The 243,793-nt window shown below is 37.7% G+C and overlaps 1 protein-coding gene and 1 long non-coding RNA gene across 6 annotated transcripts; one reads left to right on the top strand and one right to left on the bottom strand.

Moving 5' to 3' along the window:
* Nucleotides 1–418: 418 nt before the first annotated feature.
* Nucleotides 419–231,133, bottom strand: DLC1 (DLC1 Rho GTPase activating protein). 3 transcript variants are annotated; one of them, XM_037382406.1, is made up of 18 exons: nt 230,688–231,133; nt 214,375–215,536; nt 172,594–172,743; nt 169,811–169,951; nt 133,316–133,349; nt 26,816–26,887; nt 23,872–23,953; nt 16,518–16,581; nt 12,227–13,653; nt 10,883–11,059; nt 8,802–8,961; nt 8,355–8,553; nt 5,798–6,011; nt 5,291–5,405; nt 4,168–4,389; nt 3,269–3,486; nt 2,919–3,092; nt 419–2,383 (listed from the first exon to the last, which is right to left on the bottom strand). In XM_037382406.1, the coding sequence occupies exons 2-18, from the start codon at nt 215,422–215,424 to the stop codon at nt 2,263–2,265; spliced, it is 4,620 nt and encodes a 1,539-aa protein (XP_037238303.1). In that variant the 5' UTR covers nt 215,425–215,536; nt 230,688–231,133; the 3' UTR covers nt 419–2,262. The 3 variants fall into 3 exon arrangements, with proteins under 3 accessions (XP_037238303.1, XP_037238304.1, XP_037238310.1); XM_037382407.1 differs by lacking the exons at nt 133,316–133,349; nt 169,811–169,951; nt 172,594–172,743; nt 214,375–215,536; nt 230,688–231,133 and adding an exon at nt 101,658–101,949; XM_037382413.1 differs by lacking the exons at nt 133,316–133,349; nt 169,811–169,951; nt 172,594–172,743; nt 214,375–215,536; nt 230,688–231,133 and adding an exon at nt 39,642–39,726.
* On the top strand, nt 129,962–153,245 carry LOC119145762. Of its 3 annotated transcripts, XR_005103524.1 has the most exons (7): nt 129,962–130,173; nt 131,064–131,133; nt 131,382–131,483; nt 139,761–139,842; nt 141,115–141,240; nt 150,019–151,180; nt 151,310–153,245. It is a non-coding gene; the product is annotated as an uncharacterized LOC119145762 (long non-coding RNA). The 3 variants fall into 3 exon arrangements; XR_005103525.1 differs by having other exon boundaries at nt 129,962–130,092; nt 150,019–153,245; XR_005103523.1 differs by having other exon boundaries at nt 150,019–153,245.
* Nucleotides 231,134–243,793: the final 12,660 nt, after the last annotated feature.

The following is a 243,793-nucleotide window of genomic DNA, read 5'->3' as shown; positions in this document are numbered from 1 at the left end:
GCATTTTTTACAGCAAACCTATGACTCCACAGCCCATCATGCCCTCGTTTTCTCTGTAGAAAATAGCAAAATGGTGACTTATTTTTCAGCATTGCATACAGCTGCCTATCAAGTAGGAATTTGTTTGGCTCCCTGTTAAATTCAAGAGTACTGTTCTGCAAGACAGCATCAAAAGAGAGGTTTCTTCTTAGTTTTAAATGTATAAAGCTGTTGTCTGAGAGTATTTCTGTCCAGCTGTCTGCCACCATGAAGGCTTGTCTTCCAAAAATTTTGAAATTGCTTTGGTACCTGTCTTAATGCTAAAAATAGCCTGGGAGAGGGCAGGGATGGCTATCCAGTTGGTAGCAGTATGTAAGAAACATGCCTCCTCCTCTGGGCACAAGAGCAGAAGGAAGAATACAGAACAAAACAAAAACCATTATGCTGCTCCAATTTTAAACATTTAATAGTGCACTTATTGAGTATATTCTGTACAGACATCTATAGCAAGTTAAACACTTTCCTTTCTCTCATGTAGATCGTAGTCATGTAAAGCACATTTACAATAGAAAAAATACTTGAGGTACAAAAACCCAAAAAGAATATCTGAGGTATAAATACAGGTATATTTTAAATAATCTTTATCATGCTTTATCTATGTTTGACAGTACACTGTGGGCAAGTATACATGTTTACAATAGAATGGTATGTACAACATACAATTTTACAAATTCAAAAGTGTTTGATGTAGAAGAATATACAAGGTTTTCCTACACATGAGGAACACTGTTACTGGAAGTACTACTACATTATTTGCCGTAATAAAAAAATCTTCATCAAAAAGCTTAAAATAATACTGACAATGGTAACAAAGTCTCAGTCAAAATTCCATCTTGCAACTCATTCATACCCTAGCCACAAAATACATTTATCACTTAATACTGCACCTCGAAAGCAATCTTTACCTTTACAGTAAAACCTACAGAAAGACCTTTCCAGAGGACCTCAAGACCTCCTACAGTTCATACACATTGATTCTCAAGGAGGGGGGAATACCCCAAAGGGTTTAAACCCGACAAAACCCCACCCTTCTCTCTGCCCCCAAATACAACTCTCCAAATTGCTCACATCCAGGTTCTGTTCGTGTTAACGTGCAGCTTTTAGGGAAACGGGAAAAGGAGAGAGAGAAAGGGAGAGAGCTTGTGCAGCTCTTCCTAGCTGCCTCACCCCACCTGCTGCTGCAGGAGTCCTGCCACCTCCCAGCACTGCAACTCCAGTGTTGACTTTTTCTTCTTGAATGGTTAGAATACAGTAAAATATATAAAAGTTCATTAAAACACTTACAGTTAATGCAGGTAGGAGTAAAAGCAACAGATTTTTTTTGGCAAATTAACAATTGACGTTACTGGCTCTCTTTGCTATTGCATAGACGTTTTATTTCTAAGCTGCTATGCTGCTCAAAAGTATATTTACTTAAGATTGCTATAGAATTGCTAATCACTCCTGAAAGATCATCTGGATAAGGAGTGGACAGTAATCGGAGCAAGCCTCTTGTAACATCTGCTTGGAGTTTTTAACAAGGTTAGAGCTGAGAAGATGCAGAAATGGCACACGGGAAGGATGGCTACTCCTGGTCCACAGGGGAGTCCCATTCTAGGTTGAACTGTATCTAGCATACTAAAATCCATTCTGGTTGCCTATCAGTGTACCAGACACATTTCAAGTTCGACTTCTGCTATCCTTTCAACCATTAACACACATTCACACTTTAATCTCTGTGCAAACCTTTCTCTGCTTATCTCAGTGAGAACACATTGAAGAGTACCAACTATTCCAGTGGATACACCAGTCCCTCAACACACTAACAAATAAAATGAGTATGTACATAAAGCTAAGTATTTCACATGGGAATGATGAGCTTTCACCATATTTCATAATATATTTTGCATTTAAAGAATTTTGCTTCTCAGAAGCAATTCAAACCATCTAATAGTACTTTTCTCTTTTTCTTCCTTTTTTTTTTTTTTTTTTTTTTTGCACAGTCCTCCTATGTATTCCAGTCGAGGCCTACACTATAGACCTTACACAGACAGGAAGCAGCTTTAAAGTGTATGTTATGGCCACAGTCCTATAGTAATGCTCAATATCAAGTCCTTATGCTGTCATCCCTTCATGACGTGACTTGCAGATGGTACACTAGTCTGGTCTGCATCGGACAAGCCTCTGTTTTGGGTAAGTCTACGTTGCTGAAGTGTGGAGCACACGGCTGTTCCTCTTCAGTAGTCACCTGGATTTTACTTCCTTGCTCTCGAGACTCTGATGACTGAAAGAGTCTCGTATCTTAACAACTTCAGATGCACACAAGTGTCCAAAAGACTTGGTGTACCATTCTGGCATGTGACCCCTGATGCATGGAGAAAAAGTAATCATGAAGTAGGTACCAGTAACTTTGCATGCATTTTCTTAGTCATAATCAAATACCTATCTAGCTGGTTAAATGCCTGACTAGGAAATCTTATTACTGCTTATTGCTCAGCTCAGCCTTACTAATATAATACATAGACTTGCTCAAAACCCAAGTTTGTGGCAGTGAGGAAGTTAAGACAAGTTTTGTGAGAATTTGGCCCTCTTCACTACATTTATAATAAATAACATGTTCTTGCATCCAAATACATCTGTCAGAGGAAAAGGCGGGATTATATACCAATAGGTATGGTGGAGCCCATACTGGAGGCTTCTAGTGCAACAAACCACACCTACTGTTAGCTATGCACTGAAGCCAATTTTCTGTGACATCTCAGGGCCTGCCTGCAAGCCTTTGAGAAGTATGTACTACTGGCCAAGATAAAGCCTGTTGAACCATCTAAATTTTGCGCTGACTACACAGAAACTATACAAGAACAGTTACCACTGCAAAAGGACAAAGTGGAAATTCATACCTTAAATCAATTCTGCACATGTAGGTAAGTTTAGATTTTCCTGACCCGCAGGGCTCAATCAGATACCTAGACAGAAGCACATTGACCCTGACACCTGCCACTGGAGCACGGTCATGGTCCACTGAGGTTGCTAGAAGCACACAAGCTCCTTTGGGGAAGTTTGTCCTCCATGTTCTACGAAAAAAGAAGAAAAAAAAGTCTTATCTTTGACAAACGGTAATTCAAACATTTAACAAGACTTCAAATTACGCACAGATAGATATCTACCTACACAACTTATATTACACAGAAATTGTAGGCAAGTTGCTATATGTGTGGGATATAAACATTACTGCATATAAAAGTCTTACCTTAAGACTACGAAGTCCCTGGCTGGGTGAGGTGCCATGCTGTTCTGGACATACTGGTATATATCTGTCTGGCTATCCAAAGGTTCGATTACTTTTGAATCTATAAGATCTTCATCCCAGAGATGCTGCTCTTTAAGTAAACGATTCAAAACATCCTCTGGCGTAGCTGGGATTTCAATGGTAGTTTTCCATAACCGGAGAGGGGGACCTTCACATACCTGGGGAAAATCAGGACAGAGTCCTCAGTTATACTTTTCCTTACACTTTCTTTTCCTTTCTGTTTTAGTGTTGGCGAAATACAGCAAATTAAATACACACACATATATGTATATACTGTACTAAGCTTGTTGTAAGCTAGGTTTGTTTTCCTAACAGCCAAAGGCATCTGCATGCTGACTTCCAAATTATTTTTCAGTTACACTTACCTTCTCCAGATGGGACACTATTAAATCATGATGCTACAGAAAAATATCCTAATTTTCCAAGTTTATTTTAAAAAACCAAACACTTCTCCCTGTGCTAGCTCTGAGCTGTGGAACTTAGAGAGCGGAGAAATGTCTTTCCAACTGCCTGCAGAGTGACAGGGCTTGGAGGCTTTGCTCAGCCTGTCAAGACTTTGCACATGTAAGAGAAAACATGTAAACACAATACAGCGAACATTCCTGGGTTGGATAAACAGAACACAAATCAGTGCACGTTAGCCGAGTACTGCTGAAAGATATGTTGTTTTTAGACAGTGTGAACCTACATCAAAAGATTAAGGTTTTTTTTTTCTTAAATGTATCTGCAAAATAAAGGGGTGCATTGAACCTTCTGTAATACCATATGTCAAAAGCCTGCTTATATTAGAGAAGATGAGCTAAACCCCAGAGCTGCGGCATGAGTGACAGGGTGCATACCTTCTTGTACGCCAGCTCTGCTTGCTCTGAGGTGGAGCAGCTGACCCAGCCTTTAAACTTCTCCTTCATTTCTTTGAGCAAGTCGTCCACGCAGTCCTGGAGGTAGCAGTGGTAGTCAGAGGGCTCGGTGGTGCTGCTGCCGCCCCGGAGCTCCTCCAGGCTGAGGGGACGCAGGTCCTGCTCCGTGTATGAGTTCCGGCCCCTGCTCATTTCTTCGGGTATCTGAGGGGTAACAAGGGTGAAATCATCCTCTTACAGCTCTCTCCCCACATCACAGAGTTAGTCTAGCAGCTTGATAACCACAGAAAGATGGGTACACTAGTTTTGTAAGTGATGGGATGCGTATATGTCAGGTCAAGCACATAATATGAAGAAATGCCAAAATTAAGTTTGTGACTTTCATTTCACTCAGATTAGTCTCTCATTTAGGGGGTATCTTATTTTTTTCTGTGGAGTATTCCTCTTTGCTACACAACTCAGATCCATTCCCACAGCACAGTTTATCCTGCAGACTAAAGGAAGGAGGGATCAGTTGTCAGCCGCAAGAAAAGAGACAGGCATGTCTTCAGTTGAGGGTTCTGAAAAGATTTGATGACAGTGAGGAAAACCAGGACTCAAGAATTGTCTGTTCCTCTATCCCAGGCCCTAGAGGAAGCATACTTCCTACAGATCCTTCAACCTATGGTTTGACAGTGTCACGTTCCAGGACACTTCTGTGGCCTAGTCTTGCTAACTCTTGGGAATTTAAGTATAAAACAATCTCTGAAATTCCTAGAAATAGCTTTTTGCTTTGCAATTAGACCTGAAGTTCACAGACCCTCATGGCCGCACCATAAAAGCTTGAAAACATTTCAAATGCAGCTTGGATATAACAAAAATGTCCCAAACCCCACAATTGCCTCATGGCTTTTGAGCACCAGTGCTAACAAAACATCTCCCTTTTCTTCTGGCACCAATTCTAATTCAGGTACGCACCCAGATCGCGATGCAAAGTTTTTTAAAAAGCTACTTATCATGTATTAAACTTTATTAAAATAAAGAGACATTCCTAGCTTTCCATTATACAGCAGATCTAAGCCACATCAGCCAATAATCCACTCAGTTTTGCAAACAGGTGTTTTACCTGAAAAAGCTTCTTGCATTCAGCGATCATATGAGCTAGCCCTTGGGTTGCAGCCAGATTTTCATTTAGGTCTTTCTGATCGGGTTTTCCCAGGCTTGGTTTTCTTTGCATCACCCTTCACAGGGGAAAAGAGCACACACACACACATCCAGTTATTTAACGCAGAGCAAGAGAGATGCCTGGTAAGAAAACAGTAGGATTCCCAAATATGCTGGTGATTTACAGCAGTGCTGCCTGGGACCAAATCTTGGCATGGTGTTACCAACTTCTCTCACTGCTTTCTCTAAACTTTTTCTTTGGAATCCCTCCTCCTTTTTTCCCTTCTTAAGAACTTGCTTATATTTTAAGAAATCTCTAACAAAAGGTAGGATCCCGTAACTGTCCTACACCCTGTGCCCTCTGAGGTGTCACAGTTGGTAGGGTCAATGCTAGACCGTGCCTGTTGCACATCGCCAATAGCTGTGGTTCAGGACCAGCAGCAACGAGCCCTGCTCCCCAGAGACGTACCTTGGAGAAGAATTCTCTCTTTTGAGAGTGTTTAAGTGGAAGAGGGAAGGTGCTAAGCAGACAGCCAGGTTTGTTGGTGTCATCTGGTTTTCCTTCACTGCAGCTGTGACATCACTCAGGAAATAGAGAAGAATCTGGAGGACCTCCCTGTTCTCATCGGGTAAAAGCATAATGGCAGCCTTGATAGCCTGGAGACGCTGATCCTTCGGCACATCTGCATAATATTAGTAATTCTCTCATCAGCCCATTGATTTTCCACACACACAGCATGAATACATCCCAAAGCAAACTCCAGCTTCAAATATTTGACTTGAGTTTGAAGTGATTTCCTTCAGGATGCATACCACTCATAGGAAACATGAAGGGATTTTTTTTTAACCCACTAGTTTAACTACCCTCAGCTATTTCCTGCCTCACAAGACATGCAAGCAAGAAGAAGTTGCGCCTAGGCCAGAGTTAATTTTAGATTTAATTTCAACAGCTACATGCTCCCGCAGATGCACTAAAATGACAGAAGCCTGGAGTCAGGCAGTGAACAAGCAAACACAGTCCAGCCAATTTAGAAATTCTTTGGCTTTCAAAGAAATTCAAAACACGAATGCATTTTAGAATAGGTGAATTAATTAAATAAATTGGCTAGCAAACCTTTTCAACAATGATGTCATAAAATACCCAGAAAGTGCTTTACCAAACACAGAGGGTTGCTTTATTGAGCAGATCATTCAAAGTCATGCAGTGGAAAAAGAAAGTCAACGCTGTGAAGCCCCATACCATTAAACAGCTCCTTGGTTACTAACAACAAACAGCCATTAAAAAAATTTGATGTGTGTCTTTATATAAGGCCTTTTCCTCCAAACTTGAAGGGAACAAAAAATGAAATAAGCCAGACCAGATCTGCTTCTTATAAAGGGATTTCCAATAAGCCATCTCTGAAGACAACACCAGAGTCTGAGTCCTGGAGCATTTATATCGTCATTAGCACCACACCACCCTCACTGACATCTCATAACACATGTGGTGCTAACCAGATATTTAATTGGTATTTGCTTCGGGCTTCAGCAACTTCATAAGGCTAGCAGGCCAGTCTAGAAAGTAGTTTTAAGCAAAAATCCACTGTTTTCCACACTCTTCCCTCAATCAGCTCAAAGCACACTTAAGCCATGGGTGGACAATTCCAGTGCACATCCTGGTGCGTAACACCAAAGCAAAGGGAAATTTTGTCCTTTGCAGGGAAGCAAAATTTACAGCTACTTTAAGGCTCTTTGCTTTACACAGAGATAATACTTCCCGACCACCTCTGGGGATTCCTCAGACCTACCGCCTGCGAAAGGAAAGGAACAGATACTTCTGCAATGCTCTGTCAAACTTTTTCCGGCACTAAACCCACAAAGAGTTGCTGTTTAATATGCACGGAAGTGGAAAGTCTGAATAATTTTCTCCATAAACCTTCTCGGGAATCCAAACACACAAAAAAATGCATGCACTGAAATAACATTATGTATGTTTTTATTTTAAACTGTCACCTCCACCTACAGAGCTCTGAGGGAAGTTCCTGTAACCTTTCTGGAAACTACCATCATAAGGAAGGCACAAAATACAGCAAAGACTCAAAACATATTTCTGCAGTAAGTACTGTTGTAGCTGTTCTACCATGGGAAGAATACAAGTGGGGAGAGAGCTGGCGTGGTGTTAAGGAGAGAAACCACAGGATCAGTAAGGTGCTGATAGTACATAAATCAGTTTGGACCCCCATGAATATTTCAAAAAGCATTGGAGTTCTGGTCACCAAACATTAATTCATCTTTAGCCATTTTATAAAGTAAGAGCATTTTCAATGAAACAACGTTGAAGAAAACTTCTGAAAGATGTGCTGTTTGGAAAGATCCAGCACAAAATTACCATATATACAGAACTCAATTTATCTAGCTCACAAAAGAGAATGTCTCCCTTGTTGGAATTGAATCTGCCATCTCAGAAGGATTAATTATTTCTCTTCATGTGCATTGATGCGACTTATTGTAAGCACTTACTGTTTAGGGTACCTATCAGTACAGTAGCTCTAAGTCAGTGACAGAAAAGCTTTCAACTTAAAGGTTTTTTTCAAAAGTTGTGGTGAAGGATAGAAGAATATGATGTACAAGAAAATAAAACTTTTTTTGGCAGCCTTGACAATCCCCTCAAAAGTCCCAAACTCTGTTTGTGTAGTGTTTGCACAGCTCCTCTACCTAGCCACATTACATGTGGCTTATTTTCACACTGTAATACCAACTATGCTCAAAGAAGAAAGGAAACTTTACAGCAAGAGATGGAGGATTTGTATTTGCTCCCAAACTACAGAAAAAGGTGAAATGAAAAGAACTTGTACTATAAATTGCTATATAACTAGAACATAAAAAATCCATTCCTTATGAGGCAGCCTGAACTAAAGTGGGTGCTGGAGAAAGGCAAAGACCAACTTATGCAACATGTGTAGAGCCCAGAGGAGAAGTATTAGAAAGTTCCACCCTTGCTAGACAAATGACCATTTGCCATCTGCTGTAGAAATCTTACTACTTACATTGGTATATTTGTAAGAAGGTCTCAGAGAGTTTGTTGGTCATGAGAGGCTCAGGGAGATCACGGAAGAATTGCTTTAACATGTCTGCTACATCATAGGCAGACTGGCCTTCGTAGTTGACACTGTCTGTTGAATTCTCATTCATTTGACGCAAAGCCTGAATTCTTGATTTGACTCCAGATTTCCTAAACAGTCCAACCTAAATATATATGGAAAGGCAAATACATTTACAGTGAGTCCAGCAAATCTGAAATGTAAGTATGCTCTTTAGCTTCTTACGTATGGGTTTAACTTCATGGAAAGCTTTCCCTGCATTAATTATCTATTTTGTCCTGTTTTGAGTCCATTTTTTTCAGTCTGACACAGTAACAATTACAGTTAATGGGAGGCTGGGCTTTGGGTGGGATGAGTGTACGGCACATGGGATGAGCGTACAGCAAAACACACCTGATCCAGGCAGTGGTTGCGGAGGTATCGCATGGCTTGCTGAATGCTCTGTGGAAGAGGCTGCCCTGTGCGCTGGACATTGACTTGCAGCGGTACTCCAAATACGTTTCGGTCTTTATAATCTGGCACCTTTATCCTTTTCATAAATTTTGGTACTGCCCTATTTAAGCAAAGGGAATGACAAAATTAAATTAAACCTCTGCTGACCATTTATCTCTGTATTTTCAGTAATTCAGAAAGTCAGTGAAAATAAGTGAAGCACTTCAGCAGTATGAAAAGTAGAGACAGTATAAATTAGCAAATCCACTCAGGGCTGGGAAGGGGGAGAGGACAGAAAACAGTTTCTGTAAGAGAAAGGCTTGACATTTGGGGCAGCATGCCGCCTGTAAGTATTAATGTGGTGCTACTCCATCAATATTAGCAGGACAAAAGCTACAGGGTAAAACTGCAGGGGCCAGATTGAATTGCAAAAGAGTCAAAATAAATCCTGCGGTCAGTGACCCCTTATAGCACTACTTCTTTAGGTTTCGGGAAAGATGGGCATTTGAACAATGAGCTTTTGTATGTTTACTACTTGTTCTGCAAAGTCCTCAAACTGGGTCCACCACCCACCAGTGTGCATAACAGCAGGAAACTGATGTAATACATTTGAGTTTGTCAGCTAAAAACTTCAGTTCTATAAACAACCCCTTTGAGGGACCCCCCTCCTTGTCAGCCAGTGACTGTTGTTACCCCCACCTCCCACTCCAGTTTCAATGAGAGGCCTTTCCATCTGCTTATGACTCTGAGGGAAAAGTTACTAAATACAAAAGAATGATTTACCCCCAGGTCCCCAAGAGTATTGATTTCATAAAGGGAAAAAAGAAGCCATTAAAATGTGAAAATATTGAGATCATTTTCCTAAACAGGGAGAAAAGCTAATGTCTACTGCAACCACTAATAGGACACAGTAGCACTAGAAAACAGGGAGACCTATTTAATATTTTAATGTACAGTACAGCTATACAAACAGTGCATTAAATTTACAGCTGACTAATCTGTTACATAGTATAACAGAACCAATTTGTATTGCTGTATAGTTTAGTGCATTATTGATATATGTATGAATAATACTTGCTTTGTCAGAAAACATGCCAATGGAATGTGAAAAAACACATTGCGATCTCCACCGAGAATCTGAAGCATGCAGGGATAACTGGTCAATACTTATTTCTGTCTTTCAGAACAAACAACTTCTGTATTTAGAAAGGCTGACATAATAACAGCTTTTGAACAGGAGGTACTTTGATGCTGAAGCTAAATACTCTCTATGACTCCTGGGGAAGGGAGGAGGCTGGCCTGTGGTAGGGAGAAGAAAAATTTTACTGCGTCTTTTGCATCCTGAAGGTTACACGGGCTGCACTGCAGACCCAATAATAAAAGAGCTTTCTATTTCATTCTTCTGACAAAAAGCATTCAATTGGATTACAAACACCTGGCCACAGCAGAAATTGCTGCCTACATAAAACTCCATGGCTCTCCCAAGCTTTCTTCCCCCGCCCTCCATCTTTTTGCAAGCTAACTGGATTTACAGTGCATTAAAGAGGGGAGATAGATTTTGGCTAAAGAGACACCAGAACTAAAGGAAATTTACATTATTTAAGTACATAATTATATAGAGAAACTATATGCCAATACTCCAGAATAACTGAAGAGAAGCAAGCCTGTTAAGATCTACTGAGGTTTGTGCCACTTCTCAGTAACTGCCTCAATAACCAACTAGTCCTCCTTTTGCAATGGATAGTGGACATTTTCCTGCTCAGAAAGCTGGCCTGTACTTCATTGCTTTTCTCCCTCACATACCCGCTGTAAACATACTTATCAAGCCCAATAAGATTACACTTATGTAAAGGGTTAGTGATTTTAGCGCTGTCTTAGGACACCACAAATCACTGTCAGCACAGGCTAGAGGAAGGAAGAAGTGCAAATATGGAAAAAGAGGGATGGACTGATTCATTGCATCTTTCCAAAAGTTGCTTAGGACAAGCGCAACTGTCATGCTTGTACAGCTGGCCTGTCTACACATGGCACTGTGTCCTTACCAGCTGAAACCGTGCTTGTTGGAAGGTGTGTACTTCTCCAGGAGAGCCGTCAGCTTCAGGAGAGAGTACTTCTGCAGCAGGTTCATCTGTGCCACGGACTGGCAGTTGATCTGCAGTGATGCTGAGCTGAGGCTGGGACGGTGGGAGCTCTGAAAGCTATGCCACCTCAGCCTGTGCCTGCAGAGAAGATGGGGGACAGAGCAAGAACTGGTCACTGAAATGTCTCTGCAAGACACGTGCAGGAGTTACCACAAATGTACTGCTGAGCTCCCTGCTCTCGGCAGCTGCTGTCTTCCGAGATTTCACAGGCATCACCCAGCACTGTCTCTGCCTCACCTGGCACAATGCAGCATATGTGGGTGCTTCAGATGGGGAAGTGCACACTGAGCTGACCCACAGCTCAGCATTAACTACACAGTCTTGCCCTATCAGATATCCTCTGAGGGCTCCAACACCCTTTTCCAGAAGCCCCTTCAATACTAAGGCAGTGGGAATCAAAAAACTCTATTGAGGATAAACAGCCCAAACTCTTAAGATGGGAAATGGGAACTAAGCGCTTCTAAAAGTCCCATTAAGTTTATACAAGCAGCTGTAGGTGACTAAGTGACAGCAGAAACCAGGCCCTAAATGATCTGCTCCAGTTTTAAAGGAAAACTGGAAACAAAAGCTAGAAAGAATTCAACCTCTTGCTCTACTCACAATACAAAATACAGCCATCCATCCCATGGTAAAACTCCCAGCAGACACTGGGAGGACACTGGAACTCCCTCCGTCCCCCACTGTGCTACAGCAATCAAGAGAAAGTAAACAAACCTCATTTTCCCTGCAGATTTAATGCCCTAGCATGCCATTATGAAATAGCCTGCTACCGAAAAGTGCAATTTTTTGGAACAGTGTAAAAGTCAAGGCTTTTACTACCCACTGACAGAAACCAGACCATAAGTTACACTGGTTCTCCTCACCAACTTAAAAAGTGAATAATCCTACTTGATGCCGCTCTCCCTCCCCCATACCATTTCAGTTTGAAGAATTATCATCCCCCAAAATTGCCTTAACATTGCTCCTAACGCTGACTTGCTGAGCGGACTGCTTTTCAACGACAGCTCAGGCTGAGCATGCAAACATGCAGCTACGAAGTGTGGGAATCATTTCTCTAAAAGTCTTGCACAAATATTTCCCTTGCCTAGAACTGTTTTGGAAAGTGATGGGAACAGCACGTGTGTGCTTGAATGGCCACAACTTCTACTGCACCTTAACCGAGTGTGGTGCAGCTACTGTCAAGCCACTTGGGCTGGAGGGGGACCCCACCAGGGCCACCCCAAGTCCCAGCACTCATGATCTCACCTGCTGGACCGTGTCAGTGATGCGCCCACCCCAGAGTCCCTCCTGTCCTGCATCCCTGTGGGCTCTTCTGTTTCATTCAGTGAATTCCCTGTACTGTCAAGGTCACTTGGTGTCGTTCGATCATTATCTACATCAAGGTGGATCTGCTTTGGAGAGGAAGGACAGGGGGAGATGGAGTCGAGTGCTGAATCAGAGTCCCCTTCGTCCGAGAACTTCTCTGACCACTGGTTTACTATTCTCTGCATCCCTTTGACATGGTACAGGATATCGTCTAGTTCTGGGAATATGTCTTCATTTTCAAGGTCAGCGAGGTCGCTCGTACTGGAATACAGGATTGAGCCTGGCACGTTGTCATAAATACTCAGGCGGCTGCTCACTGAGCTGGAGGAGTTGCGCCTTTTCCCCATGCCCAGCTCTTTGGAGCTGTCACCGCTGTTTTCCCTTCGGAGGGTGAGATGGCCATGCCCATGGAAACTCCCTGTCCTCCAGTTCACAGAGGCGCTGCTTTCTGTTGGGGAGAAGTTGCCGTTGGAGAGTGCTTTGGGAAAAGTGCCAGGCTTGTGATCTTCAGGGATAAAAAACACAGTGTCTTCTGCAAAGCTTCCCCGGTTCTTGAAGTTCTGCTCCATCACATCGTTGAAAGTTGACTGGTTGAAGGGGTCGAAGCCTTCCAGGTACATGCCCACCCTTTTGTTGTACGCACTGAGGCTGCGTGTTCGCGTGACGGGACTGGGTGTGCTGACGGCACTGCTCGTCTCAGACTGACTACTGCTGCTGCTGGTCTGGGTGGAATTGGAGACACTCCTCTTTCGTACCATGGGGAGGCTGATGTGATTGCCGTTGAGGGCTGAAATCTCCACGCAGTTAAGTTGTTTCAGTTTATCTTCATCCATGCCCTCCTGCAAGATGGGCCCACTAATAATAAGGCCAAGCTTTGAAGGAGCTTTGCTCTTGCCATGGTGAGAGCTCTTGATTTTCAGGCTCTCCATTCTCTTGAGCAGGCTCTTTGTTTTGGACTTGGCGTTCTTCTCATTGGCTTTTGTGTTGAAGCTGAAGCTACTCAGCTCCCTGGGCGAGGGCAGGCTGCTGAACGAGTCATCATTTGCTGCGAAATTGCTTGACGAACAAACGCTCACGACCGAGTTTGTCCTGGTGGTAGATGCCTCACTCTGCAGGGTTGGTTGGTGGCTGCTGGTGCTGCTGATGCTCAGAATAGAAGCCACCTCCTGGCGTTCACTGAGATCTGTTAGCACACTCTCACGGCTTGCCGCATTGGTAAGGTGAGGAGCTTCTGGGGAGGGGGTATTCAAGTCCGGTTTTGGAGGAAACACATCAAACTCTTCGAGCCTTGACCACCTCTTGCTGTCCCTCTGAAAAGTCCATTTGCCACTTATTGCACAAGGTTCATCTTCATCCGAATCTTCACTCTGCAAAGAAGAAGAATCCTGAAAGAGCTGCTTGCAAACTGCCCAAACAGCAAAGGCAGTTGCATTTAAATACAATGCCCACTAAACTGCTTTAAGCATGACCTTGTTCTGACTGAATTTAAAGTGAAAACAGTCTTTTACTTGAGGGAGAGGAAGATTAGGCCATAAAGCCAATCACAGTAAAAGATAACATGGGACAGGCAATATATTTTAACAATTTTTAAATACAAAAGATACACACTTTGTAAAAAGAAACAAACAATACAATCTCCTTTAAGTTGTTGTTTTCTACAAACTCTAGTATCCATAGACTTTTAATTAATTGGTCACAGTGGACAGCCCTCAGATCAATGGAAATTCCTGGCATGCATAAAATTTTAAACTAGAGTCAGTCAGGGGTTGGGGTCCTCTGGACTCTCTCCAAAGTTACACTCTGTTGATAGTGGCTGTGTGTTTATACTCCTCTTTGCAATTACAAGATGTTTCTCATATGTTCTGAATTGTAGTGGCTTAATTCCTTACCCATTCGGGAAGTCCAAACGGTCTCCTCACTGTGATTAATGAGACAGCAAAAGAAGCTCTTGCACTGCAAGAGTGTGATGCCTCGAGGCTTTTACCTGGTCCACTCTTCCTCCCACAGCCTAGCAGCTAACATTTTAAGAATGTCCTGTGAAGTTTCTACTTCAGTCTCGCTTCAGGCAAACTTTAACACTCATAGATAGCGAGCAGCAAGAGCTCACTGACAGTATAGCATGTAAGTAAATTGTAAATTGTAAATAACGTCTCCACTAATGTTTGCTGTATGAGTAATGCCTGAGGGCACAATTACACATACATCACTTACGCCTACTATCTTTTCATCTAAATACTGAAAGGGAATGATCCGGGGACTGACATACTTGGTCTTCCAAATATCTGGAAAATTTCATGTTGGAAGAATAAAACCAATGAAGATATTTTAATAAGACACCATGAAACCACAAAATAACCTTTGGTGTTCAGAGTAGGAAACACTAATTGCCACCCAGCTCCCTGAGTTTCACTTCATTTGTTTAGATTGCTGTAATTTAAAAACAAACATGTGCATGCCCCAAACTGTAACTATTTGTGTGCCGGCAACACAAACATTCATTCTCTGAAAAATAAGTAAATTATTTATATCTCAAGTATTTTATTTATGCATACTTTAGCTCCTCATCCTCTCCTAGGTTGCTATGTTTTTGGTTTTTTATAGCACATTTCATCAGAAAAATAAGTGAAACACCATATTTGTTTTTTATAACAAAATACACACAAGACACAGAGAAAGCATAACTTTCTTTGTTTTCCAGCTACTACAAACTACTTCTGTCCATGACTCAGACAAAACCTAAGAGGACTGGCTTGCTTATTTAAAGTTTTCAGGAGGAAGAGAGTCACCTGAAACTGCCAATGGATAATAATGATGGTTCAGTGGTGACTGTGGTTTGACTGGAAAAAAAGTAGCAGTAAAGTGATCTTAATTTGCAAAGAGGTCAATGCAAGCATAAGGAAACATATGTTTCTGTCAGCACAATTTTTCCCTAGTGTTAAAAAGCTTTAAAGGCTAAGTATTGATTTTAATGGAGTCAACAGGATCCAAGCCCATCTGCCAGAACATGGGTGGTGAATGAAAATCAGGAAGGACTGAAACAAAAGGTAACGTCCAGACTCTGGAGATCTGGGGTTTGGACCTGAAGTCATGTCTGGTCTGACCTCTAACAGCAATACTGATCATTCCAGTGTTAACAAGGTTCAGGAACAAGGAGGAGAAATCTTCTGGTGGTCATAAATGGCAATCCAGCTGTCTACCCCTACTTTTAATGAGTTCCTACATATGCTGCCTCAGAGTGTTATCTTCTGGAGCTTGGATGCTGTTTCCAACATACCACAAACAGATAGGGAAAGAGGGGATTAATTCCTGGTAAACAACCTCAGAGCATTTGTATGCATTCTTGTTAAGGGTAGGGCAGCATTGTATTGCCTTAGCTCAGTCATCTTTATCTGCAGTTGTCATATCCCAGGGGACAGTATCAACTACTGATCCCTCCTAGGACACACACATAGTTTTAAGACAGCTTTTGAGCAGAACTTTACTAGCAAACCCCAGCAACTCAGCTTTCTGTCTCTTCCACCTTACTGAAATTACACTAAGTGCTCTCATTTCTCACCATGCTCCACAGGGATCCTGAAGATTCAGGAAACACTTCTAATCCCTGCTGAGCTCCCTGGAAACAAGCACACTTTCTAAAGAGGCAGCTGATGTACTCTGTAAATATATTGCTTTAATTTTGAGTTATGTAATTAAAACCCAAAGAAACAGTGTGCCCAATCCTACAAAGGGTTAGCTCATTTCTTTGCAGGCCAAGTACAGCCTAACTGATCCTATCTACATCATGATAAAATAATACAATTCTAACATGATGGCAAAGAACCAAAACTGTGAAGATGACGCCAAAGATGATGCTCTAACATTCAGTTCATGGTGACTGGTCAGCATCTCCTCCATCAAGCCTACTCTACATTCCTGCCCGAGTGCAGGTAATAAATACACTATAACACTGACAACCTTGCTGGCAGGCAGAGAAGCTCAGTTCCTTTTAGACTGGGAGCAGCATCCCAGGGAAGAGTTCGCTAGACGAATACCCTTTATACACAGCCATGCCCAGTTTTCACTCGGTGAGAACACAAAATGAAATGTAAGCAGAGTTTTGACTGTGTGTCCTTGCCAGGTTCTACTCAGGTGTTATCCTAGACTGCAGCTAAACAATCTGCTAGATGGTTGGGTTTTTTTCCCAATTTTATTAATATACAATGCTGTAACAGAAGGTATTAAAGGAACTTACCCTTTTCCTGTGGGGACTAATTTCTAGCTTCATCACTGCACATTTGTTTAAATTATTTAAGCGCCTGCAAAAGCAAAGGAAACCATATTAAGAGAACACTCCAGTGTTTTGACACAGGCTACTCCTGCTCAAAAGCTTTTGTGAAGGCTGTCTCCAAACTGCTTTGCATACAAAGAGCCACAAGCAGAGTTTCAATTAGAGCCCTAATTATACTTAACCATTAACTCATTACATTTGGCTGTATTCTAACTTCAGACCAAGGGAGGGATGGATGACTATTTGTCACAATTATCTGAATCAAAGTAAAGAGAAGTAAACAGAAACTTAGCCTAAGTTGAGAAGTGCATTATATTCAATGAATTGTAATAATTACATTTTTTTAAATAGTAGGCATCTGAACCCTGAAACATTCGATCTCAACAGACTGAAAATAACGGAAAAGGCTTCTTATTTGTCCCTGCGTACACATGCTGTGTGAAAAAAGCATGCTGCTTTAAAATTGTACTTTGTAAGCTAAAACCTCCAAGAGGAAAGCTTATTTTCCACTTATTAAGTGTCTATTTTGTTTGTGAACAATTATTATTTTCAATACAGTCCTGGGACAAGACAAATCACCAGTTTAAAAAAAAAAAACCAAAACCAAATCACAAAAAACCAAAACACAGACCTGATTTCTCCTTCCTAAAGAAAATTTCTTTTATACATAAAAATACTGTTTTGAAGGACTAAAATAATAATGATAATTAAAAAAAAATTGCTGCAGCAACAATAGCTAACTAGTCTCCTTATGAAATGTGATAGCAGTCTGGATGCATACCTTGAAGTACAGTATGAATGCATACAAGCATCCCTCTATTCCCCGATGACCTGATGATCTGGTAGGTATCCCTGAACAATAAAATCTCCCTTCCCTCTCCCCTAGAAGCTCAGTGTGCAGGGCTGAGCACAACAGCTTAAAGCAGAGCAAGACTTGGCACTGTTGAACACACAGCTCCACGGCAGTTCAGGCACAGCTAAGTACAGGCTTCTGTGGTCTCCTGCCCCTCTCCCAGCCCTCACCTCCCCAGCAGCTGCTCCAGGGACATGGTTCAGCTATGGTAAAGCATGGTTAGAGAAATGCTGGTGCTACAGCAAGGCAAAGGGCAGGAACAGGCTGAGCACCACACAGAAGGCAGAAAAGCTGAAGCAGCAGCTTCATGGAAGTGACAATTTAGTCCCTTGTGTTAATACTTCCACTCATAAGGCTGTACCATGGGCTGGATGAAGAGACTAGCCAAGCTGAAAACCAAACTTTCAATACTTTGTTGGGTTGAATTTACCACGGGTCAGTTCCCCGAGCTGCGTGAAGTGTAGTGTGTGAAGGGGCAGGCAGAGGAGTCGAGCCGCCCCTTTCCTTCAGCCGGACTGCAGCCCAGATTCCACAGGAGCAGAACTGAGCTTTAAAAAGCCTAATTGATTCTGAAGAAAGTTGCATAATTGTCACATAACTTTTCTGAGCAAAGTGTAAAGAGCCTGTAGAGCCTGTATCAGCAGCTCTGAAAAACTAAAAAAGTAAAAAAAAAACCACCCCAAAACCTAAAAAAATAAAAAAAAAGCTGATTTGTCCTGTTTCTTCAGATGAGTTTTTTCAGATTCATGAAACTTGTAACTTGAATCTAGAAAATGTGTGCACAGGAAGAATTACTAGTTTCTTCTCTTTCCCCTTGCCTTTTATGCACAGGATTAGTTGCAGATGCTATTTACACAGGGCTTGAACCTGAGGCCATCAAAGAAAATCGAAAAGCTCCTACTGGTGCTTTTGCTGCAGTCATAAAGTAAAAAAAAAAAAAAAAAAAAGGCAGTTTGATCTATAATTAGACCCAGCCACAACACAGCAGAAAAGAAGAGAAACAGGAAGAATTGCCATGGGTCAAATAGTAGGGCAGTTGCAGGTTAGGAAAGTTATCCAGATCTCTTTATTTTCATTTTTGCCTTGACTTTAAAAGGCAGAAGTCACAGTTCTGCTGGCTGCAGCTGATGGGTACATGCAGAAGTCCAGTGAAGTTCAGAGGAACTGCATTTACAGTGTGGGTGAAGGTTGGATGTCCCATCTAAGCGCTACACAACAAAACTGGTATTTTGGTTTTTAAGAGGCCACACAGCAGCTGAAAGCCACCTCCCTCTCTCTGCTATAAAAACATTCTCCTCTCAAACCCCTGGACCTCAAGATCACGGAATATGAAACTGGTTTCAGTTCTATATTGTGTAATAATTTACAAATTTCACAGTGTTGCAACCTTTGACTTAGGCAGAGAGAAGTTATCACCAAATCCCTGTATCACACTTTATCTAGCTCCAGCCTGTCTGACCACTAATAAAGATGATCTCCGATTTCACCAAGATTACATCTCCAGACTTTTCTCCTACTCAAATTAAAACCCTGAAATAGGTGGAAAAGGGTAGAGCAAAGACCTCTGTTTCCACAGAGTGTTTAAGAAGAAAAAAAATCCCCTGCCACACACCTCACAAAAATGAGTATGAAGGCAAGATAAGGTAACCCCCAATGAGCAAAGTTAAATGCAATAGCAGTGAGGCAAGTAAAGGCTCTGTTACACATTTGACATGATTTCATCACAAAACCAGTTTCCCTTTTAAAACCTAAATGCTCTGCAGTAATTGCCTCAGGTCTGCAACTTTCATTATATACATCACACATCCTGCTTTAACTTCTGCTCGAGTTCAGCAGTGCTCAGTTCTTGGAGCTATAGGACACTGAAAACAGTACAATATGCAAAACTGCCTTCCAAACCCATTACTGAGACTGAAAAGCTAAGTTTACAAAGTTTAGGCTTTGCCAGGATGAGAGTTACCTATACAACTATCATTAATCTTCACATAGGCTTTGCAATACTTTATCAGCATAGAAGTACACATTCATTTTCTACAGATCTTCTCATCAAATCGATATGCTTGTTCGTGAACCGCAATTTTCTCTTCTGGCTCTGGACTTTCCCCTTTGGTAGTTTCATTCACAGCTATAAATTCAATTCATCATTTCCCTACTGGCAGTCAGCAGGTCTGCCTCATTCTTTAGCTCCATCTTACTCTGCCCAAACCTGTCTCAGCGACACCTTCGTGAGGACAAGATGGGAGATGGAGGGACAGGGCAGGATTGCTGCAGATAGCAGTTACAGATGCCTTCACCGTCTGCCTATCTCAGTTACCATTTCGATAAATGCCTTTGCGTCAGCCCTCTCATTATGCATCTTCACATCCAGATGGTATCTTACTCCGGCGGAGTGTTGTAGCTCCAAGATGTCACTTGCCCCTCACGTACTCCTGCCCAAGCTCTCATCCTCCTTCACCACAGCTCTGCAAAACTCTTCTGCCTGAGGGTGACCAGTGCAACAGGACCTGCCTCCCAGTCCCAGCCCCTGAGTTGAGACTAGCCCGTATCAACCCTGAGTGGCAATTACACTGGAAGCCCGAACCTGTTGCACTCAAAACACGAGGCATTAGAGCTTCCCTCCGAAATGAGCAAACGGTGCATTTTTCCCATTCTTCTCCTCAGAAATGGACAAACCAGTTTAGCCTGAACTTCTTTTAAGAAAGGCAGCCTGAACAAGATACTCACTATCAAAAATTGCAGTGTGAACAGCTAATTTCACCTAATTTATAAATTAAAATATGTGCATATAATGTGAAGTCCGTGTTAATTTAAATACCAGTCAGTTTTCCATTGGCTATAACCTCACATAATTCATTCTGCTGACATTAACAGGAGAAAATTCTCACTCCATGCACCCAAGAAAAGTGGTAGCAATGCAGAATATTAGATTTATGCATTTTAAATGACAATTTTCAATCTGAGTAACTGTATGATCTAGCTTAAATTTTGAGGTGTTTTCTTGATGGATTTAAATTCTTAAATCCCTTCTCATAGAGCAAATTCCAACTCCATTACACGTGTAATTAATTGACGATACAAGGGCTTTCTTGTCTCATTGAAGTCGACAGCCTCTGTGCTGGCTCTTGGGGTTTATCTGCACGTTCTGACCTGCAAAGGAGTCCAGCTCTCTACAAACCAAATGATACGAGCAGTGAATGCTGCTCATGTGAATCCATTGCAATCAATTTATTGGATGAGAAGTCCTGATGGTAAAAGATTTAATAAACCTCTTGCGTATATAGTGTGGCAGTTTTCTAGTTATCCGTAAGGAGACTAAATGAGATTTCCATCATGGCTTGCTATTTATTTGGTACTTAGCAACAACCTTTAGGACAAGCATGTTTCAGTACTTAGTTTCACCAGCGCATGATGCTGCTATCCTCTGGAGATAAATAACCAGTCGTTAAACTACATAAAGTCTTATAAAACCAAGGCCAGCAGCGCTTTGCAGTCACTACATGAAGCATTCTAGAAAATTAGCCATCACTCATCATGAAATGCAAGGCTAAAAATGTATAAGATCACTAAATGACATTTCTTAACCCTCTATCTTTAGTGTTACCAAATGCCATATGCTATCTCTGTAATTCAAGTCTCAACCCACTTTTCACTTATTTTTCCAGGAAAACCTTAATGGAGTGACTATTGATACCTCTTCCGTTTAGAAAGGAATCTGGCAAAACATTGACTAATAAGCTGGTTTTACAGTTCCATTACTTTTCCTGCTTACATTAGTAAGATTATTAAACGATAATTTACAATACTCTTCAGATGTAAACTATCATTTAAAATGCTTCAAACTTGCAAAAATCCCTGTCACTGTGATTTCTACAGTCCTTTTTACAACAATTTCTTCACATGCAGTAATTAGAACAAGGTAATTAGAACTGCTGGCATAAAACAGTTGTTATGCAGAAAAGCAGGTTCCCAGCCCAGGAGACTTACTATTTTGTTACCGTGCTCTGCATATAGTGTTCATTTAGCTCTGTGCTGAAAATGCAAATAACTCAAAAACTATTCTGATTTTCCGTTAAGAAACAGTGATAGACTTATGGTTGTGAAACAGCTCTAAGTCTTTCACTGAGTAAACCCCTTTACTGTTTACACACTGACCATGGCATGAGTCAAAATAAACCCAGGCTTCAGGCAGAAATGTAGCATTCCAAACCATATGCCTTCTCCAAAGTTTTTTAATAAGTTTTACAGAATTAAACAATGAGATATAGGAAAAAAATCTAAAGGTAGAAATGTTGTGATAATATACTGCTTTTGTCTAACACAAACATTAAAGGGTCAAATTCAGACATCTGAGAAGATTAACTGAATTACTTCAGTTTTATTTTGAGGTGGGATCTGAATGCTTCTGGAGAAACTTTAGCTTCAGTTTTAAAGTTATCTTGTAAAAGATAACCCTGATATACAAGTCACAGGCTTCAGCATGACACAGTTCAGTCTTTAACATCTTTCTCTCAAGCTACAGTAAGACTGGTGGATTCTTACACATATTAAACAGAAAACAATTTGAAGATAAAAGTGAAGAAGTTATTTTACAATTAGCAGACTTCCTAGTTTCACAAAATATCTATATACTCATATAATTTTGGTTTGCTCCCCTTTATTAGAAGTCTTACAATATAAGCTTCCATTCTTAGGATAGAGATCTTTTTGCTGTCCTCTGTATTCAGAAAAAGTGCAACTGTTTTTATTGATCACACTAGCAGCACATCTCGAAGAGATATGGAGGGCATATTCTTACTTTCACCAGTGAGAAACAATCTGATACATTTTTCCCCCCATATAAATAAATAACACCAGTATTCTTGCAGGCAAGCACTAGGTCCAAAATATGCTGGCTTGACTGTATTTTGTTTTCCTGGCAAGGGAAGACCATGCTTCTGGGAACCAGCATTTATTCACATTGCTGTACTTTCTGTTCAATGACTTCACAAGTTCCAGAGCACAAAAATAAGCAGACCGATGCATCACATTTTAGTATCGATGGAATAGGTGCCCTACACTTGAGAAGGGCACATCCTGAGTGTGAACTTAACATTAATGAGATTTTTCCCCTCCTCATGACTGGACAACAAATCTGTTTTCTTAGTTTGAGAATCTTGTAAATATTTCTGAAGAACTTTAAATTCCAGTCCCTCTCTTTCCCTTCCAAGTATGGCAGTGATGGTATGAAAGCACTATAAACTTAAAGCCTTTCTTAAAAAGGTTTTGTAATTCATTACAATTACTGACGTTTAGAGTAGCAGACATTGTGCATGCAATATCCAAAAGCATTCATTTTGCAGACAATTTGGAAAGAAGCCATACTGATGGACAGAGGCAGAAAACTGCACTTATTTCTAGGTAATAGGAGACATGAAAAGACTTTTTTTTTTTTTTGCCATTTAAGATTGTGGACTCACGCTAGAGTAGGCAACTGATGGATGGGTAAGTGTCAGATGGGGCCACTACAATTGCTTTTATGATGAAATTGGTAATGCTGAGGCTGTAGTTCTGTAAAAACACGCTGCCACACACCAGTATGACTTGCTCCCTCTTTTTCTCTACCCATCCCTTCTCCTGCCCGTGCAGCTGGCTGTGGGGTCCTGCTCCATCCTCTGTACCCCCTCTGAACTTCATTATGCCTTTCCATGGGCTGGTGTAATTTACTAAACCAGCACAGGAGTATCCAGACTCTTTGCGGGGTGAGTGAGTTGAACCGGTTTGTGGAAGGAGCCCATAAACAACCAAGATAAGTAATGGGAGCACGTGGCTGAGGGCAGGCTGATTTTTGCAGTGGTGATAAACTCTTAGCGTCACTCACATTACCCCTTTCAGCCATACCCACATTCACCTTGGTGATCACAGCGCACACAGGGTGATGCACTGAGGTAAGCATGATTGTTTGCATACATAGCTTCTTTTGTTTGTAGACAAAGCTGCTCACCAATGTAAGAAAGGACAGTAACAGAATGCAGCAGCTAATACTGCTCCCAAACCCCAACTCCTGTGTGGAAATTGATGCTACAGTTATATGTGCAGATGGCTGTAGTCAGCACAGTTCTGCTTTCACATGTGTAACTGATTTGGAAAGAAGTAACGAAAGCTAATTAAGAATAATGATAAAAAACATGCCTATGAAATACCTGTCACAAAGACTCCTGCCACTTTCCTCCCAAATTTGTTTTAAATAAGATCCCCCAAAATTACTTAGCCCAATATATTATTCTATTGTTAAACCATATAATATTCTATATTAAACCATATACTAATAGTGGATAAAAAAACCCCAAAAACCTCAAGCAAACGGTTACAAAGGTATGATTTATGTTATATACTAATTCAATTGAGGTTACGATTTCCCCAGGTTATGCTTTCCATTACACAGGAAGGGTTTTGTTTCAAAATGCAATGTGATTTTTTTTCACCTACCTGCATAATGCTTCAATAGCATCTCTGTCCAGAAAGTCGTGCTCTCGCTTGACTAGAGCGATGTCAATTGGAAAAAGGAGATCTGCATGAAAAGAGACAGATGGAATAAAAATGACTCTTATTCCCAGTGGTGAGTTATTTCAGAACAACCAGCTGCCTCCAGTTGAGCTCACCAAGATGCTAGTGACTGGCATTTCTCGGGTAAACACACGCTATCACCTCAAATGCCAGAGGTGCTTCCTTTTCATGTACAAATTTTTGACATGCAGCTTTGATAATGAAAGTTCATATACAAAATGGAGGAAAAAAGTGTAAAGCACAGATAAAACAACATGAGAGGGAAAGAGGCAAATGTGAGCTCCCTATTCAACATCAGAAGTGTAAACTGACTCTGGCTAGCTTTATTTAAAATAAATATACAATCTCCATCAAAGCACTAATATCTCACATTGAAGAAAAAAGGTCAGAAAGCCCCAAATCTCTGGGAAAGAATGAAAAACTGAAGCTCCTTGGCTGTTAATCAAGCTATTTAAAAGGTTGACCCAACATTCATGAGATATTGACTGAAATGAAAGCAAGCCAAGCTGTGTGGAGCCCTTACTGCCTCCTTTCCTTAGGAGATTGTTTAGGTAAACAACTGGGAGAGTGAGGGGGAGGAAACAATGTTGGCAGACAGCTGAAAATTTACTACAGCTCTGAAGCAGCAATCACATATATATATTATTTACTGTCCTCCACAGATTCCTGACTGTCATACAGGTCCTGATCTGGCATTCCTTGCACAGCCAGAACTCCCACCAAAGCCACTGGGTGTTCAGGGCACACAGCAATACAAGGACAAACTACGCATATACTGCTGCAGTTACATACAACTCTCCCGGTCCAAGGGATTGTCTGTAAATCTTTTAATTTCCAGAGACTGAGAAAGAATGAGCTGAAATGATGAAAAGGACTGGTGTTAATTTGTGGAAAGGTAGTTAATATTCGATACCAATAGATAACCTCTCAAATGAACTGTTTGTCCTGATGTTGCCTCGGGAAATTACGACATATTCTGCAAAATGTAAGAAATTCTGTCTTTTCTACAGAAAACTGCAATTTTAGCAAAGGAACTGACTTCTAGCAAAGCAACTGACTTTAGCAAAGGAGCTCACTGATCAATCTGCATTTTAAAAGTGTACTATGTGGGACCACTCCACATAGGTGACTTCTCAGAACTCTTGCACTACACTAATTTCATTCATAGGTTTCCCCTTCATTATTTTAAGTCCAAGGTGCAAGTAAAGAGGATGAGCACATTCAACTGGTATTTTACACCAATGCTGATACAAGTTTTTCAACTGAGAAAGTTAGTACCTTAGGATGCCCACAAGAAAACATATGGGAGAACTTAAGTGAGAGAGGTGACTTGGAAGAAGTTGATAATCTGCACAAGTCCGTATTTTTTTTTAATGCTTAATTTATGCTGCTGCTGTTTTTGTTGTTGTTCCTACTGCCAGGGGGACTTGCAAAGGACAGTGGTATATTGTTTTCATATAAAGGCAGCTGTCTTTTCAATGGGTATGGCTGGCCTTGCTCTTGCCTCTTGCTCTCACCTCTGCGGTCCTTCTGATGTCAGGCAGGACATGGTCCTACGTTACAAACTTTATATTTAGAGTCCCTAGGCAGGGCAATGGTAACCATAAGTAGGACACATTTTCTGAATGTAAGTAATTTTTTAGGGGATTTACAGCTCAGAATAACATGAAACCCACAAGACCACATACTCAGCTGAGTCTTGTACCCAGTTTTAACAAAGACTGGAAGTACCGTCCCAGCTCTGCATGAATCTTGGCATCTCCATTCGCACACACATTAAAAAAAAACCACCCAAAAAAGAAAAAAATGAAAAGAAATAATAAAAGGAAATTTAATTTCTTAACAGGCAAAAAAAAGTTTTGCCAAGTGCTGCTTTTCAAAGTGCTATTATCATCTCATATTGCCAATGCAGCTGCAAATCAAAGCTCAACAAGATCATTTTTCAAGAAGGTCAGCCCAGCATTTGCTGTAATTTCCAACAGTTATTCACTGTAGATAATGGACTTTCTATGCTCATTCTTACAAGCAGCAGCTGGAGTTTGTTTAATAAAAAAGAAGAGGCAGATAAGAGTACATAATTTCACTACAGTGCAAGTAATTTTAAATGGTGGTGGGAAATTCTGAGCAATAATATACATGTCGCACTTCAAAGCAAACTGTAAGAACTGTATGCCAAAACAGCTAGTTTGTAGTAGGTTAGATAGTAAATGAAGAAAACAGTTGTAACTGACCAAAATTTTTGTAAAAGTGGACACACAAAGAGAATCCATCCCACAGAAGGATGCGTGAGTGCAGGAGGCAGCAGTCTCTTTGAGGAGCTGCTGCACATCTGCACAACAGCTTGTTATATTCTTTCCCTACATAGTGAACCTGTGTCTAACAACAAAACAAACTGTTCTGAAAAAACACACAGGACATCGGAATCACGAGGTGTACAGACGCATCCATGCATATGCAAAATTTCCTACCTCTGCTCCATTAGCAGAGCTGGCCAGTGGAGCTGGCCACAGCTGCTGTGTTTCTCTAAGACTCATAGCAGTGGATGACTACTTTCATGAAAATACGGTTCATTTGTGCGTTAACTACAAGGAATGTGCCATCATGCTAACGTAACATTTGTGCTATGAGGACATCTGGAAAATTCAGACTGAAACAGAGACCTGCAACAAGTTCAAAACTCCAAGAGCGCTTTGGAGTCTCAGTGGGTTTGGTACATCTATGTATGTGGTGGGTAGCCCAGTTCCTGAAAGTCATCTTATGTGCTGGCGCTTCAGTTGTGCCCCTGAACCTCATTTATTGGTGAATATTACATCTTACTGTCCAAAAATTGCCAGGGGATGATTGATTTGCAAGCTCAGGTGCCTACCTTCATAAAGCTGTGCATACTGCGGGAATCCAGCAGCCCGCAGCCAGTCACAAGCTTCCTTGGCCTCAATTTCTGGAAAAGGACAGAAACAAGACACCCTCCAATTAGTGATTTGCAAAGCAAAAACTTCCTCTCCACTTCTACAATTCTTGTTACAAAATAAGCACGAAGATATTCAGCAACTTTGAACTGAGACACAGGTTTGCTTATCCCAGTTTCCTTTTCTTCTTGTGATCAAACATGCCTTATTCTGGAATGTCACTAGCATTCACCCATGATTTATCAACAGCTCATCATTTTAATAGTTAGAGAAACAGGCATAGATAAAAACTGGAGGAGTTATGGATTATTCCATACAGGTTTTGTTAACACTAGAGAAACCAGCATCGCAATCAACATGAGCAGCATGTTCAACAAATCTTTTGGCACAACTATTTTGTCTTGACAGAAATTCCTAGTAAAGCCTGTAATACTGTTGCGCACTTTTAACATCCTGTAGATAGTACTGATAGACTCAAGCCCAAGAACAACCGACACTGTATTGCAGCTCACTCAAGAGCATATTTACTACCCCTGAAGAAGCAAGTTTCACTGGAGGTCTTCACTGCATTTATGAGTTACTTGGTATATTACAGGAAATACAGCTAACTTTCCCTCAGACTGCCCAAAACAACATGCTGCAAAATGAAATTATTCACATACACATACATGACACCAAAAGCAAACATTCTGAATATAACATGTGTTATATTAGTCTGTGAATAAATTGTACATAAATTCATTTGTTACCTAATACAAGCAGAAATAAAGAATATGTTGTCTTACTAGCTCAAAATAGGAAAATATAAAAGGTATTTAGGGTATTTTCCAAGCGTTCAGTAAACAGACTGGGTTGACTTTGTTCTTCTAAAAATTCAAGAAAGTGCTACTGGGAATTAACTCCATGCTTAGAACTGATCAGACAGACAATGAGCAATCAGAAACTCTTAACGACTTCATCTGACTGATTATATTCACTGTTCTTGATGGACCAGAAAGAAAAGCTTCATTATGTACGACTCAGCAGACAATTTTGCCACCTACTTGGAGAGGATACTATAGCTACCTGCTGCAGAAACCATCTGCGAAAGGACTTGTGCAGAACTGCTCAGAATACAAGCTACTGCATATAGGGCAGCGAAGAGCCAAACATAACAGATTTTGGCACGTTATGAAATGTTCCTAGTGAGATACAGGTACACAATTAAAATCAGGTTAAATGACAGGCACCTCTCAAGAGTTTCCAAAATGACAGCGATCCCTCTCTAATTTTCCAAAATGCTACAACAGGGTTAAAATATTTGTGCTTTGCCAGACTACTTTGCTAAGATAGGTACCCAAACCAAGGGGTTAAGGTGAGCCAAAGCACAACATTCCAGATAAATAAACAGCTAAAAATCCACTCTCACTGAAGTCAGGACAAGCAGGCATTTGTGTAACTTGTGTTTGCTTCACCTTTAGGTTATGGGACCACATGAGAACAAGCACGTACAGACATATTGACTTAGCTACTCATTAAGAAAAAGCATTCTTCAATTCTAATTGCAAGCAATTGTAAAGTTTTGCTTAAAGTAGCATTTTAATTGCAGTATCCTAAGGAAGCAGATGGGAAAGCTAATAAAGAAGGAAAAAAGAAAAAAAAATCTAAAATACATTTAAAACTTGTACTGCTAAAGCAAGAACAAACAACAGGACTTTACTATCTCAGAAGCAATGAAAATACTAAAGCAAAAAAAACCCTGCAATTAACTTTTAAGAGTACTTAAAATAAAATGCGCTATCTTATAGGTCACACCCTGCAGAAGTCTCTGGATAGAACGAGACTTGTACTTGATGTAAAACTGGAAAAAAAAATTATGCCCAATAACCAGTATTTACATAAAAATGCACGTAGATACCTGTAGTGCAACTGGAAAAAAAGTGTCAAATTCCTTACTGCTACAGTGGCTCTTCAATGTGTTTAAATATTTGTTCACAGGTCCTCCTCTGCTGAGCACCCCAGGTGTACGACCTGGGAAATATTTCTAGAGCTAGAAAATTGCCAATATGCATTTATCAGACCTTTTTTTTTTTAAGCTTCTCTGTAGAAGCTTTGCATATCTTTTCTGCAAATATATATGCAAGTTATGTGGAAGTCATATTTTGAGAGCACCCAGGTGTCAGGTGCCTTTGGGATTTTCAGAGCATATTTGCTTTCAAAATACCTTTGAGAATCCCCCAAGAAGTCTACCTAGGCAATGAAACACCTGAGTTATTCCTAGTTGGCCACAAGAAACACAAAGAATGATAAAACACCAGTGCACCTGTTCACCGATTAGCCTAGGCAAATGCTTGGGGCTGGTACAGGACAGCAGCAAGGGTTTAAAAGCAGTATTTGCCCCATTTCCATCTCCAACATTTTGGGAAAGCCAGGGCCCCAGCCTCTGGCTCCTGCTGCAAGTCTTGGAAGGGCAAAGGGGTTTGGAGAGCTGTTCTTGAAGAAGGGGCCAGGTAGTCCCCGGCAGCCAGGGTGCTCTCTGTGTTACCTCCATCCACACAAAATCATGGGCCAGGGCGGGATGTGGCTGGGGTAGGGGTGACAGAGTGGAGGGAGGACCTAAAAACAGCTCCTTTTGCTAACTCCAGTTGGCCAAACCCAGGGTTGCTACTAGAGTGTGCCGATGCGCTGTGACAAGATGAATGGAAAGGTCATTTCCATCCCAGCTTCCCTATCTCAGCCCTGCTGGCTACTGAGAAGCCACACCATGAACAAAACTGTGTATGCATGTGAAATTCAGGCAGATCAAAATATAGCCAGAGGGAGAATCCAGCCCAGGATGCACTGAATAGGCTGCACAGAAGGCCAAGTATAAGGTTCCTAACATAAGAGATACAAACTTAAACAGATGAAAGCTTGTACAGGTAAAACGTCCATTACCACAACATAACTGGAATCTCTCTGAGAATAAAATACATTCGTTAAACCTGAAGTTCTGGCCAAATCATTTAAACTATGCTAGAGGAGAAAGCCCATTCCCACACTATCCAAATACCAGCCTTTCTTCCAGCTCAGCAGCATCAGTTATGGGACTCTTGGTTTGTTAGCTGCCACACTTTCATACCCAGGTGGACATGGAAATACATGTAAGGTCTCGTCATCTGGATCAATGGCAAACAGGACAACAAGGGACAAAAGAGAGTAGAACAGAGCTTCCAAAATCAGTTTTTTCCACTACTTCTAAAACGTTTTACAAGGGACAGGGTACCCAGAAACCTTAATTCCATCTCCCAGGGGACCTACGTTACAGATCATTACCAGATTTTCGAACTCTACTGAGCACAGCATCTGCTTGGCTAGGGCCAGCTGAGAGTGACAGGGAGGAAAGTGAGCTTGCAGAGGAACTCTGCACTGCTTACCAACACATTTTAGGGAAGCCCTACTTCAGCCCCAATTAATTTACCATGATAGGCAAAGCAATTTCCCACCATGAGCATCTTCACAATAAAGACCTGGCAGATGAGCTGATACAAGTTGCTGAGGGCAAGGGACTGTTCTCACCCCCTCCTCCCCACTCCATCCCTGTGGTGCCACTTCCTTTCTGAATCAAACATCCTTGCCAGTTAAAACCTTTACAATAAACTACAATTCAGTATACATTCCAGGCAAGAAATGTATGTGCAGCGTTTCAGATGTGCATCCTGTGCCCTCCCCCAGCAGCAGGAGGTTCTTGTACAAAAGAAAGAACCACTGGCAAGAAAGAAATCATGTTATTATTTCTAAATGTCCTGATACAGAAGAAAATCTCTTAGAAAGTAGAACAAAACAAACCAAACCCCAAAACAACCCCAACAAAAAAAAAAAACCACCAAGAAGGAGTACAATGAAGTCTTTATTCTTGGTGTTGAGTAAGCAAACAGCCGGCAAATGTGTTAAAGAGGAAACAGGAAATTTTTATTGGAAACAGCTTTATTTGTTAGTCCATTTCACAAGGCAGGCCTCCATGCTCAAATCAAGGCTAGGAGTGCCTTTTGTGTGCGGTTGGGAACCATTAGTCCTTATTTACTCACTTCCTGGGGGGGGTTAGGAGGACCCAATGCTTCCCCAAACTGGTAAGTGAAAATGGAAACTTCTAACTTCCTTTTTGTTCAACCTTGGTTAATCTTGGTTCCTGGCCCTGCAAGTTTAAAACTTCATACCAAAAATATCTCAATTCACACTTTGATACTGACGCTGCAGAAGGAAGGACTCGTAAGTTGTCTATAGTCTTTTGTTGGATGATACCTTCCTTCCTACAGAAAAGAAAAACCACACAGTGTGATGCTCCAATAATGTCCTTTCAGAAAAAAAACCCAAAACCAAAAACCATAGCAGTCTAGCTAGCTAGGAGCGGCAAGATCATTTGCTTTCATTCTTGCTTTCTTTTTGCTTTTGTGAAGTAAGACACAACTTAACCACCAGCTCTTTCAGGGTCTTAAGGACAAGGTGCAAGGCAGATTATCTTTCTACAGTCATGCACTCACTCCATTCTCACCTAAGTGTTAAACACTGTATGAACAGTTCTTCCAAGCAGATGGTTTCCTCTTGCCTCAACTCAAGCACCTTTATAGCCATATTAGCACCTCCACACGTCAGTTCTACACATCTCACCTTTTGGCTCTGAGCAGACTGTAAAAATATGCAGCATGACTGGTCAAATCAATGCTGTTAAAATAAAATTTCAGCAAAAATGGAATTAATTGCTGAAGGTTCACTTCAATGCCATACCTAACAACTGGTTTGTTTAGGGTTCTTTTTGGTCTTAATTTTTTACCGGATCACTCGAGTTGAAAATCACATTTGACTTTTTCAGAAAAGAAAAAAAAATGTAAAAATTTAATAAAGAATCATCTTCCTGGATTAGCTTGCAGGAAAGTCTTTCCCATGCAGTCCAGAGAATATGATTTCTCACCATAAATGCTAGAGATGAACCGGCTTGCTCCTTACTCTAATGCATAAAACCTCATAAACTCCCCATTTTCTAAGGCACAGATGGAGCACAAAGAGGATTCTTTCCCATCCAGGACTGACGCTCGACTTTAATGACTACAGTAGGGTTTGCATGCTCAGAAGCTCATCCTCTTTTTCTGTCTGTATCAGACATTACCTGTTGCTATGTATCATGTCCCTCTGAAATTTCTGGTTCTTTGCAAAATTTGTGTTCAACTCTAAAACACTGTCCTGAGCTATTAAGCTCATATTTTTTAAGAATCATATTTTTTAAGACCAGCTGCGGTATATATGGGAAATATTCTTCTCCAGATAGAATTCCACTGCCCAAGTACAAGCAATCGTTTTTCCAAGTGTTGGAATTACATCCCTGGCATGTGAACTGCGCTCCCAAAACTAGACTTGATCACACTACCCAACGACTCAGTCTATAGATACATGAACACGGATGTGAAATCTGAGACAAACCGGGAAAAATCCGCACTATGACAGCTGTCTACAAATGAGCAGGCCAGACACTGAAAATGATAAATCAGTCCTGTGTAATGTCATATGCATGCAGCCCTTTAAAGCTGGGACAGTACGACTTCCTAAGCGTTAGCCTGATACGTGTCCATGGCCTCAGATGGTTTTCACTTTGAAGATACGTGACTGTAACTTAAATATAATTAAATTCTTTTTCGTAAGTCTGTTTTATCTCAAACCTATGTAGTTAAATATTTCTTAGGCAGTATCGTTAACATAGTGCTCCACACCCTTCAAGAAAGCAGCACGTAGCAAGGACTAAAGAAAGCAAAAATGCAATTAATGAAGGATAGCATTTTATAAGGATGCTGCCCTCAAACTTGGTAATTTTGTCAATAAACGCTCAGCCACTAAAAGCTTGGGAATTCTGAAAATCCCATTAAAAGCTCTTGCCAAATTTCTAACAGGTTTGGAATCTCTTCTTATTCTAAGATAACAATCTAATCTTATAAAACCATGCTAAAATATTAGCCTGACACATTGAGCCCATGAAGGATTCACTTCTGGAAGAACCAGTGGGTCTGAGAGAACAACAAGCATGGCTTTTGAACCCATGACAAGCTTGCAGGTTTTGAAGTGAAAGCTAACAATCTTCCCCAAAGGGTTCCTTTTTCTCCTTTCAAGTGCAACTTCCGTTTTGCAATACCAGCTGCCTTTTTTGATACACTCTTGCATTTCACTTTGTTTCAATTTACCTTCCATAGTCAAATGATACATGCTGTGATCTCCACTTAATGCTGCCAGCCTCAATACTCAATTCAAGCTGATATGGATGCATGCACACTTTTAAGAAAATATTTCTTACCAAAAACCTTCTGGAGGGGGGGAAAACAACACAAGTTCTTGAAAGAAAACCTATATGACACCAAATATATATACTGCCTTCTAGCCATTAAAAACCTAGAAAGAGGTGGTGAAACATTTCTCAACTATATGATGACGACTGAAGAAACACCCTCCTTGTGTCCCTGCTTGTTTTGGGTTAAACATGGTACTGTTTTTTTCAAGTTAGGGAGCCTTGCAGCAAGGCAGTAACTATGCTGCTGATGTTATGTATAAACCACAGGACAGTGGGAGAAGAAACAGAGTATGTTTGGAATTTGTGTGGGAACAGATGAAGAAGAAGTAAGGAAACAGATGTTTAAGATCATATATTGCTATTTTCTCTCTCTCAAAAAAAAATAATCAGGAAGCTTGAACACTGTTTTTTTGTCAGCAGAGCTTTTGGAAACAGCAAATGGCTTACTTCCACTGATGGGTTTTAAGTTTGTTTATTCCCTTAATGATGAAAGATAAATAGGTAAAATATACGTGACTCATTTCCAAAGTATCTGCATAGGTGTACATTGGCTGTATGTAATTTCCCTCCCTACCAACTGTACCAGGTTACAAAATACAGTACTTTTAATTGCTCACCAATCCTCTTGGCTAGCACAGAAACACAATACTGCTTTTGTGAACCAAAATCTAATCAACTTGAATCTCCTTTTCATAGTCTCTGGCATATCAAAATCACTTAAAAAGTTTTTCAGCTCAAACCTTTAACAAGAGAAATGGCATTTGTTGAAAATAGTTAAAATGTTTAGGGGTTGAGCCAAAACTTGCTGATCAATGGGAGTCTCCAGGAATTTCAGAGGAATTAAGTTCTTCCCAACATGGATCCATGGGTCTCTAAAACCCAACAATACTCTTTTTCAGGAATAAAGGGGATCAGTTTCACAGTTCTCTTCGTTATTTTTGTTTTAAAAAAAAATTCTACATGAGACTTCTGCCTTCTCTAAGTCTACTTACTACTGTAAGCCCCATCCCAAGCATGAGGCGCAGTCCAGGTTCTCATCAAAGCAACAAAAAAGCACACTGCCTGATGGCAGGAGGACAGAGAGGGCACAAATAACACTCCCAGAGCATGCCCTGGCTGGAAAGAGGTCCTTCCCTCTCTCAGGAGGACCTGGAGCAACGCTTGTGCTCTGAAAAGCATGAAATCAGCACCATTTCAGGATTTAATACAGGGGTACTAGAATAAAGGGTATTGCCCATGTCTCTGTCAAGCACCTTTCCTACACACTCTGTAACAGACCGCAATTACTGCTTATTTTCACACAATTAAATATGCTTCTAGCTGCCTAAAGTTAGCTGTATTACTTGCCTATTTGCTGAAGACTTTGAGAAAGCATGTTCTAACACACAAAAGAACTACCACAACTCCTGGTCTACAATGTAAACCAGGATCATAATTTACTTCTAAATGTTTTTTTGCATTTTGAGCATATACAGGAAGATTAGGAAAGAAATTTAAAAACCAAACAAATCTAAGTTAAAAACCAACTTTGTTTAAACAGAAAACTAAAGCTTCATGTAGCAGTTTTCCTGCCAAAGAACAATTCTTTTTAGATTAAAGATGGTCTTCTCCCATTCGTTTTTAAGAAGGTTCACAGATGAAGAGGACAAGATGTCAAGTGACTTTAAAAAAACTTAAGAAATAATTGGGCACGTGGGTTATTTATCTGGCCTGATTAACACAGGGTGGTCTTGGAGGAGGATTATTTGGGGCAGAGAAAGCAGTTAGTCAAATCCTCTGAAGGAGGTCATGTTGACAGATTCCAGAGTGAGAAACGAATCCTCCTCCAAAGACTGGGAAACAGAAGATGACTTTAACCTTCTCTTCTCTCAGAAATGACTTGGTTGGAATGACCTTTGAGAACATACTGAAGGACAAACATTAACCATTGCTACTCCCAAGCCCAGCATTAATATCCTCCCATTGCAACCTGCCTGCAAGCTAGTAAACTTGCAGAATATAAAGTGAGTAGGTCCAGTATGATAGATACTTCCTCAAAATGCCTGAAGCCTTGGTTACATGTTTAGATCTAGGAAATAACAAAGGTATCAGAGCTGTTCTGAGATGTCTCAATGGTTCATACAGAAGAAAGCATATCTTATGCAGACAGTTAACTTCTTCTAGCTTGTTAAGCCTCAACCTCAAAACCACCCACCCACACAGGAAGAACTGTACAGAAGAAAGACTACCTTTGCATCATAACCATTTACTGCTTACCTCACTGATGACCCAGCCCCCAAAATTGCACACTGTAGGGATAATACACCACTAGAGACAAAATACCAGTGGCAGGGGAATAGCCCAGCATAAAGCTGGTAGTGTCCCAGCTGAATGCCTTTCCCTAAATCAGAATTAAAGATGCAGACCTGGATTTTCCCAAAGCAAATACTACTGTGAACTTTCTATTTCCAGATTATTACTGACAGTTACAGTATTCTGTCGGCGATACTGCACACTTGAAAATGCTTTTCTCAGTACTTGATCTAATAGTCACACCTTGAGAGAAGAGTCTAGATACAGCAGAGTCATGGTAGCACTGCAGAGCAAAGCAGGGAAACAATGTATGGAAAGAAGAAGGGACATTAAAACAGATCATGAAGCTTTACACTGGAAAGTTTCTTGTATCTTGTATCTTATAACACGCTGAGGAAATCTGTCCTCAGAGACACATACGGAGAGCAGAGGGAAGGGTGGCCAGCAGAGCTTCCAGTTTTGGGGGTCCACAGGGTCACAGAAAGAACATCCCCAAAATGCAAGAAGGCAGAGGCATACATTTTTTCTTAATCTGAATCTTCACTAAATGACAAGAATAGGTCTGGGAAGGTCACACTGTGTCCACCACTGGCTTCAGCAAACACTTTCATGCTTCTCCTCGGGAAGCATTCTTAGCACAGACCGAGATGAGTGTTTGAATAGAGGGATTTAGACAAATACGAAATGAATATATTTAAAACTAAGTCAAAGGAATTCTGCACCATTTTAGACTTTTTTAAAGATGTCCCCACCAGAAATAAGTGGGCCATCATATTCTGTCTTCATTAGAAGAGAGACCAGGTAATTTCTTTTTCTTGATCCAGTCCCATCTAGCAGTCATTCCCAAGGGAAACAATGCTAGACAATATTTGCTAATGAAACCCAGTGAATTAAAGCTGGCCGCTTAAGTCATTCTTGACTTTATTTTACTTCTACCAGCTATGTCAATGTCATACTGTACTAACAGACCTACTGATTTCAAAGCTACGCTGTGGGGGATAGGGTAGTACTCAGTGCCAGCAAGTGTGGCACAGTAAGTGTCCAGTGAAAAGAGCCAGAAAGCTCCAATCACAGCCCAATCCTGTGCCCCTTTCCATGAGACCTGCTCACCATTGCTGGAAGACAGGCTTTGTTTTTTCCTTGAAAAAGGAGAAGGGGGAAAATAGAAGTGAAAATAAAAAGACAAAAAAAAGAAAAAACTTGGAAAAAAACTTTGGAAATAAAAACCCATGCAAAACAGTCTTGATACCCTGCACCAGTCAGAATTAGATAGCATAGGTACAGGCAAGAAATAGGCCTGGAATTGTTGAAATTATCAAAATTACTGGATATCTACACTCACTCACTCCATCACCAAAGTGGATGTAGTGTTTTGTAATTCATTCACCCTGAACACACCAAGGATCAGACCGTAAGCAGAACAATATAAAACCCAATTAAGATAGGTAAATTATATAGAGACATTATCTCTTTACCTAGTAGAGATCAAACCAGCAAGTTTTCTGTGAACTGCAGATAATTTCATTGCTATATTTCTATAATATGCACTAGAAGGAAGGGGAAACATCTGAAGTTATTTTTATTTCCCGAAGTCTTCTGGCTATACTGTATGAATGCTGGGGTGGGTCTGGCATTGTCTGAAATGTGTCAGGGTCCTTTTGCATAGCCTCATTTCCTTCTTCCTGTTGCTAGGATGGATAGTTAAGCATGAAAAGCACTTGTTTACAGTACAGGACCATCCTGTTAAGCACATGAGTTCTCCTCCTCCATCTCCTTTTAACCAGTCAAGGGTGCAGTTGTGTTTATGCTGAAGCCAACAGCACAACTCCAATCAGAGGTAAATAAGAAGAGGAGCTCTCAAGAAGTCCAAACATATGTGGTACTCTGACCAGAAAAAAACTTTTATCGTGCAAAATTAATCTCTAGATATTTGCAGAAGTCATAAATCCATATGCCTCAAACAAACTCTTGCCTAGAATGAAATTAATTAGAAGAAAAGTAAAACCAAGTCACCTCTCATCCCCTTATTCTAGGAATCCTAATATAAACATTTTAGATTAATGTATGAGGACAACTCCTGTACCTTCTTCCTGCCCCTGCCAGAGGCAAAATACACAAGGTACTTGTAAGCTTCCAGGACAAGCATCAGTCTTCCTCTCTGGCCTGGCAAGGGCAGCTGCAGAACTGGCTGGAAAGACCCTGACTCAAGAATTAAAAGTCATAGACTGGATCCATGCAACTGAGATTCAAAACTCAAATAAAAACATGAGAAGATACATTGTTGCTTTTAACTACCACTTAGAAATGAAACTTAACAATAGCTCCACGTGTTTAAAACAATGCCTCCGCACTTCCTTTTGGTAAAAAAAAATAATAAATCTATTAACAAACCAAGTTATTTTAAAAAAAGATAAAGAGATCAGGAAGTCCTAGAGATTACAAAAGTTAGCTCCAAATGCTTTGATTTCTATGAACTCACAGATTAAAGGAATCTTCACAAAACAGTAACTACATCTTCTTTTTGCATATACTACATTCCACAATCAAAGAATCTCAGTCCTAATCAGGATCCCACAGGCAAACTGAAGTAGTAACCCACAACCATTTGCTAGAGTAACATCCATCCCACTTCCTGGCCATTCAGCCTTTCTCTTTTTTTGTTGGTTCTACGGAGATGAAGATCAGGATGCCTACAGGACATCAGTAAGGACACCTGGAAGACAAGATAGCAGGCTACAGCTGTGGAATCAACAGAGGCACCTAACACTAACTCCGTGTCCTGTCAGCCTGCAACAGTGTGGTTGCGAGACGGATGCTTAATCAGTCTGGCACTGAACTGTTGATAGACTCGTACTCAGAGGCTCGTTTGAAATCTGCTTGCCTATTATCCTCAAGTTCACTACAAACAACCTCAAAACATAACCGGACTCAGAGCACTGTTACTGATTTGCTGCTGGGCATTTCTTGATCAGGGCATGGCAATTCAAACAGATCACACTTACTCCTGTAAAAACATAAAAGCATTTGTAACTCATGCCTACGATAAAATCACATTCCCCAGTCTTCCAATTCACACGTGTTAAGTACTATGACACATCAGGCAGAACCTTCTGACCTGGTCGAATACATTGTTTAAATGTAGTTGTTTCTTCAATACTCTGATTTTCCCGAAGAGAACAGGGGTATAAAAAACTAGAAGAAAAAAAGACTGGGGAATCACTAAGTGCCCTTGACTGGGAATAGAGCTCATTAGGCTAATGGCAACGCATCGCTCAACAGCTTCTCGGTTATGGTGGAAGTCAGTCATTGGTGGTGGTTTGCAAAAAAGAGGAGGGTGTGATAGGGCACGTAAAACTGCCCGACTGGAAACAGCATCGCCTTTCTGTTTGCCTCGAGAAGGTGGCGGAGGGGGGTGATGCCGGCTGGCGGGAGGTGCTGCTCCTCCACCGGGATCAAAGCCTCCGGGGATGACACCAGGGCTGGCCACCGCCGCACGGGGGGAGCCACCGGGCTCCTGGAGGCCATCGGGCTAATTGCGAAGAACTTCAAAAGAAACTCGGCGGTTCCCGTTCCGCAAGGACTCCCGGAAAAAAAAAAAAAAAAAAAAAAAAAAGAGAGAAAAGAAAAGAAAAGAAACGAAAGAAAAAAGAAAGGTGTGTGTGTAAAAGAAACACCAAAAAAGAATGAGAAGAGATGAGCCTCGGTGCCCTCCACTGCCAGCGGCCGCACCCTGCGCGCCGTTCCGCGCCCGCGGCACCTCCGCGGCTCCTGCCCCAGGCCCTGCGGTGTAACCCCCTCGGCGCGCGCTCCCCGACCGCTGCCGCAACAGACCGCGCTCCTCAGCGATGAAAGTCACTCCGGGCTCCCGCAGCGCGCCCGTCCCACCTGGGGCTGCTGCCGCCCCGACGGGCGCGCTTCAGCCCCGCAAACGCGGACGGGCCGGCGGAACGAAGACCCTGGCTGCGGATGCACCGCACCGCACCGCGGGCCAGGGCAGCCGCCACCCGCGGGAAGCCGCCTGCGCTCCGGCCAGCGCTGTCTTTTCGGCCGGTGCGGGGTAACAAAAGAGGGACCCCCAACACCCAGCCCGCCGCGCTGCCCCCGCAGCACCTCCCGGCAGCGCTGTCTGCGATGCGCGGAGCGTGCGCCTCCGGGCGCGCAACCGCCCCCCCGCAACGGGCAGGGCGGGTGAGCCCCGAGCTTACGTGTGAGGATCATGGTGTCCCGCCTGCCGCGCCGCCTGCGTCCTGCCCGCCCGCCCGCCTGCCTGCCTGCCTGCGCGGCGGCGGCTGCAACTGACACCCGGCGCGGAGGCGCGGCGCGGCCGCCCGGCCCCCTCCGGCGCCCCCGCCCCCGCCGCCCGGCCCGGCCCGCCCCCCCCCCCGTCCCCCCCCCCCCCCCCCCCGCACGGAAAGTTACCCGCAGGCAGGCGCAGCCCGGGCAAGCGCCCACCTGGTCACGACCCATAAGTACAGGCGGAAAGTGACCCCCTCCCCGCTGCACACCTCCACAAACCAAAGGCAATGTGGTCGAGGACGACCTAACGGCTCCTGCCCCCTTTGCTCCTGTGGGATTTTGAATGGCTGTCGGCTATGGCAGTGCGCGTGTGGGCGATAGTGATGTCTGTAAAAAGCTTTCAGCAAAGCTCTAAATACTTTTTTGCAGGAAACGTGCAAAGAGTGCCAACGAGGACAGCAGCACTTGGTGTTACACGTTGGTGAGGGCTGGGCAGGCCTGTGCAGCCCCAGGCGTGGGGGATGCTGAGCCTTCAGTCTCAGCAAGCTGTGCAGGGTGGCCAGGGGATGCTGGCCAAGAGTGCTCTGAAACGCTGAAAATGCCTCCACACCGTGAAAGTCTCAGCCTGGACCTGGATGGAAACCAACAAGTGTTTTCCCTATGGGGACCACAGCAGGGCCATAGGCAGGCATGGCTTGCAGACAGCAAAGCAAAGCCTTGGCTTCATAACTCTGTGCCTGGGAGTCCCTCCCTACACCATTTACTCCCCTGTATATTTTGCAGAGATTGTTCAGATGCTTATTTCTTGGCTGTTGCTCATGTTCAGGGCTTCAAAATGGCACAAAATAGCCACTTTTGAGCAGCTGCCAAACTGTCAGCATGGAAAAAGTACTGTGAAATTCTGAAAATATCTGGGTCCCATCAAAGACCATGATTGGTTCATTTTCTTCCAAGCCAACATCGTATTTTATACTTACTGGTGTTATTCTAAGATTCAGTTGTCATTTCTGTCAGATATAGGGTATATACAGTGTAGTGCCTGAGCAGGCAATTTGCTGAAGAATAAACATCTCCCCCTTCTCTAGGCTGCAAACTGTGGCCAGTTGGCTATTACAGTGTTGTTTCTGGAAACGTCTACGCAGCTCCAGGTCATTAATTAACTTTAATAGCCCAGAAAAGGATGGAACGGCACTATATCTTCAGGCTTGACTTTACATGTTGCCTGCTTAATCGATTACCTCTTCATATCTAAACTTGTACCGGCTCTTTTTGGCATAGCCACATTTACCTGCACTTTTGAATGCTTCTTGTAAGGCACCAGGATATATGTTTACAAGGTTGGTCAGGCCCGTAAAATGTGAATTCTTAACTCGACACAAGGAAGACAGATATATGCTATGCCCCAGCTGTTGAACAGAGAAGGTAATAATCCCAGCCTAATTGGCTTTCTGTCTGTATTGTCTATAGTTTTATACAGTTTGGAGAATAGGGAGTGATGGAATAATCATGACAAGAGATGGAAAATGCTGGTTGCACATTGTATGTGATTTTCAGTGTCTGAATTCCAGAAAATAGAAAAATCTCCAATAAGCGTCCTCAAAAGGAAGGGGGGGGGGGTGGGGGGGTGGGGAGGAAGAGACAAAATTGTATCCAGAACACGTGGGAAAGCATGCTGGTACTAAGGCATTTCCATCACAGTGACAATGCAGGAACCAGAAGACCACCGTGTGTCAAGTTAATACTCTCAGTGAAAAGCAGGGTTTATTCTTGTAAACGTGGACTGCCTAGGCTGCTTCCCTAATCAAGCCTGCATCTCGATATAGGAAGCTTTTGTATAGGACCCACAGGAAGCTTTTGAAGAAGAGCAGAGTGGATTTTTACTCTACAGAAAAAATGAGAAGGGTTTGGAGGACCTGGCAGTGTGAAAGGGAACTGAAAAAAAGCTAAGAATGAGAGGAGGAGACATGCAGAAGTAAAAGTGAGAGGGCTGTGTGATAGACGGAAAACAAGAATTTGAAGTCAGAGAGTTTTGTTTGAGGATTCTGAAAGGGTTGAGTGATGAGATCAGTGAGTACTCAACAAATGTGGCCCAGACACAGAAGATGAGAAGCTCTCAATAGTTAAATCAAGGGTTAGCATTCTCAAGTCTACCACTTTGTAAAATAGCATGAATGATGATGCTGATGCTGATAAAACACTATGTATGTGCTTTAGTTCAGCCATCCTGTTCTGCTTGCAAAGCTAATCAGCTCCCACAGCAAAGGAGGAATCTCCATCCTCATTCAGTCTTTGTGGATTCCCTCAGCCATGTCAGAACCAGTGACTTTTGTGATGGAGAGGTCTGTCTGCTGGGATCATCGCTAAATAGATGCTGGAGGATTATCACTGACCTGGATTAGATTCTTGCTGGTAATCTGAAAGAGAAAGGCTTTGATTCTAGTTTGTTATCAACCCTTGAAGACAGGCAGTCTCTCTGGCTCACATTTTAACTTGGAATTCTATAGGGCTGCTTAAGCAGGCGTATTTTTGGAGCTGAAAAGCAAGGAGCCAGTCTCGCATTCATTGTAAAACGTGCTCAGAGGAGCATTCCACCTGAGGCATGGGTGTTCAGCAGGCTACAGCCGCCCTCACTCATCGGGCTTTAAAAAAATCAGTAGAGCTTTGGCCTTTAATATTTTTATTTCTTTATATCTCTGGCTATGCAAAGATCAGGCAGCTGCCTGAGAGAGACACAGGATTTTAGAAGTAGCCTGGCTAAGAGGATTGTTTCTGTGGAGTACTGTTATCCTTAACGCAATCAATGAGCTCTTGCTGGATGGTAAAGTGATTGTAAAGGATTGCCCGACAGGCACAATTATTCACTTTAAAAGGTGAATTCTCCTTCTGTTGTAAGTGCATAAGGAAGTGATTCGATTCGGAGGATGGCATCTAATAAGAAGGACTTGATTGTCTTCTGTTCTCCCTCCCAGGCCCAGATGCCTTAATGGTTAACTGTACCCTTGTCATCCTTTTGCTTCTAAATAGTGCAGTACACAGAGAACTCCCAATTTGTAATTAGTCAACTGACCTGCTGGTACAAACACAGGATTGTCAGACACATGGTTGCAATTCTAAACGCTAGTATTAATATCCTCTTAGCAGCAGCATGATAGATGATAGAGCTGTTTCAGCCCAAGTTTCCAGGCCTCTGGCTCTAGGTTTGGATTCCTTGTCAACTGAGTATTTGTGTGTAGCATTTCCACAGTCCAGAGGACCTTCATGTTCCAACCATTGTCAGTGAAATAATTAAGGCTGCATTTTCTAGCATTTGACGTTACTGAAAGTAATTACTTAAAGGAGTCTGTAATTGTTCAGGCCTCTTGAAAAAGAATATTTGCATTATCACTTCTCAGAGATCAGTGGTACTAAAAACACCTTGCTTTCAGAGAAGGAAAGCTAGTGTTTCACCTACTAGAGAACCACGAAATAGAAGAAAGCATCTTTCCAAAGGACTTTTAAACAAAATACATAGTAAATTCATTACATAGCATAAACATAGGTACTGCTCTACTGTTTGTAATTGATGGGCGCGCTGTTGTAGAAATCTTCCTTTAGAAATAAACAGTATTAAAAATATTACCAGCTCATCACGTAGAGAAGATTCTTACTTATATTTGATCCCAGGCGACATTTAGGGTTTCCCCCCCCCCTTTTTTTAAACAGTAAACAATAAAGAAAATTAACCTTGCCTTATTCTTTGTGGTGCATATAACTGTTTTGAAAGAAGGGATCAGTGAGCAATATGGTTTTGTCTGCTTTTGCATGCCTTCAAACACCATGAGTTCAACAGTTCAGGCTGAAAATGAAATTACCAGGTTCACACTGTACTTGAGGAAGGCTCTATTATATGGATGCACAAACGTATAAGAAATAAAAATTGATTGACAAAGATACAGTTTGGTAAAATATAAATACAGATAAACAGGAGCAGGTGGAGAGGAAATAAATATTTTCATTCTGTTTTAAACACAGGGTAAACTACTTATCTTACATGGAATACCACAGGTTTATAGAAACTGGTGGAGATGGAGGGTATCTTTTCCATATTGTGTTTAAGAAGCTGTCACTAGTGATTTATTTTTTGAAGGCTGCAGAATTTTCTCCTGTTAATGGATCAGCCTTCCCTTCAATTAAAAGCTGCATTTTTACATTTTAAAAAGTGATTCACCTTTGGAAAAGTAACCAACTGAATTTATCTTTTAAGAAGGTAGGGAAAGCAGGTTTGGGTAAACTAAACCTTATTTAGAAGAAATACTAACAGAGGGTAATTAGAATTTCTAACCTTTGATGAAGGCTCAGAGATGATCCAGAGTAAATATATTGCTTGCGGCACATAGAAAAAAATCCTGCTTCCTTATACTTAGAAAATTCAGAATAACTTTCTTTTACTGATAAAGACGGCATCCATAATCGATCACTGCTTCACAACAACAAATCTGAATCTGACATTATCAGGACTAAAACCTTTGCATGTATGTGGTAGAAGTGGTTGTGTCAGCGAGACCTAATGGATGCACAGGTCACAGAGGCCTGACTTTAACACTCTCCATTAGAGAAAGCTGTAACAAAGGTTTGGCTCAGCCAAGGCACCATCCCTAGGTTTAGCTGTGGTAGCTGCCCTGGTGGCAGTGTGGCAGCAGAGCTCTGTGGCACCCGGGGTCATCCCTGGCCCCTCTCCTCTCTTTGTGGTCATTTGAATGGCAGCAGCTGTGCCTGGATTTGCACCCCTGCTTCTCTTCATCTGCGCTTACAGGTCATGCTGTGCAATGGAGTGGGAGAGGAAGACAGCACAAAGGATGCTTTTACTCAAAATATGTATTACAGAATGATCAAAAGATGAGCAACTTGATGATGGTGCATAATGGAGGCAGGATATATATATCAGGTTTGTGTTGCTTGGGAAAAAAGAGGGCTTTTTCCAACGAGTGCTCTTGTTTTCACTCTGTCTTCTTGTGACAGAAGCTATATTATTACTAAATCAACCAGCTCTTCCCTCTTCTTTTTTAAGCAAATATATTTTACCTTCCACCTCTAAACCCATAAGTTTCCAAGGCATTTCAATGGTAAGATGCGTTGGGGTTTTTTTAAACCTCACTCTGTGTTCATGCATGACCTCCAGTCTAATGAAGAAAAAAGGTCACAGACAACAGTAACCTTCATTAAAACAAGATTTAAGATGCAAGTTGCCCACTAAAGTAGATGAAAACTGAAAGACCGGTGCCTTAAACGTGTCAAAACAGTGGTTATAAATTGGTTTATGAAGCACCTGTGTTGTTATAATACACATGAGATGCTAGACTTTTCAGCATGATACCCTGGGACAGACCATGTCAGCCATGCAGTGCCCAGCTGGGGTTAAAAGGAGTAGAAGGGAGAGAAACCAAGTTTTCTCTCTCTCTCTTTTTTAAAAAAAAATAAATTATTATTGTAAGTAAAGGAATGATGAACAATAAAAAATTTCCTTTCCAGAACAATTTTTTTCTTACTTCCATCTTCCATCTTGTTTGATCCAAGGCTTTTTAGTTAAATGAACTCTATATTCATTAAACCTGTTTCCTCTGGAGGAAATAGGCACATGCATCCACCTGGACCAGTTGACCCATTATGTGAAAGACTGCTGCTGTTTTAGCCTTGGGGAATCTCCAGGACTCAGGAAATAATTTTAAACCTATGACTCAATAAAGCACAATAACTATGGGAACTGGAACACATACACTGTGATGGCTAATTTCACCTCAGCATTCATCAGGGGACATACTAGCTTGATGCTACAGTGTGGAGAGTAGCTATTGTTAACGTAAAGTGAAGCTACAGAGACAGCGAAGAAGGAAAACATATGTTAATAAATTCAGTGAACAAAGTCAGGCCTGGTGTAAATCAGGAGAGATTAATAATCCTTCTTGGTCTTGTTCTTGACAGCATGCTAAGCTGAGACTCAAAATACCTATCTGCAGTCTTGTCCTGTTTTAACTTACTGGGCAGCCTTGGTCTTTCCATTCCCTTTCTCATACTTCTTTTTTCCCTAGATAAAATAGGGAGAATAATACGTGCCTCTTTTGCGAAGCCCTTGAGATGTACTGTGGAAAGCACTGCATGAGATTATTATGCTGATACTGTGCCTAATAAAAATGCTCTTGAAGACTGCCAGTTTGACTACTTCTTTCATTGTCCATGCCTGTGTTCTTTGCTTATTGTAACTGAAAAACAGCTTACAACAGCAATTACCTTGTGTTTTACCGGGAGATGTATACATGCAGACACTTACTTAAGCCCACTTTAAGTAACTTGCTGGAGTGTCAACACCCCTAATAATGTCTGAGGAAAGATGAGAGAAGTGGAGGGGGAAGCTAGCTGTCTTGCCAGCAAGAACAGAGTTGGAGAAGATTTATTAGGTGTATATTACCCAGATAAATGTGATCCTGACTTGAATGAGAGCCAGCAATAGCAAGGGGAGAGGGTCAGACAGAAAGAAGTGGCTGTTTGGCCTTCGTCAACAGATTCGAGACCTGACGGGGATTAGGAGGAGTAACAGAATTGTTGGGGTGTTCATTCGTCACTCTAAAATTTAGAATTATGAATTCTGAATGGATGGCCAATTTAGCTGAAAAATGCTTCCTCCTCTATGCTACATTTCTCTTTCTATCCCAGCATGTTACAGAGAGTAAGAGTACCGTATATTATTTGTGAACATGATACAATACATAGAAGTGACTGACAAGTTAATAGGAGCTTGCATGTTTTAAAAACAAAGACACATATTTTGTTACATGACCACAAGAAAAAGAAACATGGAAAGTGGTTAGTTTGCTTTCATATTTCAACACTGTCACATTATGAAGGGCTACCTTTTTTACTCTGCTTGTTTCTGAGGTTTTACTTTTGCCTTCATATCATTTTACAGAGACATGGTGAATGAGTTTGTTCTTGAAAGAGTGAATCTCTCATGTCTAACCGTAGCCCAGAGCAGTTTTTTAATATCTAAACTGATTTTTTTTAAAGAGAGATTCTTACCATTCCTTATTACTGAGAATATATGAAAGTGCATTATTTTTACTAAAGCAAACATCACCACCACCACCCCTCCCCAAAACCAGGGTCCTCTCATATTCTGAAATGCCTTTTTTTTTCATTAGACTTCAAAATGCAAAGACAGGTAGCAGCATTGGAGGATGCTTCTATCTAAATCTCTTTGTCCAGTACAGCTGACAAACTTGAGTTGCCTGGCTGTTAATATTGAGCTTTACAACAGTTCTGTCACTAAAGCAATGTAGCAAACCCTTCACTCACTTCCTATTATTTTAGATAAAAAATGCTATAAAACAGATTCTCTGCTGTGGTAGATGGTCATTTTTGAAGCCTCAGGTTGCACAGAAATTTGCAAGAGCTAAGGAGCTATCTGTGTAATTCAGGTAAACACAATTTATTCTAGTGTAATGCAAATTTACCTTCCAGATAACAGGCTTAGTCATTCTATAGCAAGTTATTCACATTTTTATACACCACCTTCAGTATAGCAACAAATGCATCCTGAAAAACCCCTTTCTTCTTCTACCACCACCAACTGTCCAGCTGCCCTGGTACTGTGATATGCCCTGTGGGGATCTGACAAATTACATATCTGGAACAGATACAGCTCTAATGTTCTTAAAAGCCTTTTGCAGTTGCATTCTTTGGGTCTTTTGTTTCTGATGGTTTTACTGAAGATTCATTAATATATATGATGTGTGGTACAAGACAATAATTGGATAGGGAACCTAATTATTTCTTCATGGGCCCCAGTTTGCACAACATTATTTATAGGATGTGGTGCTAACAAGGGTATGGATCATTTCTGGTTTTGTACCTCTACAATGAGAAGGGTCTGTTTTGAGAAAAAGTAACATAGGAGAAAAAAGTCTGATTCACCTAACCTGCTTTTTGTTTGATCACAACTTCAGAGAGTTCAAGGCAGCCAGGAACATACCTGTGCTAGGATCAGTGGGGCAAGTGATTAACGTTGATAGGATGTCTTGCACCTTTCATGCTCAAACTAGAACTTTCTCTCCTTTGAAACAAGAGCCTTTACATCACTCAGTAGAATTATATTTCTCATGAGCAGCATTAGAGTACAGAAATAGTCACAATTTTCTTCGCTGAGGAATCTTTATTTTTTCCAGATATAGAAGGTCTATTAAATCTCAAGATTAACAGTTTTCCTGGCATCTGATTTTTAGCCAGGATGTATAAACAATGACATGAAAGGTGTGTATGCAGAACTTTCTATCTGATTTACCAGTAGCTCTTTAGAATCTGTCATGCATGTCATATTGACCTTACAAACTTAATTACCTAAGCTCTAAGAAACCACATGCTTGCCTCTCAGCACCTTAATGTAAATCAGTGACAGCACTAAGAAAAAGCCCTAACAAAAGGACATCCTGAAACCTCCTGAAAACTTAGATTCTAACAGGTCAGAATATGGAATTTCTTAGTTGATGAAGTGAATTGAATTATTTGGAAAACATTTGGAAGTAAAAGCCACATCCGATTTGGCCTAGGGTGTAAGAATCCCGTGTGTCAAAAAATTATGAGCTGGATACCCCAAAATCATAGACTGTCTTGAAGTTAATACGTTTTAAACATACAGTTTAGAAACTCTGTTTTAATATCAAAGACAAGAATTTTATGTGATTGCCAACATGCAAAAACTGAACCAAACCTAAAAGTTGGTGTTCACCTTTATGTTAGAAAGATATCTGAAGAGTTTGATAGCTTAGCTCCTGTGCTATTTCTGTTGCATTTCAGAAAGTTAGCTGACTTCATCGTGATTTGGGCCATGCAGAAAACTCCCTGGATAGCGTATAGAATGAGAACAGGGACAATTAATCCTTAGCTTTGGTTCTGAGATAGCAAGCTATTGCCCACCAAGACAAACTTTTAGCTAACCTAGGATTCTTGGGTGCTCCATCTGTTTCTAAAAGGCAGAACAGTTTCCTGCATTACTTTTTCCCCCCCTAGGTCATGTAAAAAGCTTTGTGTCTGGATTAAGAATTTCTCATCTTCATGTCTGTAGCACCTATGCTAGGTATTTCTGTCACCTGCTGACAGTTTCTTCACCTCTTTTCTTTCATTTTCTTTCCTTCTGTTTCTCTTTTCTGCTTCTTTTGCCTCTACATAGCTAACTGCTACCAATAGAGATTGCAAGGGGTACAAGTTTTCTGCTCAGTTCTTTTCCTCATCTCCTCCTCCTCTGGCCAATGCAAGTGGAGAGCAGGTGGAACATCAGATCCAGAGCTGTTGAACAGTGTTACCCAACAAGTAAAAAGAGAAAAGCAAACAAACCAAAATAAAGATATATCTAGTTTCTAGGAGAAACTGGGAATCTAGGTCTAAAAAGGAAAAATATAGCAAGACTGAGAGATGAGATCACTGCTAGACTGAGTGAACTGTGAGCAAACCACATCTGCAATTGTACAGCTAATGAAAATCTATCAATTAATGTAATGTTTCCGTGGAGCCAGGTGATACTCTGTGCCCAGAACCCTCGGATATGAATAAACATAGTAAATGAAACAGGAAAGAGAATGGTCTCAAATTATCCTGCTGAATTTCTGCTAGAATTGCTTTATATAGCGATTAGTTACGTTAGGGTGGAAATCATCAGAGCACACAAAGTATAATGTAAAAAAAATTGAGAGCTACCTACTGTTTTATAGCTACTCTATAACATAGTGCAGAGCATAATGGAAAGTTCAGACAATTCCAATGGATTGGTCTGCTTATCTTGATATAATATTTGTCATCTTGCATGATCTCCTTTCTTGATTAGAAAGGGCTTTATTTATTTCAGGGTAAAATGGAATTTAAACCTTGTTCCTACAAAATCATGTATGCAACTCCACTTGGTGTGAAGTGTATATTGAAATTTGAGTGCATCATGGCCTTAGTTTTTAGGTGATGGATTTTCAGGCTCTTTCACAGACCATTTTTGTGATCTCAACCACACTTCATTTGAAACTCTTATTCCATCAAGAATACTTCTCAAGAATGAAAAGCTGATGCTTTATCCTCTGGCCACTTGTACCTACTATTCTGATCTGGCTGATAATGCCAGAAATCAAAGTACAGATTCTCAGAACAGCAAGGCTTTTCATAATGATCTGTCTGCATGAAAAGTCCATGTGTCAGCTAAAATGAATTTCTAATAATGCTTGGCACTGAATGAGTGACTTGTCTCAAAGGAGTGCGCCAAGCACTGTTTATCTGATCTTTGTAACAGTGAAATAGTTTTCACCTATTTGAATGATCTTTGTCTTAGCCATCTTTATATCAAGAAGCTTATACTGGATATGATATCCTCAAAATCAACACAGAGATTTTTTTTTTTTTTTTAAATAAGGAAATAAAAACACACTAGTGATACTTGCACTGGTGTGCTCAATAGCGTTTCTCTGTTGTGCAGGGAACAAATTTTTCTGTGCTTGCCTAAAATTCTGGAGAACTTTATGGTACTTTTTAAAGCTAGGCAAATAAGTTCTGCAGCTTTCTCGATGTATGAGTTTAATATATCTTTTAAAGATGTTACCTGTGATGTCCTTTTTCATTCTATACTTAATTACTCAGTGTCATTTTCAGAACATGCTACTATGCAAACTCTGTGCAATGCCACAAACTTGTGAATGTGGCTCTGCAAAAAAAAAAAAAAAAAGCAAAAGCAAATAAAGGCTTTTAGTCAGATTTCTTTGTAGTAGTTTGATGTAGACTGTGTATGCATGTCCTGTAAAGAAACAGATATGCTCTCTAAGACTGGTTGAGAAATGAATACCTTTATTTGGTTTAGATTTGAAATAGTAATCTGAAAAAAGAAATGTATGCATTAAAAGGCTATTTAGTTATTCTTGGTTCATATAGCAGCAGTTTTAAAAGACAAGCATTCCTTCATAGGCTAAAGATGAATCAAAGTACTCCGATTCCTGTAAAAATGTGTGTCTCTACAGTCATAGTTTGTTCTGGATCAATTCCAGTGCATTGTGACGATGTGAGCTAGAAAGGGAAACTCAAGAGGGTATTTTAATCACTTTTACCTCTTTTAACAATGTGATGCTATTTCCATTGTTCCTGTTATAAAAATAAGTAGCTGACATTCCCCAGAATTGATTATTGTGTTTTAGTCAACAGATCAGCCATCAAGACATTGCTGCCTACCAGGAAAGGGAGTGGAAAGGAGCAGACAGAGAAACCTCAAAGGAAAGGACAAGACACTGTGTCTTTTGTCTTTTGTTCCAAGATGGAAATAAACTGTCTCCACTTTTGATAAGCCCTTCTTTTGATCTTTGTTTGCAATAATTAGGGTTAGACACTAAGTTATTTTATGAAATAAAAACCCTTTTAGGTTTAGCCCCCTCTAAGTTAATATGAATATGACTCCCCTGCAAACAACCACCTTAGCTAAGTTTTTATATTTACTTTTTTTTAATGGAGATTTTGCCTAATATGCAAGGAAACTAGATATTGATAGATTTGGGGAAGACAAAAAGTATTCTTCCTGCCGATTTAATTTCACTTTATATTTTACGAATATGTTAGAACATAAAAATACATTAAAAAGATATAAAGATCTATTTTCTGTCCACCTGTATTGTATAAATATGTAGAGAATTATATAGCTATCATTTTTTTGAGGTGTTTGTGTCAGTTTAGGAATACTTATTGCGTTCAGCTCCTGTATACTTCAGATGGTGTGGAAAACCTGCCCCCTATATAAGGTTATCGGTTAGTGCCCTCACTTATGAGTATAGGTAAATATAATGTCAGATACCTTTGGCTGCAGAGAGAAGCAGAGATATTACCCTAATCCATGCTGAAAGACAAACTGGATCCAGTCACCAAAGGAAACCCCAGGAAATAATAATTTGGGATTCAGCTGGACTATGTTAGAAGCATAACTGGAGTGTTACCTGCTTCTGGTGCAAATATAACAAATTCAGGTTTTAGCTTAAGAACAAATGTGTTTTTCTTTGCAAAGCCAGACTTTGTCCTAGGCCACCCCCCCACCCCCCCGCCAAAACAACAACCTGTCGAACAACCCAAACCCCCAAAAAACAGCTCCATGGGAAAGTAAATCAAATTCATTTGATTATCTAAGAAGTTAAATACATTGTGAATCTGGGCAGTTTTCACATATATGACCAGGATCCAGGATACTAGAGAGTAAAACAAATGTATTCAACAAATGCAGGCAGAAAATGTGTCCCTGTATAAACAAATTTGTGGTACATAGTCGTAATTTCAGAAAACTGTCCAGAATTAAAAAGTATGTATTTTTACATCACTGTTCATTGATAGATTTTAAGGATCATTGCAACAACCTAAACTCCAAATCTCACTTAAGATTCCTGCGTATCTCTGGCATTTTGCAATACCTCTCTTAGGAATGCACCTTGATTTTAAGATTTCAAGTGACAACTTCAAAATTTTAAACATGACAAATTACTTCAGAGTTTAGAATGTGTGCCTTACTCCAAACTTTTATTCTCTTAGAATCAGTATCTAATCTTTTACCTGGGTTCTTTTTTAGTGTCCTGAAGATCACAATCAAGCTGTGGGATTGCAATGAGAACTATATGATGCAAAGCTATAACATGTGTCCTACTGTCAAGGCAAAAAAAAATAAATGTATCCTTTGCTAAGACACATCATTCTAATAGTACAGTTTTGTATCTGCAGATTTAAAAAATCTAGTCATTTTTAGTAGCTTCCTGAAGCATGTAGAGGTATAGTCATTTACTGGAAAATACAGAATGCTCCTTAAGGGGTCTAAATTGCTGAATCTTTGTATCTCCAGTGGAATACAGTCTACTCTTATCAGCTGAGTAAGTGATACAGTCTAAACAAAGGGTAATAATGTTCAACTGGAATTCCAGGAAAGGAAGCTTAATGCGAACTTCCTGATTTAATCTTACAAAAATAGAAAGGTTGATAGGATAAATGAATCACTCAGAAGAGCAGATTTTGCTTCAGTTAATTAGAACAGGCCATAAAAATGTCAAAGTAACCCTTTGTAACATTTAACTGCAAAATTCACATACAAAACTACTTAAGAGTATAATTTCCATGCATGACACTGATAAGAATCTCTTCATAGAAACAACTCAATTTTCTGAATTTTTCTTCTCATTTTCCAGCCTGGAAATAATGGTGACAGCTACATGGACATTTCTCGTACAATTTCCTGTATCTTCTGCTTTTGATGGGCCAGGAAAAGTCTTCTCAGAAGTAAATTTGGAGCGTTCTGCTGTTGGGATATATCAGCAAGTCAGAGATGCATGGAAATTAAAGAAAAACAAAACAAATGAACTATTTTGAGCCCTAAGAAAAGGTGTTGTTAGGTTCAATTTGAGTTCACTTTGACTTCCTGACAATGGTAGCCACTCAAGTGTGGAATAAATTCACAAAGAAAGCGGAAGGAACACTTTTTGGACAAGATACCTGATAAGTGACTAGGAAATGAGCCAGAGAGATGGTCCTGCACTGCTGAAGAATAAAAATGACAGTGTTGTAGGCCTTCTCCATCTCTAACTTCTGCAAATTTGTCACGTATCAACACTTAAATACAGCCAATTATGAAAAATGTCTAAAATGCAAGTCAGGCAAGTGACAAGTTGAGATTACAACCTTCTTCTTTCCCCCTGTTGAACCAGCAGGAAAACACGTAAAAAATGTGTGTGTACTCTTATAACCCTCATAGCAACAACAAGTAGGATATCCATGGGACTGTCAGAGGCCATCCATATCAAAGGAACATGCTGTGTGTTTCCTGAGGTCTTGTATATGCTCTACTCATGAGCAATCCTTGCCTTGGGTGGAAGGTGTTTGTTTCACACTCGGGCATGAACATCTCATCTTATTAGAAATAGCTTTTTTTGCAGCAGCCCAATTATTTTGTTTCTAAACTCTTCCAGGATGGAGCTCCATTTGATGGCAAGCTGGTGGATGGAAGTCTTTTTGTTTTCTTATGTAGAGCCTTGGCACAGTTGTTGGCATTTTTTTCCCTGATCAGGGTTTGATCCTAGTTTTTTGGCCGGTTTGTTTGTTTGTTCATTACCAGTTTTTATTGCCTTCCAATTGTTACTTTGTTTTATTTTGGTTGTGGGGTTGTGGGTTTTTCAGCTCTTCCTTACCAGCATATGTAGTTGCTCAGAATTGGAGATCGGAGAGACACTTCATGTGATAGGGCTGCTCTGTGCATTTATGACTGAGACAAGTGCTGCCAAAAGAAAAAATGAAGAGGCAGACCTGGTGAAACATCACATCTGTGCATGTAAAAGATCTTCTGAAACATGCTAAAGGTCGATATGGATGACTGATAGCATCTGCAGTTGGAAGAGGAGCAGCTCCAAGTTAATATTGAAATCTATTTTATTAGCTAACACTGACCTCTATTTCATTCATTCCTGATCCCTTGGACAATTCAAGGACGGGATTAACCAAGTTTATTATAACAACTTTGATTTTTTTGATGCCAAGAAGTGAAGAATAATGTGAGGAATCACTTCTACAGATAAAAACAGATGGGAAGAAGAAGGAAGAGGTTAAAGAGTGGCAAAAATGAATCCTAAACTGTGTGGACCTGCATCCCTTGCCTGGAGACTGATTCCATAGTGAAAGTTAGGAGTGATCTCCCACTAGAGATTTAAAAGAGGATAATCCTGAATAAAACTGGAAATCAGGACAGTGATTTGTGAAGGTGGGAAACAGATATATAAAAAAGCAAGTTCATACTGATCAGCAAACAATGCAATCTCCTCACTCCCTGTTGTGCCTGAGTTATCTGGGTGTTTCAGACAGCTGTGAGTGATGAAGCATCCATCTGTGATGAGGTAAGGATGGGATGTGAGCCTTGGAGTCAAAATGGAATTGCCTACTTGTGACCAAAATGTACTTTATGGGCGGGTATGCTTTGACTGCCAACTATCTGTTTCGTTTTGGCACCAGAAGTAACAGCCTTGGATACCTCCCTTTGGAGGGTTAGCTGCAATTACAGATATGTTTCAGAAGATTCTTCCATTTCATAGAAAAAAATTGATGAAAATTAGAAGGAACATGCTTATCATTTGCCAGACTTGCAAGATACATTTTTCCTACATATTTAGTGGTTTGGGTAATTATTTTCTTAATGAGGAAACTTGTCAAAACACATTATGGTGACTGATTTCACATCACCATTGTTTTTCCTAGCATTTTCTGATTACTAGATTATATGATACAGAAAAGCATTCATTTTTAATTACTGACAGTAATTTCTTAGAGATCATTAATGGCCCAACTGCTCTAGCCTACCTTAGTATTTTACAGCTTTCATAGGAAAAAGAAAACCAAAAACCAAATAGCTTTTTTTTTGGTTTATAGCTATAGTTTGAGTTCAGGAAATGAAGTAGCTCTGTGTTTGATTGTACATTAGGAACTTAAAGGCAAAAGATGCTGAAAAAGGCTGTATCTACCTATGCCATTACTGGACTAGGTAGCCTATAATACTGTATGAAGAAACCCTTGCATTACTGTGATACTTCCAACTAAGGTTTGCAAAGCATGCTGCAAGCAATGTATTTAGTCTCAAAGTAATTTTAATGGATAAACTCTAATTTTACAGTTAGAGAGACTGGAGCACATGAAAGCATATGGGCATTTTCCACAGCTACATTCTGAGCTGGCTAAGAAACTCATGAACAAACACTGCAAGTCTTTTCCCCTTTCCTGGGCTTTACCCTTAGGCACCACTCACAGCATCCCATAACTTCCCAGGACATAGCTATAGCTGGCTTGTGCCTTGCTTTTGCACCATTGTAAGAAGAGGAAAAAGCTCAACTAGTCCCAACACAAGACCCAAAATTACTGGAAGTTTCTGTCCTCAGCATGCAGCTGACTACTTCCAGGGTTACCAGGACCCAGAAAAGAAAGTATCTTCTTTATCTCAGAGAGGAGAACTCACCCAGGTGGCTGCACATTGGTCCTAATGCAAGTTAGTGTCTTGAGCATGCCATTAAAGATAATGGTTATCTCAAGGATGCCATGAAAGAAATTAAGTTCTGTGTTGTTTAGGAGAAGGAGGAGAAAATACAGATTGTGTTTGATGCATGGGCTTGTATTTTGTGCATGGTATATATTCAGGTATACATCCCATGTAGCTTACTTTTACCTTATCACTAACATTCATAGCCTCCTTGTCTAGGAATAACCTTTGTGGTTATGTTATTTGACATCCTTGATGCAAGACATAATCTTGCCAGTGTAGCTCTACCATTCTGTACCATTTTACCAAAGTAATTTTAAGTATCCAAAGATAGGTGTTTCTTGGTCATTTTAATACAACAGTGAGCTGCAGCTTGCATTCTCTGCTAACATGTTTTGTTACTAGTGTCCAGTATTACACAATAAGACAGTGAGTCCCCAGAACTCCCTGTCAGGAACACAAAGTACTCTAAGATAGATCACTTTCATATTTTCTGGCATTCAGTGATGGTAAATCTCCAAATGGTTTGTAGGTCAATTTAGTTTAAATATCCAGAGCTCAGATTCCTAGAGCTCAGTTTTCTCAGACTATAAAACCAGACTAGTTATCTAATGAGGGTAATGGTAGTGGTAAGGGAAATGAGATAGAAAAAAACTTTCTCATATTTTCTAGAACTGTCTCAGTTCAGCTTGAAGTCAAAAGAAAATTTCCTTTATTTTTCCTTTTCTTTTTTCTCTTTTCCCTTCACCCAGTTTTTCACCTTCTGTATTTGCTGCTGTTTACATATTCAGGATGAAGCTCTGTCTCAGCTGCTTTCACATGACCTCTCTGAGTTGCATCTTTGGTTTATACCTATATGCATACTCCAGTGCCAAGGGCTTGTCTGGAAATAAAATAAGGATTATCTGAGACATAGAGAATTCAAATTTACCTTGATCATAAGATTTCTCAGGAAAACAATAGAACAGAAAGGACTTCATTTGAGGTCTGGCTGAAGAAGTCTTTAAAGCATCAGAAACCTTCCTGTTGTGTACTAATCACCCTTGTCAACTGGGAAGAGTGCAGGCTGCAAAAGTAGATTTTTTAGTTACAACTTCAGAAGTATCAAATATTAGGAAAATGGGAATTGTTCCATTTCGCAAGAGTGGGACAGCAAAACAATTTCATGTGTTTTGACTGATTTTATCTCCTTTGCACACACAGTGTAGTCCATTTTCTTGAATGATTAAGCATAGATAAATCAGTTCTTCAGCACAGGTGTATGAATGCATAATTGATGTTTTAACACTTTCACAACAAAAAATTACTGAGGCAATTACATTTGAAATGCTGTGTAGTAGATTTCTTCTTCTAATAGAAGATTATTAAATATAATTAAATTACAATTTCCTCATGATTTTGCAATGGTAACATTTTAAAGCCTGTGTCATTTGCTTTTTGCAGCTGTTATTTTGTTCAAGGAGTCAGTGTATGACTTGACTTTTCTGTAAGATTTCCAACTATAACCACTTTTACTTCCTTTAATGTTACAATATTTGGCAGGGCCAGTCTCATATGAATAAACGAGAGAAGAAATTTCATAAACTTTAGTGAAAATGCAAATAATTAAATTTTCTCAGATTTGAACTTGTGCTAAAAGCATCAAGCACCAAGGGGTAACAAATGAAAGTAGTGGATTAGTGCCGTACCAAAAAACAATAGCAATCAGAGCTAATACTGCAGAAACTGTAGGGTGCAAGAAAGGGTAAAGATGGTTTAAAGGACACGAGGAAGCATGCTGGAATAATTTCCTGCAGTCCAAGCAGAGGAAAAAGCTTTCTATCACACTTGCATTGCCTGTGGAGACTGTGTGAGTGTCATCTGTGAGAGCAGTCATGCACATTGCCTGTGCAACACTTTCTTGGGACAGACACCTGCACTGAGCAGATGTAGGAAGCACCCAGAAGAAAAGGCCAGTTGGGAGGTTTATAAGGGCTGTATGCTTTCTCCTGTCATTGTTATTTTTACTGTAAACACCCATGAAACAAACTCTAGTGTAAGTTCAGACAAACCAGAGTTCCTTTCCTAGTCCTTTCACTCTTTACCTTCGAAGTATGTAGGGAACAATAAGTGCTGCCTCCTTCACCTCCATGATCTACCATGGACTTCAGATCCTGGCTTTTAATTTGCTCCAAACTCGGGTGCCCTCCAGCCATGTTTGCTCTCTCCATCAAGTCTTCTTGCAGCCCAATTGCTGGAAAATTTTTCTCTGTTTCTGGACTTCTCCTTTGTCAGAGGGAAAGTGGCTTATTCATACTCTACTTTGTTTTCCAAGCAGATTTTGTTGACAGCCTGCAATTCCCCCAGAGCCCTTGAGGAAGCCTGTAGGATTGCATGGGGTCCTTGACCCATGCAACTGGCTGAGAGCTCTGGGTACTACTTCAGCCAGAAGACTTGTGTAGAAAAGAGGAAGAGATATTGCACAGCAGATTGATTTACAGGTCCTGGACCTTGGATTTGTACCTATAGCCTTCACTTTCTACCCTCCCAAAACTTGGATAGTAGGAGGAATGCCTTTCTCCCTTCTGTGTATGTGCTCAGGCTTATATTTGAAGCCGTGCAGTTTCCATGAGGTCATTTCATGGCACCTAGCTAAATAATTTTAAAAAATGTTGCCTCCTGTGTAAGGAGAGAACAATTTTAAGGGTGCTCTATTGGGGCTGGTGCACAGCTGGGTTCGTGTGGGAGCTGATGCATGAAAATTGATGCAAATACATCTGTTCTCCAACTGGATGTTGCAGCATAGGGCATATACATAAATAAGTGGGAAAAGGCAGAGTGAATAAAATACATGCATTTATTCTGCTTTCAGGGCAATGTGCTGGATTTAACCTCTGAAATGTCTATTCCACTCAACCCCCAAATACCATTTACATTAAAAGGGAGAACTTTTTTAAGTGCAGGGAAAGGTCATCAAACCCTTGTCACAGACCAAGAGATGGCCACAAGTTAGGAACTGAATGGTAACAGGCCACAGAAGGAGAAGAAATCTCCTGTAGCCATTTTTGTTGCTGAATCACAGTGATGTGGGCTTCTAAGAGCTACAGCAAAATGCACATGGGTTTACTAATAAATGTAATTTATCCTGATAAAGTCCAGAAGTAGGGGATTTAGTTACAGTACCTATTATGTCCCGCTGGCTTGGGAGAGGATCTAGCTCATATTGTTTTACTCACCTCAGCAAGAAAGAACTCAATATGCTTGCTAATAGAAAAGCTTGACCTTAATATTATTCTGTAGCTTATACTCAGTTTTACCATTTTTGTAAGAGCAAACAAAAACTTTAGCAGGAACAGACAAATGGACAAAAAAATTATTTCTCTGGAATAAAGATCCCAGAAATGTAAACAAGGAAACTGTTTTAATGAAAATCTGAGGTGGGAAATTCTTCAGCACGTATCCTTTTTCCACAGCTCTGTTCTCTTATCTTATGAAACAGACAGGTGCTGGAGAAAGTGAACTGAAAATGACTTACTGAAAAGTTGTGCCAGCCCATTCCTTGCTGATATATCAGTAAGTGCTCTACAGGAAGAAGAGTCTGATTCTCCTAGTTTTACATCCAAATTATTCCAGAAAAGCCAAGAACTCCCTCCTTTTGTACATTGGCAAAAATAAGTAGGCCATGAGTATTTTCTCTGACGAGCTTTAGCCATGAACACATATAATTTAGAGAGGCTGAAAACAGTATATTTGCAAACACATATGCAAGCTGTCAATATACCCTCTGGAAAATCTGCTGCAGCTGGCTGATACTCTTACAATATTATTAAATGTGGGGTTATTATTTCACCATGTTTAGGTCACTTTTGGATACATTGTACAGGAGAGGGAAGTATTGGCCCTATTATATTAAGCAATGAGCTTTCCATATGTTGGAAATAGCATAATGAAAAGAAACTGCCCAGAGAAAGAAAACTTGGTATTTATGAGAGGGAGTATCAGTACATCACCAACGAACCCATCCAGCAGAGATTCTCAGACTCTGCCTGTTACCATGCTGTCTGATCTCAAAAAAGGAAAGGGATGTTATTTCTCTTAAAGAAATAAAAAATAAAAATAGGCCATCCATCAGCTAAAACCAGGACAAGTGTTTGGTTCTCACTGTTGAAATGGGATATTATTATTCCCATGGGGATTAATAAGCCTAGCTGGAGGAGTCTGGCCCTTCAGGAGGTCAATTGAGGAATGCTTATGATTAATGGTTTGGTCCATGGTCTATCTCTATGCTAAGTTAATAAAAATACATTGTTTTTTACTATCCCATATTAACACAACATTAAATTTCTTCTAACATTGATGTTGCAGATTGCCCTTGGCTCCATGAAGTAAAGTAATACTTTGTGGAAAAGATTTTACTGTACAAATAAGCAGATTTAGCATCCCAGTTTGTTCCCAGCTCTCAGATGTCAGCATTGCCTGTAATTAGCTGTGAGCTGGAATGTGGGTTGCCATACAGTAACCACACAAAGCATCTTCCTTCACATCTTGATTTCCCATTTCAAAAATCCCTGTCGAGTTTAGAAAATGAGTTGTGGAAGCAAAAGAGAGCAAAGGAGAGAAGAGTCAGAACCAGCATTTTAGGTGAACCTAATGTAGAATCAGCCTGTTAAATAAATATTATTTTTTTTTTACTTGGCTTCACAAGAAGTACAAAATGTTGTAGGAAAGCATTGCTTAAACAAATAGATCCCTTGAATAAAATAATCAGAGGTATTCAGCCGTGAAAAATATATTTCAAAGGACAGCTTCCACTATGAAGTTAAAAAATCTCAAAATGAATGACTGGAGATTACAGTGACATGTTTCCAGATGCTTTTATTTTTTATAATCAAGATGAAGGGTCTATGAAAGGTGAAAGCTTGCAAGCTCCGCATGAAGTCCTGTTTTCTCACCTGACAGTTCTGAGATGGCTGTGGAAGCCTCTCCAGAAACCCCAACACAAATCAGTCGCTGCCATGAGGTTGTTAGAACAGCTTCTCCTACTTAAAACAAATTCAGTTTTCAGGCTGCCATTGTTCTCCTGACTTCCACAGAGGTGATCCATACACGCATTGAAACTACAGAGCAGACCCAGCCTCCCTCAAACATTTTGATACTAGCAACAAAAATGCCAGCTACTGCTATCAGTCAACATGAGAGACCTGCTGATTGATTTCCCGGTTTTATTCTGCCACTTGCCAACAGACTCCACAAATAAATGCATTTGTTGCCTATAGAGAAATGTAAACAACATTATGACATAGGGTTTCATTACTTCCTGACTGTATTTTCCAAATGGGCAGAAAGATATTCCATGAACTTCAACTACTCCAGAGTGGCTCTCTGCTTTCCACCATATTTCTCTGTACAACTGCATATCCTCATTGAACTCTTGAGGTTTTAACTGCAATGACACCGCATATCCCAAACACTAGCACTTCTGATAGATACGACTGTTACTTTTTAAAATAATTAAGGCAGCGACACTAATAGCCATTGGATTTAATCATGTGGGAGCTGTAGGAAAAGAGCTTTCCATAAAGGTGTCATCTTTTCCTTGCTCACTGTTCACTTGGAGGTATCTCTGCAAGGCCTATGCATTCTTCCAAACTTTCTGTGAGAGATTTAAAGAAAGGGGGAAGAGGACAGGAAGAAAATATGTTCTCTGAACTCTCTCTTGCATTGTACAAATCCACTTCTCAGCCTTCTGAAAAGGTATACATTTATTAAACAGACATAACTTGTAAAGTCAAATCCTTACTATGTCATCCTTAATACAGTGAATTCATTTAAAATAAACTCCTATAAATTTCCTATCATACACGTCACTTGGAGGAAGAAAGGTAACCAGGAAGCTACCGGCACCATGACAAATACTGTGATGTTTATGATACACCACCTAACAGAGGCTGTATTAAATACTAAAGCAAGCATTGACAGCCTCCAATAAAAATTGCAACAATGTTCAAAATGTGTTGGAAAGGACATGTGTTTTCCAAACCCAGTTAGGAGTTGCAGGCCAGGCATTCAGCAACTTTCTCAGGAAAAATAGCCATCTGAGGGGTTGCTGCTTTTGCAATCACAATAAACCTCCCAACACACAAGCTGCCTTAGCAGTGTAGGGATGAAACTTGGGATGTAAACATATGGCTGCAAGTCATACTCTTGCCTTCGGACAGAGCATTTCTAATCTCTCTGGAATATCATGTTAAAGCAATACTTTGCATTTCCATGCAGATTTCTCTGTCTGACAGCGGTGGTTAGTCCCAAAGTAGCGATGGAGTTAGCCCCACTTTATGGGGTTGGAGCGAGGCCAGCATTTCTCCTCATGCTTCTCAGAGAGTGAGTCAACACACCTGCTCTAAAAATCTGGATGCAGTCAGCAGCCAACAATGTCATCTTTGGCACAGTTGCCAGAACTCCATCTGAATTATGTTCTTTAATTCAGGTTTTAACGCTTTTAATACAAGACTATTGGAATTTTTCATGACCTAAAGTTTTTCTTTTCCCAAAAGATGTGCAATAAGAAAGTAAAACCACTGCTTGCCTTAGGTAAAACTTTAATCTTTCTTGTGAAAACTGCAATAAATGTTACTTTAAAAATACAAATAAACTTTTGTTTTTTTTGAAAGAAACAGTCGTCTTCTTTTTTTTTTTTAATTAGCAGTATTTTCTCAACAATAGTAGGACCACATTCTGCAAACATAACTGATGTGAATAATGGCTTGCAGGGCAAGGCACGTTGGTGGGTTTTTTTTTTCATAATTTCTTAATATACAAAAAGCAGAAAGATAATTTTAACTGAGGAATTTATTTTCACTCCACAACAAAGAAAAATCAAAATGTCTATGAAATTGTGTTGGTTTTCTGACCTTTAAATAAAATGGCTGCCAATCTCTACAGAGGGATAATGGTGCAAAGTATGGTGCAGTAACACCAGCAAAGTTAGTGTACAGGTAACGTAAACCCCAGTGAAAACATTTTTGTTGGGGTATGTAGGAATGGGTAGCAGTATGTACGTACAAATAATATGTCCACAGTTCAGATCTAGCTATTACCAGCAGGTAGTTTTGTTTGCAGGGTGCTTTGAAAATGCTGAGCTCCCTGTTCCTCCGCAGCCAGCCATGAACAGGAGCAGCCACTAACCTTTTCTTTGTTTATTGGCACGCAGTTGACAAGTTTTTCCAACTTTCTTCTTGTGCAGTAAGAGGGGTTGCCAAATAAGCTCTGCCCAATGCCTGAAGAAAACTGCTCAAGTAACCTCTGTACCTTCCTACTGGTGTATCCTCCCACTCAATTTGCCACACTGGGAACTAGACCAATATGCTGATGGAGCTCTCCACGTATCAAAGCCAATAGAGAATCTGGAGCTCTACATGAATGTCACCTATTATCTAATGTTGCAAAACAGAATTAATTAAAAACCAGAACAAACTGATAGCAGAAGTGCAGAAAGAAATCCCCTACTTATCCAAAATAATACAATGCTGCTCCTTTAAAAATAAAAGTCCAACTTTGCTTTAGATTTCTAGACAAACAACCCACAGCTTCTACATGGTTTCCTCAGATGCAGTATTGGCCTTGTTATTTCCTAAGAAACTTTTCAACCAAAGTGTTAAAGACATCTGATCCCTAAGACTACTACCTATCTGATGCACTGGCATACAAAAAGCAGAGAACTGCACCATGAAAGACCTGAAGCGTTATAATCGGTTAGAATCATAGAATGGTTTGGGTTGGAAAGGAGTTTTAAAGATCATCCAGTTCCAACCCCCCTGCCATGGGCAGGGACACCTTCCACTAGACCAGGCTGCTCAAAGCCCCATCCAGCCTGGCCTTGGGCACTGCCAGGGATGGGGCACCCACAGCTGCTCTGGGCAACCAGTTCCTGTGCCTCACCACCCTCATAGTGAAGAAGGCTTGAGTTCAATATACTAGGAAGTATATGGAGTCCCTGGGACTCTAGGGATTATTCTAGCTAAAATAATATTTAAATATATAACATGTCAGCATAGATGGCTGTCTCCAGATATGCTGAAACTTTAGTACTGTAGTGCAAGCTGTGTAGTAATGCAGCACCCAAGGAGAGCTGAAAAATCTCTGAAAAGAAGTCCTGTTTAGAGGGTTGTCAAAGATATTTTCCTTCCTTACTTGGTAGACACAGCATAAGGGGAAGGAAAAGCAAGGAAGAGAAAAAAATCTAGACAGGAGACTGAAAAAAAGATAGAAAATGGAAGGGTGAGGGAGAAGCAGTGAGGGAGTGAAAGAGAACAGTGTACAGAGCACCAGAAGGCTTGACTTCTGTTTCCATCTAATCCCAGGAATAACGAATGACTTTGAGGGAGTAAGGCCATCACATTGTTTCTTTTCCCCATTGTCTTATCCAGTGTTAACTCTTTGGAACAGGAAAAATTTCTTAATGTTTGTAAACAATCTGCCAAAATGGGCTATTGTTTTCACTGGGAGCCACAACAAGGAGGAACTCTAACATAAAGAGAGGAGGTATATCTGAGAGTATGAGTGAAATATTGTCTTGAATACAGAAAAAATTGATATACAAAATTAATATAAGCTGTGAGTTTAATAACGTACCGGTTGAAGTCATAACCGTCCTAATGACTGTGTCAAGATTTTGTCATTGTGTCTTGCTTAAAACCTTGTTTTCCTAACAGTAAAGATCCTCCAAGGCCTTGCTTTGCCATTGGCTCATTACTACATGGCAAACCTTCCTTTCAGATTAGTTCAGGTACTGTCAGGAAGCCTTTCATCCAAGTGCTGACCCTAAATCTAAGGATATCCCTGAATGAATGTGCATTTTCACCCATGCTGCACCCAAGCTGGCCAAGGAGGAGATCCAGGATTCCTTATTCAACCCAGAGTGCTTATTTAGACAAATTTCTGGTTTAGCCCTTCTAACACTCTAGGGAGAGACCTGTGAATAATTGTATGCACATAGGCTATGACACAGAAAGAGAGAAGGAAGGGATGGCATATAAAGCAGGACCAGTTTCAGCACCTTAATTTTCAAAGGGCTATTTTCTTTTCTTAATTAATCCTATAAGGTCAAACTTGACACCAAGTAGGTGAGGTACCTCCATAATGGCACAAGGAAGACTTGTCCTTGCTTTAACAAATGCAGCTGGACTACATTAATTGTTAGCAAACAGTAATAGGCATTTTCAGAGAACTATGTATTTCATGTCTGCTGCCACATTCACGTGACATCTCTGCTTCCTCTCCTCTTCTATTTACCTTAGTTCTCTCCTAGATCTCCTTATAACTATCTAGGGGACAGACAGCACAATTCTGGCCCCTTCTGAGCCTTCTGTGTGCTGATGGGCCAGACACTAAGTCAACAGGACAGGTTGCTGCTCTGCTCATGCAATGGTGTTTTCATTTGTGGGTACTAGTCTTGAGCCTCCTCCATCTAGAAACCGTTTTTCTAAGGGCTCAAGAGCCTCCTTTAATATCTCAGAAATATCTGTCCCATAAATGAAATTTGGTTACAGTTGGAGGAATGGGTACAGATGAATGGATGAAGGGCCAATGCTCTCCCATAAGCCACATTTCCTTAGAAAATTGTGTTGAAAAAGTATACTTATAATATTTCCATTGGCAACCACAGCCTTCTGTCCAAATGACAGGTTGATTAAATCTTAATGCTGCTGTTGCTGCTATGACATACTGGAGAATTCATACTCATTTCTGTATTTGCAGACTGACTAGTTTCACTTGAGTATATTTTATATAAGCAGCATGTAGAAAAAGCTTGAAAACATTTAATGATTGCTATTACTGGTTGAAAGGAATGTATTTAACGTTAAAATCCATGTAATTGAGACAAAACCTTTTTAAATTTCATCTCAGACTTACAAGCCACATAATAAACTAATAAATAAATCGAACATAAATCCCAACCACCTGTCTTTTCTTTATTTAATACAGATTAGCAGCTGGCTTGGGCTTTTGTCAAGACTGTGGGAATAAGTTAACGTGTTGAAGACAAGCATTTCCACAGCTGACTTGCAGTGCAAGTTGTCTTCCATAATTCAACAGCCGCATCAACAAAATGAACGCTAGCAAAACAGCATTAGAAAATGCATTCCTCTCAAATTGCTGGAGCAGGGAGTCCTCAGGTCAAGGGCTCTAGAAGAAATGTGGGCCAACTTAATAGTGGTTCCAAACGAATCATTTCACAAGCCACCTGCGTGTTCATCAGTGAACAGAAAATCAAGTTTTTCTGTGAGAAAGGAAGCCACATAATGGTTTTTTTCCTTGTTTCACAGAGAATTATATCATCATTTATCAATAGGAGTTAAAGCAGAAAGAAAAGAACATTAAATAAAATGAACCAAGTGGGGTTGTTTAGAAATGCCAAGATTTCTTCCACACCTTCAAAGTTCAGTCACCTACTCAGTATCAAACCCTCCCTTTCCTTAACTGTTTCTCAATTGGTCATTTTAATATTTCTTGTTTTGGCTAGGACACAACATGACTTTTGCATCTAGGAGCAGCATGGAGGTGTCATTCATTGTGCACTGTCATCAGCAGCTTGTGCTAGCTGGGAGATTGCTGTAATGAGGGTTATAGGAGATTGCAGATTATTAGAAACAGGAAAATTTCCTCTTAAACTGGGGCAAACTGGAGTGCAGAAAAGTTGACTCTGCTGCCAGGAGGCTTATGGAAATGTCAACGGGGCTATGAAAAAGAACTGAAATAGCTTAAAATATTCAATGTGTCATTAATTTGTGGTATGTTTATTGCTTATGAAGATGAACTGAGACTGATGCCAAATTTCTGGTTTATTTTGCTTTCAATAGATTTTGGTTCTTTCAAAGAAAAAAAAATAAATGTTTTCCTTCCTTTCTCAGTCTTCTTTTTCTTTTTTAGTTCTGGGACTTTTAGATTTTGTTAATAGTTGAGTATACTATGTAGGAGCTGAACTCCTGCCAAAAGAATGCTCACAACAAAGAATCAATAAGCTGTATATTTTTCTCATGTAAAGAAGCAGTCTTAACAGTCCTTACTTGTGCCCTAATGCTGAAACGCTTACTCTTTCATCCAGTTGCACAATGACTGCACTGCCCTTTTCAGTCTCGAGGGTTTCAGTCTTCCAGTCCTTGCTGGACTTGGTAGCAAATCTACGCTGAGTATCATGAACAATGAGGCTGGTACCAGAGTTTTGTATAGTTAAGACTGCTGGATTGGGTGCTGGATTCTTTTCCTAATATCTGTATCCCAATATTCAACATCAAAAGCTCACCAGGCTAGTCAGTAAATCAGCAAGAAAAGCAGATGGACAATGTACCTAACGTGCAGACTTTAAGCAGCACATGATTCCAGGATGTCCACATTCTGCAGCTTTGACTCATTTTGTGCACTTCCCCTCTGTTTTTTTAATGCATAATTGTCATGAAAAAACTCCCACAGAAACTAACATGATGCAGAGCTAATTGTTGAATGAGTGGTCTATTAATTAGACATCTTTAGAAAAATGGCTGTTCTATGCTCAACAGATTAAACGGAGCCCTTGAGATATTTGAAGTTTGTTCTGTCACTATCAGATAAACACAACAGAACATGCCGACCTGCAGAGGTTCATGACTAAATTGTTTGCCAGGTTAAAAAGAAAGGGAGAGGAAAAGCCTTGTTAATCTTCTCCATTCCTAATTTTAATAAAAAGTAAATATTTTTGTAAAAACATTTCAAAGGCTTCCACTTTCAGCTATGTGGCAGGTCGAGATTAGGGAAAACCTAAGCACCTCCTAAGGTTAAACACACTATTTGTCTCTGTCATTCAAACTACATCTGAGTATATTTTACAGATAAGTTTAGATAGGGCAAAGCTCAAACTCCTTTCCTTTCACTTTTTACCTAGAAATATACAGCCAGAGATGCAGCAAGTTCAGAGCAATATTTTCTTCTCATTACAGATATTCTACTCGGTTCTTAGAACTAATAAAAATATTTATTACATGAAGTGTACAATGATTTGAAGCTCCTATTCCATTATGGATAGAATACTTTACAAGTAAAATAAAATTTCTGGCAAATGGCATTTTTGGCAATTGGAAAGCTTTAAAAGTACTATTAGATATGCTTTGTTTACCACATTCAATCATTCAAATTCTTAACTCATTTATTAGACTCATGGAAGAGTGGGATAGTTTAATTGACTACTGGTAGATAATTTGACTAGTGTACTTTTATTTTGAGGTAGGAAGATTACTATATTATGACATATTATTAATTATTATTATATTAAGACATACTTATATTATGGAAATCCATTTTTTAGCTTTGATTTGGAACATGGATTTTGGGGTGGGGGCAAAGACCATTTCTACAAAGACGGAAGAAAACTGTTTTCACTTCACCAAGTCTTGTGCTTGGGTGGTCACCCTAATATGGGTGTGGTGGCAATGGAATTAAATTTGATTTTCATTAATGGCATTACAGCTGTCTATCGAGCAGGAAAAATCTACACACCACATAGCAAAACTAGTATTTACAACATTTATAGGGCAATCTCTTCCAGCCAACACAGGACAAACGCCCTGCAACACCTCTCTCAGGCCCAATTTTTAACATATTCAAACTAATTTTATATTTTAAATTCTCAGACTAGGAATAGACTGTGTAAACATTTATATCTGTCTTGAGTAGTAGATCTCAGTTGTTGTGAACTGGCGAAGCGCCAGCATCGTAACAGAAAACACATTTATTTATATAATGATCGACATTCTGTGCCAGAAATTCTCTTTTTTTCCTTCACTGGCAAGAGAGACTGAAGGTGAGGGTGGACAGGCAGGTGGGCAGATAAAACAATTTTTCCTTATAGCAAAACCAAGAGATTTGCTGGGGGGAGAGGACCTCAGCAAGGGCGTCTTCCGTGCAGAGTCATGGGGCTGATGCCCAGCTGCCGCTTCTTGCTGTGGGCCCCCAAGAGCCACCCAGCCAGGGACACTCCCAGTGTGGTTCCCTAAAACCACATCAAAGTGGGGTTTACACCACAAAAAGGAAAACAACACAAGCTACAAAGACAGCGTTTTCCTGTGGTGGGAAGAGTAGAACTATCTCATCCCGCCTCCCAGCTAGAGGAAGCCCAGCAGCAGCACTCCTTTCTGCAAGGCACAGCCTGCTGGGGGACCTCAGGAGATGATCTGGCCGTCTAACCTAGGAATGCGGGTAGCAGATGTTGGGAAGCCCAGTGTCCCACAGCTGGCTCACACATGGGTTTTACTTCCATGCCCTGGTGGCTTGCTGTGGCTGTCTTGCCTCTGCATTGTCTGAGCCAATTAAACAGGTAGGGGGTTAAAAGAAGAAAGAGAGAAGGAAATTCGGCACTTTACAGGTGAAAACCCTACAGCAAGGGCAAGATTTGAGGGGATTGCTACAGAAATCATGTCATTTAGTTCAGGCTGGGTATATGCTGCCACAGAGACCATTTTCTGCAAGGCTTGTTGACTGGCCCTGCAATCAATCCATGGTTTGAGAAAGTGATCCCTTCCCTTAAATATTTATCCAGTGAAATATTCCTACTGACAGTATCCCAGCCTGGAGGTTGTTTTTTTTTTGTGAAGAAAGCACTTGATTGTTACTAGCTTCTAAGGCAGCTATGTCTTACTTCCAACTGTTGCATAAATCTTTTTTCTTCCCTACTGTACCTCCATCTTTCTGGGAAAAGGTATCTTTTTGCTTTGTGCTCATAGATGGAAATGTCAGATACATTCAGAACAGCAGTTAATCCCCACTGCAGGAGGAGGAAGACTCTGTGATCTGTTTTCAGGAAAGCTGAATTTAGGAATAGCTCTTTTCTGAAGCAGTTGGTAAAATTATGTTCAGTTACCTACAGATACTACATGTGGTTCTCAACTCATAGGATGTAGTCAGTTCTATCCTGCCACAGTATGGTCAGGAAAGATCCCTATTCCTTTCATCCGAAAGTTTAAAATTAAAAGCTATTTGTCACCAACATGACAGCTGTGTTTCTTTCTGAATGGAAAATAAAAGTTGAGTCTGCATTTTTTAAAACTTCATATAAATCTATATGAACTCCTGGCAGGGAAAATAATCCTGTGTGTATGTCAGCATTCCACAGCAGGGTTTTAACAAAGATCACATGTTGCACATTGCAAAGCCAAAGCACAGAAACATTGCAGTTAAAAACAAAACTCCTGCATATCTGAATAACACAGCCTAAAAACTATTAATCTGAACAGCTGTCCTGTGCATGATAGGCAATAAAGGTAAATTTCACTCAAACGAAGCATAAAAAAGAAAACGTGCTACAAGAATACGCTTAACTAAACAGAATTTCATCCATTTTTTTTGCACAACATATATTACTCTTTGATCACAGTAAACAGATTCTTCAGTAACTTTTCCTTTCTTGCTTTTTAAGGCCTGACTAGGAAGAGTTTAATACAGTGCACTCTTAATGCTCAACTTCAGAATTAATTAGTTACAGAGAATGGGACATAAAAAGCAAAATTACCTATTGTAATTGGGCCATGGAGAATTTTAGCCTAGTCATTATTTGATTTAGACTCACAGAATACACTTTCCAGACCATATAATTATGTGATATGCTTCCGTATCACATGAGTAAGAAATTATATTCTTGATAAATGATCCTAAGGATTTCTTTTGTGAAGATTGGACTATGTGCTACTGTGATGTGTAGAGAGAACAGTAATTAAAAACAGGTTTATTTTGTTTTTCTTATCAGTTGTGGGAATTATTGAGAGCTTTGGTATTTGAATTTCTGTATTTGTTGACAGGGGAGGAAAAGCAGGGGCAGTGGCTATGCATGTTTGTTCCAAATGCCCTCCAAATAGTCTTTTATGCTATTTTGATCGGCTTAGGTGGTAATTCAGTTTGCCGATCCATACTCTTCAGACAAGTAGTGCCCGTTCTAGCAGTAGGTAGATGTTGTAATGCACATGCCAAACTGTTAGGATAGGATCTGATGGGATGGACATTAAGACAGAGCAAATTCTAAATATAATACATTCCATATTCCAGTTTTTCATTATTACACACTTTCCCATAAAACACAAAAAGCTGAAAATGGTCAAAATACTTATTCTCTGCCCTCCTCAGGATAAGAGCTACAAATCTGTTTGTACACTGGATGGTCTGGCAAAACAAGTGACCCACATACTAGGATCTGGCAAATTTATCCCTTGCAACAGCAAATTTCAAGTAAGTCAAAAGCTCTTGGCTTCCATTTCACTGCTTTTAGGAGATCATTTACAGTTTTTGAGTTTGCTGGTGCAGTGCTGTATGAAGATATAAGATTACAAAGCCTAATGTTAAAAAAATGCAGTTATGTTAGGAGATGGTTAAATTCAGAAACCTTTACTCATTGCTTAGCCTCCATCAATTAAGAGCAAGTTCTGACTGAATAAAATCTGTGCAAGGATTTTGGGATTTATATTCTCAGCGTTTTCCCCCAAATTTATCTGAATATCTTTTATTCATGTTTGGATACTTAGTGAACATCTGTGTTTGGAGGTTTGTTTTGGTCTAAAGAAGAGGATTTTTTTAGAGTGCAGTTAAATGTAAGTAGTTTAGAGATAAATAACATTCCTGCTCAGTTAAAATACTCTTCCATTGCTTCTGTACGTGACTTGGCCCAGGGCTGATTATTATTCTCCCTGCATCACAGAAGTGTGTAGCAGATATTTTATGGTTGCTTAGAACTGGCAAAAAAGGCAAAGGGTGGGGAAGGAAAGACAAAAACATCTTTTGGTGACTTGGCCCTTGAGGGTTTGTCCAGAGAATGAAGTTCTTTGAAGGGATCCACACACTGTTCATAATGATAAACTCTGTGCTGGTTAATCATTTAGTAGAGTTAGAGCCACAATTAAGCCAAGAATAAAAGCAGTGCCACTCAAAGGAACAGAGGCTTTATGAGGAGCTAAATTTAGGTTGAGACTTGCTTTAAACAGGTTGGGAGAATAAACGGGTGACTAGATGATCAAACTCGGCTTAGAGCTAGATACTAGATTTGCCTGTTTTCAAACTACAAATCAAACCTAAATGTTGCTACTTGACTGATACTCATTTCCAAGGAAAAACAGTCAGCCTTGGCATAAAATAGGAAAGCCATGTTAGTCCCACATGATATTTTATTGCTTAGAATGGTATTAATATTAGCATGCCAGGTATGATATCCATACTATAGCACACTGCTCTGGGCATAGGAGAGAAAACAAAAAGGTAACGAGAGGCTGGAGGAAGTACGTGCTTCTTACATATAGTCCCAAACAGCCAAATAAAATCCAGTGGCTGCAGCTGCTGCAGATTCCCTGTAAACCTGTCATAGCCCCTCTGACATTACTGATTTGAGGAAAAGAATAGCCAGCTGTGATTTAGTCCTCCACATCTCAGGGGAGATATTTGGTCAATTTTGAACTGAGGTGCGTCATGGGAATGAAGCCCAGCAGTCCCCGTCTGCACCCGTCTCCACGAATGAAACAAATGTGGCCTGAACATGTCTCAGTTTACTCGCTTGTTCTCTCTCTGCCGCCCAAAGGGGCTAGGATCCATAGCTCTGGGGCTCAACACTAGTAGTTTAGGTTTTCCCACTGGGGACTGCATGACTTATGTGAAGATGATCCTTTCACAAAATACACAAGGACCTTCTTGGCACTGAAATACTGTCACTGATCTGTGCTCTACTCAGCAGGTTAGGAGTTCAACAAAGTGCAGTTGGGCAGCAGCGCAGAGCTGTGAGCAACGCTGCCCTGAGTCGCTGTTAGCCATGTGGTAAAGTACAATAAGCTATACATGTGTCTTAATTATCTTGGATAAATACCATAACTGCTAGGCTACCAACTAAAAGCACTCAGGAGTAACGCCAGTGCTGCCCTCTCTTCTGTGTCATTCTTGTGATTGATGCCTAAAATGAAGCTTTTACTAGCATGGTTAGAAATGTCTACAGCAGAAACAAACCATTTCCTGATTCAAAGTGAAGAAAGTCTTTCTGTTTTAGCATAAACCAGACATTTCTCCCCAAACTGTTATTTTGTTTCATTCAAAATCCATCCTCCTGCTGCTTTGCTTTGATGGTTAAAAATCATACTAGTCTGCAAGGTTGTGGGAAACCTGAAAAACGTGGTGTGGGATGATTTTAGGCCAGGCATGAGAGGAGCAGTGTGGGGAGAAAGGCTTCACAATGGTGTATGCCACTGTGTAGGAAGACAGCAGATATTTGGGGGTAGAACAAAATACTGCAATGGATACGGGGTGAATTCCACCTTGCTGTCACTCCCCTACTTTGAAGAAGTTAATTTGAGAAATTGTGATTATCATATCTTTTCTACCCCTCTGAGTCAGAGCTTCATTTCTAGCCAGAGCATGCTGCTGACATTCGCATCTGAAACCAATTTATACTCCTAAAGATGTTAGCTAGTAACCAGTGAGCAAAACCAAACACTGACATTTTGTTTTAGCTAATCTTTTCAGGTAGTTCAGAACTTAGTGTAGCAGCACAGATTAAAATAGTATATTTGTGTAATTAAACTTAAAAGAGCTTAAAATTTTGTTGTTCACTTCTCTTGGAAATACATGGAAACAGATGGGCAACAGCTGAAGTTAGAATTTGCTAGTAAAAACTTGTTTCTGTTTTTATCTGGCTAAATAAAGGGACGCTGCAACTTAAATGCAACTGATCCCCCTTTTCTTGAAATCTGCAGTGTGGTTCTGGGGCTTGGTTGTATCTTTTAGCCAAAAATATCTTGATACAGTATTTGTCCATAGGGCAATAGGGTTATGAATACATAAACAAAAAGCATACCAAACCAGAGATTGTTATTAATGGGTCTTTTATACTTCAGCCTCTGGAATAAATCTTTTTTCTTAGATTCATTCTTTTCTTCACTGAGCTTTAAAGTGGGATATATTCACTTTGAGTGAGATCCTAAGTCATCCTCTTCATAGTAATTTTCTTATTTCATGCCTGACTAATACTTCCTAGCCACACAGCTGAAGTCATTTCTTCACAGAGAACAGAAGATTTGGGCAAAAATTCTATCCTAACTTCAAAGAATTCAGCTATGGTTTTGAAGGCTACAAACCTGGCCAGAATGTGTTTTTTCCCGCCCAAACTTGGAGCTTGACTATGTTTGCCTAAGATCTCTTCAGAGCAGGGAAACAAAGCAGCCATTCATGCTGCAGAAAGCCTTTTGTCCGGGTCCCAGGAAAAGGCAGACAGACCATACAGACCAATGGTGGAGGCATGATTTGGGCTTGCATGACAGCAGTAAAACGGTTGAAGTTTAGCAGGAAGACAGAAGCCTGCAGAAGGGAAATGGTTTGCACCAGCCTTAACAGCCGTTAGTGGAAGCCCCTTACTATTCCCTTCAGGACAGTAGAGATGATCTCTCCTGGCTCTCCTGTGCCCGCCTACAGCACCCAGGGTGCCAGCAGTTGTACGGAAGTTGCATTTGACCACCAAAACTCAAACCAGCATTGCCAGGAGGGGAACACAGACACATGAGGTTGCCTTTGGGCCTTTTTCTCCCTGGCATGGAAGATAGCTCACAGCTTTCTCCAGATAGGATTTACTAGTGCTTCCAGTGAACCGACCATTTATTAGCTGAATCTGTTCCACAGAAAATGCCTGTGGCACACTCAGCTGCAGGAGCAGAGAAGAATAAATTGTTTCAGAGGGAGCCTCTGTGGTCTCGGTGGAGGGGCTGATAAACAAATCCTGTTCCATTGAGCAGCTTGGTGTGCAGACATACTTTGTGCATGCCTCAGGCTATGGGATGCATTGTTAATAATCACTTCAAAGTACTCTATGAGCATTTAAAGTTGCTCTCTGTTTGCAGCCGTTTCTTTGGTCTTTTGGACACTTTTGAAGTTCTGGCCAGTGGTATGTCAGTACTGCCAGCAATACAAACTGCACTATTGTTGCGTGGCGCTGCTGCTGTGGCTCAAATACTCCAGGCCTCCTGTCTTGGCATATCAAGTCTATTTGTGTGTGCATGTTTATGAAAATTGAAGAGTCTTGTACTATTTGATGCACATTGGCAGAACTTTGGCAATATTTTCTCTATTGCAAGCACAGCATGCTTGCATAGCACACAACTGATAATGGCCACTTCTGCAGGGTGGGGATTGCAATAATCAGTATCTTATTTTGTATCTACTTACATCATCCTTTTCGCCTGGCAAATTATCTTAAAAATGGCTTATAAAGAGTCTCAAAGGGAAAAAAGTTACTTGGTTTGTTTATTTGATTAAGAACATTTTAACCCATAGATTATATATAAAAAATCCTGAGCTCAGATGACAGGGTTCATACCTGCCTGACAGTAGGTCAGGCATTATATTATATTGCATTATACCGTGAAATCCATTGTGAAGATCTTTGCAATAGAACTAGCAACATCTGTTTGGAATGTTTTAGCTGCAAGACACTGTAACTGCGGATCATCTTATAGTGTAACATGAAGAATGAAGAGGATGACATGGGGTAGAGGAGATCCCGATCCTTCATTGTTACAAATGCTGCTGCATCCTTTGGTAGTTGTGAGGCCTGGGATAGGAGCGGATACTTCATTTGCACTTCTCACCATATGTTGTGGCATCTTAGCAGTGCTCACATCCTGAACATTTTATTTTTTTTTTACCTGTGTGAAGGTGGATGTAGTTTCATGGTCATTTAAAGCTGATATAAATGAGAGCTAGGACCAAAATGTTGCCTCCTTCCTCTGCTTTCCATCCCCATATATGAACTCCCGTTTCCGCCTTTGTTCTGCCACAAAAGTTCACAAGGCCACACAATGGCTCGGAATCACTGTGGCTGAAAACTAACCTGACAGCAAACAAACAAAACCCCAAAACAAATCAACCCTGCCTCCAAAAACCCTTACCAGTTTTCAGCTAAATCCGTTTCCTGCCCCAGCTCAGCACCTGACAACATGGTCACTTACAGCAGCACAAAGGCAGGGACAGGAAGGATGAAGCTGTTGTTTTATCACCGTTACTAATTTTCTAAGTCAATGGAATCTGAAGAAGCACAGCATGTCAAGACTGGGGTGTTATAGGCCATTTCTTTACTTTCCTGCCCCTCTGGCTAACACTGGCCAGGAAAGCATGTGAGTTTGCAACGCTGACATTAAAACCACTCTGGATTATTTATCAATTCAAATCTTTAACCACTTCAGCATATCTGATAGCTGGTAAGGTAATCTATATATACTTCCACCACTGTCTTAGATTTTAGACTGTTTCAGAAATATATCTTTCCTCATTCCATTATTAAAGGTTCCTTGATGGACACAGAGGTGTAAGATCCTCCTTCCTCTTCTGTCCTTCCCTAAGCTGGGAATGTCTGGCATCTGTTCTCTTTCTATTGCAAAAACTGTCATGTCTTCTGCAATTGGGCATTAGGATGCAATTCAAAAGATTATGTATTTCTCCTCCCTTTTTGCTTCCATAAACATCTTGATTAGTATTTTTGTATATCTGCATATATTTGCATATCATAATATATTATATTGTAAATATATTTGCATATCTGTTCCTGACTCCTTAGTTTCTTTAGAAGTGGTCATTAAACTGCATCATTGTTATCTCAACAACCAGTAATTTTGTAATCTACTAGGTTTGTCAAAAAAAAAAACCATACTCAAATGTAGCACAGAATAAAACAGATCTTAGAAGGATGCCTACCATTATGGCATTTATACCAACTATTGTAGGTCTAATAAAATAAATGTCTGCTAGTAAGGGGAAAGCCAGTGTTATGTAATACATAAACATGTGCCTCTTCATTTTAGGTCAACATCCTGCAAGATTAAGTATTCTGATTTCATACCAGCTGCTTCCACTGGTGTCTCCTCTCACCTGCAGATGGGGCAGGAAGGATCTTGGCTGCATTTCAGCCAGATGGTGACTTTCCTTTGCAAAAACATATGTTCACCAGTGTGCGGTGTTCAGCTGCTGGTTCTGGCCTCATCATAACAGTTTGTTCAGTGGAATTAGCAATTCCTAGTCTATGGGAAGGTATATGGATACCCTGACCAGTTTTTAGAAAGAGAAGACTGAGGAAACATTAGGCAAGACTGGTCATTCTGACTAGTAGGCTGAAACAGTTGGTATTTATTAAAGAAAGTATAAGTCAGAATCTGGTTATATTAAACAAAACAAAAGCAATAGAAATAATAAATAAATAGGGTAAAATGCTCTGTGAGAGACTAAGTGTGCTGGATTACATTTGAGCACACATTTGACAACCTGATGGAATTTTTTAGTAAACTTTGGGGTAAATATACTAATTCTTTCTGGGATTATGAAGTACGATTCAAATGACAATAATAGCATGATGGCAGAATATAAAGGAGATGTTAAGAAAATAGTTCTTTTCTTGAGACCTGAAATTCTGCAGCACTGAGGAAAATATTTAAGCAAGACAGCCATAGTTGTGATAGGGAAAAGTCTTGAAAAGGAAATTGGGAAGAGTAGGTAGGCCTGAGAAGGGGCATTTGGTAACTTGGCAGTGTTACCAGGATTAAAGAAATGTTTGACTGAAACTTGTGACCTCCTATTCCTTCTATTTGTATTAAAATAATAAAATTCAGTCAATGTACAGATGTACAGTTTGCCTTAGTAATTTTTAGGCACCTCCAAAATGAAAAACAATGTCTCTCAGTACTATTGTAAATAGTTTTTTGAGGTTTCATATTTTTCGCCTTTTTCTCCCCATAATGTTGGTACAGGAAAGGCATCTTGCATTCTTTAGATATGGTATAAAATCTATGTGCAATTCAATATGATTGCCACGTGCATGTTTGAGTGTCTCATTTATTATATTATTAGGTGATTATATATTCTTTCTAAAATGCAGAAAGGCTAAAAAAAAAAAGACAGCACTATCTGCTAGTACTTCACAAAATGGTCAGTGGGGCTGGGACGTGTGAGAAGGCAGCTGCTGACCGACATGCAAGTGACTGCAAGCAAGTGTGCTGGGGAGCATCAGCAAGACCAGAGGGAAACTGAGTGATGAAATGCAGAACCACAAGGAAAGGTGATAGCTGATTGCTGTGTAAGCCTAACAGAGAGCTTTATGTCAGAGTGGAAATGCCACAGAAGAAAGTGCAGAGCGTGTCTTTTGGTTCTTTCTGTCCGACTCATGCAGCATTCTAACAGGTTAAATGTTTAGCAGCCTGAACTTGGGGGTCATAAAGAAGGTCCCTTAAAAAAAAGAAGTCTAGAAAGCCATTTATTCTTAGTGTAATGGTTTGTGAAAAATAAAATTCCCTGTTTCATAAATGCCATGATGATGCAGAGAGGATCAGATGTGATCAATATAAGAGTGTGGTGGGAAGGGGACCTGCTTCATGCAATTGCACCCAAGGAGCGTACTGTTGCTTTTTCTGATTAAGATAACCTCAACCTAAGCTACAGAAAACAATAGAATGACAGCTAAAAACATGATCAGTATATGCTGTACCAGGCTCAGCTTGTGTTCAGAGAAACGTATGAACAATGCTGGAAAATAATTAGATTTTCTAAACACTAGTTTCAGAAAATCATATACTAATCACCTCTTGTATCTACAATAGGACAGTGCAGTCATCTGTGAAAAAAAAAAATAGAATTACTAGTGAGGGATTATAAAGGAACCCACCAGACTATGTAGTCAGACCTTCTATAAAATGCAGATCAAAATCTTGCCCAATAATTTTTATATTAGGCCTAGCTTCAACTAACTTGTTTAGTCAGAAGTTATTCATTCTTTTTAAAACAGGTGGTCCATGGGCATAGACAGCTTGGTCATGTTAATCACTGGGTATTCTGCAGACTCAAGATGAAAATCTGTATTCTGTCCAAAAGTTCTTCAGACTCATTTTGTCTTGAATTTGTTTAACAGCTGAATCATCCATGATACAGATTTAAACTTGGTTCTTACTGCTAATCAAAACTGGAGAACATTATACAGCCTGAATCTTTGACTCTCAGCTGAAATATTAAGAGAACAATGGAATAGGCTGTTTGTTTTTGTGCTGCCCTTTATCACTGCATCACCCTCTTTAATCTTATATGTGAGAGAAGAACAAGAATTCCAGATTATAAATTCAACATACTTGCTTTCGAATAAAGGAACATTCTCCTTCATCTTTCAGATAGTATTTTATCCTTATCCTTTTCAGGAAGAATATCAAAGGTAATTTCTCTTTTCCTACCTTTTGAATGCTGTATCGTATCATTTTCAAGATATGTCTAAGTTGTTTGGCTTGTATTGTTTACTTTTCACTTCAGATATGAGCATCAGTTGGGACCATACATGGTTCTGTGAGAAATTCTTGTTCTGTTTCAGCCAAAGCTGCATAGATGCGTAGACTTAGGACATAGCTTTGCCACTAGCTTAAGATTGTGGGCCAGTGGAAAGGTGCTCAATGATTTTAGTAGGCCTCTGAACCAGACCTCACATGATGTGAAATCAAAGCTGGGATGCCATTGCATAACTGTTGGTGGAGGGTTTCTGAAAGACATTGCAAATTTTACCACCAAAACCCACAACCATTTGAAGACAATGAGAAATATGCTTCTGTTGAAATCAAGAACCTCCACTAAGAAACTACAGAAACATTTACATTCAATGACCTGTTAAGCATAATGAAAGAAAATGTACTAAATTAAAGTTTAGCTTGTATGATTCAGATTCCAGTTCTAAATATCTATGCAAAGTGATACCTTGAGCATCCATTCTGTTCTTTTAGAGCTTTTTGAAAGCGTTTACTGAGTCATTATATAAAAATCTTGTTTTATTTTTTACATAAGAATCTAAAGTATTGAAAATAATGTAATGCACTTGATAGTTTCAATATCAAATTACAATATTGAATGTTTAATAAACATTTGATCCTCATTATGCAGACTTTTCAAATTTTTAAACATTTCTAATAATTTCAGACTATTTCTGACTACATCTGTTCTTTATTATATTGTCATAGTCTGTTCTTTATTATGTAGTAAAACAGAGAAAATTGAAAGATTTCCTATGAAATGTTGAGACTGTCTGGAGAAATCAGCCCCACTAAGAAGATGCCCTTCATGCAGTATGATCAAGACACATTTTTTGATTGTCTGTGTTTTACCTTAAATTCCCATTTAGGATTTCCATTAGGATCTGATTAGGTCCTTTTCTGGAGAGGCTTCAGCCTGTAAGTGCTATGAATTATTTGACATGTGAAAACTACTTTATGTTACAAACATCTTGGGGATTGTGAAGTCAGACCATCCAAAGAGACCAAAGAAAAATTACTTTCCAGAAATTAAGTCCACTAAAACATAATTCTTACATAAATATATTTTTATAGAGGAGAGATTAAAAAGCCAGAAGAGTTTTTGAGTTAGAAGACATGAAGCTAACTAAATAAATCAGTCTGTTTTGCTCCCTATGGTTTGGCTTTTGTGCATAGATCTCCTGCTTGTGTTCAGAAAAAACTGTCCATGAATCAATCATTACAATCTTAGGCGTGTGGAATATTTTTTCTTGTTGAGGAATGCAACATTCTTTGCAAAGTAGGAACAAATGGTGCAGATTCATCTGCTTAATGAGGACTGGCAATCTGAAGAGCATCTGAGAATACCTCAAATGCCAGTGCATTTTAGAAATATATTTTTGATGCAATCTGAGATGTGCTGCCCTTGTGTTTTATTGGCAATACAATTTATTGACAATTGCCTTATGCAATATTGGTAGTATGATGGCAACATGATGTGGTCTAGGTTAATGCTATACTTGGAATTTTTTTGCTTTGTTTTCCGCATTCCCTTGCTTCCTTCCTCAGTGGAGCTATTTCCTTCCAAACAGTGTTTAAATTGGTAGAGACTAGCCAGAGCATAGTCGAGGCTGGTTATCAGCAGGCCTCACAACTGGAACGAGTGTCTCTAGATTTCCTTATCCACCTCCCCAGCAGTTACTGTCATCAAAGCAACTGGATGGGACACAGATGAATAGCTGCTCTTAGAATAGAAATCTGCAGCAAGGTCAATGGTGTTCAAAACAATCTGACCAACAGCAGGAAATTCCCTCCAAGATTGCTAAATCTTGTTTACAAGAGATGTCTTTCTGCAGGATATACCCTACCCAACACTGTGCTGGGAATGTCGTGTGACATAGTACATTTTCATGGGTAGTCTCAGAAAGTAGATAGGATGAAGCCCTGGCAAAATTCCCACTTCCTTCAGTGCAACAGGGTTTCAAATGAAATGTTTCATTAAAGGATAGAAATTTTTTGTGTCTAAAATCAGTGTTGTCAGGTGGTATATAGGCTGGCATATGGATGCTGAGAATGGGTTGCAGCTAAATCACACCGATAGATATACTGAACTAAACTATCTTGGAATAATTTTTCCCAGAGAAGGCTGAGTGAGGACTGGGAGACTGGAGCAGCCACATCCAACTACCAAATGCTCTGTTAGGAATACCAGCGTGGTGGTTGATCACTGTTTTGGTAGGAAAACAAAAATATAACTTTTTCTCAATATATAAGACAAACTTGGTGAATACTTCTGTCAAGAAACAGTTATATTTCATAAAGTCATTATTTGGTCATGCTCATTTTACAAATAAAAACAAAGAGGCAAACTCACAAATGATTTGTCAGTTACACATATTCACTCTGTCAAAGATACTGGTAATACTTTTCTCTAATTGAGAAAAGTAACTGGTAAAAAAGATGCTTTAAAAGTTCTGGCAGTTCACATCTATTTAATGCAAATATTAAGACTGGAAATCAATGTGATAGAATGGAGAGTAAGTGCCTTTATATCTGAAAGAGAATTAAATAAAATATAATTAAAACCTTATTTTCCATAACCACCACATATCCTCAGTACTTGGCTTATGTCCACAAAAACTTTTAGGGGTTGATTTTAAAGGATAGATACTTTAGGCTTCACTAGATCAAGGGGAGAGAGGACCACAAGTAATACACTGGAAAATTGACACTTTTTCATGATGCCTTCTCAAAACATTCACAGAGTCACTAAATTTGTAAGTACATGACTTAGGATCCTCCTCAGGTTATGTTCTTGTTTTTCAGTTCTCTTAACATCATAAGAACAAAGGAAATCTCTAAGACAGAAGTGCCCAAGCTGTGACCTAAGTACCACTACTGGAATGCAAGGTACTTTATAGCAATACTGCAATGCTACTCCAGAAACACGCATACCTCTTTTTGCACGTGGCTCAGCAGTGTGGACATTGGAACTTTACCAGTCAGCTCAATGACACTGGCATTCGATAAGTCTTACTCTACCATGAACATGAAGACCTCTTTTTATTTGGAATTGCAAGAGACATAAGCTAGCACTTATAGATTAGAGGCTGCATCTAACAGAGGTGTCACAAGTTGCCAAAGGTCAACCAGACTTCACATTTTCTTTCTTGTGTATGATTATGTTGCTGTCCAAGTCAGACTGATAATCAGTCATGGAGATTAGTAGCCTAAACTGAGTGAAAACCAATGACATCAAAAGCCTCATGAAAATAATATCTTGCTATTTGTTAGTCTGCTTTATGGACAAAATATCCATTAGCACCATCATTTAGATTTAAATAAGAAAGATCAGTACTGAAAAAAAAGTGCATTAAAGAAATATTATGAACTTAAAGTAATAGTCATGATATAGCTGGAAAAAACAGACTCATTTTATTGGGTGATACAGATTGTTAAATGTGTACTTTCAACACATAGATAACCAGTTTACTACCTCCTCTACTCTCAGGTTCTGCCTTAATTCTGCTGACAAATTTAAATGCACCATTTGTGAGCAGCCTTATACAGGTAGGGTATACTCAAATTGATTTCTAAGGTGAGCTTTGTGCTTGTAAGACACTACCCTAAATTCTATGTTCAGATTCACACAGCCCAGACACTTCTGGACTCGTTAAGAGACAAGCATGTAAAATGAAGTGCAGTTAGAATCACTACTTGCAAAATCTAAGTTTACATGCTTGTTACCTTCAATACTTGGTTAAAATCGTGAAGAATAAATCTTGTAAGAGGTAGTTTTCTGTTAGGGTGGTCTTTGGCTGTTGTTTCCATCTTTGGGAGGAAAATTCAGCTTTATATATACACATTCTCTCTGCTATCTAAAGTTAGCATTAATCAAAACCGTATAGTTTTCTCTTTTAAACAAGTAACAAGTAAGCATGTGAACAAAGGAAAGCTAATTAAACAAACAAATACACATTCTCCATGCATCCATTTTCCTTGAACTTTTTTCTAAATATTTATGCTATTTCTACTTGGTACGTAAAGCATATGTTATAAAACATTTGCTATTGGTCTAAAGCCCTGGTTAACTCATCTTGTTGACTCTGTAAGTGAATTGGATGACCTAACCTTCATAAATAAGAATAAGGATATCACTCAAACAAGGATAGGGTGGAGAGCACTTTGGGGAGTGATATGGACAAGAGGAAACAAGGAGACCTATTTAAAGTCACTGCTTGTACTCTTTAGCTGAAGAAATATGTTACGTTTCAAATAGAAACACTAGAATTAAAATTATCTGTTTTCCTTCCTGAGAGAAGGGTTTCTTGACATGTTTTACATGAGAGATTTATTTTTCTCAAATTGTTCAGCTTTCTCCTGCATTCTCAAAAGTAAATAGGAGTCTTTTTTTGTGACTACTGTAATCACTCAGAAATAAATACACTGCAAAGCTTGGTCACGAATTCCTGGAGTGGACTTCACTCAGGGATTTGCAGTATTTCATCACAGTGTAAGTACTGTTTCACCAGCCTGCTAAAGCAGAAGGAAGGAGTCAACTGGACTCAAATGGATGTGGGTCATACCAACATCAGGCATTGAGCACTGTCTTTAATCACACATGGAGTACTATGCAAAAATACATGACATTATTCATTTTATTTGATCAACTTCCTCAGTTCTGTATGCCAGATGCAAGGAGAGGGAACAATTTAAAGGACTCCTGTTACTGTCCTCTCTGACAACATTATGCTAAGTACATTACTGGATTAGCCTTTCTCTTATTTTTTGTCACTGTTCATTATAATTACTGTTCATCACAATCAAATTAGTGCCTTACAGTTTTGATGGGCTGCTCAGTCATATGTATATGGCCACTTTCAGTACTAAGACATTTGTCCACAAAGTAACTTCTAGTGTATTCTCTAATTACCAGTCTACTACCACATGACAGTCTGTACTTATGGAATATGGGTAATATTCCGTAAAAATGATCTACTGCAAAATCTTCTGTGGAAAAATATAGAGAAAAGGGTAAGAATGGTCTTGGGTAGGCAGTGCTTTAATTTGGTAGTGTAAAGTTTCTCCTATTTGATAAAAAGTAGGAAAAAAGCACATTTCTTAGAGATTACTGTCAAGGAACATAATGTTTTGAAAACATTTCAGCATTTAAACTGGTTCTCTCAGATGCCGAAACCAGGAAATCAATGAGATTTTTGCCAAGTAATACTTAGCTCTACAAATTTGGTCCCAGCTTAATAAGATCTTATGAAATGATGATTGTATTTAGGTTTTCTTAAACTACACAAAGGTTGTAACATTCTTTACGATTTCTGTCTCTTTTCCAAAAGTGAGAGCACATCTACTGTTCTGATAGCAGATCCAGTCCTGGGCTTGTTTGCAGCTGGATATAGTTGCAAAAAAATAGCAGCCTTTGGTGTTATTTTGAAGGAAAGTTGACTTCAGCCCAGTGCTGTCTAATCTTTTTATTTACATCTAGTACAGCCAGATGAGGAGCATCCCATCTCTCCCTACCTTAGTTAAACTTAGACACAGCTTATATGAATCAGACTGATAACTTCATGTTAAAATGCTTCAATATTTTTAGAAAAAGATGGGTTGAAAACTGAAGTCAGCATATATTAGAAAAACAGTAATGGCAAAAAGCTTTGTTGTTGTCAATCTGCAAGCTTAACTACACATTCGATATAATGAAAACAGATGTGCAGACATTACTGAAGGAAGTGGGGCACCTTTGATCTGCTGGCTTCTGCTGCTCACTCACAAAGGACAGTTGCTTCCATTAATGAGGCTTTTCTAGTTTATTAGGTTCACTGATTTCATGTGCCCAGAGCAGGAGGGAAATTGCACTACTCTCTAAGAAAGCACTTTGATATCTTGTAAATACAGAGCTATAAAGCACTCATGTCACTTGCAGCCATAAGTGGGATATCTTTGTAAACAGTTGGTATGACTGCTTGATGATATTTAAAGAGTGTGAAAGGTGAGGACAGAGGTTATTGTCAGATGAGCTGATATTTGCTTATCTGTAAGGGATGAACTCGGGTGAAAGAAGAAATAAGTTATTCTTCAGAATGAGGCAGAATTCTTCAGAATAATTTTTACAGAAAAAAACCTTATCTACCAAAGCAAATGTATTTTCTGGCATACTGAGAAATACTTAAACAAATCAGAACAGATGGCTGAATAAACTAGTGATGTCTTATTTGCATAAGTCAAGGGGGTCCTATTACTCCTACTACACTTACCAGCATAGTACATTGCATGTAGTTAGCTCAGGTACTTACATGATTTAACGAGCCCTATACTGACCACACACAGTGTCTCACATTCATGACAGTCCTGACATACATACAAAATGCTTTTTGAAGACGGAGTGCCTAAATCCTGCTAATTTTAAAGTTCAGAATTTTAAAGAGGCTTGCAGAGCTTTAAAGGTCATTCGCTGGGGAGTGCTATTTACTGCAGCAGCTGCTAAGAATCTGTGAACAGTTGTGCCAAAGACAGGTAAATCAAGATTCATCTACACTGCTGTTTGTCTTGTTTACTAGCTGTTGCTGAAATGACTGGATTATTTCGTTTCTCAATTTTATTGCTGTTTCATAAAGCTTTACAGAGAATAATAAGTTAAAGAGTGAGCTCCTTTCATTCTCCTCCAGTGAATGTCAATGCTGCATCATTTTTGCTCAAGTGTATTGCTCTTGCGCATGCCATTTTGAGCTTCTCTAATTTCTTTTTACTCTTAATTTACAAACCTGTCTGCTTGATAAGTATGTCTCAGCACAGTTTATTATTTTTTTACCTTTAGTGACATTTCAATTTACTACACTCTATTTAACAGTACAGTAATATTTAAAATATGCCTCCAGTTCAAATTAAGGTACAACTGCTAAAGGGGTTATATCACTCAGAAACCAGATCCTGTTTCTCCTGGAAGTTTATTGCATTGCCGCATAATGGAGTTACATTTTGAATATAAAACTTGATTTTGAGCCCGGCTCTATTTTTTAACGCAAGACTATTTCCCACCTTTAATTTCTCATGCCCAGTGGTGTGTAGGTGCACTCAACTTGCATCTAAGAAATTACCTGGTAAACCCATCTGTGCATGCTGAGTTCATGGGGAAAAGAACAGAAACCTCACCTTTACAGTCGCCTGCTTGCTTACAAAGCATTTGCCATTTGCCTGGTCCCACAGGGACTGGAGTAAGGTAAGGCTGAAGCATAGTCACTGCCAGCTGAGTGCATCCATGGCTGGCTGGGGAGGTTCAGCAGTTATATGCTCTTCTTAAAAGGAGCCACTCTGCCCAAAATGCTGTGGTTAGCAGCATGTCTCCAGCCACCACCACCACTATGGTAGAGTGTTCAGCTTCACCTTGAGCGAAAATGTTTCTGAATTAATTTGTGTAACTGCCAGTAACTAAAGGATGACATTATAGATAAGCATTAAGAAAATTTCCACTACTACCACAGTCTGAGATGGTGAGCTCTCTGGAGCGGTGGCTGTACTGATACCCTGCACACCTTCACCAGGAGCTGATTGAGTCAGGGAAATTTTTATGGGCTGATGTTACTGCATATGCATGTTGCAGGGAAAACATTAAGAAAGGAGATCCTGCTGTCCTACGTGAACAACATGGTGTTTGCGATTAACACTTTTCTGGAAAGGGCAGTCTTATGTTAGCTTTAGAAGGTCAAAACTGCTGGATGTGCAGATTTTTCTTCTTTGCCTTTCCTTGGACACCTGCATTTCAAAGTTGAAATTCTTGTTTCTGTGCACATATTTAGAGTACTCCAATGGCAGCAGAAGTACACATGAGGCTTCAAACATGAAAGGACTTTTTTTGTCAATTCTGAACAAGAGACAAGGAAAACTTGCTCATGTATTGTGATCCTTTTCTAGTGTTATTATCACTTTGCTAATGAATATTTGGTGCAATTTCTTTACAATTAATGATGCTTTCTTTGATGAGGCATCCAGTTCAGCCATAGTATGGTGTATAGCCTGCCCCAGAATAAGTCTGTGAGAAAAGGAAAGAGTATTTTGGAGTAGAACTTCTCTGCAATATCCAATACACTATATTGGACGACTGGGTGTTCCCAACCTCAGTTAAGCTGTGAGTGACACTAGTACTTAATGCTGAAGAAAATTCAAATGTGATTGAAATTGGTATCTTGCTAATCAAAAAGCTGCTTTAAACTTATTTCCTGCTTACCCTGATTCACCAATTTCAAGCACTAATTACCCTGTACCCATAAAACAAGTAATTTTATACAATCCATCAGGCCTTTCAGTAGAACAAATACATCTAATAAATAAACTTAACATCAAAGAAAGAGAAAAGGGGAAAAAATCTTTATAAGTGGTTATAAGTCAGTTCCAGCATACTGCTTTATTTTTACTGGTTATAAACCATGTTTTCAGGATGACAGAAAAAAATTCATCTGAGACTGCAGTATTCCGGAGAGGTTGCAAAAGCTTCATGAGAAATTTGTTGAAAATTTTTAGGTAAATGGGAGAGTATGTCTCAGTCAGGCAGATGAGATTCAGTCTCGGTACAGGAATTTTATTTCCGTTTCCTCTTTTTCTAAGAGTTATTAGTTGTCTGTTATTCTGGCTTTCTTCAAAAAGCTGTGCTGGGGCACCTTTCTGCTAAAAGCACCATGGTTTTGCCACATCCCAGGAGAAGTCAGATGGCTTTTTATGGATAAGAGAGTTTTATGGGATTTCCTGTAAGAGCAATGATGACCCTTCTCGCTTTCTGCATCACGACCAAGTGTGCCTAATTCCCTGTTTTTATCTTGCCTTTAATTTAATTATATGCCAGCATTCACAGAAATGGGAAGAAGACAGAACAAATCCATGTGGAGATTTTAGTCCTGTTGCTTAATGTGCAGGAGAAAGTGTTCCTGTTCTCCAGAATTCATGTTGATTTAGAAGAAACATGGAAATCGTTGAAACAAACAAACAAAAAAGCCACCACTTCTTGGGTATAAAATGCAGTCTGTTTTTCAAGAGCTGGTATAAATTAGTTTTGGTCCCGTGAAACTATTCCTGTTTTTTATATTTCCCTCCTATATTTCTGAATAATATTTTACTTTATTTCTTATGCTTTCTAGTAAGCATTAATAGTAAAACAAGCAGGTGTGCATGCTAACCTTATCTGCTTTGAGAATACAGGAAAATATCAATGGAAATTCTGGTGTAATCCTATATATAGCCAAACATCTCTGTTGCCCCTTATTTCCACACAAGCCCTTTTGATTCAATGAAATGTGACCAGCAAAACAAATAACAAAACAATAGAGAAGCGTAAGATGTACACATATAAGTAGACTTAGTAATATTTTAAATTTTACACCATTTTAATAATAAAAGTGATTACATGTTTTTTTAAGCACTAAGAAACTGTGTTATCAAAATATACTTGTAGTCATCTGCGGGGGTTTATTTGCTATGCCTATCGTGGTACTGGAGTTGATGTTTTAACTGTGCTGTCTTTAATACAGTCTTATAAAATATGTAAGAACAGCAGTTTAAAACATTTTTATTTAGTTAATTAGTTTAAATACTTATATTTTTTTAAGGTAAATTTTCCTGCTGCTCTAATTCTGATCTCTTTTATGTAACACATTATGCAGTATAAAAGATTTCTCCCTTTCAGAAAAAAAATAAGTTAGTTTTTCTCATTGCTATGAACCCTTCGTCCTCTAGCAAAACTTCATCTGTCACTGTATGGAGAGATGTATTAGTTAGAGGATGCTCAGCACCTGTTCCAGGCATTGAATGAATACATGGTTGTTGTCTATCCTTGTCTTGAACAATTTTGTACCTAATATTGTGAACTAGCCCCTGGAAGAAAACTGAGATTATAGGAATGAAGTGGTATAATGCACTGAAGACAAAGGAAGAACTGGAGTGAATGATCTTAAATAAAGGGGGCAGAGAAGAGTTAAATCCCTGTGGAGATTTCCCCAGGTGGTGGATACTGAAACCTCGTGTTTGAAATTACATCTTGCTGTGGTAGCTCCAAAGAAATGGAACCAGATGTGCTCATCATTACCCATCAGGCCACCATGGCAAGCTAATTTTGCCAAATAGCCCAAATATACACAAAGCTGTAATGACCTTTAATTCTTAACAGCTTCAGTAGATCTTATTAAAAGCAGTGGTGGGCTCAGGGATCAGAAACTACTGGTTTCAACTTTCAAATGGACTGTCTGAGGATGCTAACCCCAGTGACACTACGATATAAGATGCCTTATGAGCAAAAGAAGTATTATAAATACTACTAATTAAAATATGGAAGATGAATATGAACTCATGGAAGAAGTAAAACAAGTTTCTTTGCAATCATTTTTGCTTTTTGCAGTCTGAGAAAAAAATAGAGATTGTCATTATTTCTGTTCTTAAACACATAGATCTGATGGGATGATAGAACAATGCAGGAATTCAGATAGTGGGATACTGGGAAAGGAATTAGGTTTTATGGTCACCCGTAAATGCTGCAATGACAGTTAAGTGCAAGGGTACAAGTTACAAGCTTTTCCATGTAGGCTTGCTGAATTATTTCTACTTCTCATGGTAGCTGGAAAGATGAGAAATATGGACTCTTTTTATTGATCTTTGAAATTGCATAAAACCCCCTTGTCTTCAACTTGTTAATATTCTTCGGTTGGACTACATTCTTTCCTTAGTAAAGTTATTGTTGCTTTCACATCAGAAAAAATCTTTCCTCCTATAAGATATAAGCTATTTAAATTCTTTGCAATGAAAAAGTATTTTCATTTGAGATCATCTAACTTTATTGCTTCACATCTAATAGCCTATTATAAAGATTTACAAAACTTCCTAAGCTAAGTTCATGTTAGCAATATCTACTATTCAATCAACAGAGATGTTTAATTTCTAATCAAATGTCTATTTTTTTTTAATTTTCACTGATCTATTCTTTTAACTGTTCTGCATATCTGTCCAGCTGAAGAAAAAATCTTCAGAGGATTATATCATATGCATACACTGATCAACTTCAGTAAGGTTAAAATACCATGGAACATGACCATGCATATGCTTCACTGCACTTCTACATTTCGAACAGGTACAGAAGGGGGTTTCTTTTGAAATAACACAAAGTGAACATATGTAATATTGTACTATGTCACATTGCAGGCCAAACAAAGCCAATAGATGACAACGTATGCCCATAAGAAATCGAACAGGTTTTATGAAGTCCTTTCAAAGAACAGACTCAAACTGAAAAGTGGCTTGAAGTTCTCTTAAAAGCTGCCATGGCTGGGAAATAAGCCAAAGAGTCCATGTTTCTCTAATGCTTGTGATGCCAGTGACAAATATTTGTGCAGTCCTTTTTCCTACTGCTTGAAGGATCTGAGTGTTTGCTTGAGGGTCCTAACAGACAGCAGATAATTTTATCTTCCCATGAACAAAAGAATCAAATGAAATTATAGAAGCTTAATTACTAAAGCATGAAAATTCAGAAAACAGGTATCTGAACTCTTTAAATTCAAATACAATATATAGCTTTTTCAAATAATGTGCAAATTACTATGTGACATTTTATAGCATTTATAATGTAGAAGGTTAGACCTGTTGATCGTAATAGTCTTTTTCACCTTAGAAAAGGAACCATGGCTATTCCACATGCTCTGAGATGCAAAAAGATGAATTCACAATCCACCAACAAAGACCTCTCAGGGGACTCTGGACTGACGCCAAAATTAGATCTAAAGGTAAGGAAAAATTATCAGTAGAGAACCTTAAAAATTCTGTCTACAGGGTTATTTTTGCTTAAGACTGCTTCTTATCTCATTCACTTCACCCTGTTACAGAAATCCCCAAAGCCAATCAACATAGCAAGAATCCTACATAGATCTATAAATATATGCAGTGTATGTGCTAATGTATACTAGATTGAAGAAGTCACATGGAAACATCTTCCTTTTTTTGTTGTTGCTACAACTGTGAAAAAAGCTCTTAATTCTGGCTACAAGATTGTATGTCAGAATTTTATCAACAGTGTAAGTCTCATTAGGTTCTTAGGTTTCTAAAATATGTGGTGTGCAGAAGAATATGGTCAGCACTTTAGTATTAAAGAGCTGGAATTGTGAATATGTCCATTCAGCAAATTCTTACAGCAGAAAAACAAACAAATTCATCAACATAAATGTCTGATCACAATCCGGTTTCTCCTGATTCTGCACAAAGAGAGATTTTTAGGCAGCACCTTATGACAGAAACAAGGTGAGAGTTTTTCTTCTTCAGGTCGGTTACATGCATCTCCGTCACTGCATCATCGGGTAAAAGCAGTGCGAGACAGGGAGACAAAATCAGTGTTTGGTTTTACTTATGTAACTCAAAATGTCTATCCATGGTTTCTTTGCATTTTGCAACCCAACAGACTTTCATTTTAATTTGAACTCCTGTATTCCAGCAAGATCACTCAAAATTTGTGGGTGACCCCTCAATTACTGGTTACTTTTTAACAACCTGACTGAGAGTAAAGCAAACCTCTCTTTACCAAGCTGCTCAGGAAAGCTGTTTTCATTTGCACTGAAAAACTTTAGTACATGGCTGTGTATGGCCGTGGTCCCTGAAGTTCATCTCTGAGCAGGATTCAACAAAAACCAGAAATATTTGCTGAACTACTGGTCAGCAGAAACATCATGGCAGATGGATCTCACATGCTTGAAGCTTTAATTTGCCATCTTTAAATTAAAGTGTTCAAGATGGACAGAAGTAGGCATGGTGAGTGCTAGTATTTCAAGGCAAACACAACACACCAGGAAGCTACATACCTGTCTGAGGGCAAAATAGAGATGTTTGACAAGTGACAGATGTGGAGAGAACAAAAAAGATCAAGGCCAGGCTTCTTTTGTACCAGCTTTCTGGGAACAGCTCACAGCGGAGTCTCTGTCCCCTCAGCTCTGAACACTGACTGCAAAGATGTGCAAATGACATTGCAAAGAGAAGTGCAGATAAGAAGACACGTTATACAAAAACCATGGCTGAAAGAAAACTGTCTACTGCCTAGCCTTTTGAAGTGAAAATTTCTTTTACGTTTTTTAACTTTGAAGAATAACAGATTAATGAACCATGTAAAAGCAAACAAGAATATTTTGTGCATTTAATGTTACATAAAGTATGTACCAGACAACACAAATTTCCATTTTCCTTAGGCTTACTAACTAGAGCCAGTTTTGTGCCTTTAGATTTTCTGCCATGACTGGCAGTGACAGGCAAAGGCACGTGCCAAACCCTTCTCGTCCGAGGCTCACCAAGGCAGGCCAGTTGTTACTTCAGCTCAGGTGGCAGATACTGTGCTACTGCAGGACGGTTGCCAAAACAGAGCTTCATCAAGTAACAAGAGTAACATGGCAGAAACTCTGAAAGGTTGCTGTGAAATTTGAACATGAGCTTCTCAGAATACTGATAGAGACTAAAAGCCTTTTGGAGCATCAACAGAGAGAAAAAGACAACCTAAAGCTTAGCAGTCTTGTGTTGGGTTCTTTCTTACCTCCCTGCCAAATGAAGTTGTACTGGTACAAAATAGAGACATGAAAAGTTAAAGTACAAGAGAAAAGCAAAATGCAGATTTTCCTTTGTCCTTACGCCTTTTCAGTCTTTGCCTTTCTATTGGGCAAGTTCCCTCAGAGAAATGTGCAAAATTCTCATCCCTATTTGCCAGAAATTGTAAAACAAACCACTCTAATTTACATTAGAGTATAATCCAAACACTACAGTCATGGATGAGCTCTATTCTATTGACATGAGAGAACATGATGATTATTATTAAATTATTATGATTAATTAAAAATAAAATTAATGAGAGACGGGGAGTGAAGTAGTAGGATGAAGTCACAAAATCCTACCTTGCAACCTCTTTGCACATCTGGTCATAAATTTTAATTTATCACGTGGAAAATTCCTTCTCAGATATTACTACCCATTTGTGCTACACACGTATTTTTTTCTGCTGTTCAAGTAACTGACTGGCTAGCTCCTGCCCATTTCTTATTTTGCTAATTCACTTCTTTTATTTACCCCTTAGAAGTAGAATCTGCCTAAACATTCCTATCCTATTATTTTTATAGACAAACACATCCATAACTCCAAAAATAAACTATACAGCTAATTGACCTCACAGTCTGGAAGTCCTGATACTAATGAGCAACCTCTAGTACAGTGAGATACTTTCTGCACTGAGAAAATCTGGCCCATTTTTTCTCTCCCCTACTCATCCACAGATCCCCAGCCCCATTTGGGTCCCTGCAAGCTGGTAAATGTGGCAGGGCAGGAGGAAGCTGATAAATTCTCTGCCTGTGCTGGTCTGAGTGATCGCTGCATTTTTTGGGGTACATAATAAATATATTTATATGGTTTCTGTATCTCCTCCAGTGAGCACTGTCAGTGATTGTTTTGCAGATTATAATCTTTTCAAAACAGGACTTTCTTGATCTCAGTTTCTTACAGTGCTAAGGATGCTGTAATGTTTAGTAAATAACAGTATCAATCAATCAGCGGGCTCTGAGGCCTTTCTTTCTTTCACACTTCTCCTCATATTTAACTGCATAGCTACATGAAATGCAAGTTTAGTCATTTTTGAAAATCCACTTGAGCTTCTTAATGGGATGTGCATTGCAATGGAAGCTGTTTTGCCAGCACTAGTTCTATTTTCAGTGGGAAAAAGCTGAAGGAACTAGCCTTTGGAAATGGTTGAAATTCTTGTAAGTGGAATGCTATCATATAAAATTAGCAAACATATAAAACATTTATTGCCACAGAGATACTATACAGATGCTTGGTTCTGGTTTTGTTGGTTTTTAAATTTTTTTTTATCCCCCCCCTCCTTTTATTGCCAACATCTTCCTTAAGTATTCAGCTAGTTCCTAATATGTAGCCTGCAACATAACTGGGCTCCCTCCTGTGTCTGCTCCAATAGTGGCATTCCCTCAGAGTAATAAATATTCTCTATATGACAGTTAGGTTTAGGCATGATTGTAAATACAAAGTTCAGGATTTATAATATCAATTAATATTATCTTACATCCTTATTTCCTGTTGTCTTCATAGCTAAACATGTTTACTCTTAAATTAGAACATAATTAGTAAATAATATAGCTCATTTTTACTGAAAATAGCAGCTTGGCAAAATGTTTCCTATCATCAGGGGCTGACCTTCCCAAAGGCTGAATATCCTGGAACAGCACATTGTAATAAGAGAAATCAGTTATTTTGGATCTTGGCCAAACACTAATTATTTCTCCAGCTGCCCCCCTCCTTTCCAGCTCTTCTTCCCACTCTCCCCAGTAACACTCACATATGTGAGTTGAAGTTAAGAAGTTGCAGTTGGTAAACAAAACAAAGACAAAACTGCTAAGAAGTTAATGAAAACATCAGTAAGTCATAGCATCTGGATCTCATCATCAACCTCTGACGTAAGGAAGATGTCCAGATGTTAGCAGAACTGTAGCAGTTGAAATATTTTGTGAGAGAGGCTCCTTCCAAACAATCAGATGCAAAGCATTTCAGCACTTTCAGCAGTTTTTAGGAATGTTTCAAATACATAACGGTCTTTCAGATGTGCGAAATGTCTGCTTGGTGTCGAAAGAATATAGAGTCCAGGGAGCCAAGTCTGGGAATCAGGAGCCCCCATTTTTTGGAAGTGCATGTGAATGTTCAAAGAGCAGGAGAAGATGAGGCCTCCTGGTTGTCTGTCATAAGGAGAGACTTCTAGCAGAGACATGATACTGCTTATCTTGTAGTTTAACAATATCCACAAAGATGAATTATGAAACTGGGCCCGGAGAGAGCAGACCATAATTTTCATCTTTCTCACTCATTTTTAATCCCTGTCTGACAATGTGTACCACATACAACCCTTGCATGCTGAAAAGTATAAATGATGAAGCTGGTTTCCTAACAGGTTGTTGCCAGGTGTATTGTTTCTTTCCTTCCCCTCATGTCCAGTGGTGACATTTTTCATGCGTGGGTGCTCATTCTCTGCAGAGCAACATGACTGCTTAGTTCCTCTCAGATATGTTTTCTGGGCTCTGGGTGTGCTCCCTCCCTCCTTGGCCCATGCTTATGAAGAATCAGTTTGGAGTCCCCAAGAAAGCAGGAAAGTTAATTCTAAAAATTCCTAATTGCTGAAGTGTTCTGGTCCCGAATTCCTCTTATACATATCCCCAAAATCCCAGGCACAGGACAGGACATGGTGCTGCTGGCTGATTGCTGCAGTCCTAGAATTGGCTATGATGACTGTAGAAAACCAGAATGCTGAAAAAAGGGTGTATTTCCATAATCCCCTCCAGCTGTTGTAACTTGAATGCATGAGGATTTTGTAGCAACCACTTCTATAATATGCTTAGTGTACTGTGTACTTCTTATTGTAAACTTGGACAAAATAGTGCCATTGTTGTAGCTTGATTACAGAAATGATGGTGGAGCTCCATGAAATAAATGTTTTAGATTTCACTAATGGAGGAAAATGTGAAAGTCACAAATAAAACTTTCCAACTGTCCAGTCCCCCAACAGTGCAATTTAGCTCTGCTGTATGAAAATATCCACTACAAATAGCCAAGGTGACACAGTATGCACACTTTCTTTTCCCTATGTGAGTGCTCCAACCTTTACTGGTAACAGACTTCAAATTAGGAGCATGAGGAGTGCTGGAAACAAGACATTCCGGCAGCTGAAAATAAACAACACCAGAATCATGCTACAGGCAGCTATGACCCTTCTGGCACTTCTCTACGTTTTCATATAGAGAACGAGAAATTAAAAAATAGAACATGGAATGAGAACCTAAGGATGCATTTAATTCCAAATGCCCTTTTGAATGAGGATTTTGACTGAAGCACTTTTCCTTAAATGAGTTACAGTCATTCCATGATCAAAACATCAGTGCTAAATAAGACATAATACTCTATATATCTTATCGGAAATTTAGGGTGACGATATTTAAAAAAAATAACAAGCATATGCTGTGCATGAAATGTATTATTTCTGATTGCATTTGATATCTAAATTTGAAAGATGTGAAGAATTATAAATCACATGAATGAAACTAGCATTTTCTCCAAAACCTGCTTACACTACAAGCTTGTTCAATAATTACATGGATGACAACAAAGCTCTTGACTACTCTCAAAGGGAGGAATCTCTAACATGATAACGATATTTGACTATCCACCGGAAATATTTTATTATGGTGTTTTGCACTTTATCAAACAAATAACGTCTTTTGTTATCAGACAATTGTTGTTTACTCTTTTCCTGTTTCTTTTCCATAAATTAGAGTCTATTTACGAGTACATATCAAATCAATACCTGATCATTCTCTACCTCATGGGAAGTGGTTATTTTTAATATTTATAAAATAGCCTGAATAAACCACCAAATCTATAGGACGTTGTCTCCAGATTAGGAGTCAGTAATTTTCTAAAAATGCTGATATAGCCAAACAGTGATATATCTGAATCTGTGTCTTAGGTTCTGCGACATATCCATTTTCTAAAATCTTATTTCACCTACCTACACTATACATCTTTCTCCAATCTCAGAACAAAGCAAACACTTTAATCAGTAATTTTTCTTCTGCATAAGTATTAATTTTAGAGACAGGTAAAATGTAATGCAAAACACTTTACCTTAAACTGGGCCTTTAAAATTTCCCAAGGATGAAAATTCCTTTCTTTACTTCCTTTACTTCCTATAGATAGCTATATATGTATATGCCTGGAAGTGTAAGCAATAGCTGGAAATTGTTTAAGAATGAGTAAATCCTATACTCACAGATTTTGCAGTCCATAAAAAGGCATGTTTTAAGGCATCATAATTAAGAGGGAAGTATGAGAGAAAACAGCAACTATAAACCAAATGGAAATAGAGGGATGCTGATAATGGAGGACAAATCAGCCTTCAGCAAGAGCAGATAGTGTGTTGCAGATACTCCCAGTGATCCTAGACAAGTTATGCAAAGGTTGATATGGCCAGTAGTAAGAAAAACTTAAATAATGATATAATTCTTGCTAATCATCATAAATTAAAAAAATAAAAGGTCTACTCAAAGGGGCCTGCAGAGAAACTTTTCAAAAGTAGATTCAAAATTAATTCAGATTTTATTAAAAACATGGAAAATAGATGAAAGCTGACTGATAGTCCTTTAAAAGGAATCTAAATGGAAAATAGTTCTCTCTGTGGCTACATCTTTAGTGATAACTGACAAGGACATATATAACCTTTCTAGATTCAAACACTAGCAAAGTAGGCATAATGAGAAGTGGTCTGTAACAGATCTTTTCAACTGAGTTATTTTTCATTTCTTTGGCAATTAACAGAAAACAAAACCAAGAAAAACAAGGGTGACAAAAGCCCACTTTATTTTTAGTGGGCCAAAAGTCACAAAATTAACTTAATTCTGGGGTAAATGAAATATTGTAAAGTTTTAGTGAACTGAATTAAGAAAAAATTGAAAATTGAAAATTATAAATGGTAAGTAGGTCAATCAATAATATAATTTCAAATAGAAAAGTTGAAGGTTTATTTTTAAAATACCAAATAAGTAATGTTTTCCCACAGACTTTCAATGACTAAGCCACTGCAGCAAACTAGACATAATTCAACAAACCTAGACTACCTACACATTCTTTTTTTTTTCTAAAATACTAGATATTTCAGAAGACTATTTAGCTTTTCTATCATAAAAAAACCCAAAACAAAAAAAAAAAACCCCAAAACAAACCAAAAAGCCCAAAAAAGAGATTGGGGCATATGAGTATTTGGTTGTACTCAGTGTCTGACCATGTTTTCTAAAAAATGCTGGTGAAAATGAAAAATGCAGGACCTTTTAGTCATTTGGTATGATGGGCATAATGGTTCTTAGTACGATGCAGATAAATGCTACATCGTGTCATCTAGAGTCTATCATGCAGATAATTCACCCAGCAATACAGTGGAGGCACTAGGAGAAATCTGTCTACAGTGTTTTGAGGATATGTACATTTCAGAGCTGAGAACGACTCTTGCATGCTCTGGAGAAGCTCACTGCTGCCGCCCCTCTTGTGCAAAATCCCCTGGTCTTTATTGGGAGGCCTGTCGCTGAAGAAGCCAGAGTGTGCTTTCCTTCCCAGCTAAGCCTTGACATCAGTATGGGGAATAAACTGGCAATTCCCAAGGAAATGTTTCTGTTTCTTGTGAATGCAATAACAGGAAAAGTTAAAATTTTCAAATTGCCTATTTAGGGAATCTGGCAACTTGAGTCTTATTCTGTCCTCTTACTCTTTGCTGTTCATTCCATTGCTCCAAATTGTATCCCATCTCTTCTGGGCATTTTTGATGTCCCAGCAATTGAAAATACTTCCATTGTGTTTAGTGATTTATTTAGTGATTAATTTTCCCCATATTAAGATCACCAGATACGACTGCAAACATGCATCTAGATTTTCTTTGTCTGCGTAAATTAAGAAAGAGGAGAAAAGACACTGAGTGGAAAACCATGAGCCGTGTGCCGCCAAAGGCAGTTTGATCATGATGTGATTACACCGAGTTGCAACTCACTGCTGCTCAGAACAGGTATTTTATAAATATGTACCCCATTTGTACAAGACACCATATCTATACAATAATAATATACCATATTTATACAAGTGTGCTTGGCCCCAGCTGGCTGAAACACAGGTGATTCTGCCACATGATGAGATGGCACACACAGTAACTCAGCCCTGGTGTTAGTGTCCAACAGCAGTGTGAGGATGCCGCTCTGCGGTACTCCATCATGGCCAGGGTAGGGTGGCACGCAGAGGTGACCTGAGAGGACAGTTTGTATTTGTTTGCCTCCCTTTACTGTGCCCGCCCAAAATCAAAGCATCTTTAGCTATTATCTTTTAGTTTCATGCAATTTTAATGGCATTTTAAATTTTTTTGTTACTTTTTGCCCAAAACTAATGCTACCTTTCTTTTTTGTCATTAAGACTACATGATCTAATAGAAAACATTTTCTGTGATGTTTTCCCTAGCTAGAAGGTAGATAGTACTGCCTGTTTGATGATTATATCAGATTATATTGCACAATTTGCTATTTCTGTGCAGTTTTTTTTTAAAGGTAAAACATTTTTTGGATTACTTTTTCTTGAATATGCCATGAAGAATGCATATTTCACATTTTCTTTTTTCTTTTGCAAATACTGTGTTCTTTTTCAAAGGTGTGTCCTGATAACACAAATTGCTGATCTAAGTGGATTTCAGTGTCATGACCCTTCTTTACCATTTTTAGGTAGTCAGCAGTTTAAACTGCTGATATTCCAGAGAACAAACAGAAGAGCAACACAACTTGTTGCTGTTTTGTTTCTTTTCCTGAATCTGTTATTCATGAAGTATTTTCAAGAATATACCCTGCTAACTACTCCACTTACATACTGCACTGCTTACTGGGGGGTTAGCTTGATGGTTTTCTGACTTTCTGACTGACAGCAGCCCAAATATACTAGTGGACTGACAAGCCTACATCACCAGCACAACCTGGAAAATTGAACTGTCACTGCTTTTAAGGGTCCTCTAACATCTAAGCCTTGTATTGATAAAAACTGTGACGTTCATGTTCACAACCATCTGCCAAGTACAATAAAAACATGCCGACCCTTATCAGTGCAGCTAAAGAGGCTAAAGGGTTCATGTTCACTCTGCGTTTCTAGGAATGTGACAGTCTCAAGAAATATAATTAGCAGTTATCCATCCCTCAAATATTTGACAATCATATGCAAGGTTAAATATATATGTTTATCAAGGCCTTTTGATATCCTGATAAAACCTGTGTATTTTCATATGTAGGTCACATACAGAAAGTATAAATTACATGTCATTATATGCTTTCCTATGTGAACTGATGAGAGGAAACCAATTTTATAGAAAATGGTTGGTAGTAGTTTTCTTATGTGGACATAGGCCAGAGGTGCTTGTAGTCTGTTGATACAAATGCCATTCTGAACTTAACTATAAATTAAAAAGCTTACTTCAAAGCATTCACATAAACAACTCTAGCAGGTGGAATGGAAATGAATGCCAGGGTAAACAAGTGTCCAGCTGACCAGGCAACACACAGATTAAACAAAAGCTGACTTGGTCCCACCAGCTTGCCTTTTATAGATTTGTGTAACGTCTGTGCCTTTTCACTCAGAATTTCTTTCCTCTCAGTGCTCCTTCCAGTAGAGTTTCAACAGCATCCTGAACATCAGGACCTGCATTGTGACTGATGTTCCATGCCCTGCAGTCTCAAAGCCACCAAAACAGTCCAATTTTCTAACACACCTTTGAGAGATGAAATGGACTATGCGCCCAGTTCAGTTTGCCATGGAAGAGAGGTTAATGTCCAGCACTTTCACAACACTGCCATGTTTGTGACTAACTGCTGAGCACTAAAGTAAATGTAATGTCCCCATCTCCTGTGACCATGAGGCTTTACTGTAAAACAGTTGTAATGCTGAGGTCCTTTGCCCAGGAAACTCACTGTCCTTTGTAGTCTATGGGAACAGGCACAAGATTTATCTAGCCATTGACACAGAACAAGTTTTTTTATGAATTGCTCTAATTTAAAGCAGGTTTTTGCCCCTGTGTTTCTTTATATGCCATGGTCACTCCCTGCCTGATTACCTGATGTAATCAGTTTTGGAATTCACAAATCAGAATTTGGAATTCACAAATGTCTGTTATGCACTTAGCTGCTCTTCTCCAAAATATAAGTGCAGGAGAATGATGTAAAAGTTCAGTTTACATTAGTGAGCCATATCGTCTGCTTCTCCATCATCTCATCCTTGATCTTATCATTATTCACATTTCTCCTCTCTCCTCTCCCCCTCCCCCCCGCCCGCGGGATAAACCATCCCCACTGTAAGTATACAAACAAACCAAAGGATCCCTCTGGCATGTCACACCCATTGTACATTTCTGCTGCCTTTTCTGAAACCTCTAAATGTTGCAATAATAAAAGTAACAACCCCAGCAGGGTGGATGAGAAGCATTCAATCTAACAGGCAGACAATAACAGAAGAGCAAAATAAAGCAAGTTAAATTATCTTCTGCTCTAGCCCTCTGTTATGGTTTGCCTCGAGTTTTTGAGTATTTGCAAGTCAAAATAAAAATGTGAACTGTAACCATATAGTTGGATGGTAATTTATATCTCAGAAACCTAGCTCTGGCATACCTGACACTCACTTGGAGCTCACAGCACTGAAATCCTTGCCAGAGGAAATACCAGTAATTGCTCAGTGCACAGCCCAGATATTCCAACTGACACACTCCTTGGCTGCAAAGCACTCTGTAACACAACTCAGTGAAGCACATCACAGCAGTAAAGCACAGTCTGACCTAACAGCAAAATAAAATGCTTCAGCGCACTTTAGTCTGAGGAGTTTGCACTGTCATTATCAGACAAAAATTCACTGTTGTTTTTTTTTTTTAACGGATGTTTATCTCGTCTAATTGAAGGAGCACATACAGTCCACCGTAGGCAAAGCACCGAAGTAACGTGACACAGAAACAAAAGGCTGGAGAGATACTTAAAGGCGACATCAATACATTATGCAAATGATGCCACTAATTACCGTTATTGATTATGGTCCCTTACAAATCTTAAAATATACTTATGTAATGTCCTTCTCACCTGCCAGTCGTCTGTCTCTCGTGTTTTTCCAGATAACGTCCAAGGCTCTAGCAGTGGAGTCCCTGATATGATCACTAAATGATCTTCTCAGAGGGGCTTTCACTGGGTGATGCATAATGCAGATCGATCACACATCCAGAGTCAAATGGCTGCAGCTTGGCCCCGGGAAAAAGGGCATTCTTTGCCTGGGGATCTGTCCGAGTTTCTCTTTGCCAGGCAGGCAGGTTGTTACTTTATATAATTTGTCATCAGCCTTGTGGAGCTTTTCCTTGAAGAGTCAGGCATTGCAGTTCTCACTGCGGATGCAGAAAAGCTCAGACTGCAGCCAGCCTACTGGAAAGCTGCCAAAATCTTACATCTGGAACAGTTTACAAATGAGCTAACGATACAGTCATTTAGATTTGGGGCTTTATTTGTGGATATCTATAGGATTCTAGCTTCCTGTTTAATCAAATAACTTACCAGGCACATACTTGCATGCTCATTTATTAGGATAATATTTCCCTGCTTAACTGATATTTCAGGTAATCTTTCATGGTTTGACATGAAAAAGGTAAGAAACAGAAAAGAGATAAAGTAATTTTAAGTATCTGCAGTTCAGGTACCTTATTTCATTACCATATTTTTCTTGCATATTACCCCATCTGTGGCACAGAATAGGGCCTGATTCTGAGTTTCCTGTATGTAGTAGTACTTTATGCCAACACAGTAATGAAGGGATGGAAATATAAAAGTGAGAGGAAAAGGGGAGACAAGAAAAAAGGAGAGGGAACTAGGCCCCTGCATCTTTGCTGAGTAGAAAGAGAAGGTTCCATATGTAAAAAGTTTATGTATGTAACTGAGATTAATAGTCACAGTAAATGAAGCCATTTGACCTTGCTTATTTTGACCTTTTTAATTGATTACTTTGTCCTGTGGCTTCCCTGAGGGAGACAGGGAGGAATAAAGGGGTAGCTAAGACTCCTTTCCTAATGTTATGTATGCCAATATGTGAAGAGGTGAGACATCCCAGCCTAAAAACGTAATCCCCTTTGTTATTGGGGAAAGCAAGAACTGTTGAATAAATTTGTCTTCATTTTAATTCTAGGTGGAGTCCTTGATTTTCACAGCAACTACAGCTGTTAAAGTCAGATGCTGTTGTTTTCTTGAGAAGTATTATGTTATCATTAAAATTGATTGATTAACTTCTCACAAGGTTGGTGTGCACAGATCAAATTACAGAATCACAAATTTCAGCCTGTGGAGTCCCACTCCCTTTGAATTTCTTCCTAAGAACAAAAGAGTTTTTCATTTAATTAGACTAGATAATTTATTTCACACTTTCTTATTGTACTTATTCTTATGTAACTTTTTTCCAATGCCTTCTCAGTTCCCTTTCACTAGTCCTCATTTCCTTTAAGACAAATCATGATCTCATTCCAACAATGAAAAGAAATTTACACGATTTGCAATAGTGTAACTGAGGGAAGAATTGGCTCACCATCTATTTAAAGCAGATCATATTTTTTTTCCTCCCAGGCTTTTGTCTTTTATCTTTATAGAGCATCTGCAAACATTAATGTCCTGTGTACATCTTTGAACAAAATCAACAGCAGCAAGGGATCTCTACAGTCTGCAGTTCCTTTCTTCATTACACCCCTCCTACTTTTTGAGGCTGGATGGAGAAAGAAGCATCCAATGCTCTAGAAAAATTCAACTACTCTTGAAATGTGTGGTTGTTTTTTTTTGTTATTATTCTAGCAAAACTTCCTTGTAGAACAAGTGACAATGCTTACATAGGCAAATGCTGACATGATGACCAGAGTGTAATCTATCTACTTTGAAACATGTGCGGCCTGTTCAGGTGACATCTGCTATTGTTTCTATTGGTGACCAGCTCAGAAGAATACTTGTTCATTTTTAAATGAGGATGTAGTAAGCAATATCTGGAGCTGAATGTGTATACCTCTGTATTTCAGCTGAGTAGCACTGTCAGAGGAAAACAGAAGGCAATGAGGGAGAAGGCAGTCTCAGCAGATTTTTAACTACCAGTGGCTATGCCTATGTTACCAACAACGTGGCCCAGAAAGAGCAAAATAAATGGTACCAAGGTTCTAACATATCTTGAGGTGGGGTTACTTTGAACTAGGTCTACCTGGGTCTCATGAACTGAATGAATCCTCACCAAGGGTTGAGATCACTGGTGCTCTACCAGGACGCATCTTCTGGCTTAGTTTCATATGAAACCAAACCAGTTCACATGCTCTAAGACTGCTTGGAGATACAAACCAAAGGGTGCTGTTGGGAGATCCTTTTTTTTGAAAATCTTTTTCAAAAGCGTACACCTGGTCGAGGCTAAAATGTCAATAAAAATGCACCCACTATTATTCATTTTAGCAGCTAAATCAACTTTTAAAAAAAGGGCAATATATAGGCTGCTGATCAGGGTTTAATTCTATGAGAACTGTTGTGGGTTCTGTTACATAGGTAGACATGTCACAACCCAAAATACTTAAAACAGTCAGCGCAACCAGTTCAACAAAATGGGCTGGAAAATGTCAGCATGACCCAACAAAGGGCAAAGAAGGAGTAAAGATAAACGGTAACAAAGCAGGGGAAGATGGCTAAGAGAGTCTGCTTGTCTGATGTTACAACACAGAAATGGATAATCTAAGTAGATTTTGTAAAGAATTTAATTAAATGTCAGAACATTCTTAATGGACCATGGACAAGAAAACAGCTAGGTATCAGTAGGCTAGAAATCTGGATAGGAAATAAAAGGACATCAATTATAGAAAAGTGTGGATTGAGAGATCTAATGGGTAAGATAGTTAAAAAGCAAATATACACAAAGAGGAAATTTGAGATGAACAACATTCACTGTGGTCATAAAATGTTTGCCATGCAATATGAAAGTATAAAATGATTTAAAAATAATGTTAAAAAGGAGGCATCAGAGCAGAGCTGTACTTCAGTCTCTGTGCTTGTGTTATTTAAATAACAACCCTTGTAGAACAATGCACTCTGTTTCGGTCTGGACCTCTCAATACCCAAAAGATGCTGAAAAGACATCCACAAAACCCGATGCTCTGGGATACTATCAGCTGGTGCCACCAGGGTGATGGTGGCAGTTGCTCTTAGTTCTATGCTGGGCAACACCCACGCACTCAGGGGAAATCTGCGACTTGCCATGGCTGCTGTGCCATTGTCTGATACTCATGTTGAGAGCCCTACACTGCACCTCAGGCAAGCTCCTCCTGCATTCCCAGACATGACGCTGTGTTTGAAGAAGTGTTACTGCCCAAATGATACCTGCCCACGTAGAGAGAGATATTTGCCCTTTCAGCTCAGACGTACTCCCTCTCGCCTTGCAAGTTTAGCTGTTTGAGTGGAGACAGCTACCTGAATCACGTGCCTACGGTTACCTCCAGATTGCATGGAAAAGCTTTCTCTATTTCTCTGGTAAATTCATGCTCACAGTCTCAACTGGGAGAGGATGCCACTAGTGCCAAGTACATGTGTACAGACCTCGGCTAGTGAATCTCTGATGTCGGTCAACATGAATGTATATTAGATTAATTTATGGAGAAAGGTGTTAAATCAAACAGTTAAATCAGAGCACTGGGAATGGTATTAAAGGTAAAAAGTTTTAATGGTGAGATTTATGGACTGGCAAAGAAAATGTTTTCAAAGAAAATGGCAAAATGTTTGGCTGCTCTATTCGAAAATGTCCTGGAAAATCTCCTGAAAACAAATACCTTCCTTTAGCTGGGAAATGGCCTGGGCACCCTTCCATATGTTACATCTACAATTCAATTAGCTGTATACAGGTACTACAGCAAAATGCAGGCAAAAATAAGCAAAGTCCTAACCCCAGAACCAGCATCTAGGTAAAATTTATGATGCAGCTCTATTCTTGGCTTCACTGTATCTGGAAACTTAAGGAAGACCACCAGCAGGCACAGGTTTTGTACTTGAGTAATATTCACGGTGATCACAATCATAGTGCAGTCACTACTGCAGCTATCCTCCAGAATTATTTTACTTTTTTCAGTATTTTCTGTTCAATGGCTGAGATGAAAAAAAGCCCAAAGAAATTCTTATATTCAAAAGATAAACATGGATGGGCCAGCAAAGACGTGTGCTGGACTAAAAATAGTATGATAGGAATCTGAAGGAGGGGGTCTATTGCTGACAAGAGGGGAATGCAGCAGACAGTGTTTGGGGGGGAAAGGTGACAGTACCCCCTCAGGAAAGAGATGACTGTGAACATGTGCGGAGCAGCATGCATGCCCAGGGAAGTCTTTGTGGAATTCCACAGGCAAATATTTATAGAGACCGTATCCCCACCTGCCTGTTCAGCCAGCTTGGAGCTGGGCTGAGCCCTGCTCTCCTGCCAGCCAAGATCGGCCCCGCCACTGCTGCTCACAGGACAGTGTCCTTCTGGTTAGCCAGGCCTAGCCTGCCTCTGGGCTGCAGCCACTGAGTTCTCCCACTCCTCTTTTCAGAAATATTTTTAAAAAGGTCTTGTTAATATCAGTAAAGTGGTGCCTCTCCAGTCTTTCTCTCAAGGCTGGATTTACTTGTAAAGTGCCACTCATTTTTCCTAAACATACTGTTCTTAAACCAGCTGAGGGCAGAAGGCAGAGGCTAATTCCTAACCACCTTACCACTCCTCAGCAGTTCAAGCTGAAGGATCTAACCTTGCCAAATATATCTGTTTTCTGTCCTTTAGTGGTTCTGTCCATACCTTGGTCTGCAAAAATAACATTAAAGATTCTTTTTCCTCTTTAAGGCAAAGAGCAGACAGAATGCATCAGGTATTAGGATGGACGGGAATGGTGATCTCATTTTTAGTTCTGGCAACATCCAGCTCCTAGGAAGTAAACAGTTATGCAAGCCTCACTCTCTTCAGGCTTGCTCACAGTGCATCAACTTCCCTTCTGAATGTTTACGAATGTGCAAATTCTTATGTTTATCTCTGGTTCATCTGTGTGATTCTGGCCCCTTGAGTCTGGAAGGATGTATGCATCCAAAATATGCATAGCCATTCAGAGACACATAATTTTTCAAACATGCTGCCAGTCTGAGTTGTGCTGTGACTTCCATATGGGCTGCATGCAACAAATAGTATGGCAAATTCAGACCATCTTCACTGGGTGGTCTATGCAGCTTGACTGATCTGATGCATGCAACCGCCTTCCCCTTGTTACAGAAACAAAAAAGTAATGCCATAACTCTCCAAAAGTACCACAAAACAAAAGAATGATTCAAAATCAAAATTTTAGGTCTAATTAAAAATGCCTGCTGGGCACATAGCATGTGTCATTGTTTCATCTCTCAGCAGATGTCTCCAAATGCTATCTAGGAGACCAGACTGGGAAAGGAGCCCTTTGAATTTGGCTTTGACATGTGTTGCTTTCCAAAAGACAATCTGGTACTGCAACATCTGCAGTATCTGAGAAATCTGATACATATCAGATCTTTAGACAAGAAGCATCCACGAATCACAGCAGACTATAAGGATTTAGAGAAATTTCTACAGAGAGACAGGCAAATAAAATGTACTTTGTTGAAACAGAAAAGTTTCAATAGAAGCTTGACAAATCTTAGCAAAATGTTTGTTATGACAAAGCCACGTCTTCATTAGTTTTGATTTGGTTTTAAAAAAAAATCTCTTCTGAAATATACTTTTTCATTATTTATTTATTTATTGAAGGAAGGAAGGGGGATGGGTATGTAACACTGTGGTATTTCCAAAGAGATACTTTAATAAAAAAAATCTTTCCATGACAAGTTTTTTCTTTTTTCTTCCATATTAGGAATAAAAATTTCAGAACATTATTTATATCTTTTCTTGCACTAGAAGTGAAAATCAGCACGTTAAAGAAACCCAGATCTCCAAGGCTTGGAAGGCAGGCAGGATAAGGGTTATAGTGAGGAAGTCTATTCTCTCCTCCCATGTTTTGGCCTCCTACTTACATGGGACTGAGGGAGAGCATTAGGTTTCTTTTTTGTGTCAAGTGTCACTGCATGATATAGATAAAATGAAGTAAAAATGAAGATTAGTCATTGATGGAAAAAGGTGTTGAACAGGCTGGGAGTCTCCCCAGCCCACAGACTGGATTTGTCTGCCGATTTGTGTATAATGTTCTCTCCTCTTCAGCCTCTCCATTTCTTTTATTCCTTTCCAAGATCCCTTACAAGTTATTCCTTGCTGCTGTTTTAATCTTCTACCTTCTAAAGACGGCTCCATCATGCTTTCTACCATTTCCTCCCCATCCCTGGCCCAGCTATATCCTTTTCCATCATCTGACCTCTGATTCCTATGCCTGGCTGCTCTTCTCGATGTTGCTCCTTTCACTCCTCCCTGCTGGGATAGACAAGGGCTTGCAAGCATTTTGTGCCAGTGGGAGCATTGCTACACTGATCAAAACAGAGTGGAGCTGCTCTGCATCCTGATCTCAGTGGGAACTGCACAAAAGATAGTAACAAATGTTTGGGTGGTGGTTGCTGCAATGGTGCTGATGATGTGAGTGCACAACTCAACCATATGTTACTATGTGTCCCACCACATTTTGTTCCAAGTGCCCTGTGAGATGCATGTCAACACCCTGTAGTTAACCTTTGAACAGCCTGGGACCTAAATGGGTGCATTCTGGAGAAGAGATAGTAGACCATGTAACAGACAACATTCCCTGAGCTTCCTCCAGGGGTGGGAAGACCGCGCTGCCTGCTGTCCCCGCACTGTTTCCCAATGGTGGTAGCAGGGGTGTAGGGAAGCCCCAAGGACAGCCCTGCCCTCTCCAGGTGACAGTCGTTGCCTCGTGCATACTGCTTTTGTAAGTTATGCAGGCCTTATACCCTCATGCTGTGGCCCAGACATGTATTTTTGAATAAGCAGCGTGTTTAAGTAGTCGTAAAGAAAATGCACAAAATCCACTTTCCTAGCAGTAGTCCATGATGCAGACTGCAACTGTTGTTGCTTTCACAGACTTTTTAATGTGTAACCATTGAAGACTACTTCTGGTGAAACACTGAGATGATCTTGTGAAGGCATCTACCTTAATTGCCTTTTGTTGTGTGATAAATACATGCTGATGGGTTTATGTAAACTGAGTAGCCTGGCCTTCTATTATACATTTATGAGTTTCAAATTAAGCATGATTCCAAATAAACACTAACAATATTTAGCAGACTTCATGATGTGATTATAACCTGGCCTTGCAAATAGCCCCATAGCTTAATTTGAGTTCTGTGCACTTCAAAGTGTAAGCTTATCTGGCTGTTTCTGAGCTGCTGTCTCACTATCACTGTGTGCTCCAAAAATAATAAATAAACCAACACAGGAAAGCAGAAAACATTTCTAATCACAGCCATAAATATAAAATAATAACAAATAACTGAATAACATGAAAGAAGATATGCTCCCAGTTTCAGTTGTACATTGTTCTGTATTAACTTGTTTTCTAATGTAACTGGTTATAAAATATCCCTACATTATTAGAAAATCCAGTCTTCCCCCTACTGCCAACTGTTTTCTGAAATACTGTATGTTAATGAGAAAAAATGGGATATTAATGAACACTGGTGCCATAACTGAAAATTCAAATGAGAAGTGTTAAAGCTTCATTCTGTTTAACAACATGCGAGTCACCTGTTTAGAGGTTTATGGAAGTATTAATATATAGGGGTGTCCAAGCACTTCCAAATACCTAACTTGAGCTGGTGAACTTTCTCAGTTAATATCTCTTTCATACAGAATAGTTGACGGCAGTAGGCTGTGAACTGAGATCAGTTTTCAGCATTAGCCATCTGTTATGCCTTACCACAGCAAACAGCATTAAACAGAGTCGTTTCTTCTTCCTTCACAGTGACCTGACATGCAAATGGCCCATACCTAGATATCTTTTTGTCATCTTGAATGGTCCCATCACTGGGATTATGGCAGGATTAATATAATTTCATAGAATAAAATACATGGCCTAAGGTACTTCTTTCTTTCCAGTGGAAATGCAAATGTGGTTGTACACAAAATTACAATAATAGAAAATTGCAGGTCCCACACACACACAAAAAAAACCCCAAACAACAAACAAAAAAAACCCCTCCAAACAGCCCATCACTTCCCAAACAAACAACTCCCTGTTTTTAGTTCCTATCAAAATTCTCTCTATATAATATTTGTTCACAGTTAGCAATTTTCCTTCTTTGTCTTCTGTTTTTTTCTCTCTCCCACTCTCTTTCCCTCTCTCCTGTTCATGTTTACTCAGTCATACTAAGATGGAGAGTTCCTTGGATTAAAGGTCCTCCTCTTTAGACATCCCTTATACAAAATGGCACAATATTAATAAGATATTAAAGCAACAAAATCTTTGAGCTTGCCTGCAATGACCAACATGATCACTGATTGTGAATAAACCCGATTTTATTGTAAAACGTGTCTCACTGAGTTTAAAATAATCTCGCAGTGGCTGGCTGGTGTCTGTGTACAGAGAAGTGAGAAGAATGGGAGTGGGGGGAGTGTTATACGAGCTGGACTCATCTAAGTCAGAGGGTGAGCGGGGAGATAATTCAGAGTACAGACTGAGATCATTCTGAACAGAGAGATCAAAGAACAGCTAGAAATTTTAAACCGAGGAAAAAGTCCCAGTGCTTGCAGGGTAAGATGGAAAAAGCTCATTCCTCAGAAGATTTAGTGTGATTTAGGGGGCTCATGTAAGTTGTATTAATTAGAACTGCCCTATGTAATGTGTGTTTTACTAAGTGATGTAAAGAGGCTGAGTTGGCCTTCTCCCTTCTCACCCATGCTGCTGCCATTGCAGCACTGTGAAACACAATCTGTACAGAGTTTTTTTGTCATGGTGAAGACAAGCATGATGTAACCCTCCCTGAACTGCTGGTTTGTGGCCTCAGTGGCAGAGAAAACAGGAGAAATACTGGAATTTTCATAGGAAGCAACAATGTAGGAAGTAGGATCCAAACTGAATCTAAACTTTTAGGTAGGTATTGGAACAGATCATCAGTAGATTTCAAGATTTCACTAATTAAAGCACTGCTGGAAAGTTTGTGCATGGTAACTTCTTGCTCCTTTTTTGTGCAAATGTTTATTTGCATAGTTAGACTGGGGATTTATTTTTAATACTGCCTAACTTCCCCAGACTCCAGATTTCAGTTTCTGATGTCTGCCATGCTTTAACCATTTGTCCTGGAGTTCTCTGTGACACAACTTCTTTGAGGTGCTTTATTTACATAATCATTTAAAATCCAGTCCTTTGGGGAAAATGAATGAAATGTCAGTTTCCCGATCTTTAAAAGTTCTAGCAAGTTTTTCTTAAATACTTGATGATGATTTGGTACAGAAATTTGATCTTTTGTAGACATTCCTTTTTTCATCCTTCCAAAAGTCCCTTTGTTGTAGCCATTGGCAAGCCCCTGAGAAACTCTATTTCATAGCAATTCTGCAGCACTGGAGGTTAGTGATCAACAGCTCAGAAGGTATTTTCTCACCTGAGATATGTACAGCCTGGGAAGTCTTTGCAAACACAGCTCTAAGCTGCTACCAGCCCTGTAACAGGTTGAATGAATGAGAGAACCCATCTCACCTGGGCTTTTAGTGACCCCACTACTTCATCTCACAAAAAGGTGGAAGATTGATTAGTCCCTCATCTAATATCTTACAGAATGAAAACGTTCTGCTGGAGTTGGGAGGGAGACTGGTATACACAGTTTTGCGAAGCAGAGACAGGAAAAGAAGGAAAGATGCAAGAGAGAAAAGCAAGTGTATCTGTAATCTACTGTAGTTTTAAATGCGTGTCTCCATTTGGCAATTAAAATTCAGCTATTACATCGCTAGTGAGAACTTTCCTTATGTCCTGCTCTGATGGAATGGAATAAATGTTGGAATGGAATGAACATAATTTTAAATAATTGTCATCTTTGCACTGAACAGAATTTTTTTCAGGATATTGGCTACAATTATGTTACTTTTTTTATAATAAAAAAGAAAACCTGTGATACTCCATTAAGTGTTGCATGCTGTTTTGGAGGATGTCTTTCTTCTGGTGTTCATTATTTCAACTGAAGTCTTGCAGCAACTGCTGATTACAAGTTCTAATGCTTAATCTTTAAGAGATAAAGAATCTAATGTTTCACTTCACCTTTTGTAAGCTTAATGTATCACAGATGCAAGTTAAAGCTTTATATGGAGTGTCAAACATAATTGTCCTGAAGATTAAAGCAGTCACCATAACAACTGAAAGATATATCTTGTTATCCATAATAAAGTCTTTGTGAATAATGAATGTACAGAGCATACCTTAAACACTTAGAAAGGAAATCTAAAACTTCAGCTAAAGTTATTATTAGAATTTAATGTTTCATATTTACTGCATTAAGTTAGCAACACTATTAAATGAGGTTTTAATGAGACACTCTGGTTTGCTGTTCTAGGAATTGGATTTCTTCATATCTTTACTTAATTTACTTCACAGCTAACCAGCCAAAATTGCTTCTGCATGCACTTTGCTGTTCCTGCTGGCATCTGATTTTAGACATGGCATATCTGCCCTCTGGAGCATTACTACAGTGCATGGAAAATTTTGACTTAGAGTCAAAGTTACAGCACTGGTATTGGGGGCTGGCTGGGGAAGAATATTCAACTTGGACTAGCTGGTTTTGGGGCCAGGAGGCTGATAGGGTACAGCAGTATTTAGCCTAACTTTGGGGTCCTGAGGCTAGCTACTGCCTGGCAAATTCCCCCAGATTATTTTAGGAGGGCTTTTCATTATTATATGTTTAGCAAACTGCACTTCACAGACTCAAAAGCAAGGTGAAGGTGTGAACCTTGGGTTTGTAGGGCTGACACCCTGACATGTGTTTTGCTATATCTTGGTATCTGACCTAATACTGTTTAACTGTCAAGTAATTATTTTGAAAAGTAAGCAATATATGGTGGTATTCCCGTATGAACTGGGTCTGAAACTGAGATTATCTTCTCTGGTTTTCTTCAGTCTGAAACTACGGTAGTCATTTGCTGTTAAAAATATATCTAGACGATGAGGTGGGCTACATAGGAGAACTGTTGTGGTTTAGCCCCAGCTGGCAACCAAGCACCACGGAGCCACTTGCCCACTCCCTCCCACCCAGAGGAATGGGAAGGAGGATTGGAAAGGAATGTAAAATTCAAGGGTTGAGATAAGAACAATTTAAAAGGTAAAGCAAAAGCTGCGCACACAAGCAAAGAAAGAATTAATTCACCAATTCCCATGGGCAGGCAGGTGTTTGGCCATCCCCAAGGAAGCAGGGCTCCAACACACATAGCGGTTACTTGGGAAGACATGCCATAATGCCAGATGTCCCCACCTTCCTTCTTCTTCCCCCAGTTTATATACTCAGCATGATGTCATACGGCATGGAACACCTCTTTGGCTAGCTTGGGTCACCTGTCCTGGCCATGTTCCCTCCCAATTTCTTGTGCCCCTCCAGCACTCTGGCTGGAAGGACCCAAGAAAATGGAAAGTCCCTGATTCAGTATAAACATTACCCAGAAACAACTAAAAACATAGTGTGCTATCAACATTGTTCTCACATCATAGCTAAAACACAGCACTGTACTAACTATTAAGAATAAAATTAACTCTATCCCAGCTGAAACCAGGACACATAATTACAATACTGAATTTATAAGTTTCTTAAAAGAAAATAGGAAATATGAGTCTTGCACTTAAATTCATTGCAAGGTATTAATGGCTCTGGAACTGGCAAAATTAGGCCTTGAAAAAATGTGATTATCTAAAATAGCAGCAGCAACACGTACATGGAAAAACTACTTACAGATCTTTATGTACACTGGTAGCAAGTAAGTACAACTGTTTCTTTAAGTAATTCATAACAGAAGGGGTGAGGGAAAGAAAGAATTTGGGAAATAATGGAGAAATTATTTCACATTTATAAGTAGATGACGTAGAAATTCCTAGGAAAATATGGTAATTGGAAGAAGGAAATAAAACACTCCCCAAAGAAGTTGAGGAAGCAAACAAACAAGAAGTCAAAGCTCACATCTGAGATTGATAAGTTAAAGTAATATTTTAAATGTATATTTATTAAAAATAAAGTATTGCAGTAACGGTGAAAGGATATACATCTCAAATGTTTGACTGAGAAGTGTGGTAAAATGTATGGCATTTCTTCTTTTCTATTCCTCATGTTTTACTCACAATATGAAATATTTTGCTCACCTATATCAACTGTTATTTGCATTCTTAGTATTTCCATAAAGAACAACAAGATATACTCTGTTTGGCAGAAAAGAATCCTTTCTCAAATGCAGCATGCAGGTTTAGCCTCTGCAGTACCACGAAGGCGTCAACAAGTTTTGAAAGAAGTTTTGAATTCAGATAACAACAAAAGAGATGATTAAGGGGCTGGAGAGTTTGATTTATGAGGAAAGATTAAAACATATTCTGCTTGGCCAAACGACAGCTAATAATGCAAGGGGAGAGTAATAATAACAGTCTACAAGTATTTAAAGCATGAGCACATCAAGAAAAGAAGGGAAACATTTAAGGTGGTACAAAGATTCAAAAAACTGACCTGACATGGAAAAAAGTGTTGAGTTTGTGTATGTTTTTCCTCCAAACTAGGACTAATTAATCTGTGGAACATGTGTAAAGACAAAATAAAATTTGTGAATACAAAACTAATGGAAAAAAAATTGTGCTAATGTAAAACAGAAGGATGCATGTATCAGCTATGGTGCAAGTCCTCAACAGTATATATTTAAACATAGCAGTTAGAAAAATCAAAATTGAAATAGCAAAACTTAATATGACAAATGAGCACAATATAACACTAGAGGAAGTATGTAACAGTATCATAATTCATGCCCTTTTTAGAAAGAGCCAACCCTGAAAGTAGGTTTTCTTTGCTCAGAAAGTTTCACAACCCCTCGATAACCTGCTACCCCTTCCCTGTGAAAAAGGACCTGGTACTCAGACATAAAATTTGTCATATCAAGACTTCAGCCTTTTAACTGAAAGGTTAACTGAAACAACAGACACCCACTGGATGCTTTTTCATGGGTTAAATCAGCTCAGCCCTGTTTGCTGAGAACAAGTGTGTCTACAGGTGACATTTGAAAGAAAAGCAAGAGATTTTTTTCGTGTCAGTGGTGCTCTTTAACACTTTTTGCATAAGGAAGCAAATTAAAGAGAAACATTGAAGTTCTTCGAAGGGGATATGAAAGGATGGCTTTTTTACAAGAATGTTGGTAATTTTTCTCAATCCAAACTTACTACACTTTAGTCAAGTACTAGAAATGCTTAATAAAACAAAATACTTCTTTAAGTTCAGTGAAAACTTTCACCATAAGTTATAGGCAAAAACGTTGTACTCTTGTAGACAAACAGGTATACTCTCTTAATCTTGGTGTACTCTTCTTAAAAGACTGTATGAAATTTGGTGTTGATAGTGGAATGAGCAGCTGTCAGTGTACCGATAATAAATTTGAGCTGGACTAGCTGGTCACAAAAGTCAGAAATAAAACAGAAATATATTTCAGAAGGTCAAAACATAAATCTATACTGTATATGCAAATCCATAAGAAAACCCAAAAGGGCAATTAAAAACCACGTTTTAATGTAAGTCCTTCAATATTAAACAAGCTTTGAAAGGCTCTGTCCCTAAAAAGTCATGACAGCTCTGAGTTTCAGTTGATAGGATTAGATTCAGTTACTAATTAACCTCATTTCATTCTGAATAACCTAGTTATTTGATGTTGAAAACCTCCTCCCCTGTGTAAGAACTGTAGGATTTCAATATATGGACAACCAAATTACTATGCAAGAACTTCTGGCAGCTAAGATGATGTGCAGGTGGTGAGGCACTGGAACTGGTTGCCCAGAGCAGCTGTGGATGCCCCATTCCTGGCAGTGCCCAAGGCCAGGCTGGATGGGGCTTTGAGCAGCCTGGTCTGGGGGAAGGTGTCCGTGCCCATGGCAGGGGGGTTGGAACTAGATGATATTTAAGGTCCCTTCCAAACCAAACCATTCTACAATTCTATGATTTTAAGTAAACTTTCAAAAAAGCTCTCAGGTATGTCCTTGATGGATATTGAAAATTAATTTAGATCAAAGATACATTAATTTGATCCTGGATTGTGGGCTTGCAATATTAAAAATCTTTTATTAGTCTTCGTCTAGAGGAATCAGGCCCTTTTTAAAAGGCCTTGGAGGTGAGAAGACTGCAGAAAAAGTATTTTCAGTCTCTTTTCAAATTAAGATCTTTATACACATCTTATATATCTATGCACATGTCCTTGCTATGTTTTCAGCGAAGTACTACTGTTCACCAACCAAAACATGGTCTATACATAGTTCTCATACCTGCCTATGAAAATTTAAACATATCTCATCACCACCCCAGTATATTTTGATCTTCAGTAGTTATATTTTTCCTCTCTGAGAGGCAATACAAAGTAAATGTAAATATATCCCAAATGAAATATTTTCTGTTTTACTAAGGAAGTCTAGGTTATCTCCAGTTTTTTGAATATTGTAATTTCTTAAAGTTCTTCCATAAATGCCCTGCTTGCTTGTCACATCTAACTTCATACTTGTTGCAAAACTTCATATTCTGGAGAAGGTTATATTTTTTGCAGCATTTTATGGAAAAAGGGACTTTTTCTCTTTTTGACTTTCACATTGGTGTGTGGTGTGTAAAGACAAGAATGAATTTGTGGACACAGAGAAGGTCGTGAAAACATTTGCAATTACTGTGTTTATTTTGTCAATGAAAATCACACCATTAAAGAAGCTGTCTTGGAAAAATAGTAGGAGACCAACTGCCAACATCTACCAAACAAGGAAGCTCAGAAAAGGCTAGATAAGTGTGATGCTGAAGCTTGAAACAAAGAACTGAACTTGTGCGTTAGCATCAAGCACATGGCGACCTTAGGTCTATTCTGCTCCTATTTGCCTGAGAACCAATGTGCTGGATTCCTGTTGGGCAAAAAATGCTGATGTGTTCTGAACTGGTGTCTAGTGTTACTGTAAACACACACTGCTTTCACAGTTCCCAGCAGAGCTCTCTCTGCACGGGGGTTACATGATCTTTATACTCCTGGCAGGAAAAAAAAGATGTTAATGGTAGGGACCTCTGTTAGGAACAGTAGCCCTTAGCGAAAAAGGGAAGGACTAAAGCGTGGTAATATATCAACAGTCTATGTAAAGAAATGGTTTGCATTGTGAATGTGTGATTGTTTTGAAATGCTAAAGGTTCCACAGAAAATTCAATTCAGCAGGGACAGATTAGAGGACTAATGCAATGGACACTGTACTGGTGGGAGAGTCCCAAAAGGCAGCAGAACTGATGTAAGTCACATGTCTTGTACCGGGGAGTCCGGATGAGGATGGGTATGCAGCTCATGTATGTACCTCATGATCACACCAGCACAGCAAACACAGGGGCAAAAGGGGATATGTTTATTCTGCAAACAGATGTCTGTAAGAGTCTTAAATCTCTGAAGGAACTCCATCATTACAACCAAAAACTGTTGTAGTAGCTTCTGAATGGCTCTGTGACTGCTTTAAGTCCTAATTCTAGGTCAGTTAGAATTGCATCTTCTTAGTATTTAAATACATTTTCTATGCAAAATTCTCTATGACTATCTACACCTTGTGCAGCCTCTTTCAGGCATTTATTTCCTAAGACACTAGCAGCAGAAGGGTGCTACAGGAAATATTTCTTCCTTCATACTTTTTTTTTGTCTGTGTCTCCCTTATTACACTAAACTGTTATCTCATTTGGTACTGGGGCAACTGTTTGCACAGCTTGCTGAAAGCCAGCTCACTAAAACAACATAGGTTAAAAACCAGATAGACTTAATGTGAATCATTTCGGTGATCTGGTTTACAGAAAATGCTGAATCCCTGAACTTAAACAGTTGGGGAAACAACACTGTGACTCACTTTCAACACAAATCTCTAAGGCAATCACAACCTTCAGCCTACCTGTGCAAAGGTGAATCACAAGCTAGCCCACAGAGTACATGAAGAAGGATATATATTTTGCAAGGATAGCAGATTTGTGCATAATGAAAACCAGGAATTATTGCCTGAATTGCAAGCCAGGCTATAAATCCCATTTAAAAATTGACAGCATGCATTTGAACACAAATCCACATCAAGATCCACAGCTAAACAATTACTACAACTTTTAGGGATTCACATCTCTCTCAATATTTCAGGTACGTAGATTTTGTACAGTTGGCTGAGCATACTACAGCTGACTACTGTAATGCCAAGAAATGAAAAATGAAGTATAGCCACAGTAAGAACATGGTGAAAGTGTTCAATTCCCATTAAAGGTCTGCTTTGTTCTGCAATTGGGTAGCTCTCCCTTATGAAATATGAGATAATTAATCATGCTCATCTAATTACATGTTGAATGAACCCTTTAAAAGAACAATGAAAAACTGCCTTAAAAGCATACGGGAAAGGAAGACAAGGGATACAATCATATTGAGTTAAGACATATGTTTACAAGAAACATTGTACAGCATGGGCTGCTGTATATGCTAACAGGGGAACATGCACATGGGTTGTGAGTCCTTGTAGGCACTACTGAATAAGGAAGTTTTGTTCCAGGTTCTGGTTCAGAGGCCTAACTTTGCTTTTTGGTCAGCTCTTGTGGTAGAGAGTTCATGACAAATAGCATTAGGGGAACTACTTTTCTTTCCTATTCCTGAGGAAAAGGCTTGAATGAATGGAAACTTACCCAAGAGGAAGGCTGAAACTCGAACTATGAAGAAAATTAATTGAATAGGTGTCAAGAAAGCCTTAGCAAAAGATCGTAGAGATGAACTTAGTTTCACAGTTTATCATAGACTGAGCCATCACTTTCTGTTATTGTGCTAATGAATAGGAAAATGCTCTGGAAAATGAGCTGGAAAGACTCCCACATTCAAGTGATATAACATGACCTACAGTAAGATCCTATGTTAAGATGACTGAACTTAAGCCAGAAGTAAATACCACAAAAGTGAGGAAATCAATGAAGAAAAAGAATGCTGGATTTGTTATTTTTGTGTTTTCTGTGTAAGCAAGCAAAAAAGAACATTATTAAAAAATACCCCACATACTATGCAAGACTGGGTGGTTTACTTAAAAGCTTTAGGTGCCTTAGAATAAGTAAACTGTTGCTTAGAATGAAGGTGTGACTTCATGGGCAGAGGTCTGGCAAAGTAATTGTTGTCAGCTCTGGACCTGGAGGCTTGGAGCGATACTGGTCTTCCTTGAGAAAGCCCGGTAAACACACTCAGGAGATGTTTGGGGTAGGGCACTGAAGGCAGAAGGACTTGGGGGGAAGCAGAGTTGAAGGGCACGATGGAGTGTAATCCAGCTCAACCTCCATAAAAACTCTTGAAACTGGGAATGAAGTCCCTATTTTTAATGAAACTCATTAAATCCAGAAAGTTCAAAAATGTCCAGTATAAATTAGAAGGGTGCATAGGAAACTTAACTGAATCTTCTTAGAAATGAATCGGTGACCTATAAGGTTTGGTACATTCCTTTATGCGTTTATACTGCTCAAAATGCAGCACTGCAGTCTAAGCTACAGAGTAGTGTGTGTCCTCTGAGGCTTAGATGTGAAGCAATTTACTGACTTTGGTTTGCAAGTTAGGCACTGTGTTTCATTCAAGAGATCCAGAGCAGGCAATGAAAGAAAGAAAAAAAATTGTATTGCACCTTCAAAATCCGTTAACTATAAGCAGATATTACAGTTATGATGATAGTTAAATCATAATGGCATGCATATTTTCCAGTGTCACTGGAGAGCAGAATTATGCCTCTGGTTTTCCTACCTTAATCTATGTGGGTGCTCTTTAAGAATAATCCTTAATTTAAAATTTGGCATCTTGTAAATTTTGGTTTGGTGATAACTGCTCCTCTGAAATGTATTTTATCCTGCAGTTACAGATAATGTATGGATTTTTTTGTGTGTCTGGTAATATGAATTAGCTTTTTCTTGCTCAAAGAACTTAATCTTTTAATTGATGAAATATGAAGGCCATTAGCACTTCATGAATTAAGCTACAATGCACCTAAATTCCTTCTATGATTTAACTGTTATTTGCTCCAATAATTCGAAAGATTCGGTAGTAAACACCAATATTTAATAAATCAGGTTGTTTAGCACAATGACCAGAACATGCCTTGCTACAGGCTGTGATGAAAGAAGATATCCTAATTCTATGATAAAAGTGTACACCAAAATTTGAGCTATTGACAGCATAAACCAGAATTGCTCAGAATACAGCACTTTTCTTGTTTCTTAAAAGACTATTCTATGGATGGATAAGTGTCTAATTGTTGCAAAGTCAGGCAAGTATTATGCCTTTGAGTTCACCTGACTGAATCAATGAAATCTGCTGCTTCTTATCAGCAGAAATACAGGAGCCAACTCTTTTCTGGTTGTCTGCACTGTACTGGCCTGGCCAGCACAATTCAGATTTTAAGCAGTGCTGCTACTGCATGGTGCATGGCAAACCGAGAGTTTCAGTGCTGGAATGTGTCTCATCTAGTAGCACTGTCCTTGCTGCTACTTGCTAAACACAGCTGGAAGTCTGCAATAATGCATTTACTTGCCTGTTATCTTTGACAATTACAATTCTCCATCTTACTTTGGTCCGTAGACTGAAGTCTATGGACAATCATTCAAACAAATGATTGTCCATACTGCAGAATACTACAAAGACACTTTGTCTTTTTTTTTTATGTTGCTTTATATTTCAGGGTTGGGTTTTTTTTTTTCTGTTTAAGGAAAACAGGTTAGGAAGCTTAACTAACGGATCTCAGGAAATGAAATGATCACACCATCTTCAGTTGAACTGGAATGCACTTAAGAAAATAAGAGAGAGGTTTAAGTTAGAGTCATGGGAACTGGTGAACAAAGCACCAAAAAGCTCAAAACCCCAACACAGATGTAGCAAAGATTTTCCAGATGTGGAATTCTTTCTATGGATCAGTAGAGTTAGCTTAACTTACTTAAGCTATAATGATTATTCTGGGGGAAAAAAAAAGTATGGATCATTTCTTATCTCTCAGTCTTTTAATATAACTAAATGCAATTTACTTTGCTGAAGATTTTTATCTAGATTTGCTTTATGAAAAGATGTCTGTTTCTTATTCTTCTTAGTTTGTCTAATGTGGCATACATTGTCTCTCCGGAAATGCCTTTGAAATGTACTGCAAAAGTTAATATATGTAGCAACTTCTTAGATTGGAACCTTTCTTGGTTAGTTTTTCAATATCCAGTTCCTCATTAAAAACAAAATGATGCCAAGTTTTCACTGTAACTGTAAAATATATCTATATCTATATCTCTACAGTTTCTAGTGTGGTCCCTGGTTAAATTTGTGTTTTTATATCCTTATGATACGCTTAGAATTTTTTTCTTTCCTGTTTATTCAGCTGAAGAATTGCCTTGACTTACTGTATTCTCATCCTTGATAGATTTCTGTAAATTTTAAGAACCCTCTAATTATTGCTAACAAGTTTCCTACCATGTAGAGGTTTTTTGCTATATGTTATATAGTACTCTTAATTTGATGATAAATAATTGGTACTGTTCCCTGGAGGAAATACATGCTTCTTACAAAACGTAAGAAACACTTATGACAAAAATATATTCAGCTTACATATCAGGCCGAATATTCAATACATTTTTACTACAAGATAACATGTCTGACAAATCAAAACCTAATTCAATATTTGGATTATGACTTATCCACTAGACATTGCAATACTAATTTGACATCTTGGGCAAGTTCTGAATTGGTACATAGAGGGTTATGATTTGGATAAATCTTACAAAAATCAGTGGTGTCATTAAGTTCATTGAAGAGAGCATTATACTAATCAATTCCTCTCATTAGTTTGTCTAGACTTTTTCTAAACCTGTGTAAAACTTTAGTATCTGCAATATACTGAGGCAAGGAGTCCCATAGTTCAGTTCTAGACTGTGTGGAAAAATGCCTCCCCCTTTGTTTTGAATCTGCCACCTTTATTTGATTGTCCTCTCATTTTTTTACTGGAACAGACAAGAAATTGCACATAAACATCAAGTGGTTATCAATATAGAGTGATTAAACACTGACAGCTACTGTACTGGGAGATTAAAAAAAAAAAAAAAAAAAGAGATGAGGTGCAAAGACTTTTACTGTTGAAAAGCATGGCAGGTATAAAATCCCTGACTGCAAAATCCAGTACTGCTTTGGAGTGAATCCTACTTTAACTTGTGCAACAGAAACACTGTCTTCTACTTGATCCTTTTTTATTGTCTTATCCTGCAATAGATAATTGAATGGCTGCTAAAAGGCATTTTTCCTACAGATGCTATCTGAATCCATCCTTCAAAACAGAGTCAGACTTAAGTTGTAAGGGTGATCTGTATAAAATGTACTAGTCTGCGATCTTCCTCTAAAAGGGTGAAAGAAATTTTAGGAAAACTAGAGATTATTCCCATGAGTCTCTTTCAACTTTCCAATAATTTTCCAGCCACAAATGCCCTGATAATGATGAAATCAACCTCACAAAATTGATTAACCTGATATACACTTTAAAGTTATATCAATTATGAATGTGAAATAGAGCCCTGCTGAAGACACACCTGTGCTGACACAAGAAATATTATTCCAGTCAAAGAGTTAGCATGAGCTTACCACTAAAATAAGTCCTTGGAACTCTCCAAATGTTCTGGAGTTTCACTGCTGCTTTGAGAACCTCCCATAGTAACTACAAGAGCAAAATCTTTCTAGTGTAGGGCTTTCTTCTGTAAACAGTGCTCAATATAAGACAACTAGTAGATAAATCCTTAACAAAAGTCTCAATGTCTTTTTCTTCCTTGCAACACGAAGAAACATTTATTCCAGGATGGCATTGTAAATTAGGTAAACTGTCTGGAGGAGGCAGTGGTTTATTATTTTTTTTTCCCTTACCTTTTAACAGATATTTTGATGGCTCTAATTTCAAACTTTATTTTGATATGTATTAAAATTGCTGGTTACTTTCCTCTTTGCCTTTCAATTCTGCTTGTTAGTGTCTACTGAGATATGATGTATCTGGCTAGCACTCTAAAATTGGTTAGCAAATATCTCATCTTATTTTAGGCCAAAGTACAGCAGCAGGTGCAATTGAATCCACCGTAGATTGGGCTTTAAATTAATACCTACCAATTGAACTAAAGAGGCTATTCACTCAGAGAAGATTTCAATGAAATAATTTTAGACTTGGATTTAACAAGCTTCTACTTCCATGCTTAGTTCAAACTCATGTGACTGGATTACCTGCAGGAATAACTCCTTGCAGATTCATAGTTTATAGACCATTTGGCAATTGTGTCTATAAACATGGTGTTCAGTTCTTTATTTGTAAAACTTATGAATTAAGCAACAATTTCATGCAGTTATCTGATTCTTTCCTCAAACGTCATGAAGGGGAAATTCACTAATAGCCAAAATCAACAAAAAAGTAGGTTGAAGATGGTAATAAAGCAATTGCATGAGACAACCGACTGACTTTGCATATAAGAATTACACACTGGTGCATATTAAAGATAAATGACATCTACCATATCCTAAAGAATCAGCATTTGATTTGATTGCCACTTCCTGACAAGTGCAAAAGCAATCTAATTTTACAAGAGTATTTGCAGAGGAGATTTGAGACACTGGCTAAACTTGACTACTAGATACCACAAGGTATTTTAAAATCTTCAAGGTAATGAGAACCACCTTTTATCAGATATGGTTAGAACCCTTGTTATTACAGACAATAAAAAAATCTAGTTGATTAGGCTAAACATACTACAAGGAGATACAGAAATTCTCTCAATCATTACTTGCTATACGAGAAGGTATTCAGAGCAGAAATCAACAGCTCTAACAAGGGAAAAAAAACGATTCTGAGCAACCTGTGACACTGCAGTTATATACAGCCCTATCACCGTGCTGCCACAGAAGGTTCCATATCACGAAGAAACTTTTGCCTCCAGGTGTGCCTAATCCAAAGTGTGCTATTGGGTGTTTCTCATCTGATTTTCAGCATGTTCTTAGAGAAATGGAAATAAACATGGTTTCTTTATAAAACATCAAAGAACTCTCTCTTTTCCCTAAGGAGCTTGAAAAGGACCTTTTTATTCCAATGATAGGAGTTTAAATTGTGTATATGAGTACCTAAAACATAGAAACAACAAAACCCTGTGCTGGCTATCTGGGATGGAAACCATTTCTTATCCTTCTGTTTTAACAGATGCAAAAAGAGAAAAATTATCCCACTGCACTTCCTTAAGTGCTCTAAGCTCTTCATATTAAAGACGATTTAAAATTATTCAGCTCTTTGGTTCATTTTCAAAAACTCTGAAACAACTTAGCAGTCCAAGTCCTATTTTCAAATATAGAGGAGCATAATGCGATCTTACAGATGCTTTGAATGTTGTCTAGGAACCCAAAGAAGTAAAGAAGAGCTTATTAAATTTTTGAGAAATGATTAAGTACCTTCATAATTCTGTGCCATGTGCAGACTTTACTACTCAAAGGTAACATTTACAGGGAAAAAATACAACAAAGAGTGTCTTTTTCACCTTCAGATACCAAAATAACTATGAAAATGTAGCCAAAAGTTAAATTTAAAATTTGGCTCTGGGCATCTCAACTTTTCAGAAGCTGACTGTTTCTGGACACTGAAAAAGAAAGCCCATGTCCTGTTTTCCAAATCAAGAGTCACATCACTACTTTGGAAACCATAGCCTAATGGTTACATGTCAATATCAATGAGGACCAAATGAAATATAATCCTTTTCATCTGAAGCAACATAAGTCTTTACCATTAACTCAGTCCAAACAAAATTAGTCTAGAAATAACTAGATTAATTGGTTATCATCATTCTCTGTTATTCTTGTGTCCTGGTTTTGGCTGAGATTAAGTAAATTTTCTTCTCAGTAGCTGGTACAGTGCTGTGTTTTGGATTTGGTATGAGAATAATGTTGATGACACACTGATGTTTTAGTTGTTGCTAAGTAGTTCTTACTCTAAATCAAGGACTTTTCAGGTTTCCTGTGCTCTGCCAGTGAGCAGGTGCACAAAAAGTTGGGAGGGAGCAAAGCCAGGACAGCTGACCCCAACTGACCAAAGGGATATTCCATACCTTAGAATGTCATGCTTAGCATATAAAGCTGGGGGAAGGAGAAGGAAGGGGAGGCATTTGGAGTGATGGTGTCTGTCTTCTCAAGTAACTGCTATGCATGATGGAGCCCTGCTTTCCTGGGGATGGCTGAACACCTGCCTGCTGATGGGAAGCCATGAATGAATTCCCTGTTTTGCTTTGCTTGCTCATTTGGTTTTTGCTTTACCTGTTAAACTGTCTTAATCTCAGCCTATGAGTTTTCTCACTTCTGCCCTTCCAATTCTCTCCCCTATCCCACTGGGGCAGAGGGAGGGAGTGAGCAAGCGGCCGCGTGGTGCTTAGTTTCATGGCTGGGGTTAAAACTGTCACATTACTACTTTGGAAACCATGGCCTAAGGATTACATGTCATTTTTAATTAGGACCAAGTGAACTAGTTTATATTTCATCTGAATCAACAAAGGTCTTTACCATGAATTCAGTCTGAACAAAGTTAGGCTAGAAATAACTTGATTAATTGTTTATCACTATTCTCTGTTATGCTTATTACATCCAAAAAAAGGAAAGAAAAACTCGTTTATGTTTGCTTTAATTTAAAAGCTATTTTGGTCAGGGACTACCTCCTTTAGAATATTTCTGGTATCCAATACATACAATAAGGGACCACAATTTGGGCTGGGTCTTATAAAAGCTACCAAACCACTACGTAACTGATAACTGAATACTGAAAAGCAACTTGATTAAGATTAAATATATGATACTAACCAGAACATACTGAGTAACAGTTTACAGTCTCTATGGTGGTGTTCTAAAATGTAAGCACATTAGAATTAGTTGTAATGTAATACTAAACTGAATTTGCTGAAAGTAACAAATTTGTAACCCTTCTGCTGTATTTTCTGCTTTGACAACAAAGAGCTCAATCATGAAACACTGTTTCCCACAATGTTTTTGTTTGGAAGTTAGGATTTTACAGTTGAGAAGAGTGGATAAATAAATGATAAAAACTGACTGGAGAGCAGCTCTATGGAAAAGGCCCCAGGGTCTTGGCAGACAGCGAGCTGAGCATGAGCCAGCAGTGTGCCCTGGCAGCAAAGAGAGCTGGCAGCATCCTGGGATTTATCAATAAAAGCATAGCCTGTAGATTGAGGGAAGGGATTATCCCCCTCTATTCAGTGCTTGGTAGACCACATCTGCAATACTGAGTCCAGTTTCAGGATCCTCCCAATAGAAGAAAGATATTGATAAAAGGGAACAATTCCAGGGGAGGGCCACCAAGCTGCTGAGGGTCTGGAACACTTGGCCTGTGAACTGAAACTGCAGGACTTGTTCAGCCAGAAGAGATGGCTTTTGGAGTCCTACCAGTAGCTCCCCAGGACCTCATGGGAGGGCAATGAGAAGATTGAATTAGGCTTTTCACATAGTGCATGTGAGAACAACAAAAGACAACAGGCATAAACTGAAACCAGAAGGCATCAGACTGGGTATAAGGAAAACAGTCTCCTCCGTGGAGACAATACAGCTGGGGAGCAGGGAGCCTACAGAGATTGCACAAACTTCATTTGAAGGTTTTTAAGACTGGACTGCATAAAGTCCTGAGCAACTTTGGCTTCAGGTCTGGCCCTGCTTGAGCAGGAGATTGGAGAAAGGACTTCCAAAGGTCCCTTTCAAGAGAGTTATCTTTTGTTTAACTGTATTTCACTAATAGGTGATGAAGTCTGTTGTAAGAGATATTCTTACAATTTATCAATCTGTGATGAAACTTATATTATTAGTGTCAAAATATGTTTAAGACGTCAATGCTAATGCTGCCTTTTTTTTTTTTTTTCCCCCTAATCACATAGCCTCTGGGATATAAATAACTTGCCTTAACAGGGAAATTATATGTTGCCTTAAAACCACATTGGATTGGACAGAAATGGGGCAGCTGAAAGACTTAGCATGATGGCCAGCAGCAGTAATTACTCAGGTGGCACTCTATACATATTTATTCCTATCAGGGAAACATCTTGTTTAGAATTAAGCCAATTCTAGTACAGAACTTCAGAAAAGACAGCAAAACAGCAAAGGAAAATTCAGTTGCTAACCACAGGAATATAAAGCACTGAGCGACTACTTGTTTTCACTAAAGTGAATACTGACATTTAAATATCTGTCCAGGAAACATTTAAAGATGTTTCCACAATTAACACAATCATCACAGAATCTAGGAAAGTGTCATAGGTACAAAAGCATTAAAGTACAAGTTATGGAGCAATGCAAAGTAACAGCCTATCCTTGTTATTGGCCTAAAATAATTCAGTTTAGCTTTTCTTTCTAAGTATACTAAAGATCAAAATAGATGAGACTATATTAAAGAAATGAAAAAAAAAAAGCCTTTGAAGATAACAACAGCATATTTTGATTGAAAAAGTTCTTCCAAAGAAGTATATAAGCAGGTCCATAGTGATGGCCCATACCAATGCAGGTGAAATAAGAAAACAGAAGCTGGCTAAATATTTAATATTTATTAAATAAATATTTATTTAGATGTACTTTGTCATTATGCAGGGACTGAATGAAATTTGTTTTAGCTTTCCAGAAAACACCTGTTTTCCTGTTCAGGCATGGGACCTGTATGTTTGTGTCCTGCTTCAATGGTCTACAGTCTTCTTGACTGCTGGATCCCTCTCACAGCACATTCACAATACCCAGCTCTACCCTTCGCTTTTTAAGAATCAAGAAGGGAATATAAAAGAGAAAATCATGAGGAGTTTTAGGGGCCATCCTGTGTCCAGTGCATTTGGCATGGTTTTAAGTGGACTTTCAGAGGAAAGCTGTAGTCCCAAGGATCTACTGTTACTTCCAAAACCTAAAGAAAATGGCCATGGTACCTTAAGATTAATGAGACTTTGGCTTTGCATAGTGCTACATGCATTTCAAAATTTATGTATTTATATACACATGTATACTAGTGAATATGGTATGACTTTTAAAAGCAAAGTAATTTATTCAGAAACAACTACAGTAGTGTGTGGTTAATAAGCCACTAAAAATCAAATACCTAAAATCATGATATCAGCTATTTTACTGCATTTAGAAAAAATAAAGAAAAATCAAACCCTAAACATCATCAGGAATCTTAGCATGAAATGTCAGCTTTTGGTATCTATTGGCATCATAAACCTTTTTTTCTAGTAAATGAAATAAATGACAGTGGAATAAAAATATATCTATTAGTTTCTAATAGTGTTCAGTAGACATCCATGCATATTCTGGCAGAGTCTCTGTAACTGCTTTTTAGCATGACAGATTGAAGTGCGAGTGCTCACCTGACATTTTTATTTAGAAACAAAACACTCCCCTAAATCAAATTTCATAACTTTTGCAACATCAAGATTACCTAGCTAGGAACTGATACTTCATACTAAAGTCTCACAAAACCACTAAGACTGTTCTGCCAAAACAAGTTATAATACTTACAAAAATGAACAATTAATATTTAATTTTGCCCAATTTATTCTAGAACACTGGCTAGAGATATTGTAAAGCAACCAGAAAACTGCTGCTAATTAACTTGTATTTCTTTCCAGTTTATGTGGAAACTAATATCCTGTAGCCAGTCAGATTAAATTTGTTAATGTTTGCTTTAGGTTCAAAATAAGCTATGTATGTATGAACCTTTAATTACTTTATTAAAACAGAGCATCCAGTGGACAGCGCTCATAGAAAGAATTGATTTATCTGGATCTAGAATATATTTGTAAAATCTAGTGAAGACTTTTTTTTTCCTTTTGATTAGAGCTGCAGTTAAATGAAACTAAAAGAGCTCTACCTACTGGGCCAAGCAGTTGGTCTTTTATGTGCCTTGTTTAATGACAGTGAACTTGTCACTACTGGATTTTCAAGGTCCTCCCACTGTGAGTTCTGACAGATGGGCCCGACCCACCTTGTCATCACTCCATCACCTCCTCTTCTACAGCTTGTCTCACCATGGGGCCAAGCACCAAGTGTCCTCTGCTGCCTGACACTGACAATCAAAGGTCTGTGAGAGGAAGTACCCTGCCGTTAAGGTCCCTTTAATCACTGTGTATTTGTCTTCCTTGTGAATCAAATGCAACCAGGAAATTAACACCAAAGGACATCGAGCCTGTACTATATGAAATAGTATCCTTACCAGAGATCTAGAGATGATGCTGGGGGTGCGCTGGGAGGTGGAAATAGATTTGTTCACTGCTGGGCCCATATTGCAATACTAACACTGGGGAGCTTTCAAACACTTTACGTTGGCCAGAGATCCAATGACACTGCTGTCTTTGTCCTTAATACTTTATCCTTGTTTGCTGCTGATCACCAAAAGAGAGATGAGAAATGGGCTATCAAATCTGTTCTACTCCATGTCAAAGACTGACACTTTTATTTGTCCGGGAGTAGACCTTTCTAACCTACTAGTTAGGGAGAGTACTGAAGAAGTTGTGCACTTTTTTTCATAGTATGTCTTTAAAGCAAGAGGGAATATTTTGGTAAAATCATGAAAGCTCTTAAAAGCATGTTCACTTGCTATTCTGCTAGGGAGTTTTTACCGCTACAGAGGGGTAGCGTCCCTTGCTTTTTTGTATCATCATGCATTCTATATTTTTTAATTGATCCAAGTTTGTACTTAATAACTAAAATGTAGAACTCAATGACTTAAAAACCCTTATTTTGTTTTTAGAGCAGCAAGGTGTGTTCAACCAAAACACCACAGAGCAGTTGTTTTATGCACAGGAAAAATTTGTTATAATGCTGAACATTATGGGTCAATGGTGTGAATATTTTTTTAATATTTATTTAGGGCTAGACTAAACCTTCTGCCCTGTTTATGTGATAGCACCTAGTTTCATCACCTCAAGAGAAATAAGCTGTGCTACTCCCTGACCAGATGTGGGTATCCACTCTATCTCTCAAGCTGGCTCTGTTGTTGCAATGTGTCTAAGTCACAGAGTTCACTATTCCCTACAAATATTTGAGGATAAATTGGGAAATCGTGAAGTAGGTCCACAAAGAGACTTAGGCAATACTTCTAATGTTGACTTACAGTCATTTCACTTTTGTTTTGGCAACACTGCTTCAGAAACCTCACAGTTAGTTGAGAGTTAACCAATACCATTCATGAAGTCTCATGTGTGATTTACATCAATAAACCGAATGCTGATATATAACCAGGTGAACCAAAGGTTCATATGCTGATTATTTTTAGACTATAAATGAAGCCAACACCGCTAACTCTGACACAGACACCGCCATTATTGACAGGTGAGATGAACTCTCCATCCCTCAAATTTCTTCATAGTTTGTGGACAGAATTTGAGAATAAAAATCACAACAGTCAGCAAGGTAAGTATAGGCACGGAAATACATAAATTACTCAAAAGACAGACAGATGCATCTGAAAAACAAGTCTTTTGAAGCTGGTTGCTGGCCTGCATTCCTGATTTAGGTGCCAGTAGTCCCAGCCTTGAGTCATCTTTCTTTTTTCCTGACTGTGCATGTAGTTTGATCTTAATTTCCACCTTAGCAAAGTTCTTTTGAAATATCTCCTTTTTTTCACCATTGCCAGAAATGTCAACAATATTGAGACTTCCTAAAAATTTATTTCTCAGAAATATCTGATGCCATAGTACATCATTTGCAATGCCCTAATTCACACAGCTTGAAGCAATAGTGTACACAGTTAGCCACAGCTGATGTTCTGCTCAATATACTACTGATCATTTATAGATTTTTGCCAAAGGGACTCTGCAATTGCAGGTTTTACTTCACTTTCCACTGTAAAAAAAACCCAACCAAAACTAGTTATGCAACCCTTGTTATTAATTAGCAAAAGTAGCAATGTTTTCAGATTAAGTTTGGCTATAAATGGAAAAATAGTGTGTATGTTGGGTTTTGGTTTTTTAAGTATTCCATCTGAAAGTTTGTATTTGAAGTAGTCAAAATTTACTGCATGTTGGAAAATATATAAAATTGAGAAAATATTTAATTTCAAGGATTAACAGCTGCTATAAACATAATCAGTAATGTGTGAACTTCTAAGGTGCTTAAGCAGCTTGGTCCATTTAAAGATCTGTTTTGTTGCCTATAGGAAAAGCATTTGAAAGTATCAAAACATCTGGAGTCTACAGAATAGAAAGTCTTGTAAAAACAAGTTTTTACTTATGTATATAGAATTTCTGAAACAGAAACACTGAAATAACAGCCTTTCTACTTTCTTGTATTTCTCATTCCAGTCCCAGATGAAACCGAAGAGTTATAAGTAGGAAAGAGGGTGCTACAAGGAATTATTACTTATTACTCAAAGTGAGAAAAATTGACTAGGCATTTTCAGTACATTTTCAATATAATTTAAATTTTAATGCAGTGCTACCCAAGCTCTTTACCTAATGTGTTATTAGCATAGTCAGTAGTAAAATAAACAGATTCTTTTTGTTCTGTGATATTTTGTAAAATATTTTAGTCTGTTTGTAATAATATAAACTGGAAAGAGTTAGGTTGTTGGTTATTTCCAAATAAATATCAAAAATAATATTTGTTTTGTTCTCTTACAGCAGACATGCAAATAAGGTATATTCAGTTTTTGAAGGCTTTCACACCTTACTTATGGCTTTGTCATTCATGAGTCTTATGCAATGTCATTTATCTGGTGAAGGGTAAGCAGAATTCTTCTTTAGGAAAAATAAGGGAAATTCTAATTACCTCTAGAACCAACTGACTTCAGTCGATAGGCCTGATTTAAATAATCATCTCCCTAATACATGCTCACTATTTCCAAAAAACCAGTATAACCGCTTGAGCTTCTGAGCTGTAAAGAGTTAAACAAAAGCCAAAACTGGTTAAAAGGCAACCACATTTCCATTCAGTCTAGCTTGTGCTCACGTACATGGAAGTGTCAGCAAACTGACTCCAGATAGCATGAAATGCCACCTAATATTTTTAGTATTAAATATAATGCTGTCTACAAAGAACATAACACTGAAGTCTGAGCAGGAAGAGAGGGACAGATTCGTATGCATATATACAGGTTATAAAGCATACATCAAAACCACGTTTATTTCATACCATCATCAGCACTGACATAATTGGCGGTTTTGACACTGAAGAAGAAAGCATAAAGCTTTGAGTTTTATTTCTGATTTTACAAGTTGTTAGCTGTAGCCACCATTTGTTGCACGTCTATTCCTCTGGTATAAAACTGGGGTCATTACACCTCTATGCCCTGAAGATTTTTTAATGACTTTGGGGTACTTTTTGATCTTGTACAGTACATAATTGCTAAATATGTACAAAACCCTATAATGTTGCATGGCTGCTTGACAGAGTATTTGCAGTTAGGTCCAAATAGTAGGGCCAGTTATAAGCAGTTTGCATATGTGGACATAATTTAAAGGATGTGGCCAAACATAAACATGAAAAAGAAATACCAAATAATACCACAGGTGATATCAATAAAGAAAATGCTTATTAAATATGTGTTACAGTTTGGGAATTATTTATGAACTTCAACAGGTAAAATAGCAACATCCTGACCAGACAACTCCATTGCTTTTACAGTACTGATTAGCATTGTGGCTTTTTTCTCAAAAATGTTTTTTTGACCTATTCCTCTCCCTTAATGAGCAAAAGAAAAGAAATCAACTGCACCAGGATAACACAAGAAAACATCACCAACAAAAATCAGTCATATATTGGAATACCAGGTGGCATTTTGATATTTCAAGGTATTTTTGAAGCTGTATTGGAAGTACAGTAACAAACTGTCAGTTGAAATAAATGACAAAGAAGCCAACAGAGATTCTATAAATCTATAGTGCTAAAAGCAGCATTCCCTAATGTTTACTACAATTTTTACTACAGTTACACACATTTGAGTGTCTAACAGACAATCATAATAGATTTCACATACCAACACCAAAGTACATATAGTGTTCAGAAAGCATACGTAAACAGAAAAGACTAGAAAAACAACCTTAAAATATTCTGGAAGTATTTAGCCAAAATAAAAATTATCATCTCCAGTGAAATACTCCAGATAACCAAAATTTCCTGTCATACTTAAAGACATACAGTAAAGTCATCAAATTCCACTGACTTGAACAAACCCATTGGAATTCGTGTTTGTTAATCAAGACATCAAATAGATCAAATAGATTTTTACATCAAGTAACAAGTTAGTATCTAGAAGACGACTGAAGTGTAAGGGCCAGCTGCAATTCAACCAGGTACTTCGTGGGGTAGTTTCAAACATGTTTATTAGCATGACACAGAAAGCTGGACCGCTTTTCAGAAAGAGAAAATGTCCTGTTCAGAAAACAATAACAAAACAAAAACAAAAAATAACCTTTACATGGACATTCGTCAGGTCTGTAATCCTACACATTCCTAACGCCACAGTTGAAAAGTGTCTTTTATCACTTAGTTAAGTAACACCCTATTCCACAAAACAAATACAAGGAAATGAGAAAACAAGTAAATATTTACTTACCAGCCTTCTCCTTCTCTGAAATAACTGGCATAGCCTGAAAGAAAAAAATTCAGTAATATCACTATTAAAAAAATAAGAATAATAGTGAAACATTATAAAATCTTAAGGCAGATTTTATGAGTGTCCGGAAAGCCTGGAAAGAACCAAGGTCTCACTGTGTTAAGCGCTCCGGAGAGAAAAAAATACAGTTCTCATTTGAATGTCTTGTAATTTATTATGATGCTAATTACTGTTAAAAGAAAAAAAAAAAAAAAAGACTAGCAAAGAAGGGAGGAGATGGAGTTAATAAGACATTCCAATGATCGCATTTTGAAATAATCATCCTAGAGTACATGCCCACAAAATTCCACAGGGAAATTACTAAATTCTGAAGGAGTGAAAACAAAACCTGTGTGGCTGAAGATGAGACTAAAATGCCAAATCTTCTGTAGAACTCAAATAGAGTTGTACCATTGACTCCATATAGTTAGGATCTGGGCTCAAATGTATGTTATTCTGTAACATACAACTTTCTTAATTTTTATACAGTTTTTCAGAGGCAAGTAAAGGAAATGTTTTCATACTTGCTGTAATTGTTTTTGGACTTGGATTTTTTTAATTTTTTATTTTTTAACAGATGTAAAATCTTTCATTTTATGCTTTTCTTTCAGACTAAAGCAGAAGAACTTTCTGAGTGAATTTTTCCTAAAATAAGTAGGTTATAGAGTGAATGAATAGTAAAATGGAATTCATATGACGCACATATAAATAGAATTAAAGAACGTGCAGATATGATAAAGGCAAGACAGGCTGGATGAGAAATTGGATTGGGTATGCAATGTGTGCAGAACTGCCGTGTGAGTTAAGGTATAAATATTACATCCCTTTCACTTATGTCTGTCTAGCCTTTGTTCAGCAGATTTTCCTGCTGCACATTTCACAGAAAAGGAAAGGGGAGTGATGGACAGAAAACAAACCAACCAGTTTCAGACATTCTATTGAGTTCCTGAAATAGACTTTGAAAATTTAATTTCATCATATGATTTGTCCTGCTATATAAAATACTATTGTATAGCATTTCCTGGATAATATTTTCTACAAAATTTTAAATAGAACATGTCTTAGATAATATACATTAATAAATACCTTACAGATCGATAATAGCCATAAGAATTATTTTGTGATTCTTTGTTTCACCTATACTCTGACTAGTTAAATATCTGTTGCTTGAGTATGACATTCAAAACATTGTACCATCAGACTAGTATTATTCAAAACAACAGCGTCTTGCTTGAAAAGCCTTTTTCCTTGCTTTTTACAAATATTTGTTCAAAAGAACCATTTTTCTCCAGCAATGCTACAAAAACATTAACTTCCATAGACAAGAAAGTTAACATGCCAAAGAAACAACAAAATCGCAGAATGAATCAAGGTATCAGTTGCAAAGAAAGAAAAAGTATATCACGTATAGATTTCTTTTAAAAAATAATTGATAGAATTTTGAAAATCCATATATAATTTCCTTCTCTTTCCCAGACCTAAGTGGCTACACTGGCTAAGAAAAATAATAAAATAAGAAAGAATCCCCCAGATTCACTATTATTGTCTGTCTGAGAGGGAAATTTGTAAAGTGAGAAATTTGTAAAGAGAGAGAGTATGTAAGTTTTCCTAGAATAATTAGGAAAAGGGCCTGATATGGTGGTGACTACCTGTTAACCACCATTTTCACAGCTCCAGGTTCCCCATAGTGCATTATGTAAATACAGACATTTTTTTTTATTGCCTCACTTTTCTTCTTGATATCAGAATTAGCCTACTTTTTCAGGAAAACATGGTTCCATTTCTTCCATGTGTTTTTAAAATTGAAAGAATTATTTTTTTCTGATCTGGTCTTATTGATTAATTGCAAAAGAAAAAAAAAATTAGTATTTTCCAAGAACCAAATGTTTTCTCAAATTGATGTGAATCCAAGTAAAAAAAGAATAAAGAAATTACCTTTTAAAAACGCCCTTATAGTATCATCAAGTTAATGAAAGCAAAATCTTTTGTTTAGAACAGAAAGGGAAACTTTTTTTTTTCAAAGAATATCAATACTCTCCTCATTGTAAAGATTGCAAATACAGGAATGCTTTACTCAGAACATGGTACTGGGGCATACTTATAAATTTTGAATCCACTCTAACAAAGACATCTTGGATGATACTTTTAAATATGTCTGTTTTCTAAACAGCGTGTAAGTGTGCTGAATCAAGATGTAAAATGAGCTAAAAAATCTGTCAGGATGTTCTATTGCTGCTTAAGGGCTGAGAAAAAGAATCCTAAAATAACACAGCTAGAATATCTTAAAAATTTAAAATTAAGTAAACCACGAGTGAATCTTGTTCAACAAGATCTCAGACAGTCCTACTATTGGTTTAGTTTTTTGTCAATATAGCTACACATACTGCTTACATGCTGCCCGGTGGGAAAACATGATTGTTACTTATGAGAAATGCTCTCATCTTCAGTACAGTTTTGAATTCACTGGAGACCTTCCAATGAGTTCCATATGTTCCAAATGAACCGCATTCCCAGGAAGTGATTTAACATTTCTGGCAATGGAGCAATTAAACCGGATTTTCCTGCTTGGCCAGATGGGTTCACTGTAACTTTGCATTATTTCTCATTCCTCTTACAAAACTAAAGAACTAGACTAAGAATTTCCACATGATCAGGTCACGTGTTTTAAAAAAAGCAGGCACATGCCCTTTTTACACCCCCTTCAGAGATTTCAACAAACACCCCCCAAAGTCAGGCTCCTCTCTATATTTTTAATGGTATGTGCTCTTAGGAGCACCAAGAAAAACAAGGGGGAGGGAAAAAAGAAAAAAAAAAAAGAGGAAATCAGGAAATCTGTATCAGACCATTACTGAAATATACTCAGGATTTTATTTTAAATTAGAGAATTCGATTTTTAACCTATGAAAATCTTACTGGAAATGTCATATTAAAAATTTTTGTATGCATGCTTACAGTACTGCAACTAATTTTCTGTATATATTCTGTCTGCAAATATGACATTAAAATGCATGTAAAATGCTATATTGGACACTTTTCTTCAAAGTTGCATTTGCCTTGCTTGGACAGAAAGGTTTACCAGTAATACTGGGTTAAATAACCACTGCTTTAGAATTTCATTAGAAATTAGACAGAAAAGTTGTCTTCTAGCAAGAAAGAAGATGGTGGAAAATTCTGATAAATCAGAACTTAAAATATTTTTTTGGTAGAAATTAAAAGTTTTGTTTGGCCAAAGTGAAAATAACTATTTTTTCCTGAGCTTTTAAGAATATTTTAACAGGAAAGAGAACTAAATGTGTAAACAAACAAACAAACAAACAAAAAAGCCCATGATTTCCAAAAGCAACCATTTGTTTTGGACATGTGCAGTTTTTTGCTGTGAAAAGAGGAAAGAAAGAATCTCCCCAAATTACTTTCCTTCCATTACAGTCAAAATTCACCTATTTCACCTCTGAGCTGGGCTAAAACATTAGGACTAGAGCTTTTCAGATTACAAGCAGTATAATCCATGGATGTGTGCAGTGTTTTAGTGATGAAAAGGGGAGGCACCATCTGCCAAAAGGACAGAGTGCATTTGGAAGCAGCAGTGAGGGTGCGCTGAGCTGCAAGACTGCCATTGTAAAAAGCTGAGGCACGCAGAGTTTGACTTGAACACAGCGTGGCTCTCCTTTAACTGTAGTGCAATGCTATATGTTTTTTTTTTAATACTGATTCCAAACCTGCAGATTCCAAACCAAAGCCATTATGAATAAAATTAGCTATCTTTTTGTTTCCTTGCACTCACATGACACTAACAGCTCTGTAACGACTGATTTGTTTGCAAAGAACTACACTAGATGTCAAAGGTTTGTATAAAGTGGCAAATTACTGTAGGGGAGCATGTAGCATACAATTTCTGAAATAAAGGTCTAGTGACATTATTTATTTTTGCAGTATCTCATGAACCAATTGGAGTCACTCTACATTTCAGTTTTCCAAACAAGACAGAGCATCTTTAATTTAAAGCCATTAAATCCACATTTTTTTCCCAGAATACTAGTTCTGCTTTTTTTTTTTTTTTTTTGATTGCAGAAGAAAAAGTGCATTTTGCATTATGTGAATCACATATCAATACTGCCCATCCAGCCATGATGGATATTCTATAAAGCCCTTCCACCACAGACGGCTGTCAGCTATTCAGGCTTTTTTCAAGTATGCATTTGAATAGATGTGCTGGGAAATTTCTTTGCTAATGATCTGATACATCTTGATTTGCAAGCATTTATTTACAATTTTGCCTGTGAAGATAGGGTAAAGGGAAAACTCCAGTTCAAGCATTAGCATACTGGAACTTGACTAGAAAGGGAAAAACCAGCCTTCATAATAATTGTGAGCAGGTGACTTGCAATTGCTGAGCTCAAGTTGTTACAAATTCCCCACTTATTTTTGGAAGCATTTTAATGGTAATCACCTTTTATTCCTGCAATCAAAAATCACGTTCTAAATTCTCAGCTTAGTGGATGCTTCCTTTATGCAAAACAATGTTAGTAATAACTGTGTTTTTCACTGAAATGATTCAAGACCAAATCCACGTTCCTATTCTAAAACACTTTATATTGCATTAGAAGCAAAATAGACACCAACCTACAAATCTTTCAAACATAAAAATGAATGTTATATTTAGTTTTTAAATGGGATAATTGATTTTAAGGCCAGAAATAGCTATGTATACCATAATATATCTCTGTTGTCTCCTTTCTACTCAAATGATCAAAACACACAAAAATCTAAAAACCTCTAAAGAAAAGTGATCTACTGAGCTTCTGACAAGAAAGGAGGTAATAGCAACACAATATACAATTAGCAAGGAAGGACTAATGAACTGAATGATAGAGAAATCTACACCAGTAAACAAGAGCGATCTTGTACCTGAAAACTGAGGTCGACAATGCTTAGACAGAAAACAAATTTTAAGCATTATTTAATTTCTGATCCAACAGTGTACGTCCTGTATCATCTGGAGTCCTTAAATATACATTTTATTTTATTTTGAAGGTATGCTCTGGTTTTCCTAATTTGGATAAGTAGTAGTTAAAAATAACTGGGCTATTTTACAGAAGAAAAAAATCCGGGATCATTCATAGTTTGAAATTAGGAAAATACTGCAGTGCAGAACCAGAAATGTCCTCCATTGTATCTTCATTGCAACAAAACTTTAAATTAATATCTCTCTACTGGAAAGTTTTGATTTTTTGAAATCAAAGTATTTTCTGTTAATGGGTCAGATTAAGAGAGTAAACATATAGAAAACCTTTTTAGAAATAATAATTAATTTAAAGTAATCTTTTGGTATTAGCACTGAACTGAAATCAGAGCAATAATGCAGAAGAAAAACAGAGAATGAATAGTTTATAATTCAGAATTATTTACAAAACATTATTTTATTAAACTTGTAAGTTTTAAAGTAGGTTTTCAGTTCTCCATGATTTTTATGATTTCATTATTTTAAAAATCTGGGTAAGGAAAGAAGAAAAAAAACCCCCAACAACCCACCGACTTTCAGGACAGACCATCTACAGAAGGGGAATTTAGCAAGGTCTTTCTTCTTTGTGGTCTTTCATTTTACTAAAGATTGCAATTACTTAAAGTAGAGCAGAAGGCAATTAAAATCCACCCAACAACAAAGCTACATCAATTAACTCAATTTTAAAAGGAAATTAATGTCACATTGAGAGGTCTTTGGCTAAGTTTATGAATTTAGTCTTAGTGGAAGTACAAAGCTGTACGCTTGCCTGCATATGTTCCAAACAGTTGTATGCTTCTCCCCAACTACTCTGTTTTCTGACTAGATATTTCTGTTTGCTTGAACCTCTTTATGCCACTGAGGTCATGCACAGAGACGCCTTCTCGTTAGTGCTGGATGGCTGGCAGTTCTCCTTCCATGAGGCACTTGCCAAGAGCCTGCACTTGGGGTGGTCTGGTAACTTCCTGCGTCTTCGTCATTCAGCTGGCAGAGAGTGACTTTTGTTGGATTGGAAGTGCAAAACAAAGATGCAGAATAACTGTCTTGTGCCCTGTTTGGTGTTATTAGAGACTTCCCATAGATCAGGGTAAGCTCCCAATGCTCTGAAATCTGTCGGGACCACATACAGCTGGTTTATATGACAGATAAGACAACAGCCTGTCTTCAGCTTGTCCATTAAGTAGAATTTGGCCATAATATAGAATTAAGTCCTTTCTCTTTAGGGATGCTAAAGTCTTCAGAGCAGCTGCTACAAGTTCCTACATACCAAGAGATACCATCACATATTTTGTTAAATGTAATTATGAGTTTTTAAAACTAGCAATTGTTAGACCTCATCTTATTTGCATATTAGGACTTGGAATGAAAACAAATGTGTAAAATAAACTTATTTTTGTTACTTCCCAGGAGTTCAGCAGATAAGGAACTCTGCTTCCACTTGAACTGCTCTTTAATTACTGGGGTGGACATACAGTGCTTGAAAAGAGAGGTCAGTTAAATTTTAGTTTAATGTTAAGGAACATTTGTATAGCTTTTGGTAACAACAAAACCTGTGCTTCCTCCAGTTCCACCAAACATATGTATCTCTTCCCAAAAGAAAACATAACTTGAATGTTAACACCAAAGCTGAGATCTGACACACTACCTCTAGAACTGGAGCAGCCCCAAGAGTGCTTATGCTTTTCATCAATCACCAGAGGTTCTATTAGGGTTCATTTACACACAGAGAGCTTTTTCCCAAGCTCAGAAGTCATTTGTTTAGCTAATGTTTATCTTATAAAAACCTTTTACAATAATAAACACATCAATAAATGCTAAAACACTGGCAAAGCTGAACTACTTCGGAACCAGAGGGCACCCAGCTCTATAAGGCAGCAGTAAAAGATAATTACAGACTCATGTTTCCCATTTGTTTCGGCATCATGTAACGTCTACAAATGTGATTTTGCCTTAAAGCCCTTAAATCTTGGGAATGCTTCTACATGGCTGACAGGAATCCCAGGTGATTTCAGTCTTTTCTCATCTCCTTGCATATAGAACTTGCAACCTTAGAATAAGTCCATATTTCATGTAAATAAAAAAGTCTTTCAATCACGTGATGACAGAAAGTAAAATTTGTTACATGATTCAAAGTTACCAACTACCTTTGAGCACCTACTTGCAGAGTAAAAGGGGAAAATATAACAAAAAAAAAAATTATACCATTCCTGTCTTTCCCTAGTCACCTCAAAGAAAACAGAGGACCCCTTTACTCTTCATCTTAAAAAAAGCAAGTCACTTACTAATTTTGAAGGGTACAGATGTGAAAATCAGGAAGCTCATCCATCGCTGCAAGTACCAGAGTCTATTGTAATAGAGAAGCTGGATGTTCATGAGCTAACTGAGAAAAATGTTAGCAATACAAATCATCAGATATGGAATTGAGCAATCTGATTCTAATGATCTTTCTGTGAGGTCAGCCCAAATCCAATGGTTGATTGCTGCCTACATTTTTGAATTCCACTAATGTTCATCTCCTGGATTCAGATCTCACTGAGATTACCAACAATAAAATCATATTTGAATTTCTTGAATATCATTGTATGCAAAAGATTGGTGTTTAAGCTGGTCAACAAAGACCTCGCTGTGTTCAGCTTTATGTTCTGAAAAGAAAATCAGGTGTAGAGCATTGCAGCAATTTATTGACACCTGCTGGGAAAGCAGCAATTATTGACACCTACTAACACTGATTCTGTGTGTTTGTTCTTTTGAAACTCTGTAGGTAATCCCAGCTGGCTACTCCTCCCATCGTTAGCAGCAGCAAGCTGCTACAATAGTTGAGTTCTCGCTGTCTCTCTCTCTTTCAATATAAAAAAGCAAACCCTGAGAAACTAGTTTTTAAAATACGGTATGTATGTTTTGGCTCAAATCTTTGTGCTCACAGTCTCGTGTATTCGGTCACTGATATTACATTTGTTGGACCACGTGGGAAAAGATCAAAAGCAGATCCTTAGGGAGGCTCTTGATTTTGAGCTTTATTCCAGGCATAGAAGAATAAATTATTAAAAAACTACACATCTTCCGTGATGATGAAACCTCTACTTTCTGCAGAACATCATAGTTTGTTGCTCAGAAAGATGAAGAGTCACATAATAGTGATGCTAATCATGAGGTGGAGAGATGGAGGCAGGTAGCATGCCAGACAGAACCAGTGACAGGTTTGGAAAAGTCAGTGGGGTGTTTCATTGTGGAAAAAAGTGTATCTAACTCTGGAAGGTAGCATGGGTGAACATAATAGAGTAAGTGCCAAATTAATGCATTTCATTAAATTATTACCAAGTCAGTAGCTGAATGTGATAATTTCATTTCTTCTTGGTTTACTAAAACATAGAGGAATATAGATCAACTTAAACCGCATTATTTGCTTTTAAAAGGAGAAAGCAAATGGCAAGGAGTAGAAGCACACACAAAGACAGTGGCTTTGCCTTGGGTAGCAGGAAGAGGTAGAAAGGAGAGGAATAAACACTAAAGTATGCTAACTGGATTTCCTTTGCTTATTTGACCATATTTTTGGAATATCTGTTCATGCTCCAACATAGGTCCATAGTGAGCGTGAACTTAAAAATCAAACACCATTACTGTGACCTTACTAAGTTAGTAAGATCACCCAATAGAAAGACAGCTGAAATGAAATGAGTTCGAGTGCTCTCTGCATAAGTAGTGTGCTGACCTTTAAGCACTTGTCAAGGCTGTGGGTGACAGAGGCAGTAAGACAAGAAGACATCTTTTGAATGAAAAAGTAAGAAAACTTGTATTTTAGTTCATTCAAGAACATCTGTTTCCTCCAAGGTGATTTAAAAAAAATATTGGAAAGATATTGGTTATATGAAATCAACTCCCTTTTTTTCCGAAAGACACAATAAATAGATAAAAATATTCAGCAAGCAAAAATGAGAAGTTTCTTTATCACTGGGAAAAGAAACGTGAGCTTTGTTTCTTAGAAGGGCCTAAGGAAATGATGCAAAGTAGACTTTTTTTTAATCCAAACACAATGAATGTTCTAAAAAATACCCCAAGTCCCCAAAAAACCTCTTCGGAAAATGGAACATTCATCTGCACAACTGTTTTATGCTAAAATACTCTTTATGTTAAAATATCCCTTTGTTGTTTGAGACCCCCACCCAACTGTAAGCATTTTTACTTTAATATCTAAGTTCTGGTCACACTGAGTATCAAATTTCCTTTGCTCATATAACCAAAACCTTGGTTCCTCTGGTACAATTAGTAAACCGGAGAAATACATCTTACATTTGCCATACAGTTTCTCCAGCTGAAAGTATTACCAGTAAGAGTGTTACTCCAGGTTTGTGATATGACCAATTCCTACTACATTTCTTTAGGATCTTGCAACACCTTGCTTAACTTGGTAATATCTGAGCTGACATTTCATAGTACGTACTTACATGGACAGACATCAGCACAGACAACACACATGCTACAAATCTTCAATCTTTGTGCAGTTAATCCCATTTCATTCCCAGATACTATCTGTCAAGCTAGTATCTTTGATGTCATAAAAATCCAGAAACCAATAGAAGTACTCATACATCTGTGTAGTTTTGCTCATGCTGCCAACATATTTTAAAAGCCTGGGAAGAAGGAGGCCTGTTTTGCAGCTGACTGCAAGGGATTCTGGGTTCCATTCACCACCTTAAAGTTCAGCCATATATGCTGCAGGTTAAAGTCAGGATGAGCTTATTGCATGGTTAAGATGACAGACTAGGTTTTACTTTTCTTAGAGTAAGACCACTGGAGATAGTAATGATCTGGTATTAGAACAAGAATACTAGCTGGACAATCTTTGTTCCAGTTACAAATATTACAAACACCTAATTTTTCTTATCTTTAAAATGTAAACAATAATGCTTTGCCATTAAATGGGATGCCTGGGGGCCTTCAAGTGCCTAGAAAAAAGTATTCTGCACAGTATTCTGATTGTTTTATGATAGGCTTTTCTACATAATATGTATAAAAGTTTAGTATATTACAAGATTAAAACAAATTAAACCAATTAATCTTAACTTTTGAACATATACACACTTTTTTTCTTACAATTACTAAGGTTTTTTTACTGTAAATCATCTAGCATGCTATTTATTTTGGGAGTTTGCATTCTGATATAAAAATATTTTCCAGTAAGAAGTTCTGTATTTTAGATCATTTCTTTCTAAGATTTGGATTGTTGGAATCAGTAGGTGTTAAATTAGAAACAGGTTCTTACATCATAAAAATGACACTGCATATTTTATCTTAATTAACAGGTATAATAATTATCTGTTCAAACAATGGTTAACTATAGTGGGTGAAAGATATGCTCTCTCTGAAAAACCTTTATTTTGTAAACTCTTTTCATGGGACACTTAAAAATTGCAGATATTCAATACTGACATTAATTTACCTCAGATGAGTTCCAAACATTATTTTCTATAGATGATACATTTCTAATTCATTTTAAAAATATCATTACTGATACAAAACAGAATTCTGCTAAATTCAGTAGGAACTTTGTTAATTACTCCAGTAAGCAAAGGCTCAAATTGATCTCTCTCTCTCATAATTTTGACTATGCTGCGTCCATTTCTTTGTTAAAGACACAGTTCTGTGTGTGCATATATGGGTATGCATAAATATAATAAAGTCTAGTATTAAAAGCCAGGATTTATATAAAATCATTTACTAATTGCTATATTTACTATGAAGACAGCCCTTTTAAGCTCCTTCTTTTTTCAGAAGTTCTAAAATTGGTCTTCTTTCAGGATCACTTTATTTAGTTAGCTAGTTCTGAATTTTATTTTTGGTTTCTTCAGGCACTAAGCAAGAAGTATCTCATCAATGTCTGTGTTCCCACGCTATTCCCACGAAAATCTCACTCAGATTTGCAGGCAGATACACTGCAGATCCTGAGAGTAGTAAGCAGGTCAAATTCTGTCAAGTTCTGGGCATTCTCTCTGTTTCCCCAGGATCATGCCCTAATAGTAAAGTTTCTTTCTGAATTGTTCCAACTTTCCCAAACTTTGTGTGGCATATTACAAAAATGTAGTTCACAATTTCTAAACTTTCAAAACTTTCCAAAGGGCAAAAGCACACAAAAGTCATACCAATACCAGTCCCCTGAGGAGAGTTTGAATTATTCCATGTTTTAGTTAAAAGAGACTATTACAAGTATGAAACATTTTCTGAAAAAAAAAAACCACTTTTGACTGAATCTTACGTTCACACTCAACTCTCCTAGAACCAGTATTTCACAAGCATTTAAAAGTATTCCTGACCATTAATGATGGTGCAAAGAACTCTAAAAAGCCACAAATCCTGTTTCACCACATGAAAAGAATAGGTGTTTTTTTGAAAGCAGATAGCCTGCAGACTGTCAGAGTAGATTTCTGGCAAAGTAGCTGTATTTCATATGAAAAACAATTTGTGAAAGGCATCATATGAGTAGGATAAACATAAAATTTGAAATCCACCCACATTAGTCCCTAGTTTTGTATGTAAATTTAAATTACAGAGCTGCCACAGGAAGGCTAGATGGCTTTTTTAAAAAAGCAATTTCTTTCTTGTGTCTTGGCAGTGAAGTAAGCAGAAATATGGCTTAATGAAAATAAAATACCCAACCAACAAAGAAAACAACATTGTACCAGTCCTTCTACATAGTGCCTGTTTTTCATTGAAAAGAATAGAAGAATGCTGTACTCTTGACCACCCATACACTTTAGACCTTTCAAACTCAATATTTGTGTACTGAACTCAAAGGGGAAGGAGTAGTCTGTGTATGAAGCAAGTTGCAAAAACTTGCTATGTCTCTAAAGACAGAATTATAGAATGAAAATTCTATTTTATATTTGCCTGTTTTGATATAAGCATAAATGCGGTGAGAGCAGTGGAAGGTACTTAGCACCTTGCAGCTGCTGAAACATAAAAACCTTTAGTAGTTAGTATCAAAGAGTGAGAGAAAGAAATAAGCCAACCTGCAGATAAATTAGATCAAGATTTATCAGTCTGCCTTTTTTATGCTCATTTCTCCATTATTTTGTACTTCTAGTCTAGTCAAAATCTAGACCATTCTGATTTACTTTTCATAGGCAAATCCTACTCCCTGACAGTTGGGCTTAGCATGATTTAGAAACAAGGGAGCAGCCAGAAGTGAGGACCCAGTAGGCTAGGGATCAACCTGATTTGCCTTCCCAGATATAATTGCTGGCTACATGGACCAGAAGAAAACAGTGACTATAACATACCTTTGTAAGATTTCACATGCTGTCTCACAAAGCAGTCTCATCTGGAAGCTGAGGAAGTATGAGCTGGAAAAGCAGTGAGTTGAAAAATGGCTGGACTGACATCATTCAGAACTGCCAAACCCTTAAAACTGACACTTTCAGCTAAGGTATCTAGTTCAAAACCATCTTCTCTCTTAGAGTTTTTAGAATGAAGACAGAACTAATTTGCTCTGAGTTCCTCATGGCACCTGGATGCATCTTTTAGATGCAGTACAAATTGGTTGAGAAGGTAATGCCAAACATTGCTGAACACAGAAGAGCAGCTCTGCACTCAGTCTGAGGAAAAGATGAAATTCTGTGAAAACTGGAATCAATGAGATTTCAGGGAGTCCCCAAAATGACAAAGGCTTGGGTTGCTGACACACAGGGAACTTGTGGCAGCTGAAATAGCTCCTGTTATGTGTACTAAACTTGGTTTATGGAACTGCAAAGTGTAAGAATTTCTTGTGAAAGCATCAAAGGCATACATTGAAAGTTGAAACCCAAGCAGGAAAAAGATGCTGGCTTAAAGCATACCCTTACAGATGCTGCAGATATATGGCAGATTGTCTTGAAGTACTTTCTACAGACATCAATAAAACAAATAATGGCAGCAGAAGGAGATGGTGTTGCCATAAGTAATAATAAGAAATGTTCATGGATTTCCAAGTGGTCTGAGCAAACTCAATCTATGTTTGTGAGAATGTGACAGCATTTACAAGTCCACATAGCTTCAAAGCTACATTTGAACAGGACAAAATAATCCAAACTTTCAGCTTAGTAAACACCACACAGAATACCACATATTTTGGCACTCGCTCTCCTGATTGGTATATGTCTTATGAAACCTGGATATTACTGACTCGCCATAACCCAATGCAGTCCTGAAATACTAGCACTAGAAGCATCCACTTAACTAGTTCTAGAGAAAACAGAAACTTTTTTGTGTATGCATAAGAACAAACCTGGCATAAAAAAAAATACACTGCAGCAAGTTTCCTGAATTTTTTTCTCTTATGCTGAAAATTCCACAAATAAGTTATTAGGAAGGTGAGGCTAAGGGAAATATGACACAAGATACTGCTTTAGTACTTCATTACTATAAAGTGCACTTGCAGATAGCCTCTATCTGCAAGAGCTCTGTTTTTTTCATATGAAACTGTGTGAAAGCTGCAGCAGCTACAGATTTCTGGCTGCTGTTGAAAATCTCAGTGTTCTGATAGAAGTTATGTTCTGTTAAGACTATCACTAATTACAAAGTACTGAAAATTATTACTTGCTATTATTTGTATTTCTTATACAAGTTGTTTAACATACTTAAAGTATTCTGGGAGTTAAAGAATTTCAATAATGTAATTATCTTTTCTCCTAGGTTTTCTTTTTTGGCCTTGGTTTTTTTTCTCTTTCTTGTAAGACAGCCTAAAATTATAAAGGAGACAAAATGTTCAGGAGAGATTCAGGCTGTAGGTCATAAGTATTGAGCAGTGGTTTAATTTAGTAAATTAACTTAAATAAGCCAGATAGAAAAAAAGCCATATTTTGTTTGGACATTATGATAAAGGGAAAAAAATCAACGTTTTTGTCAGTTGTGTCTGCAAAGTTCTCTTGAAGACTGATTTAATACTGAGAGTATATGCTAAACACCAGAGAAGAGGGTCTCCATAACGTCAGTGGTCCTCTCTGCTCTGTATCCTATTTCCATTTGTGATGTTTCAGAAAAAAGCATAGCTGGTCTTTTGTACTCCGAAAACCCTTGTCAAGCCACAGATAATCATTCTGTTCTGATGTCTAGAGGTAATCAAATAAAGTGTGGGGTTTTATTTTAGTTCTTATTTTGCTGAAAAACTAAAGCAAGAAAGTTGCAGGGACACCAATTCAGAACAAGTCTTGATCTGCCCATAATCTAGGAAAGAAATGATTTTGCATCGGAACTATCCGAACAAGAGACACCTCTGCAACCATGTCACACCTTTCCAAAGGCAGGCGGGAAGGATGGATCCAACCTTCTTGCTAAAGCATTTACATAATTTGTTTTAAAAACTGAAAATTAATCCAATCTGTGACCTTTTCTAGTAAGCCATATAAAAATTAACTACCCTTTTGCTATGAAAGTGGATGTTATTGCAAGGTTGAAATTTAATTGCGTTCTATAGAAAATGAATCTTCTTACACCTTTGCTGGCAAGACTTAAAAGCTATCCATTCTTAGATATCTTTTCCACACTCCTACATACAGTTATCAAACCACTCATTATCCTTTGGGCTGATTCCTAACTACTTAGCAGAAATGGAAAATATGCTATGGAAGTATTCACTTCTCATGAAATGATAAAATTAACCCCAATTCCATTTATGATTATTTATTTAATTTGTATTACCTGTAGATAAATGAACTTTTCCCAGAGTAATCACTCAGCATAGTTCCTTGTAAATCACATAACAATGTTACAGCTTTAGTGCAGGAATCTCAGTAACTAAACTTGAGAGAAGTCAATGGGAAGCCTTCCTTGACTTTGGCAAGCATTGAATTTCGTCCCCAATCACTAAAGACTATCTTTTCCCCTGATCTTTTCTAACTTCAAGTGCTAAGGCAATTGATGTTGCTTTGGTTAATTCAACTTCACCTTCATTAGTGGCTTTACTTGCCCAGTATTTTACAAACTGTTATGGAAATAAAGTTTGAAAGAGTTGATACCCGGGAACTGACTGAATGTACCCATTCAAGTAAGGATCATATCTTGCCTGTGTCATGTTGTATCTCATGGGGGAAGGAGGTGAGCTGTTGATCTGCCTCATGCTTAGAAAGCCTTCTATCATCTAATTCAGAAATCCAATGGTAAGACAAAGCCCATGCCCTGCTGCCATCTATAGAAAGGTGTCAGCAAACAATTATCTTCTACTCCTCCCTGAGTAATAAGAGTAAATTGGAAGGGGATAAGGCTTTTGATTTGTCCTATAGTGTTTCATTAGAGGAGCCATGTTAAAAAAAAATCTTGAATCTCTGTTTAAAATGCCTTCTAACATGATGCAGCTTATGATAACCAATTTATTTGCTATTTGACTCAGTACGGTAATGCTTAAAAATAATTTTCTCAAAGTAATTTAAGATCTTATTACATGGAATTGTTACGTATGTGATATGTAGACTTTGTGATGAAGAACTTACCTATTACTTATAAATGAAATTACTAAAATCTTTTAAAATTCCTTCAGTCCAAAATAAAATAGGCGGAAAATAATAAATGGGAATACTAGAATTCAATACTTTGCTAGTCTCTCTCATTTGGATGAATTCATCCTGCAGGTGAAGAACACAGCTCTTTAACACAGTGGGATCAGTACAGTTTTAATGAACAGCTGATTGGGCCAAGACTTGGGAGAGTCACAAGTGGAACTGGTATAATTTTCCTCATGTACCGCCTTTTAATGGAAGGACAACTGCACTATTTGAGAAAACACTTGCCCAGCTGAGTGAGAGTCAGTTCCAGAGTATTCAGAATCTGACAGTCAGCGCAGGTCTGTTTGACACAGCGGTGGAAATAGCAATGCTTGGTAAAAACCAGAGCTCCCACTGCTGAACTTTGTAGCTGACCTACACAGACGCTTGCAACAGTGGGAACTTCTTACATGCACATACACAGCCCATGAGATAAAAACATAGTAACAGAGTAATTACTAGTTTGAGGAGTTGAACTACTAGAACTTCAGTGAAAACAATAAGGAGAGATTTAGTAGCTTGTATGGCTTCTGTGGGAACTTCAGATAACCACACAGAACTCAACGGGAATTAGGAAAGAATTTCCCATGCATTTTATGGAAGAAGTTGCATTTTCCACTTGAATTCACACAGGATGGTGATTTACTGGTTGGAAGAACTGAGTCCATTTCTCATTTCGGAAGGTGATACTGATAGTGTTCTTTGGGTAGAATTGGCTTATAATACTGTCAGACCACAAGACAACAGGGAATGCAAAAACATGACAGGTTTTTCCAGTAAATCTTAAAAATTATTTGCTAGTAGATGAAAATGACGTGTGGTTTTTGAAGAAGATAACAGTATAATTTATTCACATAGATTAATGATAAAAAGCCACTCTTTAATAGCTAGGAGAGAGAACTTTTAAAAAGAAAAATCAAACTAGACAAAAATACATGCAGGCTTTTTATTTATTTAAATTCCTCAGTCCATTTTGTATCAATAAAAATAGTCTTGTATTTAAAATTCCTACTTGATTCTTCACTTACACTTTCTTATTATAGTTATGTATTGTGTGTGTTCCTAAAATGATACCTTTACTATGTAATTTCCATACTTCAAAATACAAATTACTCATTATATTTACTGTCTGAAGTTGTTTCCATCTTCATTTGCAGGGATAGTCAACATCCACCTATATCAGATGGAAATTGCCAGTCATCATCTTCATATTTTACCTAACACAGTCCAAATCAGTATCTTCATCACTATTCTTACACCCCCAGCTTCTGTTCTTTACTCTGACAGAGATTCTGACCCCACTGATTTGTTTCTCCCAGTGTGCCGTCTTTCCTGGATGACAAACAGGCTCATAGATCCCTTGTCCACTGGCTTATTCATGTCTTTCTCTATCGCTATAGAACGAATTCTCAAACACAGTTTACCGAGTACAGTCAACCATTCAGATTTCTCTGAACTATTATCTCCTCGAAGACTTATGTGTCCCTTCCCATGTCAAATGCTGTCCCTAGCTCATTGTTATTTGAAGAGAAGTTAATGAAAAAATGTTTTAAAAAATGTTTTAATCACTAATAATTCCATAACTTTTTTTGTCTGTCTCCTAGTGTCAACTGTTTTACCTTGGTCTTTAGGCTGAAAACTTCTTAAAGTAGGACTGTTACTGAAATTAAACAGCATACTTGTAACAATTTAAAAAATAAGTATAATGGTGATATTGGTGGCCTGCTTGTATTTTTGCTTTCATTCTCATCAAGATCAGACATGCTTACACTTCACAAACCTATTTTTAAGTGGTGACAACATTATTTGTATTACTGAAGAACTCAAAAGCCACAGACTTGGACCACAACCTCATTGTGCAAGATCCTGTACAAACAGGGCAGAAGAATTACCCATACATCAGAAGGAATGTAACCCAGTATAAGGCAAGAATCTTCATGCAGACTGATGTGGGACTAGAAGAAAATTATCATTTCTGTCATATAAATAATGTTTTAAGTAGTCTGGGAACACTGAGATCCTGACTGATACTGAACTTTTTCAGATACCCAGCAAAAGAATACATTACAGAAAGCACTTGAACAGTCAGAGAGATAACTTTGCTGATGTATGTGGGAAGAGTCTTTTTGAGGAAAAGCATGAAGGAATACAGTTTCCCATATTCCAGCTTTACCTGCAGTTGTGAATGTTATCCTGTGAGTAGTTTTCTGAAGCATCTACGATCTCATAACCCTAAACATATACAGAATCTAGAATATTTTTGATCTAGAATATTTTGTCTTTTAGAAGTACAGTGGTGCTTACAGATTCTTTTCAAAGGTAGGTTAATTTCCCTTTTTGATATCACTAAGTGATAGCAATGACCAGATTTTCTTCATGAACTGTTTTGTCTTTTCGTTTGTAGCGAATCATGAACTGTCATTATCCTTTCCTTTTCCCCACTTCCAGCTTCCTGTCAAAGAGGATAATCAAGTTCTGAAGATTACCAAACACTCAGCTCCTGCAGCACACAGCTGCTCCAGAGGCCATTATGCCCTCACACCTCCTTTGCCTTTTGCCTCTCTCATATATAAGAAGATTACAAGAAACAATGACCATTCTGAAACTTTTGAAGACAGTGAAAGAATTTTCAAAACATTTTTATGCATTTTGTGTGCTGAATGGACTATACTCAAATGCCTCTAGCTTGTAGGGATGAGACATTTTCTAAAGTTCTATCATTGTCATAAAGATTACATTTGTAAAAATTTGTGAGCTGCCCAAATGTATGATAGAGCCCATAAAAATATTCATTAAGGATTTTATTATTCCATGAATGGCATCATTGTTAAATTAATATTCCTTAGTAGCTACTACTTTATACAAGTCACAGACCACCAGACAGAAGCATGTTTTTGTTCATGCATGCTCACATGCTGATTTTTTTTGCAAGGTTAGGGTCTGAAATGCCGTTTATTTCCCTACAATCTTTCACACTATTACTTCACAGCAGTTTAGCATACTCATTGCAATGTGGTCATTAAAGGTAATAGTAATAGTCAAAGGAGACTTAACAGGAAAAGAACATTTCTTGACAATGCTATCACTGTGACAAAAAAATGATTTAAAACTTAAACTGTGTAAGTACACTAAGTGTAAGTACAGTGTACTTACACTAATTTCAATCAATGATAAAACACAGTACTGAAAGCATAAAAGGTATGCTAACTGGAAGGAATCTTTTGCCTGTGCTATGATTAACTCCACCTACACCATTTGCAAGAGATTAAGGAAGTTTAGAATTAGAGAACACATGTGTTACACAAGGATAGCAGTCCAAAAGAGCACACTGACAGGCAGACACCCATGAAATGCTGCCTTGAAATTCCTGTATCCCAGCTTTCACTCCACCCTACTTGTAGCCTGGACAGCAGCAGCAGGAGATCTGATCGGACTCACGTTCTGCAGGGCCCTGCAGCAGGACCACTGATGACCCCAAGTGATTAAGGGTCAACAAACTTCAGCCTGAAGCAACCGTTCTATGAACTTTGGCACATTCTGAGTTGGCTCCTGCTGGTTTGTTGCCTTTGGCCCTTATCTTGCAGTTTAGCAAGGATTGTGAAATTCTGAATAAAGTTACAAGACAGATAGGTTTTGCTTCAGTGATTCAAGGTCTCACTCTTCAAATGTTCTCAGTCCTTAAAATTCCTTTGGCAAATAATCTCATCTATCAGCTAAACGTTTTCCAATAGGTGTGTCGAAGGACGCACCCCCCCCCCCCCCAAAAAAAAACCAACAACCCAACAACAACAAAAACAAACAAAAACAAACCCAAAACCCCACCAAAAACCCCCGAGATGTAAAAAAAGAAAATATCTGTATAAATATGATGTGGGGTAGGGAAAAATTATCAGAGATTCTCTGTTGTAGCACTTTGGTGTGAAAAACTACCTGCATTCTATGTGTGTATAAACAGCCCATAACTGAGAAAACTCTTTGTATTTTTTTCAGATGGCTGAAGAGAAGAACTACTTCAGAAAAGTGCAAATACCTTTGGAACATGAAAAGGAAGAGGAAAAGAGGAGCAGCCCAGTTTCAAAAGTACTTGTAAGGCTAACCTCATTGACTCCCACATGCCCAAGTTGCCTACAAAAGAGGACTTTTGTAAATTAGTAACGGTAATTGTAAAGTCAATTAGACTGCTGAAAATTTTGCTGTGAATTTTGCTTTCAAGGAAGAACTTAGGCCTTTGGCAGAAATTATGTTCTTCCTCCTTAAAAGTACAAGGAGGAGAACACATAACTCCCTGGTGTCCTTTTTCTTGGCAAAGTTTTTTCTGCCATTGTGGTGGCCTCAGTGCTGTAATGGAATACTTAATGAAATAAAGATCTTCAGTGATAGGTAATCATAGGTAGATATGTAAATAAAAAGAGTACAGAAGACATAAAATAAAATATTAGGCTTGTCAATATTTCTTGGAAAAAGGCAACTCCAAATGAGAAAAGATCTCATTCAAATATTTAATGAGACCTGTGACATCTTTCAGCATATTTTGAGATGTAAACCTAATCAGATTCAGCTAAATTGTCCTGGTGCTTCTCCCCTGATCTTTACCTGTAAGAAGGTAGTTCCTACTTGTAGTATGTATTTAAACATCCATTCTCCCTTCCTTCTCTCCCTACCCTTCTTCTGAGCAGTCAGGACCAAGTAACAAAATAATCATAGGAAGAATTTTGTTCTTCTGCCTTCCTGCTTCCTTAGCTGGGGTAATTCCTGGAGAATTTATCATTCTAGTAAGGAGCTGTAGAAGAGCACTCAGGTTAAGGTTTTCAGTGTCTACAGTCAGATTATTGAGTACATAGGCAGGTTATCACCAAGACATTTTCAAAAGTAATTCAGAAGTGTAAAACTTAGTAAAAACTGTTCAGCTACAGGGCTAATACAAGTAGATACAGCAACAGGGCTTCCTTTCCTGGACACCATCTTAGTCCTGGAGGTCACATAAGATGCAATTCACAGCATCTGGTGGCAGGTAGGTCCTTTGTATTTGTTCAGCTCAGCAGCTGTCTACTTCTGCCTTTAAACATCTAATTTTTTTTTAATTGTCCTTCTAGTAATTTTCAGAAATTATTGATTAGTGGCTCCATTAAGAAAACAATTTTGGACAATTAGATGTCTTCTTGAAGTGTAGAATGGCTTCTAGGTACCCAGATACTCTGAATTTTTTAAAATAAATCTTATATCTCTATCTTTACTTAACATAAATCCTATGTGCTCTGTTTTCCCCTTCTTACAATTTTTGTATTTCCAAGAGATTATCCGCAGGATGCACTAAACAATGTGGGAAGCCTGTTAAAGACTTTTTTTCCTCTCCTAAGAATACAGAGGTCTCAAAACACCCTGAAATCCCTAAGCATGTCGAAACATCACTCAGCATTGGCAACAGCAAAATTGGATCTTTCTTGAACTGCTTTTGTATTGGCAAAGCAGCAAAAGAAGAATTAGAAAAATTGCACGTGACTTGTAGCAAAGTTCCACAACGAGCCAACATAGTTCAGCTTTAACAGTTTGGAAGCTGGATATAAAATTAGCTATATTACTCTGTTTTATTTTTACTATCTGCCCTATGCCTATCACCTCACTAATTCTCCAATGAGGTCTGAATTGCTGGACTTTTTGCTCATTCAACATATCAACCATGTGAATTTATTGTGAAAAAATCTCATTGTTTCTGTTCAGCTGAAAGGTCTATACTTAATTACACTTTTTCCTAGATAAACCTGACAATTGCAGCAAAGGCTGAATTTTAAATATCTTAAAGTTCCTTCAGGCTTTCAAGGAGATGTATCTTGACCAATCCAATCATTTAAGGTGCTTCAAAATTAATCACATTTTAAAGAAACAGTATAATTAATCCCACATTTATCTAATCTTACACTTATTCACCAATACTCGTAAACTGTGTTGAACACTCCTAAGGCTATTCTACTGCAACATGAAATATGCTGGACTGAGAGTATACAAATTTGTAAAGAGAGTGCAAGGATTCTGCAGCATCATGGACTGTTGAGACATTAATTCCATCATCTGCTCCTCTCCTTTCTCTGAAATGAAACTCTAATCAGTTTTCACACTGAAGTCTTCACTCTCAATGGCTTATATTTCCTCACTGGCCGCCTCTCATATGGGGTTTTTGTTCACCTGACAGACTGCTATGGAAGAATAAACTTCCCAGTCTAGTGCCATTCACGCACAGACAACATTGTCTCTCAGAGTGTTAACCCAAAATTTCAGAGTTACTTTGGAAGACCAAAGGATCACTTTCCATCTTGAGCAGTACCCTGTTTGCCTTTCTGTATTCTGCATGGCAGTAAGTTAACTATTAATCTTTACGTAATGTGTGCAATATTATTTAATATACAATAATCATATTTCACTATTTATTGGGTTGTAGAATATAGGGAATGCCTTAAGTACCATTATAGGTTGCTTGGATTTTACTTCTTTTTTAAAATAAGGATAGTGCAAAAATGCCTTAAAGATGGTTCAGTAAGAGAAGGCAAATAGAAGAAAATTTCAGAGTGCAAGATATGTTTCAGGGAATAAAGAGACAAGCTAAAAACTTTGCTAATCTCTATGTTACAACACAGAAAGGTTCAAAGTACAGTAGTTAATCTGAAGGAAATAAAAAGGGGCAGCACACTGGAATGTACAGTTTCTATTTATAGAAAGCCCAACAAACTAGAAGCCCATGCCATTCAATTAACAATTTACAACACCTTCATTGTATAATGCAGTGCAGAAAGTGGAAGGCTGTTTCATTTCTGTATTTCCAGACACGTGTCATTTCCAACCCCATATTTAATAGTGTGTAACTGCCTGAAGGGGAGAGATCAGAATGTGTGGCATGTCTCACTGAGAGGAATTTTTGTGCATTAAAAAACCCCAAACCAAGCTCTTTCAACTATTAAACACAGAGCTAACCAGATCCCTTGCTCCCTGCTCCCACCCTGGTTTTGAAGACGGAAAGGAAAGGGAAGAAAAAAAGAGAAAAAGCACTGAGTGAGACATATCAGAGGGCTAGAAAAAGAGAGGGCAAAAGACAGGGAGAAAGAGAGCGCAGGAGCAAGAGAATTCCTTACAAGAGAGGCATATGTAAAGAACAAGAAGAAATGGTTTTGCATGATGTCACTCACAGCATGTCTGTGTCTGGAAAGTGCTTGAAAAGGCAGACATGGATTTCTTCCGTTCCAGTAATGCAAACTATTCATGCCACATTTTCAAACCACGTTCCAGGAGTAGAGAGTACTGTGTACAAGTCACGAAAGAAGATAATCTAGATATTTATTCACTACCAACAGGCTGATAATATAGGTGTTGTAATTTCCTCTTTAAATTCAGAAACCAGTTTTTCCAACTTCCTACTTTGCAATGTTCCCCCCCACCCCTGCATTTCTCTTCTTTCATCTCTCACCCCCTACAAGAAGCTGATGCAAGGGTTTTTTCCTCCTTCATGTGCATGCTTCTGCTTTCCTGTGCTCTCCATCTACTGGTAGAGAGGTTAAACTGTTGTCACTACTCTTCTAACTCAAATTCTGTCTTCGTCCCCTCATTCTGTGTTCTCTTATTTGTCTTGGACTCAAGCCTGAAATTCTTTCTTAAATAAAGCACAGGAAATTCTCACCAAAAGGCATATTTACATATTACATTGTTTCTTTCCCCTTAATACAGCTTTTCTATCTTGAGGTTTTACATATTCCCTCTTCATCTAAATGCATATTATTTCAGATATCACAAATCCCCCCCCAAATCACATATCTGATAACACACTTAAAATAACCACAGATGCAAGTGGAGACATGGATTCGTGGAAGCTGAATTCAGTACTAACAAGACTGACAACATAAACAACGATTATTAGTGATGTACTTGTCCCCCAAAGGCATTGGTCTTCAGCACATGGCCTGGAAAACATCTAATACCTATGTTTGCTATAAATGCTCGTATTTCTTCTACCTTGGTCAAGCCGCAGGTAGACATGTTATCCAGCTGCATGTAAGAAGTGAACTAATTCAAATGCTTCTAGGGACAGGCAAAACCATGCCAGTGATCTTGCCTGGACTGATTTGGTGAAAGACAGGCATGGATGGACCATGGGGAAGACAAAGTGGATACAGATTTGGAGCAGGGTGGATACAGATTTGGTGTTAATAACTTTCCTGACTTTAATGCAAGATGCAAATCAGGAATAAAAGTCAGAAAGGTGGAAAAGTAAAAGAAAATCAAAGAAAAAGAGGAGAAAATAAAAAAAAAAGAGAAAAGGAGAAAGCAAAAAAAGAAAGAAGAAACAACAACAAAAAAACCTATCAAAAAGTAAAAAAGAAGAAGAAACAGAAAAGACCACCACTTTAAAGATTCAGGAGCATAATGAAGCTAAATTAAAGCATAATTTTAAAATCATTCTGCTCTTTCCTGTTTTTATATATACAGTTCTTCCAAAAGGCATTCAAATTCCGTAACATCTCAACATGGGCCGAAGTCCCATCAAGCACCAAACTTTTGGTTATTAATATTAGGAGATTAGTTGAAAACAATTTTACAGTAAGTAATGCTACTTTATAATAAACTGAACAGGTCCAGTTCTGTCAGGACAACATTTTTAATATCAGTTTAAATAGTCACTAATAGTTATGACTTTGGAGATTAGCACAGGGGTTGCTCAAAGCAGTAGTTTTCTTGATAGTTTTTAAGCAGCTCAGATGTGATCACTATACTTGCAACCATAGTGCATCTCACCTGCTCTGCATGACAATAGTAAGCATGGGACAGCTGTGTGATCTGAATCCCCTTCTTGTATGAATGTCACGCAGAGGAGAAAGCAAGCAGTATTGCCTGGGACAGAACCACACCCCTAAACCAGCATTTTGTTACATATAAACTCCTGGGATGACACTATTTTCTCCATCTTCAAACCACTCTGACCTTTTCCTTCTCTTGAATTGCTAAGGGAGAAGGTAAGGGTCTTGTGACACTTAGTCACAACACAATTGTCATTCTGTGCTATTTAGTTTGACTGCTTCTCTCCCAGTGGTCTGATTCCTAGCAAGATGTAATATCAGACTCAAAGTCTGATAAAGAAACAATGGATTTCTTCATCTTTGGATATCATATCAAATCTTTGGATATCAAAGATATCATCTTTGGATAACATGGAGTTATCCAAACCCAAAACTGAAGTTGCTTTTGGCAAATTACAAGTTAACCAACAATTCAGCATCTAACAACAATTTATCCTAGCTGAAAATCTTGTGCAGCACTTTTGGACTGAATAAAGTTGCAGCCTTTTGTCACCTATTGGTCTACTGATAAAAAGTTCAAGTTTTTTCACAGCTTTAAAGACCCTTCGTCCCAGTTCCCAGAAAATCTGCAACCTAGCTTTCTGCAGCAAGTCTCCAAGCAGCCCTCTGCCTTTCCACTCCTTTATACTATCCAGCAAGGCGACCTACTTACCCTTTCTGAAATCCTCTTTCCTATCTTCTGGAGATTTCAAGATGTCTCATTAAGTTATTAGTGAACAGGATGGAAACATCCACAAATCTATGAATATTTCTATTTCAATGTTGTTTATTAAAGGCTTTTAAGCAGAATATATTCTGTTAATTTCAGCACAACAAGATGCTCTTCAACACTATATTGAGGACTTCATTAAAAATCCTGAAGCTAATCTTCTGTATACGGTGAAATTTATCCCCTAACATATCTTCTAATTATTTCCTTTCAAAGAGACAGAATTCTAAAAATGGTGAGATGTACAGATGTAATTACTGTTGCAATGTATCTCAGTACAATTTTAACAGGAGAATTCAGATTCCGTCTTTTCAAGTTTCCCAGTAATTTTTGGCATTTATTGGTTGCTCTGAAATGCTCTGTCAGACATGAAACAGAAAAGGCATGCGTCACTAGGTCAAGTTATATTGAGATAATACTCTATGCAAGAAAATAAGCTTCCACAGAAGAGAAATAGCCCGTGTAAGGGTTTCCATGTCCAGTTGTCTATGGTTCAGAGCATGTCTGTGATGTATTGGATCAATGTAGACTATTTTCCCCTCCCCAAGACCTGCAGTAGATTAGAGGATGTGTATAAAAACATGGCAGTCCCACTGGCAACTCTAGGGCATTAATGTACTGCAAACAACAGGCCCAACAGAAAAGGCCAGCAAACTGTGGCTCTTGAGTCAAATGCAACTCCTGCTTTAGGATTTCATCATGTGACTGACAGTAAGACCGTAATGATAACAGATGGAAGAGTCTATCTGCTGCTTTGATGGGTTATAAACTTTTTCCCAAAAGAAGTCTAAACACTTTTTGAGATCAATTTACTTTTACCTTCAAAAATATCAGTAAGTTCCACAGATTTAACCTTTAAAAAAGGTTGTCCTTTGTTTGTAAGTAGTGATTACTTTCTATGTACCTCACCTATACCAATCACCATCTCCTGCAGTGATCTCTTTTGCAAGTGTTGGCTCATACCAAAACTAACACAACTCAATTCAGATGCATACACCTCTGCATTAGAGCAATTTAAACAATACAACAAAAATGTATTAATAAAACTACTTAGTGGACTTTGTTTTTCTTCAGGGGGAATAAATTATTTACTCCATTGGCTTTAAAATGAGTTTACATCTTTTGAAGCAATTTTCCACTCACAGGCTTCTGACAGTGATTTAAAAGTTTTGCTCATCTTTGCTCATGCGTGCGACTATAATTCAGAGCTGGATTATGGGATTCAAATTCTTCAATGTAGAGATGCACTATATGGATTACAAATTGAAAGAGAAAATTTACAAAGTATTTTTAAAAAATCCCCACAATGACATAAATGTCATGTAAGCTTTTCTTGGCAGGTGCTGAAAAAGTGAAAATTTCATACTGACATCCGGTTAAACATATTTAAGTTACTTCAAGAAAAAAAGGGGAAACTTGGTAAGGATTCAACTCAGTCTATATGGAAGAGCACAGAAGAGAGACTATCACTAAACTTATCGGGCAATAAAACTGGAGAATGAATAGGAACATTTCAGGTGGTGTCTCACATTTAGAACATATTGCCATGCAAAGCAAAGCCCAGCAAACTCAACCAACTCATAACTTCAGGAGTTGTTTAAGTAAAGGAAGACATTGATATTCTGTTATTCTATCAAACCTACCATTTCTGAATGGCTAGAGAAACTGAGCCTTGTCCTAGTGATTTCATATAAAAGAAAGATTTACTTATGAAGAACAATATTTTTTTATAAGCTTTAACATTTCTTTAAGTGTAAATACATTGAAATTTACATGGCTCCATCTCTGTCCTCAACACACTGCTAGTCTGCAAAATCAGCCTATGGTTAATAATACGGAACACTCAACACAGTGGCAATGCAAGCTCTTCTAAATTTTGCTGTTCGCTATGTTTTGAAACTTCTTTAGGCTCTTTATCTTAAACTAAGGGAATGTCAGTGTCCACCCACTGTTTCCATCACCATAATATTTAAGCTAACCCTTTAACCTAATAGTTACAAATAGCTTTTAGAAGAAGTTATTTAATTATAACTTTCACCTGGAATGTGCTAGCACATGAGATAGTATATGGATATCCACCAGCCACTGGAGGAAGACAAGGCACCTGGCAGTAAGGGTGTCATCATGAGAGGCAACTATTTGATTGAAAGGGGCACAAATAACTGAACTGGTTATATAATTTATCCATGTATAGTAGACAAACTGATTTCTTTTCCACTTGCAAATTGATGTCTGCATATTTCTTTTCTTTCACAATATAAACAATATTTTGGGAACAACAGGGTAGTCAATAGGTGCCTTATAAATGTTTGCTTATACTTTTTTTTTTTTCAGTCAAATCATCTGATTATCAAAGTCAGAATGTGCCATTTTTCAATACTGACTGAAAAATACACTAATAATTAAACTGATTTATTTATGTGTAGAATCATTTTGTTAGATATTACATAGAACAGTCATTCCCCCAAAACCCAAGTCAGTAATCTATCACATGAATCTTCACTAATACCAATTTTCAAATAGCAAGGACTGAACTATGTAATTCAGAATAAGGAGCTATACTCACAAATACTTTTGTCTTATTATTTATTCAATTTTGCATCAAAAGGTATATTTCTTATTAAAAATAATGGTAAATTTACTTAAAAGTAATATTCAAACTTCACGATTTTCCCTTAAAGTTTTTGCTAATGTCTAGCTCATTCCTAGAACAAGCCTCAGCTCCTGCCTAGACTATCCTAGGATGTATAACCATAAATCAGAGGGAGAATTCTAAGTTGGTGAGGTGGCGTACTTTGGCTATCATAGTCATTAATTTTGAAAAAGTACTGAATTCCAGAAGAAATGTTCTGAATAATTGATTTTTTATTACTTGTATGGTTTTCCAGAACTTCTTTATTCATAAGCTAAATAGAAAATGTCTTTCCCCCGCCATAGTTTCACAGTAATTTAGAATATCAGCCTAAACTCCTGCATTTCACATTTCAGCTCTTAGGATATGCCTCTATTTGAGACACCTTCTTTGCTGAAATTCAGCCTATTATCATCTTTATGCAGTAGCTTCACACGTTTTTCAGACCACAGTACCTGACAGTGCTGAAGTCACAATGTTATCTTACTGGTACATTGACAATTGATGCATAGAACTGACTCTCTTGACTTTTGTATGATGGGGCACTAGCAATTCTTCTAGGCATCACACATCTGTTTGGACCTGTAGGATGTATGACTCATTTATATCATCAGCCTGAATGCAAACTCAGGCTGCCCTGTGGTGAATGTCTACATGACCAATACTCATTAATCAATGCAGCATGAGTCAACTCCTTGAATACAGTCATAGTGGTCATGAAGGAACCTTTCTGATGCTTGGGAAAGGTCACTTATGATTTTTCTGTATATATTTTTTAAGATACCAGAAGCATGGCATTGGGAGAAATATTCTGTGTCCTTGTGGTAAATCATTCTGACCATTAAACCTTTTAACTATGACACAAGGCCATAATTCTGCAAAAAGCATATCCACCTACTCATGCATGTAACACTTCTGACATGCACAGTCGTGTTGATTTAAACAGAATTATTCCTGTGAGAAAATGCATTTAACTGATTGAAGAATGAGGTTTAAAAAATGCAAACTAAATGGAAGCTGAAATTTTAAATTGTATGAGTTTGTATGGTTCTTAGAGAACCTGGAAAGCTCTCTTTCTCTGCATCTGCTCATGATCATTTAAAAATGATTTCCTGCTATTAAGCCCTGAGTATTTAAATTTAAGCTACATTGAAAGGTATTGGTGCTGAGAGCAACAGAATAAAATTCCTCCAGTCACAGATTTCAGGTTTCATTTCTCAGATGTATGGCAGTACTAATAAGCACAATGCTGATGTACAAGAACACAACAGATTTGATTTGAAGTTTGACCTGCAGTGAAGAAATAGTAGTGCAAAACATGGGTTGCCCTCCTTTCTGAGAGTTTTGGAATTGTCTTGCCCAGGCCTAAATGCAAACAGGATGTCAGAGAGCAACTTTCACATTTCCTACCACAGTAACATTCCTTTTTGTGACTAAAAATGATAATTTCCTCAGCTTTTTTTGCTCATACAGAAAAGATGCAAGATATGTTTAGAGGTCTAGGCTGTTCTGAAAAATTTTGACCTCTTAGACCATAAGAGTGTAGGTGGACAGAACCATAACACATTAGACTGTAACATATTTAAGCATGATAACTTTAAACAAAAATACACCCTTGCTCACAATTTTCTACTGAACTACTTGAATATTGGCAACCTTAGGTATGATTATTAACTTACTGTGAATTTTTCTTACAGAGATTTTTTTTCCTATTCTCAGACACAAGAGGCTTGTATAAAATGAGAAAAAATGAAAACCACTCTGGATTTTTCAAAACAGAGACTGTCTTCCAGGGAGGCTGTGCAATGTTCAGTATTTTTTCCTCCCAGTCGGGTCCACTTTAAGCAATAAGCAACATGCCAAGGGGAACCATAACACTCCAGTATAAGAGACTTACTGCTCTCAAACCCACATGCCTCCTATGGTAGTACACATGCAGTTGAGATGTTATGTTGTGTCAGTAATTATGTAGCTGGCTGAAAAGAGGATATGATTTTTATGAATACCAGAACTTAATGTACAAATAAATTATTGCATGTGTGGATATAAAATGAGGAATTCCTAATATAAAACTTACAGTTCAAAGGATTAATCTAAAAAGCTTCCAAACATCTTAAATCCATTAAGAGCCGCATTTTTCCTCCATTATTATAAAATCAATTCTTTTTAGGGCTAATTGGAATTTTTTTAACATCTCTAAAAATAGCCTATCCTTTATAATTTCCACTAAAACTTCATTCCCACAGAAAAATGTCAACCTTCAGTCTATCATATCTTACAAATATTTAGAATACATCTGTACAAGACAAAGATTTTTCCTTTTTTGTGTGTGTTTTTTTGTGTGTTTGTTTTGTGGGGTTTTTTTTTGGTAAAGACGACAAGTCTGTGTGTTCAATTATGAAATGTTCTAATTGGCACGACTGCCTGACATGGTGCAAATACCCGATGTCCCCCATCCAATGCCCTTCATTTACAACCGCGAGGCACCAGATGGCAGTACGTAGTGAAAAGATGTACTTAACGTTAGAAAGAGTACAATTAGCAATGTTACTGCTGAAATAGTCACAAACTTTTGCTTCCTTTTATAAAAACAGTTATCGTATGTAACCAGACACAAACTTTTGCTTCCTTTTATGAAAACAGTTATCGTATGTAACCAGACTCATACAGTGTCGAAGAATAGTGTCAGCAACTCTACAGAAAGGAGGAAAACATGAGAAAAAAACCACCTGTATATAAGCATAGCTGCTATAAACAAGTTGCAAGAAGAGACAAAAATGTAAATGCACAACTTGACATCTTGGAAAGCTTTACAAGTCTTTATGCTGAGCACTTCACAACCTGGGCGTTTATTTAGATTCCTAATACTGTGTTGGGATCGAAGCTGGAAACAAAAGCGGACAGCCCAAATAATACATGTATTTCCTGGACTATACTGCAGCTGTATAAAATGGCACACCTTTCATTGCACTGTGAATTTCCATACACTTTGATCACTCAGGAATCAATACTGAGGGACAGAGAGGGAGAGAGAGGGGGGTTGAGAGAGAGAGAGAGAGAGAGATTGAGAGAGACTGTCCCTGACCACAGCAGTACTCTTGAAGTTGTCGTAACTGGATTCAGCAGTTTTGGTTCAAGTTCTATGAGGAGCTTACTTTCATTGCAAAAAAGCGTTCACCTTTAAGATTTATGGTGCTTAAAAGACTTCACAGAACAAAAAGCACCTTTGCCATTTGCAGTTTGCTGATTCTTTCATTTGAGAAAAAAAAATACACTTGTGATTAACATAGGAAGTTATACTTCAAAGAGAATACAGATTCCTTTGGGGAATAAGCTGAAGTCAAAGAAAAATTTTGTGAATTCATAAAAGAAACACAGCATAATCCTGCTGTTATTTACTACATGACAGGCAAATGTAGCTTCATGGCAATTTATGTGTTGAAAAAATATTCTTGTAGGGTGAAATAACAGGCTGTTAGAATTCAAATGAAAATGTGACTGTGTTAAAATTTACTTTCATAATTAATTGTCTTACTCTGTTTTCAAAACCCCCTTTTTTAAAACATAGATATGAAAGGCAATTCTAGCTTAATCTACATGGTCAGGTCCTGAGAAGTCTTCTCTGATCTTCTATTTGTTTCATAGTAAGAGTCTTTCTCCCTAATGTTTATCAGAATAACTTCCAGTTTTCCCTGAATGAGTAAAATAAGAATTCAAGGAACATCATAATAGCAGCAAAATTTAGAAAAATGATGAGGACTTTAATAAATATGTAAACATAAAATAAAGGTATTAGTGACCAACCTTTCAAGTGGCATGACCCACTGTGGAAAATTTGCACAAATTCTTTGACATACTCTGTGTGTGTTTGCACACCTCATAGTTCATTGAATTTACTATAAAACATAATGTAGTAGGAAATTTAAACATGTCAAAAGTTGCTGATATACTTTATGAATAAGTAATTCTGAAATCAAGAGTTCCTTGTTCTTACCATAAATTTTAGCTTCTTTCATAAGTTAAAAAACAGTATAGTAAAGTAGCAAGAAACTTGAACTCTATTTCTTAATCTACAAATCTATAGGTTATTCTTCACAGAATGATTTGACTTTCTCTAAACAGCTGAATTTTAAAACATAGTATGAATCAAAAGCATATATGAAAGGCTAAATTATTTTAGTACCTAAAAATTAAAAGTTTGCAAAACTGTCCTCTAAGTAATGCAACCTTTTGTCCCAGTTGAGTAACAATGCTTGTGAAGGTGGACTCCTGAGCTCACTAGGGCTTCACTGAAATTGGTAGCTGCACCTGAATCCCATTCTAGTGCATAGCCAGACTAGGTCATTTTGCACTTGCAGGCATAACTGGTGCCTAAAATCACTTTGAGAAATGAATGCATTTTAAATGAGTCATTACAGTTAATTTGAAAAACAATCTTCTCCTAGATACCAGCTCTTCTGGTGATAATAGATTTCTGATCACCTTTGCACAGCATGGTTAAAGATGTCCAGCTTTCTAAGTTGGACACTGCTGAAGCAAGAGTGATAGGACTGCCAAGAAAAACATTAGAAAATAATCATGGCTGATTTTTTTTCACCTGAACAGAAAATAGATAGGCTTTACAGAGCAGATGTTCAAGGACAAAAATTTGGCCACAATTTTTAGGCTTTAGTTGCTATTGTACTTTAGCCAAGTTTTTATATTTAGGAAAAAAAGAAAAGAAAATGATAATTGATTCAAGCTTTCCACTTTCCTTAACTAGTTAGCTTTTAATTGGGTGCTGGAGAAGGCTGTTGTAACTTACCTTTTGTTATTAAGAAACATTTTAAATTCTGTAGCCCCATGTTGTTTTTATAATAAAGTAAAAATTTAAAAGAAATTATTTCTGGTCTTTATTGTTGAACAAGGTTATAAGTATCCAGATGTGTGGCATTAGTTTGTTGAAGGTAACGACACGCAGGATATTTACATTCCTTGCTCTCCAAATCCAGACCAGACAATCCCATTTTCCAGTCTTTCTCATGACCACTGGGGCAAAAGCCTGTTGATTTAATATATTTTTAAGTTGATTTCAACTCTCATGTGATTAATGCTTGCCAAGTGTATATCCTCAAGTGTTAATAGTAAAAAATCCTTGTCTGTTTTGGAGACTAGTGAATAAAACCCCAGAACATAGAGATGTGCTATTTATAGAAGCATGAACATTCTTTAATTTCTAAACATAAGCAATATAAAGATACCAAAAATATTTCTTACTACCCAATCCTGAATTATGAAGGAAATGTACCTGTTCATGTGAATCCTGATTTCACAAGCGCTGTCCATTTGTGCACCTTGCCGAACGTACATTTTGAGGTAGTCATTATACTGTGGACTAAACACTCTAATCATCACATTATGCTATTTCATCCCGACCATGAAATGTAACAGTGGCATCCTAAATTTAGGATGAACGATATTCAACTGTGTACTTCTCATAAGCCCAAAACACCATGTACATCTGCCTATCAAAAGCTTTCACGTTGCACCCGGCAGAATCATAGAGAAACCTTTCTACAGAAACACCTTTCTACAGTGCTCTGGGGACAATCCTATTCTTCCGTATGCCTCTGTTCTGTAAGGAGTACTCTGTATGTATGCACATGTATGTGTATGCTCGTATGTGTGTGTACTTTACACAGGCGTTCATACTGACAAGAATGGATTTGGCTATCCATAAGTGAACTTTTGTAAAGTGTTAAATAACTTGTGTATGTAAATACATCTGCAACCCAATTTTCTTTAAAAGAGTATCTATCATTAATTTGCAAACAAAATCATAAATGATACTGAATTTTAAATACAAATCTGAATACCTCTGCTACCAGAAATCTTGTTTAACATTTCATAAAATCTGCCCATGGAAATTTAAAATGTCCTGATTTTCTGTAAGCCTATGAGTGAATTATCAAACTGGGATTATCAAACCAAATTCTGCTTATGGATGTTCCAGCACTTTGTGACATTGTTAGAACCTTTTTTGGTTTAAATTCATACAAAGCTCTATTAACATGAATGGACAGTTTGTCTGTACACAAATTTCCTATCTCTAAGATAAGATCTTATGTAGTTAATCTATTTTACAAGTTCTTTATCATGGACTAGATTTTAACCGATATCTCTGCCTTATTATTCCTATCCTCCCAAACTGCACACAATGTCATGTTTTAATTGTACAGTCTGATTCTAATGCAGTCAACAGTTTGCTGTAGTTTGTTTAAAAATATCACATAACATTCTATAATGTAGCGAATTGCCATTGTACTCCTGTTTACATATTATTAATAAACACACAAAAAAAAGTTGTCCTTGGAGACTAAGCATCTGGAATCCTTGAAGATCTGCAGTTGCAAACACCAAAAAGGAAGCACAAACCTTGAAACAATCCATTATCATTAAAAAGTAGCTTGCTGAATTTCCAGTGCAGAATAAATTTATTCCTACATCAGCTAGTCTGACAAAACAAAAACAAAACCCCCAAAACCAACAAAAAAACCCCAAAACACAACTATGAGTAGAGTGTCCCTTGAAGATAAAACACTGCACTTGTTCTGGGCAGTGTTTCAAGGACATGCCATTCAATATACCATTTATAAAAATTCATTCTGGGTAGAGCTGAACACTAAATGTGACAAGAAGAGCACAGGAACTTCTTTTCTACTAATATGGATTTGCAGTCAAGCACCTAGCAGCAGATGAAAAACCAAGGGTAAAGATATACAAGGGTAAGACTGAAGGGATATTTTCTCCTAGTGTGTTTCAAGAAAACTTATGCTTTCAAATAAAGTTTGACTGCAGGTAGGCAAACAGGCTGAAGTTTTGAATAGTTGAAACTACAGCACACATTAGCAGTCTGTTTGTGATCAGAAGGGTACACAGTCAATCTGAAAGCCCAAAGCCAAAAGGAATAAAAAAATATCTGACAGGATCTTGTTTTTCCTAATATGCAGATCTACATTCAAGCAAAAATGGTCCACTTCTTTCTCCTTTATCAAACCTAACTGTGATAAAAATGAAAATATGGTCTTTGTCTGAACATAGTTGCTAAAAAAGCCCATCACCAAATCCCACTATAGAGTGTGGTGAGTTGCAGCCTGCAAAACTTTAGGAGAGTTGAATTTGGAGAAAATTTAGCTTCACTTCTCGAAAACTTTAAAACAAGGGGGTTCTGTATTGTACCCCTACAACCCACACATCAGCAAACATTTTATTAATATTCACAGTTACTCTACAAAGTAAAAAAAAAATCTCCAATATACATTAAAAAGTATGTAATAAAAAATATTCACAGATATGTTCAGCCTGATATATCCATCTGAGCAAAACGTCAAATAAACACTTATAAAAGGTGAATTAACACACAGTATCTAACTCCAAAGCAAGCGAACCACATTTCTGCAAAGCCAGTTGTTAAGAGTTCCTCAAGTATTAGTAGAAACCCCTAAATTTTAAAAGGATGTTTAATACCTTTGAGAGTGTCTGTGCTCTTCTCAGGATCTGGCAAAATGGGATATCACCTTCTAGCATAACGTATGTACTTATTTGAGAAGTTGTGCTACATTGTGTGCAATGACAGAGTGCAGAGCTCTCTATTTGCTAAAGTTATGCACTGATGATAAATTACAAGTGAATTTATTTTTGTACAAATGAACAATCCTAAATGTAAATATTTACTAGAACTTTTGTTACTGTCTTAATCAAAGTCATTAGTTAACTTGCTATTATTGTGGTGCATTAAATGACAACTGGCCTCTATTTTACTTTTTATAAACTTGTCATAAACATAAATACTTATGTTAACCACACTTTATGTTTTAATATTTTATCCCAGATTTTCTGCTAGTCTGGTTACCAGCAGCAGCTGAATTTGTGGACAGATGGAGCAGGAGTTATGTTAAGACTTTTCAGCCTAGGCAAAGTTTAGAAGAGTCTAAATTTCTGTGCCTCTTGAGGGTGTGGAAACAGCAAGTGCAAGAGGGAATAGAAAGTATGTCAGGAGTTTCTAGGACATCCAAGCTTTTCAGCACATGTTGAGGGCTGAAGCATTATGAAGAAGGATTCTCCAGTAGATGGAAATGGCAAATGAAAGGACCATGCTCCTCATAGCTATATGTATCTATGAATGGATACAGAAGGAGGTTCCTTGCCATATCTGAGCTCTCAGAGCTGCCCTTCCTCACCACAGCGTGTACTGGCAACTAAAGGAAAGGGGAGGCTTCCCTCTGATCCTCAGCATGTGAAACCACTTGCCACATTTGGCCTTAGAATGACATTCTCCCTTTGGCAGGGGTAATACCTCTGCTTGCAGTACACAACAGTTAAGCCCCTCAGGAGGACTAGGGTGGCTGAATTTGGGAATCATAAATCAGGCTATGTGATTCAACCATCTTTTTCTCTGCTGCATCCTCCACAAGATTTAGGAAATGCTCCAAGTGACACCACTTCATAAAACCTTATTCCTAAGTAAAATGGGCTATCTCTTTTAATTTATTTTCTCACATAAAACCTCAGTTTATTAAAATCATCAGCTGGTAATAGTGTGTTTCTAAACATGGAGCTTCTAGGATTGTTTGCCACTCAAATGGCACCTTGAGACAAAGAGCATAAGTCCTTTTTTTCAGTCACACATATACTGTGGTACAATCCATGTAATGAATAGTATAAAACATCTTTATTTCGCTTCCAACCCAATATCATAAGTGAAGTTAAGAAAATACAGTCTTTGTACTCACCCCAGCCTTTGGTTTAGCTCCAGAGCTGGCTACCAAACAGGGAGATGCTAGGTCAGGAGCATGGATGTTAGGAGATAAGTTTGTTTGTGAGTGACTTACTGAAGCAACATCCACTCCACTTTCAGAGCCAGATTCAACATCCTGTAAACAAATGCAAGTCTCTTTAGTAAATGTGAATATGAAATAAAAGTCCAGTTCTTCTAAATAATGGAAGTGTTTAGACAGGCTCACTCAAATGTATATGCTTAATTCTCTGTGGAAGAGTAATTCCCCTTGTTCTTTTCCATTACCTACACATACACTTGCTGTCCTCTTCAGTGTGGTGGTTTGCATTAGCTGCTGTTCTGAAATTATAAATCACCATTAACATCAAAGCTATAATTCCCCTAAATGTTAGAATGCAAGGTAAGAAAAATCAGTTTGGGGCTGCAGAAGTCTGACATTCTTCTCTGATGTTCAGTATTTCCTGTGTGCTCCCACCTTCTGTCTCTGGCAGCATTGCAAGCTCAGTGAACATCTGTAAACCATTACACAGCTGAAATGACATCACCATCCAGGAGTTTATACAATTCAGAGGTACAGCTCCCTAGCTTTTTTGGAATCAGCAGACACTTATCAGCCAAATGCTATTTCTGGTTAAAATGCCCTTACTTTTAATGACACTGATTACATTCCTTTTTTGAGAATAAAAAGCAGAAATATAGTATGTTTTATTGTTGAGGAAATAAAAAATACAGGGCTTGCTTGATTTACTGCATAGACTGAGGGCAGGGGATTATACTGCTTGCAGATAAATTGTGACACATGTCTGGCAAAGAGCTGGCTATGTGTAGAACCAGCCGTATACTGTCAGGATTATTAGCCAAGGTGCAGCCTGCATGAATACAGCTACACAATACACAAAAAAAAGGCTGAACTATTAACCCCAGCCAAATCTGTGCTGACAAAGCCTCAGTTTCCTAACAGAAAGTTCCTAGAATAGGCAAAATACGGAGCAGACACATCTCAGGGGTTCTGCTCCTGAACTGGAAAGAAGTGGCAACCCTTTGATTCATAATTCCAGTTAAGCCTCTGGTCTGCCAAACTGAAGCTGCCAATTAGACAGGTGCCTCTAAGCAAGTACGCAAACGTGCCGTTTTCTGAAAAGGGTTAGAAATTAGGGAGAAAGCTGCACTCTAGGTAGGATCATGAATTTGAGTCAGATACTTCCTGCCAGTGAGTACTCTGCAAGTGAAACAACAGGAAATGCAGCAGAGCCATGGAAATGCCTCTGCAGAAGTCAGCTTGGGTACTCTTTAGAAGCTTCTGCTTAGCAGAGCTATGCTGCCACGGTCCAGAACCCTGCTCCCTCCCCTGTTACCCATGTTTTTGCATCACATTCAAATGCTTTGTTACTATAAAATCGATATGAGACTGAACACAATGCATAAACATCCTGAAAACCAAATCTTTTGATCATCTGATTTGTAATACTGAAAGGCTCAAAAATTCGTAGAAAATTAGTCTGCATATGTAGCATATATAACATGTTTGATGCAAGCTGTCTTTCTGGAGGGCTGCTTTGCAGCATGGAAACAGGTACCACCTCTGATTATCATGCAGGCTTACTTATACAGATTGCCTCAACCCTCTTTACTGCTGTAAGAAACTAGTTAAAATGCTGACATGGGTTGGTGAGATACAGAGAGCAGACGTTAATATCATATTTCAGCTTTCCTGTGGCATCAACCCTTAAGGACATACTGTGAGAACATCGATGCCCAGGAGAAAAATGTTTAACTATTAAAAGTGTAATTATGTTATGTCCTTTAAAAATTATATATTTATATAATCTTCAGCTGACCAAACTGAAACTTAAATACAGCTTTTCTCACCTACAGACCACTCACTTGTCTATATAGCAATAATGAAATCTGGCTTCAATAGGAATAACCCTTCATTACTTAAAAGAAAATGCCACTAACAAAAAAAAAAAAAAAAAAAAAAAAAAGATCTGAATATCTGAATGTTAGCCTAGTGATCTTAGAGCTGTATTTCTCAGGTTTCTTAAATTGAAAACCAGCTGCAGCACACGTGGGTGAAATTAACAGGAAGCCTGCATGAGAACACCTCGGGTCAGCCATTTCATGTTCTTGTTCTTCATAGTTACATGTGTAAACATTTTTCAGAAAAAAAGAACACATCAATCATGTTTGTGAGCTGTCCAGTCTCCATTCAGACTACTCTCAGCAAGGAATCGTCACATTTAAATTAAGAAAAGAATTAAATAAATTTAAGCAATTAAAGTGCACAGTTTTGCCCAGAAACTTATTTTGAATGACAGAGGATTTCATAAGTGTGTCTATGCCAAAAATTTCATGGACCCTCCCACTAGCAGAAAAGCAAGATGTGTAGCTCAGACTTACTTTCAGTTCTAGCTATTTAATATCAAATGACACATACACATACGCTCTGAGACTGGTGTGATCCTGACTCTGTGCTGAATCTTCATGTATAGTAAGCAATAATTAGAGTGCCAGACATTTATTGAATCTTGTTGATCTCCCTTTCTTTCACCTGGGAGCTCTGAAACTCTCATTTATGAAATGATGCCAAAAGGAAATACTGGATGCTAATATTACTGCCTTCAAACAAAAATACAAGACAAAAATCTTTACAAAAAGAGCTTTAGTTCTGAAACCAAGGAGCCAATAAATGTGAGGAATGAATGAAAAGAAAAATAAAAATTGAAATAAACCCAGATTTTTCTTAGAAAAATAAGAAAGATTAGCAAACTAGCTTACAGGTATATGCCTCCGTTTGTATGTCGGGGTGCTGGATGGGGAGGAGCCTGCACTGAGAGCATTTTCAATATCCTGGTCAAGCTGGTCCAGTTTCATAATTAACAGCACCATTGAATCCAGTCGTGATTGATCCCGATCTTCCGTTACTTCCTAAGGAACAGAACATATAATTGTTAAATCTGAAATGACATTACTTGGAAAGAATAAGCTTAAATTAAGAAAGCTTTGTTTATTAATTTGGCATAAAAGTACATTGAATAATAATCAGAAAAATTCTTTTTTTTTTTTTTTTTTAAAATACCCTTTATGTAATTAATTCACTGAGCATTGACTTACTGCTGGGAAAACTCCGTATTAATATTCAATATACATCAACTATAGCGATTAAATTTTTAGAAAAGCACAATTGTTTGGTGCAAATGCATCATTACAATTTCCTTGATACACATACTCTTTAAAGAGCTACTGATTCTAAACACTCCTTCACATATTCACACCAAATTAATTAATTTTATTGAAAAATACAAATGATGAAGGTTAATGTATGATTGAAATGGGAGAGAAGGAATTTCAAAGAAGCCATTTGCCAGCTGAGGATAACTACAACTACTTTCCCTTGTGGAACTTATCAGCATAACTATGTTTTGTCAGTGCTTGACAGAGATTTCTGTTCTGGTTGGAAATTCTTGATATACATGAAATACGTTAACATTGTAGTAGACACAGCATTGTAGATCCTCTGACTGGAAAGAGGAAAGGTTGAGGGCTATTCACACCACAGTCAAACACCTAGTTTATTCAGCTTATTTCCCTGTACTGCATTTGTAACAAATTGAGACAGAGATGATCCTCCAAAGAGCAACTCAAAGCAAGATCTTCAGTTGGATGGACTAAATAATGCTCTCAAGGAGTTCCTCCCTCTCTTTCCCCATTATATAGAGAGTTAACACAGAAGTTAACCAACTAGTCTGCCTCAAAGTTCAGGAATATGAAAAACCTTCCCTGGTTCCTGTACAGGTTTTCACAATAGAAAGTTAGAAAATAGGAAGTTCCATTAACTGAGAAATAATATTTTTGTAAATCCTTCTCAAGAAATAGAAATGCAGATGTTATAATTACTTCATTGTGTCCAAAAAGTGGGTAATATAAATGCCAAAATCAGCCTTTTTTGATAGTCATTAAACTGTTTTTCAGGCTAAACAGCAATTTCTGCAGTTAGGATTTCATTAGTGATTGACTGCTTCAAAGGTGTTGCAAAACACGAATTAAATGATTCCTGCTAGAATTAAAGGAATTGTACAGATAATATAGTCATATAAAACATGGCCTACATGGTCTTTATGTGAAGACAGAGGTGATGAAGGCTAGTTAACTAAATCTTAGAAAAGCAGGAATACAAATCTGTCAGTCTGTAGCAGAGTTATGAGCAACATTCATAGCAAAGACCCAACCCAGGAAAGCTGTATTTAAATTTTATTACAACATGATGTTCTGGATTGGTTTACTGAAAAAGCTGAAGAATTTTCAGGACCTCCTGATGAACCTGAACTGAGTTTTGAATGACCCTGAGAGACTATTACCTCAAAACAACATAGCAATCAGTGAAATTAGTTAAATTTCACTTTCTTTCAAACTGAAAACACAATGTCCCGGATGATTCACTGAAACTCCATGTATCTTCATTTTAACTGATGTTAAATTGATGTCTGAAGTTTGAAAATATCAGTTGTTTCATCTAATCGGCATGGGTGCAGAAAGCCCAGCGGAGCAAATAGGGGTGTGCTAATAAAGGAGACATTACCTCCTTTTGGCATAGGGATACATTTGCCATGGTGGGTGAGATTATAGCCAGTTTACCCATCCAGAGTGGAGCCAGTGCTGCTACCAAAACTAGCCTCTTAGACAGTCCCCTGTCTATTTATTTCTATTGGTTTTGCTTGGAAATATACCACTGGAAAGGCTAATCAACCTAAAATTTACACTTAAACCCCAAAAGTTAACTCCCACACCACAATGAGTGGTAGTGACTGGCTGATTTTTTTTAGGATTTTTTTTTTTTGTGGGGTTTATTTCAGACTAGAGAGATAACAGGCATTTTACTTTAAAAAAAAAAAAAAATATCTGGAGTTTTACCCAAGCAAATTGTTTGACTTATCCTGCCAAAAAAGCATAAACTTGCTCTGTATGTAGCAGACTGAGGATGCTGGAGAAGAATCTGCTGAAATGATGAGGTGGCAAAATATTGCTCAAAGTTATATTCAGGCTTGACACAGCACGCTGGCTTTGCAGGCAAACACCACTTTCAGAAAACAATAATATTATCAGTATGGAGTTCAGCTGTCCTGTTCAGAAGTCTTAGCAATGGTTTGTGGCTCTGACTGCTGTTGACATCAACCTTGTTATGAGAAGTTTTAACATTTTAACTGTAGTTTCTATTTTTACAATTTACTGAATAACACAATAATCACCTTCTCTTTGGCCAGGGCACTATTAAATTGTATACATGAAAGCCTAAACACTATACCAAAAGTTTAATATATACAAATAAAAAAGGCTAATCTTGAGTTGAAAATTCAGTAAAACACATTAAATAAAAATTATTTCAAGATTAATTTATTTTTAGACAATTTTACCCTTGATATTATCTAATAAAATTCCAGGAGCTTTATAGCCTATTTGTCTTTTTTGTATCTCCCTTGTGTGTATATTCTGAGATTTTATTACTGAATTGTGATATGAACTAAAGCCAGCAAGATATTAGCAATTAATTTGTTTTCTTTTGAAAACACAGTATTTCCTTTGCATCCAATCTTTCACAATTTTCCCCACTGATAGCTGGTTACCTTCCAAATTAGAATGCAAAAATATAGATAACATTCATAGAATTATACAGAAATCTTACCTGTATGATTATGAAGTAAAAACAGGCATTAGAAGGTGCCTGGTCAAAGACACCCTTACAACCTTAATTTCTGCCTTAAGGCATTTGCATTGGGCAATTCAGGAAGGTATCATAAATATATACACTAGGTCAACTTGAGATGTTATTTGTATGGAAATTTTATTTTTAACATGTCTCCACACAAAGAGGAAATACTTAGGTCATATACTGGAGGAAACAATATTTCTTTTAGTTTGCATCCTCATTGGTGTGATAAAGGAGCTAGTTAAATATGAATACAGTCATATTTAGCACAGAAAGCACTGTAACTGTTCCTAGAATGAAGGATGCTTGAATTACTCTTAAATTAAGTATTAAAACCCCAAAGTAAAGGTCATATTACGAGAAATCCAAATGTTTTTACAAGCAGTTCACAAGCCCTCTTGTTATCATCAATAAACAATGCTAATAAAATGAAAACACTTCTGATAACATGGTTGCAAATGAAATTCACCCACTCTTTTAGACACTTTCGTAACTTTGGAGCTTATTGAAAAGAATAGCACTGTTTTTTCCCCCCTGGGTACTCCTATGTCTTCAACTGTTTATCTTTTTACTACAAGCTGCTTTGTGCTTGCATTTACAAACAGAGTTTGTTTATTAACATGATGTCCCTATAGCACTCTGCATGGAGAACACCTGGCAATTTCTGAAAATAACATTCTTTGTGCATAATGTTATATTTTTTATTTTGAACATTTGATGGATAAAGAACAAACATGTAGTGGCAGCATTAATCAGAGATCAGAGTATTTCTTAAATGTACTCCCCCCCCCTTTTTTTTTTTTAAGGTGGCAAAAGTTTTATACACCTGTATTATCACTTCATTGCAATGATTTTAACCAACTCAAACAAAAGAAACCAGTTAAGGAGTACAACACAAGTTAAGCCTGGATTTAGTACATCCATTTTTTCTTATCAGGGTATGGCAAAACTATTGAAGCAGACACCGTTCACTTCCTTTCTCTCTTAAACCCTGTATTTATTTGTGTTTTTCTCCTCCTCCTGTAGCTGCTTTTCCTATTGTAATCCCTTTCCCCACATACCTCTTTCAGCTGAGTAGAACTGAAGCAAAGAGTACCTTTTGGAAAGAAGTTTGTACTGTTAAGAGTAAAGCCTATTTTAGTTTTACAGCAAAAATTTTGTACAGAAGCAGTTAGTACAAAAGCAACTTTCTGCTTTTAGTACCTTCAGGAGGATTGATTCACTCCCACTTTTCCTGTAAGTGCTCCTTTTCAAAGCATCTGCTAGTTTCTGGGTGAGAGCAGACTGCGATTAGTGTCAGCAGGGTCCCTTGTGCTTAAGGAGAGAAGAGAATGTCCCACCCCAAACAGCCCCCTATAGGGCCATCAGGGCACCACCAGCCTCACTCCCTGACTGTCTTGTGTCAAGATGCTCCTAATTTCTTTGGAGGCTTTGGTTTCTAAAGGTAAGTCTTTTGGTCAGCTGACAAGGTGAGCTTGATTACCCACAAAAGAAAGAGATCTTTTATGGAAAGAGTTGGCTAAGTTTTTTCTGGTATTCTTGATCTGCAGCCAGCTGGACTGACTTAAAAATCTTGTATTAATGCTATGTATTTCAGATGGCATTAAATTACTCATTCTTGTCTCTCCTTGCTAAAAAGTACCCTTTTGAAAAAATATAAAGTTATTAAACCACTGATTTTATACTGTGAAAATTTTCATCTGAGCTGAAAACAAAGATGAATGCAAAATGTGCTATTTTGTAATTAATCTGTTGATTTTTACTAGCAGGTGTATAAATCTGATGTGCAATTTTCATTCTTCTACATTGCAGTGTACAGTCAAAAAACATTGAAAAATACCTAAGAAATCTATCTTTCCATAAATTTTACACTCTACAGCATCATCTTAGAGTCCTGTTCTTCACTATATTGGAGGCATTGCAGGCAAAGAACATTTAAACACAATGAAAAAACTAAAGTGCTCTCTTCCTTTTTGACATAAGACACAAGGCCTAGATACCAGGAAAAAATCACAGTAAGATTACTATTATGCATCATATTTTTGACTATTATTTAGAATAGACTGAAAATGGAACAGATAGCATAAGCTTGCACGTGCACAGGTGAGGACACATGTTCATGCATGTAGCTATCCCTACACATTCATGCAAGTTTTTGGGAAAGTAGCTTTTTTTCCCTAATTTTTCTTACCAGAACTTTAGATAGCTGACTTAATTTTTCCAAATATAAAGTATTCAATAGTACAGGTTTAAGTGAACTTTTTAATTCCTGTTAAACCCACAAATAAGTTATGTTTGCAAAAGTGAAGTCTTCAGAGGCACTTGACTACTATATAGTGTAGTAATTACGAGTCTCACTAGCATGTCCTTAAAAGAAATGTAATAAATACAATTACATCAGAAAATCAGCCTCTGAATAACATACTCTTTTAACAAAACACATGCTTTTTATATTTCCAGACAAAAAATATGGCTGCTTCTGTGGAACACAGTGCTTGCAGGGATAGTGCTGCACCCTCTGGGGAAAAGAGGAAAATGTGTTGGAAAATGACAGAGAGCATAAAATCTAAATATACCCAAGCTCATAAGTTCCAGTAATTGGAAGATTTCAGGACTAGAAGTGAGGCGAAGCTTCTCCATTTTTCTAATTTTTCACAGGATCTTTCAAACTCATGCTATTCACAGATACGGCCTCCTCAACTTAATCTTATTTCCACTGTAGAGACTTGCCACCTTTCATGTTCAAAGCTAATGTAATACAAACAAAAGCATTCCTCTTTAGTAACTTCCTTCCTACAGCTGTTTTTGCCTAAACACATATTCAGCCTGTAGGCTGTGCCCTATTTTAGTTCAGGCAGTTTTGATTATAGTTTTCCATTTTTCATGTCAGCCAAATAAACTATCTAGAAGAGATGTTATTTTGATAACGAAATTTAGCAATTGATTATTAATGAGAAGGAAAATCACTCAAAAAACTCGGGGCAATACATTCTGAAGAATCATTACTACATGGCTACTCAGCAGGGACAGCAGGCAATAGTTACTCATGAAGTGGTTACTCTTGAAACACAAGAGCTCGGCGGTAAGAAGAAACTAAGTCAATCAGGGTTGCTTTCTAGCTAATGTCATGTTACCATAAGTAGATATTAATAGAAGCCAGACTTCTCAGACTGTCATTACTGTGTTAACATTATACCAGTACTCCTGCAATACTAACGCAAAAAATAATTGGAGGCACTAATTCAGGTAACCAACAGAAGCAAAACAAGCATAAAATTAACAACTCTAAGTGATATATCTTATCCAATGTATAATATAATTATATATGTATACATATATATGTACGTGTATAAATATATATGTATACACATGTAAATATCAATACAATTTCATAAACTACAGATTATGGGTGAAATCCAGATCTCTACCTTAGGAGTTACAAAGTAGTAAGTTAAAAACAAAGTTACAAAACAGTAGCCTTTGTGATGGCACCCAGCTCTCAGTAATCATTCCTAATTTAGCATCATGTCAGGATTATGACTATGAATATTTGCCAAAATCACATTCCATAGAGGCATGGAGTAGAACATGAACATAATCTGTCTTTGCTCGGTGGCAAAAAAATATAGTTAAACATAAAATCATTAATCATGCATTTTCCAGCATAAAAATATTGAATTAATTTCCAGTTTCTTCCTTTAACTTCATATTTTGTACATTATAAATATCATACGACTTCTAAAAGTCACCTCTCACGACTACACTTTTATAGCTATAGCTTAGCAAAGTAAGCAAAATGCAAGTGTTTATGTTTACTGAACCCTATTTCTATTTGATATGAGGAGAAAAACTTCTGCTTTCTGGAGAATACTATGACAGTAATCTGAGCACTAATAGACTGAAAAAACACTGAGATTAAATAGAACTTTGATTAAGTAAATGTAAGTGATAGACAAATAATGCTGCATGTTTTATATTATTGCAAAACTACTTCAGATCTAGTAATTTTGTGTAAAATCAACAAGAAAATACTTCAGTGAACTTCTTACTGCTTTCCTGTTATGCTATAAATCAGAGTAAATCATGGCAAAACAGTGACTTTTAATCATCAGCAATGAAAATAAGCATTAGTGACATGAAATTTAGCTTGGATATGTGTCTATCGGCATGTGTTTTACAAATACACAAATAAGTGAGCCTATTTGTGTACTTATATTTCATATCCCTATTTTATAGATTGGTGGAAAGGGAGTTGTTTTGTTTTGTTTTAGTTTTGCAGTTAAATCAGAGGGAGGGTTTTCCTTTTAGGATATCTGTTCTGGTCTCTGTAATTTCATTTAAGCCTAATTTTAAAGGCTTTTTGATTTATCAGACTAAATATTTGAAGTAAATTAAGACAGAAAAAATTATGCCAATGATCACTCACAGGGGTGCTCATATCTACTGAAATCAAATGAATTAAGAATAATTTATTTGAGACTGTGGAAAGTCTAAACTCCAAATTGTATCACCTGAAAGGAACAACATGTGAGAAAATGTGAGTAAAATGGTCACAAATCACTGAGTCTCTGAGTTTATCTATTATTATCCATTGGATTTTATAATATTAAAAATGTTATATCACAATTTTGTTATCTGTAAAACAATTAGTCTTACTGAAGACTTAAATTTCCATAATATTAGAAATTAACTTATCTGGGCGGTACAACTGATAATTTGTAAATCGATATTTGAACTATGACAAGTTATTCGGACTGCAACTGTCTGTTCATCCAGTTTGGAAGTGCTTAAGAATAAGAGTTACAGGTGTCTGGATTCCTGCATAAACACTTAAGACACCCCATTCTTAAAAGCAAATTCAGACTTAGGGAAATATAACTGAACATATGACAGACACAGAAGATTTCATATATTTGGCCTGTTAGCATACTTCATAACTTACTTGTGATTTGTTCCTCTTGAAGACATGACACACTCCTGGAAACACAAAGTTGAGGATAATTATGAGCCAGCAATGCAACCTCATGGCAAAAAAAGACCAAAAGTATCTGGGCTGCACTAGGAAGAATGTTGCCAGCAGGACAAAGGGGTGGATCCTTCCCCTCTATTCAACCATGGTGAGAGACATCTGGGTTCAGTGCTGTTTCCAGTCCTGGACTCCCCAGGTCAAGAGAGACATGGACATACCAGATCAAGTCCAGTGAAGATGATTAAAGGATTGGAGCATCTTTCATGTGAGGAGAGGCTGAAAAAGCTGGAACTGTTTAGGTTGGGCAAGGCTCAGGAGGGATCTATTTAATGAGTGAATATGAAGATAGAGCCAGGCACTTAGCGGTACCCAGAGACAACACAAGAGACAAATGGGAACAACCAAGACACAAGACGACCTAAGAAAAAAACCCAAACAAACAAACAAACCAAAAAAAAGGGCAACTGAGCAGTGGAATAGGTTGCCCAGAGATTTTATGGAGTTTCCATCATGGAGATATTAAAAATCTGACTGGATGCAGTCCTAGGCAAACTGTTCTGACTCTGCTTAGAGTAGCCAATCTCAAAAGGTGTCTTCCAACCTCAATCGTTTTGTGATTCTGTGATAGTTTTTAACACTTCTTGCAACATGCTTTTTAAAGTGGACAGAAATGATATAGTGTAACATTTAGGACATTTTGCTCAAATCATTCTCTCCACCTGTGATCTTCTCACCTCAATTTCTTCACTTTTGTCAGTCTTATGGTTTAAAAGAGACAAAGAATAGGTACATAGACAAAATGAAACAAAACAAAATAAGGCTTATAATACATTGGTTGGGTAGAACTTCAGAGGTCTCTAGACCAACTTTCTGCTCAAGTAGAGCCAGCTGTGAGATCAGACCAAGCTGTTCAGGGCTTGCTTCACTCAGGTTGTAGAAATCCCCAAGGACAGAGAATGCACAGCCTCTCCGGGCAACTTGCTTTCATCCATAACTGTCATCATGGGAGAAAAACCCAACCCTTTTATCTGTCATTTAATTTAGAGGTCATCTAATGCATTTCAAACTTGGAAGTAAGGAATTTACAAGTGGGAAGCTAATCCAATACTTTCAATTTTACATTGCGCTGAGGACAGTATAAAAAGGATGGTGGGAGATTTGTCTTCCAGTTTACCAATGAGAACTTAGAAACCAGGTGATGGCTACTACCTGTATGAAGTCTATTAGTGACATTCTACCCCATGATACCTGAAGATACTGCAATAGCAGCACTGAGCAGTCTCCTGAAATTAATGGGATTCTTCCCATGATAGCAGTGGACTTTGAATCAAGTCTAAGACAGACATGACAATTAAAATCCACAAACCATTGTACACTCTAACTTCTCCCAGGAAACAAACAGAAGTGCTTGTCTTACATGATTATTATGCTACCCTAGTAAATGAAGAGTGTTAATACAGGTTGCACTGTCAGCTCAATCCTTGTAGATAAGGTATCTGTTCATTAATATGATTGCAATGTAAAAAAATGAAAAAAGCCTATAAAAAAATGCAACAACAACACCCCACCCCCCCCGCTAATAATACCTTAATCAATTTGCTTATTATTTGTGTGCATGGGGAGAGAGTCTCCACTGATGGTTTCAAGTCCAGTTAATGTAACAGGTTGCAGAAAATTTCCTATATTCACTTTTCTTTGCAAACAAAATGTTTGTGTAAAAGCTAGGAGGCATTATAAAACAAATGTGCTGTTATACAAAGATTATAACAAATCCTTATGTGAGAAGAGCAGGTATAGCTGGTTACTTAGCCTTGTAAATCTTGCCATGGGGGCTTAGCTTGAAGACATCCAAGTTTTCATCTGGTGGTTGGTTTTTTTTTTGGTTTTTTTTTTGGTTTTTTTTGTTGTTTTTTTTTTAAATTAAATATTTAACTGCCTCTGCCTTTTAGTTTAGTTTTATATTACTCTTTTGAGTCCTGTGGGTATTTATACTTCTATGTATTTACAAGTCACACACACATGCACTCTGATTTGTGCAGTAAAAAGCACTTGTACATTGAGAATAAGTTTAATATTTGGTATTTTCTAAATGCAGAAATAAATATAACAAGTTTAAATGGAGATACTGATTAAAAGAAAAATAGATTGGGTTGGCTCATTACCAAAAGTTGCCTGAGAATTTTTATATATTGGATGACAAAATGTAGGAACGTTCTGTAACAGTCTGTAACTCACTGAAATCATCCCAGAGCTTACAGCATCTAAGAAACTTGTCATTATTTAGATATCTATCTAGAAACAGAAGAATCTGCAGTTATCTTTCTGAGTTTTGGTAATATTGCTCAAGTTAGCAGTTTACATGAGAGATTCACTAGGCCTCTCTGCTAAACACAGTTTCCAATCCCTCTCATGTCTGGAGGAGGCTGTTAGAAGAGAAAGGGAATCAAGGAAAGCCAAGATAGGGTGCATTTAACAAGAGTATTTTCTTCCTCTGTATCCTGAAGCATGACTAGACTATGGAGACCTCTGTAAAAAGGCAAGAAAATATGGAACTTCAGAGCTGATGATGAAAAGAATGAGGTGGAGGATGCAATGTGGAGAGAAGAGCTCAGGTTCTTGTACTGAAAGCTGTATGACACAGGTACATACCAACCACACTGAATCTCAGGGAGTCCAAGCAACCCCATGTCTGAAAGAACACCCAGGATCAAGGCACAAAAAGTGTGAAGCCAAGTGCATAAGACCTACTTTGAAAGAGTCACCAGTTAATCTGCTCTACTGCAGAATGGACCTACTTCATTTGTGCAGTGAGGAAAGTATGACAGCACCACTTGAGAATCAAACCCCATAAACCACTCTCCAACTTCTTCCAGGTGAGAAATAGAAATTACTTTCTTAGATGGTTAAAATACTAATCTATCAATTTAAGAGTTAAATTAAGAATGCAGGTTGAAAGACGCAAGGCGATGTGATGTGGAGTGGGTTGCTCTATGTATGACATGACAAGACGCAGTTACAGTCCTATTGTCAAGATGGGCAAAATGGAAGACAATTTTATTTTTTTGTGCTATTTAGCAGCACTGAAGTGCAGCACTGCAGATCAGATAATAAGGCTTGTAGAATAATGAAGGAACAAATAAGTTTTGTTCCTTCACCACTAGGGTGAAAAAAATACTAAAAATGTAAGACAATGGCTAGGAGACTGGGAAATATTGATGCTAATTCAAACAGGACACTTTTGTGGTACAGAAAACTACAGAAATGCAAAAGTGAAGTTAGATGTAGAAGAGCAAATTTCACAGAAGTTTCATAACATGCAAAATTTTCTTAAACTGTTAATTTTCTGTCCCTGCATAGATCATCCTTTCATAAAAAGCTATTTGGGAATCTCTTCTAAATATTTTGTGTTACTTCTGGTTCATTTAATCAGGAAAAAATGCACTAACTGAAGAGTTTTAAAGTCATGCAAGTGACCTGAGAAAATTATTTAAAGTTTTTCTTCTGCTTACTGTTGTGGCAGATGTAGCAATGGATGATGAAGGCTGTTGCCAACTTCCAGAAGTTATAACAATGTCATGTGTTTCTTGTGCAGATGTTTCGTGACAAATACAGGAGGGAAGCTGAGAATTTAAATTCTTCTCTAATAAGACTGAATTTGTTTAGAAACAGTGAACTTAAAAAAAAAAATAGTGCTGTTTCTTTCAGAGGCAGAATGTTCTCTGCAACAAAAATACTGGAACTGATTCTCAGCATGCTACTTATGTTTGCATGTGACTTTTATGTCATAATTGATGTAGTTGTCACTATATAGAGAAAAACATTTGTAAAACTGAATGACCTTTTTACTGCAGGGCCTAATCAACATACCCCACCCCCCACCCCCAATCACTATAACAGTGATGGTATTTATATCACATGCATGTTCCAGAACAAAAGCTTGACTAGGGAGACCAGTGTCTCTTCCTACAACTAAGGATGATCAGAAAAAGTTATGGTCAAACATTATTTGAAAGTCCCAAAGCTCAAAGATCTACTTGCCTCCCAATTTTGCCCACTACACCGCCGCAAGTCTGGTGCTTTGCTGTAAATCCAGGTATCCTGCATAGCTCCTCTATATTTACTATATGGAGACTGATCATTAGCTATATAAGTGCACTTGATTTTCCCTCTAGCAATGAGCTGAGCTTTTTGCTATGCCTCTCCATGGACTGTGTAGACTGCTCATTTCTTTCTTGCAAAGATCCTTTTCGATACCAAGACAAACTGCAATGGATATTCACTACTGTATAGCAAATCCACTACTAAACCTTACAATAGTCAAATCATTGACTTGATGACTTTATCATTAACCCTAATGATAAGGTTAATATCATTCACCTTATATGATATTAATAATAGTTTAGTACTTCAAGTGTGATCAGAACTCCATTCTTTAGTAACTTTGTTCTGTTTATAGTTGTACTCCAAATTTAGTTTTAAAAAATAGATATCTAAATCATGATCTGATACATGTAATGATTTCATGGTTACTTTAGTTTTCCCAAAATTCACAGTTCTGTTACAAGTTTCTGTTCCCTTATCTACTTTCCCAGGCCACCCCTCACCTTCTTTTGTACCAGCACTAGCTTCCAATAGTAAGCTAGTGGGGATGCAGTTGAACACGGTCTCTGGGAAAGGCATAGGGCTGAGCAGGCTCAGTTCCCTAGTCTGGTTCTCCATGCAGCTGTGCAAGAATCGGTGTTGACCAAGGAAGGCCAAACAAAGGCACGACAAAAAGCTGTAATGATTTTTCTTTTTTACTATTTTTTTCTTTTTTTTCAAGAGCCTGAATTTATGTTGGTGCAAAGTGACCACATAATTGCAACCTTGTTTTTATAGGCTAGATTATGCTGATTTTACAGACATTGTAGGGTCTGGGGGTTTCTCAAATGTTTTTCTTCAGGACACCACTACAAAGAACTTAAGGGAATCTGCACACTTGTAACTTAGTTGATGAAGGTCTGAAAGAGAGGCGTATTGTGAAAAAAGAGCAGTCAACTGCTGTCTCCTGCCCCTCAATTCACCCATGTATCCCTCTTTAGTTTTGCCAGTCTATGCAGCTGATGAAATGCCAGAGATATTTTTATGTCACAAGTTTGTAGGAGAACATGATAGCATGAGAAAATCCATTGCTAATTTTTTATATGCAGTGGAAGGAGTTTAAGTGCCTTGTTTTCTTGGAAAAGAACTCATTCTTTCCCATGTGAAAACTGGATTGTCCTGGTGACAATTACTTTCTTATTAAATTACTTCTGCACAGTAAGATTTAAACTAAGGCTAGTTTTGTATCACAATCCCCAACACATTGATATTTATGAGAACTGTTATTGGTGACTGAGGTAAAAATCCTGATCTTGAATGAGGATAAAATTTGTATTTGTGAATAAGACTGAACCAAAGTTAGAGTTCAGGTTTGGGTTAAGACCCAGCACTCTTGAATTTTCAGAACTTGTCTCAGCAAAAGTGTTTTAACATAAGGGTTCAAAAGTAGATGTTCTTAGCAGACTTCTTGGCTTAAGTATATGGAAGCCTAGTTACAGACAAATCAAGCCCCCCAAACTGGGTCTGGGATCTAATATGTGGGGAGTAGAAATGTTAAGGGAACTGTTACTCCTTTTCAGCCACATGAAGAAAGATTCTAGACAGCATGAAAAGTCTTCATAGAGCACGCTTTCTCTCTCTCTCTTGGAATTCTTAGCAGTAGTAGTAAATGGTAACCAGAGGTTCTGAGAAAATACAGAATCAGAGGAAGCTAGATCACACTTTATACAGCACACATCATGTTTTACAACCAAGATATTTCCTGGATTAGATATCCAAGATGCTGCAGTCATGTCAGCTTCTCTGAAATCCTGCACCAATTACGAGATGCCTTCTGCAGAGCTGATAATGGCCCAAATTGGGTAAAAACTACCAAAAACCCCTTGTTTACCTCAGACACCCCTTAATAGCTGCTGTCTTCTGTATATTGTCTGAAATTCATCAAAGCTAAGTGTCTGACCATGTGGTAAGTGGTTGACTGGAATTTTCTAAAAGTCTGTGGTTCAGACAAGGAATTCTGCTTTTCTTTATAATATATTCAGCTATTTCATGTATGCCTTTGAAATATGTTTATGTACACTGGAATTATTGTAGCTATTAAATGTTACTTAATGGGATTGATCTGTGCACAGTGCACAGCATTGAGGGCTTGCTCAGACGCACACTGGCCTGTAAACTAGCCTTTAGGGTTGACTACCCATTCACATCAAAGGACATAGCTCATGTAACACACAGCCAAAAGACAGTTACTCTGAAAGCCTCATTCTTCTGGAACTACCTTTTTAAATCCTTGAATTGATTATGCCCTAAAAAATTTTGCTGCTTAGATTTTTGTCATTCACTTTAAATACTCATTTTCTTTTATCATTTCAATTCTAAATCCTTAGAAGCTGTCCCAGTTGCACCACATAACTGCTACTAAAGTGAATTTCCATAAACATTTAAATGAATACAATCTGTATATTGTTTTTAACATTCACTGCTTTTTCAACAGTAAGTTCAGCTTCTCAAGTCTAGTGACTATTTTCATCTGAAACCATCAACACTAACTGCTTTAAATATTACCCAATATTAAATATTGCACAGTTATATACACTATTTATAAGCTAACAATAGAAAATCATAGAATCATAAAAAATACAACTGGAAGAGATCTTGAAATGTCACGTCACCTGTCTCCCTCTCAATAACAGGACTGTTGTACTTGACAGATGGTTCTCCAGCTCCTCTTACAAACCTCCAAAACTGCCCCAAGCAAAGGTTTTATTCCACTGCTACCCCTAATCCTAATGCGGTATCAGAATCTTTCTCTAGCTTGAACTCATTAATTCTTACTTTTGCCAGTTTTTGGTCTGCATGACAGAATTTTCTTTTCCTTGGAGATGGTATTATGTTCCCTCCCCAGTCTCTTGCTCAGGCTCATTCCTTCTCCTCCACACCACAATGGCAGGGACTGGTTTCTTCCATCTCTGGCCATTCTCACATCTTTTCTTGAGTCTCTCCCGGCCTTTCTTCCTGAAAAGCGACTTGTAAAACCCTCTACCTTCACCACTGGCTAAAACTGATGTAAAAAGCGCATCACTAGGAATGGAAAAGCACTGTGTGCTCAGGACATTTTCCTGTTGTGACAGCAAATAAATGTCAGCTGAAGCCATTTCCCCTCCCAGCATCTGTGAGGTGGAAACCACTAGTGCTGACAGAGGCCTGCAGGCAGTAAGCGGCTGTCAGTCAGCAAGGTAACAACAGGTGGGTAGAGGTGGGTGGTTGCGAGGAACGGTTGGCGTAGGGCCAGTCTTTCCTTGCAGGCTGTGTGGCTGGCAGGCAGTGATCACCCGCAGTGGCCGCCACAGCCCTCTCCTGCCGCCCTGCTCCCTGCCCACCGTGGCTGCAGGCCGGTGCTAGGCCTCAGCACCCAGAAATGGTGAGCACAGGGCCGAAACTTTTCCCAAGGTTAAGAAAAGAGGCAAATAATTTGAAACAGGAAATTTTTTTTCCCCCATGACAGCCCAGCAGTGGAGCAGGTCACCCAGAGAAGTTCTATAGGCTCCATCCTTGGGCGTTTTCAAGATCTAGCTGGATAAAGCCCTGAGCAACCTGATCTGGTCTCAGACCTGGCTCTACTTCAGGAGAGACCTCCTGAGGTCATTTCCAACCCATTACTTAATGTTTGCATTGCTGGGTGGAAACTACTATCTAAAAAATCTAGTATAGTCAGATTAGGTAGAAAGTATTGTTACTACTACTGAATGCAGCTAAGCATTTTGCTCAATGTTTTACCTCTTTACTTATTCCGCTTAGTGTTGATGCTGCTGTTGGATAGGTATTGCTGGTTTCATATACAGCCTTATGTGGGGTATGCTTGTTAGCCATACCCTGGAGCCATGCCAACCGGCAAACAAATTACACTGAATTATATGATAACTCATCCTCTTTAGGAAGTAAGACAAATAGCTTCAAAACTGCATAGTACAATATATTCTTTTTAAAGGCATCTATAATTCTTCGCAAGTAAAGTGAAAATTCAGCACCAATAGCCTTCCATCTATATAACAGTATATCACTATATAATTTTCTTACACATCATTTCATAACTCAGCCATGATTATTATTGTTTGACCTATGCCAGGACTGTCTGAGGATTTTCACTTCCTCTATCAGCAATAGCAAAAATATATTATTCCAAATTGTAAGCACAGGTATTAGACGGAAAAACAGATTTAGATTTTATTCTTCCCCACTGCTTATTTTTCTACTTCCAGATTTTTTTTCACAATGAAGGAATTGTAAAAGTTTCAGATACTGAAGAAATAAGATGCTCAGAAAACTAATTCTTTCTTACTATAATGTCTGAAAACTTCTCATGGATATACCAAAGCGAGAAAAAAATATTAAAGAAAACAAAACACATTAAAAATATTGATGCAACAGATTATTGTGTATCATACCTCAATTCTTAATACATTTATCTAAAAAACACAGGCTGTGTTTGCACTCCTAATCGAGAGGCTGTGTTTACACTCCTAATCGAGACAGTAATGAGTAAATAAGTAGTAAATGGCAGCCTGACGCCCTATTTCCAGGGAGAAGCTAACTAGCAATGATGCACTAGCTGGATTTCAGTCCAACTGATACTGGACTGTAGCCACAGCATTTTCCTTTTCCTTTTTGTTTCTGAGAGTTTTTGCTAGGCTGCAGCAGGTAACGGCATTAACACTCAGCTCTGACAGTCAGGACTGGGAGGAAGGAAAAGCACTGTGATCTGTTCTGGTCCCAGCTGGGAGGTGAGCTCCTGCCTCCCAGCTTAGCCTCCAGCACCTCTACGTGCCTGCACATCTCCCCTCCATTTCAGGGAGCTGAAATTGACAGTTTTCCTTCACAGCTGTCACCTCTAGGAACAGAAGGGGAGAAGTGCCTGTCTCTCAGAAAGGACATGCTGCTCAACTTGAGTTCAGTCGGTCAGTCTGTGTTAGTGTGCCTGTCCACAAAGGCCTCAGCAACCTACAGTCAGAAGCTTGGCAATTTTAATGGGAGGCGAGGTTGGTTGCAACTCCTAGTTTTAGCTAACACTCAACATATCTACATTGCAAATGTGACCACAGCAATTCAAAAGATACATGTATAGACAAACATAATGTGCAAATATGTAAATATATATATTTTATGTATGTAAATGGTGGGGAGTGGGGGGGTGGGGGACAGAAATGGATGCAGAAGTTAATGTTATTTCCAAGTCTGGCTTTACCAAATAGAAGGTTTGAGTTCAAGAGTTATGTCAAAAAGTAGATAGAATAAGAGAGACAAACATGTCAGAGCCAGGATTAAATAACTTATTTTAACTAATGTTCAACAAATCTGGATTCCATTCCATCCCACAAAACAGTTATTGGGGGTGAATGTGATTTCATTCTTACAAAACAATTTGAAAATATTTTAATAACTTAGTTGTAATACGTTTTTAATTCTTTTCAATCTTTTCTCCCATCTGAATTTCTATTTCTTGCTGGAAGTCAAAATTTCAGTAACTAGAGAATTCCAGTATTTATAGCTAGAAATATTACAAAACCTCAGAACATGCTGCAAAATAAATTTAAGATAAATAAAACATTTGGAAACGTGTTACATTTGTAGTAAGGTTGTGTTTTGAAAACACTAATTTTGAAAGAAAATGTAAAAATAAATTCTAGCCATAGAATGAGAGTTGAAAAAAACCCACAGGTAAAGAAAAGTCATTATGAGTAAGAAAAGAGAAAGATATGAAAAGAAAGAATAAGAAACTGGATGTTGCTCCAGCATGAACAAAAAAACAGTATTGTCAATCAGCACTTTGCTATGATATTGGCACTGCACTTCTGGTGGATTTTAACTGGACAAGCAGGCAACTATAAACACTCAAGCAGGATGTTTCTAACAATGAACAAGCTGCATTGTAAAAAAGCAGATGGAATAAAACTCATGCATGCCAAAAAGATAGGGTACAAAAGGCCTTGGAGAAAGTAGCATTCAGGACAGGAAAAAAAAAAAAAAAAAGGATATGAAATTCAGTATTTTGGGGTTTCTATTATTCTTCACAAGTAGCCTAAAGTCTCCTGTGACCAATGAAGTGTAAAAAAGTTCACATATGAACAATAAATAGTGAGGGATATTTAAAAAACTCTGTACATTACCATTTGGAGAAGGTGTCCAATAAGGTTTTTAGCTTGGATATGTTGCAAGGAAAGTTTATTCATCTGGATTTAATTGTATCTGGGAAACTCAGCACGGTGTGATTGCCATTTCTTAAGGGCATGAAAGCCATATCAGCAGTTTAGGTTCAAAAGAAATAAATAAAGCCAATTACATAATTTATTCAATCATTTTCAGAAATGCTAGCTTGTCCATTCCCTAATTCATCCTGCTTCAGGCCAGTGGAAAAATCTTAACCAATCTCTATTAAAATAGGCCTACCTGACATAAACCACTTCTGGTAATTCTGTTGGTCTTGGATCACCAAATGGATCATTAATGATCCACATGATCTTGCTGAAGGGCCATTTGGGCTAGGAGTAACATAAATTTCAAGAAGCTCTAGGATTAAGAGGCAATGATCACAAATCATGGCTCTCTAATTCAACCCTCCTACCCTCAAGTGAATTCCATGACTGTTCTCCTTTTTAAGGAAAAGATTACAGATGTAAGGAGTGAGAATTGCACAATGAAGTTTCCATCCAGTTCCTCATCTTGTAATATTAGTTAGTTTCTGTAAAATAAATGTTTCTCTTGAAAAATATCATTATCTCTCAAAATTTAGAGCGCATGGTTTTCAAGAGTGCTGGAGGAAAATCTTGTTTCTAAGCCTTTTTTGACTTTGTTTCCTTGACTCACTGAGTTATATGGTGTATTAATCTGTTTTGTGTCATTGAAAATACAAGTCTGACGTTTGTGGTTCACTAATGGTTGAGCTAAGAGAAAAAAAAAACAGTAGCAAAATCAGAAACACAATGACCAGTGAGCGTATATTGATGAAGCAAGGGAATAGAAAAGCAACTGTGGGGCATGTTAAGTCTGGCTTTGCATCTTTGATCCAAAAAATAAGCATAAACATAGACACAAGGAAATAACAAAGACTATTAAAGCTGCAAAAACTTCAGTAACCAAGATGTATCAAGCACGCGGTTATAACCACTAAGTCACAGTAAAGAAGTCAATGTCCACTATGACACATCTGTGGCTGCAGATGAAACAGTTTGTGAAATAACCAGAAACAATTGCCTAAACTAGGTAGATCTTTCTTTTTAATGATGTTGCCCTACTCTGATGGAGAATTTCTGTAAAAAAAGAAAACAAGAATAACCCAAACATCCCAGGATTCCCAGGTCAGAGAGGACAAGGGGTATTTTAGTCTCTGGATAATAGGAAATGCTTGAATTGCACTTGAACAGTCCTCAGAGACAAGATTTTGCAAGTAGGATAACATGTAATCCATGATCAATACTATGGGATGAAGGCTAGTGGGAGACCCTGGAGAAAGTATCTGAGTAATGTCTCATGGTAATATATGGTGTCTTCCTGTTCAATTGCATGTTAATGCAAGGGAATAGAGGAGGTTTAAAGAAGTTGTAGTGCAGCAACAGAAGCAACTAAAAAAATGAGATGAGTAAGTCACATTCAGATCATAATTTGGGTAACAACAATAGATGTCTAATGATACTGAACCCAAGATCAAAGGTGGCCTTGCAGTCTCAAGACCCAAGGAGAAAGAAACTTTTGGGATGTTTTGAGAAAAGCTGCCAGTCTGTGAAGGCAATTGCAGGACTCAGAGAACCATGGGGTCTGTGAGAAAGACAGGTTGGTCAGTACTGTCCACAGATCAGTCAATTCGACTTTTCAGGGATATAAACATGGGCAATGTGGGCATACAAGTAAAATTGTTGCCAGGTCCAATGTGCAAGATTGACCTACTGAATGAGTCATAGCTCTCATGGTCTGAAAGTGAGTGTCTGATTTAAGACTCAGCTGAGTAAAGACTGAGTGGAAAATCAGTGAGTAAAGCAGCGGGAAGGAGTATGGTAAAGTTAGGCCAGTGATGAGGATATTTAGTGAGAGACTTATAGACTGCTTCCGTATTACTTACATTTCAAATAATGCAAAAGATACATAGTAATCTATAACTACAAAAGGATGGGAAAAATTATAATAGATGTTAGAAATAATACAATTAAAAGATGTAGAAATATTTTCTTTACTGTTAATGAGTATCATGGGAAGGCTCCTGCCAGGTTTTTGAAATCCAAATATAAGATCCGAGAATTCATAATGTTGTATTTTTGGATCTGTTAGAGCACATTAGTGGGAGTATGTGGTTGCCATTTAATACCGATGATGGTGCTATAGAAATTCAATGCTTTTAGAGACTGGTACAAAGTGAAAGTGGTGAAGCTATTGTAATCCTTGGGTTTACCAATAAGTGATATTAAGGATTATGCCTTCTGGACCCTTAATTTTTCGAGACAAGATTATGATACTCTAATTGATCTTGTAAGATTAAAGTGTAAGAAATTGCAGAACATAACAATGATCAATTTTTTCCTGTAACTGTGAAGTTAGATTTGAATGCCCAGCAATTAACCTGATCTGATTTTTCAAATCCTCAGCTTCTGTTTGAGCTGCACTTTCAGTGGTTCAGCCCTTCAAGTTAACAGAATAAAATTATTTACTTCACAATCGATGTTACTGAAATAATTGAGACTAGTCTCTGAGTACGATTTGGTGAACTAAATTCAGATTAATGGAATCTAGCTACTAACAATGTGGACAGTATCAGGATCAGCTCTATATAACAACTATTTGTAGAACTGAAACAAAAGGGAAAACGTCAAGATTCACAGAGTGTTGATAAATAGAATTACCAATGAATAATAAAGAATTACAGTGGGGTAGGAAGCAGACTGTATGTATTAGTGTTTTCCATCTACGTATCTGCATATTCCAACTCATCTGGATTGCAGTAAAGTATGTTTTATATGCTAAATTTTTCAAGCAAAATGTTATGATCATATAAATCCACAAATCTTAAGTCCTGGATAATCTTTTGCATTTATATTTGTATGGAAATGTCTGGTCATTCGATGTTTTTCAGTCTCTAAGATGCACAAGCAAATGACTAATTATCAAACTCTTGTTTAAAGCAAAATAAAAATGAAGTTTGCAGGCTTTTATTTTAGCTGGGCTTGCTTCTTTTCCAGGTGACTCATTCCCCTTTGCAGTTATCCAATAGGCAGCCTATGGTATGTCACTAAGTGTCTCTTACATATACAGAAAAGAAGTTTAATGAATCATGAAGCTATGATGCAGTAACAATAGCATGTCCTCAAGCACAAGATATAAAACCACCACAGAATGGAGTAGAAATGTTTGTTTCAAAATCTGCCCCAAATGGAAGCATTTATATATTTTTTTCCTTATTTTCCTTTGTCATAAAATAAGGTTTTGTTGATAACAAGCTGAAATGCCACTCTTCATTTTGAACTTCATCCTTTGCTTTTCAGGGTTTATTATTATTCACACTTCAGAAATGTGAATCTTAGAAGACTCTCCCATTGCAACACTGTCACTTTCAGTAATGGGATATTTCTTGAACAAATCCTTTTAAAAAAATATTTGTATGTATACCACATACCCCATATTTAAAAGCATTGCCTTGCTTTCATGTAAATAGAGTTTGAGCAGTATGCCCTGTTAGTTTGGAAATGCAACTACAGAACTAAAGCCCACCTTATTTGCCCTTGCAAATGCACATTAAATAGACTAAACAAAAATAGCATTGTACATTTTGGAGTATATAATCTTTGGGAAAAGAATGTCTACCGGTTGTATTTTTAAAAGCTGTATAAGACAGTAGGGCAACACTGTTTCTATATCTTTTATTTCTACATATGTCCATAAGATAAACAATAGCCATCATCTGCAGTTAATGACTAATGTGGTGAGGAATTAAAGGAATGGATACATATTAACTGAAACTTTACTAACTTCTTTAAAATTAGTAGTTCGTTTTCTGTATGCTGAAGCAGTAACATTACTGTCTTAAAATGTTCTTATATTCCTATAATAACCATACTGCTATATGGTTATTTACTGTTCATAAAGATTGAAATAACAAGATGTTTTGCTACAGTTAAAAAAACACAACCTTTTAAATGTAGGCTTTACTGATACTAAAAGAAATAAACACTGTCACCACATCTTGTGACAAAAACATAAAACATCTTTAAAAAGTCGGCATAGCTTTTGCATGAAATATGTCTGCAGAGAAAAAAAACTTGCTTGAGAAGAGAGAATGAGACTTTTGGAATAGTTAACTACAGAGCAGCTGGCACAGATTAGCCTATGTCCTCATACAATCAAAATGTTTCTATTAGAGAACTTGAGATAACTAGCTTGAGAGCATTTAAGTGTACTCCAGTATTTTTTTTCCCAATTTAATCAAGCATTATCTCATGAGATATGACTACATTATCCCAGTAGAACTGAAGAATTACCAACCCTATACTGTTCTATATATATGTGTATTTAATATCAGGTTATTCGGCTTGATTTTAATCTGTGGTGTATGCCAACTTTTATTGGCTTAATGCAAGACACACCATGACAAAATCAGCTCAGGGGAAGAAATAAACATTGCATGAAAACTCTGGCTACTGATTCACTGATGAGGCCAAAAGAGTGAAACTACAGTCTCAGAAATGCATAGCAGAATGACAGAAATATGTGTCTGGGGAAAGAACCTGACTCAGTCTACAGCAAGTGCCAGGGCAAGCTGTAGTGAATTTATAGTCACTACCAGCTGGCCTCCTCAAGGAAGAAGAGCACCAAGAACACAACAGACTTAGAGTGCATTCAAGACACCTTGTAGTGAGTGGTGCTGAACTGGTGATTGCTCAATTTGAAGAACAGGACATTTAGAATCTGTATTTCTTACTGTATAGAAATTTGATATTAAAATAAATGTTACTATCATCTACATGTCCTTGTTACTACATCAAATGTCCTTCTACATGTGAAAGAAAGATAAATGCATCATCCTTCTAGAATTTCCCACGAAATATTTATAAACTGCCGTTCCATCGTTACTTGAGTTAAATCCTGCTTCCTCTGACTCACACCAACATGACACATAAATGGCAATATGTCTGTTTCACTAAGTCAATGTGTTTATTAACATGAGAAAATTACCATTTGGCTCTTCTCAGATTTTAAAAAATGAGATAATAGAGCTTATTATCAGGCCTAGATAACTAGATGACTGCAGGTGAAATCTCAGGCCCTTTGAAGTAGCTGAGAGTTTGCTAGCAACAAAATTAGGATTTCACCAAACTGATTTTCATCCTTCTGCTATGTGTGTCATTCAGGGAAACCATGCCCAAGGGAAGCCTTTTCATTCTGAGAGTTTATCTTGTCCAGGGCTCAGTTGCTCAGCAGATGTTTATGTTTAAGAAAAATATCTCTAAATATGCAATTAGTCCAATAGTCATATTGACGTACGGAATTAGACTCTATAACTGGAAAGTTATAAAGTAGGTATGTTTATTGCGCGCAGATGCATGGGGGATCACTCCTCCACAAGCGTGCATGTCCAAAGTGACGAACCATCTCACATTTATACAATAAAACAAATTAATATTCAATTAACACCTATACATATTCGTTACCTAAACGGGATTACTCTTGCTTCGTATGTTAATTAGCTCATCAGTCCTTTGCCTGGAATGTGGTGGTCTTGCAGGTTTGTAGGTGATTCATGTCCTTGTGACCATCTGAACTTCTCCAGCAAGAAGACTTAGCACTCCCTCCCTCTAGATAACATTGAAATGTCTCTCATCCTCTTCTCCTTTTTATAAATAGTCCCTTTGTTAGAGGAAGAAGGGTAGGTGTCTCCTCAAAGCTGTGTGACTACGTGACCAGACACCACACCCATGACCAGTCACCATACCCACATTCCTGAGCAGACATATACAATCACAATCGATGTCCATTGTCCCCATTTCACACTATTTCTCCATATCAATATTGATACTTATATACCCTCAAAGACAGCTAAACTTTCATGCTATTTCTGAAGAGAGGTGAATAGAGAGCTGAAAGGAACACTTGCTTACAGAGAAGAATGACAGAAAAGGGCACTGCAAAAAAGTGTCATATAATTTCCTTAGAGTAGAGACCTCAGAGAGACAAAGCACGTACAAATGAGTAAGAGCACATCTACAAGTTATTTTGCATGGGGCTGTTTAGTTTCATCTAAATCTCATTTTAAAGCAAGGGTACTGTAATAATTGGAGACTTGTCTTCACTGGGAACAAACTGAGTTTTTATACGGAGTGGAAGGGAGCGTAACAAGCAGGAGCAATATTATAGGTCTGATATATAGTTTCTAAGGGTCCTGAGGAACTTCCACCTATGTATCTTAAGCACTTGCATAGAGTGTATGCATTTCAGTGCATCTTTCCATTACATGTGAAAAGAGAAAATATTAATTCCATTTTAAGGATGTGAAAATGATAGCAGGATAAGTGTTTTTCCCAAGGCTAAAGAGGACTTGACCTAAGTAACAGTGGTAGCCACTGGGCTACGTTCCCCCCTGGTTTTAACCCTGCTTCTTTGAGCCATCCCTGGTGTGGTAACATTTGGAAGTGTATTTAACACTTTAGTTAGTGGAGTAATGACTGTGTTCTCTATGATTGTGTCTGTTGCGGGATGCTTCATTGCTGAACCTTATGTTTCAGACTCAATTCTGACAGTGTAATCAAACTGGAAAACATGTAAAGCAGAGTTTTCTTGATATTTACTGAATGCACGTACTGTCTTGCTACATTTAACAAGAGGATATCTTTTTTGGTAATGTTCTTCCCCTGCTCCCTTCATCTCTAGAGATTTCCAAAGCAGCTCTGTGTAGCTTTATGTTTATCAGGGCTTTTTTTTCTTCTTTTCCTCTCTGAGACAGGAAGCTGAGGGTTTTGACCTCATCTGGATCTTTCCCAGTGTCAGGAGGTGGTCTGTTCAAAAAGATTCCATGACACTGATCTCTTCCTGATTTATCAGATAGCTAGGTCAATAAATAAGGTCTCTACTGTTTTTTCCACAGATGTAAAATAACCAGTGGACTCCTCTAAGAGCTAATTATCAAATCTTTTGAGTTTTTCTTTCAAGGAACAAGCGTTATCTTTCCCAGTAGTAAATTCCACTGCAGCGTAATTTAGCAAAGACTGCCTAATTGTAAGAGCTCTGGTTCACATGAAGCAGTTCATTTAAGTAAAATGTTAACACTGAGAGACCTGCTTCTTCTTTAATTTTTTTTTCTCTGTCCTATCAGCGTATTTTCTCATAGTCATGAAACCCTTTTACTGGTTACAAAAATATTATAGAACAATTGTCATGTTCACTGAATCCACCAAGTGACAAAGAATAAGATTCTTCTGTATGACTTACATGGATATGGATAGTGAGGATACAGCAGTAGGTGATAAATCGGCACGGTTCCAGATTTGTCATTTTTCTATCTTCCTCACCAATACACCCGGCCTTTGTATGGCTGTTACCTGCCCTCGAGACTGTCCCAGGTGAGGCGGTTCCTTTGACATTAGATACAACCCACTGGAAATATCTCCATTGCTACTTAGCATCTTTTCTGACACTCAGTGAAAACAAGGAAATGTGGAAGGCTCCAACAACTACCAAGACAACCCTTTAAAAATCTGACAGAACTAGAAGTAATGAGAGCACTCCTAAAATATGATATGTCCCAATCTGATCTACTATTTTATCCCACAGGAAACCTTTAATTTAAAAAGCATAATTAAATGGCAATTTATTAACAGATTTCACTGGTATTTCAAAATTTCTGGCTACCAAAGGTCAGTCAATAGGCTTAAGCTCACAAAAATCCCCAGAACACAGCCAAACCTTTTTTCTGCTGTTTTTCTCCCAGTTTCTGTTACACAATGTTACATTATTTCAACTGGGATATTCCTTATATACGTTATATACTTCATATGATTCTACTGGCTATTGAAAATACTCATAATAATAAAATGCTCACTTTGCCTGTATGCCATACCCTCAAGATTTAATGAAGCACTGGAATTCAAGGAACTCCCAAGTCCTAAAACAAGCTGTGCCTTTGATTGATAGTAAATGAGATGACTTCTCTGGTTTGATTTATTCATGCTTCCACTGATGTTGTTATCAGTAACTCTTCTCCCAGTCTGCTAAGTTTTTGGTAGATTCTCTGAACAACAACCCAAAAAGGTAGGGAGATTTCTTTTGTTTACTGGAGATTATGCGATAAATATTATATACTCCTGGTAACAAAAAAAAACTTCTATAAATGATTATTTCTAGAAATTGTCATACTGCCTTTTAAAACACAACTAATACACAGATGGACAGAATTTCTAAAGGACAGACTGGACTAGAACAAATGAATGTTTATCTTATTTCCCTACAGAACACATGAAGGGATACAATCTCAAAGCAACTGTTCAACACACTGCCAAAAATGATTAAAACTGCAGCCACATAATACATATGCATAGAACATGGGGACCCCCAGAGAAAGGTAGAATATTTTATGCTTTGGTCATGGTAAAGAAGACAAATCTATTTGTCATGAAGTAATGAGAACCACTCAGCCAAAGAATGACCAACAATGTAATCAAGTAGATCCCATAGATTCATCTGGACACAGAGCCTCCTCGTGCATTACGGGGTTAAGTCACAGTCCACATTTTCTGTGCCTGCTGGGATTGTGGGCTGGGTGTAAATCTCAGCTGGTGTTAAATAAGAAAGAGCGTACAAATTAGACAGATGGCCCAAATCCAATATACTCACTATAAACTGTAATTATTGTACAGTCCTATACACAACAGTTTTTTCCTTGTTTACAGAATTACATTTCAAATTGAATCTGAGCACTAATGTTAGGCTTCACAATAAACAAAGAAAGAATCTTAAAATGAACTATAGACAAACATTTTTGCATTTCTGATTAAACACCCCACCCCTCAAAACTGCCTTGGTATGACCAGGAGAGAGATTTCTAGTTCCTCAAGTTCTCTTTTGTTTTGAAAGATCTGGGGTAACACCAGGAGTAAAACCATCCTTATTTTCAGCTCCCTTAACACGTGTGTTCAATAATCCCACAAGCCATATTTGGTGACAAATGTGTTCCAAGAGGGAGCTAATCAGCTATTTCTGTTTTAATCTGCTCATGCACTTTCTATTCCCCTTGTACAGACAAATCTTACCTTTGAGGCTCACAATTATGCCCTTACCAAAGACTGAAATTAATACAAATGGCAATGGTGAGGGATACAATTAGCTTTACTGTAGGTCCTAATATCAAGAGCCTACATAAAGGAACCAAAGAGTTTCCTTCTACTACAGACAGTCATTAAGAATAACAAAAGAAAGTTAATTGTGTCAGAGACAAAATATCCCTACTGTGCTAAGATACAGCCTCTATTTCTAACACACATTAAAAACACTTTTATTTCTTATGCTGCATAATAGTTGTTGTTTCCTTGCTCATCACTTACTCAGACTGAGTTTGATTATACTTGCATGATGTTCCCTGTCTAGATCCTCAGTGGTATATAGATTTGTTTTCAAAAAAGTTTTATGTTGAAGTGGAATAGGACACTGCCTTGCAAAACACTGGGAAATGCATGTCAGGAAAATGTATTCATGGACAGCTGAATGGCTGGCCAAAAGAATGAACACATTACCACAAGACTACTGGGAATTAGTGAGAGAACTAGAAAGCACAAGTACAGGGGCAAAAGTATTCTTCACTAATTTTACATTGGATCTGATATATTTCAGACAGCTGAAACAAAACCTGTCAAGATCTCAAGAGACTGCCCAGCTTGTTTAGGGGCTGAATTTTAACCTCAAGTCAGAAACCCATATCCTTCCACGAGGGAATATTTATCAAATTCATCTAAAAGGAAAATGTAATGTACTGATCTCTTTTAAAAATCTGTCTTCAGAAGATTTGTGGGTAGTTAGTATTGCCCAGCAATAACAATTATGTATCTTTCAGCCAGTTTGGTTGGGATAGAGGACAGAGTTGGATGTCTACATGTTGCAAGTGATGAGAGAGTACAATGCTGTGAATGCCTCTGATAACCAGTGTTTCAGGTAACACCTCTTGCACTGGGCAGATATGAATATGCTACCCTTTCTGATCCTTTTTATCTTCCTAATATATGAAAAATTTTCCCTGTGCATTAGAATATATCAAATCAGCCATGCAGCTATCAAAATCAGCCAATCCACAGTGAATATCTCACTATCTCACACCATTCACAATGTCACTTATGCTTTATATCACATCAATCAGCTCACTTCAAAAGCATGCTCCTGGCCCAAACTAAAACACTACAGTGCATATGTGCTTTAACCCACTAGCACAAACCTAACTAAAAATCTTCTGCTTCTCTGGGAACTGCAACTCACTTTTAAAAATGTTTGTTGCTGAATAACATGCAGCTGCATATTGAGAATATAAATTCTGATTTCCTCATTTGGGGATTCTAAATGATTTAACAGCAACGAGAAAGAAAATAGAATGGTTTATAATTTACTCTGTTCATTTTCACAATTAACGTTATTTTGCTCAGATGTAAAATAGCTTACCTTACCATATGCAGTCAAATAGAAAAGTTACATAAAAGTCCAAAAATAGACAGAACACAGTCTAAAATACAGATCAAAATACAGGTTAAAGGGTTCAGTAATACTTGCAGTTAAAACAATGTCACAACTCCTACAATTTTACCAGTTTAAGGACACAGAATTACAAAAGCAAAAGCACCTGTGATAGGCCTATACCGGATAAGCCCCTTCAGTCAAACATAGTGAATACTGAGACAGGTAAAAATAGATGGGGCAGAAAAAATGCAATTATAATAATAATGGCAGACAAGGTTTTTTTATTCTTTCAGCAAATCAGACTGCTGGATTTCAAAGAGGAAGCTTTTGATACCTGCCTTTTACAGCAAGCTTATTACTCACGCAAATAGTATTTTGAAAGATGGGATCAAAAGACATCAAAACATCAAATAAGAATCAGGCCCCATGGTACTTGAGGATCCATAGTGTGCATAAAAACAAAAGTAAAATGTATCCACAGAAGCCTGTATACCCTGACATCTGTTCCTGAACTCCTCTTTTTCTGTCTCCCAGGAATTGCTTGTATTGGTTTCTGGCCTGTGTATTGATATGAATACCCAAAAGTGATATTCAGAGTTACAGACAGGTTGCTTCGTATTTTAAAGGAAGAGGTACTTCAAGATTCAGTGCTTTTTTTTTTTTTTGGTTAATCTTTTTCTCCCCCTTGGTGTTGCAGAGCTGTGAAATTAAGGAAGAGCATCTGTACTCAAAAAAACCCAAATTAATTTCTCAAGTGACTATTTTTTGATTAAAGTCAGTACCATAACAATAATTACAACAAGCATATATTTTCAGCTGCTAGGTCTGTGAAGTCTTCCCTTCCCTCCCCAAAGTGACATGCTTTAGCAGCAGTAAGGTCACAGCCAGAACTTTGAAGTTTGACAGATGGGCTTCAATTGTGCTCCCCCCTCTTTGAAGAACACAAAAAATTCATAAGTTTTTACAACAGAACTCTTAAAACAGAGGTCGGTGGAAAGCATAGGGATGGAAAATCTGTTGCTATTTCAGTTGTGTATCTGGTAAGATGGAAAATTTTTCAAGACTACACAGATGGTAAATAAATTTCTGCTACATGAGGCAGTTCCTGGAATAAAGAAATTTTCTCAAATAACAAGTGCCAAATATTTTTTTCAGCAAGACTTATTTTTAACTTTCCCAGGGACTTGTTGAGAGAGCTGGATAAGTGTCCTTTCACCTTCAGAATCCTGGTCTAACTCCAGAAATAGCCTTTAATGTCATTCTCAGCATAGAAGAGTTTTCTTTACACTTTAAAAGATGTTTCAAAGCAAAGATCAAAGCTCCACAATTATACTGTGCTGCTGGTTAATGTTCCTTCTGAACACAGTGGCTAGAAACTAAGAATTTTCTATTTAAACTCTAAAACAATCATCAGTGACTAACAGTGCTGACATTTAAACTGTCATTATTATGCATCATGAGGCAACGTTGTTGACACAAGAGAGCTTGTCCTCCATGAACTAAGCGTAATGGAAAGGACTGAGAGACGGAGCCCAGAATCAGTGACCAAGCCACTGCAGACTATACTGCTAAGGAAGCTGTGAAAAATACATGAAGAGTTAGGCTTTTGAGAGTCTTATAGATGGATTTAAGTAGAGATTTCACACAACTGCACAAATGACGGCTGGGCAAGGAGACTAGTAACTATTTTCACTACTACAAAACTAGCTCTTCAGGGTGTTTGCCATAGCTCTCCCCCTCATACCAAAGTGGAGTCAGAGTTGTGGAAGTTGCTCACCGTCTTTTCCAACAACTTCATATTCCCATCCTAACCTGCTCAGGCGACTGCACAGCTCTGCTTGGCTGCTGTCTTGAGGCTGAAATCAAACTCTGTGAAATGCTGATGCTTGCAAGGAGAAAAATACATAGTATTCTCATGTCACTGAGTGATCTTTTCCTTGTATATGCATAACCTCCAACAGGCTAAAAAAATGTAGTACTGCCACACTGAACTTCGCACATGAAATTAGAAGAGTATGGGTAGGATGGAGAAGGATTTTTATTTTTTTTTTATCTGACAGAGTGTGGATGACCTAGAAAAAAACCTAATTGACATTCTAAGGTAAGGCTTCTGTTACTATTCCCAAGAGAGCAAAATTCAGGAATATATGTATTTCTTCTGAATTTGATTAAAGCTGATTTCCCCACAGTCATAACTATTCACAGGCTTCAGTCTGCAAAACCACAATAGTTTGATTTAAAACATATACTGTAAAAAAACCCCTACAGTAAGAACTACAATGGGACCTTTCTAAAAGCTTAATAAAATATTTGTGAAATGTGCTAAATTACAAGTCTTGCAGAATACTTACCCACAAAAATATTAACCAAGGGACAGATAGGGAAGAACTTCTCCCCAAATTATCTTTGTCTCTGTTACTAGCAGTATTGAGGAAAGCCTGGAAACAGACAAAACGATCATCTGGGAGTTGTTTTCATGAGCTGAGAAAGCTTTGTACAATTAAGAGTTGAATGATGACTTTATATGGAAAATCAATTCATTTTCACCTACTTATTTTCCATTCTTATCCCACCTATAAGACAGTCTCTCAATACCCCTGTCTTTTTTTGTCCTATTTCTTCTCTTATTCACTCTATTTTACTTCCTGTGTAAGTGTAAAGGCTAAGCAGGGTGGTGCTCATCTGCTACATCATCATGTCATCATCTATCAAGCAGTAGAGAATATTTGTAAACAGGTGAGTTTACCATGCTGGAATAAATTCAGCAGGTGTAGTGAGGTGTAGCGTACACCTACAGTTGCTGCGAAACTTGTATGAGATAAATACAGCTTGACATTTATCAGAAGGAAAGTGTAGTGTTTCAGAAAGCCTGGATGTAGGAAAGTAGTTTAGTTTACATTCCCAAATTTTTGCTTGCTTTTCTTGCCATGCTTTTTCATTTTCAGTGCAGTAAAGTTGTCAGCTTTTAAAATATTTTGAAGCTAAAATTACATGCAGCACAAGCCACAAGCTTTAGCACTGCTGATTTTTTTCATGTATTTCATGCCTTCATATCAAACAGCCATGAATCACATATCAACGATTATTAGAGCATGCAAATCATCTTTTTTAAGAAGGTTGAGGATACCACCCAAGAGATTAAAACATGCTATATAAGAACAAGATCAGCTCCTTAAAGATTTGTTTTTTGAAGGGGTATATTAGATGGTACGTTTTATGTAAAGCAAAACTATGCAAATGAGTAAGACACTCAGGATATCCAAATAGAAACCTTTGTTTAATTGAATCTACTGTGTGCAAAAATGTTTGGGAAGGAGGCATCTTACAGGAAAAGATAAATAAACTTTCATTTAAGATCAATATTTTGCATATTGCATTTGCTATTCTAACTCTTATGTAAGGTGAGACTGTAAAAAGCATGTGAAATGTTAGATACGGAAGTTATTGCTGTAATATGACACATTATTGAAAGACATCCTCATGTTACAGTGAGACAATTTTTCATTAATGCTGTGTCCATAAGCCAAGTTCCTTATGTTCCAGTGTTGTAAAAGCATTAGATGTCAGCTCTGACAGAGTTATGAAGAAGAGCAAGGATCTGGTTTATGTTTGCTACACATATGCCTCAGTGAGCACAGACACACATACATATAGAGAGAGGCTGAATAGCTGCCTGGATTTTTTTCATACCAGGAAAAATATCCTTCTAAATTTGAATTAGTAACCATTTTAGGCCATATCCTCTGGAGCTTGGAATAGTTTTTGGCAGCAGAAAAAGTATTGTTTCATTTTGTAAAGCCATATTCAATACACCCTGTCTGTGGCATAGACTCCCTTGTCTTTACAAACCTCCTATGTTGCTGTTAAGAGAGAACAGTAAAAGAACATCGGCAAGAGCAACACATTTTTAGGTGTTTCAATCACATGGACTACTACAACAGGAAGCAAGAGAAAAGGCCAAACCAAAGCACCACAAACAAAAATATCTGTGTGCAAAACACTTTGCAGATGGCTCCCACCCTGCTGTAGTTCAGCCCATGGGGGGGTCTCTTTGCTTGTTTGCTTTGAACTACTGCATGGGAATTGGTCAGATACCTGTGGACTTAACCCATCACCACACTGCTATGGCCAAATACTCCTTGACAGCAGTGGCAAAGACATCACTGCTATAAAACCTCAGCTGCACAGCTGGCCAGGGTGGGCTGCTCTTCGGTGTCTCCTCCTCAGACAGAGCCCTACTAATGGAAAGCTTTTGCTTTTAGCACAGGTGATGTCTGCAGTAGAGGGTTGTGCTGAAAAAGCTGCTCTGCCATAGCTATGGCTTCAAAGGCTCTTTAATATAGGCAGGGATGCTCTAATACTGACTGACAAGGTTACTTCTGTATTTAGTTTTTTGATGGAAGCTGTATCTCTGTGTGCCTCTCAGATCTCTCTGTTTCCACTTGATTGTTAACTCAGAGTGAACTTTATGTTCATGAAAGTGCCAAAGGAGCAGTCCTAGGAAGGAAAATCCTTTTCAAAAATTTTTCTTTAACCAGTGGATAGTGATGCCGTATGATCCAGAAAGTTTTCCCAGTGTTTTAATTCCACTTCCCATTTGCTAAACTGTTAAATTTGGCTTTTGCATACTGTGCCCCTTCATTTTTTCCAAGACAGCTTCCCCCAAAAATGTAGTGTTAATCACAAATCTGGTCTCATTTTAGGAAGTGGTCATTGGTCCACTTAATATGACCTACAACTGAGAATTTATGGACTACAAATAGCAAATAATTGGCCTTTACTAGTCAGAACTTTTAAAATATTAATTTTAAAAATAAACAAAAAATGTTTTAAGTTTTCTTCCAGCCAATTATTGCAAATCTAGACAAAATTATAAATTTTTGAGTATAAACTGCATGAAACTAAAGCTCTCTACATTGGTTCCTGGACACATGTAATATTGCTATGGTGAAATGATAGCGCATAACTATGAACTGCGTATAAATACAAATACTTTCATGACCATTTTAGGTAGCTCAGTTCCAACTAATGCATAACTTGATGTGCAACAGTCTCTTGCTTTGCAGTCTAGACAACACCGGCCGCCTTTAAAATTTATTGCTGAACACTGTCACAAAAATGTGTCAAAGGAAAATTTGCATAAAAGTTATACTGTAATGGCCTGGCAATCATCCCATCCTGTTCTAAGCTTGTTTTAAATACTTTTCAGATTGTTTGAAATACATCATACTTCAGTCCAAACACAAAGGAAGTCTGTGGGAAAGCATTCTTCAGCTTCCCAGATGGAGATAATATTTATGATGCATATTTTTGTGAGAGCAACAGAGAAAATTCATGGTCATGTAACCACAATAATAGGAGTGCTTTCTGACCACCACTTTCTACTACTTACCATAGATAATATCCATAATTTCAAAAACTTGGACCCAACTGCCCATTTGTATTTTGAACTACATCTTCATTACTAAATGGCAAATTTAGGGAGCAAGCTTTCAATGCAGGAAAGAGAAACAAGTATTCATGACAGCCAAGAAGGTTTCAGCTTTTTAAAGAAATCATACTATTTGTTTTGCTTTACTTGCAGCTCTTGCCAGATTCTTCCCAATGCCTTCAAAATTATGACCATTTAATAGCAATGTGCAAATGCAGCAAATTCTTTCTGGTGAAGTAACTGTGGATCTCTGTAATAGTTACCCACTGTACTAATACTACAGACTATAGGTCTCAGATGTAGCAACTAACTATTCAAAAAGCTGTTGTGGTTTAGGATCTCTCATCATTTTTTGGTGATATTAATATTCACATTATGAATTTGGAGAAACAGATCTATACTCTCTCCTAAAATCTTTAGAAAGTTTGAAAAACTTTGAAATACCTTTAGAAAATCTGAAAATGGCAAGAGATGCAGAAATGGAGCCAAAGCAAATCCAAATTCCACACATGATAAAATAGTTTTCTGCTACATGAATGATAACCTTTAAAAAGAGATTATCAAATTTCCAATATTTGCATTTTCCATTGTCCTTCACAAAACTAAGGAAAAACATTCCCTAGATGCCAAGATTATATTATTCATCTCTGTATATGAAAATTAAACTATTCTAGCATAAGTGCAGGCCTGCGCTGTACATGAAATATAGTATAGAGAACCATATGAACTGAAAGTAATTTTGCTGTAATAGTGCATCTATAGTAGCTAGCTTCTGTAGTCCCTAAGGTTACAAATTTTGATAACACCCAAGTTAAGCAAGGCATTTAAACATACTTTAAGAACACAGGAGTTCCACTAACATCCATTAATGCTTTTTTTAATATCTAGATTTAAGCAATGAAGCCTTGGTCTCCCATGACTATAGAGAAACAGTGAGGCCTTGGTCTCCTACAACCATACAAACAACATTCATTGTTGTCTACATTTTCAGAATTATAAAATCTGAGAATGTAGAATTTTTTCCCTGTTTTTTTGATTGCTCTGCTAGAATATTCACAAGACTATTCTCTTTAAAAAATACTCGATGGGAAAACATAAACTGGGAAATGAAGGTGTTTATACATCATACTTTGCAAAGGTGCAATTAAAGATAAATTATTTTGAAAATCATCAACTTTTAGAGCTGTCATCTTCCTCTGGCTGACACACATTTGCAGACTGAATCTCAGAAAAAAAGTAAATTCAATTCCTTATAACAAAATCAGGATACAGCAAAAGGCACATTTCCATTTTTAATTAAGTTTTCCTGTACACTCGTGCTGTTTTTATCCATACTTTTATCTTCTGTGCTTGTCTTTCCTATGCTGATCTGAGTTATTGTTGCAATGTGACAGTAACAAGTGTGCATCACTGACAAGCCTTCATATGCCGACATGTTACTACTTATGTAGTAATAGTTCAGACTGGATCCCATACTAAACCAGCTTCTATTAAAAAATACCAACAAACACCACCACCACCACAATTTAAGAGTTTTAAAAGCTAAATTAAAAATTGGTATATAAAAAGAATTAATCATTAAATTATCCCCATTCAACAAAGAATTGAGGTAAAAGGAGTTTAAGACTTCAGAAAGACAATTTGTGACAGGTCTGGAAACTCAGTCTCTGTTATTTTAACAAGTAAAATAAGAAAAAAGATCTAAAAGGGTGGATGTTACTGTTCATAACAAGCTCATATTACTTTTAAAATAATCTAATGCTGATGACTGCTAAGTTGAAAAGGATTATACAACGTGAATAGTAGAGATGGCAGGGAAAAGACTGTAAAGAAGCCATTTCAGTAAACTAGGTAGCTCTTGTGATTTTTTGGGAAGCTTCCGTTTTATCTCTCCCAGGTACCTTACTGGGAGGACTATGCCAGCTGACAAGGCTCCATAGGTTTCCTGCGGAGCAATTTACAGGGTAATACAAGCAGAAGCTCCTGGAAGAATCTAACTTTCTAGCTTGCCATAAAGAGCATAATTTTAGCCTTGTAAAACAGAATTTGTAACACTGTAATGGAAGAGAGTCAGCCTTCACATCTCATGGGAAAACATAATACTCAAGTAGCAAATCTGGATGGAAAGACTTGAATTCAGCTAAGAATTTTTTTTGTTTTCTCACATTTGTGTAATTATAATTGATGAAATGATGAAACAAACTTTATTGCAACAGTACAGAAAATGCAAAACCATGCTTTAAAAACTCACAGCTTTTGTGTAGGGGAAAAGTGCTGCTACAAAGACCTGTGTCACCACAGGTAACCTTCTACCCAGGTTTCTTTCTACATTTACTGCCATCCTTCTGACAGTCTTTTTCTTAAATTAATTTGCATCTCATTGACACTGGCTGCTGCTGTCATGCTGACATCAGCTGTGTCTTTAAGTATCCTTTGCAAACCACACAGCATTTAATCTAGAATCTAGAAATCTGGATTAAAATAGTAGCAATAATAGTGAGCAATAGGAAATAGCCCTGACTATTATACTTAGTCTTGTAGGAATGACTTTGAAATAACATCAAATTTTTGAAACTGGAAAGCTTCTAAGCAGGCCACCATGAAGAACTGCAAGTAGTAAATATTAAAAGCAAAGCCTCATAAAAGAGAGATGAGGAATTAGTGCACTAAAGCATTTGTTTACTTCATTCATTTTTCAGGAACACATAAGCAAAATGTTTTAATGAGACTGAAATGCAGTCTGAGATTACCTGTGAAAAGAAACTGATACAAATTCACCACATAGATTCCCATTAGTCTGATACCTTGATTAGCCCTTCTTGAAACAGTATTCTAAACTACCTTTTCTTGGGATACAGCTGACCTAACAAACTTCAGATCACAATACATCAATTCCATTTGCTGAAACCAGTCATTATGTATCAATTTCTTATTTCATCACACTGTGTGTAGTACTTTATTATATCTAACCTTACAGAATTTATTAATAATTCTAATAAAAATTCTCTGTAGGAAACTAGAAGTTTTACATCAGAAGAGAACCCCAACATTTTCAGAATTAATACTTAATTTAGATAACCAACCAGAACTTCAAATGTTGATCCAGAGTTTGTCCGAACTGTTTTGAACTTGTTTTCCAAGTTCAAGAGGGCTTATTTTTGAAATATTTACTCCAAACTCTTTCCACAGACTTCTAAAAAAATTAGTGACAATAGCCTCTCTCCAGTGATTGAGCAGTTCTAGAACCTGTTTCTTCCACAGGTTAATGAAAATAATGACAATATTAAACATTGCAAAGGAACATTGCTTTGAGATGCATGAGAAATTTTTTATTTGCTTATATCATTACAGTCTGGATTATAAAACATAGGAGATAGAAAATTACTTCATTATTGTAATGAATGACAGATTTTCTGTAACCTGTGCTTAACTGCAAGGATAAAGACAATGTATATACATTATCCAGATTGAGAAAACAATTGGACAGGTAACTAACAATTTTTACATGTAATTTTTCATTTGTTTCTGTTCATTAAATTCTTTTTCTTCTGGCATTCAACTATTAAACTCCATTACATCAAAGCAGCCCAAATACACGTGAGGAATATTTCCTGCAATTACTCTGGATCAAATCAGAATGCATTTATATGTTTTTGTATATTCAGGGAAAAATCTGTTTATCTTTTCACAGATTTCACCCCCTCCCCTTTCTTCTGGTACTATCTTGCTAAGCTAGTTTGTGGACTGAATTTTGTTTTTAAATATTTACTACAACTTCCTGAGCCTTATTAAAAAGCAGATTAATAGTAATTCTGTCTTTTTGCATGCAGAATGATTTTTATTACTCCTTCTCCTCCTTCCATTAAATGCAGGGATATTACAATCCCCTATGAACTGAGACCAATGCTACTTGCTGTTATATACAGTGTTTTGTTGTTTTCTTCCCCGGACTCATGAGTCACTTTGCATTCTATTAAAAATAATAGAGGATATAACATTATCCTACAGGAGAGAGAAATGAACAGTCACAGCTGGTTCTGTACCTGTTTTCTCACTGTATATATGGAACAACCTCTAGGCATAAAATCTAAGATGGGGGGGGGGGGGCGAGAACAATGAAATAGAGGGGGACAGTTAAAATTTCTTTTGTAAGTGGAGTGCATTGCTGTTCCATTTTTATTTTAAACTTCATGGAGTCAGACTTCACAGTTATGACTTTCTACTCCTTTACTGATTCAGCATGTAAAAGAGCTATCCTAGCCTTATTTTGAAAATTGCGTTTACAAAACTCAGATTAATATAAGTTGCAACTCAATAGCTGTGATTGTCTTCAGGAAGTGGTGAGAATTGTGAAACTATATGCCTCAAACCACCTTTTTATGCTGATGTTGAATGAAGTAGGTTTTTTTGTGATTGAAAAGAATGGCAATTAATGTGTTGGAGTTCTGGTGCATTTGTACACCTACTTAATATCTCCCAGCAGGTTTTTTTCTGGCTATCCTTAAGTTTGATGAGATGAGCAGCTTGGAGAAAGCATAAAACAGAGCACATGCAAAAATTTGCAGGATCCTTTACAAAGTAATGGCTATTTTTTCCCATTTTAAAATCAGTGTATAATGATTAAATATTCTCCTTTTGTTGGTATTCTCTTAATTGATACTTATCTGGTTTTGTATATTGTTCCCTAAAAGCTCTATTGCATCATATATGTGAACATACGCACAAGCTGTTGGAATACCCCAAGCATTGCAGCTTGCTCATTCCTTCCAAAGCTCATTCCAATCTTTGGAAATTCAGAATGTACAATTCTCAAGTGAAGTGACTATTTTAAAATCTAAAATTTATTTAACCCAGGAAAGCAGTCAGGATGGTCTAGTTGGTGTAGCCACATATAATTAATCCGTTTATGCTTCTGCTACTCTGAACTATTAATAACCATCAACTTCATGTTGTGGATCAACTGAATTGATTATCAGTCAACACAACAGTACTGTGGGATCCTTCAATTAGACTTCAGTTCATTAACTTCTCACAATTAAATTCAGGCGCTTCCTGTTTCTAACCCTTAGGAAGCCTTTCTGGGAAAGCAAAGGAAAAGAGGGTGCTATGTATCAACCCATCTGAACCCTGGCGACTTGAGGGAGCAAAGAATGCTGTAACAGCTGGACCTATTTGCAAAAAGCAACTTCCGTGTCAGTACATCCATCATGACTGAAGTAATTTACTGAAACAGAGCTAGTGCTGGTCAAAGATGCTAAACTTAAGCCCTTAAGCCCTCGAACCCGAATTCATCTGGAGAGCCAGCACAACAGATCCACACTGCCTCACCTCAGCTTCAATTTGAAGACAGCTGATCTAAAGATAAGAGGTGAGGTCATGCTCTATGCCACAATTAAAAGCAGTTTAAAATATGTTAATGAGGAACATGTTTTCAGAAGAATTTAGTAGCAGCAAGAGCAGAATGATATCTGCTCAAAGGTCCTGAGAACTTAGTTGTCATGGAAGTTCAGCACCTTTTTATGATTCCCCCAGCGTGCCACCTCGAGGTCTGGGTGCCCAAATACCTTTAGTAATTCATCTCCATGTACCTTTTCTCATATTCTGACCTTTATGGGCACATGTTTATGTGTAGCTATAATTGACACTGAGCATTAATCAGACAGTGGTGTGTTTTAGGCCTTAACTGCACTGTTTGAACTGCTGACCTTGAGAGAAAAGGTTTTATACACCATTCCCAATCCCTTAAGTCTTCCTGTCACTGCAAAGCAAATACTTGGCTTTTATGGATGGATTCAGTTTCAAGACTGTTGTTTTTCTAATGTTTTGTTAAAATTACAAAAGTGGCTTTCAAGGAAAGTTTGTAAACATACGTACATTTTTCATTATAGGTTATTACAGGCACAGACAGGCTTTTGTAAAATAGCGCATGATATTAAGTGATAAAATACTGCACACAGGAACATTGTTTGTAGAAATGTCCTGAAAACTTACAGATGAATAATAGCACAAGCAACAGAAGATCATATCTTTTCCATTTTGCCAAATGTTTTACAGTTGTTGGTAAAGACTTTAACCAAAGTGGTACGAGGTCACTCCTTCAGATTTAGAGACTCCATCCCCTTTTACAGTGCACACAGCTTCATAGTTGCTACAGCCACATAACTCCCAACCTTCCTTGAAGCAACTCTTTGTTTTGCTCCTTTCTATGCTCACGTCCTTTCTTAGTTTTTCTCACCATTAGTTGCACTGGAATGAGTACATGACCTCAAAACAAGATACAAGGATACATGAAAACTAGCAGGACTGAAGCTATTAGAAAATATAGCATGGTACATCTTGCTAACTGTGTGAAATGTATACATCAATATCAGCAACTATGCTTAGAAAAAAAAAATAAGGTGCTAAAGCAGGGCAGCTGAGAATGCAGGTATAATAGTCAATTAGTTCTCAAATATGATGTTAATTTGATTAATTTGATTTTTTAAAACTTGAACGGTTTTCTGCAGAGGGGTAAATTTAGCATTTTTGGTACTACTAGTCAGGTTTTTGTTTCTTAATTGTAACTCAGAGCCATATGTGCTGCAAGATCAATTAAACTGTTACCACATTAACTGTATTGCAAAAACTACCAAAGGAAGGCTGGATTTGAGGTCTTCTGAAACCTTTTGCAAAACTTTTTTACAGCTTCTAACCATATCAATGGAGTGTTAGTATTACCAAAGGGTCTGCACAAGGAAGCAATAGCCAGCAGCCCAGGATGCTGTGTGGGCACTAGTACTTTAGATATATGAATTTGAGCTTTAGTGAAACGGCCACTGAGACACTACAGCACACAGACATCACCCTCAAAATTAACAGGAAACATTTATAAAAAACATGACAAAAGAAGCTGGATGATGTAAAATGGAAAAAGGCAGAGAAAAGTAAACAATTACAAATTGGTTATTAGCAAGAATAAGCAGCATAGCTGGGAAAGCATGCTTTAGGATGAATTCTGTAGTGCCACATTCAGCACATCTCCTTCCATTAAAGCCAATGGGAGTTTTATTGCCAGGGAAAGTGTCCATTAAAGTTTTGTAATGATAGTCTTCCTTATCCTGTGTAGACAGTGAAACTCTCTGGTTGCTTCAAAATTACAAAACATTGTTTCAAACTCAGCAATACTTCTTTTTGCAAGAACATAAGCTCATGGGGCTGAGCTGAAAATCAAAGTACTACTGCAATGTTTCCACTTCTTTTTTCCTTTTTAAAGTTTTGCTGCACTTTTTCCCTGTTCTCTTTTTTTCAATAAGGCTTCCAAACCACTGGACACAATTTGTTTCCTAAAAGGAAACAGGTTAATGATACCTGGTAGCAACAGAAAAACAAATAAACAAAAAACCCAAACTCATAGAAGGTACTTATTCATTTAACCTTGAACAACATATATAAAATATATAAATATATAAAGCGAATATAAGCTATCTTCTAAATTCACAGCTCAGCCATTTTCAGACCTTAAAAAGAGCTCCTGCAACTCTGTTGTTGTATAGACACATTTTTTCTTGAAATTATTTGAAGAAAAATCTGACAAATTAATGAAAGGGTGAAAAACACATTTTATCTCCAATCAATTAGTCATCGAATCACCTTCATAAGAAATTGCGGGAAAACATTAGAAAAAATCTCTGCATTTTATGAGCATCCTACCTTTCTTTTGCGCAGTTTCACTTGACTGTCTGAATGTTCTTGTGTGGTCGAATGATTCCTTATATGTAAACACTGAATGTCTTCTGCTGAACTGACATTTGAAAGGCATTTGTTTTCAGGGGCCACTTGAGGTTCTGTGAAACCACTCTCTTCCAGACCATTTTCCACTGCCGGGATGTGAGAGCAAGGAGAAGATTGCACAAGGCAGTTGCTGGATTCCACTGCTGAGCATAGTTGTCTATCACTGCTGGTGCATGATTCAGAAGAAATCCCACTCTCTACCACATTACACTCAGACTTTCCAAGCCCGTCTTTAAAAGCATCAGATTTCCGGCGCTGTTGTGCAATTACAGCAGTATGAAGCAGCTGCTTCCCAGGCATAATAATTTCTTTCGCATTTGGAGAATTAGATCGATTTTCTTTCTCTACACCTACTACTTCATTTAAACCTTCATAATTACAAAGCTCCAGGCTTTGGCCAATACTACCACAAACATCTTCCATCTCCTCCTTAGGAACTGTGTCACAACCAGGTTCCTTACTTGTATCTCCAATTATTCCAGATGCTTCAGCTGCCTTGTTATCCTCTGTTATAGGTACCATCTGTGTTAAGGAGCCTGCTCCATTTAAACTCTTTTCTTCATCTTCTGGTTCCCTTCCCACAGCAGTGACATGGTAATTAATGCTATCCAGGTTGAGTGCTGAATAATCATCATCGTCATCAGACACATGGACTAGAGTTTCTGTGCTGGCCTCCAGAAAATGCTCCTCATCCTCATGGTTATCGTTTTCATCCACCTCCTTTGAAACATTTCCCAACTGCTTTGCAGGGAAGTCAATCAGCTCTCCACTATAACAGCACTCTGGAAATGAAGCACATTTTTCTTTCCGGTCCACACTCAAACCCTCATCTTTTTCCATACTTGTCTGCAAGTTATCAGCTACAAGTCCGTGACGACATGCTGTGTTATACTCCACAGACTCCAAAGCCAATCCCATCCACTGGGTCACATGCTCTTCCCAGCTTTTCTTTCTGATTGCTAGAGACATGTCATAACAGTTCAGTAGCAGGCTGCAATGTACCTTCCATGGAGGACCAGAGGAGATATCATGGCTGCTGTGCACTGCTCCAGAGGGACAGATGGTTTCATCATTTTAACATCTGCAAGAAATAAAAAAAGACTGGGTCATTGAATTAACTCCAAAGGGGGAAAAAAAAAGGAGAAAAAAAAAAAGGGAAGGAGCGGTTTAAACAAAAGTGTAAAAGCAAGATAAGACTGCGGGACCAGAAGGACAGGAATTTAGAAGACTGTTTTGTTTAAAGTTTTAATACTTTTCATAAAAAATTGGCAGCACTCATAATTCAGTATAACTTTTTTTCTGATTACTCTCCAATATCAAGTAAACAAAAAAAGTATAAACAGACAAATGGACAGGCAAGTAGCTCCAGAGCCAAAATTTGACAACAAGCCTCTCTTTGCTGTCTGTTATAAGATATTAATTTACATCGGTGTAAATGACATTATACCTTGTAGTTGATTTCCAAAGAAAGTCATATTGTATTTCTTACCCATTCAGTGATGCTCATGGACTAAAGAATTCTGGCTGTTTCCCAAAGAGGTAGAGCAGAACTGGAGGGTTATTCTGAATTTACCAATGTTATAAACTACTTGTCTTATGAGTACCTTTGGCCATTCAGTGGCTCTCATTTTTATTGTTATTGTTTCACTCTCTTCAGGACAAGTTGTAATTACAAGTAGTACATGAAGCTGCAGGGGAAATCTGCCCACTGTCCCTGTTTGATTATCTAGGTGGGTATTTTTCACTGGCTGCTGTATCAGGCCTTCTGGATGATGACATTTGAGACATATTAATCTTGTAACATTGCTTGTGCAAATTAGCACAAAGAAAATACCTCATATTGATTAATGTATTATAAAAGAAAATTAAAAATTTTGTTGTCAAATAAAGAAACAAAACTTCCTGCCTGTAGAGTATTCAAAGTTCAAGGAGCAGACACTTCTACTTTTCGCTCTCTACGTGAGAAGTGTCAGTGCTTAGCATGGATCTGCTTATTGATTTCATACACTCCCTACATAAGAACTGTCAGCACTTAACATGGATTTGTTTATTGATTTCAGCAATAAAGAAGATTAAGTACTGAGTTTGTTCTGGGTCATTTCAGTACACTAAGGTAAATTCTGATTGCCCACCAGGCAACAAAGCTGCCTTGACAAATCACATGCCTGAAGGTATAAAAGTATTCATCTTGAAACAAATGCAGAATTATGCCTGTGCAACTGAACACCTGTAAATTATGTCCTGAAAAACTGACTTTCGGGATAGAGTTGTGCACGCTACTAGATCTTTAACCTTTGAGGATGGTAAGCTTAATTTCACATTCACATTTTCCACCTCTGTGGAGACTGTGCTTAAAAAGAAAATATATTCACAGGGTAAGAGAATTCCATGCACAAGTCATTAGCGTGTGGGAGGCTGAGGAAAATGGAAAATAACACACAGAGCCAGGCCAAAAAAAATTATCTACTTTCAGAGGAAAAATTTGGTAGTAAGAAGTTAATACAACTTTTCTTTCCTGGTCGGATATGAGAGCAAGCCTAAATATTCAAATGTAAAGTCAAATTATTGGATAAATTTGCAGTGCATTTACATTCTTATTCTGGCTTAATTTCATATTTATATTCTCCCACTATTTCTAAATGTGCAAGGTCCAAAATTACCACAGAGTGTAAATCAATAATGATAATATTTTTAATTTCGACTGTGCCCTTTTCTGATGGACCTTAAAGCTCTTCAGAAGCACTTGTTTTAGTTTTACAACAACACTGTGTTTTGTTTTGGCCTCAGAAAAGGGGCAGGTTTACTGAAAAGGGGCTCAACGATTTGTACTGCTTTCCATTAACACTGCTTGGAGGTGCATCTGGGTGCAACTCATTTGCATCTTCCCTCTCTCCTCCCCTACTAGAACAGTAGCTCCACCTACCTTACAGAAAATTAAGCATGGTTGCTGCAGCCATGTAGGAGAATTTCTGAACAAAATAACCCCTCCCCCCAAATAATATTAAGTGTAAAAAGCTGAAAAAATTAGATTTCCTAATGACACAAATGCAACCACCTACCTAAGATTTAGGTTGCTCTTAGTGTACAGAAAACAGGCATTCAAAGAGTTAATGGGTGTGTGTTAATCTTGCTGCTGCTAAATGGAGTTACACGTGTGCAGAAATGGGAGAACAGATCCCTTACTGTTTTTCATTTTTTGGATGTGGAGAGTTATATTTCACGGGGGATGAAAAACAAATAAATTTTACTTTAGGAACCCTTCTGTTTTACTTGCACTATCACTAGTTTTGGCTGCCTCGGACTGCAGGAAAAAAAAATGATTGACCAGGAGAATATCACATACTTTACTTAAAATGCAAGATAAATACATGACAAGGGTACTTTCATTGTTCTTTAAAATATAAGCTTACTTTAGCACTGAGTATGAAAAATGTACTTTACATATGCCCCCTCTCCAGGCAGCTTCAGCTACCAATACCTGAAATCTCCTTGTTCCCATGGCACATGAAGAAGCCCATAGTTTGGTGGAAGCTTACTTTTCTTCCACTTCCTCTCCACTCCTCAATGTCTGCATTATCTGCAACAATTCAGCTTCAAAAATCTTTTCCTGCTATAATTGCTTGACACTTATGGGCCAACTCTTCTACCGTGTATTCAGGATAAACTATTTCCTCGGCACTCACATACAGGCGCATAAGCTGTGCTTTGGAGGATTCAACACTAAACCTCTGAATGAGGTTGATAACTGGCTTCTTTCTCTGCCAGAGAGCACAGTGCATTCCCACTTTGCAGAAGGAAGCGTTCCTGCCTGGATCACTGCTTTTCTACTACTGCTGCCCACATTTTTTCTTGACAAGCAGCATGTTCTGTTCTCTGAGAAATACCCCTCTCAAGTCAATTTGTACTCTTCACCAGGGGATAAAGTATCCCCCTTTCTCCCTTTCCACCATTAACATCCCACAACTAGAAACCTTAATATGTATGGATTTTCAAGATTTTTAAGACAGGCAAATGAAGTCTTAGCAGTCTGTTGAAATGTTTTGTAGAATGAAAAGACCTTTTCTTCTGATCAAGGCATCTGTCAGTATGATACAGTCCACTCAGCTCCTCCCATAATTCATAATTTGCTTTTACGTTTCAATAGCACTAAAGTTCACTACTGCTTAGTGCTATTAACTTTATGAAGAATAGAGGTTTGAAACAAAACACAAATGTTAAAGACTTCTGGAGAAAATTTCTTGATCCTAGGTGTCAGTTAAGGAATATTGGCAACGTTGACCTATTTTTTGGGTCAATATTCTGATTTGAATATTGCAATATTAATGGTCACCATCCCTGGAGGTATTTAAAAGGTGTGTAGATGTGCCACTTAGGGACATGGTTTAGAGGTAGACTTGGCAGTGCTAGGTTAATGGTTGGACATTAATGGATGATCTTAAAGGTCTTTTCCAACCTAAGCAATACTATGATAAAGCACAGAGTGAAGTGATGTGTAAGATGAACTGGTAGGCTCTCCTATAATTTGGTTGTCTAACATTTTCCTTTAAGGTTTCCTGTGATTTTTTTCTGTGAAGCTCAAATTAAACGGTTTCCAGCAGGAAACACATTTTACATTCTCTTGCTTCCCTCCTTAAGGAAATGTAGAAGCCTACAAGAAGTATCTGCCCCGATACCTATGACTGACACCCTGCAAAAGTTGTGCAAGCTGCAGCAGGAAGACATAGGAATTGGAGCTAGACTAAGAACAGAAAGAGGAGGAAGGAAAATTAGTCAAATGTCTGTATCTGTGACTACCCAGACCTGTCAGAGACCCAGCTCCCCTTCTGCGGCACAGGTCAGGACACAAAAACCTCTGTTACAAGAGTGGAAAAGCAGAGTCACACAACCAGGGTGCTCTCGTCCTCCATCTGCTTCCTTCAGAGCAGACCCCACTCTGGTTTTCCCAGAGTGGAAGTAAGAGGTAAGGAGAGAAATGTAGTGCCACACAAGGTGGGGCAGTGAAGCCTATGCCATTAGGATGGAAGTGCTATGACAAAACCAGGTACAAATACGACACTGCTATGCAGGAGGACGCCTTGGTGGAATCCCTGGCTGGCCAAGGCGAAGACAGCCACTGATGCAGCTGTGACAACCCATACTGTTTCCATCAGATCTGCCATACCGACAATTCATCACACTACCCATCACCTCCATATTGCAATAAATAAAAAAGCTTTGAAAGGGAGAAAGTTACAAGGAACATGGGAGAGTTTACTAAATGTGACAGAAGAGTTGCAGAGAGGGCAGCCCCTATCATCCTGCCAGCAAGATTCTGTTTTTGCTAATGCTTTACATGGGATGCAAATATTTTCTGTGAAAAAATAAGGCAAAGTGTTAGCTTAGGAACTTACACAGAAATGAAAGACTGTTTCATTACATATTTTTACATAGGCCTAGGCATATATAAGCAGTGGAGATCAAGCAGAAATATTTATTTTGTTATCATTATTTTATCTTCATTGGTCTGTGACCCCAGTCAGCAAACTTTGTTTAAGGAAGTCTAAGTGAACAGGGTCTGTTTCCTATAAAATCATCTCACATCTTCCTGGTCTGGCTTACATTCAGCCCTTTCAGTAATGTCATACCAAGCTGAGAGAGAATGTTGTTTACAAATAATTTGAGATAAAACATAAGCCTCTAGGTCTTCACTCAGCTAGTTATTTCAAAACATCTCCTGTTTTAGAATTTACAATCCTTCCTTCTCTTATTTCCTGGACATATACCACCCTTTGCATCTTACTGAAGTGGAAGCTCACCTTGTCTGCAGTTTCTATATCAACAGCCTTTGTAGTACATAGGCATAGAACATGCTAAACCCTGGTGTCCTAAGATAGAAATATAATATTTCTTGTAGGGTATTAATCTAGTGAATACCAGATGCATTTTTGCTAATTTATTTTATGTATAAAAGCTATTAATGTAGGATCAAATATTAAAACGTGTTTGAAGTAGCACTGCTTTTAAAATATTTAGAACTTTATTCTAAAAATCAGAAAAAACACAGTACTTTTACCTCAAGTGTCTCTTCAGAATGAAATCTTAGAACAGTTGAAATCTTTCATATAAAGCTTAATGGTAAGGTTTGCATGTGCATACGTATGATGCACTTATGTTATAAATGTGAACACAGTCCAGAAATATAGCTGTTGCTGATTTTTGTACAGATAAACACAAACACAGCCCAATATTGTCTTTTCACGTGATAGTTCTTTCCTTTGAGGACAACTCTTACTGTTTGTTTTCAGTCATGAATTAGTGCACAGAAATAGAAGTACAATCTTTGTGTAGCACCAAAAGGTGGTAACTATCTAATGATTGACTGAAATCCATAGCCCAAGTCCCCTTGGCTTCAACAAAAGAGTTGGGGATTCTGTGAAAGTATACAGTGCATACTAAATAATCTCATTTTTCAAGAGAAACTAAGGAAGTCCTGCCTAAACTAAGACAAAAAAAATTATTAAAACTGACTCAGGTATATTGTATACATGGTTCTGTTTCAAAAAATATTTTTAAAGGACTCAAATCAATGCAATCCACATAACTGTAGAGACAGTACAGCTTACTAGACACTGCTCACCTAAGTTTTTTGTCTTCTGCTTCATTCTGCAGGCTTTTCAAGACAGGAAGTATTAAAAGTGAAGTGAATGAAAAAAAATAAAACCCCTAACCCCTCTCTTCCCTTACACTTTGTTTATTGATGGATGTTTATTCTGAGAAAGTAATACTAGCAGCAATGCTGGATACACAACATCTAGGATCATAGCTTGTCTCTTAATAGAAGTGGCTGTCACGTATGAGATAATTAAAACAAATTTTGCTAACAGTTTGACTCAGCTATAACTATCTGAATGGAAAATTTTCAGAGGCTTAATACTCTGGTCATACAAGGCCAGACAGAAAGGGAGAGTTTCTGAATGTATAATACAGTCTTAGGTGGGTAAGAACTGAATGATACATTACATTATTTAGGATTACTGAAAGCCATAGGCTAAGTTTTTGGTGATACCATAACACAAGTGCCAATCCCAAAAGTTTTTTAAATAAAGGAGAACAAATAGCAGCTATGGAAAAAATATAGCCATTTTATTTTACAGATTTTTTTTTTTTAATTGAAATATGGCTATGCAACATGAGGGTGTGACATTCTACCACACGAACCATAATTAAAAGTGCTTTCTGGAATTATTCTTTGTCCTCATTTTCTGGCAAAATACTTTAAAATAATGGCCAATATTAAAAAAACCTTACAAAATGCTCTCAAACAGTAGCATTGGAATGCTACTGCATTGTGCCTTCAATACACACCAGAAGGATGCACTGCATTGGACAGTGTGGCTTTGGTATCAGTATTTATTACAGAGATATGAACTAAGGGCAACATACAAACATTCCTACCAGTACATACCCTATAATATAGGATTTTAAAAAAAGACTGTTTCAATGCACCACCAACTGCTGGCAAGCTGTAGACCAAACAAAAAAAAAAGGCAACAGATAACAATGCTTAGATAAGTTTGAGGAACTGACTTATATTGAAATCTCAATTAGAAGAGGTTTCAGGGCAAGAAAATAAAGTTATCAGGCATCATCTGGTAGAATTGAATAATAGTCAAATGAGAAATTACTGAACTTGCAAGGTAACTTGGGGTACAAAAGAGGACAGTTATGATGCCTGGAAGCAGAGGGGGAAAATCTGGGCAGATGCAAAAGGGATGTCCTTCCAAGCTAATGGCGAATGTCTTTGGAGTCAGAGATGGGTTTTACTTGAGGAGGGAGATACACATGGCCAGAAGGGCTCGTGACCAGGTCTTGGAATAAGTGTGGGAAGTATGGCCTTTTTAGGGTAAAAGAGAGACTCTTTTCCCAATCTTTTTCTCTCTGATCATGAAAAGGAAGAAGAAGCAGAGAGGGTTTTGGCCCACAAATCCCCATGTCCTTACTAGGCCTCACTGGTGGTATCTCCACACAATAAGAAGGCTGGAGAAACGGAATTGCTCTGCACACTCAGCTTTGAGGTGCTGTGACCAATAGTGGGATGCGCCAAAAGCTGGTTTTAATGTCAAATCAAATGAAGACCACTTGGTCCTGAACTACATACTTGCAAGTCTGATCTCTGTATGCAGAATATCTAATGAAGAATGAAAATTTAACAAAAGCCCCCAAACCAACAAACAAAAACCCAAAAGTGAGAAAATATATGTATATTTATTTTAAAATAAAGAAGGAGATTATTAATAGATTTGCAAAGGCAACTATTAGAACCTGCACTTTTTAGGTTATTCAGAAAGAGAAAAACAGTGTAATGACAAAGTTTGTTAATGATACAGAGGGACCTAAGAGAGCTAGGAGACAGAATTGCATATGAAATTCCCTGTTAATAAATGTAACAGCATACAGTAATAAAAAAAATAATTCTAACTATAAATGCATAATGAAAGCCTCTATGACATCAGCTACCAATCAGGAAAAAACCAACCCCAAACTAAGATTCACTGTGGCTGGTAATCGAACTGAATTTCAAACTCATTGAAAATCATGAAGTATGTAGCACAGTAGGCAAAAGAGAGACTGAGCATACAGTGGCATAATAATGTTTTCTAAGTTCTCATTATGCAATTAACTGAAAACTGTATGCAGTTATGGTCATTTCATCTCAGAAAGAGAAATAGCACAGGAAAAGGTATAGCAAAAAACAGTAAAGAAAATGAAAAGTATAGTATAGCTTCTGTCTCAGGAGCCGTGAAAGAGCCTAAGATTTCCTGCCTGGGAAAGAGAGGATTTAGAGCCATATAATAATCAATAGTATCATGAGGAAGGAGAACATTTATTCATTGTGCCTCATAATACATGAACTTGCACAGAAGACCAAAGTAGAAATACAAAACAGAAATAAAAACAGAAATAAGATTTTCTTTTTTCCTTTTTTCTTTTTTTTTTTTTTTTTGGCTTATGCATTTAAAGAAATAGAAGTTACAATGCATAGTATATATAAGGTATACAGTGCAAAAAAGTTCATGACTTCTGATAAAAGAAAAAACACAAAAAAAATTGTCAAGTGAAGTACCTGAAGTCATTCTTGTGACTTGATAACAATTTCCTCTTTGCTTTGGGGATCAGTTTCATTATCCCTTAAGCAAGCTAACTTCTTTTCTCCTTTACAGATTCTGACATATGTCAGATATGGTCATTATAGGTTACTGTCAGTAAAAACACTTAATACTGGTAAGGCTGTTAATTTCATGTCTTTAAAAGACATTTAACATGTTACAAAAATTGTGATACTGTCTGGCAGTATTGTAAGATCTCAATACATTAAATACTTCAAACTATAAAGTTAAGTTGGAAAGTTGTTCGTTCAGACATCCGAAGTCTTGCTTGTTTCGTGAAAATATAATTGGTTCCTAAGGTACGAGCCCAAACTTTGTCAATTTGCCTTAATTTATTGTTAGAAAACATAAACCAGCATGGAGTAACTTTACGCCCTATTCCTCAGAAAGTAGCTGCTTTACTAGTGCTCATCATAATACAAAGAAGGGCTTTTACTTGTAGTCAAAAGCAGGTTTTAGCTTGGTTACATTTGTATTTGGTTCATTTCCAATGTTGAGCCTTAGATCAGCTGAGCCTCTTCCTCAAGGACGAGAAAGGCGAAATGACAGGAGCCAAACAGATCCAGTTATACAGGCTTACTTAAAAGATCTGTATTATCTGCACCCATTTGATTTACATCAAATCCAAACGAATTTTAAAACCAATTTAAAATGCCTAACTTCATCTTTTTTACTATTTTGCATTGATGAATAGTCAACAGAACAGAGAAATAAGATTTTTTTCAGGTATTTATAGTATAATTTACTAATTTACTGTAATTTTATTAATGGCTTTTTCATATATTAATGATCAACATTAAATTCTTATTAGCTGTTATGGTAATCCATCACTTTCACCACAGCATCATTCCAGAATGACAATAGCTATTGAATTTAGAGCTACCCACTAGAAAGAGAAGAGGGTTTAAGCTTAAAAATGTTCCTAGCATAGATTTTTTTTTTTAGTATCAGAGCCATGATATATATAGCAATCTGTGAGTCTGCTGGTCTTCAAAATTTAGTAGTCTGAAAAACATTATACCATATTGATTTCTACATAATATAAAATTGCTTATTTCTTTGGAATGAAAACAATCTAAAGTGTAAAGCTTTCAACTCTTTGCATATGGCTTTATTTCTTTAATTGATTTTTTTTTTCCTTTTCCAACTTGGAGTTGCTCTATATGGTAATTTCATTGCCCTCCCAATCCTCCCCCAAAATAATTTCTTCTTTCCATCCCCAAAGAACAGAAATAAATAAGACACATGGCAGATTCCTTATACACCCTTTACTCCCCTCACTTAACTGGAAGTGTCTTGAAAAGAAGACATGAAATGAGAAAAGTCCATCCCACAGGACATAGCAACCCAGAAAATCCTAGCTATTATTTTTGGTCCTGAATTAAGACAGTTTTTTCTCAGACCTCATTTTTTTTTAGGACACAAGAAATTCCATTTTCTAGCCAACTCTAGTGAAAAGCTAATTTTCTCACCACAGGAGGTCCTTTTAAAAACAATATAAAATAACCACATTGTATTCCTGATGCCTTTTAGATTTAAGGTTCTAGTATAGTGTTTCCATTTAAAGAAAATGTTGCTGGTGCTCATTACGGCCATGAGCTACGAAATCTGAGGCACTATGGACAATGACTTTTGGCAACCAGTCTGTTTATTGAATTGTAGGAGGCATGTTTTAATTCCTGGTGTAGACAGGACTAAAAAATATTTTTGATATTATTATGCATTTTACATAAAGGGCTGAAAATTATTTTGTCCCATCAATAAAGAAAAAATATCACCAAGAGTCTAGAGAGAATGACTATTGAGATGGCTGTGCTTTTTGGTGGGAATGAACCATTAACATTATCATTTGGAATCCCATTTTGATGCACCTGTAAAAAAGTACTGGGAACAAACTGAGAAAGTATTCCTGGAATGTAACTGAAGATGTGAAAAGCAAAAATTGATCAAAATTGCTGTTGTACCAGGTGTTTCTTTGAAACTACAGAGAAAAATAACCTCTAATGGACACTGAATAGTTTCTAAACCCACTGGGGGACCTGATTAAGTCCACTACCTTCAAATAAGGGAATGTAAAAATTAAATTTATTTCCCAGGTTGGTGAAACTGGGGGGAAGAAAAGTCTGCATCAGAATAAAACCTTGTAATTGACCATTTGTCATTATAATATTCTTATTTCAGAATTCAGGAAGCTTATCTTTCAAAGGACTTGTGTACAGTGTGTTTCTACCTCACCTCTTTGTCCCCTTTCTCTCTGTCTCTATAATAGTCATAATGTGAATACGACTATTATAGTTGATAGAACTTCTCCACAGTATTTTCCAGAGATACCTCAATTCCAAACTCATCAACTGGTCTCCTGATTTTATGATTATACTTTCCTATTAAGCATCTGTAACCTGCCTGGAAAGACAACCCAGCACTGGAAATTACTGTTTCTAAGTACATGAGTACAGAAAAAATAAAATGAATGACTCGAGCTCACACACTTGATTTGAAAACTAATCTAGGTCTATTTCCTTTACCAGCTACATGCAAAAGCTTGTTAAAAATCTTTAGCTATATATCCAATTAAGCTGACAGTGTCTCAAGGTTTGGAAGTTGCCAGGAAGGCACTGACATTTATTTAAATACCATAGGTATTTATTTAATGGAACTAAAATTTAGGTTTGTCTCTGCACATGGAATCATCCAAGTTTAGCTTCTGCTGTGGAAGGTACAACTCTGAGACCACCCTTTTGGCAAAAAATTCTTATTTCAGTGCATTATTATTGAGAACCGTCACATCTCTCTGATAAAACAGCATTATCCAAAGATAAACAATTCAAGCAAATGAAAATGGTTATCTGTCATTTAGCTGTGGACAAAAAAAGGACACAAGGAATCTAAAAGTACAACTTCCAGTGTGTTGAGCCTCTCAGGACTGTTCAGAAGTGGAGGGTTAAATGTTCCAGACTGAACCAGTGAACCCAAAGTAAGTCTCTGTTGCCTATTACATGTCTGTATCTTGCAGGAGAAAATTCATGGAAGAAAACAAGTTCATATTTTGTAGTGGTCTTAGCAAAGATGCTAATAATACAAAATTAAGGTTGTTGAATGCTCTTTAATAAACTGCAGTTATACAGCTGGAATAATATAAATCAAACTGCTTTGGCTAGATGAATATCTCACTGATTCACCTTGCCTCTTCCATTTTCTCTTAGCTCACTTAGAGCAACACCTTACAATGATCTTCCATACTACTCTAGATTTTCCTCACCTCTCAGTCTAATGAAATTTTGTTTTTGAATCTCACCACTGGCTCCCCCTTATCCAAAGTTTAATTTTGCATCAAGAGGCAAGCTTTCTACAACTACAATGATGTTCAAGTTGGACCATTTATTTATTCTAGTCTTAAAAGGTGTTTGTCATAGTTAAGATCTAGTGCAAAACTCTCACAGATAAGAACGACCCACCCTGGAAAGCCTAGAGCTGATAAAGAGTGAGCTAGAGGGTGGGAGAACGACTATATTCAGAGGTAACAGAAATTGTTTACAAACTTCCCTAAAGTTTAAGGGCATTTCATTTAAACCTACTGAATTTTGATACAAGGTATAATAAGAAAGCTAGCAGGAAATATAGATCAGAGCAAGAAAAAGAAGAGCCTAGAGTGAAGTGAAGGCTAAAGGTAAAGAGTACACTGTATGAGTTTAATTAGTTTTAATGTAGATACATACAGCCTAAGGCACACCACTCTATTTGTGTTTGGTGGCTGATGTACAATACGCCAGAGATAAAACTCCAGGCATTTCTAATTTCAACATAAGCACTTTTCCTCATTCAAGAGAAACAAGCAATTATGGTAACAGTGAATTTGAAATTCTCTGCCAACAGACTGTTCCTAAAATAAGTAGTTTCTAAAAGCATCAACAAATATCAGTGGTGAAATACAGGCCACCGCCAGCATCCCATATTCAAATTCAGTATCAGTAATTATTTCCATAACAATAATATTCACAATCCTACTACACATAGGATTTGCATGTGAAAATTCTAAATAAATTTGTTTAGGGGTATAACCTTTATATATATATACACACACATATACATGTACACATACATATATATAAAAAATACACCTGTGTGCACAGCCAAGTTTAACATTCTTACTAAGTATTCACACCGTTCACAATCTTTGGAGATATTTAAAACCAAAGCAGACAAGGTCCTGAGCAACCTGCTCTGGTTGGGCCCACTTTGAGTGAGGGGCTAGACCAGAGCCCTCCAGAGACTCTTTCCTACCAGGAAGTAAATTAACATCTAGCCCTTCTGGATATGCTGTTTCAATTGCTCTTACCCCTTTGTTACTCCATTTTGTCTTTTTCCTTTGTAAAAGGAACAGAACGCCAACATAAAAATCATCTTCTAATTGTTTTCTCCAGACAAACAAACAAGAGAAAATGGAACCAGATGACTAAAAGAAAAAAGGAGAATACTCTATAATATATCTCCTTCCTGAGAAAAGAGAAAGCTGTTCCTAAGTTCCCTCCCTCCTCCTGCTACTGCCTTCTTCAGGGAAGCTTTATATCAAAGAAGATAAGTTTCAGCGACAAAATTAATGTTAAAAACAATGGAAAAATTTAATATAAAATGCAGCTTAACACTTCTGACAATAAAAAAAAAATAACTTCTGAGACTTCTGAAAAAAACAAAACAGGCATCCTTCTACTATTTCACCACCTAAAAAATAATTTAAAAATTGATTTTAAGCTCAATTTCAAAGAACTTCTATAAACCTTGCCTATTCAAAAACTGCCTACTCAAGCAGTTATCTTTGTCTTTAACTTTCTTTTAGGAGAAAATTAATTTTGCTTTGTGTTACAGAGATCTTCATGAATTAGGCCCAAATATACAAACTTACTCTGTTCAAGTGCTCTGATTAGGGAATTTAACATGGAGGTCAACAGGTACAAGATTCAAAAGAGAATAACTTTGTAGGCACATAAATTTACGCTGAGGGAAAACTATTTGAGTAATTTCTATTACATGAATAAAACTACTTGCCTTAATTTTTCTCAAGTCTGCAGATATAAATTCATGTGCTTAATTGTTCAAAGGAGTCATCTTGTTTCATATTAAGAGCAGTAACATTTCTGAATGGCCAAAGCTAGGCCAAAGACTTTAGCTGCTCATTTTCCGTGTTCATTATTGCTATATATATCTCTAGAAAAGATTTCTCAGAGATTTTTTAGACAGTAAAATTTATCTAATTTCATTTTCTTGAATAACAATATCTTAAAAAACAAAACCAGGTTAGCATAACAGAGAAATTAGACTAAGTAGAAGAAAGAGTTGGAGAGTGATTTGTCTTCAGGACTTTAAAATAAACCCTCTAAATCAAAAAATGGGCAGCTGTATTATATTTTTTAATAGTCTATAAGAAACTTTTGAATTAAATGAGAAAATATTTTCTAGGTTCTATTCTGTTGCCTACCCTATAGTTCAACTTTCTCAGCTGTCAATTATTCTCATCTGCAAGTGAGGTCAGATGAGGTCGTTATATCCCTTAAAACCCGGAAGACACTGCTGCAGGAGATGACCCCTTGATATGGAATAATTACTTTTATTATTTGGTATTTTCTCTTCTATTTAACTAGAGTACTTGCTAATACTTAGTATGTACACACATATTTGCAGGAGCACGTATGGGAATACAGTGCAGTAAAAGCCACTAATGCTAAATCGCTTGAGATGTCAAAGTTCCAGCACAAATTTCACAGGAGTGACACAGAGACTCAGACATTCAGATTCCTCTCAACTTCTCAGTCCCACCACCTACCAGCCACAGCTCTCCCAACTCAGGGCACCAAACTGGAGAAGGCTTGTCCATAAGGAAATGAATGATGGTGATTTTAAAATTCACCCTAGAATATACCGAGGAACAATTTGCTGCTTACCAGCTCTCCCCTGTCCCCTTCAGACCCATGCTTTTCACAACCCAGAGCTGCTTCTGACCAGCATGAAAAACTTTCTTCCATTCAAATGACAGTAAAAGTGTCCTTTCATGTCCTTTCATGCCACAAAAGCCATTTCATTACTCAACAATCATTTTGCAAAAATATTCAGTAAAAACACAGTTAAAAACTTCCTGAACTATGTAAACCGTTGATTCCTGTTTAATTACTAATCTGGCCAATAACTAGGAAATCTTCATGATACACGTAAGTAAAAAAAGAGTCTCTTATATTACTCCTAAGCAACAACTGTCCTTTTAGATTTTCAGAAAGATGAAGGATACTATATAGATTGCCATGAAAAACGCTTCTGATGCCCATAACAATTTAATAATTAAATCACACCTTTACATAAAATAGCAGCAGCTCCATTCACACATAAAGACAATATCCCAAATTTCCCCCTAAACTCCTTAACAGCAGATTCTTGTTATTTTAAATGATCATTTACTAAGTGAAGAAAAAGACTGAGTAAATTCATACATCTTCACTGAAAATTATAGTCAGCTGACATTTACTGAATCTTGTTTTCCCTCTTCTAAATGCTAGACCAGCACACCCCAAACTGCATATCGAATCATAGTTTACAAAAAATAACCTAATCTAGCTAATGCCAAGAAATAAACCTTGGAATTTCAGATGCAGAATGCACACATTTAAGAGAGTATTGCCAGTTATACCACAAATATCATCTAGGACTGAGAAAAGGCTAGAGACCAAGCCCAGAAGAAGTATTGCTGATAGATCTACCTAAAACACTCCTCACTATCATTACTGCTGGGAGGGAGGGAAGGGAAGGTGGGGGGAGAGGCAAAGCATAGCCCTAAATGCCCTCCTTGTTGGCAAATGAGGTGAAAAAAGAAATCAGTCACACGTCTAGTTTTCCTATTTAATGTCCATTAAAAATTATGCAAGCAAGATCACGCAGCTCTATTTATATATGAATGCAAATAAACAGTCAGCTTATCAAGCATATTTTTAAAAGATGAAGAAAAACACACAAGATTTGTCTATAGATCTGGTGCATTTTGATAAACAGAATGGGCACAGCCTACAACTAAATACATATTTATAATGATTATTGTTTTTTTACCTCCAGTTTCAGTGCCGAGATCCTGAACGCAGAAAGCTCCAGTGCTGGATACTGCTTGTTTCTTTTCTGATTTTTCCTTTTCTTTTCTTTCCTTTCTTTTTCTTTTCTTTTTTTTTTTAATGTATTTTTTGGTAGTTTCAAGTACAGAAAGATTCCAAGGCAGCCTTACCTAGATGAGGAGAATCTGGAGTTTGGACATGACCTCCCCAAAATCTTTGGTCAATAAAAGAAAAAAAAACCCAAACAACCAACCACCAAAAACCCAACAACAACAAAAAAAACAACCCCAAAATGAAAGAGCAAACAAACAAACAATCGAGCTCAGTCCCAGTTAGCTCCTGCTAGCATAAAAGTTCAGATTTCGCTACTGAGATCATTGCTCTATTCTAAGTAGTTTCGCTCAATGTGTGGTTCTAACAAAAACACCCTCTGCAGCTGGAGGGAGCCTTAACCAAGCACGAGCCTGTCAAGCTTTTCCCAGTGACTTCTGTCTACTAAATTCAGACTGATGTTTTGTGAAAGGGGCCTCAACAACCAGGCCCAGATTGCCTGAAAAGTATTTCCTGCCTTTGAGAGAGAGGGAGCGGGAGAGAGAGAGACAGCGAGCCTGCCTGCCTGCGCCAGGGAGAGGGAAAGGGAGCGTGCAGAGGTAGGGGGAAAGGAAAAAAAGACAACAGGACCGAGCGTTTGAAGACGTTAAGCTTAATGCAGTGCTCAGCTAGTTCTGTCAAACGGGAAGATCTCTGCTAAAGTTACATAATGTAAAACTATTCTCAAGCCCCTCCCTCCTGTGTTTTTTTTTCCTTTGAAGAAATCCTTTATGCATCTTTAATGTCCCTGCAGAGATAACAGCTACCCAGAACAACAGGAGAACACCTCCCAGCACCTGGTCTTTGGCACCAGGTAGTGAGAAACAGGCAGAGAGCAACATGGTCTAAACTCGATGAACACATTGCATTGACAAAGGGTCTAGTGCTACTCTGACGCGCAAATAATATACACAGTTAGACAGACATCGTTTACACGTGTACACTACAATTGTATTCCTACTCAAGAGAATAAGCCTGATCTGAGAAAATGAACGCTACAGTTTAAACACAGTCATATTGCAGGCAGCGGTATGTGTTGCTTTACCTCTTCTGAGAATCCTCCAGAGTCACACAAATCCAGGTCTGTAAAAGCAAAAGGACAGACTCCATCTTGATCACATTAGTATTTTGCTGACATAAAACACTTGTAACTACTTCGTTCCAGTTTGACAGGGTGCCTGAATCACATCTCCAGAGTAACCCACAGCATCTACATCCTTTGCTTTATACAAATTTAGTGAATATCATCTGTTTATCTTTTCTGCTTTCTTCTGCCTCCTCTGAATGACTTCCTCTTAGCTGTTCCAGCCTGAGAACTTGGACTACCATTTGGTTTTGATTAAAACCAGACGGACAGCTCTGTAAAAGTTTGAGGGTAAGCTAATGGAAATGACTAGTATGGCTTTAATTAGTGTATCTACTAATAATAAATATCAGCTATTCATATAGCAAATTCTACTAATAAATGCATGTAAGAAACATTTTTGGTCACTGTCTCATTTTTAGGTGAAATCACTTAATTTTTATTTCATTTAATTCAATGTGAATCATAATGGTAATGACCATGTATGATTTCCAAACTACAGGATGAAGTTTAAAGAAAAAAAGAAGTGTTTCTAAGTTTAACTGTCTTCCCGGGTGGGTCAGCCATACATCTTTTATCTCCTGATAACCCCTTCAGCCAGTGGAAACCCTCTTTATGAATTACTACTCTGAGTAAACGATTTCACCATTTCTGATCAGGTTTTTGATTGGAATCTTTGGCCCTTGGCTGGCCTTTGGAGGGAGCTACAGACTGCGGAGTTAAGACAGCACATACACATGCTATACAAAATGGTGCCTGGACATTTAAAGACCAGAAAGTCTCCATTTAGCAGGCCTGCCACAACTGGGACAGAGTATTTATTCTGAAAGGAGATAGGAAACTTTCATAATTACTAACTGCTGATACATGAGCTTTCTACCAGCCTCCAACAACTGCCTTTTAACTGTTTATATAATGCCTTTATTAGCTCAAGTGAGTCTTCTCGAGGGCATTTCTTAGTCAAAGGAAAGCCATCTCTGCATGGCTGTCTCCAGCTCCCACTAATATGGCCATATCTGGAGCTAATTTGTCAAGCTTTAGCTCCTCAGCATGTGGAATTTTGTGCTAAAGTCTGCTAAATTTGCCGAATGTGGTCTTCATTGTCATACATGTAATTTTATACATGCATTTTTCAGCCTTAAAATTACAGTATTAACTTTAAAAGTTAGTTGCAAAATTATGCAGGCCCAAATGGAAGTGGCTTTGAAATTTTTCCCAGTAGTTTTCATGTACATGGATAGTGGATGTAGACAACCTTAAGTGGAATGACTTACTAGCCTAACCCCTGCATCTTCAAAGACAGAGGTCTTTGAAGCCCGTAAAAGGAAATGGCATATGTGTGGTAAACTCTGAACAGTCAGAAGTGCAGCCCCAGAGGTAAATAACTTTTCAGAATGATTTTTAACTGTATTTGGCTAGCCCAAGATCTGAATGCATAACTTTTACTCTACTGTAAAGTGTGATTTATACTATTTTCCTGAAAGATTTCTCGTTTGGAATTCAGTTAATAAATTACATGCTGCAAAGGGACATGTTTTATTTGCAATTATGCAATTGCATAAATTTCACAATTTTGAAATCTATTTTTATGGGAATCAAAATAAAACAAAAAGCCTTTAGTTTCTTTACAGTTAAAATTTACTGAGCATATTGGGTTAGATACTACCAAAAATTGGTAAAAAGCCCTGTTTAAAACACCTTGTTCCCCCCCAAAATCAGGCATTTCAAGAAAAAATTTTAATAAAAATGTTTTTTATCCGATTATTTTTCTTCAGTTAAACTTCACTTAACATTCCGTTGGGAAGCTTTGATTTCAATAAAATAGTTGTGGTTTTTTTCTGTTATTTGGCTTTGTTTCTTTTATTTTTTTTTTCTCCCCAGAAACTGGTCACAGGAATAAGATTTTAAAAATGTATAAGTGAGGACATATTTAAAAGTTACAAAGGTATTAGGACATGGTCTGCTTTGTGAAAGAGGTTCACAAAGACAGCTTGCTTTCAAATATTCTAACGCTTGATGAATAGCTAAAAAAGAGGAAAGAAGGACATTGTAGACAATGTCCATTTCCTCTCTAATAAAGCTGGGGACAGACTCTCTCCTATATATCTTTTCCTGCTACTACACCTACAGAAAGAAGAATAACCAGAATTTGAATACCTGTCCTAAGCTGCTTTGATAAAACTCTATAATGATAACAATAATAATAATAAAAAGCATATATCAGTATTTTATGGTGAAAAAAGAGAAGAACAAATAAATGTAATCATAACATCTAAGTCTGAAAATCTTAATAATAGTGTTAGGTCTTGGACAATCAATAGAGCTGAGAAAAGAAAATAGAAGAATGGAGGAGTAACAAGAAATAAGGTAGTTCAATAATGAGAGAAGTTAATAACACTGCTGTACTTTGTATGCAGTGGTAAACTTCAACTGCATTCAGACTGGCTATACTAAAATGTTAGAATTTAGCTCCTTGCTGTTTCTGAGAGTAAATCAAACACAAAGATGGTCTTTTTTGTTGGTACTTCTGTAGCTCAGAAAACCATATGGCTCAAAGCTAGGCCATAAATCAGGTTTTCAGACAACTCTAATTGCTTTTTAGGTCATGTTAGATGAAAAATCATCATATTCTATTACTATTATAACTATATTTTATTTCTAAAATAATTATAAAATGAGAATAATGTAGAGAAAAGTATAATTTATGTGATGTTATTTATCCCAAAATATAAAATATTTTTTTTCTTATTAGTATCGTACACTCCATGACATATTATGGGAAGAGAAACAAATAATCTATTTACATGATCCTACATAAAACGAGCTACCAAAACAATTAAAAAACTAAGAAAAATTTGAAGTAGCCAAGCAATTTCTGTTGTAGTTGTACACAGATATTAGTATAATACTGATACAGATATTTTCAGCCATATTATTTTTTTTTGTCTGAGGATGTGATTGCTCTTTCTAGACCTAGAACTACACATGGAGGTAGGTCTTCTCCATAACTCCGTTCTTGTTCAGTCATATCTCTACATAAATTAATGAGAATTTATTTGATTCATGCAGCTGATTTATAAAAGATCATTAACATACAATATAGCTATGGTTTATTGCATAAAAAAGCGAACTTCTTCAGTGAAATAGGATCACCAGGGTTTGTGGACTGACCCAATCAGTTTTCATGCCTAAAAAGCAATCCTGCTGACAGAGTAATGTGTACTAAAAGGAGAAGGGAAAAAAAAGCACACCTGAAGTCACTGTCATTTGTCTTCAGCAGCAGAAGTTGCCATATGCCTTGTAGAAAAATATGAAAGTTTTTCCTGACATCTTCCTTTTTCTTCCCTAAAGAGTATAGTTAAACCTGACAGATCTCCCCTAATGGCTGAAGTATGATGTAAAAAAAAGATTTATTTTGTTTAAGTATACCTGGAAACAGCTGAAAGTACAGTAAGACAGAGGCAGACAGCTCAATTTTTTTTAACCATTTTCAAAGTTTCAACATTTGCTTTTGCTTCACAGTAGAATTACCTGATTTCATTAAGTATTTCATACTTTCAAATTCCCTACTGTATCAAATATATTATTTTGTTCATGCCAAGACCTTTCATGAAGTTTTGGATGTGATGAAATCATTATGGATAAAACACAAGAGGGAGCAAGGGAAAGAAAGAGAAAGAGAAGCATTCATCAGGCATACACAGACTGGCATAATAAAGAGGCTGGGGGCAGTAGCCAGGTGTGAGAGAAACTCAGATTTCATGTACTACTTGTGTTCAGGGACATGAGCATGTCTCCTATATCCTTTGCTAGGTCCTAGCACACTGAAGTACAGCATAAATGTGTTGCATAAGGAAGTCTAAAAAAGGCTCTTTACAATTTCCCAGTTCCACTAACTTTACAAGTGGTTATTTCAGCAAAATGACATTTGTTTGAATATGTTAAGATTACATCTATATGCAAAACTCTTCATTACTAAGCATTTATGAGCAGGATATAATTTAAGCTACTTGAGAAATGTCCTCATCAACCTTTAGACAGACACTTCAGGACTCAAACTCACGAGGAGAATCAAAAATATTTGTGTGTATCACTATAAGAAATAATGTATCATTTAAAAAAACCCAAATCAAATAAACCTAATTCTAATTAAACTGTTTGTTTGGAATTTGCTGCTAATTACATTTTTACAATTTGGAATATTGAATTCTAATTGTCAGAGAACCTAAACTTCTCAATACTTTAGACAGAAACATTTAGATCCTTGTTTAAACACCTTAAGTCTTGCATGTGCTTATATACTTTCCTGTTCTTAGTGACATGTTAACAAAGATTATCAAAGGGAAAGAATAAAATTAAGGCCATTTTGGGTTTTTGTTCAAAAGTTCTATTTTTTTCCACAGAAGGTAAACTCTGAAATCTGAAGCTGCTTCTGAGGCAGGCACAAGCACCAAAATAATATGCCAAATGAAGACTAACATTGATTAAAAGAATGAAATTACTTCCAAAATGGGTAGATGATATTCGTTACACAGATAACCTATTTTTAGTACTGTTTGTTCTATTTCTTGTTTAGTACTTTTTGATCTTTCAAATTCAGGTTTGAACGATCAAAAGCAGGATTTTGTTTGTACTATAGTAGGCTATTTGAAGTCTGTTTTTCAGAGTTGCTTATGTTTTCCCCGACACAGATTGTTAGCCATTGCTCCAAACACATCTTACTTTACAAGTTTCAAATATTGGTAGGAATTTTTGTGTTAGTATTTTAAAACCTTTTCTTCATTAATTTTCATATGAAGTCCTTTCAGGCTACTTTATTTTAGCAGGAGGAAGCATTTTAGAAACACCAAAGGTGGATGCAATTAAATGTCCTAAGGGCAATGAAACTTTGCCCAAATTAGCTCTCAAGCGTACCCATTGGTGGACATGCTGGTTGATGAGCACACCTTTTCTTGTGTTGGCAAACAGATGACAAAACCTGTAAGAGTACAATTACTGCAGTCCCCATGGAAATAAAAACTGTCACAATCTACAGCTCCAGGTTTCTAGAGAAGTAATACTAGTTCAGCAAGACATTGTAAAGCTATTTGGTCAATACTGTTACACAATGATGTAAACTGAAGTTAAACTGCACTTTCAAGAGCTAATCGAAGAATAAGTGGTTCCAGTCTCACTGGAATATGCTATCCAGATTTTGGCCTTGCTTCTACCTTTTAGTAATCGATCAGCGTATCTGTCATAACTTGGCAAGAAACTCAGAAAGCTGTGTATTGCTGAACTATAGCCTACGTTTCCTGTTGTGAAGACTCTACCTTCTATTCTGGGGATGTTTTTCAAGCAATTATTAATTTTTAAACCAAGCCCTTGAAGGCAACTTTTATTGTTTTAAAGACCACAATTTTCAAGCAAAACTAAAGGATGAAGACGTGAGTACCTGGCCTCTCTTTCCAAGTACTGTATAAAGGTATTGTGGTTACAACAGGAGTTAAAGATGGTCGTGTGGGTGCTGGTGGTACATTTTGTTTCCATAGAGCTGACAGGAACTGGTAAACATGCTTCCATACGGTAAATATTATGGCTAGTGCCATTAAATATTGAGTTTTAGTAGACAATATACAGTCAGGTTCTTCAACAGTCTTCAGCTCTAAATGAAGAAAATTAATTCCTGAAATCTCATTTATATGAATGTTCTTGGAAGGACATTGAAGTACATTTAACTTGAAAAGTCACGTTTTGTTGCTGTTATTGTTCTTGTGATAGGATCAAAATAGCTGTGCTAAACTCAGGGGAGATACGTCAACTTACAGCAGTTGAGGATGTGATCCATTTGTTCCAGACTTTTGCAAACTATTTGGATTCATCCTTCATAATTGCTTTCAGACCCGGGAATGACACATTCCCACAATGGATGTTTCTGTTCAGCGTAACCTACATGAGACCTCTTAGATCTAGAATCATGGAATCATTTAGGTCAGAAAAGACCCTTAAGATCATTGAGTCCAACTGGAAGCCTAACACTGCCAAGTCTATCACTAAACCGTGTTCCTAAGCATCACATGTACATGTCTTTTAGATACCTCCAGGGGCCTTTAAATACCTCCCTGGGCAGCCTGTTCCAGTGCTCGAGAACCCTTTCAGTTAAGACTTTTTCCCTAGTATCCAATCTAAACCTCCCCTGGCACAATGTGAGGCAGCTTCCTCTCATCCTCTACTGATTTGCTGATTTTGTTTTGTCTCTGTATTTATATGTACTGTTAATTATTTATTTTTTTCACCTATTTCAAATGAAATCTAAGAACATAAAAGCTTTTGATCCACTTCCTAAATGTCCTTTCTCTGGTTGGACACATAAGAACTTCCAATAACATGCAGGAGCTTATCATTCTTTCTCATTATAGTAACATGCAAGGCTGCAGCAGGTGAATAGAGAAACAGAATCCTCTGCCCAACTTCTGGGAGCGCTTGCAGTAAGAAACTATGGCAGTGGACTTCTTCCTAGGAATTAATTTAAAAAGAATTAACTGAGTACCAAAAGAATTTAACAAGTACAGGAAGTGCTCAGTGGAAAATCTGAACCGTTAGGTCAAATCCAGTTCAGACAGGTATGTTTCAACAGTGCTATTCAGTGCCAGGAGACAAAATCTACATTAGTGAAATTATTACCATGACTATGTCTAAAGGGAATGGATAAGAAAACTAAATTCTTAATCAACCTGCAGACTATTTGCAAAAGAATGGATTATGAACACAAAGGTAAAACCACTGTATATTCAATTGCTGTTGCTATTTTTGCTCTTCTTACTCAGTATAAAGGCATAACATTCTTCTGCTGCTGTTTGTAGTATTGTTTTCTGATGGTGTTAACCTTAAGTGAAATTTTCTACATGCATTATATGGGTATTAAAACCACACAGCTATTTCCAGAAAGAATTAGGGATTTAAAGATCACCTTTATACATGATTGTATCCCTTAACCTCATCACTGCCAATGAATAATTGCTGAAAACACTGAACTTTTTTCTAGTTGTTTCCAGCTTCATATGTGACTTAGTGAAATATCAAACACTGAGAAACAAAGTTATAGTTGTAATATATAACAAAGGCTATTTCTAGATTATTCAGATACTGCATGCCTATCTATGAAAAAAGTTATTTGTAGACTCCTATAGAATATTTCAGTGATGGCTAAGCACACATTTAGTAATTAAACGAGTACTTTGGTGATTATTACTAGCAAGAGACTATGACAAACTAGTTATTACAATCCATTATTAATTTTGTATCAGAGCTTAAAAATCAGAAAATTAAACCCAAACCAAACAAAAATACGTGTAAGTTATGTGTGTCAAGTCTCCTGGTTCTAATGATCCATCTGCAACCATCTATTGACTTTATATGCTGCAGCCACTCCAAAGCAGACAGAGAGAACCATGTGAATTAAGATACAGTTAGAAGTGATCTTAAGCTTAACTCAAGGGATGTCCAGTTAGGTTAGGTTATGTGGAGGATGGCCAGTGGACTCCATCTTGCAAAATGCAAAATTTTAAAATACTTACTACTTCAGTACTGCTGTTAAGGAGGACATTGCACAACTTATATATGTCTGGTGAAATTTTAATTGAATGTCTAGGGAGTATTTTTCACTCATTAAAGTTGTGCCAAATATCCCATTTTAAAGGAACCCCCAAAACGTGTTGTATTAATTTATCTGTGGCTTCAGTAATGCTACACTGCTTTCCAGATTGGTTCTCAGTCCACTGAAGCTCATGATTTTAAGATGCACACCCTGGCTGAATATGTGGTGCTATTGCCGGTTTTCATTCTGTACAGCGTAAAATGACAAGACCCTGTTTGTTTTGCATTTGGATATGTACACAATTTAAAATTTCTAAAAAATCTATAAAGTTTATGAAATCCTGCCTTTGTTTTCTTTTTTTTTTTTTTGCAAAATACCCTAAAAATTTGCTCTTACAGTATCACATTTCATTCCATTAGTAATCTGTTTCATCTTCAGAGTCAACAAGAAAATACTCATAGTGGTATTGTGTTTGATCTTAAAACAAACTAAGCAAGGCTGTTTGTCTGTTTCCTGAGAAAATACTTAGGATATTTAAATATAATAATCACTGTTTTCTTGTGGAAGCCACCAATTACTCAAAATAAATTCAGACTTCCCAAACAATAGGGAATTATTGGATTACTTCAGACTGATTCCTTCCTGGTGTCATTTTATTTAATGTCATTAACCTTGGCTGTGCTGAGCTGCCTTCAAGGAGTTGCATAATCATCAGGAGAAATATATTATTTAATAGGTGTTCATTTACATGACAATATAAGTTATCATATATGATGATTGGAATGATCAATCTATTAAAACACAGGATTCATTCAGCTCAAAATTGTACGTTTTGAATACAGAGGGAACTGCATAGATACATCCAATGAGAGGTCCAGATTTCTAAAAGGATAAACATACATTCCAGAAATACATTTAATTTGGTCCAGATTTATAGCTTTAATATACTTATAGCTTTTGATGCCGTCATTATGGAATCAAATCTAGGAGTTACTGCCTCAAAGATGAAGATTTCTGAGTTTTTCAGACAAAGACCAGGAGAAAAAGAAAAAAAAGAAATTAAATATATTTTTTTAGCAGAGAAAAATCCTTCTATAATTTCTATTTTTACTTAGGAGGAACCTTTCAACAAAAGGAGCAAAAGGGGTATTTTCACAAAAAGGATTAGGCATTGGAGACATACTATTTAGGTAGGAAATGAGAATAGGCTTATAACTTCAGAGTACAGGTAACGGCATGCAAATAAATATAAATTACATTTCTTATAAGGTTTGTAGCAGCTAGATATATTTAGATATATTTGGATACTGAAGCATGTACCAAACACTACATTTATGAGTGGCAACTGATAAATCCTAACCAGATAAAGTAAGAAAGTTTAAGCTAGCATTCCTTTTCCATTGGAAACAACACTACAAAGTAAAGGATCTTCAGAACAATGAAGTACCTACAGTAGTAAGCTTAGAATTTGTAAAGTTGTCTCTCTACAGACATAAGGTGTGTTTGACAAAGATGGAGTCATTCCCATTTGTGTGAAGTACAAGCTCACATCAGTACTGAATTTTTCTAGTATCATGTGGACAGTCTTCTTCATGCCAGCAAAAAAGCTCTGAAAAAAAGCTAAGATGCCACACTTCCCTAACAAATAGGTATTAAAGTATCTTTTTTTTTTACTTCCTTGATTTTAGGAAATATATTATTCATTAATCAAAGGCAGCAGCTTCTCAACAAAACACCACAATATGAAAATCTCTGTTACATCAATATTACTGAAATTTAATATGAGTTTGATACAAGAAAACTGGAGTCTGAATGAATATACATGTTATTAGGGTTTTACACAACAGAAGAATAGTGGTCTGTTTCTAGTGGTTTTGTCAGTAGCCATATAAGCTCTGAAAACTGGTAAGAATGAAAAGCTCTCACATCCATCCAATCTCAAAAACTTTCAAAAAATTGTATAGAACATGCTAGCCCTTAGTGCTAGAGGAGAAGATGTTTATATGAAATGCTTTTAAGATATTTTAACTATAATGGAAGTTTCTCAGAAAAATAAAAAAATTGTAATATTATAGCAACTAAAGCAGATGTGCAGCCAGCATGCAAATCACTTCACAGCATAATACCTTTAGATATAAGGTTATTCGCTATCTCAATTAAAAAGCCCCAACTTTTAAATCTCTACTAAATAAAGAAATAGTCACTAAATTATCAATTGGAAAATATAACGGCTACACATAATTCGTAAACAAATTAAATATCCTTTTAATAACAAGAGTATATTGACACTAACTCATGGACCAGAACCTGCCTTTAAGCTTGAAATAACGGGGTATATGGGATGTGGATGAAATTCGCCCATGTGTATCAGTACAGTCGCAATGCATGCCAATCCACAGAGCTGAAAAACATGTAAATTAATTCTAGTGTTAACACCAAGGTTGTAATTGTGTTACTTCAGGTGTATATAGTGTTGAGCATTGCCTCAGGCCGGGTTTTAGTAGAAAACAAAAAGGAATCTTTTGCCAGCTGTCCCCATCCCCACTCTGTATGGAGGCACACCCCCCCTGCACAATGACTAAGTGAAGGCTTGTTGTCTCACCCTGCCCTGGTCCCTGTGGTCCATCGCTTCCTAGACAGACCTGAGAAAACAGTTTTAAGTCCCCCTGCAACTTGATTTGCTTTTGGAAAATTTAACCTAGATGAGAATATGAAGGAATCTAGTCAGTGAACTGTCTGTTAACAGCAGCAAACAAAAATAACTTAAATGTTTCAGGCATAAATCTGGAGAGTATTTTATACTCTACAATGTGTATGTTTTCTAATCTTTAAGCTGCTCTCAACTATGACTGTGATGACAGACCATCCCTTCCCTTCTAATACTGATTTTTGAAGTTTTTAATTTACAGTTTTTACTTAAAGAGAGGCAGAAGAAGAATTTTGTTTTGGAATTTGCTTTAACGTGAAACTCTGATAAACATATAAATTCCAGATGATACACAGAATAATCTCAGAAATACCATGTAATTCCCTATTGATTAATTTTATATATGATTTTATGAACATTTTTGCAGTATTCAAAAACTTACTACTTATGTTTTCCAAAAAAAGAAACCCCAAATCAACAACTATATAAATCAGCACAGGTTTGGTTCCAAGAATTGTTTTATTTATAGACTAGATGTTCCCAGTTGTGTATAAAATTTCCATTAGTACCATACTCAGTGTTGAGATCATACCATTTACAAAAGATGAAGAAAGAATGACATGCTACAAGACGTTGGCTAGATTTCAGACAGGAAATAGGATCTGGGATGTCTGCTGAGAAAGAATTACTGAAAAACTAAGTGTGGTGTAGATGCATGTTTTTAATTTTTATTAGGAATTCCATAGGTACAGTTTTTAAAAATAGGAAATAGTAACCATAAAGATAAATGGGATTTTGTGGGAGAAAACCACTTCAGTATAAGACTTTACTAATGTTACAGATATAAAAAGCCTCCAGGGTGCCAAGATAGGCACTTAAACATTATATAAATGTTCATACAAATGTGTATATGAAATTACATGTTACTCTTCTTTAATCTTCCTATAATTTTATTCTGGATTCCTATGAATTAAGGAAGGTCCAAATTCGTGATTCACATTATCTAAGGCAACACAATTAGGACAACCTTTTCTCCATTTTTAGTTAGATGTATCAAGGGTTATTAAACTAAGATATAAGCTCTAGCTTGAGTTTCTGAGCTAAACTGAACACTTCTGAGGAAACCAGAGAGCTGAAGAGAACTACCAGGGAAATCTTGCAGCTACTAGGAATCTGCTCCTGGCCACTGTGACAGACTGAATATTGGGTGAAGTGTACTTTTGGTTGACCTAGTCTTGCTACACAGTACTACTATTCTTATGTCATGTTTTCTTATGACTGCCTCCTCCTTGTACAAAACATCCAATTACAACTTCAAGATGATTCAACATTTCGGACCATCCTTTGCCTGTTTTTTATTTCCCCTTGGAGAGATAGAAGAAAAGGCTGAAAATTAAAAAATTAAAATATTTGTTAACTTTTTAGTTGAGTGTCTATTTGTTGACTTACTAATTTATTAAAAACTGAAAAGACTAATTTTTTTATGAACAAGCTTTTTTTTTTTTTTTTTTTTTAATTGATCTTTCTGAAAACTTGAATACAGTTAAGGTCTGGGTCTGTTTTACCAGGCAAATGTGCACACTGTGTAACGAGCTGTGGATGAGGTTTCAGTGGTAGGAGTGTGTTTGGCCATTCCAGCATCTGGGCTGGCGTTAAGAAGACTCCCTGTTACTGTGAACCAAATCAGATGGCTTGACTCACCACAGACGC

The sequence above is a fragment of the Falco rusticolus genome, chromosome 1 (assembly GCF_015220075.1).
Source record: "Falco rusticolus isolate bFalRus1 chromosome 1, bFalRus1.pri, whole genome shotgun sequence".
Lineage (NCBI taxonomy): Eukaryota > Metazoa > Chordata > Aves > Falconiformes > Falconidae > Falco > Falco rusticolus.
This window is presented reverse-complemented; position numbering and strand designations above follow the sequence as displayed.

Excerpts from the sequence above, each read along its gene's own strand:
- DLC1 (XM_037382406.1), bottom strand. The coding sequence starts at position 215,424 with ATGTCTCTAGCAATCAGAAAGAAAAGCTGGGAAGAGCATGTGACCCAG. Across the intron at positions 23,954-26,815 it reads GTATGCACAGCTTTATGAAG|ATCTCCTTTTTCCAATTGAC; the intron begins GTAGGCACCTGA and ends CTTTTCATGCAG. Across the intron at positions 8,554-8,801 it reads GCAACCACTGCCTGGATCAG|GTTGGACTGTTTAGGAAATC; the intron begins GTGTGTTTTGCT and ends ATATATATTTAG.